General features: G+C 38.0%; 3 protein-coding genes and 1 long non-coding RNA gene across 5 annotated transcripts in view; 2 read left to right on the forward strand and 2 right to left on the reverse strand.

Annotated features, from left to right (window-relative positions):
* Positions 1-7,004: 7,004 nt before the first annotated feature.
* On the reverse strand, positions 7,005-203,375 carry PRKCG (protein kinase C gamma). 2 transcript variants are annotated; one of them, XM_072425260.1, is made up of 18 exons: positions 202,951-203,375; positions 183,520-183,551; positions 126,097-126,179; positions 74,111-74,222; positions 69,616-69,747; positions 56,407-56,563; positions 55,194-55,328; positions 54,581-54,671; positions 47,663-47,692; positions 38,868-38,999; positions 35,906-36,079; positions 35,588-35,679; positions 34,629-34,691; positions 33,407-33,545; positions 16,969-17,049; positions 16,029-16,136; positions 14,892-15,032; positions 7,005-13,304 (listed from the first exon to the last, which is right to left on the reverse strand). In XM_072425260.1, the coding sequence occupies exons 1-18, from the start codon at positions 203,118-203,120 to the stop codon at positions 13,125-13,127; spliced, it is 2,052 nt and encodes a 683-aa protein (XP_072281361.1). In that variant the 5' UTR covers positions 203,121-203,375; the 3' UTR covers positions 7,005-13,124. The 2 variants fall into 2 exon arrangements, with proteins under 2 accessions (XP_072281361.1, XP_072281362.1); XM_072425261.1 differs by lacking the exons at positions 126,097-126,179; positions 183,520-183,551; positions 202,951-203,375 and adding an exon at positions 122,785-122,803.
* A 17,486-nt stretch (positions 203,376-220,861) lies between these two features.
* On the forward strand, positions 220,862-260,263 carry LOC140340492 (beta-2-glycoprotein 1-like). The gene is made up of 8 exons (XM_072425745.1): positions 220,862-221,014; positions 232,512-232,643; positions 243,729-243,917; positions 245,723-245,825; positions 248,168-248,244; positions 251,887-252,066; positions 253,756-253,953; positions 259,616-260,263. The coding sequence occupies exons 1-8, from the start codon at positions 220,924-220,926 to the stop codon at positions 259,687-259,689; spliced, it is 1,044 nt and encodes a 347-aa protein (XP_072281846.1). The 5' UTR covers positions 220,862-220,923; the 3' UTR covers positions 259,690-260,263.
* A 15,167-nt stretch (positions 260,264-275,430) lies between these two features.
* MYADM (myeloid associated differentiation marker) overlaps positions 275,431-288,358 on the reverse strand; it is a 20,288-nt gene continuing 7,360 nt past the window's right edge. The window contains exon 2 of the mRNA XM_072425488.1: positions 275,431-277,762. Within this exon, the coding sequence (XP_072281589.1) occupies positions 276,828-277,748 (921 nt within the window). The 5' untranslated portion in view covers positions 277,749-277,762 and the 3' untranslated portion in view covers positions 275,431-276,827. The remainder of the gene's footprint in view (positions 277,763-288,358) is intronic.
* Positions 283,430-284,890, forward strand: LOC140340771 (uncharacterized). Its single transcript, XR_011922730.1, has 2 exons — positions 283,430-283,639; positions 283,670-284,890. It is a non-coding gene; the product is annotated as an uncharacterized lncRNA (long non-coding RNA).

The raw sequence follows: 288,358 nt of genomic DNA on the forward strand, positions 1-288,358 counted from the left end.
TGGGTTTGCTGTATTTTTAGTTTGGTTTCTGTGACTATGTATGGGTACTAACTGTACTACTGTAGTCATTTCCCTGGGAGGGTGCAAATTATTGGATGTCCCCTATTATAAAGACAGGTTACATACATCCCCAACACCCCTCATTACCGCAACTTAATTTTTGGGGGACATGAATGTGAGAGAAAGGGATATACCCTAAACTTGGGATTAGGGTACATTGAAAAAGGGTACTTTATCACAGCAACATTGATTAAAGGGCTTAAAAATTCTGCTTTGGTTCAAAACTCACCTTCCATAGGGATGAATAGACATATAAAATGTGTGCAAATCAAGTCAAACCTGAAGGATAAAGTTTCAATATAACCTTATCATTTTTTACATAGGTCATTAAGCATTAAATGACTAATATTAATGTAAATAAAACCAGACAGCAGATATATAAATTAAATGCAGTCTTTTACCACATATCATATAAATAATTAAGTATGAGTGCTGAAAGATTGTCTAAAGTGCACCAACTACCAGCTTGCATATAAAATTTTTATCAGCAATATGTCCAAAAAAAATAGAAAAAAAAAGTATTATAAAAACTATTTTTTAGTCCTCAACATTTTTTTTAAAAAACAAGAAAATACGTACTTGAGCAATGTCTTATATAAATGGGTTTTATATCTGTTGAACTTTCCTTACAGGTTGTTGTTAAGCAGTAAGATTTGTGAATATGAGGTCTTTCCCGCTTCATCATGCTGCAAGGAATTGCCACCTGGGGCCAATTTAATTGCTAAAGGATATCAATTAGTTCAGATCTAAATCTGTCTTGTTACATATCCATACTAAGGCTACAGTCACACCCACCGAACACGTGTTACAGCATGTAATGTGCATTTTTGATATGGCGTGTCAATGTAAAGGTGTGTGGGCTCTGTAATCACCTATATAATACAATATAGTACATACGCCCTCCCTTACATATACATGCTGGAGATGAAATAATATTTAGGCAAGAATGCCCATATACAGACCTAATTATTGTGGACATCTTGCAACATATATATCAATACATGGGCTTCAGTACAAACATATACACAGCCTAGTAATGTACAAATACAGAAAAAATAAAAACAACAGCGATGACATTACAGTTAGGGTTTTGACCTCTCATTCCTGACATCTCTGTAAAACACTCCTCTCCCAAAGGGAGGTACTTATTTATTATATTATATAAATATTCATATACACTATACTATGTTTGTTCCTATGCATTACATTGTGTTTGCAAGATTTAAATGGGTAATTTAATGTCACCTTTATGAGTGAATACTACCCCACTATTGCACTGGTTTGAGTTATTTTACTACAATACTGACCTATAGCACTTTAATGAACATTCACTGCACTGCAAGGCAAACACAAAAGTCTATAAGTGAGCTTCAGTGTGTTCATCTGAATTTTCTTGTTTTGCATTTACGTCAGTTTAAGGCTAATTACAAATAAATAATGACCCCCAAAGAATGAGCACAAAACATGTGAGTAATGTTGGTTGTCATATACACAATGTAATATTCATGCATAGATTTAAATACGTCCTAATAGGGCTATGCATTCATCTCTTTTTTCTTTGGCAGGCTAAAGAATTAAAGAATTAAACAAATATAGACGAAAGGAGCCTTATGAAAGGGAAAATTATTTGTTTGCCCAGATAAGAATCAATTAGGATCATTTTGGTGTCCTGGCTAGATACCCAATTACATATATAGTTACATAGTAGGTTAGGTCCATCAAGTTCGACCATTAGGGAAAAAAACATATCTCAGATATAAAACCCTATAAGACATAGTTGGTCCAGAGGGAGGCAAAGAAAACCCTTCCTGATTCCCAATGTGTTCCTCCATACTACAAACAAAATATATTGCAAAAAAATAATATCTTGATATCTATTATTATTATTACGATTCTTTTAACAGTGTTACTATTGCACCCATACCCATCTCGCAGTACGTACCTATAGACAAAATGTGCCGAAAAAACATCCCTTAACGCCATTACACCACCAGCAGAAATCGGAATCATTGATACAATGGAGCAATAATCTATGCTTTCATGTTGACACCTAATTCTGACCCCCAACATCCAAATAATGGTAAATTGAGACTCGGCAGACTCGGCAATGTTTTTCCAGTCTTCTCTTTGACATGAGTGGAATTGCATGTGATCTCCTGCAAATATTGGCCAACTATTTAAATGTCCAATGTGTTATGCATTCAGAGATTATTTAAGTTACTGATGCCTTTCTTCAAGCTCGAACCTCATCTGCTATTCTTTTCTGACTTCTAGCACCAACAAGGCATTTTCACACAAAAAACTACTGCTCACTGGATATTTTTGGACCATTATCTGTAAACCCTAGAGATAGGTTTAAACGAAAAGCCTAACAGATCAACAGTTTCTGAAATATTCAGACTAGCCTACCTGGCACCAACAAATATGCCATTAAAATCCCTTTTTTTCCCCATTCTTATCACAGTTTGAACTATAGCTGTGCATCTTCCCAATGTCTACATGCCTAAATGTATTGAAATGTTGCCACGTAATTGGATATCTGTGTTAACAAGCAGTTGATCGGTAGGTGTAGTATTTATTACCTATATTTTTTGCCATAATGTGACAGTAGAGCTGATTTGTTTTATTAGAAAATGTATGATCTAAGGTTTCTTAGCACTGAAGCCCTGTAGGTGGCCCAGGTTCATTTACCACCAGGACACCATTTATTTGAAATTTTATCACCATGGGTTAGGGTTACCCCCATGCACTCCAACCCACTCCCAATAACAAGTCGGTTGATTTTAATTGACAATTGGCCCTGTATCTCTTACAGAGACTGAAACCATGACAAATGTAAATGTAATTTGTAGATATGTTCATCTATAGTTGTCGTGAAATCAGTCTTTTGTCTATACCAACATTGTGATGGTAACTACAGTATGCAGTATGTAATGAAGGTAATGTCATTTCCTAATTGATTGTTCCTATTTTATAATGACGAGCCGTTTAAAAGCTGCAAGATTCCTTTGGAGGCTTGGCAGCTGGAGGGTTAATGCATGCAAAATTCTACTGCCTCAGCTTGCTGTGACTCTGCCTTCATCTGATCCAACCCCCATTACAATCACAGCTGCTGACTGCAGCATAAGATGCTCACTGCATACCAATATGATCCTGGGCTTAGCTGGCTGGCACAGCACTGGGTGGGGGGCATGGAGCAGGTGCTCCTATTCATGTCATATGTTTGTATGTATAAACCACGCACACAAGCGCAGAGATGTACACAAATATCATTTATGCTTGTTTATGTGTTTTTGCCAGAAGCGCATTGCGTGAATCAGAAGCAGAAAAAAGCCATTATTCAGCATAGGGGAAAACCCATGAAAACACTTATTGATGCTTCCAGATTGCCATAGCTAAGGGGCGACACAACATCTAACAATTTCCTGAGAAACGTTTTAGAGTAATACCTCTCAAGTTGGGTGTACTGCAGAAGGGAAAGTTTGCAAGAAAATACATTCAAGTGGATAACCCATGGGAACCCATCATCAATAAGCATTCATTGCTTGAAAGATTCTGCAATGATGAACAGTTAAATGTAAATGGTGGGACTGCACTTTTCATAGCATACTGATTAAAGGATCACTGTAATAAAAAATGTTTTTTGGTAAATGTGGAGGGTGGAACTTTATTATTTATTATTATTCAAAGCACTGTCTTCCCAAAAAATCCCCAAGCCTGTAGGGCAGTGTTTTTTTCTGGGTTAGTTATCTTCAGTTAATCAGGTCTAGGTTATGTGTCTTCTATCGTAAAAGAAACTATAAAGTATCTACTGCCAAAGCTCTGTACTCTGAATAAAGACCAGTGTATGGACTTAACATGATTCAATGCCAGGACAAAGTAACTTCTGTGCACATGTACAGGCGTTACACCATCCCCACCATGCCATTCAAGAAGCCAACGACTTCAAACCCTAATGAAAGATGAAAGCAATGATGAGAGACAGGGGCAGAGACAGTGTGGTGCTAGAGGGATTATTTAATTTGGTATGCCTGCCATGATGTGCAACTATACTGTACATAATTGTACATTATGGCAAACATCTACCTAAGGTTAACCTCTGCTTTAAGAAATACTTTTAGATACTCTCATATATGGTTACCAAGTAATCAGGCTGCAACAATGTAAACTAACACATCAAATAATAAAATCAATCCATGAGACCCTACCAATAAAACATTTATTCAGGCAGGACCTTATTTGCAGAAGAGATATTGCCTAAAACCCTAACCTGCCTGATCTATGACTGATCTATGAGTGATTCAACTGGTAATTAAAAGGTATTGGTGGGCACACTTTGCATACATTTTGTCATTATCAAAAAGACAATTGGGATTTATATTCTTATATAGAAGTTTGACCAATATTTCAGCTATGACATGTCCTGTTTTATGATAAAACTGATTAACACAAGAGAATACAAAATGAACTTAATAAATTTCCATACTGGAAGAGGTGTTCACCACAATAACAGAGGAAGAACATTTGGAGGTGCTCATCTCAGGTAGATTTAAAATGAAAGTGCCCCAGCAGTGAAAAAAGGTAATAAAATTCTGAAGGTCCAGGTTGTCTTTTGGGATCCATAGATAGACCTCATTTAGAAAACTGGGCACAGGTCTGTAGACCTCACCTATTAAAAAAAATATTGTTAAGCCAGTATGTCAGACAGACAGGCAACACAAATAGTAAAAGGTCCATGGAATTAAACATATCAGTCTAGACTACAAAATCTTAAAAACAAAAGTTTTGAGGAGGGAATTGAAACATGATTGAAACCTTTAAATACATTAAGGATGTGGATAGGGTTCAGGGGGGCAAAATTCTCAATATGAACCTAAGATCAAGAACATAGGGACATGACCTCAAACCAGCAGGAGGAAAGTTTAAAACTTACCTTAAAAAGTTAATACCCATTACAGTAAATACATTTTAACATGCGTGGGACAAACAGGTCTACAATCAGCCAAAAATGTGGAAAATTGTTTGAAATGTGTTTTAAGAGCACCAGCATGGTAGCACGTGTTCTGGAAAGAAACCTCTAAACATCAAGGCCTATTCTTGCTTTTATATGCAATTGATTTTACTTGATTGTACTTTTACTTTGGGGCATATTGCATCCCACTAGCACCAAAAATACAGGATTTATTTTAAATCAAATACCAAAATTAGACTTATTTGTCTCCCACTACCACCAATGATTGGGGCTTTTTTTTCTCCCATTCATGCCAACAATGATACTTCTTTTACTCTCACTGACACCAATGATTTGGGTTTTATATTTTTCTCAACTCACGTCAATATTGGGACTTATTTTTCTCCCATTTCCTCTTCTTGAATAAGACATTCTCACCGGTGTTTAAAATATGAAACACTAACAGGCAGGTTCCCTAACAGTGGTACCTTTTCCCAAGTGGTGGCTGGTGGCTTTGGAGTGATAAGGTTTTGTGTGTATGGGCATCGTTTTCCTTGAAATGCATTTTATAAGCAACTATGCACTATTTATGTTAATGCCGTATTGTGGATGACAGTTCTGAGGCTGCCTCTAAACTGCTTTGCATTTCTTTGGACACGGAAGGTTTTACTAAAATCCATTTGCATTGCAAGGCAAAGCAAGTCAAAGGCAGCCTTTGAATTGAAATAATGAGTTTGAATGCAAAAGGAAGCATTTGTTAAAGGCATGGTGATTGTTAATTCACTTAATGACATCACTTTTGATGCAGAGTACAGAGATATAAGAATTTAAATATACCGTATAATAAATTATAATATGAACTGCAGATTTTAATAAAAATGCAAAAATGACATACTGACTTAGTTTTTCTCTGAATACTGTATACTGCAATGTATACTTAAAAGCTCATCGCCTAGAAAACAGAAAAAACTGAAATTAAATTTTTTTGCCAGGTTAAACAGCTGAAATATATAAATATTTTTTACTAATCTTAAGATTTGTACAGATCTTGTGGGCAGCACGGCCAGCCTGGTGAGCTGGGATTTCCATACTGCATTTAGGCAGCACTTAATGGTCACCTCCCCACCCTCTATTTAACTAGATTGTGAAGCATTAGATTAATGCTCCAGGCTCCGGATCGTGCATGTGCGGGGAGTCATGTGTCACTCAAAGAAAAAGAAACTTCACTCAGAATGACGTCATGATGCCAGAACCCTCCTACTCTCCAATCACAAGTCTGAGCTCTGGACACAACCCGCCCACCTCCCACTGGTCCACCTTCCACTGGTCCTCCCACTGGTCCACTGCTCTGGCTGGTACACCGTTCTTGCCGGTCAGGAGAAGGACCCCGCTGGGGGGCGCACCGACAGAGCATCAACATTATTTATTATAAACAATAAGGATACTATCGCATTTGTAATGGAATCAAATATAATGTATTTGTTACTGATAATACATTTTCAGTTGTGCAAGGGTCCAAAAATATCAATATCATCTTTTTTTGTGTGGGTTTTATCTTTAAAATATGTATGATGTTTGGGGCTTTTCAGGCTAAAAATGTACATATGTATGTATGCACGAAAAATTAATTAAATGCTCCAGTACTGAAAGGATTAGAGTAAGTTTACAAGCAGACCTTCTGTTTGTTATATTTGTAGAGAGAGAAATAGGAGGGAGAGATGAAAATAACAAAAACTCACCCACCAGCTGGAAAAAACAGGTCCTGCGGTGTTCCAATTCTGCATCATGTGATCTGCAGCCGCAGTACCCTGGGACGCTGACCTCAGCAGAGCATCCATTGAATGAACACTCTGCTGATTTCGGCACTCATCAAATGCAATATATAAGTACAGAACTTCCCAAGTGGAGGTCTGCTGTCAATAAGGATGCATGCCACTGTAGTTTCTGCCAAAGAAGAGCATTTTTAAGAATAATAATAATGTGCCAAAAGAAAAACATTTTTACTTATTTATTTTCATAATATAATCTCTATATTTAAACCTTCTATAAGTTCAGTCATTGTTCAACTAAAGACATTATATTTATGCTTATATTTTATTAATATTGCAAGCTCTGAGTTCAAAGACATTACTATACGGTAATATAACATGAGTAATAATAATGGCAAGCATGCACTCTGCTTGTGTTCCCATTGCATTTCAGAGGCATTTTAACTTTTACAGATGTGAAATACAGCTGTTTTGGAGTTGTAGAGGTTAAATGAGAGCTCTGTCCCAAAACAATCAATTTCGTTTTCAAAGAGAGTCACAAGGGCACCAATTTTGAAAATATTGAACTGGATATATGTGTAACAGTTTCTAATGACTGCCAACAAACATCCCAAACTGTAACATGAAAACACTGTAACATAACAGTGTACAATTAAAAATAACTGATAATATGAATACTGTATATTCCTTGGATATTGTTCTTTACAGGTTATTCCTATAAAGTCCTAGTTCATTGGTTGAAAAAAAAAATTGGCACATGCCGCACATGGGAGGAAACTGCCTAAAACTATATAATTATGTATGCATAGAAATGTTAAATAAAGCCTGGTACACATCAGTAAATCATCTGCCAATTTTGCACATGACTCAATTAGTAATTAATTTCTGGTAATTAATTTTGGAAGACCTGATTTATTCGATCATTTGTACAACTACCACATGTGTATTTTTTATTTAGATTTAATAGCACAAATGATTGCATCCTAACTGTTTCAGAAAAATTGGTTGGTTATGATTGATCAAAAATAGATTGGTTTCCATTCTAGTGATTGGAAATGGATTGAAAGTATAAAATTTACTCATGTGCTCCAGCCTTACAGTGCCATGGATTACAACAAAGAAGATGGGAACCTCAGTATCCATCTAGCACCACCAAAATTACTTTGGAAATTTGAAAAACATTGGGCCTGATTTACTAAATTGTTCCAAGACTGGATAAGATAGACCATCATAGGAGAACTTGAATATTCCAGATTTGGATCACGCAGTTTCTACCATGATAGTCTATCTTCTAAAGTCTTTGTGAGCTATCATAAATGAGCACCAATATGTAAAGGCACAAACATTTACAGTATATAACAATGACAACATGGCATGGACTAATCTTTCTTGGATCACAAGCTTCAGATATTGTAATTTTATTGGCAGTGTATTTAAGTGCAGAGATGACTTCCAGGATTCAGTACAGAGGGTCCTGGCATGGGATAGATAGAGGCTAGATATGGGAACTTAGTGGTAGAGCTTTAGAGAGTTTATGGATTGTTATGTTCAGAGGATAGATGGTAAAATTATAGAAAGTGATGATAAAATGGTCACTTTTTAAAAGGGTTGTTTGTTAAAAGCAGGGATGGGGTGGGGGCATTAATACATAACCTGCTTCCAATAAAAAATAAAGGAAGCTGGGCTCTGCTATGGGAAACACATTTTAATGCAAACAACAATTGTTAAAAATACCATACACCACATAAAGGCCTTTTCATGCAACTTAGAGGGTGCCATTAAAAATACAAACATTCTTTTAAATATCATGCTTGGGGCATGCCTGAAAGCTTTTATGGAACAATATGATTTTCACAGGCAGTTTCAGCCTGTTGCAAAGGCTATGAGGCAGTTTGTATTTTATATAAACCTTTCCAATGGCTAAGAGCACTGATAAAAAGTAAATATAGCAGTCTGCCGGATGTGTTTTTAAAAGTATAATTTTAAGCAGTTATAATTTTAAGCAGTTTTTTAATTCTTATTAAAAAATTCAAAAAATATACTTCCCTTGAAAATTAGTCCATCATCCTAGTTAGGATCTTAGATTAACAGTAAACTAGGTATTAGGATAAGACGAATTATGAATCTCAGGGTAAAATATAAATAAAGTGTGCGGTAAAAAATAGATAAAGCATGCAGAGATCGTTCATTATTTAAGTTTGAGGAGAAGAAGGGTTAAGCATTGGGTGCTGTTTACAACACTGAAACATTTAGTGAAACTGTACCAAAAATCCTGGGACTAAAACATATGCCAGAGCATTAATTGTTTGCAGCCAATCAAATTATATCCGTATGGGTATTATTATATGCCAGCCACTTGTGTGCACAGGCTACATTTGAATATGTATGACTTGCTATGAAATGTATGGTCCAGCATTCAAATATATGCTGGCTAAGTAGGGGCATCTACTACTACTTGGTAAACGCAAGGTCTGCACCATTTGCAGTGAATTATATGCTACATATGCATCAGTGTATCATCAGCAATTATCTATATAAGTAAAAAAATATTATGTAGGAACTTATTTTTTCTCAAATTAAGTCCCTGCTGTACCATTCAAAATATCCAAAAATAGACAGCTTTCCAATTGCATACAATTGTTGCAGACCAGGGTTCTACAAAGTGGTCAATATTGCAAGGATCTATTGGACTTTTCAATGGATTAATTAAAATAGTTAGAGTTAAATGTATGTTAGGTGTTTTCTAAATGATAAAAGGTTGATTAGGGAAAATGAATGATTTGTGGTTTGTGTAGAACTCACCACCAGTCCAATGTCCTGAAATTGAGGTGGCAAGCAGCAAAACAGTAAAATCTGAGGTTGGCTTGTCAGCCGCCAGGAAACCCAACCTTGAATTGTCCCTATCAGCTGTGTGTTATTACTGGACTTGTTTACCAGAGTGATTTGTGTGATGTGTCTGGGACCTTCCATCCGGCCCCTTCTGGGAAGCATAAACATACGGATTTACTTCTTGTATTGGATACGTCCTTCCACTTCAATCTATGCTGAGGAGCCAGTCAGTATACCCATAGAAAAAGAAGAATTGATTGCTGTACATTTACTAATAATTCAAAATTGTGACAACCATAGTGCAGATTCTTATATTCTTATACTAAAAAAATCCTATCACTGTGATTCACAAGAATTAATTTTGGATCTAAAGCTTCATTTACCAATGAAACAATGTCTATGTGCCTGTTATATCAAATTACTTTCATTAATATTGCTACAAAGCCTCCATAATAATTTTAGTTCTTTACATAAGAAAATGATGAAGTGAAAGAAAAAGTAATATATACATAATTTTGAGAGCCTGGCTCTGCTGATGAATAATGGTGAATTAAAATACATTTCAGCAGTGTCTAAGATGTATTATTAAACATTTCAAAGAAATATATGGAAATATTCTGAAACATTTATCCATTCTGGTTCATACCTAAAAGTATATATTACTGTTTCATTATATTTCTTATCTTATGTATGTATTATTTAATACTTTCTAAAGGAAGAAGGGGACATAAGAAAGTTTGCCTAGGGGAGAAAAAAGTATAAACCTGGCCTTGCTTTAAAGTACAGATCACTGTTAAATCCTGAAATGTTTAAGAAAAAAATCTTCTTGTCTTCCTTGGATTAACAACAAAGAGAAGTGTCCAAATCTTGGGGGACCCAGCATTGTAGCTTTTTGGTGCACATTAAGTGCTATTTTTTTTGTGAGTGTTTTATAATCAATAAAAAATTTTTTGTTGGAATACAATGTTGCCATAATGGACGATGATGTGATGCAATGCGGTCCTTGCTCTGTTTCATTCAACAGGCCTACAGGTGACAGGCAGAGTTCTTAATTAAGTCTCATAATCACACATGTGAATTTAGAGTCACAGTCATGGAAAGCTGATAAAGTGCTAATAATAATTATGGAAAAAAAAAGAGCACATGCTTTGTAGATTGAGCTTATTTATAGTTATTAAACCGTGACTTCCTTGAAACTTCCCCATCCAACCTCATTAGTTTTGGCAGAAGCAAAGGTAAAGCTCTCATATTTTATTTAAAATTTACACATATTTACTAAAAATCCACCAACAGGCCAGCTATATCACTCACTGATATAAACTTTTTTTTTTGATGCTAGTGTCTGGCATAGTGTAGATTGCCACAAACTTTAGTATAACTGACATAAATCTGTAGAGGAAAGGGCAAAAGGAACTGCAAAGGCCAGTGTAGTAAAGATAAACGTGACAGCAGGGAATAATCCAAGCCAGGCTGTATGTGTAAGCATATTTCATGGAAAACATAAGAAATGTAAATGTCACTACCCATCTGTAGTGTGCCATTAGGTGGATAACTAGGACTTAAAGAATAGGTGCCCTTATTACTCATAATTGAAAACTACTTAAAAAGTTTTGGGCTGAGTTAACCTTGAAAGTTTTGATAATTAATGTCCTGCTTAGGAACAGACACCGCAGGATACCTATTATCTATGTCTAATAAAAAACCCTTCAAAACCTTAACTTTAGAACCAATCACTGCCAATTACCAACAAAAATGCCCCAGGGCCCAGTAAGGGCAACCCCATTGGACAGAAAGAGGGCATTCCGTGGGAATTAATGTTGGGGGCTAGCCCCTAGTATCAAAGTAAAACTAGTAAAACAAAGAGCCACACAAAGTAGGGTTTTTTGGGTAGCCAAGGTAATAGCTGGCATCTCGTATTGTCCATAAGACTTATACACTTAAACATTGAAAATAGCCAACAGATTTACAAATAAAGCCCACCTTGGAAATCTTTGCTGTAAAATTGATAAGATCGACTGTACCATTCTTAATATACCCTGTGTCAATGAACCTATTCATTAGAGATTTCCAGAAGATCCTGCTTTTTATTCTGCTGCTGTTAAAAGTGCGACTCCTAAAAGTGAAAATTAGCTCAATGAATAACCAATGTATTTCTTCTCTCCTATTTTAGTTCATTAGCCTTGTTATTCATTCAAGTGGCATTAACTCATTTTTCTCTTCCGTTCTAAGGGAACAGCATGAACAAGAAGCTGGTTTGAAGACAAGATTGAACACTCATAAGCTATTTGTATTGGCTCACTACAACATTATCAACACCATTGCTTTCTTTTAAATGACTAGATTTATATTCCATAGTATCTGCTAGCTTATAGCGGAAGAACATGATATCACATACAGTTCTACAGATGTTCCAATGTACTCTTTTTAGATCCACCCCTGTATTATTGTTACAACCTTCTCCTATGACTCAAAACTTTCACAAATGTTGGTTGTTAATCAGTTGCTGTACACTATAGAAAACAGAAAATGTCTTCCACTTTGTTCTGGATTTATCCTAATAAGTATTGTTTAATACAAGTCAAACTACCCAAAAACACTACAACAAAATGTTCAGAAAACACTAAAGTTATATATCAAAATACACCCATGGAAGCCCTAACCAGTTATCCTGCCTTAGACATCCTGATCCACTGTTTGTAGACCAAGTCCAGAGAAATTGATCAAACTAGTAAGTGTGTATACACAGTATGCTCTTGTACAACCCATGCATAAAAGCGAATGATCAAGGCATATAATACAGATATGTTCAATTGTGGGATTTATGTCTCCAAAAGGAAGGGGATGCCTGTGTCTACTTGTACAGGATAACATCTAGATATATTGTACACATACAAGTATATTAAAGGGCCATGCATGCCAGTGCTAGATGCAGTTTGGGACGGGGGCGCAGGCAGTGTCTAGTCCATTCCAGGAGATGGAGAGTGGTTACAAAAAATACATTGGATTCTTAATGTCTTTTTGAGTTTTAATTCAAGTATGATGCACATTGACAAAGCAAAATCCTAGGCGATCATTATGTAGACTCAACATCCATGGTCAGGGTCCAATGTTACCAATAGGTGCATGTCTTCTCCAGGTCCCAGCATGTATATTCTCACTTCACTGCAGGTGACACAACAAAAGCTTGATTCTGTATCACAACATCTTGGGATGCTCATTAACCCAGAGGAAAAATACACACAATTTAAACTTCATCAGTGTTTCACATGGTCTGAACAGAGTGAAATGCCAGATCAGTGTGAGGTCCTATAAGGAATGGATTCACTATTGCATCCTTGCCCCTCACACAGCACGTTACAACACTGAGTGCTTTTCCAAAATGCAGGGAGGGAAGGAGGAAAAAAAAGATGGGCATATATTGCCAAGAAAGCCATATTCAAGGAGTATACCATGCTGGCCAAAGGATGGGGGCTTCGAGAGAAAGCTTTCTGCTCTTTGTGGTACACATGGAGAGGTCACACCAGGGATATGGGAACTGGGCTATGTGGATTGCTGTGAACATACTCCGGGTTTATAAAAGTGAACCCAGCAAATTCACTCTGATCGATGCCAGCTAAGACAAGTTGATCGGGAGGTGTCAGAACTGGAGCAGCTCGGGTGAAGAATTTGTCAAAGTTTTCTCCACTTTTCCCACACTGCAAAACAAAATGATAAAAGTCAATTGAAAATTGTGAAAATGCAGAGCTTGGATAACTTACACAGAACCTTCTAATACCTGATAGGTAATACCTGACTCCATGCTAAAAAATAAATATCCAATAGGATGACAACACTTACTGGCCAACTAATGGTACCCAAATTCCTAAGACAAAGATTTGCATCTTGGTATTTGCCTAAAATTGCAGCTAATTTGTCTGTCCCCAGCAGACTTGATGGAAATGGAATAAATATACCAGAGCTATTTTACCTGCCAAAAGATTTATTATTCTTCCCACTTAGTCCTGTGATTGACATTTCTGTGTCAGGCTGGTGAAATGTTCTTTGCTTTTATGCAATAAACAATAAGGACAGGTAACCACCTTATCCCCAGACCATGACTGGACTATAATGGTGCCGCAGCTGTTCACCCTCTGTGGCTTTGCTTCTTTTCTTCTTAGTATAATGAAAAGCAGAGTGCCTTACTTGCTTCTAGTGTTGCTTTGCCCCTCTTAATCTAAACTTTGCTATACAGGGGATTAAATGTTGGCTGATTTTAAATTAAATAAGATACTTATAATGCTTGAACAACATTTTTTGTTGATGATAAAATAAATGCATTCATTGTTGTTTTTGTATCTGTGTCTGAATTTTTAAACTTTTTTTGAAACTTAGTCACATTGCCATTTAGAGGCAAAGTTTGATTTTTCTGCAAAGATTTTACCTTTCACCAGTGATACTTACTTTGACAGTACTCTCCCCATTACTCCTCTGCATAGTCATGGAAGCAAGAGGAGGATGGAGAACAGAGTTGTATGGGGCGCAGACTTCAGTGCAAGGTAAGTGCTGTCCACTAATTCTAAAAACTGGCACAATTTTAAAATCTGGAACTGTGCATGCACAGTGAACATGCTTACATATGTAGTCATGTGACATCTACCATAACAGCTGTTCAATATCCAACCGGATATACAAAGGAGTACCCATCTGCAGATTAGTAGCAAAAGAGCTTAAATGTTCTGCAATAATCAACACTTGTTTGCGCACCAGCTGAAGCTATAAAAATATCAGCTGAGTGGCAAGGTACATGCTTTTGTCTAAATAACTTGATGTTCACTATTGTAAGGAATAGGAAGAGGGTCAAATGATGCCTTGCAGGTCGGCTGCCATGGTACATTGGGATGCTTTTCAGAAGAAATGTCACTGCAATATACCTACATTTGTTACACTGCACAGCTAGAAATAACCCTTAAGTATCCGTTAATAAAGTTATCAAGTTATTAGGTATCTTTTCGGGTCTTTTGCCAGTCTTAATCTTGTGTGAACCAAAATCATAGTATATAGAGGGAAGACAGACAAGACATACTAACATCAAACCATTTAAATCTAAATAAATCCCCTTTGGAAAAAACAGTAGGGAAGGAATCCATGTTTAACATTGAGTTAGACTAGGATAAAAGTGACATTGTGTAAAATGATCAAATAAAGTAAGAAGTAAAACCAGTTACCGCTTTTAGAACTTGCTTTAATAATTATTAAAAACTAGGGTAAGACTTCCAATTTTTACAATAAATATGAACACTCACAGGGCGTGGTTTGAATGGTGGTTGGATTTCAAGACATTCTAAACGCTCCCAGTCTATCCAGCGGAAAAAGGCATGGTCCCGTATATCACGTTCTCCATCACACCCAGAACCGAGCCGTTTCAGTGGATGCTTTGTTAGCAACTGGAGAAGAAATACCATTAGACAGACAATTAAAGTATTCATCCTGCAGGGAAATTAAAGAATTGCTACCCTTTCACAACAAATTACAGCCTAACACTTTTTAACAACTGTAGCAATAGTTTTTCATTTTTGAATAAGTAAGTAGATTTCAAGGATATACCAAAATTGTAAGCACCCCTGACATTCTTATAAGGTCTGGCCCAGCCTTGTAACTGTCACTTTTGATTTTCATATAAATATGAATACAAAGACTAGTGAAAAAAAAGCATTACTGATCACCATTACCATTAATAAATACCAATATTTACCAGAATAAAATTATTTACTTATCATGGTCCTTTAAATGAGGAACTGTTCCCTTTTTCAGAAGGAACACTACAGTAGTAATTTTTATGCGACTTTAAAAAACAATATCCATAGTCACCTGGAAAAGCCTTCCTTTGTAGATCCATACTTTATCCACTCACCTTCTGTTTACAAGGTTTACCTGATCTAAGTGCTATCATGTTTTACTGTTCATGTGTTTACAGCATGAGAAGATTAGTAAGGGATGTAACACTGTGTACCACATGGTAACATTCCAGTTTAGCACTTCGGCCCATTATATTCTCCAGCCAAGATTGAAGGCCTTGGGGATTACCTTCAGCATTCCCCCAGCACCACCCATTCCTAAGTCATGAGTGCGGTGGGCCTACATTTTTAGCAAAAGGCAAAAGTTGCAGAGAGAAGGTTTGGAAGACAGCAAACACCTAGATAGAGAGTTTTTATACTTGTACCTTTGTAGACCTCTTTCCTTCCCTTCTCACTCAGCAGCTAGCTAGTTAGGAAAATGAGTCCTGCTAAGCATGTTCAATGATATGTCAATTGCAGAGTTATTGGTAGTTAATAAAACAGCCACCACTGAACTTCTAAAGGGCCACATGCATACCCCTAACCTACTTGCACTGCCCCACTGCCTACATTCACGCCAGTTTAAAATATTATTAACTTTGTTACCCCTTTGCATATGGAGACAGCCTCTCTAGACATAGATTTAGGATAAGATACAGTCTGCTCCATAATGGATTGGAAAAGCTCATCTTCATCTTCACCATCAAATGGAGGCTGTTGTGACAAAGGAAGACTGATTCAGAAACACATTAAAAACATCCATAATACAAACTGAACACAGTTCTTAACCTTTATAGAAAACAGTGCAGGGTTTGTTATGAAGCCACAGAATATCTAAATGTACTGAAGACTGCAAAGTGTCCAGAAAAGCCAAATTAGACACAGCTCCATATTTTTCTTTATTTGTTAAAAAAAAAAAATTAGTAAATTAGTAAATCACCAAGGCCAGGAAGAAAGAAGAGGTAAGAAGACCACATCCAGAACAAAAAACACCAGTTTAGACTGCCTGCCGTAGATGGCTAATGACAAATGAAGGAGCTATAGTAGCTTTAGTATTTCTTTATTATACTTCTACTTATACTTGTACTTATACTAGTAATGTCCAAGGGTCTCATTCTCTGGGATAAAATTAATATTGCATTTGTTACCGCAATGTTATTACCAAATCATCTTTTTACAAATTTAAATGGACGTGGTCGACAGCAGATATAATGAGGCCCTTGAAGAATAATTCCACTCTAGGAGCTTTTCAAGTTTCATTGGAATTTAACATGCCTGCTCTACAGAGAATTACATCTTGTTCTGCTCTTTAAAAAAATGAAATGAATTAAGACATAATTACCCTGATTTACTGAGCTTTTACATCATTTAAGAAGTGCCGAATTGTGATTTAAGTGTATCTAAAGCCCAAAACATATATTACATTGACATTAGGGAATACAAACAAAGCCTCTTATCTAAATCTATCATATATCAATTTACATGCCCTATGCAAATCTAATAAGTATCTGGACACTATATATGAGATATACAAAACTGAAATTACCTGTCCTGCAAGCATTTCATACAGCAAGACTCCATAGGACCACCAGTCAACAGATTTTCCATAAGGTTGATATGCAATAATCTGAAAAGAATAAATACATATTAAAAACAATGAATGGGGTCACTAGTTACTAGTTTTAATATCCTTTTTTGACAACATTTAAAAATATATTTTAAAAAAATTTCCAGTTTAAGAACCATACATTAGGCAATTTGGGATAATTAAAATAGCTTGCAAACATTTAAAAGATTATGTCCAGTTAATGTTTACTTGTGGGAGGCTTAACACATTTTGTCACCAATGGGCCTGACGTCTACTGACAAAAGTGGGCCTGTTTGTTGAACAGGCTGAATATGGAAAAGTGGATCACTGCAGTGGCACAGTGGTGGAAAACATTGAGGTGTGTATCGGTACAGTAGCAGCAAGTAAGGAAGGGGTTAGTGGGGGCATGTGGAGAAGTGGTGAGTGTGTGTGGGGGGGTATATTGTGCAGAATCGGGTTAAGAAGGTGTGGGGTTTGCTATAAGATGCAGTAATAGCTGGTTTAAGGCAGGGGTCACCAAACTTTTTGGACTAGTAGGCCATTTCAGGAGGCAAAACAAGGCACACTAGGCTAGAAGAAACAAGGTGTCCAAGGAGAGTTTTTTTCCAACCGTGACTGCAAGCGAGCAGCCTCAGCCTTCCGCTCATCCGCGGTGTAGTCTCTATACGTGTGCGCGTGCTTGGCATTAATATGCCCCTTGAGATTCGACCCCTTGAAAGTGCTGTTGGTGTCATTGCCACTACACACAGGGCTTTGTTGCCGAAGAATAATTCGTCAGTCCATTCGGGGTTGAAGACACGACGTTCAAGGTCAACCTTCCAGAGACTGGTAGCTGTGCATTGCTTCTGCTCTTTAGGCATAGTAATTGGGGTTATTGTGCGGGAACTCGATCATACCGCGGGAACTCGCAATAACGCGACAATTCAATTAGGCCAGATCCAACAATAGGGGGCGGCGTTAGGCCAGACTGAAATACTGACTTGGCCGTATCCAGCCTAAAGGCCAGAGTTTGCATGCCTCTGGTTTAAGGGATGGTGGTGACAAGGCAGGTGCAGTCAAGGTGGTGACGGGGTTGCTAGTACTATAAAGAGATAGTTGCAGGCAAAAAAATGTGGTTATCTGTGTGATGGTGGATGGTGGCTCCTTTAGTAGTTGTAACTCTAGATGTTGTCCTCCCAGACAACAGTAAAGGTCTGGGAAGGGGTCAAATGTTTGGGTTGTGAACCATAATGGTGGACATTGCAATGTCTATGTAAGCCACAGCAGGACCATCCAGGTCCATTTCCCATCATGACAAAGATTCACCTGCTATATGAACCACTCTTGAGCTCCCCACTGGCTATGCTGATGCTACCATGCTTTTTTAATAGAAACACAATAAACTCCACTAGGTCCTTTATAAATATCTGCATGCTCTTTCAGTTATTGAGCTGGCGAATTTTCCCACATGTCTAGAACTTGATAAACACACATCTAAAATATGACTTAATACATTTATTACTGGCCTGGTATGTCCATCTACAGTCAGTAACTCAACTTTTAACTCAATACTGTGCCCTCTTTGCCCAGTTTCATTTTCTGGCTGCCTGCTAATTGTCAGAAGTGATACAATCGCTGCTAGAGGGGAGATTCTGCCTATAAAGGATTCTTACTATAATGGCAACTTAGTGTGATCAGATGGGAGCAGGGCAAGGGGGCACAGACATCTTCTCAGCATGGGCACTTGGGATGGGGGAATAGCCCCAGAAATGTCTATAAAAACTACAAGGAGACCCATAACCATCTTGCTTCCCTTCTTAAGACCTTAGCTCCCCTACCGCCTTAAATCCAACCAGTGCTGCTTAGTTTATTGTACCCAACAGAGCCCCAAAGCCTCTCTTTGTCAGTCTCTTTTGGTCCGACACTAATGCACTGACATTTTTTCCTTAAATGACTATTGACATAGCAACAATTTTTTTTCTAGTAACACCATTAATCCACTGACCCAGAGACATATTTTTTTGTACACTGATGCCAGAGTTTTTTCTTGTTGTGTTACCACTGTAAGGGCCATATTCATTTTTCCATTCCCTGCAGTATGCCACAAACGTTGGCACCATTTTGGTGCATTCTTTAACCATCACACACAGTTTTGGTAGGTATGATATGTCTGCTGGACATGAACCTCCCTTAAGAGTGGTTACAGAAGTAAAAGTTTCAATATAATGTCTGTCTAATCATTTGTTGTCTAATATAATGAATTGTAACTTCCATTTTACATTTTGATACTTACTGCATCTAATAGGCAAACCATAATTCTCACACAGTGTCTTATGCAGTGATGATCAAAACCGCTCTTCTGCTAACATGTATTAGACAAGATTTTTTACCAGTACCCTACCATGTGCCCTCCCCAAAAAAATACATAGCACCCAGGAAGAGTTTACATTGGCATTTAATCCAACAAGTCCTTTACATTTATTTTTTTTTCAACTACAGCTAAAACACCAGCAAAAAACACAAATCTCTCCAATAAGATTAAAATTATTGTTTAAATAAATGTTATTGTATATATGCATTATATTGACTCATCATACTCATCATCAACAGTCTACATTTTAGGAAATCATAAAAGTCAAAAGTAAATTGAAATATTCCCAGTCCAAAAAAAAGATAAATCGTTTTGCTTTGCACCACTTAAATACAGTAAGTGTTCATTTGTATTTATTTATAGACTCTTTAATGTAAGTTTTCACATATTCTACTTTATGTCCCATCCTGACAACTATTTCTTATCACATTAAAGCAAAAAGGAGGGAACAGCAGGGGATTTAGTATGGCTCAAGGGTTTTATATGTAATTGTTCAAGATATATACAATAGTAGAACATACATATATTATATATAGACAAAGACCATGTAAGTAGCCCTCACTTCATTCAGAGGGTAACAAGGACTATACAATACCAAATACAACTGCTTTAGTTTATTAGAATCTTTAAGTATACTGGCAAAACTGGATCCCCAGTGCTGACGCGTTTCACCGGTTTTGATGACATGTGTCTGTTACCTTTATTGGTATAATTGTAATTACTTTTTCTGCATGTTTCTTGCTTTCGTTAGTATTATCACTGTTTCCTATTAATCCCCTGAGGAAGCCAAAATGGGCTACTTACATGGTCTTTGTCTATAAATATTCTATGTATGTTCTACTATTGTATATATCTTAAACAATTACATATAGAACCCTTAATCATACTAAATCCCACGCTGTTCTCTCATTTTTGCTCTGACATATCAATTTAGGGGCTTGGCTCTTAGCAACATTTCTGAGTGGTATGAGAACACTCGCCCTCCATACCAATATTATCACATTATTTAAGTATTCAATTGAATCAGTGCATAACAAATTGTGCATAAAAAATCCTTTAAAATTAAATATATATATATATATATATTTTTTTTTTTTTTTTTTTTTTTTATGCAAACACACACACAACACACATTAAAAATGTAAGACATTTATGATAGGTTGGTTGACCTGCAGTGCAGATAGACTTTTCTCCCCTATTTGCAAGCAAAGATTTCAACCTTCTCCTCGGTTCAGAATTATTATACAGTCATAAAGCACAGATCATAATGTGATGCTGCAGAGGTTTTATTAGCAATCTATAATATGTAGAAGAGCCAAATGTATTATGCAATACCATCATTTATCATGAAGGCAGAAGTTATTTACTAGATCTATGAATAAAGAGTGTAATGTTCACTATATATTTGTTTTTAACCTCTTGCTACTATATCAGGCCTGGCAATTCATGCTGTGCTCCCAGGTTTTTAACACCCACCAAGTTAGGATCTGAGGGAGACAATTAACCAAACTGCATGTTTTTGGCATTAGGGGAGAAAAGAAGTGCCTGGGAGAACATACCAACAAGTTTAAAATAGCAAAGATAGCATCCTGCCGTCAAACCTAGGACGGCACAGTGCACCAACTGCACCAACTGTAGCACACCCAATGTCCACTATACGTAACTTGTAAATATATTCTTACATCAGTACTTATCTTGGTCCATATGAATACCTACTATGTATGTTTTCGAGAGAAGAGGCTTTCTTCTGGTAGCCCTTCCAAACAAGCCATACTTGTACATCTATTTGTACTTTTGTGAACATTTAGCATGCTGAGGCCTGTAGAGTGTGAGATGTAGCTCCTGTTTTTTTCTGTATCCCTCCAAGCACTGCATGGTCTAATCTTTCCCACTACTAATTATGGACTTTAGTTCATACATAGAAACAAAAGTACCCGCACTCTGTAGTCCGAGTGCCACATCCCTACTAAACAATAAAATAGAAGTACAACAAGGGTTAAAAGAGTATTCCTTGATAAAGATGGGATTTTAACGTGCCTATTGAGATAAAATAAACATATTTTATTCTAATTTCACATTTAAAATAGTCGATAAATTGTTATCTGCTAAAACAACACAAATGCACTCAATCACAGCAAAGTACAGCCATAGAATCAGGGACCCCAGAGAAAGGGGCGTATGAAACACCAAAACCTCTGTTCCAAGCAACTTGCTTTTGTTCTACTGCATATGGTATTTCAAGGTGATTGATACTCCTTTCCCATGAAGAAGCGGGACTTACCTGCGAAACGTGTCTAGTATCTTTTTTTTAACTGATTTCATCTTGGAAACACCTTAAAGTGCATTTGTTCTGTTTTATAACGATAATTTGTGGACTTTTTTAAATGTGAAATAAAATAATTTTTTTTTTTTATCACAATAGTTACGTCAAAAATCCTATCTTTATTAAGGCCTACTGTTTTTAAGCCCTTGTTGTACTTCTGTTGTGGTAACACACACCTGAATGCTCCAGACACATCAACTACCAAAACTACTACTTTTATAGAAGTAGTCACACGATGATGATGATGATGATCAATACATTTAATTAATTTGAATAGAAGCACCTGCTTGCTCATTCCTATGGAAATTCCTATGGAAATGGTTTATTTTTCACACATCGCTTCTTCATTTTGACTTAGTCTTTGTTAAACAAATATGACATGGTGTAATAAGTCATGTTTTTTTGTTCATCTGTGGTTGTATTCACTTAATTTTAAGACTTGCTAAAGACCAGATTTTCAATGTGGCCTAATATGCATGTGAAAGAGGGTGAATGTTATTTTTCTGCTTATCTACAGTTATGGGAAAGTTAGGTTTACATAGTACAATGATAGTACAATGATTTCCAGAATCTTACATTTTGAAACACAGAAACCGCAGAACAGATCTTATATAACCTTATAAATCTGCACATACAGCAGCTTTTACAAAAGGTCACACACGTCAGTGAAAATAAGAATAGAGCAGCAGTCCTGATAATAAAAAAAGAGATTGAGGAAAAATGGTATGTGGGATTCTTGCATGGAGTCAAAGTGGCTCTACTAAAATGAAACTAAATAAAAATTATTTTATATTCTCCAAAGTAAGTTTAGTCTAATCTGAAGGGTAGGGGTGTTGTAGTGGGGAGGGTGCAGCTGGGGAAGAAGCCTCCCCTGGATGTTTCTAAAGCTCTGTACAGATGTCAGACATCAGATTACTGTTGCTGGAAGCAATCTTTCATAATCTTTTACAGAGACAGGAGAACAAACTAGAGCTGTACAGAGTGGGCCTGATTTATTGAAGCACTCCAAGGCTGGAGTGGATACACTTTCATCAGCAAAGCTGGGTGATTCAAAAAACTTGGAATTAATCTGGTCCAGCATTCAAAACATTTGCAAATAGCAAATTACTTTGAAGAAATCCACTCCATGATTGCTGGATCACCCAGCTTCACTGATGAAAGTGTATCCTCTCCAGCCTTGGAGAGCTTTATTAAATTGGACGCACTGTGTGAGTCTATTCCATGGAGGTGGGAGTGTGGAGGACAAGAGAGCAGGACTCTTTTGTGCTCTTTAGGAAAGTACATCTACCATTTGCTCGGTCAATCATCAATTTACCAAGTGGATTGATGAACAATAATACATTTATTTTCATTGTACACATTGCAGGATTTCTGGCCAAGATGATCAAGACTGATTAGGCAACAATTATCTAGCTGTTTACATAGCTTAACATTAACCACCTCCCGTACTCTTTAAAACTGGACTGTACAAAAAGCAGCCCAAGCCTGCAGTCTACACTGGGAGGGCACTGAGCATTTTTACATATATATATATATAAGGTACAAAGGGGCTGTTTTTCAATTTGACAGCAGAGTTTTACTTATTACACTGGAAATGTAGTTCTTGCAGTTCAGTGGTTGAGCTGTCAGTGCAACATTCAAGATCTCATTTTATTTCTGAAATAAAACAAATTAAAACTGTACTTAAATATACATATTTATTTATGACGTGGGTTAGTATTTGCCAATACCATTGAAGTCCTGTAGGTTTAAAAATTCCCATGGAATTCTACTTAGCTTAGAGAATGCGATCCAATCATGTGCAATTAACAATGCATTTTTTTCCTTGCACGTGATTAAGTATTGATTATAAAGTGAATTTTCATGCAGCTTCATCTTATCCACCAATCTGTCTATCTGCCTCCTTCTTTACATATAGATGTCAGCGTTATTGGTCTTTCAAAGTAATCTGCAGTGCCACATATATCCAGCAATGACATTTTTACAGTCTTTATTATCTTCACTTCTTTGTGCTGTAGTACACATAATACAACTCAATAAAACATCAGCAAAGCTTGGTTAGCAGCTCCCCAGAAGCAATGCTCAGGGTTAACCTCCTTTATTGCTCGGTGTAATACAACTTATAAGACACAATTACAGAATATTATAAATCATTTATTACAAAAGAAAAAAAAGAAAACAGTACATTGTACTTAAGTTTCTAAGCTGAGTCTCAGTAATAAAATTTACTGATTTTTCTTCCTGTAGGATATTGCAGGAGTCTGCTTATCTTTAACAACCTAACCTAATTAACACCTAGGAGCTACTGGATAACAAGGGAGCCAAAGAGAAATCTAACACTCCCATCTGTTACAAACAACATAGGTGTAAAGCTATGCAATATAACTTTCTAATAATAATCTTATGCATGTTAGATATCCAGTGCTTCAATTTCATCTACATCTGTCAAGCAGCTTTACAACCTTACTGGAGAATAACCAGCGGAGTAGAACAAGTGCATGGACCCCAATGCCTTCTGTACATTATCTAATAACTCTATTGTAATATTAATTAATATTAACTCTATTGTAACAAAATACAAAGATGTGTCACGATACTGTAGGTCAAGAAGTGAAGATGATAGAGCATTGCTTCAAGGAACTCATTCATACATATTTACCTCTTAAAACCTGTAAAACTATTTTTAATCCTGGGCAGTTCTGAATGTCTTCATGTTTTAGCCAAGGTTAATTCAAAGCATATTAAAAGACACGGAGCTCAAACCCAATTTCCATTCAGTTCTTGAAATCCTTTGCTAAAATTTGGGTTATGTAATTTCCTAGTGCCCCCCATCCTAAAGGTGCGTACACACTTCCAATTTTTATCGTTCCAATTGAACGACGAACGATTGATTGGGCAAAAAATCGTTCGTAAAAAAGTAACCAACGACGCCGACGAACGAGGAAAGTCGCTGGAAACGAACGACCGGACCGACGGATCGGATTGGACGACGATCGTTGAACATCGTTCGTGTGTACGGTCGTTCGTTGATCGTCCATGTTCAGAGCATGCGTGATGAACGAACGTCCGTTCACTTTCCTGTCATGCACATAGTTCCTCTATCGCTCAAACGATCGTATCTATTGTGTGTACAATATCTACGAACGATCGTGTCGTTAACTCTATGTGCAGGATCGGTGCTATACGATCGTTCGTATATATCGTGCATGAACTTCGTCGTTCGTTTTCCAACGATAATAATTGGAAGTGTGTACGTAGCTTAAGTTACCAGGGGTACATAGAGGGAACCCTGCAGAGCTAGGAGGAGCATTGAGGAGACTGGACACCCAGTGTATAGCTAAGTAGCTCAGTTGAGCAGTAACCCCAGCAGGAAATGCTGCAACTATAACAGATAATGAGCAGAACTTCCAGATTAGATATATCTAAAACTAGTCATCTGGTGCATTAAGACATTCACCAATGGGAATCAGGAGAGCAGTGGGTAAAAGTTTAACCCCCCTGGCGGTCTAATCATGTCTGCATTTTTTTGTCAAAAGCAGTACATTGTTTTGCATGGAAATTTGAGGATGCCGCTGGATCGAGGAAAGCGAATAAGATTTTTTTTTTCCTACCCCGAGTGTGGCTTGGGGGTTACCGCTTCAGGTATGTGAACTTCACCCCGAGCCACACTCGGGAATACTTCCCAGGGGGTTAAGGAGCTGAACAGGAAGAAAAATAGAGGTCAAGAAACAGACTGGTCAGAGATCAGGAAGGGAGAGGGGTCCAAGAGGTGATAAAATGGAGGTGAAAAGGAAGAGGTCTTTTTTGGACAATGTGCAGGGAGAATTAATGTTGGTAAGAAGATGATACCATGGCAGTTAGAGGTCCTCGAAGGCAGTAAGAGTAAAAAGGGACTCATCCAAAGGTATGCAGTCTCCAACATTTTTTGGTAAAAGGGTGGAGGGTTGGTGATTTGGAAAAATTTTTAACTCGTAAGAGGGGCTGCATGGTAAAAACTGCGTTCCCGAGGCGGTGTGTTGCGGTTGATAGCAATGTTGGTTGACAGACCCCAAGTATAAGTTATGGAGGCTTCAAATATGAATGATCAATAATAAGTTGTCTATGTTCAAGTAAACAAGTTTATTATATTGTCATAACTATTTGGTTTGTTAATAAAGCGGCCAAGGCAGCCATTTAAACTCCAACTTGTTGTGGTGTAGAAGGAAACGATGAAGGTGGAAGATGGGCAGGGAGTTGGTGAGCAGGTTGAAGGGCCCTGATGGTAATGGAAGGGTCAGAGGTGAAGACCGGCAGCATCTGATTCCCCTCCAGTCATACACTTTGATTTTATTTTTTTTTGGGTATCCAACAATATCTCTAGATCTAACAGGGCATGCCTCTTTCTCTAAAGACAACCTCTACTTTTATATTTGTTCATAATATTCTCAGTTTGATTTCTCAGACTTTTGACAGGGTTACATTCACATATAGTTAGATTCAAGACATGTTTTTCTGAATCAAGAAAAAAAAATGACCCACAAGTGTAATTATACATATATTGCAAATGCATACAAAATGTTGCAGATGGGTTTCCATTCATCCAGGCGCAGATGCTAAAAAAAAAGAACATTGCAATTCCCTTGGTAAATAAATCAGTCAGGTCTGGTACCCAATTTCCTGGCCATATGCCCTTTGTGTATATTTGGGAGAATAATTAATTCATTTTAATGTTTGCAGAATTCAGGAAAAAACAAATGATAGCAATCTAGGCATTCTTTTTAAAAGAAGGGGATTGAGCAATCTGTTTTATCAGTGGTAATAAATATTTTACTTCTATTATAGTAATGAGGATGCTAAATTAGCCCAGTGCATGACGCCCTGCCATTGGTGTGTTCGGTACATAATTACATTATATCTTTGCTTGGACACAGTCACTTGCATTGCATCACGGGTTCCAAGGGTTTCATTCAAGTGTGACATGAGCTGATCACACAGGGCATGAAATGAGATAAGTGTTAAATTTCAAGAACTCATGCAGCTCCTTAACATTTGTGCTGGCACTCTGAGGCATAACGATTCCAAAAAGTCTTCTACTGAAGGCATCGGTTATGTAAAAATAGATAAGGTGACCAGACTGAGCCCTTACTATTTGTAAGAGGAGAGAAAAATAAATGTAAAAGGTAAAAAGCTACATTTACAGACTTTTATTGGCTGAGATACCACGGAAAAGGCTCTCATTTATCAAACTGGGAGAGATAGTGTCACAAAGTGACCTTTTATTTATCATCAATGCCAATACATGGGAGGGTGGGTGTGAGCTACTCACCCATGTCTGGAAAAGTCGGATATTTAAGTTTGGTCCTTGTGGGCGAACAGTAGCAGCACAGAAATAAAGTGTCAATATTTAATAAAGGTAAAAGAAAACAATTGTGTGACCCTTTTATTTTGCACAGCATGGAAGAAGGATTGGGTTAGTTTAAATCTTCAAAATAGATTGAAAATATTTTGAAATAAAATGCAAGAATACAAAGAAGCCACTTTAATTCACTTTAGAATGTCTTTTTGTGAATGATCACAAAAATTCAAGCATTGTTCCTACAACGGAAGGTACATAATTCTTACCTCTCTAGTAGTAGCAAGTCCATGTAGTATAGGACCAGGCTACCCTTCTTCACTCAATAGTTCCATCTACTTCCACCCTTCCATCCTGATTCTAAAATAGGTATTATAGGTTGACAATCGAAAATTCGGCCATTGATAATCCGGTTCTTTTAGTTTTCAAACATGAATTTCGGATCGCATTTTCAATACAGGGACTGTAGTACACTGTTTGGCCACTTATGTTTTGATAACGCTGTTCTCCAGAAACAGCTGTTGGGTCTTGCTTGATACACTAAATACACGTTGAGACGTCCCTGCTGCCTACTCCAAGGAACTGTGCCAGATGTCATGGGTGCTGCAAGAGAAAGGCTAGCCTGTGTGTGGAGGTAAGTATAACCTTCAAAAATCTAGAATTTTCGAAAATCCGGCACTCCTCATGTCCGGAGGTTGCCGGATTTTTGAATGTCAACCTGTAGTAACGTGAGTAAGGAAGAGATACTATAGGCCTGGCTTTCAAAAGTGCTTCAAGACCTGAAATGGATCTGGTCCAAGATTGAAAACATTTGCCAAAATATAGCAAATGATTTTAAGAAATCCATTGCAGGTTTGCTGTATCACCCATGATAAGTGCAAATCTTCTCCAGTTTTGGAAAGCTTTAAAAAACCCATATCTTGCTTTAAGATAATAAAGTTCATAATTTTCATCTTTAGAAAGATATACCCTGTTTCCCCGATGATAAGACACTGTCTTATTTTTTTTGGAAGGCCAAAATATGCTCTAGGGCTTATTTTCAGGGGGATGCCTTATTTACCCATGAAGAAGACTACAGTACACAGTTATTGTTCATGTATAAATATTCATAGCTTTTTCAAAAGACAGAAAGGGATGTCTGCTTTAAAAACTATTGCCAACTTTATGGATCAGGGCAATTGTAATTTAAAATCATGGTTATCTACAATAACTACAATGGCAACTTATTTACAAATTCCAATATGCTGTACTTAAAAGCAGAAAAGAAGCAAAAATAAATGCTGAATTCCCAGCTATTCTTTGATGCCATCTGCTGTCCTTAGCTGGTTATTTCACAAAGTGTTGATCTCCCTTGCCAGGTAATGTGTGTGCTAGTTATTCAGATAGAACATGACATGTACAAGATAGAAAAGCAGAGGAGAAACAAACTGATGTAGGTTAAAGCTTTTGTTTTACATATCCTTAGCTAATGAAACTCCCCTGTGGCCTCATACTGTCTAACAGAAGCCTGAGGAGCTGAGACTACAAAAGCACTCATTGCTGTTCCAAAATACAAAAGGCAGGGATGTGCTTTTATAAGACTGAGGCTGCAAAAGATGGTATATATAAAAAAAAAATCTTACTACGTGCAACTCTGCAAGTGCATTGCCACCTGTGTGTTACACATAATGAGTTAGCAATTATACTTTACAGTGGAAAAACTTTAAAACAAGGTTAAAATGAACTTGTTATCTCGGGTTCCCTTTGCAGTATATATAAACCTAATCACTGACACATTAAGCTTTACAGCAAAACTTTAGTGAAAAAGAACAAAAGTAAAAAGATGAAACATAATTCTGACAGTAGATGTCCTCAGCCTGGAATCCAGATAAATTTCACCAACTTCTTCTGAGCCCAGGTCACACTTGATCTATCCCGGTCTGTGACTGGATTGGGCCATCATTTTTATCAGTATGCTTTTTGTCATCAATTAAACTGATTGGTCCTGTATTTCTTGTACAAGGACTGCAATAAGCTTATACCTAGTCAAATTGGTTGGCTTTTAAATAACTGTTCATCACACTTCTGAAAAAATCCTCAGTTCCAAGATATTTTGTACATCCTTACAATAATTGTGCCGTTGAAACCCCCACCAACATTTTAATGGGATTGAAGTCAAGGCTTTTCCTCATTTTGAAAAATTTCTTGTTAGCTTTGTTACATGCTTCAGTTCATAACTGCCCTGCAAGATCCTTTCTGGGTTTAACTTTGATATCATGCAAAATTCAGAGTTGATTTATCACTACAAGTTCCCAATTTCATTACGCAAGTGACCCTAGAACATTTCCACCACTATGACTTACAGTTGGTATGAGGTTCTTCACTGGAACTGCTTGGTTTTTCCAAACATGTTTAATGTTACCAAAAAACTTAATTCTTGATTTGGCCGTCCACAACACATTATTGTAAGAATGCCCTTTGCCTATATGTTAAGTGGCAAACTGTAGCGTCCTCTGTTTTCATTTTTTAACAGTAAATTATTTTTCCTTGCAAACTCCTTTCCACACAATTAAAAGTGATGTAAATTTTTTTGATTGATCATTCATCAGTTAAAAGAGGTACCCAAGGATCCTGTAGTGTCTTTCTAGTGTACTTGGAGACTCATTTTAACATCCATCAATCAGTTCTGATATAAGCATATGATACTTGTAAATAATGTTTCTTATAGTGATAAACTCACTTCAAACTATTTGGCAATCTTTTTAAATATCTTGCCAAACTCTATATTGGGCATCCATAACTTTTTTCCATGGACCTTTATGATTTCACCATGATGATACAACACAGCTCATTGGCAAAGCAAACACCAGACCCTAAACCAGTTCCACTTGCATGCTACCTAAGAAGGTCCATGGCATTGGCATACAAAACACTTCCGCCCCTAATTTAATGAATTTGAAAATGTAGGGGTGTATTTGGGTATTTTATTGGTTTGATGATAACATTTGAACTGCTAAAGTATTCAATAACTGAGATTCATACAAAGAAGGATAGGCATAAATGGAATGAGGGAATAAAATGAGACTTTCTTTTATTTTACTTTTTAATGTTTGCATAAAAGTGTGTAACCCAAAGTGAACGCTACAATCATTGCTAGTTAGATACGCATGTAAAAGCCTTTCTGTTACTGGTTTTATTATTATTACTAAGATTAAAAAAATATTTGTGGCAGTGGACAGGACATATCTCCAAATTGGGGTACGTCAAGTAACCAAAGGAAAGCAAAATATTAGAGCTGCACAGAAGAAGCCTTTTTTACTTTATCTAATGAGTAACTATTTTACATTAAGGGTTTAAAAAACACATCAAAGGGTTAAATGTGGGGGAGTGATAATCAGGCTGAGGTTAAGGATTAAAATTCAGTTTTTTGTTCTTGTTTGTGCAGATTCAAGGGGGCTGTCGTCCAAAAACACACACTGCTACAGCCCCTATGATCAGTTACTTGTAACAGCGGCACTGCAGCCTCTACTGATTGGCTACCTCAAACAACACACATGCTCTAATTTCATATATGCATCCCTACCTCTAACCAACAGGGTACATTACATTTTTCTGCTGTCTTCATTCACCTTGAAGACACTAATAAGGCGAAACGCGTTGGGTACGAGTCTCCTCTGACGTATTCCAATTATCCCATATATGAAATGTAATTACCCACTAACTATTTTGTTTAGGTGCCCTGTGTCCAGGAACATTCAGGTAAGTGAACTCTGTCTAGCACTGTGCATAAAAGCATAATTTCCTGTACCTTTACAACCAATACATGCTATTCTGTGCCAAACGCTTTTTTTTTCTTTTTTTCTTTTCCACTAACCAAGGGTTAGCATAATATGATTGCAGAAATTATTCCTAGGGCTATGTATTTGATGACTTGTTTGTGAACCAAAAAACAAACAGAACCCAATTCTCCAAGGATGACATTGTGGTTAGTGTACAAAGGAAGGCCAAAAGGAATTCAAACACAGCATGCTTTCAGTTAAATGGCTTGCATTAATTATGTTAACACTACTTGATAGTCTCCCATTCCAAATTCAAACTTTGCCTTCCTGGCTCTTCAAAAATTCTTTGCAAAACCCAATGAGTAAACCAATTCATGATTCTTTATAAACTGGCATATCCCACATTTCCAAGAAAAGTAAAAACGGATTCAGTGATGTCCTTGGATTTGGTCATTTGACACCTTTTTATTAGTAGGGAATCTGGCACATCTGATTTCCATCTGAATTGTAATTGCTTATCCTTCTAAATATATTAGGCCCAAATCACCAATATAGGTCTTTTCATAAATCTGGCTTGTTGAAGCATCAAGATTCACCAATAAATTATTCATTTTGGAGAATTGACATCAACTACCAACTGATCCACTTATTTTTAAGTAATGAGAATAAAAAGGATAACTTCACATTTTAAAATTCATAAAATACATTGTATATTAGCATTCAATGATCCGGAATCTTAAAATCTTGGCTTAAAAACTGAAACCGACTTACATACAAAATGTTAAAGAACTGTGCCATCTAGTGGTTTTCAGGTTTCTTTTAGTGTTTCTCAAGTTTATATTAAGTATATTAATATTCAACAACCCCAGTGCTATGTAATTCTTACAAATGTGCACATTTAGAGCTGATTCAGACCTGCTGTGTTCTTTGTGGTGCATTTTAATTTCAATGAGCTTCTATCATACCATAACAAACCTAAAATCAGCCCGCACTATTTTTGATGCAGTGCACCACAACAAAGAGTATTACACATTACTGTGTTCTGTATAGAAATACATTGGTAGTACATTGGTTTAATACATTGAATGCCATTCAAAATGTCACAATATGTTGCTTTCTATCACAGTAACTGCAACATATAGTTCAGAAAGGCTTCCTTTTCTTTTTGGCCATTACCTTTAATTGTATGTCAGTGCAGTCAAATTATTCATTTTTCATTATGTTATATATGAATTAGGAGTTAAGAACAGCTGTAATGATAGCATTTACTTCCATTGTCCAAACCATTTAACAGTTACCATACAACTGAGGGGCAAAAGTATAGTGATAGAGATAGAGGGCCTAATTTTTTAGAGCTCTCCAATACTGAAGAGAATGCACTTTCATCAGTGAATCTGGGTGATCCAGCAAACCTGAAATGGATCTGGTCCAGGATACTTTTAGGAATTCCATTCGAGGTTTGCTGGATCACCCAGGTACACTTCTCCATCCTGCAAGAACTTCAATAAATTTGGCCTAGAGATACATGGAGAGATACAGAGAGAGAGAGAGTGAGAGAGAGAATGTTCTAGTGGTAAAGGTCTCTATGTATGGGGTTTAGGCTGGGTCTGCACGGACTGTTTCCCTAGCGCTTAGATATAAGGGAGGGTTTCTATGAATAGGTTTAGGGATTAGCGAGTGAGTTTTTAAAACTCGATCTCACGGCGAATTCAGCCATTCTCGTTTACAATCCGAAATTGTAAGCGAGAGTGTAAATTCGCCGATCAAACTCGAACCTAAAAAAAATAAAAATAAAAAAAAGATTGCGGGCTGTGCTGATTAATTATTGCAGCGCTGGCTGCATTACTTGATTAGCTCAGTGTGATCCCCAGCACTAGAGGTTAAATGGGGACAAAGCTTTCCTCAGCCAATCAGGGAGCACTAGAGATTTTGAATGGGGAGACTTATGAATGGGGGAGACTTCAATGAATGAAGCCGCGGCTGAGAACAGTGTGCGATCCCCGGCACTAGAGGTTAATTAACTTCCAGTGTCCCAGGGATCACAAACAAGAGGATTCCCAGGGAATCCTGTGAATCCCCTGTGAATCTTCCTTTTATAGGTTCCTCGGTCTTCTGATGGTCTAACGAAATATCGCAAAACCATCAGAAGTTCGAGGAAATTTTCGTGAGAATGACAGAGGCATTCTCACTCATCCCTAGTTAGGTTTCGCTTTTGTTTCTTTTCCCCAGTGTTTAACATGAAGCTCGTGTTTGAAATTTAAGGCATTTTAAAGCTTGCCTTTAAACCGCTGGAAAACGTCTATGCCACGTTTTGACGCGTTTTACCCCAATAATGTTTAAGCATTTAAAAACGCTGGAAAACAATGGATGTGTTTACCCGCACTAACCCGTGTTTACCCGTGCTTTAATTTTTTAAACGTTGCAAGGAGTGTTATACTTAGATAACGCTGAAAAACATGCCTCAAGGAAACGACCTGATGTAGATTTGCCCATTGGAATACATGGAAATTTCAAACATGGGATTTTAAAGCCTCAGGTTAAACGCTGGGGAAAGTCAGGTTAACAAGTTAAACTGGGGAATGTCCATGTAGACTAAGCCTTATGTAGATAAAATTGGAGAAGAGAAGCATTACCTCTGGAGCGATATAGTCTGGAGTTCCACAGAAGGTGCGAGTAGTAGCTCCACTGAAAATGTTCTCTTTACACATCCCAAAATCAGTGATTTTAATGTGTCCCTCAGCATCCAGCATAACATTGTCCAGTTTCAGATCTCTATGTACAGAAAGTCAGTGTCAGCGTGAAGAATACAGAGATATGCAGCATGTCATATACGATTGTGAAAATTTATAATACCCATTTATGTTGCCTACAAGAAAAAGTAGCTGTGCACAAAATCATTACTATACAGTGAATCACTTTGAAAATCATAAACATACATATATTAACCTTCAAAAATAAAACTTGAAAAATCGCATTTACCAGACAACAACTTAGTTTTCTAGTTTACATTTTAATGTATCCCATCAAGCCAATAAACCTCTTGAAAATAACATGTGAGTGTTCCACATTAGGGATAAGTAAATCCATTCAATTGAATCAGAACTTGCAGTGAATCAGGTTGGTCTGATAAAACAAACTGGTAAACCTAGGCGCGGTGCTCATAAAGAAGTAATAGTTGAAAAGCCTATATGACATGGTGAAAAGGAGGGTTCCAGGAGTGAAAGGGTTATAGGACTGGTGAGGGGTCAGGCAAGGGGATGGAGCTGACATGATTTCAAGCTAATGCGGTGGGAGTAAGTGGTCAGTTGGAGACACATAGGTTCAGGGTAGAGGTTCAACCACCCTCCCTCCCTTTGCTGCAATTTTCTTGTGATTGTATGGTGATTTTGGTTGGAATAACCTTGGGCGTGCATTGGTGATTGGGGCAGTTATTGGTTGGGCCCGGGGTTTGGGCATGAGGGGTTGTAATGTCATGGCAGCATGGTTGGTGGGTAAAGTCCATAAAGGGGTTGCAGTTGCTGGTAAAGAAAAAAGGTGGAAAACCACCCATAATATGGTGTTCTTAAAATGGTTGGTGGTTAGATTAATTACGAAAAGTGTAAATTAATTAGGCTAAGGAGCTGGATGGATCTTGCTTCATGACTTGGGCCCAGGAGGGTGTTCACTGTTGTTGTTTAAGTAATATGTTTGTAATAATAAAATGGATGCCGTGGCCATTGTACCAAAAGGTAATGTGTATTTCTGGTTATTGGGGGGAAATTAGTCAGGGTGGGTGGTATTGACAGGTATTCAAAGTCTTCAATGTTCCTAGGAACTTCCATAATACCATGAACACATGAATGGGTAATAACATACCTGTAGATGATTCCCTTGTTGTGTAGGAAAAAGAGGCCAATGGCAATCTCTGCAGCATAAAACCTACATAAAAACATATATGAATAGTAATTAAAATGAAAGTCAAGCAAACATACAGTGTGGTAAGAATATAATATAAAAAAAGTTATATGATAAAAATAAATGGACCCTTGTACTATATTAATAATTTGATATCATCTGCTGTTATATATATAAAATGTTGTTAAAAGATCACATCACAATACCAATTTTCTCCTGCAGTTGACTCTGCAATAAAAATGTATTACTTTACATCCCCACCATTAGAAAACACAGGACTTGCAAGATTTTTTGAGTAGCGGCAACCAATGACAATGCAGCTTTGAAAAGAGTTTGTCTATGTCAGATTTCCAAGGAATACCACACACCAAAATGTTTAAAAAATAAGTTTTTGTTGAACTAGCAGAGAAACACTATGGGCTCTATTGTGGACATTTACAGTATACATGCAGTATATGACTAAGTTGGACATTCCAGTCCAAAACCATGAACATTATTAAAGATTAGCTCCCCCCCCCCCACCTCATTGCCTCCACTTTTCTGGTGAGGACATCTACAAGATTTTTGAGTTTATCTGTGAAAATATGTGCCAATTTAACCAAAAATGCATGAGATTAGGTGTTGAACAAAAAGACCTGGCACACACGTAACATTTCATCTCATTTGAGTTCATCCACACAAAACTATAATTTTATAGAACTGACTGGGACCCTCCCTAAAGTGCTGCCACAAGGTTGTATTCAGATATATTTGGCCATAAAGTGGTAGGCGTGATGGTCAGGGGTCCAAAAACTTTTTGTTATTAATGTGTTTCTTTTAACAACATCTCCATGATAGTTCATCTACCTACCTTTAATCTTTTCAGACTCAAACCATTTTTACATAAATCTGCAAGATAGAGAAGTTGTTAGGGTGCTTACATAGCATGGGGCTCTTTGAACTTGCCAACCTGTTGGATGTGATACATTAGGTCTCCGCCATTCACATATTCCATAACAAAATAAAGGCGATCCTAGAGAGAGAACCACAGTAATTTAGTCCATAGGTAATATGGGTTTGGTGGACACAAAAGAATGCACAGTTATTTTCTTCTTGATTTTAATTTTTGTAAAATGTAAAAGGGTCTAATAGATCTTTATTATTTATTTTATATTACCTTCTTTGTATGTTGGTGTAAATATTATATTAAGATCATCTTTTAAACCAAGTGATTGAGTATCTTTACAGATAGAGCTTACCACAGTCTGAAATGTAGAATGAAGCTGTGTCAGGAAATGAGGCCTATCAGGCAAAGCCAAGACACGTTTCTCCACCATGGTACACTCCACATCATCGTCCTGTATAATGACATCCTTTTTCAGAATTTTGATGGCGTAGAGTTCATCAGATCCACGTCTCTCAGCCAACATGACCTAAAAAGATGAATAACACAAGAAGAACATAAAGAAAAACAAAAAGTACAGTGGGAACCATTTATCAGTGAAGACTGGACACATACCTGACTGGTGGAGATTGTAATAAGTCATTGCTAAAAAATAATATGCAATTAAACTGTAAAATTATGTCTTTTCCCACCTTTCTCTTTGCTTTGAGCTTTTAAAGGATCATTGTTACAAAGAGAAATATAGACAAACTGTTAATATTTTTAATAATAATAATAAGAAGAAGAAGAAGAAGAAATAAATGGACAAGCTATCACTAAGAGAACTATATGGACAATCCTTTCCTAAGAGAAATATATGGACAAGACGTTCCTAAAAGAAATATATGGACAAGACGTTCCTAAGAGAAATATATGGACAAGACGTTTCTAGGAGAAATATATGGACAAGACGTTCCTAGGGGAAATATATGGGCAATGGATTCCTAGGAGAAATATATGGACGAGACATTCCTAAGAGAAATATATAGACAAGACGTTCCTAAGAGAAATATATGGACAAGACATTCCTAAGAGAAATATATGGACAAGACGTTCCTAGGAGAAATATATGGACAAGCCTTTCCTAAGAGAAACATATGGACAAGATGTTTCTAAGAGAAATGGAGAAAACATATGGACAAGCCATTGCTCATCTCCTTCTGGTCTATTACCTGACAATAAGTGGTCTTAGTTCTTTCTGGTTTCAGGTCAGTGACGTTTTGACGTATTGAAGACTTTGGTTCAATGTATGAGTAGCCACCACCAACTAGCATTTTATGAAGGACAGTTTACCAATGACTGTCCATATATTTTCCCTGGCGTAGGATTCCTTTTTTTATTCGTATTCTTATGTACTGCTAACGACCAGGGTCTCACGTAGATGTGAATTTATTCTGGTCCAGTCCATCAAATAGAACAAGTTAAAGGGTCAATGTCAATGGGCTTTGGTTCATTTTAGATCTGCTTGCTCTCATTCATCCAATTCAATTCAACCTAAAAAGCATCTCAGATGTTTTCTAAAAGCATTCTAAATCTGCCTATTAAAGCCCAACAACACAGGTCAGTTACATTTGTTTTTAAGCATCAACATTTTAGTTCTTGACACAATATTCAGAATAACGTAACATTTTGCCTGAAATACCAATTTTGAAAATGATTAGACTATGATTAGACATTTTGTTGACTCTCAAGCCAAGAAAGTTCCACAAAAGCAAGGCTAGGCTCACTTTTTATCTTTCTATTCTTACCCATTCATAATCCAAGATCTCACAAAACGTTTTGTTCATATTAAAAAGCTGTGAAACCAGAGAAAATAGAAAGGCAGCAAAAACTCTATTTTTAATAAACCACCAAAATCTTTTACTTCTATAGCAGGACAAAAGAAAGTTTACAGTAATTGGCTTCTGTGTTACTGGGAGCTTTGTTTCCAATGCTGCATGACATGCCTGGGGATTTACTGCGAATGCCTGAGAGGAGAAGCTTTGGCAAAGGCAAAGCAATGGATTTTAAAGAAAGAAATCTGCAGAACACGTTGATTTTAAGGGAAGTTAAAATATTATATATCAAACTGGTAACTTCTTTTAGCTTCTGATAATACTTCTAACATCTATAGAGTTAAAGATTGCCAAAAACAACTTTCGTTTAAAACCTTTTTTCTTTTTTCAAGCTTGTATTGTCTTTTGAGTAAGCTATACGAGCTAACTACCTGACATGATGACACTTAACATCCCCCTCTAGTACCCATAATTATAAAGAATCTTGAGAAAGCCTGTAATTTTATGCAATAACTTAACATGTTTCCTTTTCATTTCCTCTCTTGCCTTCTCTGTTAAACTATGTAATATTTCAGTTCTTTGCTCTCTGCATTTCACACCATACTATTTGCATAATAAATGAGTTGCTTCTTTCCTGGTCATATTTTTAACAGTAAGAAGCTGCTAGAGAGGAGATCTATTTCTTTCTTATAAAGTCAAAGGTGCAGTCATTATTCATGACCCAATTTTAGTGAAACGTGAAATTTATACTATGGTTTCAATCCATGTTACAGAATTATTTACATTGTATTACCGCTTTAGTTTACAATAATAACATAGATTAAATATATATGATGCAGTCTTTCACTAGCAGTATTGTTTTATAGGGCCACCCAGTAATATCTTTATTACTTGGTCATCTTCCCAGTAGATTCTGCATTACATAGTTATATAGCTAGTTAGGTTATAAAAATACATAATTGACAGATATAGTTGATCCAGAGAAAGGCAAAAAAATAAAACACTTTTTTAAATTTAATCAAACAGGAGAAAAAAAAATATTTCCTGATCCCATGAGGCAATCAGATGTTCCCTGGATCAACAGTCTCTGTTATCTTTACTTTAAAACTTTAATACCCAGTTATATTATGTGCTTCTAGAAAATAATTCAGCTTCCAGGTCCAGTGTATCTTGTGCAGCTGGTCTAGGGGGCAGGTAGTACAAATGTGGTCCTGATAGAGCAATATTAGGGCCCATATCATTGTATATTATAAGGCCCTAATAAAAGTTCATACCCAATTAGGGAAGCAAAGAAGCAGACAATATTTACATTCACATGGTTGTACTATACCTATTTCAGTACACAAACATAGTTACATTTTTATTTCTAGGGAGGATGGTAAATTTGAGAAAAGAATTAAACATATTATCTAGAATTACAAACAGTTGCAAAGCGGCCAATAACTGGCTTGATTTGTTTAAACAAGAAAGCTCACAGCCAGCTGCAATTGGACCTCCACTCACCTTTCCAAAACTTCCTTTGCCAAGTACCATAAGGAAATTGAAATCAGAGATGTGGAAGCGACTTGTGCCAAAAAAGCTCACACGTTTAGAGTCTGTGGGACTTGGACTTGGAGCTGGGCCTCTTCTAACTTTCTGCATGGAAAGCAAAGAGATAACAATGAATCCTCTTTGAAAGATTTTAAAATGTGCTGAGCTTAAAGGGAAATAATGAGTGTGTATTTTTCCTGGACTGGCATTGGCAAAATTACTATATCAAGGGTAAAAAAGTTTGTAGACCCATTATTAAATATCTTCTTTTAGGTATTTTAATCCCACGACTATGGGAGTATAGTTTACCAAGGGTCCAAGGCAGGATAATATGGGAGTACTGTTTTATTCAAATCTATTAATAATATAAGTATACTATACATTTTAATTTGTAAATGGAATGGTGCATGGATGAGGTCTCAAACCAAGCAGTCTTGGATCATAACCACAATATGACCTGTAGTGGCCAGGTGAGCTTCAAAAGCGGAAGTTCCTGCATGACACTACAACAATTCTTGCCATGTTTCCTATTGGCTAGTATTTCCCTAACTTATTTTAATTTAGCTCATGGAATATTAGGTAATCAAGTTAAGGAAGAGCCAAGCTGTTCCTTGTTCTTGACATCAATAGAATAGTAGATTCTCTTTAAGCTCATTTCACCAGCAGCAACTAGACAAAGAGTAGACATTTTAAACATGACAACATTTATGACAGACAATGACGCTTGCATGTTATTAAGTTTGTGTGACAATATTGCTAATTTTAAGGTAGGGTAACATCATAACACTGTAGAACTGTACAAATAATTGTCTACTATATCTCTTTTTCAAACTATTACACAGTTTTGTTGTAATAATAATATATACAAATTTCCTTTTTCATATAATTAACCAAAGAGATATATTTACACATGAAATGTGATGCCATAAACCTTTTACAATCACTTTACTAGAGAAAGTCCAACTTACTTTTTTTGTGAAGACATCTGTTCCATGGACAACCCACCATTAAAATCAGACCATGCTTCCAGTATCATACCTATCATTTTCTATGAAGCTGTTGCTGACCTGAAGTCAAACACTTCCCCTTTTTCATCACCATTCAACAGTTTATGTTATTTAATAAAGTAATAAAAGTGATATGGGATCTTAGTAGACCACAAACAGCCCCCTCTTCTTCTTTTGGTAGCACCTCTAGAGTCATTAGCTCTAGGTATATCTATAGGCAGAAATTTATTTAGTAAACTGATTAAAAATGTAGAGTCATTATTTAATCCCAGTACACTGAATGTGATTTAGGATATTCTCTTGACCAAAGACCTCATAATGGATCAGACCATTGTTTGGGTACAAAAAAACAACTCCACACACAAAATGCTGCAACCAGACCATATGATTTAGCGCCATGGTTCCTAGGTTAATATTTTTTTTTTCTCAAGATATTTATGTGATGACTGCATGCTTTTGGTAGTCTTTCTCCAATTTTTTTACAAGGTAGGAGTTACGATCCAAAATATTTACATATGAAATACTCTAACAAAAAACATTAATTTATACAAGTATGATCTTCTTATGCATTTTCATAATTTTTTATTCTTAGGCAATTTTTGATGACCGCACTTTAGTGCTTTAAGCTAATCTTTTTTAGTTTTGTGTTGGAGTATTCCTAAAAATGATCTCTGGTGTAAAAACTGAGCTTTAAAGAGCTAACCTAAATCACTACAAATTTCAGCAGGGCTGGGTGAATCAGGGGTGCATTGTGTGCATTATTTTACAAATCTTGTATCCTATATTCTATTGGGCTGATTTATTAAAGTTCTCCAAGACTAGAGAAGATACACTATTTTGGGAGAACCAACAAACCTGGAATGGATCTGGTTCAGGATTGAAAGCATTTGCCATCTAATAATAAATGATTTTTATGAAATTTGCTGGATCACCAGTTCCCCTCCTGATAGTCTATCTATTTCTAATCAGTCCTGGAGAGCTTTAGAACCTGGCTAGAGTTCACCTTTAAATTGACCACATATGTATCACTTAAAGTAGAACTAAACCGAAAATAAAATAATCATACATACCTTTAATTTCGCAGGTCCTGCTGGAGAAGTCCTCAATCAGGTCTTGAGCCATCCAGGAACTGTTCTTCATCCTAATACAGAGGAAGTGCTGGGCGCTACTTTTTGGTCTGTCTTCTACTTTCTTCTGGATACGTCACCTGATCTGGCATTGCGCGGGTGCAGGATCAAGTGACGTAGCCTGCTGTAAAGAGGAAAAAAGGAGTGCGGATCTCACTGCGTATGTGTGAGAACTGCATTTCTTCCCCCTCAATGTAGGAAAATGTCCTTTTACGCGCAGAAGGAGCAGTCAGGAGCCTACTCGGATGCTGGATGTAGATATTCCGGGAGGCTCTACGCTCCCATTCTGTCTTGAAAAAAGAAAGGATGTTGCATAAAAAAAGGAAAAAAAATGTTTTTTTAAAAGGGTTGTCTACCTTTTAATGTAAAGTAACCTATTTAGGTCCACTTTAAAATATAAGGACAAAAGGTGCAAATCTCTATAATCCGGCTCCTATGTCAATGAACCATCTACAGAATTAGATCGGTGAAGCAATGCCAGATTGGAAACAAATCCGTTAACCAGCCAGTTATGTGATATTAGTTATAGAACGGCTTTATGTAACAGGCTTGGAGCTTGACCTTTCCATACAAAACAATGCCAGTGTCTGTGGGATTGCAAATTGAACTAGAGATACATGTGCTGATTAGCCTGCATTGAGCAGCAATTATAGCATTGCATAACAAACTATTGTATATTTATTTTATCTCTTCTGCACTGTATCTGAAATCTGTTTCTAGGCTGCAGGCTGGCTGCTAGTTGCGTAGCAACAGAGGCCGACTTACAGGGGGAGAGAAAGCAACTGATAACTCATTTCGTCCATGGAGATTAAGTTGTCCGCCTTGTCACAACTGCTGTGCTTTTGGGAAGAATTTCAAAGGCCTGACTTGTGGGAGCCGGGGACACAGAAATAGTACAGAAGGAGGAAGAAAGTTAGCAAGTCAAAAAGTCACACTGGGGATTATGTGGTGAAGCTACACGATAAAAGATCCAAAACCTATGTGGATTAAAATGCCAAATTCAGCTTTCTGATAAATCCCAATGTGCACAAGTAATACCATTACTAGTACATTTATGGACCCATGAGTAGTATGGGTTATCAACTGTCAAGGAATTTATGGACTGTCCGTAACCAATATGGATGACCGGGCTCTATGTAAGTTCACTTTTTTGTAAAAATCAAATGTTCACATTTTCAAGTGCATCAACCTAAACTAATTTAGAAAACTCAAGCCAGTTGCTTACATATTCTGCATAAAGCATGAAGCACCAGAAACACTAGTGCACTGCAGCAAGCCCTCGTAGTCTAAAGGGGGTTGCACCTTAGGCAGTATATATAGGAAAACCATAGGATGCCTTTTCCAACCCCTGATTTGAAACATTCCAATTTTCCGGATCAATCAGGATTCCACCAGAGCAAGGCTTCTCAATCTAGGATCTTCCAGAATTTGCTAGGGGTTCCTTGAGCAATGAGCTATTTGTTCTCCTCAGGTCAGTTAATATTAAATCCAATGATCTTTTTGGCTATGTGTGGCATTCTTCCCCTTTGCCAGCAATGAGAGGCATTCCTCCCACTGATCACCATGCTAATGTACTGTGGAAAAGACTATTATTGTCTGGGGTTTCCTAAAACCTGATATTTATTTCAAGGGTTCCCTCATGTTAAAAGGGTTGAGAAAGGCCTAGTCTTTGCCCTGTTGACTGAACTTCCCCTAGTTCCAGGGCCAAAAGCCAGCTGCAAGACACCAAATAGTTTTTAGCTCTCAGTTCCCACCACCATTGTATAAAGGGTGTTTTATCTCAATGACCACCAATGTAGAAACATTTTTCCCCACTGATCACCTAAAAATTAGATTTAGCTAGTGGGCCGCAGCCACCTGACAGGTGGGCCAGAGCCGCGGACCATGTCCCCCGTACAGATCGCAGACTCGGGGTGGTGGCTGAGTTGTGTCTATGGACACAACCCGCCCACTCTCCCATCACAGGCTTGGACCAGCTATGGGAGAGTGGATGGGTTTTGGCATCATGACGTCACCCTTGGGGAAGTTTCTTCCCATTTGAGTGACACACAGCTCCCCACTCATGCGCGGTCTGGAGTCTGTGTATTTAGTAGTCCGCGAGCTGGAAAAGGTTGGAGTACACTGCTCTAGAGGATGCTACATAAAGCTTCTAGGTGTATTTATTTAAAATATAGAATAATGTAGAGTAAAGAATAATATGAAGATTACAAATACTAAGGCATCTACAAAAGGACAGTATACTAGGAATGGGGAATTATACCTTGTATATTACAAGAAAAGTTTTCAGTATTTTTTAATGTAAGTCTATAAAAGTAACTGATATATGATAGAAACCAATTTAATTTCAGTTAAAACATTGCGTTAAATCAAATCAAATGCTGAAATATGTACCAGTAGCAATTAGAGTCCTGTGTTTTTATCCTGTTCAGTTACTTATTTTCCTTACATTTTCCAGCATATGCTACTATGATGGTTCAGTAGTTTTAAAGCAATTTTTTTCATCCACACATTCAATGAAAGTCTCATTTGCAGCACAAGCCAATTTTCCATTCTTCAATGGAAAATCTTGGTTAAAGTAAATTCAACCTTTTTGATAATACTAGTACTCTTGCTGCTTAAAGCTATAGTCTGTATATGGTTGTTTGTTTGCTTAGATTCAAATCACCAACTTGCATACATGCTACACACACCATCCAGCAAATTCTTTTGGCCTATTGGTATTCTTCTTCCCACTCAGAGCAGATAAATGTTATAAGTTATAGGAATCAACAGGTCAAATACAAAAATGTAGCAAGTTAATGGAATGTGTCACAATAACCCCCTCCAATGACCTCAGGTGCTTTTTGTTGGCTACCTAGAAAAACCCCAGACAGTCAGTTTCTCAATTATTGCAAATAATGTTTATTCAGGCTAAAATAAAGCCATGTATACCTGCTGAAAGAGCAGATATAAAACCGTAAGCCGCCTTGAATGCCTAACATAAAAAATGGGGACTGATGGAAATAAATTTGAAGAATGTGAAGAAAATGTGAGGAATTTGCTTTTGCAGTAATGATATTAGTGAAAGAACATGCTTGCCATCTGGTGGCAACAATACAGAATCACACATTCATGTTACAATATTTTCAAGGTAGTTTTGTAATAATACAAAATAGAGGTCTGAGGGGTTCCCTCAAAAAATGGGACTTTTCAGGCCAATAAGTGCAACTTTTACAACTTAATATCGAAATCCATAACTTTAATAAATACCATTAAAAACATTAACATAAAAACCTAAAAATGTGCAACAAACACGACAAGAGCATTACTGTCTGGGTTACCCAATCAAAGGGGTACACCCTGTTGAATGGTTGCATTTCACAGATTAAATCCACTTCTTCAGTAAAAAAGACAGAGATATCTGAGGCTTGTAGCACATCCGGAAAACCCATAGGGTGAGAGCAGGGTAGGACCACAGCTTTTAGAATGTATACCAATTGGTATTGTTTTCAATTATTCAAAGTTCTCAATAGTATGATCCATATTGCCTATCTTCCTAACTGGTCTCCTTACTTAACATGTTTCCACTCAATATCACTAAGTATTCACAGCAAAAGCTTTAAAACTCATGGGTACTTCCACTTTGAGCTTCAATGTTTCCCTTCCATTATACCAGCCTGCATCTGCCTGCTGTCAAAACCTTTCTGCAAATGGCATCCTTACGTGGGAGGATTTAATCCGTGAAACGCGTCACATCAACATGGTGTACCCCTTTGATTGGGTAATCCACACAGGAATTTTCTTGCAGTGTTTGTTGCACATTTTTAGGTTTTTTATGTTAATGTTTTTATTGGTAATAATAAAGTTATGGTTTTTTATATTTAATTGTACAATTAGTAATTATTGGCCTGAAAAGTCCCATTTGTTGAGGGAACCTCTTAGATCTCTATTTTGTATTATATTAGGGATATGGCGTTGTAAAAATGAACAGGGTGGCCAAATCTAATTAGTAGTGTTAGTTTTCTAATAAAAATACATAGTCAAAAATTTAAAGAAAGCGTTATTTGTTAAGCTTGCATTAAAACAAAAAAATTATTGTTCCTAAATGTGCCTTATTTGTAGGGGCTATCCCCCATTTTGTAACCAAAAACTTCTGTTTGTTCTTCCTCAGTTGTCCCTCTTTTTGGACTGATGGGAAGACCACTAAAAAAAAGCTGGCCATGAGGTTCATTTACCACTTCTACATGCCAGGGAACCGCTGCCCCTTGGGAGACGCTACATGTGGAGTCTTTTTTCATAAAGGCCAGTGTCAACTATTTTTCATCTGCTGATTGGTTTCCACTGTGTCAATATTTATTTAACAAAAATTAAGCCAAAATAGAGAAGTTATGTGTGGATGATTCTGTAGTTTGTGAAACCACCTTTAGAGGCAAAAAAAATTATAATAGTATCACTTTCTCAGTCACTTATGTCATTATGGAGGGATTTTGACCCAACATTACTTCAGTTCATTGAGGTTTGTGGGCATTTGTTCATGCACAGCTCTCTTAAAGTCCCACCACAGCATTTCAGTCAGGTTGAGGTCTGGACTTTGACTGGGCCATTGCATCGCGGATCCTGTTTTCAGCCAGTCTGTTGTAGAATTGCTTGTGTGCTTGGGATCATTGACTACTAAACCTTGACCAATATTGGGTCATGCAACAGGACATACAGATGACATTTGACTCAAAAATGAGGAATTCAGGATCGACTCAATGACTACAAGATGACTTGATGCCTTGAAAAACAGACCCAAATTATCACCTCTCCACCACCAAGATTCACTGTGTTTGGTTTTCACCAAATGTGGCTGTGTATCATGGCCAGACCGTTCCAATTTGGTCCAGTCAGTTCAGTAAATTTTGTTCCAGAAGTCTTGCGGTTTGTACAAATGTACCTTGTGATGTTCAATTTTTAAAGAAAAGGCATTATTATGGCAACCCTATCAAACAAGCCAAATGTGTTCCATCTTTTGTTATTTGTACAATCATGAACATTAACATATAACATGCTGAGGCTTGTAGAGTCTAGGAAAAAGTGCTTGGGTGTTTTGTAAGTTCTCTGAGCATTGCACAGTCTGACTTTGCGATCAGTTTGCTGGCACGTCAACTCCTGGGAACATGTCTTGAATGTTTTCCACTTGTAAATAATCTTTCCCATTGTAGAATGATGGACTTCAAATATTTTGGAAATGGCCTATTCCTAACCTTTCCCAGATTGATAGGCACCAACAATTGCTCCTCTAAGATCATTGATGAGGTCTTTCTTTCTTGGAATTGTGTTAACACACACCTGAATGCAAGCAAACTGCCAAAACGTCTTCTTTAATAAAGCTGGGCACACTGGCTGTTGATAAATTGATCAAGTGCATTTGATTTAACACCTAATTTAAGACTAGATATTTTTTAAGAATGAAAAGAGGCTGTACTTTCTTTTTGTCATTGATATGTTGGAAACTCACTGAACTGCAGCCATACTCCTGTATTCAGTTAAGCAAGTAAAGCACCACAATTTTTTATAACACAAGTTTCAAGCCATTTTTTACCATGTTTAACACTATTGGTTCAAACAGTTGACTAAAATGTAACCCAAGTTACCTTCTCAATATCAATATTGATCTATGGCAGGGGTACCCAACCCCTAATGGGCCGTGGCCATCTGACAGGTGGGCCATGGCTCTGGTTGGACCCCCCCCAGCGGGGTCAGGAGATGGACCTCGCTTAGGTGGTGCACCAGCCAGATCCGTGGATGCATTGCAGGCTCAGGGCCGAGGGGGAGTAGTATCTCTGGACACAACCTACCCACAGGCCCACAGGCTCAGACCTGCGATGGGAGAGTGGGTGGGTTCTGGCATTATGACTTCCCTCTAGGGGGAAAGTGACACACGGCTCCCTGCGCATATGCGGTCTGGAGTTCGTGAGATTAGTGGTCCGTGATAACCAAAAGGTTGAGACCGCTGATCTATGCTGTCCCCCAGCTGTAGTGTTGTAGCACAATCAATAAAAGACTTAACTATGCCAGTTTAAGGATAGAACGAGAACAATGACCAGGCTCAAAAACTAAAGCATGTACACATTTGTCTGTTATTCATAGGAACTTACAGCTTCAGATCCCAGCATGAGCCTCTGTGTCTATGGTGCTAATGGTCTGATACCAGCCAATTACACAACTGCCATGCCCAAGCTAAGTTTGCAGATGACCCAGAGCCCTTAACTGTGTTAGTCCAATTTTTTTGTACTATTTGGAAACAACAGATTCAACCATTAAATAGCTAATTAGTAAAAACTAAAAAAAAAAAAACTAAAAAGACTGTTGCCATTGGGAACTGACAGGCTTTACCATTTATTCAATGGAAAATGTAATTCCATTCCAGTGTTGTATTAATTTTCCAATCTCCAGTTGTAACAAATAAGTCAATTCATAAGAATATATATATATAGATACATTTGTTCTGCTGTAAACATATTTCACATTTTATAAAACCAAGTCTAACATGTAAAACACAGAGTTTATAAAACTGACCCACAGACAATATCAATCTGCCATTGGTGAAACAAATAAACGAGACTGACATACAGGACACTCTTTGTGTCACAACAAATAACATACAAATTACCTCATAAAGTTCAAGTGGGAAATTGCATGCCTGAAATAAAGAGGAAAGTAAAATGTTTGGGAATGACAGAAATATTAAATGAAATTCAGGAAGCAAAACAGGCTGATATAAAAAGGAAAGGAAGAAGAAATGAGATCTGAATCATGAAGCTGGGACCTCAGGATGGATGAAACAATATGCATCAAATACCATAAATAGAGACTGAGAATAAAAATTATAGAACACTGTAAGCTTAAAATATTAAAATGCAGGTGACTCTACTTTGAGTTGCCTTGTTAACAGCTAATATATAGGAAGTATATACGATATAGAAAGGAAGCATATAATATTTTACATTATGATGCAAATATATGGGTCCGTAACTCTGAATTTGTATGTGTGAATGAACAATTAGATAGAAAGGGGAGAATAATAACAGAAGATATTGCTTTCCATAATGTGGTATACTCCTCAGGGTTACTCCATCCTCCATATTTTACCATCCACTAATACAGTGTAGGCTGTGGTATCTTACAGTTTCTTTGATTAATGCTGCAAAAGAAACTCTGGACAATAAATGAATATGTTTTAATGCAAATAAAACAATTGTATTATACTTATGTGTGATCAGCATTTCCTGGATTTTTTTTATGATTAGAAGTCCTATATTAAAGGTTTGTTTCTACAGAAAGACTTAATTTCCCCCAAATCTGTGTTCCTATACCTAATTAAAAACAGGTCAAATTTACTGAGTTGACATATTCATCTAAAGTTAGCCTATAAATTACCCATTTAGTATTTTAGCTAGACTGGCTGAAAAAATAATAAGGTATGGTCTTCTTGTGATATTGTATATTGCACTGTTGTAATACATGTACGTAGACAGTGTAGAATTTGTGATTATGTTGTAAAACTGTGTAATCTTGGGACATGCTTAGATCTTTACAGACCAGCAACCCAAGGATGATACCAAACCTGCTTGTCCAAGCAGCTCCATTCCCTTTAAATACTGATCCACTCAAAAAGCCACCTATGGTGGAGGGCAACCTCTGATGCACTCTCCTGTAAAAATAGTATGTTATGGTTACTGCTAAATGATGGTTTTTAATGTTCTACAAGTGAGAACCCATATTTTGCACTGGCAGTCATATCACTTAGAGACAATTTTGTAAATTCTATAGTAGGAGAAATAACTGAAAGACTACTTTCCACATGTAGCCTTGGTAGTTGCCATAAGTGGGTTTCAATAGTAAGCATTAAGGTGAAATGCCTGGCAGAGGAAATTCTATATTATTAGTAGTTTGGACATGGTAAGGAGCTCCACTAACTAGCATGCCCATTGGGTCTTTACATTACAGCTGTTGACCCTAGACGTGTCTACTCTGTTCAATAGCATTTGTGCACCTACATTTCTTATAACATAATTATTTCAAGTAAAGAAACCCTGATTAACTGTGATATTACCAAGCATGTTCATGCCTGTAAAAGGTCTATACTGACCTACCCATGCAGTGTAAACCAATTTTAACCTTTTTACATAACCCACATATCCTCTGTTTTTTTCAATCCTAGCATAAGGAAGTGCCAGAATACAACCTGATGAACATGAATGATACCCTCCAGTATTCCTTTTGTGCTTATCTTGTCTTCTAGGAGCAACCCAAAACTAACATGAGTTCTTTTACCTTTCATAGCCCCACATATAAAGCCACCTGGGACTTCCTATGTGAATGCACCCCTGTTTTATTTGTACCATCCCTACCCCTGCATATAGATCTAAATTGACTGAGGATCAGTTATCCAAATCCATTTTCATTGTGTCTCCTGTGCTTTTCCAAATAATGGTGCAATTACCACAAGCTGTTTTTATTATACCTTGTTCCTTTCCACCCCATACAGACCTATTGAAATCAAACATGAGACCTTTTTTTACCTTCGTATTCCACCACCTGCTCTTCTATGCCTTCCATACCCTACATATAGAGCCAATATAACTCAGCCTGATAACACTTTTCTAAATTTACTCCTAGCTCTTCCCAAAATTCCCAGCTCCCACTAAACCCACCCTTGGCTTTTTAACCCTCTCCTTTGTTTTACATTAACGGTTCAATACAGTTTCCTTTTACAGTTCTTTGCCTTTCAAGAAGAACACATTTACCATGTGGGCTATTAATATCAAAAGGAAGATCTGTCTGTGATATCTGCTGTAAACTGTTACACATCCTGTGCTTTCTAAGGGAAAATATCTTCTCAATTTTTTGTTGTGCTTATCCATCTGTCTCATTTTTGTATAATCTAATTAGATGAGTAAAGCATTCTTGTTACAGTCATTATCATTAAATGGAGGCTTTCACTTTTCCATGCTACTAATATATACATGTTAATTCGGTTGTGTAGCTTGTCAATGAATCAGACATAATATGTCACTTATTGAATTTAAAGTGTAACCCAATTCCTAACATGGGTTAGCATAGTTTGCAGCGTTGTTATGTAAATTACCTTAATGAATAAGGTAGATATGGGTAAAAAAAATGTATATATGTAAAACAGTAACAATATAATAAGGCTATGTTTACACTTGCAACAAGGTTGAATTTCATTCTCTACTTCCTCATTTCAAAGAACTCAGGATACTTTACATGTGGCTTCTCATGGTTGCAGCTCCAAAGACAATAAATGGGGGCGGCAGTGATCAGTACAGTACTCCTCACTGCTGCCATCTGTCATATGTGCATGCACTGGTTTTTTAAGAAGGTGCCAGCTGTAGGGAGTAGCTCTACACAGGATAGCTAGATCCCAAAGCACGTTTGAATGTGCCCTAATACCAGGGGTGTAGTGAGGCGGGCACAATGCGCCTGAGCCTGGAACCCCCTAGGGCACATTGCTGCCTTAGGAGCCCCTGTAGGGACCCTCCAGGTTCTCCAGCTCAGCAGGGTGCTGCTGCTGGAGCTGGGACGGCTAGGAGGAATCCTCCACCACGGCGGAGCCTTAGAGGAGGGAGGGGGGGAGGCATGGACAGCGGCCTACCCCTTCCCACCGAGTAAGGTCTGTGGTCTCTGTGCCTTTAGGGGCGTCTTGGGCATGCGCGGGCATGAGGAAGAGGAGCGCTCCTGCGGGGGGGCTCCCCAGCAAAACTTACTGCATGGCAGCAGTAGATCAGTGGGGTCGCGAGGCTTTAGTCGCAGAGGGACTAGGAGGGGCGTGACACATAAGGGCAGCTTTGCCACCGGTGGCTGAAAAAAAGGCGGGGCCGGAGGCGCGGCTGGAAGAAGATGGGCGGGCTGCCTCAGCCTAATCAGCAATCTGAGTGATGTGGCAAAAGGAGGAGTTTATGTGTGCTTTGAGGGGTCGTTGGGGGCACACTTGCGGCAGGAGACGAGGGATCATATATGGAAAGGTGAGTTTATAGACCTTTTTACCTTGCTGCCGTTGGACAGGTTTAACTTGGACAGGTCGCCAGGCAATGGGAAGAAAGAGGAGAAGTCATGGCGACACAGGTTGATACCGCACAAGTTTGCGAACTGGTTGCAGGCGTTTGCAATATTTGCCAGTTACTGGGAAAAAAGGACCCAGGGCAGTGTTCTGCCCTGTTCTGTTATTTGGATGCCATTGGTGAGGCGCAGAGGGTGTATGGGGGATGGCTTGGTTCAGATATGATGAGCAGTTTTACCAGCGCAAGGCCTTTTGTCCTTCTATCTGTTGGGATCTTAAGAACATTGGGCTTTGGATGAAACTGATGACCCCGGTTAGGATTGGGGCATGCAGCCCTTTTGGGGGGGGGGAGTGGTGGTCAGTCGCCCTTTAGGCCCTCGGTCTTCCTGAAGAAGGGTGTGTGTTGGGCCTTTAACGAGGGTGGCTGCAAGTTCAGCAGTGCCTGTCCTTTTTCAAACATGAGTACTCAAAATGTGGAGGGATGAATGGAGTGGCCCACTGGTTCAGATTCGGCACAGGAAAAGGTCCTGATGTCGCTGGAAAAAGGGATGACGCTGGTGAAGATAGGCCCCATGCGGCCGTTCCTAAGTATGTATCCGGACAGGGCTGTGGAGAAGCTCCTGGAGGAAGGTTTTTCAGTGGGCTTTTGGAATCCTTGTTACCTGCGGGGGCCACCGCCGTTGGCAACAAATTTGAAGTCGGCTAGAATACACCCAGGGGTGGTGAGGGAAGGAGCCTAAGAAGGAGCCGAAAAGGTTTCCGCTCATTCACCATTTGTTTTCCCGGCAGGGGCTTCGGTGACCCTCAACTTTTTTCAGTCTCTTACACATAGTTTGATAGTGCACTAAAGTGGGTTAGTGGTTTGGGAGGGGTGCCCTTTTGGCGAAAGCGGACATTCCGTTTATTGCCAGTTCATCCGGATAGTCAAACATTTTTAGGTTGTGCTTGGGAAGACGCCTTTTATGTATACTGCTGCTTGCCCATGGAGTGCTCTTTGTCCTGTGCTATATTCCAAATGTTTAGTACACTTTTGGAATGGGCAGTGAGGGAGGTGGCTAAAGTGGACTCTGTCATTCATTACTTGGATGACTTCCTGTTCATTGGACCGCCAGAGCAGGCCGGATGTAGAGTATTGGTGGTGATGTTTGACTTCTTGGCTTACAAGTTCGGGTTGCCATTAGCAAAAGACAAATCTGAGGGTCAGACGATGGAGTTGGTCTTTTTGGGCATCTCAATTGATACCATGGCGATGGAGTGCCCGTTGCCTGCTGATAAATTGGAGGTTCTGCGGAAGGAGGTGAGCAGTGCTTGTGACCGCAGGAAGATCCCCAAGGGAACTGCAGTCGCTCCTAGGTCAGTAAAATTTTGCTTGCTGGATTATGCCAATGGGGCGTATCTTTGCACAGAGGTTGGCTGCAGCTACTGCAGGGGTGAGTTGCCGGCTGAATAAAGAGCTGCGGGAGGATTTGGCCGTTTGGAAGTGGTTTTTGGGTGAGTACAATGGGCGGTAGGTGTGGATGGAGGTGCCAGTATCCAATTTACAATTGGAGTTGTTTACTGATATGGCAGGATCGGCAAGTTTGGGGTGATTTGACAAGGCAAATGGAGCACGGAGGTGTGGCAAAAGTTGTTGAAGGCGGCAAGGTTGGTGTCACATTTGGTGGCGTTGGAATTGTTTCCCATTGTGGTGGCTCTGGAATTGTGGGGTAAGGATCTGGCAAATAAGCGGATCCACTTTTGCTGTGATAATTTTGGTGTAGTGCAGGCAGGGAATGCTTACTCTGCTTCATCGCCACCAGTGATGTGTTTATTTGCTATTTGGTAATTTATGGTTATTCATTTGTTTTGGTTATTTATGAAAATGTTTAAAAAATTTTAATTATTTTAAGAAATTTTGTTTAAGAAAAGGCCTTTCGGTCCGTTTAACCATCATTTGAGTGGGGTGTCATTTGACGGTTTTTTTGTTAAGGGGAGGGCACTGTATGCGGGGTCTCTGCCTTGTCACAGTCAAGAGAGGCCTGGAGCGGGAGAAAGTAGTGAAAGGACAGTGGAAAGCCTCCATGCCTGTGAAGGGGTAGGGAGCAGGCAGTGCTAGGGTTAACTAATTTGCGGCATGGTTAGGAGGAGGGGTTGGAGCGAGGGGGGGGTGACGTAGTTGAGGGAGGGGGAAGAGGAGTGTAAAGTGGGGGGGGAAACTGAAGGGGAGGATCATTCTATGGAAGGACGGGAAGAGTGGAGAAAGTTTCCCGCCCACCCTCCCTAGTATTTGGGTGCTTGTGGGGATTTGGTTAGGTTGGGGTTTGTTTTTGAGGTGAGGTCCTCGAGGAAAGGTGGTTTCTGGTCTATTTCAGTAGGGGTGAAAGGAGTGTTAAACATAGGACTGCTTCATATTTTACATGGTGCAAGCAAGCAAATATATCTCCTTATTTAAATACACGTGTAAACCAATATTACCACATATCAGCTCAAATCGCAAATAAAGATTCTTCCTTCAGTGGTAATTCAAAGTGTTTTCTTTTCTTTTTTTTTACATCTACACTGGTAACAGTTGTATTCTTTTCTGTTCATCCTTATAATGCTTGCAGTGTGTTTGTTTATACAGAACAGTATCTTACTGCAATTCTTTACTTTGCAGTTAGGCACTGACAACATTAATCCCTTTCCATTTTCTTAGGAAAAGTAATAAAAAGTAATAAAACATAGTTTAGCAGTACTGAAACTCTATTACCAAATTGGGGTAAGAGCAGACTTTGAATCGAAGTGCAAAGTACCACTTTTTAGTAGAGCCCCATCCTATGTAAAAATTAACACCGCAGGAGTATATTCTTGTAATATTTGAGATCCTAAGCTCCCCCAGATCCATTCGAAATGATTACTACTATATATATTTCTTCTTTATGATTTTACATATTATAAGTCTGCTAAATAGCAATACCTTTAATTGTGATGCAATATCAACTTTAAATTAGCTTAAAGTTAACATTTGAGTGAAGGTCCACTTTATTGAGTCCTGGTAGTCATATAGTTAAAATAAAGTATAGAATACCAGTTTGATCCAATAATAGTTAGCTATCTAGACTATAAAAATTGAGTTTTAAGAGCAAATAGTAGCAATTAGTAGGATCTAAGCACCTAAATAATTGACCACTGATAATTCACTTGCTTAAACCAAGTATGCAAAAGTAAGTTTCCCTTCCAAATTTTAAAAGAAAAGCCCAACAGTAAATATGATGAGCCAAACAGAACCTGAGATAAGTGTTAGTATGAAGCTGCAGATTTTTGGATCAGGTTTAAAGGGAGAATGGCAATCAGTATCCAACAAATACCAGAATTCATTAAAACAACCCTACATTTTAAAAATGGCAAATTTCCTAAAGGTAAATGTAAAAACCAATATCTGTAGTTTTGTATAGTAGGGATGTTAGGCTCCTTAGAAATCACGATAAAAAACAGGTACTGGCGCCACCTAAGCTTCTGCCCTATGGAGTGCATGGGCAAGGCCTGTACCTCAAACTTTTGCCGAAGTCCAAAGTCATCTGGGTCATCAGCTATGGGCACATTGTAATACTCGCCTTCTTCTTGGTTCAATAGCTTGTACCTGAGAGAGACATGCGGCAGACAGACAACCAGGACCAAAGAAGAGGGTAACACGGTGAGAAGGTGGCAGAGCAAAAAAAAAAGGTGGGTAGTTTGAGTGGTCAGCAACCCGTAGATGAGGAATGATAAAATAATTATAACCACATAAGTAGCATTGTGTGTGATTTCATGGCATTATATTATATTCAAAAAAGAGAAAAAGAAAAGTCCAAATCAAATATGAAAAAATTAAAAAATCAGGGAATTTATACAGAAAATGAGGGGAAATAAAATTGGAGGAAACACAGAATGAACAAATATAAAACAGAGAAAGAAAGATAAGGAAAAAAAAGAAAGGAAAGTAAGGTAGGTATTGATAGAAAATTGCATCTGTGATTGATGTTCCATATATCTGCAATGCTTTGTTTTATTTACAGTTTGACTTTTCACTGATAACCTACGCTACAACTTCAGCCAGCACATTCACCAATAAGTTCCACAGAGACACAATATGCAATGAGATAAATAGATTACAGACAATTACCAGCCATCCACAGCATTCTTCATAATTTCTGAGACGCCGAAGGACATGGAGCCCATAAAGTCATTTCGAGATGTACGGTCCCAGTCCCAGATTTCCACAGAGAGACGTCTGTCTTCATCCCCTGACTTTAGAGAGCTTATGAAAACAAAGGGAGATTGGTGCAAAAAATGAATTGAGAAATCTGTATTTAGACATTAGCAGCATAGTCTCCTCAACCAAGAGCAGTCAAAAAGATTGTTATGGGATTTACTAAATAGAGTAAGGAAATTTTCATTGCCTTAGATTTTGTGACCTTCGGAGTGGGACAAAAGTTCATGGTCCAATATGAAAAAATTGGTAAGTAGGCTGTTGGGTATATGCCACTCAATACCATAAAGTAGGTGGGGGATTAGCAAGGCATGCTTAACAGAAAGACATATTTGCATATATACCATACATGTGCATAGAAGGTGGACATTAGGGATGAGCAAGAATACCTCTGGCATTCTCACGAAAATTTCCTCGAACTTTCGATAGTTCCTCAAAATTTTCGCATAACCATTGGAAGACCAAAGAAATTATAACAGGACGATTCACAGGGGATTCACAGGATTCCCTGGGAATCCTCCTGTTTGCCATCCCCAGGGCACTAGAGGTTAATTAACCTCTTGTGCCGGGGATCGCACACTGTTCTCAATTAATGCAGCCATGGCCGTGGCAATGGAGAAACTCCATTGAGAGTTCTTCTGCAGTTCTTCTGCAATTAATCTCTACTGCCCCGGGATCGCAGTGGATTCTCAGAGCTGCAATCAGTCTTGCAGCTCTGGGAACTCTGTTTTCGATCCCTAGCACTAGGGGTTAAATGGGGACAAGCACTAGAGGTTTTGAATGGGGATGTGTGCCGGGGATCGCACACTGAGCTGATCAATAAATGCAGCCAGCGCTGCATTTATTGATCAGCGCAGCCCGCGATCTTTTTTTTAAGAAAAACATTTTTTTTTTTCAATTCGAGCTCGATCGGCGAATTTACACCGGCCATTCTTGCTTACAATTTTGGTAAGCGAGAATGGACAAATTTGCCGCGAGATTTGTCGCTCGCTCATCCCTAGTGGACATGTTTCTTAAATTTCTATATTATAAATACAAAATACAAATACAAATATTGATGAGAATATTTGTATTGAGACTATTTCCATATATGTACCAAGGCTTACAGGGAGAAAATCCTACTTACAATAAAAAAGCTTCATTCCACACTGGGTTAAGAGTAGATTTGACAGTCCTGGTTTTCTGTTTGCTCAGGTTCTTTGGATCTGGAATGAGCTTCAGCTTCACATATGGGTCTGACAAGCCATTGGGATCCATAGGAATAAGATTCCGAGCTTCACATACTTGATATATCAAGGAAAGATAAAACAATTGCAAATGTAGTCATGATTTTCAAACATTTCTATTCATCTCTTTTCAAAATGTATCATTTACAATAGACAGTACAGAAATTATGTTTCCCTCAGGTCCATTTCTGATTTTCCCTGACCATTTGAAAAAGTACTCTTGTTTAATGAAGAAATAATCCAGGAGTCGCCTACGAGGACCAATGAGTGTCAGACACTTTCCTGATAATTTGTAGCCCAGGTTCTTAAACTTTAGAAAATGACATTTCTGTCCACCCTGAAATCGATCATACAGCACTCATTTTATATAGCAAAGCTGACATTATCCGAGATAGATTTTTTGCCCTCAGGTTCACAGTTACGTTGCTACAACAGTAAAAAAAATCTCAAATTTTTGATGGTTCCTGGTAGATTAGTATTTTTGGTTTTGTCATACACCATATAACCTACATAAATTAATCCTCAGTGCTTAAGTGAAATTTTAAATATCTGTTCAACGTGGGGCACACCTTTGTTAAAGTTTGCTATTCTATTTCTATACTCAGGAAAGTGTCATGTCTTTTAATTTTTTAGAGACATTTTTTTCATCATGCTAAGATTTTCATCAAAAAGTCACCACTCAAAAAAAATCTTTCAGTTAAATTGTTATTTATTGTATGCTTATTGTAAAAATAAATACAAAAAGCACAAAAACCCCATGCAGTCAAACCAACATGGGTGTAAGTTGAGTGGTGCTAAATTTTCCTATTATAATATAATGTGACCATTCTAGTTTACAGGACATACTGTACTGGAAGCCAAGAAAGCATGTTACTTGTGACCCCTGTTTAAAGAGAACATTACCTCTCTATACTAAACACAGTGGCTCAGAGGTTAGCACTCTGGCCTTTGCAGCTCTAAATTCCAGGTTCAAATCTCGGCCAGGACACTATCTGCATGGAGTTTGCAGGTTCTCCCCGTGTTTACGTGGGTTTCCCCTGGGTACTCTGGTTTCCTCCCACATTCCAAAAACATGCAGTTAGGTTAATTGGCTTCCCCCCAAAATTGACTTTAGACTGTGTTAAAGACACATCCCTGAGGGAGGGACAGTTAGTGACATTACTATGGACTCGGTACAGTGCTGTGTAATATGATGGTGCTATATAAATACTGTGCAAGAATAATAATAAAAACATGTAGACTGATGCATAAATTGTAGACAAATCAGGTGACTTGGCAGACCAGTAAAAGGTTTCTGTGATGTCTTTTGCTGCAAATACAAGTGGAACTTCGGCCTCCGATGTAAAAATATTAACACTTAAAAGTTCATCTGCAGTTTTCTCTTCGTACCCCCGAAAAGTTCCACAAATATTTGTTAAACATACTAGTGAAATCTACCTACTCTAGCTTCCTGTGATGATTTGGAGAGTCCCGCAGCAGGGTATGCGTAGGGACTGCATGACAGGTGTGCTCGTGCTGCCGGAAAAGAAAGGGGGGGGGGTGGAGGTCAGGATTGAATTACAGTAAATAGATAGGGGGATTGAGAGAGGGTAAGGTCAAAAGTTAAAGGGGTGGAGTGAAACAGATAAAAAGAGAGGGTAACGGAGGGACAGCACATTTTTTGGGAAAGAAGAAATTTGGTAGGCATTATGGAGTCAGTGGACAAATTAATGCAGCAGCTTAGGGCTGCGGCCGCCTCACAAGGTGAGGCTTGGCTGCGGGATAGAGTAGCAGAGGCTGTTGGGGGGGTTAGCAGGGAAGATCAGTTAGTTAGAGTAGAGGGGCTGCGGCCTCGGAGAGCTAGGGCTCCGGTGCGCCTGAGCCCAGAACCTTTTGGCAGAACTCAGCGCCACTCTGGGAGCCCCAGTAGGGACCCTCCTAGCAGGGCAGCAGGGCGCCGCTTGCTTAGGTCTGCCACTAGTCTAGGGAGGAATCCCCGTCGCCGGCGGAGTTCTGGAGTGGGGGCTGCGGCTGACAGGGAGCGTAGCCCCCATTCAGACATGGGTGAGGCCTTTAGAGGGGAGGCCTCTCCTGTTAATATCCCCCTGCGTCCTGCAGGGAAGAAAAGGAGGTCGATTGAGGGGGGTTGTGGCTGACAGGGGGCACAGCCCCCGCTTGCAGCAAGCAGGGGTCCAGGGGGGGACTTCAGCGGGCGCTGGGGTCCTTAGGGCTGGACCCCTCAAGAAGGCGGTGGATAAGAAGGGGCTACGGCTGACAGGGAGCGCAGCCCCCGTTCCTTTAGGGCGCAAGAGGCCTATGTCCAGGCCTTACCTGAAGCCGGGGCCTTGAGTGATGCAGGGTCCCGGTGGATGGAAAATGTGGCTGGTCCTTCCGGGGACGCAGCCTGGACGGTCCGGGAGGGGGGCAGCGCAGCTGGAGGCGGAGGGGGTCCAGTAGGTTTGGAAGGAGGGGGGGCAGGGGAACAGCAAGGAGTTGGGGATGCGGCAAAGGGCGAAGTTTACGTGTGCTTCGAGGGCCCTTTAGGAGCGCACTTGAAGGAGGACGTCCGGGAGAAGATCCTAAAGGGTGAGTACGTTGACATCTTTACTTTGCTCCCTTTAGAAAGGTTTAACTTGGACAGGAGTGTGGGGGGGGGGAAGAGCGCAGGAAGGAGAGTCACGTAGGCACAGGATGATACCGCGTGCGTTTTTTAACTGGATGCAGGTTTTTAGTATTTTGGCGAGTGTGTTGGGGGAGAAGCAGCCTGAGCTGTGCGCTTCGCTGTTTTGTTACTTGGACACAATTAAGGAAGCGCACAAGATGTTTGGAGGGGGTGCGTGGCTGCGTTATGACGTGCAGTTCCGTCAACGGAAGGCTGTCAGGCAGTCATTGCGCTGGGATCACAAGGACATTGGGCTTTGGATGAAGGTAATGTCCGGTCCTAGGTTTGGAGGAGGGGGGGCGCAGTTTTTTCCAGGGGGAGCCAGCAGCCAGCAAGCAGCTGGAGCGTTGGCCAATTGTAAGAAAGAAAGGGCTTTGTTGGCTCTTTAATGAAGGAGGTTGTAAGTTTGGGGGGAGCTGCAGATTTCGGCATGAGTGTTTCGGGTGCAGGGGTAACCACAGACTCTCGCGGTGCTTTAAAGAGGGGGCGGGTAGAGGGTGTGATGCTGGTGGAAAAGGGGCCGACGCCGGTGAAGGTAGAAAGGATGAGCCCCTTTTTAGGTAAGTACCCGGATAGGGAGGCGGCTAGGGTGCTGGAGGCGGGTTTTGTGGAAGGGTTTTGGATTCGGAGTGAGGTGGGGGGGGGTTTCTAAAGAGGCACGGAATTTGCAGTCTGCTTTGCGGCATGCGGAGGTAGTGGCGGACAAGCTAGCAAAAGAGGTGAGGCTGGGCAGGATGAGTGGACCATTTTTGGAGCCGCCGTTGGAAGGTTTGATTGTGTCACCGCTGGGTTTGGTGCCTAAAAAGGAACCAGGTAAGTTTCGCCTGATACATCATTTGTCTTTTTCGCCGGGGAAATCGGTAAATGATGGGATTTGACCGGAAGCTTGCACGGTGGTCTATACTTCCATTGATGCAGCAATTTCGTGGGTGAGGAGGTATGGGCAGGGTGCGCTGTTGGCTAAGGCAGACATAGAGGCTGCATTTCGTTTGTTGCCGGTACACCCGCAGTGCTTGCGTCTGCTGGGGTGTAAATGGGAGGGAGCTTATTTTGTTGATAGATGTTTATCGATGGGTTGTTCCATTTCCTGCGCGTTGTTTGAGAAATTTAGCACTTTTTTAGAATGGGTGGTGCGGTCGGTGGCGGAGGTGGATTCGATCATTCACTAGTTGGATGATTTCTTGATGATTGGTCCGGCAGGGAGTTCGGTGTGTCGGGTATTGCTAGCCACGTTAGAGCATATGGCAGACAAGTTTGGGGTTCCGTTAGCAAGGGACAAAACAGAGGGGCCGGGGACAGTGTTGACTTTTTTGGGGATTGAGTTGGACACGGTGGCCATGGAGAGTCGGTTGCCGCGGGAGAAGCTGGTTGATCTACAGGAGGAGGTGGTAAGGGCTAGTGGTCGGTGGAAGATGCGCCTGCAGGAGGTGCAATCCCTATTGGGAAAGCTCAATTTTGCGTGCAGGGTAATTCGGATGGGCAGGATTTTCTGCAGGTGCCTAGCGGCAGCTACGGCTGGGGTGAAAGCGCCGTCCCATTTTGTACGGTTGACCAGGGAGGTGAGGGCGGATTTGGGGGTTTGGAAAGAATTTTTGGAATCATTCAAGGGTAGGGCGTTGTGGTTACATAGGCCTGTGGAGGCAGTGGACTTGGAGTTGTTCACTGATGCTGCGAGTGCTTCGGGTTTTGGGGCCTACTTTGGGGGCTGATGGTGTGCAGGGGTTTGGCCAGATTCCTGGGTCGAGGGGGGTTTGGTGAAGGACCTTGTTGTACTGGAATTGTTTCCTATTGTTGTGGCGATTGAGTTGTGGGGGGCGGAGGTGGCCAACAAAAAATTTAGGTTCAATTGTGATAATTTGGGGGTGGTACAGGCAGTGAATAAGTTCTCGGTGTCCTCGGTGCCTGCGGTCCGTTTGATGAGGCATTTAGTGTTAAGATGTATGCAGAATAATATTTTTGTATTTGCGCCGCATATTCCGGGGGTGCGTAATGTTATTGCTGATGCCTTGTCTCGTTTGCAGTGGGACAGATTTCGAGTGTTGGCTCCAGAGGCAGAGCAGTACGGTTGCCCTTGTCCAGGTCATTTATGGGGGATTGCGCTGGGATTGTAAGAGGTTGGCTGCAGCGGTCGGTGAGTGAGGGCACTTGGCGGGCTCATTCGGCAGTTTGGCAGGAATAGGAAGGTTTGTTTGGGCGCCTGGGGGTTGGTGACAGGGAAGGTGATGCGGTGCATGTGTTGTTATATTGGTTGGTTAGGGAATTTTCGAAAGGTGTGTCAGTGTCAGCAATTAATCGGTTAATGGCAGGGATGGCTTTTTGGTTTAAATGGCAGGGGTGGCGGGATGTGACCAAGGAATTCATTATGTGGCAAGCTTTGAAGGGGTACAGGAGGGGTTGCAGGGTACAGGATAAGAGGAGGCCGGTTTCCTTTGGTCTGTTGCAAAGGCTGGTGGGTCAGCTGGGGTCAGTGTGTACGAACGGGTATGAGCAGGTGTTGTTTAAAGGGGCGTTTTCTTTGGCGTTTTTTGGAGCTATGAGGATCAGTGAATTGGTTAGCCCGACAAGAACTCGATCAGGTGGGATTTTGGTGAACGACGTGGTGTGTTCAAGGGAGGAGGTGAGTATGTGGATCAGACGTTCAAAGACAGACCAGAAGGGTAAGGGCTTGCTGGTGCAGGTGTTCAGGTTGGGGGGGGGGGTCTGGGGTTTGCCCGGTGGCTGCGGTGGAGGAATTGCTGAGGGTCAGGGGTTTTCAGGGAGGTCCTTTGTTGATACACGAAGATGGGACTTTCTTGTCACGGTTTCAATTTATTGCCGTTTTTGGGAGCTGTTTGCGGTTGCTGGGGTAGGATGGGGAAGCTTTTTCTTCTCATTCTTTCAGGATTGGGGCTGCTACGGAGGCTGCTAGATGGGGTTTAGGGGATGAGGTCATTAAGCGGATAGGGAGGTGGGAATCTAATAGGTTTAGGTTGTATGTTAGGCCTCATTTGTTGTGACAAGGGTGCCGGTGAGGGGGATTTTGGGAGGGGGTTTTGTGGAGGTTGAGGGGTGGGGCCTGGGAATGGTTGTTGTTTATTTCTTTGTTTTTTAGGTTCTCAACGCTGTTTGGTGTGGATTGTCGGGCATTCCTACGTCTGGTTGGGGGGCCAAGCGAGCAGACGTCAGGCCGGAAAGTCGGCAGTTAGGGTTTTCTCGGGCAGAAGCATTGGTTCGCTGGATTGGAGTGCGAGGTATGCTGTGGAGCCGGATAGTCCCAGAGATTCGAAGGTGTGCGGCGCTGGATAGGGCGCTGGACGTCGTGGTGATGCACGCCGGAGGGAATGACATGGGGAAGAGAGCAATGAAAGGTTTGGTGCGGGATGTGAAGTTGGATTTTTTAAGATTAAAGGTAGAGTTTCCGGGGACAGTTTTTGTTTGGTCAGACATGGTGGCGCGGTCGGTTTGGAGGGGGGCGAGGTCTGTTGTTGGTGTTAATAAAGCCAGGATTAAGGTTAATAAAGAAGTGGGTAGGTTCGTGGCTAGGAATGGGGGTGTGGTGGTTAGGCATAAGGAGCTGGAAGAGGATACTTGGCGGTTTTTACGGCAAGATGGAGTGCATTTGAACGATGTGGGGACGGATTTGTGGTGCCTTGGTCTGCAGGACGGGGTACAGAGAGCAATCCGGGTGTGGAAGGGCGCACGGGTGTGAGGAATCCCACCCGTACGCTGTGGCGGTTGAGGTTTGGTGGAAGGTAAGAGTTCTGGGTTTAATTATGGTTGGGGGGGGCACCCAAGGTGGTGGCGTAAACCCCTCCCCCCCTCTTGCAAGTGGATCGGTGGAGGCCCCTGAGGTGGTGCTGTGCTGCTAGGGGGCCAGGTTGGCTTGGTGTTTGGTGATTATGGAAATGTAGTGGCGTGGCGGACTTTACCTTCCGGACCTGCAATCTAGTCGTTTGGGTAAAAAATTGGTTTTGGTGAAGAAAGGGTTAAGTGAGAGTTATAGGTTGGTTAGGTAATATTAGAGGTTAATGTTAATGGTGTCATAAAATGTTATTTAAATGTTATTTACCGTATTTTTCCGCCGTATAAGACGCTCCAGAATATAAGACGCACCCAATTTTAAAGGAGGAAAATCTAGAAAAAAAAGATTCTGAAAGATTATTCCCCTTCTGATCACTCATGTGCCATTCATACCGTATTCCCCTTCTGATCACTCATGTGCCATTCAAATTCCCTTTCTGATCACTCTATGCCTTTCAAATTCCCTTTCTGATCACTCTGTGTCATTCAAAATTCCTTTCTGATCACTCTCATTCAAACTCCCCTTCTGATCACTCTGTGCTTTTTTTCCACTGTACGGCAGTTAGGAGAGGGAACAGCAGGTGGCGCTGTGCCGGCTTCTTTCGCTCTGCTTTACAGACAGGAGAAGACACGTGCTGCTGCCAGAGAGAAGAGGAGACAGACGCTGCTACAGCCAGAGACACAGGCAGGATCGGGTATCGGATGAGTATATTATTTTAGTTATTTTATCACACCTTTGTAGTATAGGACGCACTAACTTTTCCCCCCCAGTTTTGGGGAAGAAAAAGTGCGTCTTATACTGCAAAAAATACGGTAAATATTATTTATTTGTTTGTTGGTTATTTGATAAATATGTTAAAATATTTATTATGTTAATTTATGAATAATAATAGAGGGTATGTTATTAAATAAACGGCTGCTTGCCAGCCATTTAAAACGCATGTCAGGTGTGGAGTTTTTATTTTATGTATGGGATGTTAAGAGGGTGGGGCTGGCAAGGGAGATTGCTGAGAGGTATGTATGGTGAAAGAGGGATATCTTCAAGGCAAGGTACGAGCTACCCTAGTCAAGAACCAATGCTGCACTGCTCCTTAAAGTAGAATTCAGAGTTAGGACCCTCATGTAGGTTGTGCCTGCTTGCACTACTGTGGGACAAAACAAATGTCACTTTTCATTCACAAGATTGAAGTTTGTGAATCAGCATCTGGTAATACCAAGTCTGCTGTCAAAATTACCTCGGTTGAATCTCTCTCAATCTTATATGGAAAGCAGAGGAGATACAAAAAATGGAGGATTTAACCCAATCAGGGAAAGTTAATAAAGTTTTTTGTTTACAATTATGGGGTTTGTGTTTATATGGTCTGGTTTAGATGGTCATACAGGAGCCTTTAGTTTTAAGTTTGCATTATGAGAAAGGCTATTATGAAAAACCAACAATAGAAATCAAATCACTGTCCTATCTGGTGACTTGACCTTTTTACTAAGTTATGACTGAAGTAGCAATATATTTGTTCTGTATCTGGTTTAAGTGTTGGACAACTATGTTTTACCAATCATAAGTTTTCTTGCAGTTTATTATATTGCAAAGCCTTATAAAGCTTTCGTTTTTATAACTATGAGAGCACTTTAGAGAAATGCAGTTTCCCTCCTGTGTTCAGCAATGATTATTTGCAGTAAGCAAAGTCTTCTCTAAACAGTACATGAACATCAGGTTGAAAAAAAAAAACGAAGTGTCTGATCATTGAAAGAACACCAACACTTTTTAACCCCTCTTTATTATATTTATAGTAAAATAAGGGGTAATATAGGGAATCATTGTGCAACAGAGAAAAACACACTTCTCACATTTACTGTCCCTTACATTCCTATCTTTGACACTTTAACCCTAAAGCAAGTACATAGAAGAAACTCTTGTGTTTGATTGTTCAATATGGTTTTGATGTTGGGACAATTATTTGCCAAAAAGAAAGAACAAGCAGGGTAAAAATACTCAACGTTCACAAATGTCTTTGAAGGGCCACATGGACATGCACAAATGTACTAAATGCATTGTGTTTGTAATATACTTGGCAATCCCTCCCTTGCAGAAACATTTGTTTTAGGTTCTGCTCTGAATTTAAACAGGATTGATAGGAACTGACTCTAGAACTATCAGCCTAAAACCTGATGTTATAACCTGTTTTTTTGGGGCAGACTAGGTAGGGGTGGTTAGAAGCTAAATACAGGTTTTGGATCAGGGGTAACAGGATGTAAAGCATGAAGAATGAGGAGAATGTTAAATAATATTAAACAGTATTTATATAGCACCAACATATTATGGAGCAGTGTACATGAAATAGGGGTTGCAAATGATAGACAAAGAAAGTGACACAATAGGAGGGGAGATATGTAGTGTTGGTAAGTAGTGAGGGATGTTACGAGAAAGAAGAGGACGGGTCAGCAAGTTTGAAAAGATGGGTTTTAAGAGCACTTTTAAATGAGCAGAAAAGTAAGAGCAAGCTGAATATTTCCATTCCAGAGAGTCAGGGGAGCAATAGAATATTCTTGGAGTCGTGCATGTGTCGAAGTTATGAGAGAGGAAGTCATTAGTAGGTCATTAGAGGAGTGAAGAGAAATGTTGGAGTTATTTTAAACATTGCAAAAAAAAAGAATATACCAAAAAATCCCGCTGCAAAAATTGGTGTTCTTCACTGTATATACTTTTTTTTCTGGGTTCAATAAGGGATGTGGCCTATGTGATATATAACATATGTATAGGTGGAAATCTTCTTCTTCTTTGTATATTATTTAAACATTGGTTACGGCCAGTAGTCAATTTTAAAGTGAAACTAAAGGTCGATTTTGAAAATTTGTGACCAGGTAGGGATTTATTGCAGAAAATGACAGGCAATGTCATTTCTCAATTAAGCATTCTTACCTGCCTGATCACTCACTTCAACTGTCAAAATCACTGAGCTGCACATGCAGTTTAATGCCAGGATATCCAGCAAATCCCAGCTTCCCTTGAGGGGTTGCCGGCACTGAATGATCTCATATAATGAATGAAGATGTCAGAGCCGTACAATGGAATATGGACCGGTGAGTGTCACAGGATTTAGTGCTGCCTAAAGGGTTAAAGAACTGAAGTCATTTTGGGAATCAGAGTAAATGTCATAGAAAGTGAAAGGTTAAGTGGCATCATAAGTGTAAGGGTTTTAGGGATAGATGAAACATAGGGGGGAATGGTGGGAGGTGAATGTTCACAGTAAAAGTTTGTTGTTCTCAGCATCAAAGTCCTCAAATGTACTGTGGTGCTTGGAACTAATGCACCATTGCTCCGCATATGGATGAAAAAAAAATACTTTGTTGTGTTCATCAGTCAAAAGGGGTTTATAAATATTTTTAGTATCTCAGATTGGTTTGTGTTAACTCCTTTAATAGCCAGTAAGCCTGGTTATACCAAGACCAACACAAACCAACCAGTCATATATAGCTCAAATCACAAAACTAACATACCAAAGGAAGAATACTTATTTCCAAAAAGTCATTTTTGGAATTGTGATATTCAGTTGAAGCCAATGAGATCTGAAAAAAATTACAGTCACATGGCTAAAACAATTGTCATCCAGGTGGTAAAGCTTTGTGAATTGATATTCTGATCAGAGGCCACACAACAAAGATAAATGTTAACATATGAATTTATGTTTAGTTCCATTTATACATTGTGATTGTATTTTGAGAATATTCACAGATTTTATGTGCAGAACCACAAATTCTCTCTGTCATTTTATTATTTATCAGGATGATGAATGCAGATTGATCTACATTCATGCCGCAGCATGGATACATTGCTCAGCTCAGAGGACAGCTTGAATACTGTTTTTATGTGAACACACATCAGGAGAGAAAATTCCAAGTTTAGCATAAAGGTTATTTTTAACTCCAGCTTGTTGCTAAGGGGTATCACTTCTGTCAGGTATAAGATTGAAGTGTGACGGTTTGTATTATCCGCGAGGTGGCGACAGAGACAAATAACTGCACATTAGGCCTATTTGAAGCTGAACAGAGGGAGTCTAAAACAATTAAACAGTTAGCCATGCATCTCAAGCTGTAACATAGATGCCAAGTCTCATTTATTTTCAGGCAAGGCATCAGCATTTTAGAGATCTGAACATTCTTGTCTATGCAAATATGACTGTTTTTTTAAATACTGACAATCTGCACTGTAAACCAATGATACAGAGTCATAGAGTTTTATTCTTTATATAGGTTCAAGTTTTCCTTAGGAGGGAATGCAAATAATTAGATAAGCATGCTACATTTTTAATTACACCATTTTAAGTATGTGATAATACAGTTTTTCTGCTACATTTGCATCACTTGATCCGTGGATCAGATGGAATGGTTTTTAGGAAAAAAAAAACAAAGCTGTATGTAAAGGTAACCTTGGATGGTAGAGGGCAGTCAGGAATAAGGCAAATATACATGTATTTTGTTCTTTTCTGCATGTGTGCACACATCTCTATTTATGTGCATTTGCCCCATCAACTAAACACTAGGTGGTCCTACTTGAATTCGCAAAACTGTAGACCAGTGTCTGTCAACCAAGGTTTCATGGAACCCTATGGTTACTCCAGGAGTTGCTAGGGTTTCCTTGATCAAATTTATTTAAATATACAATGTTTTAAACTATAATCGCTACCAGCATCTGTTAGATATATATATATATATATATATATATACATTTTACATACATTTTTTTTTTTTACAGTGCCTATACAATGTACCTACCCCCTAAATATTTTCATGTCTTTTCTTGTTCTAGAATAGTGTTTCCCAACCAGGGTTCCAGAGGTTGCTAGGAGTTCCTTAAACAATGAGCAATGTGTGCCTGCTTAAGTAACCCCAATGATCTCCTGGCTATCTGTAGGGGTGAAGTTTTTCCCATTGGCTAATTGGCTAGCAATGTAAGAGGCATTCTTCCTACTGACACCAAGCTAATATACTAGCAGGTGTTCCGTAAGACCTAAACGTTATTTCTCCATATTAAAAAGGTTAAGAAACACTTCCCTAGCCCTAAATATTTTCAAACTTGTTTAATATATATATAAAAGGTTTATAATAAAGATAATATTAATAATAAAAACCCTTTGGACTATTGCAACATATCTGAACATAAAGGTCTTTTACCATATCAATTTTCTATTTCTAAATCATAAAACATCACATGGTAGGTCAACTAAAGATGTCTTGTGTTTTTCTCTATTTGTGCTACAAATCCACCATCTTCCTTCTTACTATTTAACATACTTGGCAGTATTACTCTGCAGACTTGGTACCTAGTGATCTCTTCTTGATTTTCAATTGAGTTTTATTTACAAACATACAAAGAGCAATACAACCTATGGCACGAAACACGAAAAGCTTATTGTGCGTCCTTAAAGAAAAGGTGATGCTAGGTTTAGGTTCCAGTGGAAACGCAGACTCATGTTTTTCTACAACTTTGGTGAGGAGCAAAAAAAATCTTAACAGATCCAATCCAAAATACACTAAAACCTTTGGAATTGCAAATATGGGTGCACTATAATGACTTTTAATCGATGGAATGTACTCAGGTCAGGTTTACAAAAAATTATAATCACAAACTGACATTTTAAACTGTCAAATTATTATGTTTTAACTAGAATCCAATATGTCATATATTTACCTAGGAAGGTATGACCTGTATTTCAGGACCAGAGGGGTGGCTGCAGGGAAGGTTAAAGGGCTTTTTTCACCAAGTGATGCCCAGAGATGATCAACTATGTGTGGTGACCTAAATTTTGTATATACTTGCTGACAAAATTGTTTTTTCATTTTATAACAGAACAAGGCAGATGAATGTCCAATAGACTCTCTATGCATATGATACATATCTGGTCTGTACACCGGTCCAAGCCTGTATGAACAAGTGCATTAGAATTTAAATTGGGAAAATACTGTAATTACATAAAGAAAAGTCAAGCTGCAGAATAAAGACTTAATGGGAAGCCCACAGTCCCTTGGAATACATATGTCACATATCCCAATACCCGGGACACTGCACCTTCTGCACATGTCCCATGTTGTGCATGCACAAAAGAGGCCCCTCCCCTGTAAAAAAAAAAGGGTCTGATCCCATGCATGCACAATGAGACTTGCATTTTTTTTCAGGAAGCGGATAACCAGATTTACTGCCTGTCCAGTGCAAGATCAGATGACCTAGTTAGAACCACGCAGAAGAAAAGAGTGGCGCCAGGTGTCGAGTCCAGTCTGTGCCGGAATGGAAAACAGTTTCCAACTAGGTTCTCTCATGATAATCCATATTCTTGAATGCCAATAACTGCTATAAATGACATTTGACATTATGCTAAAGAAATTGGGTGACCACATTATTAGTTCCCAACCACAATGACTATAGACATGGTACAAATCAGTGAACTCCACTTTATCTTTCAACTTATTTTTCTGATGATGTAGGGAGTAGAAGGCTGTTGTACTGAGCTTCACCAATTGGAAGACCATTGATCATTAATTGAATAATATGGTATACACTGCAGTATAAATATTTGACAAATCTAAACTCCATAAACTCCAAGAAAAAAAGAAAAGCCAAAAAAAAAAAAAGAAGCCCAAAACTTATCATAGATAGATTACAGGGAGGGCTAAACAAAAATGATTTGTCACATACCTGTTACTTGAAACTCTTCATCATTAATTGCTTCCACCCTTATTTTCATCCGACCTCGGCGCTCAGTATGGTCCACCCCACATAAACTCGGCACGCTCTGGACACAGCGTTTGTGTACATTCATCTCACAGCCTGAAATGAAGTAGTAATAACCACATTGCATAAAAAAGCAATTAGCAAAACGAAAAAAAAGTTTCACTGACTCACTTAAATTATATCCCAGCATGTAAGCTCAGACTGGTTCAAATTACAGATAAGAGAACTTAATGTGTTTTAAGACTTTTTATTGATTTTTTTTACTACCTTATATTTTACCAGCTACCTTATATTTTAAAACCAGCATAATATTTGAAGAAACAAAGGCACCAGCATCCCAATGTTTGCATTTTTGGTCAAATTACATGCATTACATGCTTCCCATTAATGAGCATGCAACAGTCAACTTTGGCTCAACTTTTCATTAAGATACAAAGTACCGTAATTCAGGTTTTGATTTCTTTACCCTGCCCAGGACCATATCACCATAGATCTAGTCAAAGCAGCAAAAATCCTTTGTAAAAAGATTCAGCCCTGATGCAAGGTGTATAAACCCAATAGTGGGGATAGAATAACTCCAACACAATAAAGAGACCTTGTTGCCCAAACCATACATGTCCACCTTCTAGTAACAAATTTTCAGCTTTTAAAGCAAGCAAGGCAGTTTTCAAAATCCCAAAAATGAATCCACTGTATTGGAAGGAACTATCTAGCCAATACAACACTATAATAAAACAGATTTGCAAGAACCAAAGGATAAATGCAGCAGGGGACATTATTCATAAAAGCAGCAACCAGTTACCAGCAACAGAATTCCTCAATGTGTTTCACACTGATGTACATATTCATATGGCAGAACCACTAAGCACATATGTATGTAAAGGGTCAAAGGGACTCTGCTGCTGGTAATGCTCTTGTGAATGAAGTCTCCCAGTGTTTGTATTTGTCCTCTAGTTCTGGCATCTTTGTTTCATTGTATGGATTTTGCAGTTGGTGAGCTATAGCGTGGCCATGGGGAATAAGAGTGCCAGCCAGTCCCCAGACGGTAGCAGTGAATAATACAGTAATTTAGTACTTCCAGGAGAGAAGAAAGCCACATCATGAAAAGAAAATAGGAACCATTCTTAAAGAGATTGACTCTTCCTGGTGTAGTCAAACTTTCTAGGCACATAGCAGGTGAATATGAATAATTTATTGAAATACCCTGTTTTTACAATGTTCGTATATCAATGTGGCTGTATTTTTGTGCACCATCATTGGGCAAATTGACAAGTGAAAATTGTATAAATGCATCTAAAATATTTAATTTTTTGTGGTATTTTTAAAGATAGTGACAGGTTATTGTTAATAATTTTGGAAGCCACTGAGATCCAAGTCTTTTCATTCCTTTATCTACATGTATATACCTCCAGAAACAACCTCTACTAATAAATCACTTTTTCTTTTTTCCTTCCTTTTCTCCTCCCTTTGTCTCCCCTTTTTCTATGTTATGTAGCACTTTTCAAATGTAACCACACCACTGAAACCTGTTAGCATACCGTTCTGAACTCAAGAAGAAATGAGAGCACCCTGGAGAATACTATATCACAATAAGTGGAGATGTCACCGTAATGTGTTACCTTTCCCTAAGGCCTCATATAACACTTTCTTAAAATGGATGTCTTTTCCTTTTTAGTTTCCTTCTATGTTTAAATGTTTCAGACTTGTGAAGTTAAATAAAACATTACATTTGCCAATGGTTACAAAATCATTGCCAAGGACTATTTTATATATTTAGTGCTATTATGCAACATTTTACTGGCCATAGCCATGCCAAAATTCTGATGTTCTTATGGTAGGCTAGTTTTGTAGGAAGCCAATTAACTAATTTACTACCATGTTACCTGAAATGAATGGAAGATGAGGTGGCTTTTATACCTGATCCCTTGTGAATTTTACTGGTCTGTTCTAGCAGTCAAAGCTTAGATCACGAACACTGAAGCCCGAGGCAAAGCTGGTATTTAAAGCCCTCTATCAGAAACATCAATCAGAAGCTTCGTACATCGGCTTCTGACCCCGGGATCATTGTAATGGCCATCACTCATACTCATAACTCATTATCATTTAAAAGTCATCACTCTCTTGGGGTACAGAAGCAGGTGATGCTGCTGTGTATATGGCTAAACTCAATTTCAAGCATAATCATGTGAATGGAAAAATACTGTTTTTGCTCTTTTTTGTTTTTTTGGTACAGATTTGGTATTCCTTGCAAATTAGTTTTTAAACGCTGAAAAAAAAAACAGGTCCCTTAGTGTCACAACCACAAAAATTTTGCACCTTTAAAGCTGTAGGCATTATGTGTAAATCAAACAGTGCTAACCCCTCAAAAATCTATTTTAGCTCCACACTGTAATAAGACTAAACTAGACAAACACTGAAGGGACTGAATACATTCACAAGGCATGGTATACTGCTGAGCAGGTATATGAACTGCTTTTACTGTATAATGAAAATCAGCAGGGGAATCAAGCTTAGCGTTTGAGTCGACTGATGACAATGACACCATAAAAGCTGAATCCGATAATAAGGCTCATCCCTCTGAGACAGCAAGACCAAATAAACTGAACACTAGAGCGGTGCAGGAAGGAGATGCAAAGACTGGCATAAGATGCAGATAAAAATGAAGCAGGGAGCATAATAAATCTGCAAAAATGTTCTGCTGTGCCATGCTGGAGGAAAATCATTGTCCATTATGGTCTCCTGAAAGTATGAAAGTTGCACAGTTTTGTCCACTTATAGCGCAGGCAGAATTAAAGGTGGAGACAATGTTTTTTTAGCATTTTTTTTAAAGCTTTCTATTTCTAATTGTTACGCAGACAAACTCATAGGGCCTAATTTATTAAAGCTCTCCAAGGCTGGAGAGGATACACTTTCATCAGTGAAGCTGGGTGAATCAGCAAACCTGGAATGGATTTCTTCAAAGTCAATGTTTTGGGTCCTGGACCAGATCCATTACAGGTTTCTAGATCACTCTGATCACACTGATAAAAGTGTATCCTCTCCAGCCCTGGGGAGCTTTAATAAATCAGGCCCATACACCTAACAATACAAAGGGTACTGAAAAATCCTGGATCCATCAAAGATTGAGAGGGCCAAGTAACATACATGCTCGTCTACAATCCCCCTGACTTCGCCAAGCAGTTTTGGTGACAATCCATGTTTAGGGGCTTTCCAAATACCTTTGGGAAATGGCAATAATATTCATGAAAAAAAAGCATTTTCTTAAAAATAAATTCTTTAATTTTTCTTTTTTGTAATGAGTATTTGTTTTTCATTGGTAATATCTGTAATGGTAATGTCTGTTGCAGGTATTAATTATTACATGCAATGTATTATATGGCAATGAAAATATCTGCATGATGTTGTTTTTTATGTGCCTGCACTACTTGCCTGTCCATTATATACCCTAAAAGCCATTGCTAGTAATACTTGCTCATTATAAATATCTACCTGCTGTTGCAAGTATCCATAAGCCAGGGGTATTGGGTATATCTGCAGCAATCACAAGCCCCAAATCCTAGTTGTGAGACAGCCCCATCCCTATCAATATTTCACAAATGAATGTGGTCCCCAAATAATTGATAGCAGGGAATTGTCAGACTCTGTCAGTAGTAAAATCCTATACTAAAAGGGGAACACACTATAAAAGGCCTGGAAAGCTGTGACATAATGTAGGGGCAGTGTAAAGATAGAACACATATTGGAGGCTTCTGGAAAGCTGGGGCACACTATGGCTGACAGTTGAATGTTATATCATCTAGGTAGCACACATGCAGAGGAACCGAAAAAGCTAAGACCTATGTGGAGGGCACTGGAAAGCTGCAACACTACTTGGTGCTGGAACATTGGCACACCATATTTGTCACAAATAACCATAAATACGATCTCCCCCACCATATGCCAAGAACCACTTGGTTGCCTTTGACAAGTCACATTGTCTTTTCCAGCCTGACCTTTTTTTTCCCCCTCAGGTGTCCCCAACACAAGTTGGGTTTTCATTGCAAGATATCCCCATACATCCTGGTCTTGAGACAACGTTATTGATATTGGTGACCATTGTGAAATCTAAATTATAATAAAATAATAACAATAATGCATTTATTGTAAATGTATTAATATTTATATGTATTAATTGTAATAAAACACCAAAAAAAGAGAAAAAAACATTTGCCAGGGTGACTAATACTTCAACCTATACTAAAACAAAATTAAAGGATTTGGCTTCAAAAGTTGTAAAGTATTTTTGAAAATGTTATTTGCAATAAATTTACATGAGCCATGTTTTCTCCTTATTTTTTTTTTTATTACTATAAAAAAGGCCCTGAATGGTGTGAATGTCTAAAGCCAGTTACAGCTTTGTAAAATCACTCAAAGATCTCATGTTTCACCAAACTGTGTTCCATCCTGCTGAGTTACTTACATGCACATTTCATTCCCTGGTGAACCAGCCCATAAAGAAGAGAACCGCAATGGTCGCAGAAGGTGGGACTGCTGTAGCTATGAACTTTGAACTTGTGCCGGCTACGTGGATCCTGCAAGAAAAACACAAATTAATGAAATGTTAGTAACTTGTTGACCTAGGTAGGGTATTTTGCATTCACCCAACAAAGCAAAGTCAAACAGGTGTTATGGCATAAAGAGAGGCCTTTAAAAATGCATTTTCAAGAATTAGTTTAAAATTCCAGTATGAGTTTTAGATGGATGTTATTAGGTTATATCTCACCCACCAACATTAATTATATATTTTTTAGATTCATGAAGCTGAATCTCGTCTCCCAAATTGTAATTTGTAAGCATTTGCTATGGTCTCACTATGGTCCTATTTCTTACTCTTGTTTCCGTTTTTTTGTTGGTAGTAGAGAATGTAGCTCAGTTCAGGAAAATAGGATGGAGATTCGTAGCTGTGAACCTCAGGGACAGTTCCTTAGGAGCACCTAGAGACCATTAGGTGCGTAAATCAACCATTGTTTATCAAAATATTAGTCTTGGTGGGTGTTACAAGAAAACATTAGTCATATTTGAATTACTATCACATTTTCCATGTAACCAAAGCCTAAGCTATTTTTTATTTATTTTGGACATATATTTTTAAAAGTTAAAAATGTATTTGTCCTGGTGACTATTATCTTCAGTATAGAAATGCATTTGAAATTCAAAATGCATGGGAAATACAAAATTTTACAAAGCTGACAGCTCCGCTCCCCTGATTGCTCTTGCAGGCCTACCAGAACTGTAGTATGTGTTCTTGGATAGAGATTCTCTATCCAAGAACACAGGAGCCCCACGGCTGTGCTAATAAATGATTGCAGCCGTGGGAATCATCCTGTGATAATTTCCATGGCTACATTAATTGTTGAGCACAGCCGCGGGACTCACACTGACAGGAGGAGTATCGCGGCTGTGCTCATCAATGAATGCAGCCGTGGGAATCATCCTGTAATTTCCTCAAACTTTCGATGGGTTTGCAAAATCGGATTGCCGAAAATTGGCTGACCCATCGGAAGTTCGAGGTAATTTTCGCGAGACTGGCAGAGGCTTTCTTGCTTATCTCTACTCAGGATGTCAAAGGTAGTATTTCCAATGCAAAACAACTGTGAAGATTTGTTCCTCCTCTATCGAGATAAAAAATGTCTATATAATGGCGACCACTGGTCTAAACTACACTGCATAAAAACACAGGCTTGTAGACACATTAAAGACACAAATATTGTTAAGTTTGGGAATTTAGTTTTCTGTTACTTACCTAGAGTAAATATATATATATATATATATATATGTTTTTTTTTTTATCCAAGATTAGAAATGATGTAGAAAAAATATATATTAACTTGACCTAATCACCTATTTTACCAGGCCATAGTTTGATTAATATTCTAATTACAATGATGTGTCCTCCACTACAGAATAGTGTAGCATTACATCACAGTGACCCAAATGTTCTCAGCTGCCCACACATCCAATTACCTTCTACAGTCAAAAGACATCATGGGGTGTTCTGATCAGCTTAGAGCAGCCATTATCAACCTCTTTACCCCAAATGAACCTCTGAAAAAAATTTTGGGGTCTTGTTGAACCCCTAAAAAATCAGTTTAATGAGGACGTGAGAAGAAAGCCCCCATTACGGTGATAATCAGGAAACAATGCCCTTTATTTTCTTTGGGAGGGTATTACAGATGTTATGTATATATGACATGACTTACAGCACCCAAGGCATTAATGGCTTGTTCTTGATTCTTCAGATCATTTTGGTAACATGCATATGCTTTTACATCAGATCTTTTGTGGAATTCTTTCTTTGAGTTTATAGTTTTTAAAGTCAGCAGCACTTGTGTTTATTTTTTTTTTATGTAGAATATGCCTTTTTTTGCTTATTACAATTTGTATATGAATCTTTATCCATATTTGATAGGTGCTTTTAAGTTGAACATTTTGATTACGCGGTTTGTTTTATTAAAGGGTTCAATTTGAAGTTTTACTTCACTGTGCCCAAGAGGGAGGTTGTATTAAGTTGGAATTTAATTTAAAAATATAATGTTTGATGATAGGAAGTGATCTTTATTGCAGAGGAGGCATGCTCTTTCTCTTCTGTAACAAAATTCTTACCCTAATTATTGCAAACTCTTTAGGCTATATACTGAGCAATGCAAAATTGTTTTTACTGCAGACTGCATCGTGGATGTCAAGATTCACATTTTCAATCTGTTAAGGCAGCGTTTCTCAACCAGGTGCCCTCCAGAGGTTGCTAGGGGTTTGTTAAGCAGTGAGCAACTTTCAGATACTCTTCCTTATGTAGTAGTCCCATACAGCCTTAATTACCTGGTACAAGTGTCATATCTTTCCCTGAAGAAGCCCAAGTGGGCGAAACGGATTGGAACATTTGAGACCCCGGTTTTTAAAACACTAAACTTATGGACATGTATGGGCTTGCATAAGTCTTGGAAAATACTTTGTCTAGTTGATCACACCAACTAATCCCACCAGAAGTCATGGAACTGGGGTCTGAACAACAATGTGTTTAGTATTTATCATGTGTGAAATGTTCACAGTATAATCTTGCCACAAAACCCCTTAAGCTGCGTACACACTTCCAATTTTTGTCGTTGGAAAGGATCTTTCACGATCCTTTCCAATGACAAGGGAGTGCACGATGCATGAACGGTGCTGTACATACAGCACCGTTCATGCTCTATGGAGAGGGGAGGGGGAGAGCGACGGAGCGGCACCCTGCTGCGCGCTCTCCCCTTCCCTTTCATTAGGATCGGCTGTCGTCCATCGTCCGTGGATCCGGCAGGTCAGTCGTCCGGACGATGGACGACACCGACTGTACACACGCCAGATTTTCGCCCGATAATTGGCCGATGCCGATTATCGGGCGATAAAAATCTGACATGTGTACGTAGCTTAACTCTTTATTCTCTTCAAACCTTTGATAACCATGGAGGTTGGCTCACACTGATGTAAGGTGAGAAGCCTATACCCTCTTTCTTTAAGGATTGGGATACCCTGTGTTAGGGTAACAGTTGACAGCAGGACAAAAAGCAATAATGTTATAGCTGTCATTGAGGCAAAAAGTCATCTTCCAGTGGGGACACCATTTAAGAGGGATTAAAACAGGAAATTTGTTTGTTTCTAATCCTAGAAAAAGTTTTAGTTTAGGTTTCAACTCCCAACCAACCTCTGACCCAAGCCATACTAATAACCTCACGCTACCTCTCCAATCTGGCGAAAATAATGACCCCTGTCAAGATCAATGTGCACTAAAATGTTATTGCTGAGATCCACTGATCCAATCATTTCTGAAGATGCATATGTTTTCCACTAGCTCAGCTAATCTGTGCTGGTTTATAATGTACAGTGAGGTCAAGTAATTTTCTATTTTTAAATTCGCTATTAGCCTGATAGAGTGTTAGAAGAGGATGCAAATTGCTGCGCTAGCATGAAATGTGAACACTTCAGTGAGCAGTCCCCTATGGGTTTTAATTATGGTTTCTAAACAATCAAGTGGACTTGTTATTATGAAAAAAATATTGTATTATACTGCTGTGCTTCAGAAGGATAAAAACAGATTATCTTCCTAAACGGTCTTATCACGGTCGTAGCTGTATTGTTAAAGTGTAAAAGCATTGGTGCAGTTACACTTATTTTTACTGCTTAATGACTTCCAATATAGTTATAGTTAGGTGTGTCCATATTTTTTTGCAGGACCGAAGTTTACAAATTAATTTATGTTCTTGAATTCAGACTGAATCACGCATGTGCCCAGACTACAATGTGCGCTGCACATTCATTATACATAATACATAATTTAATGCTCATTTAAAAAGGCCACGTTCATTGTTTTAATTTTTTTTTTTTTTAGGTACAGGCGTTGTACGGCTGATAAGCCGTACTTACAGCAGAAATACGTCACAACATGATGTATCAGTCAAACTCATCACCAGTTGAATTTGCTTTTGATATGTATCCCCCAGCCTTTTTGTATTTCTTCTTTGCATATCATGCTTTTTTTGATTGTTTGCCTGCTAAGAGGGTTTTTATTGGTTGGCATTCCCTGCCATTTGTACCTACCCTGGGGTAAAACAAGTGATGAGGGATTGGATTATTTATCTCGGTGTTGTTACAAATTAAGTAAGTACTATAATACCCATGAATTTGGAGTAGTTATATTTTTCCTGTACTCCAATGGACAATAAAAATTTGATAAATGTTGCAAGGTTCACCCAACTAGTGATATCTATAGCACTGAAAACCATTGTAATATAATTGTGAGCCATTTAAGGTCTCTTTATTTTTATTAATTTTTTAAGTGTGTTTCAACCATTATTTTTTTTTTAATTTATCTATGGGCATTGATACGGTATTCTAAGTTAAAAGTCCCCATAAACCTACCAGGGTGGTGTAAAAAGTTTATTGTCCCTATTTAATGTACAGTGGTGCGTAATATGTTGGCACTATATAAATCTTGGTTAATATTATTATTAATAATAATATTAATAATAATAATAGTTGTCTATTTAGTAAGGGATGTATTTTTGTTCTATTTTTAATCTAGTAAACTATATTAAAAAAAAGAAATAAAATCCAAATAACACTAAACCCAAATAACCTAAAGAAAGGGTGTGAAATGACAAAATCACCCCAATAACGGCTTTCAATTAGAAGTCAGTCCAGTTTCCTGGCTGACCCTCATCTAACCTTGCATTGTGTCATCCTTTCCTACAACAGCTTACAAAATACAAGATGTACTATAATATAATACATTATGATTGCTGTCTGTTTTATGATGAAGGGGCTTGCTTAATTAAAAGCCCCCTAAATCTGTTAATCATATTTTAAAGGCCACGTAGTGCCATTGTAGTAAAAAACAATTGGATTGGATTTTGGATTCTGCACATGTACAATATTTGCCAGGACTGAAAATCCCAAAACCACAATATGCACCCCAAACCCATGGTGATAACAGAACCATATTACTTATGATTGGGTATGAATGGTATCAAAATAGGCAATGCAAATTACTTATGGAGTGCCATATTTTTTTGACCAGGAGCAATAACAGCCCATTGAAAAGAGAAGCCAAAAGCAAATCTTAAACTCAAGTCTAAACTGCTTAATTATTATGTCATGATTATGTCTGGGGCACATTAATGAGATTTTGTTCAGTTTGGGGCCCAAGGTGATTATCTCGCTGATTTTACTCTTGAGCAAGCTCTTGAGTAAATTGTTAGTATTAAAATCCATTTTTATATCTGAAAGACGCCTGATTCTTTGTGTAAAATCTCACGGCTGCCAGAACACTGTATGAAACAGCTAATATCCAAGATTCATGAAGAAAATCTATTGATTTAATATTAGAAAGCTAAATGTTTTTACTTTATTTTAGGCTAAAAAAAAAATAACCTGATGGAAATATCTGAAAATTAGTTTTTGTTTTTCAGTCGATAAACATTGGAAAATACTGCAAACTACAATGTACACAGCTATGGAAATGGCTATGAAACATGGTCTAATTGTCATCTTCAATTCAATGTACGAGGACCCATGCCTCAGTACTCATCTCAAGAGCCCTCAACCTTATGGAAAGAATAAAGCTGGCTTCTGAGAGCAACTATAAAATATGCCATAATATCAAAATGACTAAATGGGTTGGCATCAGTGTGGAAGAGTGGCCATTTCTAGGTTACATTTGCATGCAGATTGTTCTGTATAATGCTTCCATGCTATACTGAGCTTTTATGATTAAACAACCTGCAATCCAATAAAGGAAAGAGGGGGCCACTACACATGAGATTTTTAGTAGCATATTCCTGCTATCTAAATTGCAGTGTACTCTAAATGGATAAAACACGTAGCTCACTATGATGGAGGCAAAACAAAATTTTGCAGACCTCCCTTTACCCCTAAAAAACCTTTTAAACCCACTTTCCCTTATTCAATAAATGCACCATAATTTTTGGTTTAATGGCCTGCAGGCCTTGTAATATACACTAAATATTTAATAGAACTTTTAAATAACAATATCAAACATAACACCAAAATATTGAACACAAACAATAAATAGCAAATAACCATAAATTACCAATGAATTAACTGTACTACCTACACACGTGCAATGGTTCACGTCCGATAATTGGCTCTGGGCTGATATTATACAAGAATCTTGCAAGTGTACAGTGCTTGTTGTCCATCGTCTGAATGATCGTCCTGACTAGTGTTGGTCGAATAGCTCACTATTCGATTCGGCAGCTATTCGGCCGAATATAGCAAAAAAATTCAGGTGGTCGAACATCGAACTCGAACACCATTAAAGTCAATGGGAGAAAAATTCGGGTTTGTTTCAGCACTGTGTAGAGCTTCTACAGCCTCCAAACAGATGTAAAAAGATACATTATAAAAAGATACATAACACTATTACATACCGCTTCACATGAAGATTAAAGTGCACCTGTCAAATCAATTTTAGGCTAAAGCTAGGTACACACTTCCAATAATTATTGTTAGAAAACGAACGATTACGACCGATCAACGATTATGCATGATTATACTTGAACAATCATATTGTGCACAATTCTGTACATGCTGTAACAATATGATCGTTCAAATATATTCCACCAACAGTGTCCACACACTAGATACAATCGTTTGAACGATGCAGGGAGGGACATGTATAGGAGAAAGTGTACCGCAGAAACATGCACAATCACTAAACGACACGATACTGTACACACGATAGTTAGTGAAAGATCGTCGGCCAATCAGATCCACCGTGGCGGTCGTTCATTTCCAACGACAATCCTCGTTCGGCGGTGTCCTTGGTCCCTTTTTTTTTGGCCAATCGGTTGTTAATCAGTCATTCTAACGATAATTATTGGACGTGTGTATGCAGCTTTAGTCTACACGGACTGCATTCCCATGGGCTAATCTACACCAGGACGTTTCCTTCAGGCACGTTTTTGAGCGTTATCTTAAACGTTGCTTGCAACATTTAAAAAATAAAGCGCTGGATAAATAAATGAAAGCTTTCATTGAAAACAATGGGGGCTTTTATAAACATTTTTAGCAGGTCTTTGGAATCTGGAAGCCCCCTTTAATAAGGAGACTCCCAGATCTCAACCGCCCCACCCTGGGGAATGAGTACAGGGGTACTTAAATCCCCTTACTCATTCCCTGAAAGGGTTAAAATATAAGTAAAAAATAGGACAAGGCTTTAATTTAAAAATATTTTATTAATTTGTGTGTTTGTGTAATTTAACTTTTTTTTCATCCCTAGTGCTCTGTGATTGGCTGAGAAATAGGAAATCCTGATGACAGCTCAAGCATCATCAGGGTTTCCCTTTCATCAGCCAATCACAGAGCAGTAGAGGTATGAATGGAGATAGTATCTCCATTCAACCTCTATTGCCCTCGTATTGCCTCCAGGATCAGGGGAGCAGAGCTGTCAGCATAGCAAAGCTCCGCTGATTGCTCTGCTCCCTGAGGAAAGGGAAACCCTGATGACAGCAAAGGCATCATCAGGATTTCCCTTTCCTCAGCAACTCAGGAAGCAGAGCAATCAGCGGAGCTTTACTATGCTGACAGCTCTGCTCCACTGATCCTGGAGGCAATACGAGGGCAATAGAGGTTGAATGGAGATACTATCTCCATTCATACCTCTACTGCTCTGTGATTGGCTGAGGAAAGGGAAACCCTGATGATGCTTGAGCTGTCATCAGGGTTTCCTATTTCTCAGTAAATCACAGAGCAGTGAAGGTATGAATGGAGATAGTATCTCCATTCAGCCTCTATTGCCCTCCTATTGCTTGCGGTTACAGCTAGTTGAAGGCACCTGCTTTCAATTAGCTGTGACCGCACAGTTCCCACGGTCCAGGAATCCCACAATGACATTATGATTCATAATGTCATTGTCGGATAACCTGTAAAAAATAAAAAAAACAAGTTTAAAATAAAAAACATAATTTAAAATTTTTTTTTTCTCCCGAATTTTTGCTGTCTAATGCAGCAAAATTCGGTTGGGGTCTACTCGAATTCGAACAGCCATATTCGGGTCGAATATAGGGACAACCCGAATTCGAACATCAACACTAGTCCTGACGGATCCACGAGCAATGGACAATGAACAATCGTAATAGAAGTTAAGGGGGAGAGAGAGCAGCGGGGTGCCACTCCGTCGTTCTCCCCCTCCTCTCTCCATAGAGCAGAACGATGCTGTATGTACAGGACTCAATCATGCATTCGTTGTTCCTTGAAAAGGATTGAGAAAGATTCCTTGCAATGACAATTATTGAATGTGTGCACATAGCCTAATCCCTCTTAATACTCAATCAAAATCTTTTCAGTTTGCCAGTTCCATTACCACTGGTAGTCTGCTCTAACCTAATCAGATTACTCCAGCTGCCAATTCTCCCAGTGTGGGAACTATAACCCTGTGACGATCTGAGCCTGTGATGAGAGAATGGGAAGGTTGTCTCCAGGGACACACCCTGCCCACTGCCCGGAGCTTGAGAATAGTAGAGGGGACATAGTCCGCGGCTCTAGCTGTTGCACCCCCGAGTGGGGTCCCTCTCTTTCCTGTCTACTCCCTGTATTCCCAGTCATGCAGGGCTTCCATTACACTCGTTCACCTGTTCCAGGCCTGTCTTTACCAGTAGCAAATAGTGGCATCTTGAAAAGGTCAATGAAGAGTGCAGTCGTGCAAGATTGTATCTACTACATGCTACTTGTGTAACCTGTGTAATCATGGGTCAGTTGGTTTTATTTGTTTAGTGCTCATTTTTTTATGCCTAGTTATTTACTCACTAGCTATTTTAGTAGTATAATTTAATTGCTATAAATCTCTTGCATAGCTCTAATCTAGGCAATTCTGGTTACTGACAGTAAATTGTTAAATCTTTTAGTAGCAAGAGATTAAAATTCTAAATGTAATCCCAGTTGTACCATTCCCGTGTCCCTAAGGGCTCACTTACACTTACTGTGCCCAGAGAGATTCCAAAATGAGATATGACCTTTATTTGTAATGAAGCACATGGCAAGCTGTAAACCAGATGCGTTTGGGAACATTGGTTGGAATGCCATTCAAAGTGAGTGGCACCACATTGCATCAACGTAACATAACTGCAGAGCAAAAGTGTGATTCCATCCCAAGAAAATGAACCCTATGAGTCAAACCTTACAATACTGTTTCATCAATTCTAGAAGGTGTCACACTTCCATTTTCAGGTCAGAGTTACTTCTGTGAACCATTGATTTGAATGAAGAAGAGACCATTAGATTGGTTCTGCATTAAAGTTTATATTTATGAAAGTTTTATGAAAGTTTTTCATGGTATGTGTAAAGAAAAGAAAAGAGAAGAGAAAAAGTATTTTTTTTTAAAGTTTTTTTGGAAAACAAGTATTGTATTCAATAATACTTCTCATAGATAGCAATAGTATTGTATTCAATGATACTTCTCATTAATAACAATACATAGCATATCAGTTCTAGTAAACCACAATGGGAATTGTGGTTAGGTAAGGTAGCGTTCAGGCCCTAGAGGGCGCTATACATACATCATCTAACATTTTTCGCACATACAGAGCCATAACTTGTTATAATTTGCAGAACAGAGTATCAATTCATAGTAACCGTTTTACCCAACACGTTTCGCCTGTTTTGGCTTCTTCAGGGGTAGCAGCACATCAGCGAATTTGTACAATTTCAGTTATAATATCTAAATATGTATACATATATATTGAGAATAATAATAAAATTGTGTAAAGGAGTTGGACCAAACATTCAAAGTACTATTTTTGATATAAGTAGTCAAAAAACGTCTACCATGTATTAAAAAAGACATTAGCTGTACTTTTGCAAGATATGTCAAATAAACATAAAACGTTTTGTAAATTATGTGAGTTGTGAAAACTACTTATATGATCTTTGTTCTGCAGCTTGGTTCTACTGGTGTTGTACATATCAGAAATGGTCCAAAACTTTTGGGGGCAATATAGCATTGTTTTTTGGGTGGGGGTACCACCAAATATGCACTGGAGAGCAGGTAGGCATAAGCACCACAAGATGTGGTGGAAAAATCGAAAATAAACTTATAATAGTTACGGAATATGAAGGACGCCAATATAATGGATAGAAGTTAAAGATATTCCACAAATGTGTGGTTTTTCAGATCACCGGTGAATGCCCGTGAATTCCTAGAGTTACCCTGGATACTACTAGGGGTTTCTTAAGCATTAAGCAGTTTGTGCCATTCAGGTCAATTTAAGTGACACCAGTGATCTTTTTAGACATCTGTATGGATGACATTCTTATTGGCTAGAGGCATTCTTTCCATTGACCATCATGTTAATATACTGTGAGCTATGAATATAGTAACTTTTAAAAGGGTACCTAGAAAATCTGAAACTTATTTCAAGTGTTTCATGTTAAAAAAGGCTGAGAAAGGCTGGTCTATAGGGATGAAAAATTTCCTCGAACTTCCGATGGGTCCGCCAAATTTCGGCGAACCGATTTCGCGAAACCATCAGAAGATCGAGGAAATCATTACGATCCCCGGCACTAGAGGTTATCTAAACTCCAGTAACCCAGGATCACAGTGAATTCTTAGGGCTGTATTCATTCTTGCAGCCCTGGGAATCCTCCTGTTTGCGATCTCAGACACTTGAGGTTAATTAACCTCTAGTGTCCAGGGATCGCACTGAAACTGCAGATGAACTCTCAACAGAGTTTCTCCATTGAGAGTTCATCTGCAGTTCATTTCCCACGGTCACCGGGTTGATAAGTACATTCGTTCATGCAGCCCTGGGAATCCTCCTGTTTGTGATCCCTGGGAACTAGAGGTTTTTTAATCTCTGGTGCCCCGGGATCGCAGTGGATTCTCAGGGCTGCATTCATTCATGCAGCCCTGGGAATCCTTTGTGCGATCCCAGGGACTAGAGGTTAAATGGGGACAAATATCCCCTTTCAAAACCTCTAGTGCTCTCTGATTGGCTTAGGAAAGCTTTTTTGCAGTGGCTGATCAATAAATGCAGCCAGCGCTGCATTCATGGATCAGCATAGCCCGCAATCTTTTTTTTTTTTTAATTCAATATACGGTAGTTTGGAGAATTTACACCTGTCGCTCTCGCTTACAATTTCGGTAAACCAGAATGGTCGAATTTGCCGTGAGATAGAGTTTTAAAAACTAACTTGCTCATCCCTACTGATCTATGCTATGCAGCACACAGTGAGCAGTACAACAGAGCGTGTGCATTACCTAACAAATCCATTGAGACATAAACCATTCCTATGTGTGTTTAAACTGTGTCTTTAGGCAATTTTCAGTGCACTCACTGTAAACTGATGCCTTCTGATGCCAAATTACTTTTTGTTTTGTTCTTTTTTTGTTTTTTCAAGTAGCTTTTGCCGAAAGTGAAAATTATCATGAGGCATATCTAAAGTTTGCACTGTAGGTACCTAGTAATAACACCTTGCATGTCACTGATTTGTCACACCATAATGGATCATGATTAAACGGTGATCAATTCAAAATCTGTTATGGTTTGACAATAAATATTTAACTACAGTGATTCTAAATATGTAATTATATTCGATTCCTTTTTCCTGGTACTTTCTTATTTTTCGTTTAACATGTAGTTGCTATTTATAACAACTATGTGTGTCTGTATACATATATATATATAAATATATATATATATATATATATATATATATATGTATTTACAGGATTCATTCAAGCCTGGATACTGAGAGAAGGCCATATTGGGTTTTGGGTTGTTTTGTTTTGGAAACGGAATTGGGCTCATCCTTCTGGGCTGTCCAGGTTTCTTAGACAGTTAGGCCTAGTCTATACTGTCACTTAATATTACCGCCTATAAATATCCCTACAGCTTTTGTATGAGTTTTTGAGTTTTTGAGTTTTATAGAAACATTTACAGATGTAAGGTTTAATTTAAGATATGAGACACATAAGAAGTTGAAAAGTAATACAAAACCCAAAAAAGGCCTCGAAATGTCTAAAAACACCCATAATGAGCATTTTCAAGTGTTACAAGGCATTTAGTGGGTTTATTTTTTTTACATATTTTTTACAGCCCAACAAGATAACTCTCTGGTGTGAACTAGCTTATTAGAATGAGACTTTCAAACATTAATGTCTAAACACTGGAAACTGTCTTCACAGCCTTATTGGCCGTTGAGGGGACTGTACTAGTGTAGGTATACCTGTCACAGAGCCTGGAGCGTGATTTCATTTGGAGCTGTCGCTATTCCCCCTAATATTACTACATATATATATATATATATATATATACACACGCATACATTCCAGTCTTGTCCTTCATAGGGAAATCCAGTGTGGTCACATTTGGCAGTTAACAGGCAGACAGGCAACCAACATCTGTCTTCCCCTCTGGGTCATTGATGAAGCCAAAAGTTAGCCTGGAACATAGCAATTATTTGTATATAGAGATGCAGAGTAATAGCTTTTCTGTCAGTAAAGCATATTACTAAAAGATCACAGATGGCTCTGACACCCCCTCCTCCTCCTTTAGAAGCCTGAGGACATGTAAATGTGCCACCACTATGCTTAAGAGAACAGTTGTGCTAACATTATTTATACATGTGATCAAGGTTAGCCACAGCTTCTGCATTTAAACATTTTACAAACATCCGAAAGTATGCATGGCATTCAAAAGAGGGCACATTTTATCCTGAACCACACATTTAAAGGACATTGATAGGACTTTAATAGGAAACTACTGGAAAACAGGTCAAATAAAAAAATGTCTTTGGGTGTCCTAGGTTGAAATCAAGTCAAACCCTAAATTACATTTAACTAGTTGAGCAGAAACAAGGCATTTTATTAAGCACATTGTGTATTGATATATAAACTATGCACTGGTAAAGTCCATTTGCAAAAATTGACTTAGCTTGATTGGCAGTTTGATCTTGTAAAGAAACCCTTGTTGGTTTATCATTGCACAAATCCAGCATGTATGAAAGCTTCTTGATTCAGACTAGCAGGCTTTCCCTTGCTGATGTCACGTATGTGCCCTGAAAGGGAGTTTTTACAAGTATGCATAGCCCCGTGCACCTGATTCATTAACACTCATTCATGCAAAGGCCTGGAGCACAGTCGAAGAATAATGCCATTGGCCAGTAATCAGATTGCAGGCTAATGAATTGGCCAAAACCTTAAAAGCCCAGAAACTAAACATATTTTTTATAGAGAAGGTATGTTTTCCCAGTGACCAATCATGTGCATATATGTACTATTGGATTGTGGATAAACATAAAATGATAAAAATGGTACAGTTTATGGTATAAAGCCATCACAATTTAGCACTGTATCAATCTGTGTTTTTTAGAAGATTTATATAATGACTGTACAATTTACTTGGATCTACCAACAATTATATTGTTTGAGGGCTTTATTGATACAGATCAATTGTATAGTTTAGGAGAAAGTTAATATTGTTAATTGTAATTTTTTTTATAGGACTCAAAGTGGTTTTATTTTTTTTTCAGGAAACACCCATATGCACACCGTCAGTACATAGGAAAATAGAGACTTGGATGGGATTGAAACCTGGGATCTTAGAGAGACAAGACAGGAGCACTAACCACTGGTAGACTGTGACATGTATGGTACATTTTAGCGAAAAATCTTCAGTTCTCATATCAGTCTCTTTTGAAAAAGATCTTTCATGGCTAACATAAGGTTTGCTTTATTGCCAGCTCTAATATCTGCGCAACATGGTTGGCTCGATATGGATGGAGCAAAAATCATATCTAAAGGAATTCACCACCCCTTAAAGAAAAAGAAACCTTAGTTTCAACTTCTGCCACTTCAAGAAAGCATCTATACAAAGGGCTGGAGTGTATTATCAGGGCTTACAGCTTTGCCAAAAGGCACGGTGATGCCACCTATGCACCTGAAAGCATTGAAGTCTGGGGCTAATGTTTTTTTTGTTCTCATCTTTGGTAGTACTTGTTTGATCCAGAATTTGACATAAAAAACCTTCCTTATGCCCTTGAAGGTCCACTCCAAGTCCTGGATATAAACACAGAAAGTTTTCCAGATGAAGATATGGTTGTGTATTGGTAAGGGAATTTATAGGAGAAAGTAATATAGAAGAAATTGGTCATATAAAATGCCGACAGTTAACTGTGGGTGATTTTTTTAGATGTACAAGTGAAAAGGGTCAGCTGGGTGTACTGTATGGATTTCAGAATTGTCATTCTTTTATATTTATTTATTTATAGATTTATACATCTATAAATACAGCCTGCAGCCACTTCTGCTTATGATATGTAAAGGCTCTGAATCCAACACTGTAAGTGTACCAGCAACTGCCGTGTCTGGTAAAAAAACGATAAATCATCTACAGTTTTCTATAACCTGATAGAATAAGATAACATTTTTGAGTGTCTAGTTAGCCAAAAATTCTGCAACATATAGGGATAAACACTGCTGTTGGACAGATTCACCTAAAATTATTCCATTCACTGTCATTCAATGTTAAGTGTCATTTAAAATTTGTAGTTTTCAGGGCTGCCCTGTTTTCATTGAAGTACATACTTCAATCATGCAGTAGACATTTTTTTACAATATTATACAATCTACAATGTTGAATTCTCTTGCTTTTGGGATCTCTAAATCAGGGAAAGTGACTACTTAGTAAATATAGTTAAGGCCATTGGTCTAGTTTGCAAGCCTAATAATGACAAGATCATGTCTTGCCTGGACATAGGGTTCAGATATGAGCTGAATTAAAGTAATGTTCACAGGTATGTAAAGAACAAAGCACAAATTTGATATATGTGACATTTGTACAACTGCTGTGTTACATAATACAATATCAATGGCTCTGAATAGTGAGCTCATACAAAATGTGATACAGCATTACATGACATATTAAAAAAATAATTTTAAGTGGATACCAAAGCAGCAATGCAATGTTCTCAATACACTTCACCGCCTTCAATGATCTGCCAGAGAATGCAATGATCTGATGTGTTACCAATGATAAAGTTTCTATGAAAAGAACATTGGACATGGCATCAGGCGAGAACAATTTTAGAATATGCCTTATCTGGATTGTTTTGCAAAATGCATCAGTTAGGAAGGTGTCTTTGGCTTCTCCCAAGCTGTTCTCATATTAGAATCTGTAATATTACAAAAAAAAACTGTACAAAGATAATCTCAGGGTTTCATAGAGTGTGGGCCCAGCATGCAATGAACTCTATCTAGTTCAGTTCAGGAAACGGGTTGCATTCCCAACAGATTGTTAAAATTATGAATAGCAGTGTCATGTAGGTCTTCTAGGGATACCACACGTAGAAATAATGTACCTTTGTGACCTATTTTAAAGTCAACCATTGAGAGATACAAAGACACTAGCTGTTAAGAATGAGAGTCTCAATCCCTATCCAACTGGGCAACTGCTAAACCAGACATTTTTACCTCCAGCTTTCACTATTGCTTTGGGTATATTCTAGTTATTTGCAGGTTCAGCCACCTAGTAAGTGTCTACCAAACCTGTAATCAAGGCCTTATGTCAGATTTAATGAGCAATGCCAGTGGGAAGACCTGTAACTCTATAATCTTAGGAATAGCTGCCTGCTGAAATACCTGTTAAAGTGCAAGGATAATATGAGCAGAGTTGTATACTATGTTCATGGATGGTCAGACTTGTGAATCTGAAGCACAAGGATGAAAGCTGGCTGGACTTGCATGGGTGTCCCGAGGCACCGTGCAGCCTAGAGAGTAGGTAAATGGCAATTCCGGTCTCATGAGATCTGTAGTGATGGGGTCCCAGCAAGCCTGAAGAACTTCAAGTAACTCTTTCCTGAACAGGAACTACTAACAGAAGACTGCCTCTACTCAACGTCCTGTGGGTTCCTTTCCAGCAAGGATGGAGAAAAAGATTGAACCTGCCTGGGTGATACAAATATCAGTGCCATACTGTCTGGGCCTACATCCAGTGTTGACAGCTCCATTAAAAGCATATACCACAACATCTTCTGTGTCCTTCTCATTACTTGCAATATACACTCCTTCCTTCTCCTTGCGATTTTTCGTGTTTTTACCCAGATTTCTGTCAAAAGTCCAGTAATGAGGCTTCCCAGTAAAGGAGCAGGTGCTGATTCGGGTTTTTTTAACATGGCAAATGTTTAAACCTATTTTGCACACCACATAAATATTAATAATCTTTTTTATAAGTATTTTATATACTGTTTTTTTCCTAGCACCAAAAGCAATCTTTTGGAGCATGATATAATCAAAAAATGCCTAATGGCTGTGTCCAAGATTATAGTACTGTGAAATAGGGAAAATTGTGTTTTTAATCTAGAAAACTATATAAACAACAAGGAGTGGGGAGACATATTTTTATTATATAGTATGCCAGACTCACTCAATTTAAAGAGCATATTTGGCAATTGTTATCATGGAGCAACCAACATCCCACCAATAGTACAACAAAGAGAGCAACTGAAAGACAATTCTTGTATTATTGTAAAGTAACATTATAGTAGATATGAAAACTTTTAGGATTTGTATGAATAACTATTATAATTATTATTTTCAACAAAGAACTATTGCTCAGAGAAGTTTTATAGATAAAATCTTACTAATCCAGTTAGGTTTGAATCATTTCAGTCCCTACAGGAATATAATAACATGATCAGAACGTCTTAATTATAATAATCTGAAGCGTTTCTACATCTCCATGACAAGGTGACTTCCTATGTTAAATGTTGCCCTATTTGAACATGTTTTTACCTTTACAATTAGGGATTGTAAAGCTCTATATACAAGAATAACTGAATCTAGTTAAATTTATACAACATGTAAAGGTAATTTGTTGCACATTTGGATGGCTTAGCCCTATAAATCACTCTGACACTATCACGCTGTCGGTATACACAGAGGGATATGTCCACCTCTTCTCCTTCCCACCTCTCAGTCTTGTCCTAGCAATGTCAAGAACAGAATAGGACAGTCTATATCAGCAAAATATTAGTCTTCAGTGCACTGCTCCATTTCTCCCAGGCCAGTGCTAAACATTCCTTGTCCCTTTTTGTATGCACATGGCCTGTCTAGGTAAATTCATCTAGTGTTGGCCAAGAGGTGGCTCCTTTTGATGCATCTGCCACCTGATGGGAACTTTGTTTTACTAAATCTTGACTTTCTCACTTAAATTTGAAGTATCAAAAAGCTCATCTGTATCTCTTTATTTGTTGATTATAATAGATTAGGAAACTGGAGCAAAGCAGTTTCATGAGTGGTTAGGTAGCTAATTTCATTGCTAGGGGCAGCCAGGTCCAAATTCCAAATATGAGCCTATTGGTTTGCAGCTATAGCATTGCCATTGACAATTCATAAATTTCTTACTGCTCCTTATTTACTGTGTGACAAAGTTGGCCCATGTTTTCTATAATGTTTCTGGGAAACATGATATAGTGTATGTGTTAGGTTCATGTTCGGGTTTGTTTAATGTTATGGCATTTCTGCTTTAAGAAGTAGTAGAAGGAGATTTAGCAGGACGTGTGTATTATTAAACAGATAGTGACCTGTTATTCTGTCTGCAAGTCTAAGATAACAGAGTAACAGGTTCCATATTGCTCAGGTTTATTTTCTCATCTTTATTTTTTACACATGCAGAGTATACAGTCAATCAAGTATGTGCTACAGGCAGTGTTAAAAAATGCTATTAGAAGGGGAAAGTTTTTGTCTTAGATGATCAAAATCTATGCTACTGAAAATCTCTTTGCTTTTGATCCTGGGCCAGTGTTGTAATAAAGTTATTATCTTCCAGAAATATAATTACATAGGTTAGAGAGCAATTTTTAATCAGGGAAATGAGTTGAAAGACCTGGGTGCAACAAAGGATTCTTTTTTTTGCCTAAGTTTAAAAAAAGGCAACAGAAGTCTTTTTTTTTTTTTTTTTTTGCTTTTTTCTGGACCAAACAAAGTATTCTTTTTTTCCTAAGTTTTAAAAAAGGCAACAAAATTTTTTTTTTTTTTTTGCTTGTTTTTTTTTGGACCAAAGCTGTAAGGATTCTGAGCCTCGGTTTTTTTAACGTTGACTATTTATATATAAAAATAGGAAGCCAAGGTACTTAAAGTCACATTTTGCCCAATACATTCACACTAATGTGTTCACTTTCAAACAGTTCTCAAAACCACCAAGACATCACTGTTTTGGCTTCTGTGGTTCCTCATTTCTCCCACCATCAATATTCTAATATTTTTAAATAAATCATTCCCTTGTCATTGCACTTTTTTTGGAACCAGTGAGATCACTGCACTAGCTAGTGGGGGTGCTGAACACTTTGTAAATTGGTTCCACAACAAAGCAAAATCACAGCACCCTCGGAGCTGTCCTCGATTTGGTGCTGATTGTTTCTGAAATCCTTCTCCTTCCCAGCTTGGAGGAAGCACAGGCCGTCACCATCTTTTGTCTTTTTTCATTTTCTGGCTACATCATCCGATCCCGCACTCTCAGACATGGCCTGCTAAAAATGGGGAAAAGAAGAGTGCCAATCTCAGTGTGTATGTGTGAGACCGGCACTCTGCCCCCCCCCCCCCCCAATATAAGGAAAAAGTTCCCTATGTGAATGCCTGGGATCGGGCATGCATGGATGGAGCAGCCAGAAGCGACCTGGGATATGTGACATATGTATCCCAGGAGGCTCTGCGAAAAAGGGCTATCCCTTTTGTTTTGTTTTTTAAATCAATAATATATATATATATTTATATAAACATTTTGGTGATAGGATCACTTTAGGTGCATTGTAAGCTAACAATGAACAGTAAAATCAGAGTAAGCAATTTCAATAATGGAGAGGAGCATGTACAACTGTACAGAACTGAAGGGAAGGATGGAGTTAAGTTTAAAATATCCTCACTGTATGAATTGTTTTGCCACTGATAAAATCTTATCCACTGTGAAACAATCTTTTATTAATGGCTTGGTTTAATCTAGAACTTTTATTGTTCCTCTTGAATTGTCTCCAACATTGTGGCAAATCGGGATCTTCCCTAACATAAAGACTGCACTGTTAAAAAGTCCTGTTGTGTTTTTTCGCTTTTATAATGTCCCTCTTCAGACAAAACATTGGAATGGTTCCAGTGATAATGAAAGCTACACAACAGGGACACAAAGCTCGCCTTTTTTCTGCTGCTAAAGCCACAAAAGACACCAAGTCACCTTTGGTGTTTAATGAGAAACATGTATTGTGATGTTCTTTCAGCATGGTTGGTGGATGCTTTGAAATTTTATTACAAATCACTATCCTAGTGAAAACGCTCATCCAGTTCAATCTTAACTTAAAAAGTGTCTGCTGTACATCACAATTTGCTGTACAGTAGGTCAGGTTTTGCAAGCAGAATAGGTTTAAATGAACAGGCTGATCCTCCAAAAATCAAAGCTAACTAAGCAGCAGAAATAGCACAACTTGAATTACAAAAAATTAAACAATTATTTTTCTATCGTACTATTCTGTCCATGAATGGTTAGTTAGAACTTTCATAAAAACAATAATCTTAGGGTTAGTTTTAAAGGGACTTTGGTTTGTATCAAGCTGCCTACTTCCGCATAGAAGTTACTAAAGTTTTAAGGACGTTATTAGCAATTTAATAATCTGAACCCAAGCTGCATGTGTTCATCAAGGCAAGTCTAACACTGGTCATATATATTGCATCTCATTGTACAAACTTATTTTGACAACTTTATAGAAAATAAAATCAAACATTCTAGATAGGTAGACCCATAGCTCTGCAATCAGCAAAGCTTATGCTCACTGCTGATTGAATTGTTCTAAAAATAACCTTTAAAGATAGTTTTTTCAAACTGATTTTGTCCTGGTCAAAAAAATGTTTGCCATGACTCCCATGACTTCTAGGGAGCCAGGAAATTTTATAATTTTTTTTTTATTTTATAATAGTTTTTAATGACATGATCATAAATCAAATTTCCCTGCTGTATTTTAGGAATAGGGGTGGAGAGGCTAAAAGGGCAATTTATTTTAGATTTATATAGTGTCAACATCTTTCGTGGCCATATCACTAACTGTCCCTCAGAGGGGCTCACAAACCATTGACCCTACTATTAGTCACAGTCCAATTTCTGGAATATATGTCAGTTTAGAGGAGAACCTAAACAGACACAAACAGGGAGAACATACGAAACCCATACAGGTTGTGTCCTGGACAAGAATCCAACCTAGAGCCACATCTCTCTTATAGCCGGCTCTACACCATGACCCAACCTCAAAAACTAGAATATTCTGTTCTTTACTCTACCTAGCAGTAATGCATGTACAAACTAAGACTAGAGGCACTTCAAAATTGTAAACTTGTTAAGGTTTAAGAAACAATAAGAATCAAGGCAAGTGGCATTATCACATTGAGCCAGATTGCCAGATTAAAAGCTTTCTGACATACTTAAATGGCTTGCAGTTTACTTCTTCTCAACATGGATGGATTTGGAGCTTTATGGGATGCCAAGGGAAGGTGTCAGCCGTAGGTGAGCAGTCTTAGCCTCCAGATATTTGTTAAATTCTACAGGCTGGTAAAAAGTTCCAATCTATTGCAGATTTTTACAAAATCCCCCACTCCACCTTTTTGGCTGGAACCATTTTTTATATACATGCCTACTTTACCAGGACAAGTACCAGTCTGTCCTGGCTTTTATACTTACTACCAAGTTTAGCTTTCAGTTTTGTCAGGGAGAAAAAAAACTTTCTTTGCAGACTTTGTCTCCTGTATCGTGTTATTTTAGGTTATCAGAGCTGCTTAGGATGTTTGTAAGGCTCTGTCTTGCAAAAGTGAAAGATCATCAGAAGCCTATAAAGAGCATCAGTCCCCCATGATGGGTTCCAAGTTATGAACAGAAGGAGGAAGGATTTCTCTATTTCAGTGTTTCCCAATCAGGGTTTAGTGGAACCTAAGGGTTCCTCCAAAGCAGCAGTTGCCAACCTTTCGGACCTCACGGACCAATAAATTCAAAATTTAAATTCCATTATTATGATTTTTAAAGATAGATTTGTAAAATATTTGATCTTCCTAATGGTGCCTGAAAAGGACTGTGGAGGGTCTGATTCATTGATCAACTAACGGTTAAGTGAAGTATTACTATTTTTACTATTACCATTAGTTGCATTATCTTTGGTATTACTAAAGAAATGCAAAGTATTTGTTTCTTTTTCTCACTGATTATGGGTTAATTTCATTTAAATCTAAGACCAAACAAGAAATGATAGTTAATAAAGTCAAACTATTTGATGCCAATAAATATAACAGTTAAAGAAAATACACAGTTAGGGTCACACTTACCTAAAAGAGCACCTGAGAAATAAACAAATAAAATAAAACAAACGGATGAGAATCGGTATTGGTGGAGCGGGGTGACTGTTGTGTTGTGCCTCCCTTGTTTTTCTATTTCTAGTACACTTTGTGAATTTAGTGCAATATTAAGGTTTTAAATTGTCATTCAGAATATAAGAATTTATTAGAATATTATTTTTGTTCTATTAATAATAAAACATAAAAATTGCAAATAATGTGCATATTTTTCTGTGGACCACCAACATTTTCTCATGGACCACCAGTGGTCTTTGGACTACTGGTTGGCGACCACTGTTCCAGTGGATGCTAGGAGTTCCTTGAGCAAATGAGCCGTTTGTGACTCTCTGTCAGTTTAACATATACCAATGATCTTTTTGGCTCTCTGTAAGACCCTTTTGCCTGCAATGTAGGAGTCAATCTACCTACTGATTACCATACTAATGTACTGTGAATTGAGGATATAATAATTATAGTGGGGGTTCCCTGAAGACCTGGAAGTTATTTTAAGGGTTCCTTCATGTTTTAAAGGTCAAGAAACACTGCTCAACACTTAGATTTGAAGCTGGTGAGTGGCTTTCCCAACCCTCTTTTTCTTCTTAGAATATATCATCTTTTGATTTTAGTTTCCTTTGAGTGAGAATAATATTAGAATCTAGGATTATGATAAACTTTTCACATTAAAATGTACATATAACAATGTGAAAGTCTTAAGCTTGCCTAAACCCTTCTATAGGCTTCTTTAAAGATAAAGTGCATGCACCCATTATGATCTGATTCAGTATCCAAATTGTTAGAGTTAGAAAGTACATTCAAGGCTTCAAGATAAGCTGATCAAGGTTTGTTAAATGCTCTGTAAATACTAAGTTCGATGCTGTTCAGACGAGCACTAAACACAAGTATTGTTTATTCGGAACGTAATCGCTTTTATGAGGATTTCTGGAAACTGGCACTCAGAAAAAATTTGCAGAATCTATTAGCGGCATTCTCTTCTAGAATTGCTAATCCCCTGGATGTCATATGTCACTGACTCAGAACAAGTACGCACATCATCAATTTTTATTCTGACTGCATTCTAATGTCCGCGGCAGCAGGTGATTTAGGGAAAATGAGCGAGCACTGATTGCAACACAGTTTCAATATATCCTGCATGGCAACTGTAACTCATTCACAGATTTCATTTGATGCTTGTTCAATCTCTACCCCCTGGCATTCCTCCAGAAGGGAATACTGTACATGCTATGATGTGGTACCAATACATTTCTCATAACTGCTTACTGGGAGTGTGTTTTTGGTATGCAGAGTAAGAGCTATGATACTAGCTGTTATTAATAGGTGTTATCACAGTTTGCTGCAAAAATGTTACCACGGTGACCAAGCAATCAAAGGCTCCAATCTGGGAACACGCATTTAGGTTGCCATAAAAATGGATTCTCTGTGAGAGTCCAGAAGTGCTCAGGAAGCTAAGGAATATTCAGGGCATCTTCCACCTCTTCCTCCATATGCGAAGTTGTCCATCATGCTTACAAGGGGTCTATACCTATCTGCATTTAGGTATTATTAATGGTCTGTTAATAGAAAGATTGGTATACATTACATATACAGCAAACATGTGTGGCACTCACACCCGAGAGGTTTTAAAGGTTTAAACCTGTGTCTTCCTTCTTTAGGTCAACACACAAGCAAAATCTAATGTTTACTCTAGGGGGTTTTATTAGATTTGTTCAAAAAACATGAGAGAGGGACAGGGTGCAAACACCAAGGCAAGAAAATACTAGTACAAAGCAACATGTAATTCTATGAGCAAATTCTGCTATCACTTGACCCGGGGAGCTCGGACCTTCTAGCCCATCCCTTATAAACACCATTGTCATAACTACCTTCTACTACCAAACCTCCCCCTGCATACCAGCCACTCCCCCCAATTAAATACCCCAACACAAAATCTTGGATTTAAATTGGCTGGCAAGCAGCCGTTTATTTAAAACACCATTAAATAAAGTTTAACTTTCCAAATAATTAACAAACAAATATCCAAATAAATAAATGCCAAATAAATTACATTTTACACTTTGATAAGCATACATTAACATAAATTAACACAACACTCCATTATTAATATAATTATTATTAAACGGGATTATATAATGTTAACATATTACATTGAATATAGCTTAATGAACCAACAACTTAATTCCCCTTTTAATAATACATAACCATTACAACAGTATCCATAATGTTATCAAACTCCCAATTATACACCCAAACAACCAAGCTGCAGGTCTCAGAAGGCAAAATCCCACCCAACAAGAATTGAACCCTTCCAACATCTCCACCTTGGCCCCTAGCTGCCCAGCACTGCCTTCAGGAGCCATAATCATCCGTTCACTATAAAGGGGAGACCCCACCAAAGGGGATCCCCCCTGCCAAAATCCACCCCTTTTCAATACACTGAATCCCTGCCTTCCAAGACCCCAACCTCTAAAACGAACCCACCTCTCAACTCTACCTAAACATAAGAGGGAGGGTGGGTGGGAAACTTTTTCTTTCCAAAAGAGGGCCTCTCACTATCGTCCAGCCCCTTTTAACATCTCCCATTCCTAATCTCCTCCTATCCCACGTTGTACACTAGCCCAGCCCCCTCTGGCAACACTACCCTTTTTCTTAACCCCTTAAAAGCTCAGGGCTAGGCCCAGCCCCCGGTCATGTAGTCACTGCGCCTAATTCTTACGGCTACGTGCCTCTCTTTCCTAGGATGAAACTTGTAGGCCTCTATAGAAGATACCCCAGAGTATTGACCCTTGGACAAGCTTCTGATCTAAGTAAGAACCCTTTCCATGACAGCCTGATACCATCACACAAACTCCAGGGTCTCCCTCTTCCAGGCAGCAATAAAGTGGCCCAAAATGCATGAAGTATATGATTTTTCTTCCAGTCTAGGATCCTAGTCCCAGTCCAGCAGGACCATGGGCCCCAGGCCCTGGCCCTACAAATCTATTCATTTACATATGGTGGAACCCTACCCCTAGGTTTTGGCTCTCTGTACAATTGGTGACAGAGTAACCACCTATTGCTGGTGATTTATCTTCCTCTAAACTATGGCCAGGCCTTTAACGACATCTGATAACAGAAGAGAACAGCCAATCACCAACCCAGAAAAATCAGACCCCACAGACCAGATCAGGTAATCTAAAAGGCCCAAGAACATTGGACAATTTTAAATTAAAATTCCCCCTTTAAAGAGCAATATAACTAGATGGTGCTTTAGGTGTCTGTAAATAAAACCTCAATGAATATCAAGAACTCTAGCTAATCACAAACCATAAAGAAGAAAAGTACAGGGGACTCTTTATTGTTTACAAAGGGTCCATGGGGGATATGAACATTCCTGTCAAATCCCAGGTTATTTGAATCCCTCTTAAGAACCAGTGTTGATGGTCTTTTGTTTCCATGAGAACTACTTCTCTCCTCATATAAGGCTATAGCAAGTCAAATGCTCCTGAAAAAAGGTCAGCTGCAGGTCAAATACAACTGCAATGAGTTCTGAATGATCCCAGAGGTGAGTCAAACTGATGTCAAATGCACTCCGAATTTGATCTTAGACCCTTAAAGAGAACCTGCCTGTAAGGCTCTGGTCAGTACCAGTATTCTCCAGACATCAGTCCCCCAATCTAATGCCGCAGTCTTCATCTATAGCAACCTCCGCAGTGTCCGCCTCGGGACATTGGTTGCGTCTCCCAGCACTCGGTTTCCCCCAAGACATGGTGCGCAAGGGGTAGTGTCTGGAGATAGGCCAGCAGCTGACCAGGAGCCCACAATTACACAATAAAGAAATTATCAGGGAGTCCAGAAACAAGCTGAGTCAAAACACAAGAAATCAGTCCACCAAATGAGGTACAATAGAACAGGCACAAGCAGAGTCGGGGTCACAGGCAAAGGTCGGTCCAGGCAGAGTTCAAACGGAAAGGAACAGGCAATGGTCAGCAACAGAGAACACTCAAAATAACTCCAGCACAGGTAAGCCCAGCAAACGCTATAACAGGCACAGATGACTGGAAACAGGAAGACTATAAAGCCCCAGTAGCCAATGATAGCATGGGATTATACAGAAACCTGCTAATCAGCTGCACCCAGCTCCATTTCCATTCAGCTGTGCAGCCTCAATGCAGAGGATGCTGAGGGAAAAAACCCAGCTATAGGGAAACAGGGATGCTGCAACCCTCAGAGTACTGAAACAGAAACCCCTGTGCTATAGCGAGAGCAGCGCCCTCCTGCGGTGGGGCACTGCCTGAGATCGTAGGCCCTAAGAGCGCCTCCTAACACTGCCACTTTGCCCATTAGGACAAAATAATATATTTTTTCTATAGCTTTTTATTAGTCATTCAAGCATTGTGCAGTGCATAGTGGGAGAAGGGGGGAAAAGTCAAATGTACCCCAAAGATGAAAATATAATAATTTCCAGGGGCTTTAGCTGGCAAACAGGGCAGTGGGCAGAACATACTACTTAATTCTAAATGTGAGAAATGTGCGCTTTACTTTCAGCTTTAGAAATGGTTAAAGAAAGCCTTGGTTTAGTTTTAAAAACCACCTGGCTTTGTGCCACTAATCAGTACTAAATCTTTTTAAAAGTGTCAATTCAGTGGTGCAATTATAACGACATTTGTAAAAAACAGAAGGACATTTTTTTGCTGTATATAAAGTACTTACATGTGTGAAATTCGGCTTCTAAGTACTGCTTCAATTTTTAATTTTCTCTTTTTTATTTATTTTTGAACACACACATCACAAATGAAATTTCAAAAAGATGCAGCTTTAATTAGAAATCAAACTAGCCGAAAATAATTTGGAGCCTTTTTCTGCCTTTTTCATCTGTACGATCATTGAACTGGAACACACATAGTTTGGAGTGATTTTCTGAAACTACTGAAGTAAACAAAGTGATGTTCAGTATTTCAACCTTATAATTACATTGAGAACTTGGTACTCTGCTGTACGGAAAAAAAGTCAAACGCCCAGCCCAACTCCCTCTGCCTATCACTGACGCCCCCACTCTACGTCTATTGACATTCTGCCCCTTTTAGAACTTGTGTGGGAATATATACTTGAAGCAGCACTCAGAAAATCCACTATGACCAAGATTTTGATGTTAGCTTCAGCTTTTACCATATCAACTTATTTTTACCATTGCAGTAGGTCTCTCTATATAGTTTATTTATTTATTTGTTTTAGTGGGATATTACTAGGGGAGAAATACTTATCCTACTGGCACTCTTACACAACTTTACAAAACCAGTTGCCAACACTGTCCTTTTTTAAGCCTTGCTGCCCAGATGGTCTTAGCACTAATATTTCCCTGTGCAAATCTATCAGTCTTGCATTGTGTAGGTGATGCTGAGGCCAAATTCCAAATTAGGACGATCAGGGATTGGAGACAGTTCCTCCTGTTAAATGATAAATATGGTAAGTTTTTATCCTATATCATCTTATCTGAGAATAAACTGGCTAATCAACCCTTGCAGTGGGAAGGGGGCCTACTACAAGGGTAAAATACGTTTTGTCCAAAATTAGGCTTTCGGTATACATCAATACTTTGCACTAACAGAGCAGCACTGCCAGTTTTTGGAACAAAAACCTAATGTCCCTCTCACTTTCTTGCTCCCTACTTCCTTAGTACTAACCCTCAGTTTCCCGCTGGCCTGCAATGTAAGGCATTATTCCCACCATACTAATGTACTAGCTGTGGTTCCCTGTAGACTTTTCAAAAGTTTTTTTAAGTATTCGCTCATGTTAAAAAGATTGAGAAATACAGATATAGAACGTTTTGCTACCACCAAGCAGCAAAACTTTTGGCATACCCCCACATTTAACCAGTATATAAGAAGTACCATTACTAACACAATTTTCTGAGATCCAATTCATAGTCCCTAATTCTGGGAAAACCTCCACAATGACCAACAGAAAAAAGACAGAGTCATGTATATGGGTGCTAGTATTTACGCCAAAGACTGTAAGGTCTCTAAGTTCGAAATATTTTTTATTTGTTTCCAAAAAATGACCTAAAAGGAATCAGACTGCAGACATCAAAAGTGGGCAGCGGGTATTGATTTTAACATCTTGTTCATCAGCAACAGTATATTGGGATTTTAAATGAATATTCCATCAATTATTTCATATGCTGTTGACAATAGCACTACGCGAAAACTAATTTTGAGTCTCTTTGCAATAAGCTTTGCAAGGGAGAAAATAAGAGAAGTTCATTGTTAGAGTTTACACTCTTAACCTAAACTCTGTAAACTTAGTTCAGGTTCCCAAGGCTCTAAAATCAAACACTCATCTCAACAAGTCCTCAGGCAGTCTTTTCTCACATCCAGACATCACCAGAATCAGTTGTATTAAACCTATATTCATTCAGTATGTAATCTTCCTTCTAAAACGTAACAAAGTCATTGAAAATTCCTGTTAAAAGACAAGGAATCCCAAAGCTAAATAATAAAAGCTCTGGCCCAGATGCTCACTCACTCAGTATTCTTCTTTCCTTTTCAGTGGCCAGTTTTATGTAATTACACATTCTCCTATTGCTTAAGTTTAAAATGTAAATACTGCCAAGAAATACATTTTATGCACCCCCAAGGAAAGAGAACGTATAGAAGTATCATATTTTTAATTATATTTGGTACCTCCATACTTCTTGGGTGAAAGATTAAGGTCCATTACAATGTCTTGTTTCTACCTGAAGTTTCTTAGTTCCTTATTATCCTATATTGTATGGAGACAAACAATAGCTTAAAGCAAAACACCAGCTGCACCTGTTTCAGTCTAGTTAGCTTTTGCCAGTAGGGATTAGTGAAAAACACTTCTCTATTTTTCTTAGTTTACTTGGGTCAAGATGGGCATCAACATTTCAACAATGCTTGGTACGTGTGAATTGATTTTAAAGTGACAATGTCACCTTAATTGCAAGCAGGGCGAAGGTATCTGACAAAGGCTCCCTGCCCCCCATATACTATATTTATCTGGTCCATCTCATAGGCAGGGATATTATCCAGCACCTCCAGGTATGGAGGAGCGTGGGAGCCACTCTGTATTGTTGCATTACATCAGGGAATAAATTCATACACAGCCAGCTGGGGTAAATAAAAAATGTACCACTGACAGCTTAGAGCCAGGCAGGTGCATCAATATGCTAGGCCGCATGCTTAGCTAAAAGGGCATAGAGAGAACAGTGATCTTCTTTAGTAATTTGCTGTGTATTTCTTTTGCACTTTGTTAAAGTGGTCCTGTGCTGAGAGTATACCTAGAAATTGGAAGGCCACTTGGAAAACTTTTACTATGCCTTCTACCCCCTCAAACACTCATTCCCCTATTAGATAGGTGGTTTGTAGAAGTCTATCATTGCTAGTACAACATATGTCAAGAAAAATGCTTTCCTTAACATTGTTCCTTTCATTTTTAAATCTGGGAGACCTAGACCCAATTTAGGCACTAGAACAGTCTTACGAGGGGTGCTGAGAAGTTTCTGGCTTTGCCCCCTTCCAGATGAATAGAAAAATGAGTATGGGGACATATGACAGCCTAATATCCTAGTATGTAACTGTGCAACTATCAGGTCTTTGTGATTCCTAAAACTGTTTTCTCTTTTAGTGAGAAGCTGTGATGGCAGAGGCAGAAGCAAGTTTCATGTCATTGGAGTTACGGGCCGTCATGAAGTTTTTGTTTCTCCAAGGTAAGTCAGCAAAGGACATTCACACTGAAATGTCACAAACACTGGGGGAGAATTATCCTTCCTACAGCACTGTCAAATACTGGATATCTTGTTTCAAGACTGGGCATTTCACTGTAGAAGATGAGCCCTGCAGTGGGCGCCTCCCAACCTCAACTGACCCAGCAACCTGCGATGCTGTCCATGAGCTGATTGTTAAGGACCGGCAAATGTCCTTAAAAAACATAGCCCAGATAGTTGACATCTCATGGGAGCATGTTGGATTTGTTATCAACACTATCCTAGACATGCGCAAGCTTTCAGCGAAGTGGGTGCTGAAATGTACAGTGATCAGAAGAAGGAACGAGTTGAAGCTTCCAAAGTTGTTTTGGCCCATTTTGAAGATACACAGAACTTTTTGGCTAGGTGGGTGACTGAGGATGAAACCTGGTTCCATATTTATGATCCTGAAACCAAGGAACAGTCAAAGGAATGGCGCCACAGCGGGTCCCCACTGCCGAAGAAGTTCCGAACCCAGAAATCGGCCAAAAAAGTCATGGCGTCCGTTTTCTGTATTCTGTTATTATTATTATTGATATTATTATTATTAAACAGGATTTATATAGCGCCAACATATTACGCTGTTCTGTTGGTGCACTACCTACCTCAGGGCTCTAGTATCACCAGACAGTATTATGCTAACCTCCTGGACCAGCTGAACGAGGCAATTAGGACGAAACGGCGTGGAAAGTTGACCAAATGGATCCTTTTTTTGCAGGTCAATGCACCTGCGCACACGTCTAATGTTGTGGCTGCATAATTTAACACCTTGGGTTTCCAATTGGTCCATCATCCCCCCTATTCTCCTGACCTGGCCCCTTCAGACTATTATCTGTTCCCGAATTTGAAGAAACACCTGAAGAACATGTTTTGAGGACATTTCTGACGTCAAAGATGCTGCTAAGTGCTGGTTTGCGGACCAACCAAAGGACTTTTATTTGAACGACCTAGAAAAGCTGCAACTATGCTGTACCAAGTGCATCAGTCTCAGGGAAGACTATATTGAATAAATGTGTTATTTCATAACTCTGGCTCTCTTCCTTCTGGGCAAAGCCAGGAACTTCTCAGCACCCCCTCGTAAATCTCATATCACTTTGTGTGTGTATACCAAAAAAGTTGAAAAGTAAAATGGCTTTGTTTTGTTAGCAGTTGTATTGGTGTAGATAACCCAATTAGGAAGAGGTGTCAGGTTTCAGAGTGTGGGAATCAGACGCAAAAGTAGAAGGTATCATGTTCATTTGTTTAAAAAAAAAAAATTTTCAATTTATTTGGAAAAACAAAATACAGATCAGATATACATCTATAAAAGCAAAGCGACAAGGAACAAAAGTAAAGATTTATTGCTCTACCCATGTATCCATTATCCTGTATAAGCCAGGTATTCTCTTTTTGGTGAGCAACTAACCAGCCAGAAAGAGGTTCTGTTTGGCAACTTAAGGCTATGGGCACATTCTACAAAATGACTGAAAGATGACTGAACAAGAGCTGTACATACAGTGTCATTCTGCTCTAAGGAGAGGTGAGGGGGGAGAATGAGTGAGCAGCACCCTGATGTACTCTCTTTTCTTCACTTTCATTGTGGTTCTTCCTCTTCTGTCATTCATGGATCCACCAAACGACGTCAAATGGCCTCTGTACACATGTCAGATTCTCGCCCGAGATTATCCCTGTGGCCGAGAGCTGCTACCATTTAACTTTCTAGCTTGACTCTCTCTGAGCGAACACACAGCTTGGTCCAGCTGATCTTAATCCACTAAACTCTCTGGGAAAAATAAAACCAAAAATGCTTCATGGAATTTGGAATCCTTTCAAGCTAGTGACATGACTATGAACTTTGTAAAGTGCTGGGTAATATGTTGGTGCTATATAAACACTGTATTATAATAATAATAACAACCCTACCCATAAGGATTCTTAAGAAAGCCAGTCCCAGGTAAAGACATGGGTTTCTTTACCTCAATGACATGCGGGCTTCAGCATGTCATTGTAAGGTTACATACTTCCCATTATACATTTTCTAGGCCCCATTATATTAATATTTTTTATTATTATTATTATGACACAGTACTTATATAGCATCGACATTTTATTATTATTATTATTATTATTATTATTATTATTAATAAACAGGATTTATATAGCGCCAACATATTACGCAGCGCTGTACATTAACTTAATGCTTGAGTTACTGCCATATACTTTTTCCTCGCCAGTATTGTGGCTTGTGAAATGTCCGAGAAAAGGGTAATATTGGAATATGGGTCTGGCAGTTTAGATTCTTGTCTCGATTTGGCCATTATTTGTTCTTTGATGTGGAAAAAATGAATCCTAGCCAAGACATCTCTGGACACCTTCTCCGGAAGGTGTGCAGGTTTGGGTAATCTGTGAGCTCTATCAATCAATAGCTCAAAGGGCGCCGCACCTGGTATCAATACTGAGATGAGTTGAGATAGGTAACCACTCAAATCTGCTGGGAGTATAGATTCTGGGATTCCTCTAAATTTAATATTGTTTCTTCTTGAATGGTCTTCCATATTAGCAAGTTTTTGTTGAACTTGTTGCAAAGTGTCTTGCGAATCAGTAAGCGAATCAACCAATTCGTTATGTGCTTCTGCATAATCACCCATTTTATGCTCAATGTGATCCACTCTATCTCCTATCTTGTGCACATCATTTTTGAGTTGGTGTATTAGTGATAGGAAATCCTGATGGAGGGAGCTACGTAATGAGATTAACATTTCCTTAAGGGTAGTATCTGATACTGGACAATCAGAAGTAGGGAAAGTCCCTATAGGATCTGCAGATTCTGACTCTTCTGAAATAGGAAAAATAGCTGGGCTTACCCTGTGTGTGTTGTCCTCTGGATTTGTCAGCTTCAATTTAGATTTGACTGGACTTGCTTGTGTAGATGAGGATCGAGATGCTGTCTCTGAGTCTCCCTCTTTTCCTCTAAATACAGCTCCTTCCATGTGTTCACTGAAGCCGTTCATATTCTTGCTGTGTCTGGAAGCCCGCCTACCAGCGCCATCTTGGCCAGGCTGATCCGACGCTGCAAAGAATTCCGTCAATTTCCGCGGTGTGGAGCCGGTTTTCCGCTTGCCCATCGCTAAAAAAGGGTCCCCAGTATGCTCAGGAATAATGATGAGAAGAAAAAAAGCCTGCTAATAGCCGCTGTAATTCCCGGTGCACGAGCACGCTTCAGAGCCTCAGGCAAAAGCTACCATCCGCTTCCGGCCACACCCCCACATCTAGCTTTTTTTTATAAAGTAATCTATAGTAGTTGCTGAAACTACTTCCTGAGGGAGCTGATTCTACATTTTCACAGACCTTACAGTGAAGAATCCCTTCTTTATCCAGAGCTTAAACTTCTTTTCCTCCGGGCTCAAAGAGTGCCCCCTTTTTCTTTGTAATGATCTCAAAGTGAAAAAAAATTGGGAAGAGAGTTTTCAATTTAGACCATTTATGTATTTATACAGGGTGATTATATTCACCCTAAACTTCTGTTCTCAAGGGAGAATAGATTCAGTTCAGCTAATCTCTCCTTATAGCTGAGCCCCTCCATTTCTTTAATTAGTTTACTTACCCTTCTCTGCACACTCTCCAATTCCACAATGTCCATTTTGTGAACTGGTGCCCAAAAATGGACTGCATATTCCAGATGTGGTCTGACCAATGCTTTGTACAGGGACAGGATTATGTCTCCATCTCTGCAGTCTATTTTTCTTTTGATACAAGAAAGTATTTTGCTAGCTTTAGATATTGCAGTTTGGCATTGCATGCCAAGTTCGTGATCTACCAGAACCCCCAGATCCTTTTCCATTTCTAACCCCCCCTAACTCTACCCCCTAGACAGTATGAAGCATGCATGTTGTTAGCCCCCAAGTGCATAACTCTACATTTATCTATATTAAATGTCATTTGCTACTTGGCTGCCCAATCAAACAGTACATCCAGGTCTGCTTGTAGATTATAGACATCCTGTATGGATTTACTTCCATTACATAGTTTAGTGTCATCTGCAAATACAGAAATGGTACTTTTAATCTCAAACTCTATACCATTTATAAGATGTTAAACAGTAAAAGTCCCAACATTGAACCCTGGCGTACATCACTAATAATCTTAGACCATGCAGAGTATGCATTATTCACTACTCTCTGGATGCGGTCCTTAAGACAGTTCTCTATCCATTTACAGATTGACTTTTCCAACCCCTAACTTGCATATTAACCTTCTGTGGGGTATGGTGTCAAATGCTTTAACAAAGTCCAAGTTCACTATATCAACTGCTATTTTACTGTCTACCTGTTTAATTACTTCCTTATAAAAAAAAAAGGAAATTTGTTTGACAACTTCAATCTTTCTTGAAGCAATGCTGATTAAACTCCTCTATGTGGTTCTTTATCAAACTCTCTAGGACCTTTCCAATAACTTTGCTTCCTTTTTGAAGTTACTAAAAATTAGACACGTGGAAGTAATCCATCAGGTCATGGTGCTTTGTCAACCCTAATTTTGCCCAACTGTTTCTCAATCATATCAATTTTGAGCCATTGTGAGTAATTTAAGGCAGTGACATTGCTATTTTGAAGTTGGACTTGAGCTCTGCCATTTTACTTTGTGTACACAGAGCTAAAAAAAAGTGTTTAGCAAATACACCTTTTATTTATCCCCACTTACCAACGCAGAGACATCCTTCAAAGGGCCTACATGCTCAGATCTGATCTTTTTGCTATTATTTTATATTTTAAAAACATAGGGGGTTTGCCTTACTTTCCTTTGCATTCTGTCTTTCATTTTGAAGTTTTGCATATCTTATCTCCTTTTTACATCTTTTGTTATATTCCTAATAGTTTTTAAAAGATAGTGATCCTTCATATTTATATTTTTGGAATACTATTTTCTTATTCTTTATGGCTTTTTTAAGCTGCGAACCACATAGGTTTTAATTTTAACCTCTAAACGTATTACCAATTGGAATATATTTTTCAGTGTGCTTGTGTAAAACATATGTCATTAACACAGTCTAAGATCAATTTTGGGAGGCTAGTCAACCTAACTGCATGTTTTTGGAATGTAGGAGGAAGCCAGAGTACCCAGAGGAAACCCATGCAAACACAGAACCTGCAAACTCCATGCAGACAGTGTCCTGGCGGAGAATCAAACCTAGGACCTAGCGCTACTGCAGGCCAGAGTGCTAATCTCTGAGCCACCATGGTGCTTGAGGAGCACCACGTTACACAGAAGTAACAAGTATGTCAAAATCTATTTTTCTAATGAAAAGAGAATACTTTTTCGAGTTAAGCAATACAACGTCTAAAGTACATTGGCGATTTCTTCCCCGGAGAACACCTTTCATCTATGGGAGGTCATCTATGTATATATCATTTATAATATGTACCCTTTTGGTAACACATACAACTCCTCTGCAGTGTATGGTTCCCATCACAAACAAGAGAGTTAATAATGCTCCTTCATCTCCCATTCCCGGAATATCTAATGTAACATTTACACTGTGACAACCACTTGTTCTTCTCCCCCTACTTCATCTCAGATAATTTCTATGTCTTCACATCTCCATAGTAATTATTCAGCAGTTAGCGTTATTTTCTTGGCCTTTGAAAGTTCTTTATAGAAATAAAATAATCCAGCAAGCAGATATTTACACTCCTACGGTATTATACTTGATATGATTATTTCTTGAATTTGCTTTGTCTTCATACAGTATTATCTGGAACCATACATTTCCAATTTACATATTTTCAGGTAAATGCTCCACTATTCAGGTATCAAATATTAAGTAGGGTTGGTGTACAGTTTTAAAAAAACTCTGGGAAAACTACATGTTAACCAGCTGTATGTTTTACTTGACAAAATTTGTCATTTCATATTGGTAGCTTTGTGATTTACACTCATTTCTGACACTGAACAGCCAGACAGGTGACATGAATAATTCATGATTACAGAAACCCTGTCACCAAACCTTTAATTTCAACAACAATCTCCCTATGAAAATATTGTATTTCAAGCATGGTATTTACCTGAAAAGGCCTTCCATGTGTAGACATCCAAAGGAAACTGCTGCAGGACGCCATCATGGATGTGATGTAAGAGGCCCCAGCAGGCACATAGCTGTCATTCAAGTATAGAATTCTCTTCACTCCTCCCCATGGGAGCTAAATAAATGTTATGTGTGGTGGCAAAGAGAGGGCTGTGACATGCGAAGAAGGGGTTACTCTAATAGGTAATAGGCTCCTAAAGAAGTAGTTACATTTTGATTTTTTAAAGCGTTCTAAAACAGGGGAAGATAGACTATCATAGGAGATCCTGGGTGTTCCAACAAACCTAGAATAGATCTGGTCCAGGATAGAAAACATTTGATGAATCATTTTTAGGAAATCTGCTCTAGGTTTTCCATGATAGCCTATCTTCCCCTGTCTTAGAGAGCTTTAATTAATTACACCTATAGTAAGTCAAAATATCATTTATGGAAAGTAAATGTTGCAAGTAAACACTTAATATACTTAATTTTATGTGCTTTAGCCTGTATTGTTTAGGTTGGGGACATAATGTCGTCCTCCTGTTCAGAAAATAGGTATCCTATGCCACCTCTCCGTTCCAAACTCCTCAATGGGCAATGGCCAGATTATAGATCCTTTTCCTAAAACCGTAACAAAATATATGTTTCCGCCCTTTTTTTTTTAATGAGTGTGTCAGATATTCACTATAGTATCTTAAGTGGACAAAAAATAGAGAGAAGAGAATTTGTTAAAATTTACATGAACATTTTGTCATCTACCAGTCTGTTAAATATCATTTGGAAAATTCTGGTTTAGTTTTTCAAAAATTACCCGTTCATCCAGTCAAAAATAGCCAACTCTACAGCGCCTCTCCCTATATTATGGAAATAAGATAAATTGGAAAGGTTCTTTAAATCCTGTAGATCACTACAGTAAGTGTTGTCATGTTGAGACCCAGCTCGCAAATCCCTCAATTTAATTGACTCAATAAAGGACCTTCATTCTCTCAACTTTTTTTGCACATCAAGAAAGATGGGCTACAGGTAAACATACTGGAACTCAAATTCACATTTTTGCAGCATTATATCAGCTCAGAAGCTTATCTATAGGATTATTTTTCCCTTGTCAACCTTCTGATATCGAGCTGGTTGCACGCTGAAATTATATTTGGCCTCTTACTGATCTGCAGTGGTGAGATAACCCCTCTGATCCCATCGTTATGATTACTACTGTTGTAGACTTGTTTGGCTAATCACAAGATGGCAAATTTCCTGCAACAACGTCAAAGAAAAAGAGATATAAATGCTACAAGCTTTGAGATGAATCAAAACACTGCTAGATCTAAGGAAGAGAGACCTTACTACTGGAAATAGAAATGCTATTTAAAGGGAATTTTAACTTTTTTTTAATAGCAATCATGTTGTTTGTTAATATTAGCTCAATGAAAAACTTACTTTATGAGCACATTGTAATTCGAGCTAAACATTTTTTTTTTTTGGGTAGAGATTGGCAAGGTTAAAACCCCTATCAGTTTGTTTTTACTGTGTCCTTTTGGGAGATTCTCCTCAATTCCTGCACCAGAGATAAAACAAGAAATAAGAAAAAAAGAAAAAAGAAAAGATAAAAAAAAAATCTGCAAGGATTCTCTAAGGATTTTTTCTCTTGAAAAGTTGTCACCACCATAGGTATCCCATATTATGTGTTTGATACTCTTGTCTACTTAATGGATGGTTGGGGAGCATGGAAAAACACCAAATTAAAGTTCTATGGTGCTAAACACTGTAGTTTGGAAACTGTGATCACCGTTTTGGCTATACAAAAACTTTGAATTCATTTTTTCAAGGCTTATGGAAACCAATGTCGTAAATGAGCTATTCAGCCTTTAAAACACTGGGGCATAATGAGTAGAGAACTCTGCTACAGTATCCCCTCTGCGACCAAGCTATTTAATAAATAGGGCCGCCATCTTGAACCAAACAGTGGTAAAGCCTGACTGGCAATCACATCAAAGATACTTTGCTTTTTCTGTGACAGCTACTAATGTTATTTGCAAAAAGCATGCAAGCAAGGAGACATAAAAAGCATGGGGGCTGCTGAATTTTAGCAAAAAAAAAAAATCAAAATGTACATATTATTACCAGCACTATTTAATGTTCAAAACCCAAAATGTCTGTTGGGTTGTATAAAGATTGGGCCAAGTGTGATTGAATAAAAGGTGCGGAGTAGACAAGAGCAGACTGGGTACAGGTCAGTATAGGATAAAGTAGTGTTGTGCTTGTTTAATAAGCCAACATTCTGTACTAACAACACAGTATCATAGATGCAACCTGTAAAATACAAATAATTTAAAAATAGTTTAGAAACTTCTTTATAAATTGTGTTTTTTCCTTTACCTGACAAAGACTAGTTCACTTTTGTTCTCGCACTTATTACTTGTGGATCTTGCCAGTATTTCTGAATTTTCAATCCTTATTTCCTAGGGCTGACAATGCTACAACAAGGATGTTACAATGTTTACAAAATTGTCACCCTCTGCCAGCAGTATTTTTCCCCCCGGACTTAGCAACAACCAATAAATTACTGAGATGTCCTCTTCTAGGGAAAATATCACCCACTGAAAGAACTTTTTATGGGTCCCAGAGACACACAGAATTACAAAAATGAATTATTGAACATACCCACCATATAAAGATCAATCTTCCTCTCAAAAACTGTCATTGGTATGCGTAAACTAATATATAGAATAGCATGCAGTAACCCCCAGTTTTAAAGCAGACTGGGACCCAACATCATATGGTCCTTGGAGTCTGGCTTATTGTTAATAATTCTTTGCAAGAAAAAAAAACTGACTTCCATTAGAACCATTTATAAGAATAATATACAAAACAAAAAAACTTTAGACAAATTATTGTTCGGGTGGGTGTAGAACAAAGTATGAAGACCACAGGTGTTGATAGAACCAAGGACAGGCCAAACGTCAGAACAGAAAGACAGCAAGAACTGTCAGAAACAAGAAGTCAGTAACTAGAAAAGCAGCAATGCAGGATATCAGAGTCACAAGAGAACCAAATATGGCAAAAGTTAACGTACTGGAGCTCACAAATGGCTAATACATAAAAAAATACCCATGCTCCAATTATTTCAGAAGATCACAAGCCAGGAAGTATCAAAATATTTCAATTTTTCCCAGCATTCTTCAATGTTTGCATACATCATTTATTAGGATCATTACAAGATACATTAAAAGAAATTAATCCAGCTCATTACCTTTGGGCTTTGACTTCAATATAGCATTTGTTTTGTACTTGTACTTTTATTAATTGAAATTACTGTAAAATTTAAAAATCTACGATTGAAATACAGGAAGCCATTTGTGTTTTGATGCAACAGATATCCCTGGGGCAAAGAAGAATGTCCCTTTTCCAGGCTTCAGAATGTAGAACAACTTAAGAGAGAAGCTCTGGGGTTCTCTGGAAAGGGATATGAATAATTATTAACAGTAATTGTTAAGTACCTCTCCAGAGATTCACTTCTTTCTCACAGGTTATCTGCTTCAAAGGAAAGCTTCTCAAAAGAAAAAGAGGTAAAATAAAAGTAAAACTTGTGTGGAGAAAGGAAGACGGGACATCAAACAGTAAGATACAAATAGAAATATAATGAAAACATTGAAATATATAACAAAGGACTGTCTGCTCTTTTTTTTTTTAAAGGTACACTCTTTTCAATATTGAACATTAGGCTTTGAAATGTACATAGGTAGCATAGTTAATCAGTTCAATGCCTTACTTTTTCTTTAATCCAGGCATTTACCATTCTATTAAACTGCCATGTTGGTAGTCTGAGAACCCCTACTTGTAAGCAGTTTTCAGGTATACCCAATGCACTCCTTCCATGTAAATGTTATAATGGTAAAGGTAAAAGATAGTGCAGTGTACTTTTCTCTAAGGAATTCTCTAAGAATTCAGATTAACAGGACCATTCAGGGCCACATGGAAGGGCAGCCTACTTTGGCTATACAGATAGTGGTTCATTTTCTTTGACATGTGGGTGAGCAGAGGCACCTGTAAGTGGCTATACAATAATGATTAGAAATTTTGATGAAGGAACATGGCCATGGCCAATTTTTATTTGGGTTAGCATGAATATTCTTTGTTTGCCAAGCCTGGTTCTAGACAAAAAAATTTAGGTTTACCCACCTCAGTTAGCCCATTATTATACACAGCATTCAGCACTTTCATTGGTTAGTGCTCATCTGGGTTGTACCCCTGGAATCAATCAACCAATAGGGTTGCTCCCAATTGTAAATCTAAACAGAGGGCTCAATGTTTACATTGCCTGTTGGTTAAATATTTAGCTAAGAGTGCACCCAATGGCTGGTGGTTGTTCGGGAAGGTCCAATCTCAAGCAGCCGCACTATATACCGTAACAACATAACAATTCATACCTTTTACAGGTTTACAAGAAACAAACTACCGTAATTGTTTTGCTATTGACCTGAATCCAAAAAGCAACACTAATCACAAAAAAAGCTTGTATAGCACTCTTTGAAGGCAGATAGTGATGTGCCATTAAATATCTCAACTAAAAGTATGTTTATTCATTTTACAACTATGGCAGGTTCACAATAAATGTACTTTTTAAGATGGTGATTAAAATTATGCTGTGATTAACATTTAATCAAGACACATAAACCAAATGAGTAATTAGTTGCCAAAGATATAAAAATAATGATGAATATAGCATGTCACCGAAGAGAAATAGATCATTATTTGTGATTTCTATAACTATAAACTATCTAATAGTTAATCACATTTAATTGGAATTGTTCTTGTAGCGTTGAAGACGTTCCATGGCCTTCAAACCGCTTTATCATTTTTACCATGTATTCCTGATTTCTATACAGTATGTTATCTAACCGTAGAAATTCCTAACATTTTAATAAACCAGAACTTGCTTTCTTGAATGCCATTTCTACCTCTACCTACATGTTTATCTGATTTTAAGTGGCTAATCTAAAGAAAAAAATGATATACCTGCAATATATAAAAAAACAGGGGTAGTCCCTACAAACCCCAGCTCTGCAACAATCATGGATCTCTCTGTGCTTCACTGGGTTGATAACTTGGTGGCATTGTGTAGGATATGACCTGATTTAAGATATATGAGGCAAATAAACCAATGAAGAGGGTTGACAGGCTCCATGACTAGAATGACTGTGATCATAGCAGTCTCATACCAAGGCTGGACACAATGGGCCTGATTTATCTAAGCTCTCCAAGGCTGGAGAGGATACACTTTCATCAGTGATGTTGGGATGATCTAGCAAACCTTGTAGGTTTAACTCCACCTTCATTTTGATAAACAAAATTCTTATATTCATATATATTATATGTATGAGATTCTTAAATTATTATAATATTATTATATATTTTTATATATTATTCCCATAATATTATAACGGATTGGACATTCCTTTCTGTGTTATGTCCCCAGTGTAAACTACCAGCACTAATCTCCTATCACTGAATGCCTAATAATTGCGTCAGTAGTAGAGGAAGTTTGGCAGGGTCTAGAGACCGCTTTATTTATAACTATCTATTTAGGAGCATAACCAGCTTTGCTTTGAGATACTAAAGCTGCGTACACACCTGCAATTTTCGTGAAAGATCCTTTCCAACGAGAAAAGACTGCACGATGCATGAACGATGCTGTACATACAGCACCGTTCATGCTCTATGGAGAGGGGAGGGGGAGAGCGACGGAGCGGCACCCTGCTGCGCGCTCTCCCCTTCCCTTTCATTAGGATCGGTCGTCGTCCATCGTCCCGCCAGGACAGTCGCCGGACGATGGACGACACCGACTGTACACACGGCAGATTTTCGCCCGATAATTGGCCGATACCGATTATCGGGCGAGAAAAATTTGCCGTGTGTACGCAGCTTAAGAACTACGAGAAGCTAGAACAATGAGGTAACAGCACTGAAAACAGCCTGATACATTAAGACACCCAGCTGCATAATCCCATCAATTGATTTTAACTGCCAAGGAGGTTCAAAAGGCTACACAAGCTGAGATATATACGCTTTACTTTCATAGCATATAGTAACATAATAGTTTACTTTATTTAGGTATGCTCTGGAGGCCTCTTAGCAATATGTGACTGAGAATGTTAAATCAGGTTTAGAGTTGTAATTTCCAAGGTATTTATACTTATTGCAAACACAAGTCTTCGGCTTTTTTTTCCATCCTTTTGCTTCCAGCTTGAGGGAACCTCGGGTCTGGCTTCTCAAGCCTATTTCACACCATTCAAAACTATGCTGTCATTAACTAGGCAAATATATTCTCCCATGTGTTCATGTCAATTACATTGACGATATGAAAGCTTTTATATCCCACCATCTTTTTCATATTACCAAAAAAATATTGAAAAACATAATTGGAAGTTTGCTTGCTCTGCACAACTTAATGTTGCCTACTGTTCAGTCTATCGTTTAATTAACAACAGTTTAATATAAATCAGTTGTAAATCAATTGAGTAATTAGTTGCCAAACATAAAAAAATAATGATGAATGTAGAATGCATATCACTAAAGAGAAACAGATTATTATTTGTGATTGCTACACAAACTATTTAGTAGTTTATCACATTTAATTGGAATTGTTTTTATAATGTTGAAGATGTTTCATGGCCTTACAAGATACTTCATCAGATCTACTTTATTATCATGATTTCTATACAGAAAGGTCTTTAACAGTAGGTCAGGGTGAAACTGAAATTAAAGACTGCAGGTTTTAGTTTAATCTAATTCTGCTATAATAGGTTTCTAGTTTGACTAAGGTCTAGAAGTACTGTGCAAGCTATCACTGTTGGGTAAGTATCCCAAATACTAAAATGATACAAGTTTGGACAACGTACTTCCTCTTCCATTCTCAGTAAATTTTCTGGTTGTTACAAATAGGATCGACTAGTGGTAAAGGTCCAAGCCAAAGATTTCCTTTTGCTCCAAATATTTGAAATGGTAGCAGTTCCATTGAATTTCCAGTGGTGATACTGTAGGACTAGGACTAAAACCTATGCCTGTCATAAATTTAGATCTTGGTACCACCACAGTGTGGTAGAACATTCTAACATGATAAAGAACCTTCTTTAAAGTTTACACTACTATTATGGTGTACTAAGCAGAGGTCTGGAATTCTAAATGTAAAAGGGTTGGTTTAAATGAAGGCAAGGGACAGCTCAGACAGAATATGTGACTTTGATAGAATAACATTCATAATAACTCTGGAAAACTAAAATGTGATATTGCAGTTTATTTGTCCTTAGATGTGATGGCTGTATTATTTTTCTTTTTAAAATGTTTCCTTTATTTTCAATTGGTTATTCCAGCAGTAACATAATTCCAGTCCTAGTATGGCAAGCTCACTGACTTTATTGTATAAAATTGCCATCTCCATACACATAAAGGGTTGTGGTTCTGTAGTCTTTACATATAGTTGGGAACAATGTCATTGATAAACTGTTCCCTGTCTCTGAGGAGTGTTATCTCAGAAGAGTTCTGGCAAGATCAACATGCATTTTTTTTACATTTTTGTTATATCAAACAAATATGACAAAAGAATTTCAATTGTATCTTTACTAGACCAAATCATGTATGGAAGAATACAAGGGAAGCCCTAAATAGGATCAATTTAGGACTAAATCAAGAAGAAATTGTTCATTGTACCTTTGAAGAGTAAAACACAAATATAACAAATATAAGACATACAGCAAAGATACTATACCTAACAGCAATCAACAGCCAGGCAAACTATTAGTCCTCACCACCCAACTTGACAGTTATGCTTGTCAAAAGAAAAAAGGCTTGCTGTATATTGGTTACCCTTCCACCTGAGATGTCTTTATAATGGACAACTCAAACATCTCTTGTCCATGGTATATATAAAAAACAAAAAAGCCAGCAGTCTCCCTTAAATAAAAAGACCATCAATAATAATTTTATTGCACCCTAACAACATGTCTGTGCTTGCTCATTTTAGCTGAGCTGTCCACTATAAACCTGTTTTTATTGAATAAGCTATAAAGATTGACCTTTTATTTAGGAGGCAGTGTTGACATTCTTTGTATTTTTACAAGAGTTCTACCAACATGATTTACCTGTCTGGATGAACAGAGCAAATAATATACCAAAAAAATAAAAATTTAGTTTTAGACAGATTATTAAATCTTTTTAGTGTTTTATACCACACCACTTGGCTTCTCTAATAATAATAAGGCCAAGGACAGATTGAAATTAGGGCAGGGAACCTGTGCATAATACAAAACCTAACAGCCTTTGTGAACATTAATAATGAATCTTAGAAGGGGGACAGTGGACCTCAGGGAGTAATCACAGCAAATATGAGAGCACAACTGTATAGTATTCAATTTATTGCAAGATATCATTCAAGATCCAGCAAACGAATAGGAAAACCAAACAAAACAGAAGCTCTCCCTTACCTGATATTAAAGATATAAACCCTATCAATAAAATGTGATAGGCTTCAATATGTAATTTTTATTTTTTAATATGTTTTTGTTTATTGTAAATCTTCAGCTTTCACTAAAAGAATGCCCAATTATACTGCCATACATCTCCTTGTTTAGGCACTTTAAGGTATTGTGTAACAATGAACCCTAAACTGCATTGCTCAGCATCATTACCCTGTCATATACACCCCTGCATAGGCTACAAATGCCCATACTGAGACACTAGAAAAAAAATTGGTGTCAAGAAGGAACTGCAGAAAACTATATTCATTGAATATTAGGATATAAATGGGCCCCCCTCCTCAAAATAAACTATTCACAAAGCAATGACCCCTTAAAAAGCGATACGTTTGCAGGAACACAAACTTAGCATAAAAATATTTGACAAATTTTAAAAAACAGAATCATTTTTCAATTTACACAATATTTTAGAAGTACAATAACACACAACTCTTCTCCTTAGTTTAAAGGTTTTGGTGCCGACCCTAATATTCAAGAAATAAATATTAAAGAAGACAGGAAAAGCTGGGGTTTATTGGCGAAAATAAACATTACAGCACTTTACATTCAACATAGGTAAGCCATTCCCAGTTAAAATATCATGGGAAATTGTGCTTGATGTCTATACAAGAAAGTCTAAGTTAATTCCATATGTAAATTAAACATCTCAAAACCAATGCATTTTGCCGATAGGCTTTCTCAGGTGATGCACTGAGAACATTACAGAATATTGTTGGAAATCCAGTGGTATGGGTGCTCTATATATGAAGATAAAAAAGAATGATCAGCTTTTGTCTGAGGACAGAAATATTAATTACCCCCCCTAAGAATCATATATTGCCAAATGGTAAGGGGTCAATAACAGGAAAACACTGTTCTTCCGCATGACCCTAAGCCCTATACTGAGACACATTGGCTTTAAATTGGTGTACTGAGCAATTCTGTACAACCATCACAAAAGCAAATTTATGTAGAAAGAAGGCAGCTTAAAGGGAATGGATGACATCAGAACATGAAGGGTAAAACATATTATGGAAAAAGTGAGTTGTAAAACTTGAAAGGCCAACAGAAGTTTTGCTATTGGGATCCAAGCCAAGAAAATAAAAGAAGCCATGGGGTGACCAAACCCACTAGGCTCTACTTACTCCTGAGATTTTATTTTTAGGTGGAAAAACCCTTAAGCAACAAACTACATCCACTTAACCTAAATAGTTTTGATGTTCACCTCCTAATCATTTACTTGCCACTTCAAAACCCTTTGGCCCCCTTTAACTCCTTTTTTAACAATTTCCATGAAACATACTCCACACCACAACTTGGACTAAATGGCTTTATCACCTGCTTCACCTAAAAGTCCCCACACTTGACATGAGACCCCCTTCTCAGCCACAATACCATCAGCCCCAAGAACTTTTGAGGACCTCAACCACGTTTCCGAACCACCTATGTTCCAAAGCAGAGTATGGATGGGTATCACTTTCCCCCACTTTCACAAAATAACCTGCTCAGCCCACCCCCTTTTAAATCCTATCATCCTTTTTCCTTATTCAACTGACCCAATCACCTCCTCACCTTTACCTGACTCCACCTTGTCTCATCTGTATTCTTTTACCCCTACGCTCACCCCTTTCCGTCATGCTGCTTTTCTGCTTGGCTCATTCCACTCGCCCTTCTCCTGGGTCTCACTTTTCCTAAGCCCTTTCTGCACAGGAATCCAAGTGTCCTTTATGTCACGTGCAACAAAATTAACTTTTCTTGTGTTAACTAATAAAATATATCTGGGGAAAAAGTGTCTCCTTCAATCATTACTGACGCTAACAGGTAAGCAAGGGGTTAGTAGGTTAGTAAAAAAAAAAAACAATAAACAAAACTCATTTTAAATTATTGATTCAAAGTGCTGAAATATGTCACAGTGGGGATTTACAAGGTAATTAGGTCTATTTATATAAGAACTATGTAGAACATGATTTGACAGTATTCAAGAATATGACCTGGTGGAACACTGACACATCTACTCTGGGATCAATTTTGCTAGCACACACTGGATGTTTAACATCACAATGTTTTGTTTAACATCTCATAACCTGGCATTGATCCCTCGGTAAGAAACATTAAACTTATTATTATTTTAACTGCCATGTCTGGCTTTATACATACCAAGTACACTAAAACACTTGTAGTAGTAAACTGTAGACTATAAAAAAAATACTATTATTCCTTAAATGACCCAGTATGGACAAAATAATCAAATCATCTAACTTACCTTCCTCCCCAGTAGCAAATACAGTAATAATCTTTACTTGCACCTGCACAGCATCTGGCTAAGAGCCTTTCCAAATGGATTTATTAGAGCTTACAACTGGCGAGTATGCTGGGACAATCACATGGTACCAGCATTGTCCTATTGAATGTAAAATTTACTAAAATCATAAATCTTACTAACTTCCAAAAATCCATGATAGAGCTATCCTTGTCCCTAGTTTTGGAAGATCACACAAAATGACCAATGATTGTAAACATATTACATAGTATATTTGAAATAATGGCTTATTTAAATTCTCAGAGGAGCAATTGTGCTACCTTGAGTCCTACTGTCAGAACAAACTGCCCCAGAATTGTACAACTCCCCCCCCAAAAAAAAAATACCTAAAAGATTGATATATACTAGGCATTTTGAACTGGACATGCACAGATTGGTCATTCAAGAAGAATCAATTAGAAAACGGACATGTCAGCCAATGTACTAGAAAGACAAGGGGTATACATGTAAGGTCACTGGGGGTCTGAGGGCTTCTGCAGAAAAGGAAGACAGTTGGAGGTGGCAGAAGAAAGGACTTTCTGTAAGTTCTGCCTAGAAGCACATGCTTACAAATTGTATCCTGTAAGAAGATGAGCCTTACCAAGCCACAAAACAGAAACAGCATTGCTTAGACTTTCAACATATTGGAAGTGATAATAGCGGATAGGTTACAATATTGCATATGTCCGGGGTTTTTATAAATACTGGGCTCCTTTACTTGTGCTATTTTAAATTGCAGTCTCAATCCAATTAGTTTTTAAACACCTTTAAAATTTTTCTATTAAAAATATTATAAAATTAACAGCCCTAATTTCTTGCAATACTAATTACACGCCCCCCCCAATATCCAGAAGTACCAGACCTGTGCCTGGCAAATTATACTGCACTTCTATTTATAGACACCAAGGTCAGTTCTGGGGGAGCAAATTAACAATGGAAGAAACCCATGCCAATACAGGGACAACATTCAAACTTTAATAGAGTCCTGGCTGGGATACAGACCTAGCACCCAGCTCTGCACAGACCAGAGTGCTAGCCACTGAGCCACATTCCACTCATTCATTGATATTTCTAAAAATTGTTTTTTGTTGTCTATCCAAAAATTACATTTAACTGGATTTGCATGGTGGCCCAGAGGTAAGTGCTCTGGCCTTTGCAGTGCTAGGTCCCAGGTTCGACCAGGACACTATCTGCATGGAGTGTGCAGGTGTTGGCATTGGTTTCCTCCAGGTACTCCGGTTCTCCCACATCCCAAAAAAAAGCAGTTAGGTTATTTAGCTACCCTCCAAAATTATTCTTAGACTGTATTAAAGACATATGACTGAGGTAAGGTTATTAGGCGTGAGCTGCTTTGAGGGACAGCTAGTGATATGACTATGGACTTTGTACAGCGCTGCATAATATGATGGCACTATATAAATACTGTGTAATAACAATATTAATTTGTTCTGGTACGGTTGAAGACCTTTCACAGCTTGTTTAAGCCACTTCAAGGTATGTCCAAGTAAATATTTTTAATGAACACCAAGAAAACACCCCAGTGTTTCTATACACTCAGGTGGGACAATAAATCTCAACTACCTTAGAATGTTTAAACGCAGATGCCAATTTTCAAACCTATGATGGGAGGTGTAAAAGTTGTGAAACCACTCTGATCTACATGCGTAAGACCTAACATAAAGACCCAACACCCAAACACATCTGCCTTGTGTCCATTTAACAGCGCCAGTTGGTATTCTTCAAAATATGTTTAGCTTGAATTCACTACTGCAGCAATATTACACAGCACACATTTGCATCTAAGCTATGAATATGTGATGATCTTGAAAACACTACAACACCTTGGCTAATAACTCCCTGTTACAAGTTCTTCATTGTGTGTTTAAAAAAAACTAGTGAAAGTCTATAGCTAGCCAAGCATCAGTCACCCATTAGAAATGCAATATCACAAGCAATTGGTCTGGGTGCCAAAGCCTTTAGTATACAAAAATTGCACTACATCAAGAAGAACGAACAAATGCACCATAAGTTTACAATAATTATGTATAAAAACAATATGATTTTAATATTATTTGAATACAAAAGACTTTAAAACAATGATTAGCTTATGATACAGATTGACATAATAAGGGGCTCTATTAACACTATATAGGTAAGTATTAGATTTTTCAGACTTGCATATAGCTCTTGAAACAAAGAACTGATATAATTTCTGAAACATATTGTATTTGCATCATCATTTACACAGACAGTCCACAATAATGTATGTTTCAGAAATTATATGTTTGTTATCTTTGCAAACTATGATGTCTAATTTAAACATTATTACAGCCCTAGGGTGTCTACATACCCCCTGAGGAAGCCTAATTGGGCTAAACGCATCGGGATAAGACCCCGTTCTTTGTTTCAAGAGCTATACGCAAATCTGCAAAATCTAATACTTACCTATATAGTGTTAACAGAGCCCCTTTTAAAGTCTTTTCTATTCAAAGAATAATAAATCATATTGTTTTTATACATAATTACTGTAAACCTATGGTGCCTTTGTAGAAGCCTATCTTTCTTCTTCGTTCTTCTTGTGCTTAAAAAATAGACATCTAAAAAGGTATATGCAGTCACCCAAGCATGGACATTTTGGCAGCCAAATACCTGTTGATTCCAAGTTGTTTAAAGGCATCCGGCCTTTGCAGCACTAGGTCCCAGGTTCGATCCCCAGCCAGGACATTATCTGCATGGAGTTTGCAGGTTCTCCCCGTGTCTGCGTGGGTTTCCTCCGGGTACTCCGGTTTCCTCCCACATCCCAAAAACATGCAGTTAGGTTAATTGGCTTCTCCCTAACAATTGACCTTAGACTACATTAATGACATATGACTATGGTAGGGACATTAGATTGTGAGCTCCTTTGAGGGACAGTTAGTGACACAACTATGGACTATGTACAGCGCTGCGTAATATGATGGCGCTATATAAATACTGTATAATAATAATAATAATAATAATCCATAGTTACCCCTTAAAGTAAAAGCCAAGCAATCAGTGAATCTCATCCAAACACCCAGAACTAATATGTTGGGTTTAGGTAAACATAGGAGGGCTAAATCACTTCTTGACTTTTAATGTTTTATATACCCTGTGGGTTTTCATAGTTACCGCTTTCTCCTTTGGCATTCTGGAGTCAGGGTTTTATATATGGATAGATTTCATCTTCTGTTTATTTTTAAAAGAACATTTTCTTTCTTTCTAAATGCCAATTCATAGTGGTATGATAAGTGGATTTTATCCAAATAGGGTATAAACTGTTATTAAATGTCTATACAACTGTGGCAGAGGACTAGAAGCACTTTTGGGAGCATAAACATAAGTTGACTTTTCTAAAGATGCCTTAAGATTGTTTCATTTGGTCAACATAGCAGTTAAAAATTTGAAAGAATCCTGGTAATAGTCCAATCTTGGATCTACTCTGCTGATGCATGGCATGGTCTTCTTACTCCAACTTTGAAGGGACTATGATTACATGAGGTTGATCAATGACATGGCAATACATGGTGTATTCATGAGTGGTGAATATGAATTACCGTATGTCTATAGGACATATTTGTAGTTGAAATTTCATGTATATAATTGTAGATCTCAATGAATTCCTGAAGAAGTGAACCTTTATCAACAAAACTCATCAAACAATAATTGTGACTGACCAATTGGATGGTTTTAAATGTTTTTAATAAGCATATAAGTGGTAATAAAAATGTTATTGTTCTTTTTTTACCCATTAATGAAAAATAAAAGTCCCCTTGTAATTTGCATACTGGTAAACACTTTTATATCTGTAAAGCACAAATTCTTTGTTTCGGATTCTAAAGCTTCTGACCCATAAAATACTAAAATACTTTAGGGGATATTCAACAATAACGAAAAATCTCAGAAGCCTTTGAAACTCCTTTTCATAATGTCAGAAGTAAAAGCAATTATAGGTAAGGTTGGGTTAATCAGGTAATAGGTTAATAGGTATCCTGGTATAAACTATGTTCCTGTGTCTTTTAACCAAGATTCGTTAAACTATGTTCATTTATCTAAACCTACACCCACTAAGCAACAATCATTGATTGCCATGCACCATTTGGTCATGCCTCATCTTAGATACATTGATGAGTTATTCCAAGCCAACAACTGGAAGAGTGCTGACCCTCCCTTAATGATTTAAATGCTTCAAAGCAAATATAAAGCTGTATTCAGGAACTTATGTTAGTTTAATATAAACATAAACAATTCATTTTTTAAATTGTTGTTTAAAAAAATTCCTCAAGTTTGGCTTTAAATTTTAAAGGTTTCAGTGAAACACTTACTGCCACAATTATAGTAACAAATTAAATTGATGGTCTCGTAAACTCCGACATGATTGAGGAACCACAGCATGGGATTAATGCATTTTAAAGCTTAAAATTAGTTTTCCCATTTCAGAAAAAGCTGGACACTATATAAAGCAATACACGCTGCCCCTTATTGTGTATTTTCAAATATGTAACACTACTATAGTAATATTCATACATTATTTTTACTATTGAGATTTTTAACTTATACTTACAAAATTCCAAATATTTTTTTTAACTCAGAGGTGTATAGAATATAAATGCTGAAATTGATTGGTTTAAATAGGAAAATTGCTACATAGTATTAGAAAATTTTAGGCTGGGGACACACTATAACATAGGTTCTCATAATTACTAGGTTGCTTTTTTTGGTGGGGGGGATTTAGCACACAACTTGTTTAAAGCGGAACTATACTAAAGATAAAATGAAACTACTTATCTTTACTCCCCCAGAGCCCCCGATCCCTCCACACATGCATCGATTGGGTCCTGAACCAAGCTGTAATCCTCCTTCGTCCAGACACAGAGAAAGTTCGGGGCTCCACCATATTCTTTTTTTTTTTTTTTTTTTTTGCTTCTTCTGGCTATGTCACCTGATCTTTCACTGCTCATGCATGATATTGGCACTTTTTTGTTTCAGTACCTCAAAAAGCCCCTATTCTGCATGCCCATAGAAGGAGCAGCCCAAAGCCTCCTGAGAAAAATGACTTATGTATCCTAGGAGGCTCCCATTCAATCTTTACCTTTGCGGGGGTAAAGACAAAAGGTAAGGGGCTTCCCCCTTTTTTGAAAAAAATGCTATAGTTTTAAACTATTATTGGCCATTTATTGCAGTTTATTACTTCACAATAATATTTCCTTGGTTTCTAATTGAGGAAAAAGGAGTCAAATAGACAGGAAGGAAAAAACAGCAATAGACCCTGAATAGATATTAGAACATTTCACAGTTTACTAAAAGGTTGTTGTTGCACACACTTACTTCTTTATCAAAACATAAAATGTAAAACTTAAAAAATGGAGTCTAACCTTATTGAACAAGGTAGATAATTTTAAGAGTGGGGTCAGCTCTAGAGAACGTTGGTAACTGTGATCTATTTTAAAGACACAGCATAGTACCTTTATATCAAAAAAAGTTTGGACTTTGTGAATGACAGCTCCAAAATCCAAACCAACATTCTACAATTTTCTGCAATAAGAAGAAAATAAATGACTAAACCCATTCACTGATTTACACATAAGCAATGCTTTATTTATCTTGTTGGATAGTTTTCTGGAATGGCGAAGGTTAATGAACTAATTTCTATTGGTCTTCTCCTCTGTTAATGGATTCCCATGTGCCAGATGGGTTTCAATGCCTTATTGACCTCTTTGGCACTTAACATGTTAATGCATATTCAGTAATCCAAAAATAAACCTGGTTTTGCTTTTAAGTGACTTCCTAATATCAGATGATTATCATTTCACCATAGCTTTTATCAGTCATGCTCACATCAGATTATAATTGCATGTTTAATATACTGGCATATCTTCAGAAGTGTTTAGGCGTGCATTTACAGTAAAGGAGCATGCATCAGTGAATTTATACAGTACTTACATCTGCTTGTGGTCCTTTACCAGCACCAGGACATTCAAAGGTGACAAATTCATGGCATCTTTTATGAACTACAAAACTGCAAACTGAAAGAAAATATAAATTAGAGACCAAAATATACTAATTAGGAACTGTTATTAGGTCTTTGTTAAGAAATTTTTATAGAGATATTTTCAAGAACCTAATGAAACAATGAGGTTCAATCCACTAAAAAAATTATAAACCCTTTAAAAGCCAAAATCAAACTTAGTAGTGAGGTAGTGTATACATACAAACAAGTGTACTAACAGGTTAAAAACAAATAAAAAAGGCTGAGGGTAGGGGGCATGGACTTGCATCACCCCATCCTCTGACTGCCCACACATAAATACATTAGGGATATCTATTTGTCAAAGTCCACCATTTTGCACAGAATGTGGTCCCTTAACTCAGCACGATTGAGGTGGTGGTTTCATAGAGAAATTGAAAAAAAAGGGTAAATGGAAGGTATGCAAGGGTAGAAAAATAAAAAGAAAAAAGGGGAAGGAGGAAGGGAGTGAGAGGGGAAGGGGAAAGAAAGACTATGGGCAGGGAAATGACTGGTAGAAAAGAAATTAGCAACAGAGTGAGAGGGAAAGGGAAAAGAAAGACTAAGGGCAGTAGGATAACTGGTAGAAAAGAAGATCACATACAAAACTCCCAGTGTCCCAGATGGCATCCCAGGTGATGGCCTATGTGGGGTTAGACGATTGAACACTTGCCACTGCCTTTCCTGAAGTCCATATATAAACATATTTACCAATAAAACATAACCCAAGCCACTCAACATCAGAAAGCAGGATTTTAGAGGCTGTTCCTTACTCTAGCTACATGTAATTCTATCTGTATCATAGAGAAACCTTAAAGACACATTGTTGAGCAGGTGAACATGCAAGGACTTTTAGAAATGTTTTTCAAGTCAATCCTCAAAATAGATGAGGAAAACACAGAAGAACCTATAAACAGCTGGATAGAATGTGCAAACCTGTAATAGGGGACATGGGACCCCCTCAGTCTAAAATCTACATGGCCATTACCATAGAGGGGTTATCAAATACATTGTGATAGCCAAGACAGATCAGAGGAATGAAATGAAGTAGAGGTCTCATGTAGGTCATTAAGAGGGAGCAGTATAGCCGCACATGAGGCCATTTTGAGTCTTAAATTTGTTTGTTGTTTTTAAGGGAGAGGAGTTGTGCCAACAAGGGAGCTAGGTACATGGAGAGACAGACAATCATTGAAAGGTAGAGTCAATGGCTAAAAATTAAAAGAGGCCTGTCAGATCTAAATGAGAGTGTAAAAAGTATGTTGTCTCTCTTTTACATATAATCAAAAGGAATTGGAAGCCCTTGCAATGCTTGGAGCTAGTTTTTCTGATTTTATCCAAAGAATTTTGTGTGACTCCAGCAATGTCCACTGGGCCCTTTCTCTGTAGCTGATCGCATGATGACTTTCTTTTTTTTAGAACATTTTTTATAAGGAAACAGTCATTAGTATAATATTGTAATGGATGCATAAAATGTCACAAGACTAATTAGTATTCACAGAACAGGGACCCTGTGTACAAGGTACCCCAGCTAGTACAAGCCAGAGGGTAGCAGGTGTATACTGTGGTAACATTTTTATGCACAAGGGACACAACTTTGTAAAAGAAAACTTGTCTAATAGCAAGTCTAACTGTCCATTTTCAATTCAATTTCAGATTAGAGGAACGTCACAATTAAATCAAAATCTCAATATATGGCACTACAATCTATGTTGACGCTGCATAAAAACGTAAAAGTATTTAGCACACTAATAGAGACAGTTGGAATGTCATATGTTCTAGAAATTGATTTATTTTTAATAATTGTGTGAAATCAAAGGCACTCACAGAAAAGAGGTATTCAGATTCTAAGGAGGTCTGCAAACTTTTATTTACAAAAAAAAACCCCAAAACAATAGGCAACATTTATGGATTTCCCTCACAGAGGATCAAAAACAAATATTACACAATATATATTATAATAATAATTATATAATTATTATACTAATAATATATTATAATATAAACAAAAATATTAGCCTCCTGGCTCTCTAACACTCTCTATAGAGTTGCTGGTCTACCAGACCTAAACTGTGGAGACCTTCTCCCAGCTCAGAGGCTTCACACTGCTCTTTTGCATGAGCCAAACCTTGCCTCAGGTTGCCTGTCTCAAAGATATGCTCCATTTTAATAATGGCCAGGTGCGTCCAAACCATTACCAAATTCTGGCCAGGGAGCAGGATGAAATGCCTGTCCTATTCCTTCCAAGACCATCCGGGCCTGGATCCCGAAGAAAAAGCTGCAAATATATAGTACAACACTTCTTTTCAGTCCCTTTTTCAGACCCTTTAATCCCCTTCCAAGGTTAAACTAAGGTGCATGATGCCAAATATCTTCCAAATTTGGCATCACATATTTGATTCTACCACAATAGATATTACGATTGTAAAGATTTCCATTAAATTTAAGTTATTGTCACTATCCTAACCAATAACTTTATATAAAGGTGAGCAAGTTTATATGACCATGCTGCGCTTGTACTGAGTCTGGCTTGTGATCATGCTATCAGACATTTCATTATTTATGACAGTTAAAGTTTTACCCCAAAAGCTTAAAATACTCTATTTATTTAATTATTCATTTTACGATGTCTTGTGAAGAAGTTTTGACACATTATTTTGTGGTGTTTGCACTCTAAATTTCACTTGCAAATTTCAATGCCAATTAAAAAAAAGACAAGCAAACCAAAACAGCAGTCACAGGAAAGGAAGTGCTACAAATAACATTGAGATATACATTTGGAAACATTCAAGTTATGTATCAATACAGACAATGAAATGATTTGGTGAATTCCAGCCTGTGAAAGGATAATGTATTTTCTAAATAGGTTTTCGGATTTACATATAACAGTAAATATCTTTAAAGCAGACCTATCACATTTTTATCATTATATAGAGGGTGGCTAACCCTTGCGTTCTACATTAAACAGTTTTTTTCTTTTTCCACTATGTCACGACTCATGTGTCATGAAACAGCATTTTTCACTCAAAAAAATAACAAAGAGAATAATCAGTCAGACTAGCCTTGCAAGTGGCGAGGTACAGTGGTTAAACAAGGGCCATTTTTTGGCATATGTGCCATTTATATTTTCATAAACCCAGCTCTAGTCCCCCTCCTGCAGTTTTTCCCCGCCCTCATTAATTGGCACATCAAGAAAACAACCCATCTCTGCGGGGGATGATGCTAAGTGTACGTTGCCAATGTCTCACTGTTTGTACCAGCTCGAGCAATGCAACGGGATGCTTATATCCGCTGCCAAGTACTTTGATCCGCAAACACTTAAATGCCAGTGCTTTGATACACATGTTTCATGAGGAAGGGACATTGTGAGTCACATACAAGGATTTGAAAAGTAAGAGAACAACAAAATTACCAATAGGGGTGACACTTGGTTTAGAAAAAGGATCATGGCACCTAGGAAAACTCAAAAAAATTGTAAACTAGAGATGAGCAAGCAAGTTTTTAAAACTCAATCTTGGGGAAAATTTAGCCGTTCTTGCTTACCGAAATGTTAAGCGAGAACGTCCGGTGTAAATTTGCCGTTCAAAGTCGAATTTAAAATTAAAAAAAAAATCTCTCTGATTTTTAGAACAGTGCCACGGCTGCATTCATTGAGAAGATTCCAGGCACTAGAGGTTTATTGACCTCTAGTACCGCAGATCACACACAGCCACATTCATTGAAAAGATCCCCGGCACTAGAGGGTAATTAACCTCTAGTGCTCCACGGATCGCAAGCAGGAAGATTCACAGGGCTGCATGAATGAATACAGCCCCGTGAATCCTTCTGTTATCATTTCCTCGATCTTCCGATGGTCTTGCGAAATCGGTTCGCCAAAATTTAGTGGAACCATCAGAACTTCGAGGAATTTGTGAGCTTGTACTGTAAATACTGTATTAGGTTATACAGTGCCATCAATGCAATGCTTTCCAAAAAAATGTAGGTGGGCAATTGGAAACTGTAATCCTACATGATGAGGTGGGATATTTACTGATACCTAGATATTTTAAAATTCTAGATAATCTGTCAAATGCACTTTCTATTTCTCTTAGTGGAGATAAATACTATGGCCCTGATTTATGAAAGCTCTCCAAGGCTGGAGAAAATACACTTTCATCAGTAAATCTGGGTGATCCAACAAACCTGGGATGGATCTGGTCCAGGATTCAAAACATTTGCTAGCAAATAGCAAATGATTTTTAAAAATTCATTCCATGTTTTCTGGACAACCCAGCTTCACTTCCGAAAGTGTATTCTCTCCAGCCTTGGAGAGCTTTCATAAATCAGGGCCATTTGGACCAGTTAACCTTTGACTTTTAAGATCAGAGTTTTTAAACAATGTTTAAAAATGGAATTTCATGTACAATTATAGAGCTGTTAGTAGAGTTTGCTCCACCCACATTTACTTGGGTTCGTTCTGCTTTAATTCTGCTCATGAGAATTTAAAATTGGCTTTCTACAACATACAAAAATTGGAAACTTCACCATTATATTAAACACATAGCTAGAAAATTAAAAGTTAAAATTAAATAAACGACAATTATTTCTTTACCTTCCAGTGTATTCTTATTCAAACTATCCATTCCTAATGTTTTACATATTTCTGTGAAACAGAACACAAGGCTGCCAAAATAAATTTTGCATTGTGGTCACCTCCCTGCCCCCAGCCTATGATTAGACAATAAAAGAGCTGTAACAGAATAAAAAGGTCATCAAAGTGCTCTCTTCTTCCATCAGCATGTGCATTGTTTGTATATTTGCAGAAAACACACCTACAGAGCTCATAGCATCTTTCATCTTTTTCCAAGACTTAGGCTGCCTAAACACGTGCAATAATAGTCATTGGAAACAAATGATCCAGGAAAGATCGTTGGATAATTGTTAATAAAAAAAAATGCACAACGACCGGTTAACAACGCCGACGAACGAGGAATCTCGTTTGGAAACAAAAGACCGTCTCGGCGGATCTGATTGGGTGACAATCGTTCGTAATCTATTGTGTACATGGTCGTTCAGTGATCATGGATTGTTCTGTGATACACTTTCTGCTGTACATGTCACTTCCTTCATCGTTTGAACGATCGTTTACAAACAATCATTTAAATGATCGTATCTAGTGTGTACAATATTGGTGGATTATTTTGAACTTTTGTATCATTACAGCGTGTACAGAATTGTGCACAATACGATCGTTCAAAATAATCAGGACTAATTCATTTATTTTCAAAAGATAATTATTGTACATGTGTACCTAGCCTAAAGTGCACTACTAGAGGATAAGCTTGCGCCCCAAAAATTTTTTTCACCCTCTTTATCCTGGTCACTATTGGTATTTGTTAGAGAATATGATATGTCTGTGTTGGATTTTCCAAAAACCAAGCATCTTGCGTTATGTAGCCCAACACCCTACATGCTGCTGTGTGCTGGTAAGGTGCTTTTAAGGTGCCCTTCAGAATAAATGGCACCGCAGCCCACCCAAGCATATTAGAGATACATTTGAGTTAATGCAATGAACTCATGAGAACAGGATCAAAGGGAGACTTTGTAGTACTTGACAGTGGTTTTAGCCATTTTAATAAAAACACAAATTATTTTTGTCAGCAGCCACGTTGGTTCCACCAATGGATAAAAATTATCTGTAAGCAAATAGTAAATGAGCACATTGTTCTAGGGTCATCACTACCAGAAAGAAATATTGGAACTGACCTCCCCTCTTAAGCACCTATTATTGTGTAGACACTCTAGAAACAACTCTACAAACCAGAATACCCATCAGTATTACTCCCCATGGGTCTCTAGGAGAAGATAATGCGATGACACAGAGTGGTGCCTTATGGTAACAGAAATCCTAAATATTATCTATATGATTTTACTGCACAATAGGATTTCAAGCTGAAGGCTGAAGCAAGTTAGCTAGATCCCACCACATTTCATAGCTGAAGGACATCCAGCATCATCTAGAAGTTTTTATTCCAGCTTTAACAAGCCTGGCCCATCCCTTCAATTTATTAGACTTTTTTCTAGTTTTTTCAACCATAAAGGCTTTGCACTATATGTGGGCATTGCAGCCCACTCATCCAGACTGACATTCACTCATCAAGGCATTTTGACATACATTTTTTAGGGTTAAAGTCTTGGGCAGGGTGCTGTAAAGTTTTATACAGAACTCTGCCAGCCTTTCCCAGCAACTATGATCTACATGCATTGCATAAAGCAGTGATTTTCAACCACTGTTCCGTGGCACACCAGTGTGCCGTGAGAGATCTTCAGGTGTACCGTGGGAAATTATCCAATTATCATTGTTGAGTGCCTGTGCTGTAGTGACTGGCAGAGTAATGTAATACTCTTCCATGTCAGTGGGTGGCAGTAGGTAGCTCAAGCGCCTTGTTTATTTTTAGAGGCGAGAATTAGCTACAAAGTGTAATTTTGTAACACTTTTGATTTGTGGTGTGCCGCAGGATTTTTTTAATGTAAAAAATGTGCCGTGGCTCAAAAAAGGTTGAAAAACACTGGCATAAAGCAACACAGAAAACTGGTAATGTCATCATTGGATCTTACAAATGGCATGGAAATGCAAAAGTGAAGACTTAAGAATGTCATTAGCATGTAAATTAGTATGTAAAGGAGACACCAGGGAAGACAAATATAAGCATAATAAATGTCAGCTTTGAATAAAAAAGGTCATGACTTTAAAAAAAAAAAAACTTTAAAACTAATTGTCTTTGTCATAGAAATATAAAATATTTTGCATAAATGTTAATTTTCCCCCATGATACAGACTTCCCAAACACTCCTTTATTTAATGTATTATTAATGGAAACAGAAAAGAGAAAAGGATAGAAAGTGCAAAGTAGCATATACCCTTTCCTACATAAGTACGATTGGTGGCCTGGCCCCTAAAAATTCACAAGATAATACAGAAGGAAAAAGACAAAGAACAGGGTTTTTTGTAGCCAAAAAAATAATAATGTTATTATTATATCGAATATAACATTACATATAGTGTTACAACAATTCAAATATGCAAGTACATTTCATACATGAAACAATACCTTCTCCTATTCACGGTAATGGGAGTTGGAGGTAGAAGTCTAGCAGGAAGATTTTTTGGCTGACATAATTAGTTAATATTCATGAGGTTTCATCCTACACATCCATTCACCACCAACTCCCAATTGTTGTTGTACCACTATATGTAATGATATATTTAGGATAATAATAACTCTTTTTTTAAACTAGGTTTCTCTATCAAGGATCATGGAAATCTTCAAAAGTATTTGCCTCTTGCCTTTTGAACAGCTTTTCGTCCTAGTTCTTCCCTATCTGGCTCTCCTACATAACATATGTTCTGATCCCTGATTCTTCCACCATGTAGCCCCTGTACAAAGCATTGGTCAGACCACATCTGGAATATACAGTCCAGTTTTGGGCACTGGTTCACAAAAAGGACATTATGGAATTGGAGAGAGTGCAGAGAAGGGCAACTAAATTAATAAAAGGAATGGAGGACCTCAGCTATGAGGAGAGATTAGCTGAACTGAATCTATTCTCCCTTGAGAAGAGACGTTTAAGGGAGGGATATGATCACCCTGTATAAATATATAAAATGGTCTATATAGAGAACTCTCTTCCCCATTATTCACTTTGAGATCATTACAAAGAACAAGAGGACACTCTTTGCGTCTGGAAGAAAAGAAGTTTAAGCTCCGGATAAGGAAGGGATTCTTTACTGTAAGGTCTGTGAAAATGTGGATTAGGTTCCCTCAGGAAGTAGTTTCAGAAACTATTATAGATTGCTTTAGGAAAAAGCTGGATGATTTTCCAGAAGCACATAATATAACTGAGTAATAAGGCTTAAAAGTAAATATAAAAGAGACTGTTTATCCAGGAAACATCCGATTGCCTGATGGAATCAGGAAGGAATTTTTTTCCCCTGTTGGGAGCAAATTGAACCAGGGGTTTTTGCCTTCCTCTGGACCAGCTATGTCCTATAGGGTTTTATATCTGGGATATGTTTTTTTCCCTAGTGGTTGAACTTGATAGACTTTTAACTTTTTTTCAATGTAACTATGTAGAGCAGCGCAGAAAAGCATGATATGATAACCTTAGATACTGGCAAGTTTTGCTGTAAAGCAATCCCAGCATTTATAATTCACCTTCACCTTACAGCTCAACGTGTGACTACTATAACATGATTATTTGTGTTGGGCTGCATATGGAGTAAGATAAGTGGGCACAGAAAGGATCCCCTCACTGCTTGGGGCACCCTAAGAGACTCGTCTTTGTCACCTATGCCTAGAACTTGCCTTGGCCCCTAGAAGTCAATATTAATTTATTCTTTCCACCAGAGGCCAATGTTGGTTTATTTTCGCCGACTCCCTGTTCACATAAATTGTATCTACTAAAAATCAGCGTAACCAGCATATCCTTTCCCACCAAACACCAACATAAGGTGGGAATTTCTTGCTGCCTACGTGTAAAGAAGACTTTAATCGGACTATAAAAGAAAATTCTATGGAACACTACAGTTTTCAGTACATATCTTCTTTGACTTGTTTTTTTTTCTTTTTGTCCCAAACAGATGTTCAGCAACAAACCAAGGTTTCACAAGATGTTATTTATTTTTCCCATTATAAAATACCTACAAATCAATGATCTTGAAGCTAAAGATCAGAAAATTACTTTTATCCGAAACGTTTATCCAAAACCTGAAATTTTATTTTTTTATTTCAAGGGTTTCCCAAGGATAAAATGTTGAGAAAGGCTTTAATAGAAATAAAAAAGCTCTGATATTCCTGAAATCCACCTAAAATCATACAATGGGCTCGATTTAATAAAGCTCCTCAAGACTTGAAGACAGGCTTTTCTGTCTATTAAAGTTCATGGGAGAACCTTTAGTGATCCAGCAAACCTGGAATGGATTTCTTTCTTCTTCATTATTATTACTTATTACTTGGCAAATGTTTTTAGTCCTGAACTGGATCCATTCTAAGTTTGATGCATCACCCAGGTTTTCCCATGATAGTCTGCCTTTTCCAGTCTCGGGGAGCTTTATTAAGTTAGGCCCAGTGTCTCACACCCACTGGTAACTTAGAGAGAAAAAACCACACCCAAAGACAAAACCCTATAACCTTATATTTATTATCCACTACATCTTTTATTTGTTTTAAAGTGCTTTGAGACCTTAGCTAAAAAACACACGAAAAATACTTTTATTATAAATTTTGTCCAGACAATCATTTGATAAAGGTATCTGTGCTCAAAGGTATCCTCAACCTCCAAAAGACATACAGCTTGGTAAAGAATGGTTTTCTACAGAACTGTAGTTTTATGATTGGACGATGAAGAAGAAGCAGAGGCAGTATACTGAGCCATCTCACTATTCATTTTCCTATCTCCACAAATGTTGATGCAATAAAACTCTCAATGGCCTCCTTGGCTCTCCCAGTACTTATCTGACTGCTTTACAAGGAAAATCTCAAGCTGATCAAAACATACTATTGTACTTGTCTCACATAAAATATATACAATTATTATTTTAATTGGAAAATAACATGGAAATGCTGTTTTGTATTTGCCCAGAATTCAGCTATATGTTATCTTCATTTATATTCCAAAAAACTGATTTCTCAATCTAAGTTGCACATCACAGAGTTGTATTGCTGGGGACTCAACAGTAAATTTACATAGTAATTATTGACAATTACAGACAGCATTTTTTCATATGCAAATTATGTTTATTTTACCTCCCTATTTGTTATTTTCCTTCATGTGCATGGTATAAGGATCAATCGCATCACAACAGAATACATATTGTTGAATTTATTATCCTCTAAATATTTCTATATATCACAATCATATCACAATATTATTATTATTAGTTTAATTATAAGCACCAGTGTAGAACTGTGAAAATGGTAAATGTTGCAATATATTTGGCTTATAGTAGATTCCCCAGTATGAATAAATTGAACTAAAATTGTATTAACACTTTATTAACACTTCCTGAATTTTAATGAACAAATATAAGGCAGTTTACTGGTCAATTTATAAACCAACATAACCGTGATTCACAGTCAGCCAGGGAATCACCAAAACTTCCTATTCTACCATAAATTTTATTATGACATTTTATTTGTTTACTTACACACTGGCAAACACAGAAATCAGGCATAAAAGGGCACGGGTGTGCTCAAGGGGTCTGGTAACACTTATCTTAACATTTATGGGTAGCACGGAGGCTCAGAGGTAGCACTCTTGCCTTTGCAGCACTAGTTCCCAGGTTCGAATCTCGGCCAGGACACTATCTGCATGGAGTTTGCAGGTTCTCCCCGTGTCTGTGTGGGTTTCCTCCCACATCCTAAAGACATGCAGTAAGGTTAATTGGCTTCCCCTCAAAATTGACCTTAGACTACATTAATGACATATGACCATGGTAAGGACATTAGATTGTGAGCTCCTTTGAGGGACAGTTAGTGACAGGACTTTAAACTTTGTACAGCGCTGTGTAATATGATGGTGCTATATAAATACTGTGTAATATTAATCTGCCCAACTAGGTCAGTTTATTTTGTTATGTTTATTGCTATAGGTAAGTGATGGAATATAATTATATTATATTGTCTTCGGTGCTTACACATTGTTCTATTTCTTTTTTCTTGTTGAAGTCTCGATAGATAGATAGATAGAATTTTATGTATATTTGTATACATACCATTCATAGATAAATGCATAGTGTAGGTATTATATAGATTTACATACAGATGACATTCAAAAATCAGACTTTCAATAATCCGGATCCTTCAGTTTTTCAGCATGGATTTCAGAGCGCATTTTCAAAGTTTCACTGTTTTCTGGAGGTGCTGTTTATGTTTTGATGGTGCTGTACTCCAGAATCAGCTGTTAGGTCTTGCTTTTCTTCCATAAAATGAAGCTGTTCCTGCTGCTGAGGATACTGTTACTTTCAGTCATGAAAATGATCATCGACAGCCTATCTGCTATTTAGCTTCTTTTCGAGGGTACAATAATGATTACAATTTTTAGTTGGTGAACATTAAAATTTAATTTGCTTTTCCTAGTGTAATTTCACTTAATGTTATTTCATTTTAATATATACAGCATATATAACCTTCAAAAATCCGGAAATTTTCAAAACTCCAGCACACCTCAGGTCCAGAGATTGCCAGATTTTTGAACCTGTACTGTATTTCAAAACCCAACAACAAAACATTTGAGAAACTACATCACCCTGCCTATAGTAATTTAACCCCTGGACATCCATTGCAATACATTTTTTTAAATAAATATTCGGTCTATCCCTCCATTCACTCTTACTAATCTTTGGGAAGGGAAACAAACTAGGGGTTTTGCTTGGAAAGAACATATTTAGATTCCTTGTCTCTATGGAAACCGGTGGCAGATTCCAAAAGTGGCATTAGAGGACTGTCACCTTTGTACAAACTGGATATCAGCAGAGAGAAAACTGCTATATAAAGAGATTGTGAAGGTGGCAAACAGAGAATTAAGAACAGAAACAGGAGGGAGAGGTGAGAAATACTCAGAGTCACAGACATCATGCAAAAATCACCAGTACATAGCTTTTACTTGTTTTGTACAGAATGCACCTATTTATAGATACCTGGCTAAGTCTTTCAACATAACGAAACAAAGAAATTGTAAACAGTTTCCTGTTAAGGAAATACAAATTACGAGTTCTGAATTCTTATCAGTAACACAGCCTTTACCATAGTGTATGTTAAGGATAAGGGCAGTTTTTTCTAAGCATCTCATGTGGTCACAGTGACGTCACATAAGACGGCCTGGCCCAGATATATAAAAGTTGTTCTCCCAGCTTGGAATACTTGTCCCCCTATATGTGTCATAGAAAGACATTATTGGAAATAAATGTGTCATGGTGCAGCATTTTAAGGGAATCTGTTCTATGTTGTGGACATTTAATAATTAAACTCCAAAATAAGCTCCCACTGACCTCTGTAACTGCAGGCACTGTGGAGCAACTCATCCCTATGTATTTCAAAGAATTACAATATTTGGCAACAGACATGGCATGGTGCAGCATTTTAAAAGTGATCTGTGACAATGTTACAGATTTATTGAATTGAGCTTTAAAACAAGCCCTTATTTACTCTTGTACCTGAAAGCATTGTGAGGCAATTCATCCTTAAAATTGACCTTCTGGTGCATTAAATTACAGTACATCAAGAAAAACCATCAATACAAGACCCTAAAGCATCTTCCCTATCACCTTACAAACCTTAACATCAGACATTTTTTTCTGCTTAAAAAATTGAAAAATTAGCAACAATAAACCGAGTGAGATAATTACACTCAGTGAGGGTGTCAAATTTTATTTGTTTATATTGGAAAGTTTTTAAACACACAAAAAGCACAATTTTTAATAGATGACGAAAATAGACGAAAATTTCTAATAGATGTACCACACCAATATTGCTTCTAGAAACAGAATTATGTTTTGAATAAGTAGCTGAGAGGGTTAACTAAAGATTACAACTGAATTAAACCACATACACATAACTGCAAAAATCCAGTGCATGTGCAGCAGACCCCATATGTACAGCAGGAGATAAGTTTCTAATTGCTGAGTAAACATTACAAGAAGACTGATCATAATGTAAAAAATTACTGTGAAATTGTGATTTATTTTATGTACACCAATTGCATTATTTTGAAACAAAAGACAGACTAGATAATTATGTGGGCAATAAAATATTGAATACAGGTTCTTACTATATGTTATGCAAGACAATATTTCCTCTGATGGGGATGCAGATGTTCTAAACTTTTTACTAGTTTTAGTGTGGTAGAAAGTTAACAATTAAAATGTAACCAAAGCCGTTCCTAATTATTTAAATACACTGCCCAATACCTTTCGCCAGTAACCCTTTCAAGTGGTATACTCTCCCCCTTCTCCAGCAAGATCTATACTCTGCAACCTCCTTCAAAAGTACCCCGGCCAGGGTCATCTTCGGGGGGGGGGTTACCAAAAAGGTATCGTTTTACTTTGACACTCACATCTTGTACGCTTCCACAGCAGCATTTGCCAAACCTGTCTACAATTCCCACCAATAGTGCATATTTTGCAGGTACAATCCTCACATAGCTGGAGTAATAGGTTTCTCAACATTGGTATTGACTGCATTATGGGCATACACCAAAAAATGGTAAGTGGGACTTTAGGAAACACCACCCCAAAATATGACAAATTGTTAATTCTGATTAAGGGGGTTGTACAGTGAACTCCATGCAAAAATTTTGTTGCTTCCAAGAATATCAAATATCAATATCAGAACCTAAGGTAGAGGACAGTTCTCCCAATAAAGACATTTTAGCTAAAAAGAACATGGTGTGTGTAGTCAGCCATGGGTTCTTGTACTGTAGGTCTTGATTATTCCAACTTTCAGCCCACCTAAGAGTTTCTAGTGTTTCTAGTGTGTATGCCCTATCAATAATCAAGAAAATATTGAAAATCCATCAGGAGGAGTTGAAATCCCTCATGATGTTCAATTTGTGTACAGACCCAGGAGATCCATTGATCTCACCAACAGAGTCACTCATGCCACTACTGGGTATGTCCAATTACTGGTAATTGGAGTAATTAGCATTTTCCAAAAACTAAAATATGAGTTTTGGGTGGACTGATACAAGCTGTTGATTTACCATGCGGGTTCCCCACACATTGGGTCTTTTTCATTAAGAATGGGTAATCTGGGCTCATTGGTTTGTTTAGATTTATCTACAGCATTCACATATTTGATAGTAAAGATGAATGGAAAATACAATAACTCTGTCCCATCAATATGTTTTAAGTAATACACCTGAAATTCAGGGCAAATCTTTATAAAATTCCCTATATACAGTATAATAGGAAGTGTGCTTTGATGAACCTCAACAGTGAAAGTAACATAAAAGTATACAGAAATCGAAATTCAGAAAAAAAAGAAAAAATATAAATGCTGACAAACTCTTTTTGAAAAGGGGAAATGTCAATGGTTAATGGGTTTAATAAGGAATAGTATATCATGCACAAGGCTGCAAAAACATTACCCATACTGTATAAGTGATGCTAGCACTGAAGTTCTTTATGCTAAGGGCAGGTATAGTGTGCAATATTCATAATGATTTTCTGTACTTTGAACCACTTTATGTATTCTGCTCAGAGTTTGTTATGGTAAACGTCAGCTGGGTGCTTGTCATCCTGAGAGGCCAAGCATATCAAGTGCTAGAATAACCCTTCTGGCATTTTGCCCCGTGGCCATGAAGATTGTTTTTTTCTGTGCATAAGTGCATTGTATTGGAGTTCCTGAAAGACAGCTCCGGCCAAAGTTTGGAACAAACAATAAATACAAATATATACAAGTGGCAGCAAGAAAAATGAAGGCCAGAAATTTTTTTTTTTTGTCTGTAGATTTGGCTCAACATTACTAATTTTACAGTTTTACTAATGAATAGTAATAGAAAGCATGGAATACTAAAAACTGCTAATTAGGTAATTATTACAGAACTTTAAATTAGCAAGGCAGTAAATGAACACGATTTAATGCATTAGGACTTTGTACAGCTACTCCATAGCATAGCCCGTTCCTTGACCTTTTTTAACATAGAGGAACCTTTGAAATAATTTTCCGGTCTTAAGGAAGCTCTTCAATAATTTCTATATCCAACTCACTGGACATTATTATAGTGACCATTGGTAAGAATGCCTTTTACATTGCTGGCCATTGGTAAAACTGTCACTCCTTTTTATTAAAGTTCATTATTAAATTTATTAGATATTGGACATATTTCAATGAGTTATGCCTAAGAATTATAGGCCTACAATGTAAAATAAATTTCCGTGCAAATCAATGTACCACTTTTGGCATAAAAATACTGCCATAATTTGACCGCCAGGGAGGTTAAACTGACCTTGGAGGTACAAAAGGAACTCTGGTGGAACTGTAAGGTTTCACAGAACCCTGGTTGAGAAACACTGTCATTGCATGAACCAAACAAAACATCTGCTTGTCCCAGCCACTATCTAAACTTATGTCAGTTGCGGATTAGCAAGGTGCCCACTAATTTGTTCCCCGGAACAAGCATGCAGCACATATACTTTTTGTTTACCTTTTCATCAGCAGTCAGCCTTTTCACCCAGCAGAAAACTCTCATAGACGAGCGAGAGAGAACACAGAACATCAGCTCAAATACAGTATACAAAGGCCTGTGCATTGCTGAGACTAATTATGTCTGATCAACAGGTGAGATGTGGATCAAGGTGTGTCCAAAAAAGCAAACATATTGTTTGTATTATGTTATGCTGATTTCACTATGGATTTCTGTGGGTGTAAAAATGACTACTAAAAGTTTAGTTAAAAATAATTTTTAAAACATTTTTAAATACAATTCAGAAAAAACACATCCAAGAACTGCAAGTTTAAAAAGAATGTGTTTTATACCACCACATGGGTCACAGATTTTCTCTGTGGTATCTTAGGGGTAATTTGATAATTTAGTATCATTAGGCCACAAGTATTAAAAAGTGAACAATGGAAATAATACTGCCATATATATATAGTGATACTATTTACTTCAGACTTTATACAATGTCCATATAACAAGTACATACACAGAATAAGACCTCCACGAGAAGAAATAATTGAAAAATGTGAAAATATAATGTCTTACAATGACAGTTGTTAGATGGACGATTCCACAGCTATGTGCACCACCCATGCCACAATAGGGTATGCTGTCATTACTCCTAATACATATTCCATATTTTGCATTCTCTCTGTAGATTGCAGAGAGTAGAATCTTATTACAAAGACTGAAATTCATAGCTGTTGCTTTTTTTTGCAATTGTGTAGCATGCAGATGTTGAATTGTAAGTTATATGCTATGGAGCAACAGACTATCACAATATGATATAGTAGGATATACACAGACCTTTTGGACACCTGTTTAAACATATATCCCTATTTCTATTTGCAAGATTTTAACGTGGCAATGATATTGTTACAGCTGTTAAATAGTTTTATTTTAATTTATGCAATTTTTGGTATGAGGGCATTCTGCTTAAAATACAAATTGGTGCAGGATACGTACTGAAAAACAAATGTCAATAAAAGTCTCATATGTATGAACTGTGCAGAAAGGTTAGAAAGTTATTTTTAAGGCTAAATTAGGCTAAATGTATCAAAATTTGAAAAAAAAACTATGCATGTAAAAGAGACTATTTCTCGTGATTATATGCCTAATCCACCTAGTACCTAAATGTACACAGCTTTGCCACACAACATAGCCTGGTCTCCCCTCCACACTTCTCTGTCAATATGTTCTGTGCACTGCAGCACAACTGCTCCTTGTGCGGCTTTTCCCTCCCACTGTCTACTGTTCAGGGTCTGTAGGTGGCTTCTCTAAGGAAAAAAAATCAGGTAATGTGCTGTTTGCATTTAAAGGTTTAATAATGGATAAATGTCTGCATAATTGTCTATTTTTTATGTATCTGGATTATACTTTTAAAGAGTATCTCTAGACAAATTTTTCAAGGTTCCTTAAACAATGACCTTGAATGTGATGTCGGTTTACATGACACCAATTAACTTTGGCTATCTGTAAGGGTGATCCAATGGCCAACAAGGTTTTGTTCCTATTGACCCCAACACTAATGTACGGTGAGTTGTGGATGTAGTAATTATAGAAGGGGTTCCCTGAAGACCTAAAAGATATTTAAAAGGGATTTCCTTATATTAAAAAGGTTGAGAAACACTTGTCTAAGGGTTTTATTGAAAGGCAACCAAAAAGCAGAGGTGCAGGGTGTCCAAACAGGTAGTCCACAACAGGAGGGCAAGCGAACCATACAATAAGGAGTCCTTACGGCTTTCTTTTTCTATCCCAGGCTTAGAAACTGACATAGTCCTCATGCTAACCAGCCACACTTCTAAGTAAATGTAATATTCTTCCCATCGGGGAGTGAACAACCCATGTTGTGACAATACTACATTATTTAGCACTTGTTGGCCCCTGCCCTAATACTGATTTTTCCAATAGGCTTTCCCCTTTTGCAAAAAAATCTTACCTGGCCTAAAAGTGCTAAAGACCCAAGCCCCAGCTAAGCTAGGCCATGGGCTCTGAGTCTTTTAGCTCCATTGATCGTTAACCGTTAGTGCATCCTGACACCCAACACTTTACTTTTCTTTTTTCTCTTAGTGGATATATATTCTCACAATATATATCCACTAAGAAATCCACCTCATTGAATGCCACTCCTAATGATTGTGAACAGGAATAACATATTTCTTTGATGAGTGGCCCTCTTAACCTTCTTAACTATGAGCAGTAATCTTACCCAGCAACAGTACAGGGTGACCTATCACGATTTTAGAGCAGTGTTTCTTAATCATTTTAACATATAAAAACTGTTTGAAATAACTTTCAGGTCTTCAGGGAACCTCAGCTATAATTTCTATATCCACAACTCACTGTACATTAGTGTGAGGATCAGTGGGACGAATGCCTCTTACATTGCAGGCCATGTGGAAGAATGCCATCCTTAGAGAAAGACAAAAATTTAATTGGTGTTACCTGGGGTTTATGGAACCCCTGGCAAACGCTGATTGAAAATCACCGTTCTAAAGGCTTCTGGAGTTGGAGCATTTTCCTCCCTACATTAAAGGGGCACTTCATTAAAATAAAAAAATAAAAAAATAGGATAGAGGGAAACATTGGCACATACAATAATTGCCAAGTTCAGTCTGGTGATTTAAAAATCACAGGTGATGCAATCTGTATGGTCCAATAAAGTAAGTGTAAGACAGGTGAGGGCACAGCACAGGATATAATTGGCAATGGTCATGAACAAGCTCATACCCCCATACAACCGGAAAATGCATTTCAATTTTCAATTGGAAAATGAAATATACTATTTGCCTGGCATTCCCAGTTAAACCATTAAAAATGTATCAACTTTAAAAAAAGAAAGATCAAAAGAAAACATCAAGTGAAATTACAAACTTTTGATCTACTTATTTGTACTGGGACAGTGAACAAAAGTATTGAATGTATAGTGTAAACCAAGGGCCCAGTAGTAGAGAGGAAAACAGAAAAAATATTGTAAAAAAATAAAAAAAAAAGCTTGTATAGTATAGTATTTTCCAAAAATTTTAGGAAAAGCACATACAGTGGTAGGATAAACAAGGTTTGGTCAAATCCCACGTTGTAAATATTGCTCAAAAGATAAACAGAAACCTCTATCTTGCTTGTTGAGAAAATTCCTGTCTCCACACCACCTTGTATGAGATTCAGTTGCTATTAAGACGACTTTAGAAACTGTTGCCTTATAAAATATATAAAATATATAGCGAGGACTATGCTGGGGACAGTGATGGTCTTGTATGTAGACGAATCTACAAAAGGTATTGACTAGACATTGGATCATAAATCTACGTCACATCTCATTGTGTGATTTTGTATGAATAAAGGATCATTACTCTCACTAGTTGGCAACTTTGATATATTTTTTTCTGGGTTTTTTTAACCTCACCAAGGGAGTTCAGCAAGAACAGTCCTCTAAGTCTACTTATTGTAGGTTATTTTTAAATAAAACATTAAAAACCTCTTTCATTCAAAACAAGCATATGATGACAGAATTTATTACTGGTAGTTACTTTTATGGGAACCTGCAAGTGAAAGGGATTAGTGGATTTAAGGAGACACTGTAAAAATTGAGCCTGACCCAAACCTCTTGCTTTTTAAGACTTTAAATAAATGACCAATAAGGAAGCAAGAGAAGCAAAGCAAATATAAACTTTTGATATTAAATCATGTAAATTTCCTGTAAATTGCCTGTAAATTTCTCCGATATCAGAACATTCTGTGCATTAATTTTTTAATAAAGATCACCTCTACCTATACGTACTGTAAAATCACTATAGGCTTTGATTTGTTGGCCCACGTTTTGATAGATTTAGAATTATATACAATACAATACTCAATACAATTATAGTCCAAACTTCTGAAACTTCTTCTGAAGAACTCAAACTTCTAAAAAAGCAAAATCTTTGTGGTAACAGACCAAGACGATCAAAAGTAAAACTATTCATATATGCCCTATGAAGCATTTTGTGGTCCCTTCAGAATTTTATACACCATGCAACAGAGAGAAAAAAAAACTAACATAGTTAAAGTGAGTTAGAAAAATAACCCCATCGTCTAGAACTACAAAGAGAAAGACGTAATGTATTTCTTAGCACTTCCAGAATCCGATGCTAGTCTCCATGACAACAGAATCCCCAAATATACTCAGCTTTTCTGCATTACTGGAAGGAGCCAAGTATGGGGGAGGAGAAGAATTAAAATCCATGACCACTTTGCTGTATGAAATTTACATGTTCAGTTTGCTGTGAATATTTATTATCACTTGCAGTGCTGAAGGTCTTCTCTGAATTCCGAGAGGTACGTTTTGGCACTTTTATATTAGGTTTTGTCATGTCCAATGAATTGCTATCAAGCAACCTAAATTGTGAAGGTTTACTATTACATATCTGGATATTTTACTGAAAAAATATAAAAAAAAGTGTACTTCTTCCCATTGCTCAATGCCACACTATACACCGGGATACCCAAAATAAACCAGGAGAAAAACATTTACAGGATAAGCTTCCAATAGCTTATAATGGTGTTACTTAAAGCATTACTCTGGCTTCTTTGCCTCCCCCCAAAAAAAAAAATCTAGATTTTACATTTACATTTTTCTGCAGTCCTTCAAAAGGTCCAATAAGGTCATGGACACTTCCTCCTCTTCTCCACTAGTTTATATTCCTGGAAATAATAAAGTCCAGGAGTACTGTGAGCAGATACTGATGCCCCCCAGGAGGTGTACCTGTGACAGCCAGGACCTCCAGGACGTAAGCTGAATGACAATGGGCATCATTTAACACAGAGGGGATTGCCTCGAACCCAGAAGAGGACATCCTGCAGGAGATAGAACCCAAACTGGGATAAGGAGTAGGGATGAGCATGCGGGTTTTTGAAACTCGATCTCGTGGCAAATTTGGCTGTTCTTGCTTACTGAAATTGTATGTGAGAATGGCCAGTGTAAATTCGCTGACCGAGCTCGATGGAACTCTCCATTGAGAGTTCTTCTGAAGTTCCACTGCGATCCCCAGGCACTAGAGGTTTATTCGTGAAATCGGTTCACCGAAATTTTGCGGAACCATCGGAAGTTTGAGGAAATTTTCAGGAGAATGCCAGAGCCAATGAGCAAACATTTTGGGCAAACATTGTTGGGTTTATGGATTTCTATGAAGAAAAAAATGTGTGTATACAACATACATACAGAGAAATGTTTTACATTACCTGAAAATAATAGGATCATTTTGAAACTAATATGAAACCGAATATAAAAAAACAAAAATTTTATAAATGGCGTTTTCCCCAATGATAATCTGCCAGGTCATGACCTCATCACTGGAACCAGATCAAGATGATTTTCATGAAAAAGAAAATACATGTTTTATTCGTATTCCTCCAAAAAACCTGTTCTATTGGAAATAGAAATTAAAAAAAAAAATATCAGGAAAAAAACAATTTTTTCTGCAAGTCTTCTGAGGTCATATAGACAATTTGGTAGAACGTGTGCCAATGGGTTTTACACCTATGCATTGTCCTAATGAAATCAATGCAAATGTATTAAAACACAATGATACAATGTGCGTTTATATGCGTTGGAACATGTTTCCAATATGGGTTGTTGTGCAGTTTGTATTGAATATCAGCACACATCCTCATGCATATTAACACGTTGATGAGAGTTAAAATGCATCAGCTACTGATAATGTTAATCCCTTCTGTCCCTGTTGTCAAATACCAATAATAAACTTGGTCTTGACCCAAATTGGCTATATTCTTGCAGTACATGTGACTTTTAGTCACTTAGGAAACTGTTTGAGAATTAAGTGGAACCCCACACATTTTATATACAATAAAAAAGTAATACCATATATAAATTTATGTATCCCCCAAATTTTAAAGGATTTGTGCAGTCTTAATGTTGCACACAAAGTTGCATGAAACTATCCTTTCCTTCTGAAAAGCATCTTCATTTGTATTCTTGTTGGTGCATGTTCCCAATGGCAGCACTCAGCTCTCTATGTCTTTTTTTGACAGCAGTTTCCCTACACATTTCCACCTTACTCATTAACTATGATGTATTACACCTTTGCTGCAGAAATTCTGCAAAAAAGCAGTTTAGTATTTCTGCTCATCCCTATTCAGCATTCTGTAGTACAGCATTTGTATGCAAGGAGTTTATTTTAAACTGTAAACTATTCGTTCAAATCTTTACCTAGAATAAACATATCTAGAGAACAAATAAAATGAATATGTCTCAACACATGGCTTACTTTCAGATTGTAAATTCATAGACAAAACAACTATCTTGTTTCCTTAGGCTAGCAAAGTGAAAATCCATTAAAACAAAAATATCAAAAGTAAAAAAAATATTTGAAAAAAACCTTTTACTGTTTTACCAAACAGGCAACATCATGTGACCCACATCCTCCGAGCCATGTTCAAATATTTATTATAACATGATAATTGTTCAATTTAAGTACTAGGACTACATATAAATGCTGCCAAAGTCAAAGAAATACCCATGACATTTCTGAACCGCCATTTACTGTCTCCAAAACATGAAACCATCATCAATCACATTTTCTTGTATTATAAATCCAAGTAAGTAATGAGTGCCATTTTATGTTGTCAACTGTCACCACTACAATGACAGATTTCCTGGCTGCCACTATGTAGGTATAGGCCCGGCAAAAAACCTTCATAAGGATTGTTGTCTGTGTTCTGCTGGGGAGATATTTCTTCATGTCTTATTCTGGAGTTCTGGAGACATTAAAGGAAATGAGAAGAAAACTCAACAGCCCATCAATTCCCTTGACCTCTTGGAATAAATGTCTGGCTGGATGGCTGAGTTCATGATCACAACAACCGTCTTGCTCCCTTCTAAACATAAAATCTGATTGCCTCTTGAATTATCCACTCCAATGACTGTCTTGATGTGTATGGCAGTTAGCCTTATCAGCTGGATACTTGACCGTCATCTCAGATTCTTGCATCTTCTGCTGGCTTAGGGAATTCCCTGGTTTCCCACCAATCTTTGCCCAGCCCCCCTCCACACTCCACTCCATCCCTTGCATACTCAAGTCTTTGGAGGCAACCAATTGCTTGGGTGAAGCAACAAGTCTCCCAAGACTGTGCAGGGGCTTACCTAAAGACTGCAAGGGCAAATTACGAGATTGGTACCTGTATATAAAGGTAAAGAGTTGGAGTCTGTCAATTTATTTAATTTTTCAAGAACAATAACTGTGAGGAAATCATCCTGTTAACACAGAAAGGGGATTTCTATATTTTGTAGAGACCTCTTTTCACTTCATGTTGTGCCTGCAATGTAAATGGGGTATCTAATGGCTAAAACATAAAAGACAAATACAGGAATAATTAAGGGTTACCTATTTTCCATAGGAAAAAAAATGGACTTTAGGTATATTTTGATTTTTTTTTAAAGTATTGTCTTACTGGTGAAATTTAGGGACAAATTGACATTCTTTCAAACCCATGTAACAATTGAACCATTGCTTGCTTTCTTTCAACTACAAATCAAATACAAAAAAAAAAAGTCTGAAAAAAAAAAATTATGACTCAGATGAACACGGTCTTGGTGTGATCTTAATTTAGGTATGTTCATCATATTTGTTCAGTTTGGTGCACCTGTCAAAATTTAAGCTGTTTTAATTGTGTTTGGGTTCAAAGTGACCTTCAATCTCTATTAACTTGTTATCATGATTTATGAGTTATTGTGTCCACCTGGAAGATGATGGATGATGTCTGCAACCTGATGGCACATTTGATTGTCCCTGGGCATATTAATGGTTTACCATGGGAATCTAGTAGTGGGGAACCAATAAAACTGAGAGAGAATACATTCTTGCATGATAAAATAATTTCTGCAGTGGCTGTTTAAATAATACAACTCAAGGAAACATTGAACAAAAAATACAATAAAATCACATGCAAAATGGAAAAGAGGAGGTCAGAAAAATGTAAGGTTCAAAACAATGTTGGAGTTGGAGGCAAAAGGGGTTATGTAAAGTGTCTATTCCTAAAACACTTATATTACATATTATATTTTACATAACAATATGTGCTTCAACATATATTTGTTGAATTACATATAATATTTTTTACCATGATGTCTGTAGCTAGCTATAGCATTGAAATAATTTTGCTTATTTAGGAATTATTGCAGTTCCCTATGCTTATACCATCAGGTTACAAAGCTAGAAGAGGTCTTATTTCCACCACCCAACTCTTACCCTCTAGTCAGTATGTCCGATGACTATCATACACACTACCATGAGTATACATAGGAGTCAAGATAAGAAGGAGCAAGTGACAGATCTTAATAGGACTTGAAGTATTGTCAAAGTAGTTATTCAATTCAAAGATAACAATGGTGAAATTGTTTATAGGGCACATGCAAGACTTTAAGTCGAACTAAAGTTCCACATTGCAAAGTTACATGCTATATATCAGCCAAGGCTTTTGCGCAGAAAGGGACAGGCAATGTCCCTTCTAAAAAAAGTATTCTCACCCATCTGATCACAGCCACACCTGTCACATTTCAAGTTGGTTGCCAGCATTCCCGGTTATGACGATTAAGATGGCCGAAGATTGCAATGCAGAAAAAGGAAAAAAAAATTATAGAAATAAAATGCCTACAAGGGAATGGGAACAGGTGAATATTGATGGGGTTTATTTTAGTTTTAAAAAAGGTTGCCACACTGGGACACCACTGCTTCAACCAGTTCAGTCCAGTGAGGCCTGCAATGAGCGAGGAAGGAGCATAGGGGAAGGCCATCATGACGGGCAGTCAGGGGGCAGATAGCGTAGGGTTAAAAGTTTTGGACAAGAGCGAGCGGGAGGAAAGGGAATAAGGAAGGAGGGGGAGGAGGTTTAAGGAGGGGCAAGATTAGTTAAAATGGACAGGAGGAGGAGGGACCCCCTTTCAGAGCGAGACAGTGTTCAGGAAAAGTTTTTCCCACCCTCCCTCCCTTTAGGGCTTATGTGGTTGGCAGTTTGGGTTTTGATTGCTGGTTTGGCTAGTAGGGTTGGCGGTTGAGGTCCTCGGGGGGAGTGTGCTGGTGGCAATATTTTGGTTAGGGTTCCATCTTTGGTATGGAATCCCTGGTTTGGGTTAATGGTCTGGTAAAGTGTTGTGGGGAGGGTCTGAACAGGAAAAGATATATTCATTGGGCGTATGGGCGACTGGGAGCAACTGTCTTTAAGGTGCAGACCCCAAAAAAGGTGTAAGGTGGTGGCTTTCGAGGACCTGCAACCAGTAAGAAAGTTGGGAAAGCAAAATGGTTAGGATATTTGTTATTGTTTATCTGGTACTTATTCTTTAATTATGGTGTTATTAAGTAATATTGGTTATTCTATGTATGTGTATATTTATACTGTTTTATTGTTTATATTGGTATTTATATTTTATTTGATAATAAGTTAATTTTGCTCATAATTTTGTTAATAAAAGGCCTACGGGCCATTTAAGCAATGCTTGGAGTGGTAATCCATTGGTGGGGGGATTTGGATGTGGGGGTAGGGCAGGAATGTATGAAATCTTTAGACTGCAAAGTTCATGTGTTAGGAAGCACAAGCAAAATACAGAAAGATTCAGGCCCCCACAAAATGTAGCCCTACTCTACTGAGTTGGCAGCCAAGAGATGGCTATATTCTTCTTCTCTGACCTAATGCCACTCTTCTCACTTTATATCTATAACCCTATTTTCAGGAACACTAACATACATAAAAAGGCTACAGTTCTCTAGAATACCACTCCAATGAGCAATAGGTTTTGTTCAGGTACTTTCCCTGTTTATTTTCAGGGTCTATTATCCATCCACCTGTCTAGGAAAATAGATTGCCTTTCGTACTCTGATTCCCCTGAGCCTGAACCTTTCACAATTTGTCATCTAAGTAGGCACGGAGCTCAGCTGTTCTCTTTTATGTGGAAGAAAAACATCTCAAAGCAAAGTGAGAACTATTTTCGTAATGACCCAATGGAATCATTCTCAAAGAATCTGATCATACAATTCCCATGAATCATCTTTATTTACAAAATGTGGAAATGTAAAATTTTAAAAAACTACACATCTTTTTTACTCCAGTATTTTTGTAGGTCTATGGTCTATAATTTTTTTTTTAACTCTATGTTATATGGCACTTCAGGGGGAAGTACATACAATTATTTTGACCCAGAGACATCATTATTAAGTCTCTGTAATGTAGGAAGATTATGAATGGTGGGAGGGGCCATCAGGGGGCTATACATAGTTGCCCAAAAACAGGAAGCTGTAGTAACATCCACATAAAAATGACCAATCTTCTTGAATAAAATAAGCTATGTCCAGGTAATTAAACGTGTAAATCATGGGAAAATGAGGTTTGAGAGGAAGAGGTTAGATGCAGAAGTAAGTATAGGGATGTGCAAAGTGTGTCATTACATGAGGGCCCAAGACCCTCCCCAGCAAAAAGGGGGTCACCAGTCTGTTCTGATAATATAGCTGGGAGCATTACCTATATGCAGTAGTTATCTGGTCTAGATATTCCAGAGAATTACCACAGTTTTAAGTGTTTTTGCCTTATTAGCATTTTATTCAAAGTTTTTCTCAGCACAAGTATCAAGAGTAAATCAGGTTTGTAATTAGGAACATAATATTCTATAGATAAAGACCATATGTATGGTTTATATTTATATTAGTTAGTAACTATTGACCCTTTGGGCCCACAATTTTCAGATCACAAGGGATATTTATTGGGACAATCCAGCACTGTTCTGAAGTCATCAACTATATACAAGAGTCAAAAACTTTCCCTTGACAGAATTTAAAGCAGAACTAAACTGAAAATAAAAAAATCACAGGTACATTTAATTCCCCAGATCCCTCCATCCCTCGGTTGGGTCCTGCGCTGTCCTGGAATCCTTCTTTGTCCCGAGGAAGCCATTTTTGTCTGTCTTCTTCCTTGTTTTGGCTACGGCACCGTATCACGCACTGCGCAGGTGTGAGATGGGGTGACGTAGAATGCTGTAAAAGGGAAAAAAGTGCCATTCTCACTGCGGAAGCGTGAGATTGGCATTTCTTTCCCCTTCTGTGCGTGCCCGAGATCGGGGAGCCAAGGGCCTCCTGGGATTTGTGACATGGAAAACGTGATTTTCTAGGCATATTTATTACATTGTATTTGTTATAATATTAAAAAATTAGAAAAGGCATCTTTACCTAAAACAAATTATTCATCCAGACAATCTGACTTTGCACCAACAATGGTTCCTACATTCAGTAAAAATAGGTCTATCATGTAGCCTGTAGTGTCCACATTTTAAACCGCAGGGCAAGTTTGCAGTGAAATCAAACTCAATTGTAACTAACTTTCTTCTAGACAAAACAAAACAGTATTTCTTTGTGTAGCAATGCAATAGCACCTGCCATTATTTTCATTCCACTCCTCATTAATATCGAACCCTTCTCTCTAAAGACTGACCTGGATTCTTTTTTTTTTTAATTCAGCTGAAACTCTCCCACAGTAGATATATATTTACTGCTACACATTCTAATTGGATAGTACAATGACAGATGCATTACACCCAACAACCAAGATTACACATTAGTGAAAATGCAGGCAAGATAAGTACACACTTGGACTTCGGATGCCAACATTCTGTAATACTGTCACTTTGAGGTTTGTTTAATATTCAGCAGCTCTTTTTTAGTAACAAAAAAAAGGATCTTAAAACCATGCATGATAATAAGACATATGACTCCTTTAGCACTCCTAACAGATGTACTCTTATTTGCTTAAAATTATTTATTGTTTTGCAGGTCTTCTTAAAGGAATGAGGACCCATTCACCCCTAGCCTTGGCAAACATGCAGTATGACATGTATTGCATGTTAAAGCAGCCAGTTCATTAGAAATTAATGTCCAATGCACCAAAGGAAGTGCATGTACTATTTCTGGCAGCAATCCACAATGCAATGTTAGTGCATTGTTGTGCACAGAGTCGGAATTCATGTTTATTGGAAAACTCGGGCAAATGTATGTCAATGCTCAGTATTAATGGGCCACGAATATTTCAACTGTAAAAATGTGATGCTGTATTTGTAGAATTAACAATGTGAAATACATATTTAAAATGGCAAAAATCTCTTTAGTAGATATGGGGAAGGGAATGTTGCTAAGTAAGAGCATTTGAACATTTTGGAAGAACAATTTAGAAGGTTATAATTCTCATTACGTTCATAATTTTACATCTATAGGCATTCTGAATAATTACTATATGTACAGTTTCATGATTAGGAGCCAGTTAACCTACTGGGGCTATGCGAATGCTTCTGTTCACACCAGCTGCACAGTAAAATGCATATTGTGTGTTGTGTAGTACATATTTGTGAATCGGCCACAAGAGCTTCTAGTCTTGCACAGCTGTCTACTATAGAATTAAAGTTTTAACCAAACATCAGCGTTGCTGATGTTTCCATTTTCCTCCAATGCCAAGTACACCATGTTGCCATGCTTAAGTTATGAGATTTTTGAGAATTTTTGTAATGCAATGGCTGAAGACTTACTAGCTTGACCAGGATCAATTGTAAGATCACCCACAAATATTAGAATGTGTCCAAAGCTGTGGCTGATTATCCAGTGCAACAATCTTTGTTGCAACTTTAGTTAGAACCCAGAACAACTACAAGAAATTGCTCCTGTGCATAGAAAAGGTGCATGCATATTGTGTCCAATGTCTTATTAGTATTATGATAACAGACATGAGAAAATATTGTCCTATGGGAAACTGGCAAACAATTCCGGTTCAACACATTGGATTTTTTAAAGATTAAGTCCTGTTGCAAGGACAGTTGTACCAAAAACACACACAATAATTTGATGAATGGCTGTCGAACTTAAATCCCAGGTTTTTGAAAAGAACTATATGTTCTCAGTTAAAATGGTGTCTTTTTCATTTTCTATTGGAATGCACTTATTCAAGAATAGGAATGAGGAGTTCATCTTCTCAAAAGCTGGTGGGATTGCTATCTAAACCGGTACTTTAGGTTTTGTCTTTACGGATCCCATGCACTCCCTTGTTGTGGACCTTATTATTCAGTGCTAACAATTGTCTTACTGCTATCTGCACTTTTTGATTATGATGCTTTCATTATTTTTCAAGGATTCTAAAGCTATTCATCTTTCATGAGACTTTCCTTACTCAAGGGTAAGCTAGGCGCATTGTTGAATTCAGGATTAACAAGAGATCGGAAGGTGGAAATGAAATTTCATTTGTATTATACTTGGTTAGCATTGGCTTTCCATTTTAGATCGGTTATAATGCAGACAGATAAGTTATTACAAAAGAGCTGTAGCTGAGAATATTTTAAAATTGACATTCCTGAAAGGCTGAGTTTTTAAATGTCTTATTTAAATAATATACTTTTAGTATTTGTAGATGAAGGTTTGCAGGTCGGAGTAATTCAAACATGTTAAACTGCAGAAAAAGTAAATACCTAGATCATTTTTGGGAACTGTATCTTCACTGTGATTAAGGATATGGGTGGAAGAATTATACCTGATCATTTTTGTGCTGCTGTAATGAGTAAAAAAAAAGAAATACGTAACTCTGGATTGCTTGCATTTTACTAGTAAGGATGAATGAATGTGCCTGAATTTGCTTCTTGGGGTCTACTTTAATTTGTCCAATATTCATTAAACCTAAACTCTTAGGCTTTGATAGACAAATCTTGCTGGTACAATCTTGACATTTTAAGGGATGATATCAAATTACCATAAAAAAAAGGCTTGAGAAGTTCAGCATTGTACAAGGAATATACACCAATGCAAAATAACATAAATATCCTAACTAGACCTTTATCCAGACATGCAGCCTTGCTGGTCAAAAAAGAGGATAGCATGAGCAAGTGTCCCCCTTTCTTGTACCACATGCCTATCAACATTAAGGGAATAGCTTTAGTATGGAAGAGGAACATTTGTTTTGGCTAGTTTATATCCAATACATTCAGAATTCAATACATTTTTTTATTTTTAATATTCATAGGAATGCCCTACTGAGGTCCTGATAACAGGGGACATCTGGAAATTTCTGAAACACATAGACAACTTTTTTTAATGCAGTAAATAAAAATAAATATATACTCTGAACATACGATACAGCAATGGAGTGATACTCTTATTCTTTACACTTCCATGTTCCTGTTAATTTAAAAAGCTGCATGTGGAATTACACCTATAATTATAATGCATCTAACCACAATTGTAATTGTAACCAATAATTGTATTTTAGTAATTAGGCACTTCAGACCACACCAGTTTGTTTCATATTTTACAGAGAAGGATGAAATTTGGTGACTATAAGAACTGTATTTGTATATACAAGCCAAAACACATTTTTACAATTTCCTCTGATATACAGTATTGATAGAAAGCTTATATTTAAATTATACAGTACAGTACATTCTAATTATGTAATTATATGTTGCATTATGGTTTTTGCCATCATTTATTTTCTAATTACACCGGCATGTTGCCTGCTTTTACCATGTATTTCCCTTTGTCATTATCTGATGTTTATTTAGAAGGCTGAAAGATACCTTGCTAAATACTCCATAATTAAGAAGGAACTACAAAAAAAATAATCATAATATGAAATAACCATATAAGAAACATAAAGACTAAAATTTTATAGAATAACTCTCCAAGAACCTGGGACTCTTATAATCATGCAAAATCTATTCTTGTGAGTAAAATCTCCCCAATGAGGGAATAGAGGTCAATGTACATTAAATAATATGGGGTAAAAGGCCGTGTGCTCCAAATGTACCAATATGGACAGTTCAGTTCTGTTTTCTTGTGCCAGTAGTGGAGTTTAGACAAATAATATTCATGTGTGTGTACTGGGGCATTCCAATTGGCTTTGGTGTGGAGTGTTGAGTTTTTCCCAGTTTCTCATTTTTTGGTGGGTGGGTGTTGGTGTGCAGTACCTCACCATGGATTGGCCATTAACATGAAAGTCCTTTTATCCAAAAAAATAAAACAAAAACCATACAGTATACATAAAAGTAGACTACAAATCCTAAATGGTGTAAAATGTAGAATCGAGACATCCTAAATCTCTTTTTCATTTTTGGAGAAGAACAAGGCTCTGGGATTCAAGTAGTTATTTTATGCAGGAGGTGTTTCAGTGTTCATGGAGTTGTGTGTATGCCCAGTGGGGATAAGATAGAACTTCTGTTAGATTTTTATTGCTAACTGGTTCTCTGTTACAGAAAAATAAACTTTTTTTGGTGACTACACTTTTCCTAGAGAAGAAGTAAATGGAAATTTGTGACAGGGAAACAGCAACAAATAGTAGAACTGTCAACTCTATCTGCAGAGGCAGAAAAGAAACCTGTCATTAAAAAATAGAAAGTAAAGTGAGTCTGTCCACCTGAATGTAAAATTCCACCCCTGTCCATCCCTAATGGTTTCATATATTCCTCCAAAGAGTGTGATGGTGAGACCTAAGCTCTAGAGATGGACTGTCATTCTGTACAGATGCCGCCAAATATCAGAGGTTTTTGCTAGCCTTGTCAGACTTTTATTTTTTTTTATATTGCAGAGTTCAACAAGGAAAATGGAAGGTAAATATCATGGTGGATGATGATAGAGCTGCTAAATTTGGCAGGCAGATCTAGCTGCTTCAGTTCCCGAAAATATAAGAATCAATTGCATGGCTTAAATGGCATCGCCTACTTTGTCATCAGTCTTCTCTTTAGCATACTACATTTTCAAAACTATTTTAAATATCAAATTGGGGGTAGAAGAGATTTAGGGATGAGCATTATTAAAGTTAAAGAAAACACTTATAATCGAGACGTGTCTTCTTGTTAGTGTTTCTTACTTTTAAATGTAAAATATTTTATATAACTAGTGCAGAGTATATTGCATATTATATCTACACTACACCCCCAACTGATCTATGGCCATTTAAAAACTAAGCTCAAGATAAACAATTCCATTCACAAATGAAATATGAAATAAAAGCTATTTTAGCCTGACAATGGATATGAAACACTGTTGACCTATTCTTGATATAATATCCAGTATTTAGTAGCATTTACAGTGCAATTCTCTTTAATAAATACCCAATCAGATGCATTTTTTAATAGTGGCCTGAAGTTAAAGTTGTGAATTAGAAATCTAATAACAGCAAAAAAGAGAGCAAAACTGATCGGAATAAGTCGTTTCACAATCATTAACATTTTACATAAGAAAACTGGAAATTAATTTTTCTATACCAAATTTGAAGAATATAATTCAGTACAAGAATATTTTCAGGGGAAAGCAATGAAAAATAAGCCTAAGCCTAAACCATGAATAAAAAGGAACGGAATAAATGACTGATGAATGAAGTCTGAACGATTAGAAGGTTACAATAATAGCTATGATCCATAACTACAAAACCCGTGCAAGCATCCATTTAACGAATTTTAATTACAGGCATTGTCATCATACCCAGGAGCTCCCTGCTGAACAAAGTCATGATACTGACATGTTATATGATGTATTTGCATACTACAGATGCACATATATTTATAGCCCTTCTTCACCTTATCAGACCAGGTAAAAAAAAAACAATTTATCACAGCCAATTTGCAGGAAATAGCATAGGGGCTATTTGACAGGGGTAGAAGAAGAATCAGGTAGTGAAAGGGTTGAAAAGGCTGAATAAGAGAGTCAATAGGGGTTGAACAAGAGAGTCAAGAAGGTGAGGATTTCCTAGGGAAGGGGCTTGGGGTGTGAAGTTAGGATGGGAAAATATATATTAGGAAGGAGTGGTTAAGATGCTCCAACAGTATCAGGCTAGAAGAAGTTTCCGGTACTCCAGTAAAATCCCTAAGTAGAGGAAATGGTTGTAATATGGTCAGCGGGTAATGATTACAGTCACCAAGGTGGTGCTGGTCGGCTGGGGGGGATTTTAGCTATGGCTGTCTTTGAGAAAGGAGAAAGCTGGTGATCCATGTCCTACATGACTTCAGAAGAAAACAATGTTGTTTAACAAGCTGGAGCTGGTGGATGAGTTATGTAAATGTTAATGATTATTGTGTATTGTATTATGTTTGTGTTAGTAGGTTTTGGGATGTTATTTTAAAAGTTATTTTGTAAGTTTCATTACAAGTAAAATATGAAGAGTTAATAAACCACTGGCGTGCAACCATTTAACTTCTTACGGTGGTCTGTGAGTTATTTTGGTTGATGGAATTAGGAAGCAAAGAGACTGGGGGCAGCCATAGTTGTGAGGTTCAGTTGGATATTGTGAAGGAGCAGCTCCTGAACTACCCTGGTCATGCAACTTGACCTCATATCGAAGTCATCAAATTTATTACAGGACCAGCTGGTCCTGCATTTTACATGATAATGTAAGGTCCATCCATATTTTGGACCTTGATTTTAATTACTCTCTATTAGATTCCTCTACATAAATTAAGCAGTATATGCTGCTGATGGACTTTCAAACCCAACAGGTTGTAGAAGACTAAATAGTAAACATCCCATTTCAAACTGTATATCTAAGACCACAATGTTAACATGTCGCCACCACCTAAAATCACAGCAGAAAAAAAAATAATGAAACTACTAGGCCAGATCAGTTGGGGATTAGTGTATGGTTAAAAATAATGAAATTGTAGAAAGAACAATAAAAGGAAGAAGGCAGAAAGGTTTTTTTGGCAAAATGATATTCAAAAGTGGATTAAAACAACATAAAAGTGTTTATAATATTTTCTATTGTATGTATAATGTGTAAATTACACATTTATGTTGTTTTGATCCACTTTTGAATATAATTTTGCCAAAAAAAAACCCTATTTATACCTTCTTTTTTTTTGCTAGGCCAGATAAGGCTTATAAAACTATGTTACAGGAGCACTAATAGTAATGAAGACTGACATGATATTATTGGTGATAGAAGGTGCATCATCACATTATGTTTTTGATAATATACCCTGTACAATAAGTATTTGACAGTCTGATCAACCATGCAGTTGCTGCCTACCAACACTGTCCTTGATACTGGCCTTAAACAATATTGTATTTCTTCTGAAACCATTGCCAGATTTAGCCAGTCAAAGCATTAATAGGAAACCTTTAGCAGCCTCATCACCATCACCAATTGGATTTAATGTATATGCTGCTCCAACAATAGAGCAGGTAAAACCTCAGAAGGTACAACATTCTCTGAGTTATATTGCTGTGTAATAGATCTGATTATATATTCCATAAAGCTGTTTAAAATAACTCAACTTAGGCAATAAAGCCATGAGGCAATGCTAAATATAGCCTTGACAAACCTTCATTATGGCAACCACTGACTACAGGGCCTCAACTCCATTAAGCTATTGTGTAGACATCTCAAATATATCACACAAAACTAATAATACATGTCTACATAGCAACATGAGGCCATGCAGCGTGCCAACGCATTTTAATGAAGTAGAGGCGAAGACAGAAAAGTAACCAGGCAGGTGTTACGGAAGGTCCACTTTCTCAGAAGCCAAAACCGAACAACACTCCAATATAACACACTTAGAGATAACCTCACCTTACAGAGAATGTAATACGTTGTTGCATGGTAAAAAAAAATTCCAAAATGTGCTGTCTATATATTTTTTTTTTTTTTTTTTTTTTTAGATGACACCAAAAAACACATAGCAAATACTTTTCATTGAGTTGCATAGGATTCACTATAAATAAATTAAAGTAAGTTGCCAGGGAGAGGTGGTTCAATCAGGGTGTGCTTTCAACATCTTCTTTCTGCCCGCATTATTGGCATCAGACCATACCAGTGGGTATTATATTTACCTTTCACACTCCTGCCTATACCCTAAAGCCAAAGTCTGCCAACATTTTGGTCCTGCTAATACATATTCAATGTTCCCTGCATCCATCAATCAAGTATGTATTAGACCATAAGGGAACACATAAGAAAGTTAATTGTTTGGGTTTACATATACATGCAAAGAAAGCAATCCTTTCTTTTTTTAGTCCATATAAGCAATGTGAGAATAGATTTAGTCAAATAAAGGCAATATTAGTAAATGCCTATATTAGCTTCTTGGAACACAGAGTAACAAAATGCCCCAAAAGAAGTATGCATGTATCTACCATTTAGAGTTCATCTATCAATTCCAGCTTGGGACTGCCATATTGGACAAAGGAAAATAAAATAAGAAGAATATAGCACTAAAAAGTTTGCCATATGAAGTCCAAAAACAGAACATTTATTTCCATATGTAGTATAATCAAAAACATTTTGGCCCCTTTCCTCTGGGCTTTGATGAGCCAAATGGGAGCATAATTGGTATACAACAGTTTCATACAATTAGACATGACTTTGTGGCAAGAAAATGTCATAATGAAGCATGGCTTGCTATTTGCAGCAGACTCATTAAGAATTGTTTGTGTTTTCCAAGCACCTTTATGGATGACCTTGGATAACAACTTCACAAAGATTACTTATCAATTTCACCCAATGCACAGATTTCCAACCACATGGCCAATACTGATCAGCCTTAGCTCTGGCAGATGCAAACTGTGTGCTTCCCAGGCTACAGAACTATGTCTGTGAGCACGACAAGCACTAATAAAAAAAATTAAACTATCTGCCTAATTGCATTCCGTGACCGGTGCATCCCTGGGGTTTATCCAAGGTTCTAGGAAGTGTTTGATAAAAAAACATGGGTGGCACAAACCCTAAAAAGAACCTTTCCTAGGTTCCTAAGAGACCTTCCTTCACAATATATTTAAATAACATATTATGTTGGATGTACGTTAAAGCTGAAAGACTCCTGCTTTATTATGCACAGTCATTTTTTATGTTCTGTATAGGTTCTCAGGATTTTTATTATGTTTGTATAGACGCTACATTATGCCACCTCTTTAGCATCTTGGAAATGATTCTTGGCATCTGTTCCTTTATACCATCTACATCACTGTACATCTTCATATATATGCTCATTATTTCTGTGCCACTTCCCTTAAAAGGTTAACTGTAATTTTTTTTTTTTCAAAAAAAGAAACATTTGACCTATTCCTTGCTCCTGCATTAACAAGCAAAACTGTCTTCCACTGCCTAAGCTCTAGATTGTGGACAGGTATCCCATACAGTGTATGGCTGATTGACTTGTACTGAAGGGGATGATGACAGCAGAGTGCCATGGCAGAAACACTTATGAAGAGGCTGCTGAGAACTGGTTTTGTAATAAGGAGAATGCAGCAAAAATACAGCAAGAATAAGGATGCATGCATTACCACAACATGTGGCACATGCATTGGCAAGCTTGGTTGCCAGCCATTGTTACAGGCACCCCAAACTCATCCTAGTAATGTACTACAGTTTGTTTCTACAGTGTGCTTGAAAAAAATGCTGAATGCACTGTTAGTGTGTGGGGTGTTGCATTTGGCAGCCGAGTGAATAGAATGATCTGCCAACCAAAGCTAATTGCAATGCAAAAACACTTGCAGTGGGTAAAGGGGGCCTACTGAAAGCATGAAAACAATGCTGAATTTAGTTTTCAAAATCTTTAAAAGAGAATTAGGATGGGGGTGCAAGCTGTGAACTATTCTCCAAGGTCATCATTTGTGTGTGTGGTGAGGGGGCATTGGAGATTTACCAAGGTGCGTGTGAGAATGGTGTCTACAGGTTTGGTAGACCAGACATGTAACAGCAGAATCTTGCTATGCAGAGGTAAACTGTGAAAAAATACAGTTTTGGTAAAATTGTCATGACATTTGCCCTGCTTGTCCCACTAGACAGCAAGCAAAGAAAGCACAGATTCAGTCTTTTTATAAAAAGGTGCAACCCAGAAATGAGCGAACCTGTAATCACAACTGTAATGGGCATGACCTTGCCTGGCTCATTTGCTGTGCGATTCAGGAATTGTGCTATAAAGGTTTCCCAATGTTCACAGTGTAAGAGCATACTTTATTGTTATATTCTTTACAGATAAAAAACAAAAATTGAAACCAATTCAATAAAGGTTAATATAATTAGTAAGGTTATGTACCTACCTACTGAAATTTTCTAAGCTGAACACCATCTCATATGTATGCACTCAAATAAACCATTAAAAAGAGTATATTAACCCTTTACTCCTACCAATGCTTATCTAATGCCCAAGTCCATCCAGCCATTCATTATGAGCAGCTGCTTGTCTTATTTTTAAGAGCTGCCATTCTCAATCTTTTGAGGAACCCTCAAAAACAATTTTTGGCTGTCGAGGAATCCCTGCCGTAATCAATCAATGGGAAAAATACGCAGTTTGCATTGGTTGCCAGTAGGGAAAAAATACTCCTATGAATTAGTGACCAGAATGCTACATTTATAGGCATCTAAATAGGTCTTTGGTTTCATGCAGCTGGCTCTACCATGTGGCGTTGGCCCTGTAAATATGCAGACATCATTTGATGTAGGGTCAATCAGTCAAGAAACCCCTGGCTAATCCCGGAGGGACCCTAGGGTTCCACGGAACCCTAGTTGAGAACAGCTGCCTTAAAAGTTCCATGCCTACCTTACTTTCTGGGGTGTGAGAGCAGACTATTGTGCCAGGTTCCAAATATCTAGTTTTATATTTTCTCAACTCCTCAGGGAAACTGAGTAATAAATGCAGATGTGAAACATCATAGTATTTGCAGGCCAATCAAGCAAGCTTGCACATACAGCCTATAACTTTTTCCCTTTGTTGCACTGCCTATTTGGTGCTTGATTGGGATCCTCTAAGGTCTTTTTAGTGCTTTTTAAAAATTTCAGAATGAAAGATGCAGGCCCCCGGTTCTGTGCATATGATTTTTCCCAGAGAAAACATTCCCGAGATCCCTTTAGATGTGCATTTTCCTAAGATTAGTTCATTATGGTTTGCCAAGGATCAGCAGGGGAGGATACATGTATTTATATAACACTAGAAAACACATCAGCAGTTTCCCTTTTGAATAAGGAAAATCTGCTAAATTCTCAATTTTTATAGCAAAAGTTTGCTCATCTTTTATGTTAATAGATTGAGTAATGCCAATTGTGTACAGTTGTATAATAATATGTATAATAATATGTATAATAATATTTATAATAATAATAATGTCAATAAGTTAATAAAGGGCAAGTAACTCTAATTTAGTCTGGTCTGGTAAAATTATTCAAATGCACCCCACCCCACCAGTTCTCACCATCTCTCATTTCCTATACAGCTAGGTTCCATTCCCTGGAAAAGGCCGGGTTTTAACATTATAAGAGTTTCAGAACTCGTTTTATTTTCCATAAAACAATTAACCACCACAAACAACTTAAATCCTTCTGTGGATTTTTTAAAATATGCTCACATATAAAAGCAACAGGTAAAGAACTTAAGGAATCCTGACCCAAACACATTCATATCTTTCGAAGTCATATATACTTGTACATAAATAATTGTCTAAAATGAGAACCTTGTGTCAAGCAAGTAATATTTGGCAGCTCAAAAAGGCCCCAGAATACTACATTCAGATAACAATAACAAGGTAACAATCAATAGAAGTGTATTAATAATAAAACACCTGTGTATCAAATGCTTAATTATGTGACACAATCAGAACTATCTGTAAAATAACCTGACCCAGAATCCCCACCAGAACTAGAGGAAAACGACATCAGTATTTTGTGCACTTAAAAAAGAAAACTTCAACCTTATTAAAAAAAATCAAGATCCTATAACGGCATCTCGGCTAGTGTCCACGTCATAGAAGAAAAAGTACAAAGGCTTCCTTTCATGATAATCACATTTGGTATTAAACTGCATATAAAGAGTTGGTATTACTGAACTAGGTCTAAATTTGGAAAACTCAAAAATTACTTGTAATGGTTATTACAGACAATAGAAAGAGATCGTTTGAACTGCAATCACCAACAAAGTTTGAGGAACTCTGAAAGAAGATGGGACCTGGATGAGAAATAATTGTTAGGATGGGGTGTTAGCATGTATTACATTGAGATGCAACAGGCAACAAGCATTTATATATTGTACTGTCATCACCAGATCTGTGTGTTGTTGTGTTGTTTCTAATATAAAGAAGGTATCTTCAGCTTTTGAACACTGCAGATCGTTACATTTCAATTAGAAGGATTAAATTAAAAATGGAGGCCTCTTAATAATAAAATGTATTCTGAAGTGCATTTCTAATACTTTTACCATGTGCCCACATTGCATTCCATGGTTGTCAACCTCCTGGAGTCCCGGGCCATAGCTACGTGACATTATAAGTCAGAAAACTAGGCACATAGAATCAATTGAAAAGCATTTTTGTGTTCTCCACCCTGAAAAACACATTCTCCCTGAATAGCTCTGCTATAAATGATCTTCTGGAAGAATCACCCAAAAACCCAACCTAAAAGTAAACCAATTTTTATCCTGATTGGAATTTTCAATAACTAGAGATTTCAGAAAAATAAAGGCTTCTGTTTTCAAACAAAAACATCTATGAAAGCAAAATTTTTACAATTCAGAACAAAAATATTGGCTAGAACTGTCTATAACAAAAGATCTTCCAAGTTGGTCCAATTTCAGTAACAGAGAACACATTTTTGAATGCGGTTTTGATTAACAAATTTAACAATGACAACACTAATCTCAGACTAAAGCCAAATCTATAATTTGTGTAAACAATCTATTTTTAGGCAAGCAGTAAACAAATACAAATAAACTGAATTTTTGCATTGGAAATGTTTCCAGTCTTGCTTTTAGATCATGTAGGATGAGTCCTTAAGTAAAGAGTATAAGTTCAAGGTAGCCGGTCTATGACTACCACAGGCTACCTTTGCAGTGGTTTTTTTGTAGAGTTTCACTTTACATAATTATTTTATTTCAGCCACTTTTATAAGTCTAGTTACAATTCAGCAGATTAACATTTCAGCCAATCTGTATGCTCAGCACGGTGAACTGCAATTTCAATATGCCTATTATTGAATTAGCACATTGGGCTTTTCATGCAATGCAGAACGAGGGTACTCATATTTGAAGTTACTGTATTTTATCAAGGTGAAGAGTTCATATTTTCTTGCTATTACTATTGACAGTCATACATTAGTCAGTTGTTAGATGATATATATTATACTGATCGAATGGTACAACAGTTTGACCCTATATAAAATGAAAGAAAGTTTCATACAATTATACATACCACTAAACACGTAATCTATGCAAATACAGAGAGAATAAACAATTGCTATGCCGTAGCACACTGGTTGAAAATCTGATGACACCACCATTTCTGGACTACTGTTGTGAATAAAAAAAAAATAAAGATTTTTTTAATGTCAATAGCCTGCCCACAGTTGTAATGCCCATTCCACACATGCTCTGGCACACATTGCAACGTGTAAAAATTACAGCTACAGTTTTATTGACTACAAAGTTCAGTAGAATGCAAATTACTGGAAAGTGGATTGTGTTGTATGAAGAACAGGTGGCAGCTACTGTTTGATTCTATTGATATGGCATTCTACATGAATTAGAGTAAAATACAGAAAACATAGGGCCATTATTGTGAAATGCAATTATTATTATTAACAGTACTTTTTATAGCCCCAACATAGTATGCAGTACATTAAATAGGGATTGCAAATGACAGACAGTGACGCAGCAGGAGAAGAAGACCCTGCCCAGAAGAGCTTACAATCTAAGAGGTGGGAGCAGTAACACACACAATACAAAGTATGAGTTCTCCTTAACAAGGCCCAATTCCCAGCAGCATATACTCAACTTTTTCATTCCCCTGCTTTTCTGTTCATTTGCCGGCTAAAGCCTACTGTACATAGGACAAGTAATGAGAGTTATTTTCACCCTTATTGTGTTTTAAGAGGAATTTAACTTTTAGCATAGAAGTGCCAAGAGAGTACAGATGGTGTGGTCCAGGCACCTCCGGAAGTTCATTGTCACTTAGGTGTTGGCCCATACATGGCCTTTGTACAATTGTTGGAAGGATTTTATGTGTCATCAAAGCTTGGCCATGGAGCAACAGAAGATGGTGGCCTGGTCCGATAATTCACTCAGCTTTGCTGTTAACATCTTGGGCCTTGGTGCTTTATACCATAGGAAACCTTCAAAGGTCTTGTGGAGTCCATGTCTCAATTGGTCAGAGCCTTTTTAGGAGCACAAGAAGGATCTAAACAATAGTAGGCAGGTGGTTTTAATTTTTGACTGATCAGTATACGATGAAAGTGAATAGGAAACATTTAGCAATTGCAAAATGGTGTCATGTACAGGCATCCTTGGGAATGAAGCCAGCCCCCGGGGATATGTTCTTAACTCAGACAACTTGACAATTGCTATATTTAAACATCCTGTAAATTGGTTTGTGAATTGAATGTACAGTCTATGCTAATTAAGTAGGGAAATCTACATTCTGTTCATCCAACTTATTTGAGTGAAAACTGTGAGGAGATATAGTCTGACCGAATCAGTCCATCTGGTTTACTGACTCTGACCATTTGTTGCTGTAGCCTTAACCTGTTGATGTTTGCATGGCCAGACTACATAGATATAGAGGTCCGCAAATTCACTGTTTGTTTTCTTTATTTAAAGGAAAAAGTTTGTGTGTTTGCATTAGGGAAGGGGGAGAGAGGACTTTATTTAAAGGGTCTGTCCACTCAGTAGTGACAATTCTTTATTCTAATAATTGTTGGAGGCTAAACCACGTATCACTTGAAAACATCCTTGTGGACTCCAATAGTGAGATCCTTTAAGTCTTTACACCTATTGTTGCACAATGCAACAAGAACTGGTAAAATGTGCTGAATGAATAAATGTAAGATCAGATCAATATTCCACAAATGTAGGCTGGAGATAAGGTTCAAATTTACATAAAACAGTTTAATGGATTGCAAATTTGTTTGCAATTTAGCCTGGTTGACACTTTTTAAAACCATATTGCACTGCATGGCCTATGAATATTGGTCAGCAGGCCTAAAAGTGCTAATTATGGGGGAACTAAAAAAGCCAGACCCCTCATTATAAAAATGACCATATTGCAAATGTATTTAGGAAACTTCCAACAAGAGTTTAGTGGGATGTAGGTCTGTATGGGAAGAGTTAAGATAGACCTGTACAGAACAGAGATATTTAATGCTGTAGAGTGCAGTGGTTGGCTAAAATGTCTTGCCTCGCCTATGTTCACAGACTTTGATGCTTGCTAGCTGTTGGGCCCTCAATTGATGATTTTGTATTTTCTAGTTTGTGTTGGACTTTTTTCTTTAAATTAGGATACCTAAAGAGCATCATTTGTAATTTGTCCCCATATCACTATGAACACAATTTAGAACAGCAGCCAGGAGAAAAACCCCGCTTAGGGGGGCGCACCAGCCAGAGCCACGGACCGTGTCACCCTTACGAATTGCAGGCTCAGGGAAGTGGGTGAGTTGTGTCTCTGGATCTCGGGTCTGTGATGGGAGAGTGGGTGGGTTCTGGCATCATGATGTCACTAAAGGGGAAATTTCTTCTCCTTCGAGTGACACCAGACTCCCCGCGCATGAGCCGGTAAATTTAGTGGTCTGTCAATCCAAAAAGGTTGTCGACCACTAATTTAGACAATTACCCAAAAATTCCAAACACACTCTAAGATACATAGGCCTATAAATTGGATAGAAGGGGACAAGCAAATCCTTCAGGAAAATTGTCTGCATATTGTCTGCAGCAGACAATATGGCCAACCATTCAACCACATCAAGTACAAGAACGCTGAAAAATTCCATTGAGGCCTTGTAAAAAAATAATGTTTTTCTTTAACAGCACCTAAACTAAAATTCAAAGGACATGGACACAGGATTTCACTCATTCTCTTTGACACAACAAAAAAAGAGCTCAACTGTGCTGTATGTTTAATTTTTTCTTTCTATTGAATTGGAACAGCTCCCCTTCAGAGTCTGGCAATCACCTTCCTAGTAGCCCCGCAGGGGGCCACAATTGCTCATTAAAACTACCCTAATATTGACTTTTTGGATGGATTTTTGGAATTTTTGGATAGATTATATGAACCTTTGGCAAATTGAATGTCAGCAGATTTGCTCACCCCTGTTCAGGGTTAAATGAGATTACATCAATTGATAATTATCAATTGATGAGATAACTCATCTCATGAGAGGGATGAAGAACTAAAAACATTGCACAACAATGATTTTGCTACTGGGAATAACACTTGTGATTTACATGATATCGAATGTGCTGATTCCAAATCTGAACTCAGAATTTGCCTATCACGTACAGTTTTTAAGTTAAAGGTGTGCTATATCTGTTCAAATGGTCGGTAATTGGGTAATGTATTTTAACATGGAAACATTATAACAGTTGCAGCTACCACTATGCCTGCTGCGGCCTCAGCTGAATCACGTCCCCTGGTGGCATGCATGTTGCAGCAGCGGCTCTGCATGTCTGGGCAAGTCAGTGAGCTGACGTCAGCAATAGGTAAATAAGGTGAGATGGACCAAGGGCTTGTCTCTAGTGCGAAACTATTGTTTTGGATAGTACAGCAAGGCCATAGTGAGTCTGTTTTGAGCTAAAGATGAGTTGGCACAGCTGTGTTAATACACCGGACAATTTTTGCTACATTTGTGGCAAATATGCCCTGTGTGATCAACACAATAACCTAACCAAGAGGGTGGGATTTCTTTACAAGTATTACTTTGGATGAGAAATTGGAGATCAGGATAAAAGCTGGGCACCTCATATCTGCTGTCAGGTCTGTTACGTTGGCCTAACACAATGGTTGAATGGGAAAAGGAATAAAATGCCTTTTGCTGTGCCTATGGTTTAGCGTCAGCCAAAAGATCAACTTCTGTATGAGTAACATTGCTGGGTTTTCTAAGAAGACTAAGTCAAAAACCATCTATCCTGATTGTGAAACTGCTCTGAAGCCAGTGCCTCATGATGCAGAGAATCCAGTGCCAGTCCTTCCTACATATGTTGTTACTGACAGTGACATGTCGGATGAGGAACAGGAGGAGGATGTCGATGTTAATTGTCGAACCCTAATTCGAAGTGGGTAAGCCAATTTTATAAGCCAATCAGATTTAGATGATCTAGTAAGGGACCTATCTTTGTCAAAATAGAAGTCTGAACTGTTAGCCTCTAGATTAAAGGACTGGAATTTGATACATAATGGAACTACACCTTCACATTTTCATGATCGTCATACAAAGTTAGCAGGTTATTGCAAGCTGGAAAACGACATTTGCTTCTGTACCGACTTGAGTCTGATGATGGAGTTAGGTTGTGAATACAAGCCAGAACAGTGGAGAATGTTCATAGACTCAAGCAAAGCAAGTTTGAAAGCTGTATTGCTGCATAAAGGTAACGAAAAACCTTCTGTTCCTCTTTCGAGGGTTCTAAGGGAATGAAATAGACATACCAATCTATGGAGGTCATTTTCAAATTGATTAACTGTTCCGAACACAAGTGGAAAGTTTGTGGTGACCGGAAGGTGGTGGCACTTCTTGGCCTGCAATTGGGATGTACAAAATATACAGTATGTGCTTTCTGTGCCTGTGGAACAGTCATGATGACAGTAACCATTACAAAGTGAAAGAATGGCCACCCAGACCTGAAAACACTGTTGGCCAGTACAACGTGAAGCATAAATCACTCATTGATCCACAGAAAGTTTACCTTCATATTAAACTTGGATTAATGAAAAACATTGTCGCTGCATTGGATCGTGATGGTATGGGTTTTCAGTATCTGAAGGACAAGTTTGGAAAAGTTAACAGATGCCAAACTGAAAGCAGGCATTTTTGTTGGTCCCTAAATCTGCAATTTGATGTGTGATGCCACATTCAGAGACAAACTCAACTTGCTGCTTGGGATTCATTTGTGCTAGTTGCACAAAACTTTCTGGGCAACCAGCGAGCTGAAAACCATGCTGAACCCCTGAACAACATATTAACAGCATACCATCAACTTGGCTGACGAATGTCACCTAAAATAAATTTCTTACATTCCCATCTGGACTTTAGGTGATGTGAGTGATGAACAAGGGGATAGGTTCCACCAGGACATTTCTATTATGTCTGTTAAGATATCAAGCCCAGTGCAACCCCAACATGATGGGTGAATACTGCTGGTTTCTGCAACGGGAGACAGGGACAAACGCAAAAGCAAGTGCCTGAAACACCTCCGAAGTGTACATTTGTGTTGAACAAGGACAAGGTGAATTATGTATAATTGTATATGTTGTTGCAACATAAAACTACGTTTTTGTAATGTCATGGAACTATGGGGCAAAAGTTAGGTATGTATAGAGAATGTAGCTAATTGCATTTATACACGTAAATAACTTAAGATCCTGATGTCCTAGGCAGAAGGATTTGGATTCAGCACACTTGATTTAGGTGAGGACACATGGATTGGACCACGTAGCAGACAATATTTATTTTTTTGTGATGCAGTGTAATTGTCATTAGCCCACATCACACACCTGCCTGACTACATAAATGGCCCCTATTCAAATACAGTTGATTCTCTCAATAACTAATACCAGAAAATAACAGGTGTTACCTGGAGTTCTAATCTAGCAATAAACAATATATAAGAAACAGAAAAGTGGATTTATGTCCCTCCAAAACTCAATTCATAGGTATTTAAGAGTTAAAATAAAAGCAAAACTAGATGTGTTATTACTTTACCATAGTTTACATGTTACAAATGTCAATTCTTGCAGCCAAAAACATTGCCTTAGTGGCAATTATGTGGCAACTAAATCTCATTTGACGAGACGGCTGATTGCAGTCTTTTCACAGTGAGTGATCTTGCATAAATTATACATTGTTAAAATGATAATCTATCGTTCCCAAAGGACCTGCAGAGCACTTCACCATAATGCTTTGATGGCACCACCAACAGAGTCGAGTTACTTGGAGGAGGCAGAGTTTGCTTGGCGCTCACCAGCAGGGGGCAACCTCATTAAGACTGTTGCACTTCTCAGCTCAGCAAGCTGTAAGCCTCTTGCATTGCAAAGATAGATGGACACCTATAGTGTGCGGACAAGTGACTGCTTTTTTTCCCAAATGACGAAAAGTTATATTTAAAAAAACACCAACAACAGCGTTATATATGTCAAAGTTGTCAGTGGAAAGCAAAGACTACATATTAAACTAGTCACATTTATTTATTAGAAGGCAGTGAAAGAAGCAGCTAAGAAGCAGCTAAAAATATGCCTAATAACATTTTCTTTAAAAGGTTCCTCTGCTATGAATTTTAAATATTTAGGTTTTATTATGTGTTATTTAATAAAGCAATTGTAAAACCAATTCAGATGAAATTTAGGCTCTACATATTCCTATACGATAGCCTCCAAGATGGCCTGTAGACATAAAGCAAAGTGACCTAGCTGCCTAACTGCCTAGAGATGTTCTAACACTGTCTACATCTATAATGCACCATTGGAGCCCCCCCAAAAATCCAATACTAGTGCCTACATCCTTGACAAGGTAACAGATTCACAAAAAGCTCAACTTCGCTGGAAGAGGCTTGGAGGCCCCCATGGGTGTCTTTGTTCTTGTTTTTTGCTAACCTTTTCCAAATATCTTTAAGCCGGTTACATGATTACTCTTTTTCTTTTAATGTTCTCCCACGGTGTATAGTCCTTAGCTGTCTCTCTCTGTACGGTGTAAGTGAGTGCAGGTTGCTCCATTGATGCCCAATCATTGGGTGGCTTCATAATCATCTGTAACCTTTCAGCCTGGAAGACTGAGGACATCCAGTTACAAAAGTTTTTTTGTTGGGGAAGCATGGGCTGATAAAAGGTAACCCATGATTACCTCTCGCTTATGTTACATACTCATAATCATTTTCTTTACAAATCTTTTCTCTTTTACCCAGTACATTTTAGTGTGTGAAGAATATCAATTATTACTCCCCTTCTCCCACATGGCATTGCTGGTGTTGGGAGATACTTTACGCATATAGAAGCCCCATGTTACAACTTAAGATTACTGTAGGCCAACTTCTGGCTCCCAAATACCAGGGCACCAATGGATTGCACAGAAGGCAACTTGGTGAAACTAAGGCATAGAACTTATGCTTCCTGGGCAAAGCAAAAATAATGATTCCACACATTTCTATAATTTTTTTGTAACGCACTGAGAGACAGGACCACTAGGGCGCTGAGGTGGTGTGAGCCCTGAGAAGGGCCAAGGCGCAGAGTCTTAAGCAGTAACCAGGTCTTCTCCAGAGCCTCTGATGGTGAGGATGTTGTGCCGCTGGTTACTACCAGGTTGCAGTCCTTGGGCACACAAAGGTGGGCAAAACACCGTGCCAAATCACAAAGCAGAGGGAAAGTCGAGGAAGACCGGGGTCGAGGCAGGCAGCAAGCAAGAGAGGTCAGGTTACACGCCAGGGGTCAATTGCCTGGGATCCAGGAGACAGTGACACAGGGGCCACTGCAGGCACAGGGAACACAGGAGACACTGGTAACAACAGGAGGCACAGGTGACTGTGTGGGATATCCACAGACAGGCAGGAACACTAGAACAACACAGGGAAGTTGGCTGGAAACCAACAGATTGGACAACGAGGGGTTAACACAGGAGCTGGACAGAGGAAACACTGTATTAAGCAACAGGTGTACAGGAATTAGCCCAACAGAACTAGGGGCTCCGCACAATGGAGACACGTTGCACATTGCAGTGTGTGAGCTATCTAAATAGCCAGAGCTGGTCAAGAAGCTATTTTCTGATTGGCCAGTGGATTGAACGGAATTGGTAAAGCTGAGAAACAGAGGCACGCCCAGCGTCAGAACTGCCCGCATGCGCTGGAGTGAGGAAGAGGTAAGTGTGACATTGTTAGCCTTTATGTACCTATTTATTCAGTTCTGCTAATACAAAAAACCTACATTGTTAGAATTAGCAGGTTATTTTTTTTCTATATATAGAACATGGATGATGACATGGAGGATGAAGCTAGACACTAGGGATGAGCAAGCAAAATGTGATCAAATTTTTTGGGACCGCTCAGCTCCCCTGATCTTACAGCCCTGTTGTATGTGTTCTGGAATAAAGATTCTCTATCCAAGAACACAAGAGTCCCACAGCTGCATTCATTGATTTCACAGCCGCAGGACTCACAATAACAGGAGGAGTGGCTGCAGCCGTGAGAATCCTTCTATGCGCGATGCCCGGGCACTAGAAGGTAAATGAGGGCAAGCCCCCATATAACCTCTAGTGCTCAGGGAAGCAATGCAGCCGTGGGAATCCTCCTGTGCGCGATCCCCGGGTACTAGAAGTAAAATGAGGGTAAGCCCTCATTTACCTTCTAGTGCCCGGAGATCACGCATTGCAGCGGCAGTACTTGTCCTGTAATCATTTCCTTCATCTTCCGATGGGTCCACGAAATCGTTTCGCCAAAATTTTGCGGGCCCATCGGCGGTTTAAGGAAATTTTCACGAGAATGTGAAAGGCATTTTCGCTCGTCCCATTCTAGACATCCCAAGTGATTACCAATAAAAAATACTGGTCACCTGGTCAGGCCACTTGGTTGAGTGCAAAATTGATAGTAGATCTGCTTGCGTATATGCCGGCCTAGGTGTATATAGGAGGAGTACGTAAGGGAGTTCTTTAAATCATTGCCATTTTTTTTTACGGAATTCAAACAACAATTTTCTAAGCTCAGCTATGCTGCAAAATTTCAAGGGCGATGAGCATGAAAAACCAACAAGTCTATGTATACAGTTAGTCCCCGGGTTATGTACAAGAAAGGGACTGTAGGTTTGTTCTTAAGTTGAATTTTGTATGTCAAAACAGGTACATTATTTTAATAAATGCAATTAGGATAGATGTTTGCCTCAACATATTATTAGGCAGCATGGTGTCAGTTACTGTATAAAGTCCTCACTGTGACTTAATCACAAACAAAGCAAAAAAAAAAAGCTCAGCTCTTAAGATCACCCACAACCTCAGCTGTGTTTAACAAAAGATTTCTTCTGCAAGTCATGTGAACGTCCCCTCTCCCCCCATCAAGCCTCTGTCCTGCACAGGAGAAAGCAGGGAAGCCCTGTTCGTATCTAGGAGTCGTCCATATTTTGAATGTCCTTAACTCGGGGACTACCTGTATTGGACTTTTGATTATTAAAAAAAAACTGTAAACTGTAAAAGTGTGTATATACGTAGTGTAAAAGTAATAAGAATAAAATGAATTTATTAGCCCCCCCATGCGAGGGGATATTTATATAAACAAATATATATATATATATATATATATATATATATATATATATTTATAACACATACACACACAGACACAAGCTCCCCTAATGTAATCTATGAAAAATAAAAAAGAAAAGCTACAAAAGCACAAACCACCATCAATAGAGCTTAAGGTTAGCAATGATTTATTGCTGCATTTTCTCTCCAGATACCTTAAACAGCAAAAGTAAAGTACTGCTGGGTCAATACTTAAACTTTAAGTGCTGACTCCATCTTGATGTGATTTACTGTTACCTTCTAAACATGGCTCATCTTTTTTTATTCATGAACAGACTAAAAATTATGCCACCATAATAAAGTATAACATGGAACTGTACTGGCTTTCTTTTTCTTTTTCTTTTTTAGCTTTCACGATGATTAATAATTTGCTTATAAGTAAATAAAAAAATATCCTATTGATTTTTTTTAAAAAAAGCTTTAACATCCAAAAAAGTAAACATCTGGGCATTTTAATGAAAATAAATGTGAAATATTCTAATATTTTCATTCTTCTGCTGTATCAATATTTAAAACCCAATACTCCAATTCTGTTTGACTGGCAGTTTATCCGAAGCTTAAACTTCTTTTCCTCCAGACACAAAGAGTGCCCTCTTGTTCTTTGTAATGATCTCAAAGTTAAAAATGGGGAAGAGAAATCTCTATATGGACCGTTTATGTTTTTATACAGGGTGATCATATCCCCCCCTTATTTTCTCAAGGGAGAATAGATTCAGTTCAGCTAATCTCTCCTCATAGCTGAGCTCCTCCATTCCTTTTATTGATTTAGTTGCCCTTCTCTGCACTCTCTCCAATTCCACAATGTTCTTTTTGTGAACTGGTGCCCAAAACTGGACTGCATATTCCAGTTGTGATCTGACCAATGCTTTGTACAGGGGCAGGATTATGTCTCCATCTCTGCAGTCTACTCTTCTTTTAATACAAGAAAGTACCTTACTAGCTTTAGATATTGCATCTTGGCATTACAAGCTGTTTAATAAGTCTATGATCTACCAGAACCCCTAGATCCTTTTCCATTTCTGACTCCCCCAAATTTATTGCCCCTAGACAGTATGAAGCATGCATGTTGATAGCTCCCAAGTGCATAATTTTACATTTATCTATATTAAATGTCATTTGCCACTTTTCTGCCCAATCAAACAGTACATCCAGGTCTGCTTGTAGATTATAGACATCCTGTATGGACTTAATTCCATTACATAGTTTGTTATCATCTGCAAACACAGAAATGATACTTTTAATCCTAAATTTTATATCATTTTTAAAGATGTTAAACAGTAAAGGTCCCAAGACTGAACCCTGGGGTACACCACTAATAACCTTAGACCATTAAGAGTACGAATCCTTAATTACAATTCTTTGAATGCGATCTTTAAGTCAGTTCTCTATCTGTTTACAGATTGACTTTTCTAAACCTATTGACCCTAACTTGCATATTAACCATCTGTGGGGTACAGTGTCAAATGCTTTAGCAAAGTCCAGGTACACTATATCAACTGCCATTCCATTGTCTACCTGTTTACTTACTTCCTCATAAAAAGAGTGTAGTTTGACAACTTCTGTCTTTCTTGAAGCCATGCTGACTATCACCTATAATATTATTTTCTAGCAGAAACCCCTCTATGTGGCTCTTTCAAACTCTCCAAGACCTTTCCAACTATGGATGCTAAACTAACAAGTTTGTAGGTACCTGGTAATGACTTTGTTAACTTTTGAAGATTGGAACCACATTGGCTTTACGCCAATCCATCGCTACCTTGCCAGTGACTAAAGAGTCTCTAAAAATTTGAAATAATGGCTTTGAAATAACTGAGCTCAGCTCTTTGAGGTCACATGGATGTAATCCATCAGGTCCTAGTGCTTTGTCAACCTTAATTTTTCCCAGCTTTTTCTCAATCATATCAATTCTGAGCCATTGTGACTCATTAAAGGCAGTGACATAGTACTTGAGCTTTGCCATTTTCCTTCGTGTACACAGAGCTAAAAAAAGTGTTTAGTAAATCTGCCTTGTCTTTATCCCCAGTTACCAACCTAGCAACATCCTTTAAGGGGCCTACAAGCTCAGATCTGAACTTTTTGCTAATAATATATTTGAAACATTTTTGGGGGTTTGCCTTACTTTCTTTTGCAATCTGTCCTTCATTTTGAAGTTTTGCACACTTTATCTCCTTTTTACATCTTTTGTTATATTCTTTATAGGTTTCAAGTGATGAAGCTGATCCTTCATTTTTATATTTTTGGAATACTCTTTTCTTTTTCATTATGGTCTTTTTAACCTCAGCTGTAAGCCACATAGGTTTTAATTTTAGCCTCTTAAATGTATTACCCATTGGAATATATTTTTCATTTTGCTTTTGTAGAACAGACTTGAAACATTCCCATTACTGTTTTGTGTTCTTTAAGGACAATATTGTCTCCCAGTCCGAGTCACAGAGAGCTATTACTTTCAGTTTGTACTATCAGCATAAACACTGTTGACATAAAGCAGACTTGTGCTGGCAGCCAGGTAAAGGTGCCATTTCTGAGACTCACCACTGACACTTCGAGAATTTTCTAACTAAATGGTGAAGTTGATATCTTTGCTTAGTCTGAAATAGCTGCAACAGGGAGCACATGTGTAGTATGTCATCCATATGAAAATGTCCATATTTTGCTGCTTTTATTTCTAACCAATAGAAGTATCCAGCTACTAATATGCCTGCCAGCTACAGTGCTTTACAGACCTTTAATAATTCTGAATTAGCAGCCAGATGTCCTTCCAGGAGCCTGGCTTGCACACACATTTCAACATGATTGTATAATATATGTCTGTTTTACTTTTAGTCTCTTTTTTTTGTTTTGTTTTATTTTTTTGCACTTTTTCCAGTATACAGGAGTAGTCTTTCAATCTTTCAATCTGCTTTTTACATATGAGCATTTTATGATTTCCCCATTCTTCTTTGAAATCTGACAAAGCTGGAACAGTTTTGTAAATACATTGTGTGTGATCAAACTTGTTCATCACAGCTGCGTATTCTTTGCTTGAGGTCTGGACTTTGACCATTTTATGACACACACAGTTTGAGTTTGAGGTCATTTTGTGCATGCAGTCTGCAAGAAACTTGGACCTAAAGAGAAGATTTGTTTTCCACTAAGATGTTTTTTATTTTACACTCTTAAACCTGTGCTTTTACAAGCTCTCTCTGATCCTCTGCAGAGAAACATTCCCATAACATGATTCATGGTCTGAAAAGCAATTCAACGGACGATATGTAGAGTTTGGCTAGCACCAAATGTTTGGTTGGATGAAATTCTAATTACGTCATACCTTAGAACCTTCTTTCAGATACCTTCAGAGTACTTTAGGTTGGTTTTCATTACGCTCATAGAGCTGCAACTGGTAAAGAACCTGAGAAAGAGTTGTATTCACAATCTCTTTATTGAGTAGCCATGGGTTTTGTGCCCAACTTTTCATTTCTGAATACATTTTATAAGAGTAATGCAAGGTATATTTAATTACCTGCACATTTTCTTGTATTTATCTCCTGACTGGACTTTCAATCACCTTTTAACTGAGCTGCATGAATGTTATAATAACACAATACAGACTCATCACAAGTTGGACCTTCCAGAAATGCGTGTATTTATATAAAATCACTTGAAACTTTTTAACTACATGCAGATCATCTCCCCTTTGCTGTAACTACTATGTGATTTTGGAAAAAAATGGCTAGAACATGGCATGAACAAGTGATATTTTATGTGTGCCATATTATAGCCACATATACATGTGTTTTTCCATTGCAATCACTTTACAGAGAACTTTTTTTCCTTTGACACTAAAGAGTATATTTCTGTTAATCAGTATAAAAAATATACATGAAATCCACTGTGTTTCAATGTTCTAGAACAACCTTTCTCAATGTTTTAACATGGGAAAACCCTTGAAACACTCTTCCAGGTCTTCAGGGAACCCCTGGTATAATTACTATAAGCACAACTCTTAGTATATTAGTGTTGTGGTCAATGAGAAATTGCCTTTACAGAAAGCAAAAAGGATTATTAAGGCTCACTTATACTGACTTGAGAGGCAGAAACAGCTCTTTGCCAGAGGAATCCCTAGCAACCTGGAGGAACCCTAAAGTTCAATGGAACCACTGCTCCGGAACAATAACACAACAAAAAAATTTAGGGGTAAATACTCTGTATAGGATAATATATATATATATATATATATATATATATATATATATATATATATATATATATATAAAATCAGATCCTAGCTATTTTAGTTTAAAACATTGTATAAATTTTAAGAAATATTTGGGAAAGAGGACACCAGAGTTTTTAGGTTGCCATAGAAACTATGCAAGTCTTTATTTTTAGGTCTAAATGTTTAAATTTTCACTTGGTAAAGGTTACTAAAATTGCAGGCTTGAAACAAGGATTTCATCTAATTCTGTGAATTCTGCTGATCATTACACAGGATTAATTATGCACAGTGCTTTGGCTCAGCTCTTTAACAAATCAATACAAGTTTGAATTTTATTAGTTTAAGTAAAACTCAAATCAAAGTACTTTGTTCAAATTAGAAGGAAACCCCAGAAGCATAAAATTTGAAAGGGAGGATATAGCTAAATTCAGGAGTAATTTGGACTTGGAAATGTGGACCTTATATTTATCTTTGTGATTGGAAGCTGCAGCAGTATGTTCACTGAAAATACTTTTACAGTGAGAAGCAGTCTTCTTTTAATGAATAAAGTAAGTGTATTCAATGTTTAAGTATAACGATCATGACAGCAATATAAAAAGAGCCATTATTGAGCTTTTGAGTCACTAGAAAATATTAGGTCTTCTCTGCTTAATTATTTATATTCATCTAATAATATATAAGCAAGAGTATTCCCTAGCCACTTTTTCCAAAGAGGGGTCCAGTTATGTCTACCTAATAGTGGACACATTTAAGAGTATTTATGAGCGTTTACTATATATTGTTCAGAACTAAAACATTTAGGACATTATTTGAGAGGCATTATATCCACAATTTTCTGTTCAGTGAAGTTTTATTAAACCTGTGTTGAAGAATAAGAAGACACACCATGGTTTGCAGACGACTCAAACATATATGTGGGTTTTATGGCTTGCCACCTCCCACCCTGACTTTTAGCCCCTCCTGTCCTGATCGTATATTTAATTTATTGCATTTACCTGAACATACTGCCCACTGTACTACCCTGAACACTTCTACACATACTGCCTGAAGAAAAACTTTTGATAGAGTGGTGGATATAGCCAACAGTTGGTGCTGCACTGTATTCCGGTCCCCTGAAAAACTGATTTGATGGTTGAGGGAGTCCAGGGTCCTTGTGCAGTGCCCACCTTGCACCTTTCAATGCCAGCCCCTTCTGCCACACTCCCCTGTGGTACCTCTCCTGCACATACTGTTTATTAATATTATTATTATTTTTAATAAACAGGATTTATATAGCGCCAACATATTACGCAGCGCTGTACATTAAATAGGGATTGTAAATGAAAGACGAATACAGACAGTGATACAGGAGGAGAGGACCCTGCCCCAAAGAGCTTACAATCTAGTAGGTGGGGGAATTTACACACAATAGGATGGGAGATATGTAATGGTGGAAAGTAGAGATGGTTTCAAAAGGCAGAAGATGGGTAGGCAAGTTTGAAAAAATGGGTTTTGAGTGCTCTTTTAAATCAGCAGAAAGTAGAAGCAAGACGAATAGAACGAGGAAGACCATTCCAGAGAGTTGGGGCAGCTCTAGAGAAGTCTGGGAGCTGTGGGTGTGATGAGGTTATGAGTGAGAAAGTCATTAGTAGGTCATTGGAGGAGAAGGGGGAGTGGCTGGGGAGTACTTTTTTACCAGGTCAGAAATGTAAGTGGGACAATAACTGTGGAGGGATTTGAAGGTAAAGCACAGGAGCTTGAATTTTGATAGATGCAGCGGAAGAGGAGCGGTGGGAAGGATGGATGAGTCTGGCTGCAGCATTCATAATAAATTGTAGAGGAGAGAGTCGGGTTAGTGGAAAACCAGAGAGAAGGAGGTTACAGTAGTCCAGACGAGAGATGATAAGAGCATGTACAAGGAGTTTGGTGGTCTCTGGGGACAGGTAGGGGCGAATTTTGGAGATGTTGAGTAGATAAAAGTGACAGGACCTGGAAATGTTCTGAATATGGAGAGTAAATGAGAGGGCAAAGTCAAAAGTGACACCAAGGCAATGTGCCTGAGGGGAGGGATAAATAACAGTGTTGTTAACAGAAATATGTCAGGGGGAGATTAAGAATATTTACTGTTTGTGGTTATACCATCTACACCCCTCCTGTGCATACTGCCAACAGTCATACCCCACCTCAGTCTTGTCCAGAAAATTCTGCCCCATTAAACCCTATCAACCACTCCTATACGTACTGCCCTTTGTCATACCTCTTATATCTCATTCTCCTGAACATAGTGCCAGCTCTAATATCTCTAACACATTCTATCCTTTATATATTTTTCTCTTTTTTATAATACAAAGAATAATGTTCATAGTATCCTAACTTATAATTTATTGTTTATCATTTTCCTAATACAAAAAACTGGTGCTAATAATAATGTTGCCATTATTTTTTTTACATTTTATGAAAATGCCAGTTAATTCTTCAGTTTAATGGGTTTGTAACCAGGTTCGTTTATATTCCTCAGGCTTCTCTTTGCTAACCCTCCTGAACTCTGCAGTTCATTAGAACAAGACACACATAACTGTCGGGGGTGCAGGAGGCAAAGCTAAGTCGTGGTTGTTTATGGAATAGTCACAAATGATTATATTACTAAATATCAAACTGTAACAGGCTTTGATGCCCAATGCTGAGTTGTGCCATCTGATGCCACTGTCTATTATGATATGATAACTGCTTTCTGATGCTATGCAAATAGAAATTCTTCTTTCCTTTAATTTGTGATATAATATAATAAGTACATAAGCCCTTTTGGAAGTTATAGCCAGTTGCCATCAGATATCAATCATATTGGTTAATGATACAAATTACACACAAAAATATTTAAATTCAGGTGGGGCAAGACCATGAATCTGTCATATGAACAGCCAGATGTATATTTCTGTCCAGCAGCACACCAGTTGGGTTCTACTAATGCAGTCTGTCTGAACAGACTATGAATATGAAAAGAAGACTACACGGATGAACTGATCAGCATACAACTGCTTCTATATTCCCCAACTAGTAGGATAGGAAGTTTTGACCATAATGTATTTCTACATCCATGTTGGTCCTGTGTGTTTCCGGGAAGTGTACTTGGATCGCAAAACTTTTTGGAAAGAATTACAAACCCTTAGGTAGGTAGAACATTCGCATTAATACATCTTTAACTTTTTATATTAAAAATGAAATATGTTATGTTAAGTTACAACTTGAATACAACTCCCCCCCTCCCCTCCCACATCCACACCAATGGCATTCTGGCTCTGCAGTTAGAGGTAGCAATGCATGGGATTTTGAAGTCATAAAGCTATGGAGCTGTAGGAACAGGAGAGGTTGGGCACACTCATATATACCCCTCTCACTTGGTTTAGGTAAAATTGCAATAGCAATCAAAGAATAAAGGGTCAAAAACAAGTGAATATTCAAATATGTGTATAAAATCCTAAAGTAGCTGTAAGAGGGGTTGTTGACCATAAACAAATTGTTTTTTCTAATATTAGAAATGTGCCTATATTATGCAGGCATTCTTTAATACAAATATGTGTTAAACCAGTCAGGAGATAAAAAAAAGAAAAGATTGAAAACAAGGTGCATGGATGCAATTGCAGCCACAAGTTTGGAATAAATATATTCATCCAGCTTTAACTAATAGTGTAAAAGATATGTAATAATTCCTATAGTCTACCATCCAGTCAACCATTTCATGTTCCCTGTTGTAGTATTGGACTGTCCCCCCGACACTACCCTTCCTGAGCTCCAGTAACATTGGGACCCCAGCAGTCTATGTCAGGATGGAGAGAGGAGAGTGATGAACTCCAATTCTCCAGCTTTCCCCAAGTTTACAAAGCCCAGGAGGCTCCACTCAAACAATAATTCAGTTATTCCTGGGCTACGAATTTTAGGGAACAGTTGGCAATCGCCTCCTAGTGTGCTATGAATGGGGAAGACGCAGCTGACTTCATAATTGGCACCTACAAAAACCATTTACTGTCACACAGGTGAGATAGGAGAAGTGTTAGCCCACTTTTGACAGTAAAAAACATTAACAGTACTATAAAAATCCAATATCCACATACAAGCAACACAATATATGTACAATGTAGACGCCAATATGCACATAATGAAACTGCTATCTCAGTGTATCCTCTGGGTATCATAAGTACAGACAAAATATTGTCAAATCAATAGGCTCATTGGAATTTTTGGGGTTTACATGTGATATTAGGTGGTTCGCTTTTACACCAAAATGCACTACGACATCTAAAAATACATATTAAAAACAGATATACAGTTGTAAAACACAGACATGTAAACAGACCCCGATCAGGGCAATAAAAATAAATGTTGCTCAGTTACTAGAGCTTACTTTACTTGTTATTAAATTATGGCATATGTGCTTTCTGAATCCTAACCGTATACAACCAATGACATTTAATCCAAAAATAAAACAAAATGATCATACAGGAATAGCCAACACATTTTACATTACACTGAGGTTGGGCCAATTTGAAAAAGAAAATCGAAGTTGCATTTTATTCAAGACAACTGAGATTTAGCAAGCCAATTTTACCTACAGCAAAAAAAACTCTTTTAATAAATTAATAATACTTCTCCACTGCTCAGCTGCATAATACAGCAGAGGGCATCCTCTGGAGAGAATGTGAGGATGAGATAAAGCACAAACAAAGCAAAGCATAAAATAAATATATCTTACCCTGGCACTGGAATCCTTGTTTTCCAATCCCCCTGTGGAAAGAAAAGAACAAGCAGGATTCATTAGTTGAATATGGAATACTATAAACGTTATACAATATGCAGCTGTCAAAGTTAAGAGTCCCAGCTGTCCACTAGACGTGGCATATTTGTACTTACATCACTGAGTGTGAAATAAACCCAAGCATATTGGATAATGTATGAAATATAAAACATTCATAATGTAAATGTATGCAAATGCTGCATGAAAGATAGTTTTAGGAATACATAAACTGAAATAAATCCCAACCCTGGGCTTTGACCATTCAAAGTAAAGAAAATGTGTTTCCTGAAAGAGCCAGGAGCTGAATTCCAGAGGAATAGTTTATGGATTTTTTCTTTCCTGGTGGCAACGGCGTTATCCAAGATGACGATGCCAGGATTCATCAGGATCAGATTGTTAAAGATTGGTTCAGGGAGCATAAGACCTCATTTTAACACATGGACTGGCCACCACAGAAAGCACACTTTAACCCCATTGAGAATCCTTGAGATGTGCTGGAGAAGACTGCGCAGTGATCTAAAAAAACCAATACAAGATCTTTACAAAAAATGAATGCAACTCATTAATGATAGAAATAAAAGTGGCATTGTATAAGCTTATCAAAACTAATATCATGGCAAATGTGTGCCATATACAAACTTGAAAGGTGGTATAAAAATATTAAAATGTGTTAATTTGTTTTGGGCAGGCATTGTAGCTGTAGGTGATGGAACTCATAATTACATAGTAGGTCAGGTTGAAAAAAGACGTAAGTCTATCAGGATCAGCCACTAAGCTAATAAACATATCCCAGATATCAAACCCTATGGATATATAGTTGGTCCAGTGGAAGGAAAAAAAAACCCTGGTACAATGAGGCAAGCGGATGTTCCCTGGATCAATAGTCACTGATATTTTTACTTTACAGCCTTAATACCCAGTTATATTCTGTGCTTCTAGAAATCATACAGCTTTTTCCTAAAGCAATCTATAGTAGTTGCTGAAACTACTTCCTGAGGGAGCCGATTCCACATTCTCACAGACCTTACAGTGAAGAATCCCTTCCTTATCCAGAACTTATCTTTCATTTCCTCCAGACGCAAAGAGTGCCCTCTTGTTCTTTGTAATGATCTCAAAGTGAATAATGGGGAAGAGAGTTCTCCATATGGACCATTTATATATTTATACAGGGTGATCATATCCCCCCTTAAACATCTCTTCTCAAGTGAGAATAGATTCAGTTCAGCTAATCTCTCCTCATAGCTGAGCTCCTCCATTCCTTTTTATAATTTAGTTGCCCTTCTCTGCACTCTCTCCAATTCTATAATGTCGTTTTTGTGAACTGGTGCTCAAAACTGGACTGCATATTCCAGATGTGCCCTGACCAATGCATTGTACAGGGGAAGGATTATGTCTCCATCTCTGCAGTCTATTCCTCTTTTATTACAAGAAAATACTTTACTAGCTTTAGATATTGCAGTTATGATCTACCAGAACCCCCAGATTCTTTTCCATTTCTGACTTCCCAAATGTATTCCTCCTAGACAGTATGAAGCATGCATGTTGTTAGCCCCCAAGTGCATAACTTTACATTTATCTATATTAAATGTCATTTGCCACTTGGCTGCCCAATCAAACAGTACATCCAGGTCTGCTTGTAGATTACAGACATCCTGTATGGACTTACTTCCATCACATAGTTTGGTGTCATCTGCAAACACAGAAATGGTACTTTTAACTCCAGCTAGAAGATCTGATCAATTGACAAGGAATTACCAGTGAGAAATTCTCACTCATTATTTGAAAGCCAATCTGTAAACATGGAAAATTCCACCTACACAGTGTAGGTTTTTTTCTACAATGTTGTCAGGTGCCATATGAATACAGCAGATGTGCAGAGGCAAAAACATATCAGAACCCTAAGTTTCAAAGTCATCTAAGATGGCAAGATTTTATGTCTGTAATTGCTTTCTTACCACATCTTGGTACAGATGTTTGCAGGAATATACATTTTTATTATATTGTTATCTCATGTAATGACAAAATTATTGCCAAATAGTCCATAGTAGAAGTGAAAACAATGTGGTTGGTCCATTTGCAATATACGTAATTATAAGTAATAATAAGTGTGAAACAGTTTTAAGACATCCCCAAAGAAAATTATTTAAAGATTTTTGTATTTTAAATGTTCCCGTAAAGTATTATCAAAAGACCCTCACTTCACTATACAGGATTAGCCTACACTACACATGCTATCATTTCACATAAACTTCATTTTCCCTCTACCTTCTGCAAAGACAAGAACACCCTGACTCGTATCCACTATTAAAAGAGACTGTAATCTATTTTCAATCTATATATTATAGCCAAATCACATGGATTAGTTAAGGATAGTGTTGAGCGAATCCTAACTGTAAAGTTTGGGTCCGTACCGAACTTTACGATTTTGGGTACCTGAACTTTGAGCCAAAGATCGGCCGAACCCGGTGAGCCCGAACTTCCAGGTGTTCACTCATCCCTACCCACTAACCAATAATATTAGTGTTGAGCGAACCCGAACTGTAAAGTTCGGGTCCATAGCAAACTTTACGATTTTGGGTACCCGGACCCGAACTTTGAGTCGAAGTTTGGCCAAACCCGAACTTCCAGGTGTTCACTCATCCCTACCCACTAACCAATAATATTAGTGTTGAGCGAACCCGAACTGTAAAGTTCGGGTCCGTAGCAAACTCTACGATTTTGGGTACCCGGACCCGAACTTTGAGTCGAAGTTTGGCCAAACCCGAACTTCCAGGTGTCCCCTCATCCCTAGTTAAGGATTTACAAAAATAGAAAGCATCTCCATTTTCCATGCCACAATTGTCCTTGTCCATTTGACCCCTCCAATCTGGAATTATAGATGCAGGGTGCTGCAAAATATACTGTATGGATTGGTGGGGCTAAATTTCAGCAAAAAGGACACTAATTGAGGTTTATCGTAGCTAAGGGTAAAAATATTTGTTACAGCCATGCTATAATGTAGATTGTCACATCTATTTCTCTTCCCTACCTGCTTATTTTAGGGTACAGCTTTATATTACAGTCCAGTACAGGAACATGTATTAAGGAATAAATTAGGCAAGGTGTCTGGACCTAAGTAATTTATGATTAGTTCCTTTGATTTACTTATCTCCCCAACACCATCGCCAAATTTATGTGCAGTGTAAATATATACAGTACTTTTATATTTATGTGCAGATATACTCTTTACTGCCATCTTAGCATTTTTAGGCAAAATTATTTAACTTACAGTTGTCATCATTCTTTTAACTGTTCATAACTGACAGAAAGTAAACTCTACAGATAGTTGATTTGAGCTACTTTCACCCAACCCACATTCAAATATGCAATATATATGATTATGTATTTGTAAAGGTTTGTGTAATAGTTTGCGGGTACATTTTTGTGCACAAACATTATTTAGCAGGAAAAGGGTTAAAAAATTAGCGGCTCTTTATGGCAAACTTGATAAAAATGAGATTTTATGTAGTTTTAATCAAGTTTGTCATAAAGAGCTGCTAATTTTTCTACCCTTACCTTGTCTATTTACAATATAAAGGCTTGGCACAGTTACTTCAGTAACTTATGTTTATATTACTTAGGGTAGTGACCTTTTATCAATTGTAATATTTAGCAAGGTATTCAAGTAAAATTATAATTTCTTCACTGCTGTCCCAATTCTGTAAAGTGATAAAGAACATTAACCCTCTATGGAGAACAGAGGCACCAAAACACCTGGAACATTTAGGTTGAGAACTGTACTATCCATATTCTCTTTGGTTTCCTCTATCTAGATACAAATGGTTTCCATGTTGCCATTTTAAAGAGAACATGTGCAGAGTGATCTAACCTACATAAACTAATTAGCAGTTTTCTGCCATATCACTGTCAATAAAACTGCCATAGAATCTAGTAAGTGTATACACGGGAATGGCAATTAGCAGAGCTCAGCCATGAAATCAGGAAAAGCTGAGACCCACTAACAATATGAAACTATATTACAGAAAGTCATACATAACAGAGAAAATGTTAGGCATTGTCTTGTGTCCTTATTTTTAGATACTCAGGACTGGTGGGTCCCCTTTTTCTTTTATGATAAATGTATTCCATAACGCAATACTTCATGCTTGTATAACCAAAAAAGGTTCCTATTGCAAGATAATGGGTGAGCCAGTTCAGAAAGCGAGGAAGGAAAAATATACATAAACATGGAGGTAGCCACCTTCTAATTGATTGGTTTGGTTTGATTTTTTACTCAACTTTGCAGCTTTTTTATAAGGTTTTTTATTACACTACCACTATTAACATCTTCAAAATTGGATGTTAAAATATATTTCTGTTCAAAGCATATGTTACCTTTGTTAGGCCTCAAGGTGAATCTATTGTGACCTATTTCCTTATTAACCCACTATTCTTTAGGGATCTCCTCTACAGCAATTAATTATTCACATGAGCCTAATTCTTGTCCTTGCTCTATATGGAACAATATCATCCTGCTATATAAAAGATAAAGAGCTGCCATGGTATGACCTTGACTCTTATTTACTTATTTCCTAATGTGAATAGTAACAATATTAAAAAATGGCAATACAAATCAATTAGGAGTGTAGCAAAATATATGGAAACAATGTTACTTTTTTATCACCTGCACAAAAAATATTAGAAACCTTGTAATGCTTTACTTTAGTACTGATGATATAATTAGTTCTTGCTTACATGTCATCTAATCTAATCTAATGTAAAGTTTTTAAAAGAAATGCATTCAGAGATTCAAATAGGCCTGGAGAGCATTTAAGGCTCACAACCCACCCATTTTGTTCACCTAAAGAATTCAATTTGCAGTTTTTGATGACCTATTTTGATATACTGTTTGTAGAACATTTCTGGCTCCTTTACATTGAGAATTCCTCCCATTGCCACCAGATTCAAACCTATTGGATAATGCAAGGATGAAAAATTCCCAGCACAAATATAGGAAGCAGAGCTATTCAAATGGGGAAATTGTGAAACCCAATGGCAGTTAATTACATACAACATACCACCCAAAATAAAAAAGTACATTTAGTGGACCTCCAGACCTTTCCACACCTTCACTACGTCTTGGCTGAAAGTTCACATACTTGGCTTTGTTCCTAAAACTATTTCTTGTAGTGGTACTTAGCTAGAGTAACCATTAAGGTAAACACCAAGCAAACTTGATTAGTTTCAGAGAGTATAAGATCTTAAATATTTTAGTAAGCTTTTATTACAGTTGTCACCCCATGAATTTGATATCATCTCATTTCCTGTGGCAGCAGAGCAGACATAATAGCAGCCATTGTCACTAGTATAAGAAGACACAGAGAGTAATAATAACCTTGGTAGAAGTTCTGTCAGGTTAATATTACTTTTTTCATGGGAAGATACATATTACCCCCTCTCTTTTACAGAAGCATAGTGCTGTAACTTCATGAAATATTCACTGGTCTTGAATCAATCAGTGGAAGGTCGGTTGGGGCAGGTGGGTACCCCATCATCAGCCCATAGTCCCATCCATTACATAATTCCAGTCTGTACAAGGAACATCTCTACACTGTGGCTAAAGTGTTTTTTGCTTACTAAAAGGGTCTTTTCTTTCCATTGAGGGAGCACAACGCCCAGAAAGGTTTTAAAGACTGTCAGATATCAGACAACTAAGTTTCTGCAGCAGATGGTGACCAGGAAAATTGACCTAATACAGTGGAAGTTCCACTTGCAATATTTGCAATCAGACAATGCTATATTGCAGAAAGTACAGTCAATGTACCTTTTGCAATAGCACATACTTACCTGCTTGATCATTTTCTTAAAAATCACTGAGCTGCTAAGTAGGAAGCCAGGATACCCAACGCGTCATGGCTTCCCAGCAACTGGGACTAAGTGAACTCCCATGCACCTTTGTTGGAGCAAAGTAATCCCAACCTGGCCAATCAAGATGGATAAACATGGAAAAAGAGAAGAAAATGGTGGCACCAACAATGGGACAAGTTAGTGTATTAAAAGAATAGAGGTAGGTAAATTTATTTTATTGTTGAAGGGATATCGCCTGTCCCTTGGTCATACCAGCCTCAACTATTCTGGAAACGATTTTCCAGACAATATTGGAGTGTGTCTGTGGGAATTTGTGCCTATTACACAGAAGATGACAATACTTGTCAAGTAAAGGTCAGGTACAAATAATATCAGATGAAAGAATCTTCTTGCAATTCATCCCATAAATGTTGAGTAGGGTTGGGTTGAGGTCATAACTTTATGTAGGCCAATCTAGCTCTTTCAAACCAAACTCGATGTACCATGTTTTTGAACTTAGCTTTGTACACACACATGGTAGAACAAAAATGGCGAACTGTTGCCATAGAACTGAAAGCATATGTAACTGGGATGTATAGTGCATATATAAATACGACAACATGCATTTTGGAAACATGTGTCACAGCATATGTTGAATAAGGCAGCAAGCAAGCATCTGCTAGTAGCTATATCAGGGTTTACTGAGAGCAATATGTGGCTTGGAATCTTCACTACAACTGGAATGCATTATTAATATCTACAATAATTATTATGTTTTTTTCCAGCACAATCATTGGTTCTGGTTAAAAGAAACACTTCATTGACATTATAGTGAAATATTTTGTACTATTACTCTGACACATGAATTTGTTCAATATTTAGTTCTTCTCTTTTCTCGGCGCTATATCATGGGTAAATCCCCACTGATTTTGTTACTGGATTCATTTTTTCTTACAAAATAGGTTAATTATTTGCTCAGTCTCAATTAATGAACTTCTATTAACAATCATATGCTCTAAATTATATATAAGTGATATCTGCAGACCGTTAAATGCCTTTGCAAATAACATTGTCAATTCCTAATGGAAAAGGATACTTTTAAAAAGGAGGAGATGCGGAATTAGTTTAATACAGGCAATTACCACTTTTACTTCATTACATAAAATTGGAAGAACAATGCTAGGTAGTTTAAGGCCAGGCACCCTTTTTGTCTGTTGCCACCTCTTCCTCTACATCTGAATAAACGCTAAAACAGCTACCATAGAGTAGGGGAATTACCCATTCCATAAAGGGGCTGACATCTTTTTTTGATGCAGACCCCTTCTGTTATGACCTAGGTCAGTACATTTTTGGGCAAATTTCATGGAGATAAGAGTCTGTATGATTAATTATAAGTTGACAAATTTCACTTTACGTATCTGATCGTGTCCAAAGCAAATTTATAAACCTAAAAAATATTTTTGATGTGAAAGTTAAAATCTTTTTTGGATAAGTATTCTTAACTTTGTTAGAAAAGTAGCCTCAATATGATTTGGGTGTGAGTAACAAAAAAATCAGGCAACAACTCTAAAGCTAAAATGTGCGTTTGAAACTTAACTGGTAAATTTTCTCAACCTGCAACTAAATCTTGAAGTTTTCATTTTTGCCCATTTAGACCAAAGTAACAAGTCTTGCTAACTCCCCCATGCTGCAAGTCAAGGGGAGTTAGTGAGTGTGACAAAGAGGATCGTCAGAGCTATAGGGAACCTTCTGGTTATGGGGGAGCATTGGAATATCTCTTTTGCTTTCAGGGTACAGAGAAGATCACTAACCCTGCACTCACACATCAAATTCTAATAAAAATCCTAAGCAACCAAGACAGTAGAGGAGCATTGTGCAATATTTGTAGGTGGCGGGAGGTCTATTGAGACATTATTTATTGAGATTTTTTATTGTCTTTAATGACCAAATTAACACATGAATATTAAAGCAGAAATGTTGGGATTAAAAAAAATACCTCTACTGAATTTTGGAAAAAAGCAATTAAATTCTTACATTAAAAATTTGGTTTTAACTAAAAACGCATTAGCCCAACCTTACTGGAGTTTTATCCTTGTCCAACCTAGAACCCACCACATAGGTTTTTATTTACTGTCCCTGATGTACAGCCTCCATATAGCCTTAAGTCATTAAAAGTAACTGTTGCATACCTCCCAACTTTGGAGAATGTGTAATTGTTAGAGAAAATAGGGCATAGCTAAAGAGTGTTCAGTACTGGTCGTAGTTTAAAGGACTACAGGTCAAAAGAACCAGTCTATGTGCAATATGTATTGTAGATGTTTGTTGCAGTTGGTGAGGAACAGTGTCAGTGACAGAACTACTCAAGGAAGAACCCCTCAATGACAAACAACCAGTGTAGTGGCACAAAATAAAACAGGTAGGTGGAAAAGAAATGTGCCTATTAGCAGAGAAGGGCAGAGAAAGAGGTGAGGGTGGTATTTGTGTATAAAGTCAAACATGTAGGTGGAACAGGAGCTGTGAAGTGATCGCAGTAGTTTGATTTTGGAAGTGAATTTGAAATCAGGGTGGTGGGAAAGATAAAAAAGTCTTAGCTGTAACATTCATTATAGACTGTAGAGGTGAAAGTCTAGTTAGTGGAATACCTGAGAGGATGATATTGCAGTAGCTGAGGCGATAGATAAGAGTGTGAACTAAGAGTTTGGTGGTCTCTGGTTAGGGTGGGATGTAATTTGGAGGTAATTGTTTATAGTGTTTCCCATAGCTTGGTAAGAAATGACAGTTATAGGGATGTTAGATTGAGGTTTTTAAGGGGATGGTGGTAATAGGAAGAATGATTATTTCAATTTTACTTTTGCATTTTAGATACCTGTGGCCATCCACATTGAAAGGACTAACAAAGCTTGAAACTATAGAAAAAGGGAAACAAGTCTTTGGTGTGGCTCCTCGGCATGCAAAAGGTATTCTAGATTGAAGGAGAATTGACAGGGGATAATGTTTAAAAAGAAGAATTACAGGCTCAAGTACTAAGCACTGGGAAACATCAACAGGAAGGAGAGGGGAACAAGTTATTAAAGAAGATTATCCTACTGGTAAAATAAAATCATGGAAACATAACTGAATGCACCAAACCTTCTGCTAAAATAGAAAAAATGGACAGAAAAGCAGGGTTTTTTTAACCCTTCACCTAGACAGAGTGTTCCCTGAACATTAAACAAGCAATACAGTTCAAACCGTTTCGCCGATTGGCTCCCTCTGGGGATGAGCTTGGACCGTGTTTGAAAAACAGCTGCAGACTCCGGTTTTCACCTAGCCACACTGTATCTCACTGCTAACAGGACCTTTAGAAAATCCTGTTTGGAATGCTAGCCATACTTCACTGGATAATCTGACCTCATGCATAAATCATCACAGCAAGAACACTCTCGATATCGGTCCAAGCTTATCTCCTGAGAAAGCCAATCGGCGAAACGTGTCGGGTTTTGAACCGTACTGCTTGTTTAATGTTCAGGGAACACTCTGTCTAGGTGAAGGGTCAGAAAACCCCATGATGTTATTAGGGCAGACCCAATTGCTTTCAATGTATGTATTGCTTTCCATTCTTGATGGAAACTTACTATTGTCATTATTACAATTGATCTTGATTTGCCACAAAGAAAACCCCTGCTTTTCTGTCCTTATTTCTATTTGATTACGGTTACCCAAGGGGGCAGCCATTATTTCATTTCAAAAACCAGTCCCAGGAAAAAGAATTACCCCTTTATTCTGCTAAAATAAATAGAGCCCAATAAATTGGGATAATTAGGCATGGAACCCTATTACCAGGTCATTAACAGCATTTTAAATTGTCTGTGGATGGGTAGTGCAAATGACATAGAACCCAGACCTGGATCAAGAACAAAATAACTTGACATTAAAAAAGGACACTACAGAAGGCAAGTGTGCAAAAAAATAAAAAACTGAATATTTGCATATTATGGCGAGAACTCCGGTGCTCATCCTAACTAATGTTTTATTCTAAGAATACAAATAATCTAATTATGTATTTGATAAAAAAAAAAAAAAATCACACAATTGTTTAAGTTTCACAAAATGCAATATAATAACATAAAAGTCATAAAAAACTATGAAACTGAATTTAATTATAGGGAAGCCATATGTAACAGTATGTATATAAATTATTCTGCTCATTTGTACCAGATTTAGTCAATTTCACCATTCTACTGGTAATACCATAGTAATAAGGTCAACAAAGACGATAGGGCCTATATATTATTGTACACTACAACTGATATATATTTTATACCAGAATATGCTACTATAGGCAACAGGCTATATGAATTACTTCATGACACCCATCAGACTAAACTATCTTTTATAAGGGCTTAAGAAAGATTAGGGAAACATGTTACCAGCCCAGTTCCTCGACCTGCCCTTATGCTTGACATTTCAGGGTTCATTTGTCCAGGTATATAGCCAGACAAAAAAAAATCACAGATGAATATATTTTAAATATTTAACCCATAGGCTCTGGTTCTCTAATTTTAATTACAAATGTGACCTAGAAGGTAGAGCAGAAGGATCATACCTGGCTAATTATGAGTGAAACAGGGCAAAACTGCCAATTGCAGGGCACATTTATTTAGTCTTAAATACAATCATGATTCCCTTATTGTTATTTTCTTTTAAATCAGACAAATCTATCCAATCCTTCTAAGCGACACCTCTATGTTGTAAACCTGCTGCCTCTCCAAAATACACCAAACTCCCATGCTACATATCCTTCATATAGGATTTCTTATTACAGGTAGTTCCTGAGTTAGGGACATCCTACATAGATATGAACGGGGCTTCACTGCTTGCTCGTGTGCAGGATGGAGGCTTGATGGGGCAGAGGGGGGGCATTTCACTGCCCGTCCACTACACAGCCTTGCAGTGGAAGTGACTATGTGGTGGGCAGGTGGTGAACCACCCTCTCTGCCCCTATTCATTCTCAATAGAAAGCCTGCTTGTACTGTACATACATAGCGGAAAGTTGTCTCTCATCAGTACAGTACACCAGACATGAGTGGCACCTTCCTGCTGTGATAGTGTGTACTGTACACTGCTGTATAGAATAGCTCATCACCCTCTTCATCAACTCCATTAAGTTCTACCAACATTGTTTAAGGCTGTACTGTAAGGCAAAACAAAAGAATATGTTGCAACAAACATCTGTCCTAGTTGCATTTATTAAAAATAATGTACCTGATCCGACTTACATACAAATTCAACTTAAGAACAAACCTACAGTCCCTATCTCGTATGTAGCCCGGGAACTACCTGTACACTATTTCTTCTACAATAACCCTCTAAAGATACAATTTGTATGACTACTCTTTTTTACTGTTCACTAAAAGATGAATTACCATTCTACAAGGGATAAATCATTTAGTTTACCAAGTGTAGTGAAAACAAGCAAGGAAATACAGAAATATATGCAAGCATATGGTTGGATGGCTGAAATCAGCAGAGCTTCACGTAACTCTTCAAGCTTTATCTCGCCTTACAAAGTAATAATTTATAGTGTTTAACCTAAACTCCTTTACTAAATGAATACCAGTGTTTCCACAGTGGTCAGCGTCTAGTGCCATCTCTTCTGATCATTGGTTTAATTTAAGGTATCCATAAAAAGATTTTACTTTGAACATATGAACACCATTAACAGTCTTTGATATAAGACATTCTACAAAGCAAACTCGAGTCCTCCGAATTTCCATGGGAGAGGCACAGAATAGCAGCAGATTGGAAATGCAGAACAACTGTCATGGTTTCTTTTCCGCTCTCTGCTCTGCTGGCAAGCCTCCCCCCTAGAGAAATCCTTCCTCAACTTCTCTGCATGCTGTCAGGAATTTTATAAATACACATTATTAACTGGTTTGTACTCTTGTTTTATCCTATTTCCTTATTGATATGATCACAAGAACTGTTCTGTCATGTTGATATAATTGTGAACAAGAGACTTGTCAGTCTTTTAACAAAACTGTACATACTACCCACAATAGTATTTTCATTTTGGACTGGGTTTTAAGCAATGCTTTTAATACAGCTGGTGAATTTATAGATTATAGACAATATTATGCATGTCTTGTGGCTCTCCTAACACGTCTAGGTAGCAAACAGCTGTGAAGGTGTTCTCTAAATTCTGTGCTTTCTTTAATTTTTGTGAAATTCTAGCTGGGACATCTGGTTTGGATATGTATCTGTTTGTGTATTATTTTACAGTGTTCATCGGGTGGGAATAAAGTAGGTTGTGATTTATATCATGGAAAACACTGGGAAAAATTGCAAAAGCTTCATTGTGGAGTAAACTTTAAGGTGAGTGTGAACAGAACCATGGTAAAAGCCATGGAGGTCTTTTAGTTGGAGTGCCTAACAACATAGTGGTGGAATATTTACTCTGGCCTATAAACTCCACAATATAGTTTTTTTGTACTCTACAAAGAACAGACCTTAAAGAGACAATGTTAATTGCTGATTCAGGCCAGTGTAACAGTTCCACCTGATAGAGCAACCACCACCAGCAAAGTATACATTTCAATCCAAATTTCCTTGATGCTTGCCTGCTATAGCCCACATTGAGTAAATTTTAGTGTTGGATTGCATCAGGTCACACCAAAGTAAATGCCATACCATCCTTTGCCCCTCAGATGGCTGTGTTAAAATTTTCTGATTGCCCTCTCAGGTACAATTACAGTCACTTTGGAAAGTTACATGTTCCTCTAAATCAGGAATCCCCAACTCATAGGAGAAGAACATCAAGAGCTCTGAGGGAGCAGAGAGGCAATGAGGAAACTTGGGTTGGCAAATATACTGTGCCAAATACCTACCCAGAGTGCACACTGGAACAAATACAGCTTTAAAATAAAGGAGTAGGGTTTTACAAAGATAAGTTTAAAAACATATTTTAATAAAAGTATCCTTTGTCTCAAAAAGGTTTGTCTCAGGGCCGATATCGGACGTGAATCTGAAGTGTCAGTGGGGCCGTCCTGCCAGATCCATGGACGATGAACGACGAACGATCGTAATGCAAGTGAAGGGGGAAAGCGCGCAGCAGGATGCCGCTGTGTCTCTCTTAACCCCCCCCCAAATAGAAAATTTCCAGATGCTACAAATAATTATAACAATCAATGGCAAATTACTTTATAAGATTGAAATTCACCTAATAAGCTGGAATGCTCATGTATATAAGCAACTGCATATGGTGTCACAAGGACCTCCTGAAAATCACTAGCTTCTTAACATCTTCAACATGTATTTATTATTCATTAGAGTTTGTGCAGTAATTGGCCAAAAGGTTGATAACGTTACCACAATGCCAAATTTAAGCCTAAGCAGACATGTTTTTTCCTGACTACCTTGGCTTGCACAAACAGCACAAATTTTATATAAAACGTGCATACAGCATCTTTCCAAGATGGAGCTTTTTTAATTTTTCATAAACCTCTAATTCAGTGTTTCTCAACCATGGTTTTATAGAGCTTTCTCTAGAGGTTGCTAGGGATTTGTGCCTCTCCAGTCAGTTTAGGTGACACCAATGCTCTTTTTGGTTATCTGTAAGGGTGGCATCCTTCACAATAGCCAGCAATTTAGGCATTCCTCCTACTGACCACTACATATACTGTCAGCTATGAATATAAATAATTATAGTAGGGGTTCCCTGAAGGCCTGAAATTTTTTTGTAAGGTTTAAAAAAGTTGAAAAAGCACTAAGTGGCAATTGAAAAAGACTAAATTCCAGCCTGTGTGTGACTCTGCCACCTGCAATTTATTACTAAAAAGATTTAATCCAGGAAACCCTGTCCCTCATAATAGAACAGAAATGGCTATCTTCTGGTGTGAAAAATGACCCATCAATCACCACTTTTAGGTGGAGACAAGGGGTCAGTCTGGACCTGTACTAATTCTTATTGTTTCTTGCAGTAGAGAAAGGGACAGAAAGTCTGTGGAAGTAAACTCTTGCGAAAAAGGCAGCAGGAAGTACAAGTTTTGGCAGAAGAGATAATTAAAGTCTCTTTTCCCTAGTTTCCAAAGTCTTTTTAGTATTTGTTTACAATGTAAGTGCATGCAGAGTAGAGCCTGGCCTTATTCTTGTACTGCTTGAATGCCAAAACACGCAAAGGAGTTATCATTAATTGCTGAAGAGCATCTAGTGGACCCAGAAGAGTCAAACGAAGAGATGGCAGCTGTGGGGAATGTAATCATGACAATATCCCAGACCCATTATCACTGGAGGGCACAAGGGATATAGGTGTATGCCATTATCTGCCACTATTCTGTATATATGTGTACTTGCGTACCCGCCAACAAATTCTGCTTCAAGTCAGACCGGAATACTTTGTCACATTTTACAAGATCTAACTCCTGTTTCTAATGTATATCGGAAAATCCTATATTAGGGTCATTTACTATAATAATGCCCCAGGCTGTAAAGCCATTATTCACTACCCAATGCTAACGCTAAGCACTATGCTCAGCCTGTAAATGCTACACAATAAAGTGCCATCTTCCTGTATGACTAGATCTAATCACTGCTGTCTGGGATTAGTCACAATACATTATGTAGTCTTTGAACAGAAGTATAGAAAATGGATTTCCAGTATTTGTAATCTCTGATAAATTGCAGAAAGGCAAAGGGTGATATAAAAATATCAGCATGTGCATCAAAGACATTTACTACCAGCCCTAATGTGATTTTTATTAGGTCAGAAAAGGATAACATGTGACAAGAAAAGCCTAAAAGAAAAATGGTAATCAAGAATGGGGAAACAAATTTTAAAACAGGAGGAAAAGATATTTTAAAAGTGAACTCCAGGCAAACAACTACATAAACAGAATATATAATCGGGGAATGGTTTTATCCAGGAATGGATTTGTATTTCTATTGAAAAGCTCTGCCATCCAGCACAGTCCTCTCTAGCGGAGCAGGAGACCAGTATATCTGTAAGGTGTTTCTATGTTTTCCCTGTGTCTGCGTGGGTTTCCTCCGGGTGCACTGGTTTTCTTCAACATACCAAAACATGCAGTTAGGTTAATCAACTTTCCAAAAAACTTTTCCTTAAATTACATTAAAGACAAATGACTATGGTAGGGACATTAGATTGTGAGCCTCCTTGAGGGACAGTTAGTGATAGGACAATAGACTTTGTAAAACGCTGCCTAATATGTTGCTGCATATATATAATGGTTAAAATTATCATTAATAATATTATTATTGACAGCTGTTAAATTTTCTGTCTGTTCCAGTGAATCTCAACCAGGGATCCTCCAGAACTTGCTAGGGGTTCCTTCAGTTTAAATGATTGACCTCCCATATGCTGATGCTTGCAAAGTTCTTGAGCAATAGTCACTTTTCAGAGCCCTTTATATTTGTTTGTATGGTGGCATTCAAATAGAAAAACTGAAAATTCTTTGAGCTTACCACTAATCTAGGGGGCATTTATCCCACAGAAACCCAGATAATTGATGTTAGGAGTTTTCTGAGAGCTAGAAAATATGAGATAGTTCCTCTGGGGTAAAAAGTTTGAGGAAGGATGTTCTGCTCTTTGGATTATTCTGCAAGCCCTCACCAGTAGACCATACAATGGGACATATTATAGAAAAGACTGGCTGGTAGTCTCCTGCACTCTGGGTATACTGGTTATCAGGGTTGTGAAAGCCGTGTCCTGCATTCTAAGTGTACTGATTCTCAGTGGTGTGAAAGCTGTGTCCTGCTCTGGGTATACTGGTTATCAGGGATGTGAAAGCTGTGTCCTGCACTCTGGGTATACTGGTTATCAGTGATATGAAAGCCGTGTCCTGCGCTCTGGAGACACTTATATTCAGTAGTATAAAATATGTTTCATTCACTTTAAAGGATTTTAAAACCTGGGTCTATTCTGTTCCTGCAGTTTATTTCCATGGGGGTCTTTCCTCAGATGTCCATGTCATTGCCTGCATGATATGGACACTTTCCACTTGCTATCCTTTGGCAGGTGCTTGCTGGAATCCTAAAGCATAGTGCCATCCATGCAGTAGGACAGTAGATGAACCCACATGTTGAAGAGTGTCATGTCCAGCTATCTCCACAGAAGGCACCCCACTGCCAAGGGGCACAGTGGGGTGCCTCACAGTGGGGTTCTCCTAACCCCCCAGAAATCCCTACCTAGAACAGAGACATTTAGTTGAATACCACTCAAATGGTGAGCTGGTGGGGAATTTTTGTTCTGTTTTTTTCAATAATCCATTGTAATGGGAACAGGGTGGGGGTGAATAACAGTTTGGCCAGGTGTTGAGCTTCAGCTTGCATCAACAGTGGTAATATTTAGGTTTAAAATTAACCACCCTCTGTTTGTAGCTTATCTCTATTAACATCTATCACACATTCTTATCAACAACAATCAGCACATTTCTATTACCAGGAAAACTGTGAAATTATTTGATAGACCAAAAGAAAAAATAGAAAAAAAACAACAACACACAACATTACAGTACGTAGCATGTTCTTTTATGGAACATGCTTAACCCCCGAAAATAACATTCAAATGTACGAACCTCACTTAATATTAGCTCCTAGCTTGCAAATTCCAGTATACACATAGCCGTCGCTTAATTAATATTTCCAAGCCTTTCATTATATCGTAAAATGTCATGCCCCAAATACCTGCCTTGAAACTATGAAGCACACAGACTTGTATTGTTTATTCACAATAGAACACCGTAGAGTGATTTGCCTCAGCATTCACACATCTAATGTTCTGGTGGGGAGTTCCAGCCTTGGAAAATCAATAATGGAAAATGCCTAGATTTATAACCCTGCCTGGTTATGTCAAGCAGACGTTGCATGGGCAGAAAGTCTACTTTACTGGGTTTGTTGTGAATCAGAGCTGGAAATGTCAAACCTAATTCTAACAATTATTACAACCATTGAATTTTTTTCTTTACTAGATTTTTTTTAATGGAAATTGTTTTGTCAGCATTGCTCTACACCTGGAACACTGCCAGTGAGCAGCAAACTGCATTTGAAAACAAAAATGCTAAAAAATCATTTTATTAATAAAATTGGATTTACACATTCATTTGGTCTTACATATCTGTGATATTAAAAGTCACCTATGATCCCTGTAATTGACAAGAGTTAATTTAATTTAACAAATTTTGTGTAATGTCTCCATAATAGATGCCAATGAGCACTCTACCACCACTATCCTATCCCTCTATCTTTCCCAGGCCCCTGCAAATCACATAGTAAAGTCAAGAACCATATAAGCTTAGAATACTGTATACTTTAGAAATCTTTTGCCCTTTCAAAGATAAACATACACTTTAATCAACACCAGTACCAAATTCTGTCATCATGTTTTTTTTTTAACATATGCTTAATATAAAGATAATTAAACTTTAGGCAGACAGAGGGACAAAGTAGATATTTTACAATATGTGGTTTTATGGCAGTCTTTCATCTTATCCAAATAATTCATCTCTGAACCCTAAAATACTTTCAATTGGTTAAATGGAGTTACCTGTGTAGGCCAAGTATAGAACAACTTTGATGGGGAGATCTCGCACAGGTAAAAATGTGACTAATATGACAACACCAATGATGGACCCCAAAGATTTTTCTTCCTACTTCAAATGAAGTTTGTATGTAGAATATGGGCTATGAGGGTAAGTATTCCCATTTCTACATTACAAAAGGAAAATGTTATCACATTAAGTATCGGAAAATCTTTAAAAGCAATATCAAGTACTTCTTGTGTATATATTTTATTCTTATTTGCTTTAAGTGCTTAATCCTTTAGTTTAGTTTTACAAAGAAAACATTAGGAAAGGGTATGAACATTAGCAAAGCATCATGGTGTATAAGGAGATCCCATGGTATTCTAAACTGGAATGAAGCCACTTGACCCAACATTTAATTCATGTGACTCCAAACTGCAGGATCTGCTTGGTATGGTGGACAGGTAAGCTTATGCTGACTGTAATACCTGTGACCATGCATCCAAATTGTTTTTCTTATTCACTGTCTTATCCGCAAAGGATAAATGAATAAAATTGCCTTTTAAGTATCCAGTCATGCATGACCAGACCTAGTCTGCTTTATTAATATTTGGATATAAGAATAATATTTGGAACTGATCATCGTCCATAAAAAAGCTATTGACATTAGAGGTACATAAACAAATAGAAATACCAAAGACACTTGCAAATGGAAACCTGTTTGAGTTCCATATAAAAAAAAAAAAAAAAAAAAAAAAATTCTTTAACACAAAAGAAAACTATACAAGCAGGAGCGAAGTGATCACTACTGTGTAAATAACATTTCAGCTTTGCATATAGTTCTCATTCATAATGCATATGCTTCTTGTTTATTTTACTTTGCGGTGGCTATACTGTGCTGCCAAAGAATGCCAGCAGTGGGATTACTGTACTGCAGAGCTGTACAATTTATCTTTAACAATCGTAAAAAACAAAAACACTGTATTGAGCCTAGATACAAAGAGCATTGATGACGATTGGATTATTTTAAACCCTAGCATACAAATCTGATATCACCTTTTGTCAGTTCAGTGCAGAGAAAACAACAAAAAGTGATCTGTGATTGTTTGCTATGGGTTTCTGTATTATACAGTTTATGTTTTCTCTAAATGAAAAATCAAATCATTGGCATTTACACAGGAAAGGATCATTGATTTAAATAGGCAAGGGGATCATTTCATCATTAAAGCTGGTGCTGCTGATGCAAGAGACATAACATGTTGCTTTATGCAGAACTCAACTATCCCAATACTTTAAAGATGACTTGCCATCAACATGCCAGAGAAAACAATGAAAAAGCTACTTGAAATCCAGCTCAGAAGCTGCCTACTAGATTTGGGGTAATAAAACACCTGTGGGTGATGGTGAATGATATTTAGTGGACTAGAAATAGCTTGGAAAGCCATTGCAGCTTCTTGGACAAGAATTTAGCATCATAATATACTGCCTTGAACCAATCCAGAGTCTTTCAAATATAAAGAGGCAACTCTCCCTATATTGTCCTCCTTTGCCATATATTAACTGTACATCCTAATTCTTTTTGCTCCCCGTGTTCATTTCAGTGTTATCTGCACAATTGATTTAAACACAGCATGAAGGAATCTGAAATTCAGAAGAGTAACTGAATTACATTGCACTGATCCTTGCAGCACTAATGCTTCTAGGCAAATCACAAAGTGCGCTAACATTTAGCAACAAACAAGAATTTATATTTCTTAAGAAACTTTAGAAATCTACCAATTTGTGTGATCATTATTGCTTTTTTCTTTAAAAATCTGTGCTGCTACATTTCTTGCTGCTCATAACAACCAGAATATATGGTTCATATTTGGTCCTTGACTGCATCAAGAGTTGGAAGCTGCACTGTTGCCATGAGCGACAAGAGAAGACTTTTCGTGCACCTTCGCCTTAGCCAAAAAGCTAAAACATTTTACAAAGCATCACCATGCAATGTGGGCAGAAATAATCATATAACCAATGACCAGCGTAAAAGTTGGCAATGGGAGCTTACCAAATGAAATCTGTGCAGTGGCTGCAGAAGGTCGGCTGCTTGAAGAATCTGGCAGTGAACTTGTGACTCTTGACCTCATGGACTAGTTTTTGCCTTAGCGCTCCTTTGCGACAGAAGAGAGGTTTGACAAAAGGTTGCTCCACATCGGTGCCAGTGCACACCTGAGCCATCTTGTCCAGCTCTTTAGTGCTTATGACCCTGTATGAGATTTCCAGATTCAACAAATGCCAGATGAGAGCAGTGAGCCTATAATGTGAACACCTGGCAGAGAGAAAGCCAGAAGCAGCTCTTTAGATGCCTGTGAAAGTGAGAAATGACAGAGAGGGCTGCACTTAGCTGTGACTCCCTCTATGATGCTACTTGCAAGAACTGGAGGGCAGTCAGCATACACTAGAATAATATGTGTATGTGGAGACAGACACTGGAGACTGCTATCTTAAGAAGCCTGAGAAATAGAAAGAGGGCAGTTCTTAAACATATCCTTCAAAAGGAGGGACTTTTTCTATGTCTAATATAGCAGAACAGGAGGAGATTTCCCTTAAAGGAATACAGGATGCATAGGAATGGAAGGTTATGTAATAGTTAAATGCAAAGTGATACAGAAAATTTCAAATTATAATTTTGCTTTATTCTGTTTTACCCGAATTGTGTATGGCATCTGCTTTAAAATGATGGGAATCCTGGTCATCTCTCTGAATTTGGAATCTAATCCATGTATTATAATTAATACATTGTTACATGTAGTTAGCAAACCAAAAATAGCACACTTGGACACTTGCCCCGATTTGCAGAAAGAAAATCTGTGGCTGTGTAAAAAATGAAGGAAAAAAAGTGTTTCCTCTAATAAGAAAAATCCACCTTTTATTTTAGCACAGGTGACTGTATTTAGAGGGAATAGTCCTACAGCCTATTCTTACCTGTGCTTTGTATAAACACATGTGTTAATGCAGGTTATATGCTTTAGTTCCATTTATTGTCAATGGCACCACAAATTATTTAAGCAAAATTAAAGCTTTTTTCAAAAAAGAAAAACTAAGATCATACAGGTCCTTAAATGCAGAAGGGACAAGCAATGTCACTTCTACAATAACATAACCTTACCTGCCTGACTGCAATTTTTTAAAAATAGACTCACTTGCCCCTGTTCCATTGCGGGCACCGACATCTTCTTCCTCTACCTTGTTTTGATCTTCAGGCATCTTGATTGGTCAGGTCAGAATGATATAACACATATAAATTCAATCAGTCCTGGCAGTTGTAAGGGAAGACAGGATAAGCATGCAGCCCCTGTTCCTTCTTGCCATAAAACCCTGCCTGATCGCATATTTTGAAAGAGGAACTTTGGATCCACGTGGATGTTTTTCATTACACCACCGCTCATGGTAACACTGCCATCGCTTAGAAAACATGAATGTTCATTTTAGTTGCATTGACAACTCAGGCATTTGAAAACACACATCACACTAGGCACAGTAATGCAATGTATCAGGACGGACAAGTATGAATGGGCTCTAAAGTAACCAAAAAAAAATATACGAATTACCTGCACTAGCCCTTCCAGCAGTTGTATGTGAGCATATGCCTAGGCACCCGGATGTGGCAACACATAGGCCTGGTATTTGGCCAGACTAAAGCTGCATTGAAGCAGCAAATGGTGTACATGCATGTACATGTATGGTCCATACAAAGATATATAGAGTTATTTTAGGGCACCTTGTTAGCAAAGCCAGCAAAGACAATAATGGAAGGGGTCAATTTAGGGTTAAGCGTTAAGATTATGGCCCGGGGTTAGAATAGAAAAAACTAAAGTATGAGGTTACAATTTAGGAATTATTATGTCATTCTAAGGGTAACCTTAAAAATATTTGAAAACCCTATCACTAAAATCTCATATTTTGTTTATGAAATTCGAAAAGCTTTCAATAATTTTAAAATCTGAGGGTTCAATAAAAGAGTATCTGGGGCCTATGCCATGAAGGTCCTTCCTTATGTACTTCCTGTATGGGGTGAAAAAAAGTTTTTTACAGTATTCTATGAAAAAAATACATGCCAGTTGTTATTAATACAAGGTATTTAGCAAAAAAGGGGTTCATCCAGTTAGGGTTCAGATATACTTTATAGGTGAATTTGATGCTGAATTCCAAGTAAAGAAAAATTAATACCTTTGTAGTGGAGGACAAAAGTTTATAATGTTTTTGCTTAGGGTTCTCCTTTTTACTTTTACTTGCCTTATTCTATGCCTATTTACCAGCTAGTGTACACCTCTTCTTCCCAATGATCCAGGTTGTGGGCAGGTCCTCAGCAATTTTAGGGTTATTCAAGATCAGTGTTTTTCAGCCAGGGTTTGCTAGGGGTTCACTGAGCAAAGACCAGTATGTACCTCTCAAGTCAGTTAAACTGACACCATGTTTTTTTTTAACGTGAATTTTTTTTTTTTAATTTTAAAAATGTAAGGGTCATCCTGACAGTTAAAGCAAGGTCCCACGGGTTATAGGTCAACACTTTTTTACTGATTGTTTTTTTTTATTTTGCTAAGAAACACCCTATGCTGACAAGTACATGGTGTCAGGTTTTTGTACCAAAAGTACTGGTGCCTAAATGTTTGTTTTATCATAATGTTTTATCGTTACTTTTTGTTTTTTATTTTTTTTTTTAGGCATATGAGCAACACTATATACCAAAGTAAAAATAAACAAACATAAAATCTAAATTCCATGAGTTGAAAAGACAATGTACAAAACCACAGTAAACTAATACAGATATATATATATATTATATATATATTGTATAGAACAACAAACCGGTTAACCTAAGACAGTTCAAGTTGGGATAAGAAGGTATTTTTGATTGTCAATCAGTAACAATACATGAGACAGATTGTTTGCAAACATAGGTGTGAAAACAACATTTACTTTACTGTTGAAGTTAGTAAACAGGTAACCAACTAACAGGTTTTTGGGTCCTATATAAATATATAGGTATATGCTGTTACGTAAAAGGCCATACAGCCTTGAACCTCTCTTCCACTCCACTCATCATATAATTCTCCCTGGACATCAAATAAGCTTTTCGGTTCTGTACTTTCTTCTCATCCACCAAGGCATCATATCCCATCAGTACGGAAGTAGAAACACCCCTCCCTCTGACCGGTTCCCTTTGAACCACCCAGCTTCACTCTAATTACCTATCTATGGATAAAGGGACAAGTAACACCTATCCACCCAAGTACATCACCTATGCGTGAGTTCTTTTAGGGAGAATTCTTGGAATTGAAGCATATGGCTTAGCATGTGGTCTGTTTTTAATATACTTGATTTACTTATAACACATAAATCATCAGTTAGTTGGTTACCTGTTAGCAAGGGACTTTTATTAAAGTAAATGTTGTTTTCATACCTGTGTTTGCAAACAGCCTGTCTTATATATTGTTAATAATTGACAACCAAAAAAAACAAAAACAACACTCTCCTTACCCTAACTTAACCTGTCTTAGGTTAATTGGTTTGTTGCTCTGTACCTATATTTTAGAGGGTTAGTTGCATAGGAGTACACTACAAGGCTATTCCCCAATCCTCTCTACCCTTCTATATGTTATTGTACCTTTTAAAAATACAGTTAGATTTCAACGATATACATTGTTATTGGCACCCCAAGGCACCTCAACAGTGCATGGCCATGCCGCCACTGCACCCCTATATTTATGTGCAATGGAAGCAGCAGCACACCTGCATTTAGAAAAATACACCACATATTTATAGTGGGAACAAACCCTTAGTCCTCACAAATTGGAAAATATAGTCAATTTAGAAGCTCATGATGCTCAAATAAAAAGGAAAAGAAAGATTTTCCCTCTGCTAAGTATTACATAGAGGTTAACATAAAAAAAAAGCCTCAGGAAATGGTAAGAATAACTCCGCACTGGCGTGCCGCAAAGGTTTATGTTTATATGGTAACTAAATGGTCAAATTACAGTTCTATGGAAGCTGCATAAAACTCCAAATGTCTCAGTCTCCATAGTGACCAGGAGCCGCATACAGATACATCGTTCCGTCTCTGTCATTGGATTGGCCCTTCTGATTGGCTGCCAGCAATGTCACTTGAATGATGTGCACTCACAAACAACTCATATCTGCTGGAAGAAAAACAAGTTGTCAGTAGAAACAAGCTTGCACCACATGTACTATTCTCTATCTGACTATCTGCAGATTTTGCACTGCTGCATAATGTGAATCAATTTTTTTTCTGTTGGTGATTAATATTACTCGTCATCTCTAAAGAAAACCCAAACGATATGTGTCTTTATTAGGGATGAGTGAATTTGATTAAATTCAATTATCCGAACAGTTTGTTGAACTGATTGAAAATGTAATTAGATATTCAAACAAGTTTAATTATGGCCCATGCACATTTATGCGTTGCTAAAATGTGCTCCCACGGGATGGGCCATGTGGTGTTGTGGGCGTTCACTTGAATGGCTTCTTAAGCAGTTTAGTGCTGCAAAATCTGCACTATTTCTGGCAGCCCACCATAATGCGGTGCAAGGCAATGTGCTGCGATAGATGCATCCGGGTGTTTTTCTGTGTTATTAGCAATGCATTCTACCAATACAGCTTAACTTTTAAATTGTTACAACACATAGATGTGAATAGAACCTCAGACTTCTAGGACAACATCCTTGCGGGTTGCCTTACAGCTACAGGTGGTCATTTTGGTCAATGAGGTTTTCGGAGATCCCAGGCTGTATTACAGCAGCCACAGAATCTTTCATTTAGTGATGGGAGCTAAATGTTCCATGTCTCTGGCACTTACCCTTATAAGAGCAGCTGAACTATTGTGAGTTCTTTCATCAGGTGGGGCAAATAACAAAAACAGGCTCAGCCTTTAAATAATGTCCAGGGGTTTTATTGAAGAACTCTGCAGGAGAGAGAGGGACAGGTGTACATATTGTCTGAATAGACAGCTTACGTTCTATAGGGCATTGGAGTTATAAATCGAAAAGTTCAAGTCTCTCTACTCTAATTTTACGGGCTAGGAGATGACCAGGCTCCTCACCCTTGTAGACACTCCATGCTAAATTGGGTAACCCATCCTATGATGCCACCAGCCACCAGGCTTTTTAATGTACCTAAAAAACATCTCAGACAGTAGGAGGCTCTCTTGTTTTTCCTACTACCAACCTAAGACTCAAGTTCCCAGTTTAACTGGGTCATAAAGCCCAGGGCCAGTTGGCCCCATAAATTCCTCCATGACAAGTCCTATCCATGCCTCCCCATACTTATTCCCCTCAAAGTACACAGCTCACTGGGCACTAATCTCAATGGCTGGGCACAGGAGTAACATCTTTCACTTATAAGTGGTAGTAATCCTACCCATTGACAGGAGAGGGGACCAATCACTTAGCTAGGAGAGTAGCAATTATAAATAATAGAATAAAAGGGCTCCTCAAAAAAAGAACAATTGCAAATAATTTGTCAAATAGTTTGTCAAATAGTAAAATAGAATAGTTTGTCAAAGAAACTTTGTCAAAGCTGTGGTGTTAAGAGCACAGTCATTTAAAAGGAAAACCTATCTGAAGGAGAATGTTGTTGTTGGCAAATTTACCCCAAACGCTTTACTTGGTGTGGTAATGAGTTAGCCCTGAGTAAAGGGTAGTTAGTGTGCCTACCCTACAGGATGAGACCCTGGATGTCCTGGTGCAACCTTTTCTTCTTCTATGACCTACCTGCCTCTGACAACGCAGGTGGTCCACAATAAACATCCTTATCTCTGTCTCATCTAACCTCAGGTGGACTACAATTGCCATTGGAATACACTCCTCTCATGTCCTTTCGTTGCCACCCGGGTTATACTATCTGCATGTAAGCTATTGCTAATGTTCCCTGCCCAATGCTTATGGGTGTGCAATGACGTGCCTACAACTTTCTCTTCATCTCCAATTAGCTAACGAGTGTTGGGGCATAGGTTGTCTCCACAAGAGCTCTTCCAAAGAATTCTCCTATGCTCTCCTCTTAAAAAAACAATAGGGAGGATGTATTTTTAAGGAGGGGCACAGGTCTTACAAATGATGCTGGATGTGCGCTGCCATATGCAGGCAGGTATGACAACATTGTAGCGGAGGACTGAATCAACCTCCCCATAACTGCTTCAGCTTGCTGCACATCCATTGAGTTGATTGTCAGCACAGTGGCTCAGAGGTCAGCACTCTGGCCTTTGCAGCGCTCAGACACTATCTGCATGGAGTTTGCATTAAGCAATGCCTTTGCTCGCCATCATGGAGATAAAGATGAAACAGCTATACACTCCGTTAATATGGTATGAATGGAGCAAAATAAAAGACTATTGCTTTACTTGATATTCAAATTTATTTGCAAAAAACATAAAAAAAGAATCAGAATTGCAGAAAAACATTTTTGTTTATTTTTTTCAGGTAATAACCATTTACATTTGTGCACCTTATATTTACCTGCTTGCTCAGGGTTTGGTTTTACCATTTACATTGGCACTCTATGAGAGCTATTATCTGCACTGGGCAAAGCATCAACTCCTGAGCCAATACCGCTTTCTATGGTTTACCAGGGGCTTTTAATTAAATGAAGTGGGAATGGCACTTTCGGGCCAGCTGTAAAGATGCCAAGTGAACAAGTGGTACACCTTGAGAAATAAAGCCTAACTGAGCCCTCACAATCTATTACTGTAATGCAGACAAGCTAAATATACAGTAATGCAATAAATATTATATTAAGTTTTTTTGTTTTTAACTGGTGAGTGTTGCAACAAGAGTTAAAATACAGCTGCATAAATAGTTAGAACATCATCATTAGGAATCATGACCCCAGTTAGAGGGAGATCCCAAAAAGACCACAATAAAAGGCTTTCCTTTCTCTAAAATGAAAAAGAAAGTTGTGCATTATATTTCAGCATGTTTTCCTTTTTATGTACAAAAGCAGGTTAGTTCATCACACAACATATATCATAGAGCAATGTATATCCCGCACCTACCTCTACCTAAGTTGATGGCCATAATGATTCAGAGTAGTGGAGTCGACACTCTTTATCAATGAACAGAAATTAAGGCATTGGTCACATGTAGTGAGCTCCACTGGTAATCATAAGCTTATTGCTGCTCTCATTTTGGTTTCACTAATTGGTTTAGCTTATGAACAGAGGCAAATCCCACACAAATTCCATAGTATCGCTGTTGGATTTCTCTGCTCTTAGCTTCAGACATTGTTGTATCCTGAGGCCACCTTGAATAAAAAAGGCTAATATTAGAATTCACATATATACGTGAAAAATGTGCCATACTTTAACTAATCCTATTCTTTGACATTTCTATGAATATACAGTGAAAGATGCTCCAGATTGTTTTAAGATATGTGTGAAACACAGCCATAAACATCACATCACATTAACAACAGTCATCAATGTGAATAGACACTTTCTTGATTTGGACAGATGTTAAAAAAATTAAAATATACATATATGTATATATTTTTTAATGGGAGTAGGGTACAGACAAATTTGTGTCTTGTCATTTTTGCATTTAGTTTCCACCAAGGACCATACCTGCATTAGGTTGGTATGTTCTCCATGTACCAGTGTCCCATCAAACTAGGTCTTTATTTATTTCCTACAACCATAAAACAGACTAAAACATGAAAAACACAGAAATTCTGTATTACAGATTAGGGATGAGTAGGTGAATTTTACAAATTTTTTACAAAAATGGGGCCCATTTAAAAATGTATCTAGTAATGTGGTTTTTGACCAATTGGTAGTGCAAGGTGTTGCGGAAAAACAGTGAGCATATACAGCCACCCCCAGCAACCAAACAGCTGCTTGTTGATCGAGTAACATTGTAACAGACCTGTTGTATCTGTTGTTCTAGATCAGGCATGGGCAAACTACGGCCCGTATACGTCCCAATAAGGTTGTTTCTCCGGCCCTTTCGGTGGTCCACCGCTCTGGCCGGTGCCCCCCGGAGCAAGGTCAGGAGAAGGACCCTGCTGGGGGGGGGAGGCGCAGAGGCCAGAGCCGCAGAACACTTTCTACATTTTTACCCTGGGTCATTGAGGTGGGCGGGGTTCAGTGGCATCATGATGGCATAACCCCGACCACTCCCCCATCGGCCCAGCTCCTCTGTCAAATTTTATATCAGATTGTTGCCCCTGACTGAAGGTTTGCCCACCCCTTTTCTAAGTGTACTTGTAAAGTGTTAGGGCTCATTTACACAATGGGGGTTCACAGCTGCTTGGCTTGAGTTTCTATCTCCTGAAATGCATCTTACACAGGGAAAGCCTAAAAGGGCATAATACGCCATGTATGCCAATTATTGTCTATAGTTTTAGAGCGATCCACTTCCAACCAAATCCTACCCACCAAAACACACTATGCTGGCAGAAGATAATCAAGGCTGAGGTATTAAATATAAAATTAATAAATCCTCATCAGATAAAAAAATAACCGATAAACGGTGTCCTGTTGATTTAGGTGACATTTCAGAAAAAAAGTATACTGTTTATAAATGTGTCTTTTAGCATCTTCCAAAACATCCAGAAGAGTCATGGCGTCAGTGGCCCTGATTTATTAAAGCTCTCTAAAGCTGGAGAGATCACACTTTCATCAGTGAAGCTGGGTGATCAAGCAAACCTGGAATAGATCTTGTATAGGAATCAAAACATTTGCTAGCAAATTATTTTAAGAAATCCATTCCATGTTTTCAGGATCGCCCAGCTTTACTGATGAAAGCTTATTCTCTCCAGCTTTGGAGAGTTTTAACCTCCCTGGCAGTAATCCAGAGTGTGGCTCGGGGTTAATTTTCGGTACCAATAGCACTAACCCTGAGACATAACCGAGGTGGAATTGCCAGGAAGTTTAAAAAGCTTACCTGGTAAGTGGTGCCCACGGCGTCTTCCAGCAATACCCAGGATCTTCTTCCCCTGGCGATACAGCTGGGCATCTGTGTAATCTGGCGATGCCAGGTCGGCATCTACGTCCCCTGCGTGTGAACATTAGGGAAGTGAGGCCAGGTAAAGCAGATGCCAGCCGGGCATCTGCGTGCGAGCCTGAGTCTGGGCGGGGGACCGTGTGGCTGGGAGGCATGACCAGGCAAGAAAATTTAAAATACCGCTGTTACAATTAAAATTATTTATTATTTATACCACCAGGGAGGTTAATAAATCAGGCCCAATGTCTCTCAGTACTGGAAAGAAGCTATTGCTTCTGTACAAAGGATTTAACTATTACTACTACTACTTAAGGGAAATAAAAGGACATTTAGATTTGTGTTATTTTTTTTTCCATGTATAAAGCTTGATTTGCCTTCCCATAGATTTATATTAGAATGCCATCCACTTAAAATTAAATAAACCCATCAACACAGGCTCTATAAGTCACAACTTTTGACATGCTGTAGGCTAGGGCCATGGACATCAGAAATCTAGAAAAGGTGCATTATTTTATTCCTTTATATGTTGTTCTTTGTTGGCAGTTGCTAAAAAAAAAGATAACTGCATGGTTATGATTCTACATACAAGAGACCTGATAATTTATGAATAATCACCTTGGAAAGTGCAAATATAGAAATGTGTTTGAGGTCAGATTAGTGACTGTTGCTCAGGGGAATCTTTCAGAGTTGTAAGTCTATTATCATGTGTTGTATTAGCCTAGGGCCTTGTTCACACTGATTTGCACATGTAGGAGAAAACAGTTTATATACTCACATCATATACTAAATAATATGGGTTTCAGCAATAAATAGTGAGCATCCGATGATCAGTCCACTTACCAATGTTATTAATGACATCAGGCTGCTTTTATTTTCCTCTGCTTCTTTCTTATGCTGGGGTATATCCAACTTAATTAGGTAGGACATTCACAGGCCCATCAGTTATACCACAGACAAGCCTAGATTATGTTTACCTCTCAGACAAGCAGCTCCCTTGTTGCTTCTGAACACAATTGGTCTTTAATTGCCCCTGGCCTACAAATCACATTTAATGCCAAAGTGTAGGAGCAAAGTACCCAGAATAAACATAGGTGCACCAAAATGTGGTGCTCTGCTAAAAAAAAAAAAAAAATTGAAAAATCAGCACTATATTTTAGTGTATTTGGGTGTACCGTGGTCCATTCATTTAAAACTTATCACCTACACAATGCACAACAAAGTGCCTCAATGCATGAATATGCGTGTTTGTGGTGCACAGTAATGTAATGTAATCAGGCCTTAAATGTACATTAAAAAATACAACTCTGTGTCCATATTAACAGTGTCAAATCCACAAATATAAACAAACTTTTCATAATTTGAACCAAATTTAACTTGATTTATTGTACTATCAATGGGTCAATATGGTTACTTACTCACTGCAGTTTGCACTACAACAACCAATCACTGCTCTGCTGCAGTTATATTCTAGTCTATGGGTTTTTTGGTGTCTTTTAGGGCCAGTAGCTTTCAAGAGTTTAAATATGGGAAAACTAAGTGCTGGGTTGGTGGAACTTTCCATAAGCCATGGCATGATAGAACGAGAGATTAGAGCATTTAGCCCTGAAGGCCTTAGTGGTCCAACTAGGCTAAGCTTGGACCACATGCCTTAAGGATAGTATTCCGCAGGGGCTCTCAAGTACCCTGGAATAAATCTCACTGTGCATTGAGATGTCAGTATTGCCATTGTATGTGCTCAGTATTGCCAATTGTATTGAGCCTTAGTTGACTAGAAATTTAGCATTGCAACCTGGTTGAGAATCAGTGTTCAGTAATGTTATACCTTTATCTACGAAGTGTGTTTAGAATTCATCCAGCCATATTTTTCTGCTGAGTTAGTTACAACTACCTCATGTGAAAGACTTTTTTACATTTCACAGCTTGGTTCTTTGCGCTTAATTCAGTAATACCTTAAATATATTAACATATAAAGATATAAAGCACCTCAAAGTAAAGTATATGAAATTATCAAAAAAATTACCAAACACATGTCCACGATATCTAAAGAGCAAGATCTAAAGGGCAAGTGGCAACATTAGCAGGATTTTATCATACTAGTAGAATGTAACAGCATTGATTTGCGTCATCTATTCAGCAATAGCTGATTCCAACATCATAGGCAAACATTAAACTATTCAGGATGTATTTGGAAGTAACAAAGTTTAGCACATTGTTACATTTACATTTGTAGCCACTCCTAGACATTCACATATCCCATGAACACATATGTATGGTGCCCTGATAAAAAGATCAACATTGTTACTTATCTGTGTACAAAATAATATAAACTATGCAGAAGATCAATCCCTTGGTGAACACCACCTATCAGCAAGATAAATTGCTTATTTTGACCATACTGGATTTTTGATGATCTCAGAGCTGTGATTTGTATTATTCAAAATGTACCTAGTTAAAAAAACTTTGTCTAATGTAATGAAACCCTCTAATGCTGAATAAATGGTTATAATGGGAACTTTATGTTTTTAGTATTTTTTTAATGTTTTGATTTGAAATAAAGTTGTAATTATTTTTAAAGTGCTGATCAATTTATAACATTATATTTTCATAATATTACAATTCAATGCTGTGTTTGAGCTTGAATTCCCCCACCAAACTTATAGATACAAAGATGAATACTGCTTGTTCAGAATATTGAAACACTTTGTGTGCATGATCTACTCATAGACTCACATTTGGTTTTGGCAAGTTGGCAATTTCCAACAAAAAGATAAGGCTACCCAGATATTTGTTTTTATTAAAGCTAGGTCACTGACACCAGAACCCGATTTTACTAGAGAAAGATTTGATGGTTTTTCTGAGATTTGTAGCCTAGGCCAATGGTGTAAATGACCACTTGAGTTTATGGCACTCAACTTCCACACAGCCATTTGCATCTGGATCAAAAGGAGTTGGGTGCAGAACCTGCCTCTCCCTAAACACTCGGTTTTGGGACTTATTTAGCTCCGCATTAATTGCTTTGCCTATAACATTTTATTTGATTGTAGTTTTAATTGCATAGTTAACATTGTTTAAGAAGACTAAAAACCTTAAAGCATCTAAAACTCTCTCCGACTTCATTATTAGTGCCAAAGTACTGCAGATATTATCTATTATAGGAGTTTATATATTTACCAGGTCATTGCTTATCACTAATCACTGTTATTGACCAAACCAAGATTTTTGTTCAAATCCATCTTCCAGTCATTGGGACACAATACAAAGATGTGGCATTATGAAGGGTGCCATAAATAAAGGCCAGTCTAATCCTAGGTATCCTGATTACAGCCATCTGATCCTTTTGAGCTATGTTATATTTCCTTCAAAGATTGGATTTTCAATCTCCATTGCCTGAAGACAAAGACAGATGTTTTGGAAAGAAGAAAAGTACAGCATGTACGACAATGATTTTTTTTTATGCTTGGCACAGTGTAAAAACAATGTACGGTGTGCCGCTGATTTGTAGCCGTAAGTTACAAATGATGTTTTATTGGTTTAATTACTGAAAACTGGTTTGGTATCAGTTTCTTTGGATTGCTGCGCATTACGTAACTTAACCTTGTGTTGGTAAAAAGCTGAGCTGATCTGTTGCCAATTCTGCACTTGACTGACCAATCTAATCAAAATTCTGACTGAAACACTTCTGAGCAGTTTGCTAAAGGGGCAGGCCAGCCAGTGGACAATTAGAGACCCAAATGGTACCCATTATTTAAAGCCCCCCACATAGGGCCGCTAGTTGGTGGTTTGTTAGAGGTCCAGGACAGCCAATGAACATTTAGAGACCCAAATGGCACCCTTCCATTAGTTGGTGCCCTAAGTAAGTCGCCTATGTTTCTTATGCCTAGAAATGATCCTGCCCTCATAGACCAACAATAATGAAGAAGAAGGATAGAGCTCATCACCAGACCATAAAAGTACCTGCAACCCCTCGTATCAACCCCTTACAATTCCCAGTGCCGCAGAGCTTAAACTGGTAGACGTAGCAACAACAAAAGAGGTTGGTTCATTATACTGTTGTGCTCATGTGCTATAAGGAGAAAATTGACAATGAAATGAGCTCAGCGTCCTGCTGCTTCTACTTTACCTGTCCATTCGCAAAAAAAAAAGAAAGGATCCCAAGCTGAACTGGGGCATCTCCTTATTCTGCTTGACGGATTGCAATGTGACATGATTAATAACAACCCTAAATTACTGGACACTTGCTTAATTATCCTGACAATCAGCTATTTGTATGAATTCAATACCCACATAACTACAGTACCTTTAGTAACAGGTGGTTCCACTCATCTTTTTCTATTTTTCATATTATCTGATAACTTCTCTACGACCTTGTTTGCCCTTGGGGACACTATCATCTAATATCCCAAAAAAGAGAAAATCTATCCTGTTTCGTCCTCAAGATAGTCACCTAGTATCCCCATAATCAGACATTGGACATATTTAACTCCCACCTGCAACTTTAAGCCAACAACTCAGACTACCATCACCCTTATCTTCTTTTCCTTCATTACCCATAAACTATCACCAATCTTATGCAGGTCTCTTCTCAGTCCCCTAAAGAGGCAATACGGTAAAATGCGTCAGTTTCTGAGACCACTTGATTGATCCTTCAATTGTTTGTTGCTTATAGCTATGTTTAACTAAGAAGCTCTGACCTTGATGTGTGTATGATACCTAGTTGATCGATGTTTCATCATGTCCTAAGGGACTAGAGCAGAATTCTCGTTGTGTCAACAAACACTTATAAAGTCTTTATTGAAACCAATTTGCCATAAAAAGTCATTTTTTCTCCTTAACTTGTCCAATTGAATGCATTTTGCTGTATCCCCTGCAGCCAGAATCCCAATCTGAGTTTTCTGTATCCCCTGCAGCCAGAATGTTAGCCTATTTAACAGGTTCCCAGTAACTGTTTCCAGAATCTCTATTTTGTCCAAAATTCCAAGGCAGGTTTTACCATGATTGGTGGGCAAACAATTTTCCTGGTATTGATGATTCTATTAGAACAGGCTTTAACATGTAAGGGACTTACTGGATGCAGGGTCAGATATCCACCATTGCTGCTGTAGGCAACTTTTGGCACCCAAGTAACAACTTTTCGCTAGTATTGTCTCTTTGTTACAGATCACTTTTTGTATTATTTGTCCTAACCTGGTTAATAGTAAATGTGTAAAGAAAAAAAACAATATGAGATAACTGATGATAAAAAAATTCATACTCGATAACCATATAGGTAATACTTCTAGCCTCCATTTTTTACACAGAAGTCTAAAGTATTTAATGATAAATTGGGCCCCGGGTTGGTGTATTTGGGATTTTCTGTCCGGAATCACAAACAAGGTTTCTCTGATCAGATATCTGCAAACATTTAAGCACAGAAAAAAGTGATGTTGATGCATCATATGGAGAAAATGTATTGAAATCTCATACTGCTTAGGACACAGAAACAGGATCAATGAAAAAAACACGCCAATTGAATCACAAGCTAAGCCTTTAAAGGAGCAAACAATATACCTAAAGCTCTAGCACAAGCACTGTGGTACCAGCATTTCTGGTTGCTAAGCAACTCTACCATCTGCCACAATGCTTTTCTCTGCAGCTGCAGATATACAGCCTTGCAACACCCTTTAATTCCTGTTCATTATGAAATTCATAATAAAATTATTATGGCAAACCTTTTTTTAAGCTGTGGAGCTATAAATAGGGAGCACATAATTATTTTGATGTGCACAGCTGACAATGAATGGACAAATTAATTTCAATTGTTATTTCTTACCATAAAACTGCTAGGCTGATCGGCAAAAATCGGAGCAAAGGAGAACTTGTTGTCTTTACTTCTCAATCTATCAAAACAGAAAATGAATCAAAAGTAGCTTAAGATCACACTTACCATAATGCAACTAATTGTGACTAGGGACAAGCGGGGGAGTTTTTAAAACTCGACCTCGCAGTGAATTTGGCCACTCTCGCTCACTGAAATTGTAAGCCAGAACGGCCGCTGTAAATTCGCCAAACGAGACTGACACTTAAAGCTTTCCTCAGCCAATAAGAGAGCACTAGAAATGTTTTGATTGGTGAGACTTGTCCCAATTTAACCTCTAGTGACAGGGATCGCACACAGGATTTCCAGGTCTGCATGAATGAACTTTGCAGTCACAACTGATTGGAGGCCCGCGAGTGCCTCCAATCAGCTGTGACTGCAGGCGAACTCTCAATGGAGTCTCACCATTGAGTGTTCATCTGCAGTTCAGTTCCCATGGTCACCAGGCTGTACTTATCAGCCCGGTGACCGTAGGAACTGAACTGCAGATGAACTCTCAATAGAGAAAACTCCATTGGGAGTTCATCTGCAGTTCTACTGCGATTCCCGGGCACTGGAGGTTAATTAACTTCTAGTGCCGGGGATCGCAAACAGGAGGATTCCCAGGGCTTCAAGAATGAAAGAAGCCCTAAGAATCCACTGCGATCCCGGGGCACTAGAGGTAAATTAAAGATTTCCTCGATCTTCTGATGGTTTTGCGAAATCGGTTCGCTGAGATTTCGCTCGCCCATCAGAAGTTCGAGGAAATTTCCGTGACAATGCCAGAGGCATTCTCGTTTATCCCTAATTGTGACAACATTTTGGGTACTGAAGAATCTGGCAAATCCTTTGAAAGTGGCATGGTGGGGTAATGAAATTTGCAAATAAAATTATTTTTTTTAAACATGAAATTGTAATTGTTTGCTTTGAGGAACAATTTTTTTTATCAACTTCTAAAGTTTGGTATTGATCCAAGAAAACTTCAATTTTACACTCAAAGTAGACTCAAAGGGCCTGATTTATTAATGTTCTCCAAGGCTAGAGAGGATTCACTTTCATCAGTGAAGCTGGGTGATTCAGCAAACCAGGAATGGATATCTTCAAAGTCATTTGCTATTTGCTATAAAATGTTTTGAACTCTAGACCAGATCCATTCCAGATTTGCAGGATCACCCAGCTTTGCTGATGAAAGTGTATCCTCTCCAGCTCTGGAGAACTTTATTATATCAGGCCCAAAAATGAAGATTGATTATAGCAGGTCATAAATTGGAAATAAACCCATAGCTTTTACTGTTTTCCAAAATAGCTGTATATGCATATAAATAAAATGTATATAAATAAATGTATATGCTACATGTATTTGTATATTTTCAAGTATAAACCAAGGTTTTTGCCATGTTTGCCCTGCCTAAATTAATACTCAGGTGTTTCTTATGTATGTCCTGGAGCAGCATAATACTGGTTTATGTTTCCAGTGAAGGGATTTGACAGATCAGAGCCATCAGACAAGTGCGGGTATTAGAACGTTTGTTACAGCCAATATATGAGGACTCAGAGCCATCTACTGGTGCCCAACAACAATTCACAAAAGATCATTTAAGAGTATGTTACACATCCTAACTAATTTAAAAGTAAAAATTACTTTAACCTTAAGAAGGGAAAAAATATATGTATACCTGTAATATCAGGTAAAAAGGTACCTTAGTTTATATTTACTCATATTACTCAGATTAGTTTAAATTTAGGTATAATCAATATATAAGGGCAATCCTCTAGTGATCACTGTCACAAGTTCCCAACATGTTTATGGCAGCTTTCAAATGAACTTTTAAACCTTCAAATGCCTGATGTAAAAGCTGATCACAAATGTAGTACCCTGACAACTGCATGTCTAAACATAGGCTCCTTCCTCAGCTGTAAAGGATAGGAGGGTTTAACTCAATTTCAAAGTGTTATGCACAGTTATGTACTGGGAGATGTGCTGTAATATTGGGATACACTAAGGTTTGACTTTCAAATTAAAATATAAAATATAAAAATAAAAAAATCAGAATCAGACAAAGTGTGGTATTATGTATTTGTATGCACGTGTGTTTAATCACATCAGTCATTACATCATTACATCATCTCTATGTTATTAACAGCAATTCTTATGGTATATAATATTCAATATAACCTAATAATTGAGCATTTGGTCAATGGTGAAGCTGTTGTAACTGCCAAAGATGCAGAAGTTAAAATATACCTAACCTACATATGTGAATGAAGTGAGTTCTGTATGTAAAGTATGGGGTCTTGCAAAATATGTTTCAGGATTTAGTATATTTTTAAGTATACGTACACTCAAAGTTCAGAAGTTTTTTTTAGTGTCAATAAATTTTTATTAGGTATTACAAAAGGAGATGGAACATTTCAATGAAATTAGTAAAAAACAATATTCAACAATACAGTACAAGAAAAAAGGGGTGTAAAATGTATCACATTACAATTTTTTATGCATTGAATCTTTAGCGGCTATATATTTGCTGGATGTCCAAGTCCTTTGTTGACTATATCATGTCGAGAGGTAGGTTCATGAGGGCTGTTGATTGGGACCAGAGGGGACGGAGTGATATGCGTATACTGGTAACATTGGCGTTCTGAGAAATCAGTCCCTTTTAGGAGCGGCTGTCATACTCTTAACATGAGCTTAAATAGTGGAATTATTACGCTGCCTGAGTTGCAAGATCAATGGTGTCAACGTTTGAAAATCTTGAAGTTTTTTTTACACATTGAATAAAGTTAGCTTTGTAACTTTAGTAAGTTATGTAGGGATATTCCAAAACCAGAGCAGGAGGTGAGGGGGGAAAAATGAGTTTAGAATTTTTAGTGATGGGTGATGGGGTGAACTGCTCCAGACCTTTCTCGAAAATTTGATTTTTTTGGTATCATAAAAATCCTGGTATTGATTTCTTTATGTATTTTGTATAAGTATCCTCTGTACACTGGACTGTTCTTTTTTATCTTTTTTCCTAAAAAAAAACTCTGTGGGGGAAGTCAAAGATCACAGAAAAGATAAGTGTCCACAGTCAACATGGCCTTTGGCATAGTTTATGTTCTCTATCATTCTAGTTACTGGTTAATCAGTAACATTTCTAATTTATATAGAAGGAACAGACTTGTAGGATATGATCTAGTGAAGATTGGGATCTGGATGTTCACAGTTCCAAAAATGGCTTGGAAAATTTACTCCATAGTGGCAGCGTTCCTGATCTTTAATATGCCTACTGCCTTCAGTGATCAAGGTACAGTATGGTCTAGAGGTGTAACTAAAGGTGTGTGGTAGGTATGGGCACAGACAGGATAAAGGGAACAATACATATTATACATGGAAGTTATGTTTGTTGATGTGGCTGACATGTAACTCTCACAGGTATTATTAATTTTTAATATTTTTTAATTATAGTTATTATTTTTTTTAAAATGTTTAGTTATTATTTTTCACTTGGATATCATATTCTATAAAGCACAGTAAATTAAAAAGAAGTGTTTTTTATTTAAGAATTGTCCTACCAATCAATGCACAATTGATAAAAATCCTAAACTGCTTTAGGTAACAAAACTCTCCTGTCTCCTTTTTTTTTGGTGTGTGCTTAACCAGTTTTCGTTTTTGTAATATTTTTTTTTATAAATTATCACGAATCTATTAGTCATGTTATAGCATTTGCAAGTTGCAGATGCAGTAATAACCCATGCTAAATATTTACTGTCCAGTGCTTGACAGGCCAGCTTTCCATAGACTAATCACATTCTAGGTGCTCAGTTGGCATTATATGGTACAGACATCCAGATTTTTTAAAACAAGCCTTCACTGACCTCACTTTAGTAGGCATTATAGAGCAATTCATACTCACAGAAACACTAAATTCATATCCTTCAAGGCCTTTTAATATCAGACAGAAAATGTGCTCTAGAAGTAGGGGCAGCTGAGCTCCATTGTTTCTGCTGTTACATTTGAGGAGGAATTGCTCCACAATGCTCACTGCTATCAAGGTCACTGATTGTGTGTTTTAGAGCTCATCTACTGCATGGTAAAATATATATAAATGTCTGAATTTCTATAGCCACACACATTTTATTAACCAACAACATATATGGACTAGAGTAGATAGCCTTATGTGTGAGCACTTAGTACCGCAAAAAGCCTCGTACTTGAACAGAAACATGGAAAATGGTAAAGACAAGTGGGTTCATCCTGTCTTCCCCTTCCTCTTCTCCTGGCATTTGCAGTGGGTGTACTTCTATGATGCAGAGAACAGTCACTCACATGACATGAGCGTTTCATTGCAAAATTGTTAGCTCTGAATGGCGTGATGACATGCCCCAGAGGTTGTGCAATGATGCCATGGGCTCTCTAGAAAAGTGGGTCGAACAAAGCTAATGATATTAAACCTGAAAGTGACTGGCAGTGCAAGAAAGAGAAAGTAAGAGAAAAAACATGCATTTGCATTCGAGTGTCACTAAACTGAAATATAAAAATTCTCACTGAGCTAACATTACTCTATGAATGGCTACAGTGCTTGGCTCAAAAACCAGATAAAATAATAAGTAACCGAAACTGGTAATAGAGCTTTATATATCTAATTTTAAAGAATTAGTGTTGCCTCAAAGAGCCATTCTTCTTTTCGTCTTTGTATATATATGTTCTAATTACATAGAGGTACTTTACAACAGGAATCACCATCAATATGTACCATTTAATTTTCTTTTATAACCAAGGCCTTTATATGTTTAGAAAGAGTTTATTCAAAATGTGTTATTATGAATCTGCAATGGAGACAGCCTGAAGCTTCAGACTGAAAATGTTTGTAATATGTAGGAAAGATAAATGGTTTCTGTTCTATTTATATTGTGCACAGTGGAATGATGATGTATTGGTTCTAATGTTGCTTGGATATGCCTGGGTTCGGCTGGAAAATAAATCCTAATTGGAATATCCTAATTTTTACCAAAAATCCATTGGTCCTTCAAATATACACATAACACAACTACTGCCCATTATAGCTACTATTTAATTAATATAAAATCAAACTGCAACGGTTTTAGTTTTTTTTTTAACCAAATATAATTTCTGAAAAGCAACACTAGTTCATATGCAGATTTCTGAGATCTCCATCCCCCCATCCCACCCAGGGTCAGACTGGGGACCTAGGACTATTAAAAATGAGAAGGCCCTTCATAAAGTGTTGCCTGCAGTGGAAAAATACTGGCAAAGCTTACTGGGCACAGGTAAACCTATGTAGATAATTATATGTTTGTATAGAAAAGTAGGGCCAATCTAGAAAAAATGTTTTTGGTTTAGTTTTTATATAAGAAAATAGATAACCTTGTCAATGGTCCACTATTACAATTTACGTTATATGTTTAAGGTGTGTAGCATTTACCCCAGTAGAGGCCATCTCTTTGTTCCTGGGTCCTTCCTGGTGGAGTGACTGCAAAAACGCATGCAGGCCCATAGTACTGTTGTATTGTAAAATCCAAACGCAGTCTCAAAACATAGAATACCATCTTCAAGTCAAAGCAACTTTGTTCCTAGCTTAGTAGTCCCGAATTTAAAGCTGCTATTAGATCCTGTCTATGGGGATGGAACTGTAGCCCTCAAGTTAACGACACCACACTTTCTCTTAGCATTCCAAGACTCCAAGTATTGTTTAAACACTTCAAAGCTACTCGCCCAAAAGGTACTGTTCAGGTGGTCCCCTACTCTGATCCCCGATCAGTTGTCCTTTTTTCTGATGACTTTTACAGCGCTGGGAGAGAATGTAACACACACAAATCAATGTGTAGTTAGATCACTCTCAAAACGTTATTGTTTGCACACAGTTTATATAACAGTTCAAAGGCATGATTAGTGCATGATCACATGACTACAGACAACTAGCAGACGTGACAAATGTCCTTGTGGTTCTCTTAGAACAAGATAGTTTTGTCAAGGGAACAGATAAATGGATGAAGGGAGGAAAGGGAGAGTTTCAAGGCAAAAATGGGGGAGCGGACGTTAGTTTACTGATAAGAAGAGTACAACTAGTTTCAACATAATTCAATCATCTACAAAACATAACAAAAGCACAAAAATAATTAACTTCAAGACTCAGCAAAATTCCTCAGCTCCTTACATTTCCCTCTTTTTATCCTTCAAAAAAGCATAACTACTTGGCCTCATACCTTTGTTCCTTTACATACAAATAGACAGCTTCAGGTTCTTGGGCATACATAACTTGAGGAAGCTGAGTGATTCTCTGTAGTACTATCATACTACAGTGGGGTAAGTCAGAGGGGTTACAAGTCATATGGTAACATACATCTCCCTGGGTAATATTTATAGTGTTTAAATATAATTTTTTAATTTTCTGGGAATCATAGGTTTTACAGTTGTTGCAAAAGTTATAAAGGTTATGAAGTAAATGCATATCACTTTCAGTAACATCAGTGTCATTGTAGATAATGCTAAAGACTCTAAGTAGTTTTATGACTGGACTGGAGACAGCAATCAAACAGGAAGTTAACATATCGTGAGTACGATGCATATCAGACAGACAAAACTAGAGCTATTATATATTTCTTTGGCAAGACGTTCCCATATGTTACCATGGGAATCAGCCCAATCACTATACTCAAGTCCTCACCGATGCATAGACAGGGTAGAGTCCTTCTTTAGGCTATGGCTTGATTGGAGACAAATGAAGGGCTAATCTTGAGGATGATAGTGGCAAGTAGTTGTGACCCAAACAAGGCAGAATATGACCACCAGGGCTCCAAAACTGCAGACAAGCATCCGAGCTGGTACTTGCGAATCAAGAAGAATCATCCTGGCACTGGATCGGCGGTGCCTTTTCAGTCTTGAAGCGTGTATCCAGGTGGGTACTCCACTGGTCAGCACGGCTGTTCTAGTGATGGCTTGCACGGTGACTGGAGGTCCAAAGGGCGGATCCAAGGATTTGTGCTTGTGCAGAGCTTTAACCAACACTACGTCTCCACGCTTGAATGGGTACGTCGGTTGAGCTGTAGGGAGAGGAAAAGAGAGAGATTTCTCCGTAGTTGCTATTCAATTTTTCAGTTACTTAGCTACATATTGATCCTGAATTTGTTGTAAGTCCCCCGGTAGTAAGATAAGGGGTTCTTTGGCCCAAGGGGCGGGGAATGGGCGTCCCATTAAAATTTCAAAGGGTGATAGCCTATTAACTGGATTGGGTGTCATTCTTATTTCTGCTAGCACGGCTGGTAGGTATTGGTCCCACTTAGGGAATGTCCCTCCAGTTGCTTTCCTAAGTTTGTCTTTTAATGTCCTATTCATCCTTTCTACTACTCCAGCAGTCTGGGGGTGATATGGGATGTGGAACTTCCATTCTATGTTCATCATTTTTTAAATCTCCTGCGTAACTTTAGAAGTGAATGGAGTGCCACTGTCTGAGCTTATTCTCACCGGGCATCCAAATCTGGGGATGATCTCCTTGCATAGTATCTTAGCTACTGTCCTTGCCTTTTCTTTCCTGACTACAAAAGCTTCTACCCATCTGCTGAATCTATCTGTAATCACTAACATTATCTGAAATCCACTGGAAGCCTTTGGCATGTGTGTGAAGTCAATTTGTAACTCTTGAAATAGACCCTGTGGAGGTAACAAATGTTCATGTTGTCCTGCTTTCGTTCCTTGCACGTTATTTCTAGCACATGGTAAACAACGGGAAAGTATGGCCTGTGTATGTTCCTTTAAATTTTGGGCACAAAATTGTTTGTTTATTTCTTGTGCTTTGGTTTTAACGCTTTTGTGTCCTAAACCATGGATTTGAAAAACAATGAGGGGTACTGCTATTTGGGGCAGCCCTACTATCCCTCCTTTTGACCAGAATCCAAAGGAATCTAAGGTCAGTCCTTCCTTTTCCTGGAATTCAATGTCCTGTCGGGTGGGGTGAAGGACTGGAATTGTGTTAGAAGTGTGTTGGTTTCAGTGGAAGGTGGGATGGCAAGCAGAAGTGTATCAGGGGGGCTAGTGGTGGGTGTGGTAGACTGCAGTGGTTTTGGCATGAAAATCTGCTAGTCTGTTGGCATTGAAGAAATTGGAAGAAATGTGTGCTTGACATTTGATAATGGCTACTTGATTGGGGAGGTGAATGGCTTGCAAAAGTTTTGAAAATAATGCTGAATGGGTTTTCCATCAGCTGTGGTAAAACCTCTTCGAGTCAGTGACCATGTTTACAGGTTTTCCTTCTATAATTTCACAGGCTCTGGTGAGCGCTATCAATTCTGCGGCTTTGGAAGAGTTAACAGAGGTGGGTGTTGGGTGTTGTGGATAAGTCGGAACCTGGTGTTGATGTGGTATGTAATTCAGTGATACATGAGTGTGACTCCGGCACTTCATCCTCTGGCCCTTTAAGATTTAAGAGGGCATTGAGCACAGCTACAGGACCGCTGGTAGCAGGAGCATATTTTACACTTAAGCCTGCAGTGGATGTTAGGATAACTTCATAACCAGACAACCTTTGTGCAGTGTAGTACAGCATGGGATGTGTAAAGTATCGTCTCGTGAACCAAAGTTAGAAGTGAGATATTTTCTACAGCCACTGCGCATGATGCCAGCATGTCTGCGTGAAAGAATAATGAATTTGTTAGGATACATGGAGATAGAAAATCAATGGCTACAGCATTAGCGTGCAAACAGAAAGCAGGAGAAACAGTAAGTGATTATGCTCGAAGGTTTAGGAAAGTGTGGAAGGATGAGGCAGGTCTAGGATTAGGAGGAGATTTGAATGTTGTTTTTACAAAGTCACTGATTAATGGATTAATCCCTGAACATGCTAAAACTGCCAAAATGATTATCGATAACTGGAGCATATTACCCCCACAGGATATAATGGGACAATTGTTAACTAAAGACCCGGCAGGATGTTTTGAAATAACTAAACCGTCAAAGCCCCATGTGCAGGGACTTCTTTATTCAGGGAAACCCAGAGGGTACAGAGGAAGTGGTGGAAGCAGAAGAGGCAGACAGTACAGGAACGACAATAGAGGATATGGAAATGTTAGAATGAATCAAGCATGTTTTGCCTGTAGACAGGAAGGTCATTGGGCCAGAGACTGCCCTACACACCAACAGGAGTCAGTACAACAGCAACCACATAGCACGCCAATGCAGCCACATTCAGCTCACAATTACAACCAACCTACCCCAAAGTACCCTATACAATGGGGAGGCAAATCACATCAAGCATAGGGATGCACGCAGGAAGACTCCACCACCACTATGTTACAGATCTCTGACCAGGCTGATGAAAACCCAATAATCACATTAAAGTAGGACATTTCCTAATAGACTTCTTAGTAGACGCAGGAGCGACTTGTTCTGTCCTCCGATCATGGTCGGTATCATCTACACCTTGTGGGCCCTCTGGGAATAAATGGAGTCATTACCCCTACACGATGCACACCTCATATCTCCATATGTACAGTACATGGAGAATACATTACACATCAATTCAAGGTATTACCTAGTTGTCCAGTTAATTTGTTAGGAAGAGACCTGATGGGATCCCTGGGAATGTAACTGGTTGTTGACCCAAAGGGAAGGATTAATGTCAATACAACCTTGCAACTGACCTTATTGGATTTTCCAGTTTCTGACAGCACATGGTCCACCGGACCTTATGACATGGGATTCCTGGACTGCACCCCATATACAGCACTCACAAAACCACATACACCAATAAACCAAAAGCAGTATCCTTTAACTAAAGACAAAGAAGATTCCTTAGCACCCATGATTCAATCTTTCTGCCAGCAAGGCATACTTAAGAAAAACTTCTCTCCTTACAGGCACCAAATATCCCATAACAAAAGTGGCATATGAGGTCAAAGATTGGCTGTCATGACTGTCTGAAAATGTACTACCTATACAGCAACAGACAACCAACCAAGTCCCAAGGACCAAGTTCCAAAACTATTTAGAATTATACCAGAAAATGCTAAATTTATCTCCTAAATACTTACTAACAGTATACACACTAATTAGGACAGTGCATATTTCAGCATGATGGATTATTACAGCCCCCAGGAGCAAGGAATGAAAAATATTTTTAGAAATAGGACCAGAGGTGTAAGTTTGGTATGAGCTCATGTTAACCAATTTAAAAAAAGGCAATCAACTTAGGTAAAAAAATAGGCATTTTGGACACCCTATCTATACACCTAAATTACAATGGCTATTACACTTATACTAATAATGGCTCTAAAAAATCTCCTAAAAAAAAACTTCTTCTTTAAAAAAACATGGAACAATTATTGGGGAAGTACAAAATTGTTTAGAATAATACAAAAATTGGATCTCACTGGGACCAATACATAATACAAGCTCATTAGAGACCTCCCTCCTATACTCTTCCATGTAAGGACCATGGGACATGCATTCCCCCAAGTCTAAACCAGTGTTTCCCAAACAGGGTCCCTGGAACTCTACAGTTCCTTCAGAAGTTGTTGGGGGTTCCTTGAGCAATGGATATTGTGTTCAAGTCAGTTTAACTGACACCAATGATGTTTTTCCTATCTATAATGGTGACATTTCTTATACTGGTCTGCAATGTAGGAGGCATTCTTCCCACTGACTGACAAGCTAATGTACCTATGAGTTGTGGATATAGTTTATATGAGTAGTGGATTATAGCAGGAGTTATCTGAAGACTTAAAAGTTTTTTCAAGGGGATTCCCTATGTTATAAAAGTTGAGAAAAACTATTTTCTCATATTCTTCTCACTCTCCTTGTGGTAACAATATTTCTACATCCTAATTCTCAAAGACTAGAAAGTAGACACAATGATACTTCTCTTTAATAATGAAAATTAAATATATCAGATATATCTACTTTATTTTAGTTTCTCCTAACTTTACCTTGCAAAGCAATGTTTTCGGTATAGATAAGACTTTATTACCACCTGAAGTTTTCTGTGCTTTTCTGTTCTTCATCCTCTGTAATGTCAGGAACATGTTATTATTAATTATATTATTATTATTATTATTATTATTAGGCAGTCTTTATATAGCACCCAGATTTAATTCAGTGCTTTACAAAGAACATAGACACATCACTAGCTGGTCCTCAAAGGGGCTCACAATCTAATGTCCCTACCATATTCAGGTGTATTTTGTTACAGTCTAAGGTCAATTTTGGGGGGAAGCTGAATAAGCTAACTGCATGTTTTGGGAATGGAGGAGGAAAGCCACACAAACACAGGAATAATCTGCAAACACAATGCACCATAGCATCCTAGTCGAGATTCGAACCTAGCACTGCAGAGTGCAAGAGCGCTAACCTCCGAGCCACCATGCTGCCCAAAAACCTTTAATCGAAAATGCATAGAAAATTAATTATTCCCACAAACAACAAGTACAAGCATTTACAATACTAATGCCAGAAACACTGGCCCTGATTTATTAAAACTCTCCAAGGCTGGAGAGGATACACTTTAATCAGTGAAGCTGAGTGAGCCAGCAAACCTGGAATGGATTTCCTAAAAGTCATTTGCTGTTTGTTAGCAAATGTTTTCAATCCCGGACCAGATCCATTCCAGGATTGCTAGATCACCCAGCTTCACTGATGAAAGTGTATCCTCTCCAGCCTTGGAGAGCTTTAATAAATCAGAGTCCCTGTGTCTAAGCAGGATTTTTTTTTTAGGATTAGTTTTGCTTCCTTGTCTATGTCTGAGCAAAGGTGCACTTTAGGCTGCAATATATGCAAATTCCTGTGCTGGTTGAAACATAACCGAAATTGCAAAACAGGAATGATCAATATCAAATAAACTGCAACTTCTTCTTTTTATATCTGTAACAGCATTGTGTTTCATTCACTGAGTGGGTGTATGTAAGGCCAATGATAAGGCGTAGCTGTAAGTAAATATCAGGAGGCAGAATGGACACTCTAGCGCTTTAAGGGTAAAGCAGATATATTGCATCAGACGTTGACCTAAGCAAAGGATGGCTGAAACAAACATATTTTACTGGTACACAGTGACCGGTGTAGCTGCTTGATTTTTTTTTTCTTCTAGTTCTAGATGTCATGTAGTTCTTTATTGGAAATTACAATTGTTACCTTACTTTTGGATATTGCAATCCGATGAATCAAACCCTTTCTTTTTACTTTCCTTTTTCTTGTCTTTTAGAGTTTCTTTTTTTTCTTCCTCTCTAAATGCTTGGCACAGTGACTGACTGCTGAATCCACATATACTGTATGTAGTCTTTAATAAACACCTCTGTTTAGATGGCAGAATTTTCCTCTGATGCTCTTGAAATGACATATTTCAAAGATAACAAAAAAGAACACGATTATCTGTCTACAAAATCAAACTCCAGAGAATTTCTCAGACATAAAAACAATCTAATTACACTAAACATTATTAAACTGGAAACCCTGTGTATTTTGCTGATAACGGCTCTAGAAACAGACCTGTCACAAGTAATATACAGACCTTTAGAAGTTCTTTGACATTAGCCCTGCTATTTATAATTGTCCATAACATTACATAGCTATGGATATTTTATAGCAATACTAAATTAATGGAAACGTGTAATATAATTTTATAAAAAAGCAGTGAATGGGCAAGTATGCCAGGAAGAGCGGTAGAAATGGAAACCAAAAAATATATAAATATGTAGACCAGGGAACCATAAACTAAATAAAGGTTAGGTCTAATGTATATAAACAGGTCCATACAGGAATTTGTATCTTGGTTCACGAAAAATATATTTTAATATTTAAAAGTCAACAATATTTTATTAGCATATAAACCACATATAAAAATCACATAAAAGATAAGAAGCCCAAGATGGTAAGCGGGTCCAAACGATGGAAAAAAAAACTTTTTTTGTAATTTATCTAAATCAGTGAGATCTAAAATCACACCAAGGGTGTACATCAAAAAATTACCAATATGGAAAGAGTAATCTGTCTTACCCTATATGGAACCACAGCTATTAACCTATCATAAAGAAAGATCACACAAAGCAGTGGTTGATGTAGCTAACAGTGGGTCCCTGTGCAGAACTGGCTTGGAGACGTTGTGGGTTGTCTGAGAAGGGTACAGAGCCATCATGTAGTGACACACTTTGCAGCTCCCTATGTCTGCCCCTGAAGTAGGTAAAATGTGCTTTTCCAGAAAAAAAGGAAGCAATAAACCCGTTTATTATTGGAGGATCCCTATTGTAAGAGTACATTTTTCTTAAAGTGTCAACTACTACCCTAGTGGGGTCATGGATAGGAATAAAAGTCTGACAAAGGTCTAAAACTCTCCCATGTCCAACGTTAGGTTTTAAAGCGGTATTTCAAGATAAATCTTAATATGACTAATCTCACGTTACGCCCAATGGATTAAGTAATGCCTTTTATTTGGACGTATGAGATGCTGCAATGCTACCAACATGGTATTGCAATGTGGTCACCTATGAATATTTAACAGAAGGTCCAGAAATGTAATGTAAGGGTAAATTTATATTTTTCCAACTTTGGGATATTTCTTTGTTGCAACACGCACAGTTCAAAATTGGTACAGACATTTTATTGTAGCATAAAACTGCTTTATTGGTTATCAGATTAGCGACGAGAATAATGCATTGAAATGTTAACTATGCTGCTGCTAGTATAATGAGGCTACATGTACCGTCACAGTAGGAATGAGAGTTTTCCAGGTTACTTCCGGTCTCTTTGGTTACCTGTGGGTTTGCTAATGACTATTCTTGCGTCCTTAACTATGAACATGAATGCAATTCCTGTTTAGTAGAATGTACGACATAATAAGCAGAAGCTTCTTTTCAAGTTTCCATTGACATCTAGTGAAAATAATTAGTATTACATGAATAATAAAAGAAAGAAATAATGACTGTAAAGCATTCTAGTTCAGCATTTGCATTCAGCTCTCAGCTTTTCTCGGAAACCCAATGTATTTTAGCATCTGCCTCTGCTAGACTGGGAATAGTTTTCTGAGATTGCTGTGGATTACTGAAGATCTCTATTATTTGAATTTATGAATATCTGTGATAACAATAGGTCTCATTGCTTATTGTTTTATGTGAGGCATATGTCTATCTATAGCTAGTTTACCTTTCTATCTGCTTTTAGTCAATCTCAGGATTCTAGGATACTCAATTATTACCTTTTGAGTAATGGTAGCCATGACTATACATTGCATGTAAGCTTTGCTTTTTATGCTGCTACATTGAAATGCATATAATATTTACACTGCCTGGCCAAACCAAAAAAAACAAATTTACCACCTAGATTTAACCAAGCATATAGGCTTAGATTGCTTTCATTTGTCATGCAATGTTATGGATTTAATATTATGTTATATTATATATATAATGTTATGTTAATATATATATATATATATATATATATATATATATATATATATTATATATAATAATGTTATATATATAATATATAATATAATATATAATGTTATGTTAACCCTAAACCCAGAACCTAACCCCATTGAGGACCTTTGGAAAGTGCTAGAGAGGACTCAGTGGTCCAATTCTGCCACATCATACAAGATCAAGATGAAAGTATAAAGCAATTTTGGACAGAAAAAAAAATGCATTGCATGACATTGCATAGGCTTAGTGAAATCATACCACGGATCAAAGCTAAAAATGGCACAATAAAATATTGGAGTGTGTAAATAGTACAGTAAATTTTATATTTGTACAAAGCAATATAAGACACTATTAAAGTCTTTATAATATTATTATGTTTTTTAGATGTCTGCCCTACAAGAAAGGACAATCCTATTGGTCAGACATGCCAGAAAGCTTGTACACAAGATCAAGATTGCACAAAGAATAAACTGAAATGTTTGTGTGATGGAAACTGCGGAATGAGTTGTATCAGATGTAAGTACAAAAAAAGCAATCTCTGTACAGATTACAGATTACATGTTTGAATTTTAATAATAAAAACCAAGCCAAAACCAAAGAAATTTAATTTAAAGTAAGCTGTCGATGATATTTTCATCATTCATTTTTTAGGGGAATATTATCTGTACACCTTTCATGGATGCAAAGCTCTCAGAGTTACTTATGAGCAGATTTCTTAATTTGCCTACCACAAATGTAGCACTCTGCCCAAACTCGTTATCTGGCTATATAGATAAAGCAAACTTCTACTCACAAGATCAATTGATCATCAGAATTCCATTGATCAAACCAATCTATAAATTGGAATATTTTTTTTTTTTTTTTAAACCAGAAACAATACTCAATTTGGTTTAAGCGATCAAATTTTCCACCAGGTTCAATCCAGACAATTTTGATCTCATCTCTTTGTAGTTGATCAAAACCACAAGTTTCATCATTGAGAATTTCAGCTTAATCAAATGACTTTATTCAATATAAAAGGCACTGCCAAGGGGGCGTGGCCGGCCGATGGCGGAGTAGGCAGCAGAAACACACTGCTCCGTGCTCCACGAGGGAAAGAAGCCGCTTAAGCAGCACACTGGTGCCTGTACTGCACACCTGATGGGCCCTAAAACAAAGGGGGGGCAGAGGAGCCGACTCGGTGGGGAAACCCCGGGATCCAGCAGCATCCCGGGCTTGTTTTCTGCAAACCTCAGGGCCGCGAGTACACAGGCCGCAAAGCCGCGGCCTCAATTACCAGAAGGAGCCGGATCGCGGACGGATGCGGTCCGGAACAGCCCCACATCTCCTGGACATTCACCAGACCAGGTCAGAGAGCAAGGCCTGGACATGGGGACACGCTCACCAGGTAGGATGACTGGATCCCCAGACCACACTTCATTGCCTCCCAGTTTAGTATCCCCTATGGGGGAATCTTCTAAGGCCTTATTTTCTCCAGGACCAGAGGAGGATGAATGGGATTGGAAAGCCCACTTGAGGGCGCTCCCAACACACTCAGATCTTGATCACAGTATAGGGAGACTTGAAGCAAGCTGCAAAGCAGAATTTCTCCATATTCAACAGACTTTACAACAAGTCTCTAGTACTACTAGTGCCCTTCAGGGCACATGTGCGGAGCTTTCTTCTCAAATGGTGGCTCATGAGGCTATTTTGGAGCGCCAGGCGGCTCAAATTAGAATGTTGTACCTAATGCAAGATGACATGGAGAATCGCAATAGGCGCGATAATATACGTATCCGTGGTTTACCGGAAACGGTACCTAATTCTGAGTTATACAATGCTGCATACTCCATTTTTGCTCAGCTATTGGCGATTCCCCCGGATGTGGACATTGAAATTGATAGAGTTCACAGAACCTTAGGCCCTAAGGGAAGAGATACACAACGTCCACGAGATGTGATATGTCGGGTTCACTTTTATAGAACCAAAGAGGATATTATGAGAAAAGCCAGGGCTACCAATAATATTGAATATGCTGGGGCTCAAATACAACTGATGCCGGATCTATCCAAACATACCCTTGACCTCCGAAGAGCTATCAGACCTTTGCTGGATGTGCTCCGTGATCGAAATATTCCATACCGCTGGGGGTACCCATTCCACCTTATTGCTAGATTGGGTGGCAGGAATTATTTCCTCAGAGGCCCAGAGGATCTACCACAGTTTTTACGGAACCTTCAGCTTCCTGAAGTACAAATACCAGCGTGGCCCGAAGTACCACTGTCCTTGCCTTTTGGGTTTTTTAATCGTCCAGATCAACGCCCAACAGCACCCTCTACCTCTTCTTCGCCTGGCAGGCAGCAAGGTCCTGGATCAGGAACTGACTCTTCTAACCTCATGTCAACTTCACATCTCTGATGACCTCCATGCTTCAACTACTGTTTGGATGCAAGCCCTGCAGCCCGTTTGAGAGGGTCTCAGCTATACAGTGATGAACTCTCCTTTCAAGTGCCTTGAACACCCAAATGGTGGACCCCCTAATTGGACATGTTTTTTTCCTGCTTTGTACTTGAGTTGGCCTTTATTATTTTTCTTTTGTTTGTTTTTTGTCTTTTTAAATTGTTATCCTCACGAAGGCCTACAGGCGGGTCCGCCCACTGGTAATGTATGGAGTCTTTTCATAATCCTTATCTGAGACGGGTTACTAGTTTTTTGCTGTTATTATGATTTTTGGTTTAGAAAAGAGGGCTTGCTATATTTGTTATACCTCTATGGTCTCATTACTCTTTAAGATCTGCTAGATTTGTTCTAGTTCTGCTTGGAGCCCTACGGGTTTAGTATAATTTTGGCTTCTCTTCCGAGTGGATGCGGATCTGAAAGTTCTAGGTTGTTCTCCTATTGACCCGCCACATTCCCCCACATAGGAGAACCGCCGGTTTAGGCGGCATTTACGGTGTTACCGTTTAATTTAGATTGCCCCCTAGTCACCTGGGATTCGGCCCGCCCCAGCTGACTGCTACTTCCCCCCCCTCCCTCAGTTATACCTATTTATACTTCCCATTCCGACTGGCCTACTTAAATAGTTTTACACGCTCACAGGTATTAACTAGTGAGTGGTACACTGTTTATATTGTCATCTGCTAGATTTTCCAGTTCTAGACCTACGAAGTACTTTTAGTTGCCAACATGTCCACTACCCGCTCCTCTACCTCGCAAGGCTTGACAATCCGTACCCTTAATGCCAAGGGCCTTAATGGCCCCAATAAACGCTCTCAACTTTTATATAACCAGCATAAAGCCAGGGTCCACATTTTAATGCTTCAAGAAACACATTTTCAGTCTCAAAAAATCCCAGCACTACGTAACCGCTATTATACTACATGGCTCCATAGTGCCAACCCTGAAGGTAAAACGAAGGGCGTGTCTATAGCTTTCCATAAATCCATTCCGACTAAGATCTTAGACACCTGCATTGATCCGTTAGGACGCTTTGTGTTGGCAAAAATCTCCTTATGCGATAAGACCTATACGGTTGCCTCATTCTACTCTCCTAATCAACAGCCGACCTCAGCAGCGATTCAGTTTTTAACCAAGCTTAGTACATTTGCAGAAGGTGCTGTGATATTGGGTGGAGACTTTAACCTCCCTCTTGACCCGAAGGTTGACACATCTACAGGTCATTCCTCTATCTCCTACTCCAAATTGAATGGGTTAAAGGCCAAATTAAATGAGCTTCAGTTGATTGATGTCTGGCGGCTCCTGCACCCTGGCGACAAGGACTACACCTTTTATTCCAACCCCCATCTTACTTACTCTCGTATTGACTATATTTTTATTAGCCATAGATTACTGGACTGGAAACCAGAAGCGTGTATCGAAAGCTGCCCTTGGTCAGACCACGCCTCAGTTTCCACCACCCTCCAGATTCCTGTTGGAGGGCTCAGAGGGTGGACTTGGAAATGTAATGATTCTCTTTTTAGGGACTCAGTCTGCGCAGGAGCAGTGTTGGATACCATAAGAAATTTTTTAAAAGACCATGAGTCTGACGAGACACCTTTACCTTTTCAATGGGAGGCTCTTAAAGCAGTGCTCCGGGGGGTTTGAATTCAGCAAGGTTCTAGACTTAAGAAAATTAGATCACAAGAGATTATGCGTACACTTGATAATATTAAGGAGTTAGAAAGATTGCATAAAAGCAATATGTCCTCAGATGTGTTTATCGAATTAACTTCCGCAAGAAGACATTTACTTGAACTCTACGATCTAGCGCACCAAAAGTTTAGAGATAAACATCGCAGATCCTTTTATCAATTTGGCGAGAAATGTGGTCGTCTTTTGGCGAGGGGGCTTCACCCCCGGCCGGCGGTTACCTACATCCCACACGTACGGAGCCATACAGGTGCCCCTACCTCCTTCCCGCAGGAAATATTGTCGGTGTTTCAAAAATATTATGCTGAGTTATATAATATTCGAGCCTCACCGCACTCCACTATTTCCCTCCAAGATTATATAGCTTCCACTGCACTACCGGAACTAGACCCGGCAATCTCAGCTAGCTTGGAATCTGAATTTACGGAAACAGAAGTGTCTGCGGTAATTAAGAATACTCCTGCGGGAAAGAGCCCAGGTCCAGACGGATTCACGCCCAAATTTTACAAATTATATATCGAGGCTTTGGCCCCGTTCATGACTAGGGTGTTTTCATCTATATCTAGTGAAAATACTTTCCCTACTCAAAGTCTAGAGGCGCATATCACTGTCATTCCCAAGCCAGGTAAGGACCATTCAATGTGTTCAAACTATAGACCAATTTCTTTAATTAATGTGGACGCCAAACTTTTCTCTAAATTAATTGCTAATCGATTATCTTTATATCTACCGGATCTGATCCATATGGATCAGGTCGGTTTTATCCATGGACGGGAGGCCAGAGACAATACACTCAAAACATTACTAATTACCCATGCCGCCAAACTATTTAAAATCCCGGTATGTCTTTTGTCGGTGGACGCAGAGAAAGCCTTTGACAGAGTAAATTGGGAATTTATGTACCAGGCATTACGCCAGATAGGACTAGGCCCCTTGATGATGGCTAGAATAGCCGCGTTATACTCTGCCCCTACAGCCGGGGGGGGGGGTTAATGGGGGCCTGTCGGAGCCGTTTTCTATTGTTAACGGCACTAGACAGGGCTGCCCATTGTCCCCCCTCTTATATGCTATAGTAATGGAACATCTGGCGGTGGCTCTGAGAGCAAATGAGAATATACAAGGGATAAAGATTGGACAACACCATTTTAAGATATCCTTATTTGCTGATGATCTCCTAATGTATATATCTTCCCCACAAACTTCTATGCCGGCGATCTTGGAGGAGTTTGAAAAATTTGGGATGTTGAGTAATTTTAAAGTGAATTTCGACAAATCTGAGATACTAAATGTATCACTCTCTCCTCTCCAGGTCCAATACATTAAGACTCATACGCAGTTTAGGTTTTGTACCGAGAAACTCAAATACCTAGGGGTCTTTATAACGGCTGATCCAGATAAATTGTTCAGCTATAATTATGATCCAGTGCTGGATAAAATAAAAGTGGAGTTGGGGAGGTATAATCTCTTACCCCTATCTTGGTTCGCTAGGATCAATACTCTTAAAATGGATGTTTTACCTAAACTACTCCATGTCTTCCAGACTATTCCGATCCATCTATCGCAGGCCTTTTTAGGTAAAATACAGCAGTTGTGCAGAAAGTTCTTGTGGACCTCGAAACGCCCCAGAATAGCTCTTAGATATCTTACTAGACCTAAAACGTTGGGTGGGGCAGGAGTCCCGGATATCAGATGCTATTACAGAGCGGCCTTGTTGACCCGGGTGGTAGACTGGTTCCATAATAGGGACCGGAAGAGCTGGGTAGGGTTGGAGTATATTCTATCCCCTGTTGACCTCCGTTCCCTGTTGTGGATAGACAGATCTAGGCTTCATACACTCCGCTCTCTCCCAAAGGTTACTCTTGATCTTTTAAGGGAGTGGGACGTTTTAGTTAGGGGGGGCCATGTGTCCTCTAAAACAGGACCGATGACCCCCCTGTTTGATAGTCCCTCATTTGATCCCGCAATGCATGTAGACAAATTTTTATCCTGGACGGCTGAGGAACATAGACAGATTTGTAGTGTATTGCAGAATGGGAGGGTTCCGTCCCTCTCCTCCTTAGACGCCGAGGTGCAGCAGATGCCGAACGCTTGGTTTTTATATCTCCAATTATCCTCTTTTGTGGCTCAGTTTTTAACCTCTTATCCAACGCAGAGGAACCTCACAGCATTTGAATTATTACTACGTTCTGAAAATAGGCCGACTCATGTTATCTCTCAAGTGTACGGGATATTAATTGGGTTGCCTGCTACCAGGGCTCCCACCTTTACGAGCTATTGGGAGAAAGAATTGGGAGTAATTATTTCACCTCTGGAGTGGGAAAAGGCGTTTGTGTTAACCCATAAAATGGCTCTCCCGTGCAAGGCCCAAGAAACTAATTATAAAATTATGTCCAGGTGGTATGTATGTCCCACAGACGTTCATCGGATTTCTCCCTCAATTTCTGACAAGTGCTGGAGATGTGACTCTCACCGGGGTACATTGTTACATATTTGGTGGGATTGCTCTGGCACTCGCAGGTTATGGGATCAAATTTCAGACATTTATAATAATGTGACAGGCTCTAATTTAAAGCTCACCCCTCAAATGGCCTTGTTGTCCATTCTCCCTGGGTCCTTTAAGGAGTGCAAGAGGGATGTGCTCCGTCACTTTCCCACAGCGGCCAGAACAATTATACCTCGCAAATGGAAACAATCTCAGGCACCCGCCACGAGAGATTGGCTGGTGGAAATGGAAAAGATTCAATATATGGAAAGATTGATAGCTGAGGATGAGGATAAGTTGGAGCAATATAAGCTGACTTGGTTGGCTTGGGACTGGTTTAAGGAATCTCCTCAATTTACATCAATGTGGTAATAAGCCTTACGGAGTGTTGGAGTGCTGTAAATTTTGTTGGGAGTAGGATACACTGCACTTAGGACTTGTTTCTATGGAAGGCCAGTCGGATACCCCCCCCCCACCACCACCACCCTTTGCCCTGCCCCAAATCTGTCCCTGGGCTAAATGTTTTGCCATAATTTTTAGTTGGCATCAATGCTGACATTCCCGGGTGCCACTGGGAGTTCCTGAAGGGTATTAGAGGAATTGATGTCCTGATATTTGATAGGGTTTCTAATTCAGGCAATACAAGAAGCTAAGTTATGGGAGTTCCCCCTCCATTTTATTCTCTACTGTCCTTTTTTGTTTTGCTCAATTTTGTGGAGGATCCCATTTTACTTTTATGTTTGCTATGTTTAAGATAATTGTTATATGGTTTGTATTAGTATCTTACAATTGCGAGCCGTTAGGCTCTAGATCTCTGTATGTGTTATTTTTTGTACAAGCTATGTTTTATTTGTTTTACTATTCAATAAAAAAGGATTGTAACAAAAAGGCACTGCCAAAAGGTCACCAGGGACTAACAACGGCAAAAAATGTTCAGACAGTCCAAACATATCTAAAAATATGTATGAAAGGAAAGGCCAAATATAGTTTTGTACAAAGCAGTCTACTCATTAAATGGTCAGTTTCGAAATTTTCAAAGGGAATAAGTCAAAATTCGGATGTTAAAATATTAACCAATTATTATTGGACTACCTATTAATATTTATCTTAACATTTTTTTTATGGAAAAATCCAATGGATATTATTTTCAGCTCACTATTACACATTATTTAAAAAAAAAACTCACTGACCCCTTGACTTCATTCTACAGTATTTCAACATTACAAAATTATATTCTATATTACTTCCATTTACATCGTGCCTCATACCAGGCAGTGGCCGGGTCACTAAAACTAGTTCATTACTGAGAACTGTTCACCCTACTGTCAAATGTCCATACATCATAATTATACTAATACAGCCAAGCTGCAGAATATGAAATATCACATCATCTAGAAACACATGAATAAAATATCAAGTGAGTGAAAAAAAGCATTTAATGTGCCATGGGAAAAGCGCTATAAAATTACAGTGCAGTGGTATGTTTATCACAAAGAAACATTGGTTTGACGCCATGGCACACATGTTACAGAGAAGGGCACTGTGGTAATCCAGATGCTCATCTGTTAGATGACTTTTATCACCAAAGGGAAGGTGCCCAGATGGTGCTGCCTCCTCTCATATCATCATTCACATCTGACTTGTTGAAGGTGCACATGTCCTCAAATGATTTAATGCTGCTCAAAAATTAACAGTACTGTTTGCTTTCTACCTCCCCTGGTATAGCTGATATTGCTGGCTTTATTTAATCAGACAAGGCAGAGCACAGCAACTGCCATTTCAATGAGTAGGTGTTAGGAGCAACACTGTCCCAAATGTACTGTATGTTGTGGTTAGGATTCGACTTAACCCAATCTATCTTTAAAAGGTGTACAATTTAGCCAGTGAGGATATATATCCAGCACCCTTCTTCATCAACCACTGGGTATAGTTTTATTCTTTTTATAATGTATATACTCGAAAATAAACCGGGATGTATTTTATTTTTACTTGAAATTGCCATATCAAAAATAATCTGTTTATAATCCGGACACTAGATGGAGCTGTGTCCTTGTGTAGAGTTTATAACAAACTTGTAGTCGGGGACAGAGTTTGCAACCGTTTACATGAGGGCATAGCACCATCTACTGATGGTGTATCAAAATGATACCACAGCAAATGCTTGCCATAATCAAAGCTACAGGCGATCCAACTTAATATTAAATGTTATATATATATATATATATATATATATATATATATATATATATATTTCAAAAGTGCTGAGAAGAGTAGCACCACCAGCTGCCATAGTTGAGTAGTACAGTGCTTTGCTGTCCAAGCACATCAGACTTTTTTTAGGCAATAATTAACACTTTTAATTGCAAAAACTGTGCAAACTTACAAACCTACCACCAACATGTAACAGAATTTATAGAAATGGTTGTATTATTTTGTCTGTTTGATCATTCTTGCAAACAAACAAAAGTCGTCAAAATAATTTAGAGTTGCCAAATGTGACCAAGAACAAAAGTATTTGTGAAATGTCAAACTACAACTACTATAGTGAACACATGGGTTGTAACCTGACATTTTTTTACTCAGATTCAACAGTCTGTAGCAACCATTCATTTTTCAATGTATTGCATTTAAGAGATTTATCCTGATTGGTTTGCTTTATTTCTGTAGTTAGCAAGTTACCGTACAAATCCCAATTACCTGAAGTTATTGCATGTTAAAGCAGACTTACCAATTTTTAACAATATACAATGTGTGGCTATTCCTTTTATATGTAAAAATGTTTTGTTATAATATTTTTTTTACATTTTTTGGGGAAGGCCCCTAACCTTTCACCTTTACAGCCACCAAAGGGAAAACCGGCAGCCTCCTGGCATACTTGCGTCATATATCCCAGAAAGCTGTGCACTGCTCCTTCTGCATATGCCTGAGATCGGGCATGCATCATCAGGGGCAGCCAAAAGTGCTTAATCTCAAGCATGGGCAGTGGAATCAGCACTTTTTTTCACCTTTTTAGGGCGACACATCACCAGATCTCCCTTCTAGTCAGTGTGAGTTTGGGTGACGTAAGAAGGACCCGGAAAGAAGAAAGAAGGTGGCAGCTATGGACACCATACCTGTGATCGGGCATGCATAATCAGGGGCAGCCAAAAGTGCTTGATCTCACGCATGGGCCTTGAGATCAGCAATTTTTTTCACATTTTCAGGGAGACACATCAACCGATCTCGCTTCTAGTCAGTGTGAGTTTGGGTGACGTAAGAAGGACCCGGAAGAGGAAGAAAGAAGATGAACACCACGCTATGAACACCACGAAGAGTGCCGTAAATAAGAGGAAAGCCAAGCCAGCGTGGGCGAATTGAGGACTTGACCACTCACCCTCCCTATGTGTTGGCATTTTCTGAGGTTTAAGGTAGTTTGTACTTGGCACCTAAGGGTCCTTAAAGGCAGTTGTTTAGAAGTATTGTTTTGGTATTAAAGGGCCCTATCAGAGGTATGGAGTTCCTAAATTATAGGTAAAACATAGTTTTGGTTGGTGAATCTAGAAGGTCTAGATGGGTAATGGGGTTGCGTGTTTTGGAGAAACTTTTTTCCCGAGGCACGTGTGTTGTGGCTAAGCGTATTAATAATTAGGGTGGTGGCAGACCCAATAAGGTATATATATATGTTATGAGGTCTAAAAAGGGGCTTTTGAGGATCTGTAACCTGTGGGGAGTTGGTAGTAACTATCTAGCTTTGTTATGGAAATTGTTACTGAAGTGGTACCAAGATTGTATGTCAGTATGTTATAAAGCGTTTTGAGTAAAAATATTTGCATTAAGAAGTTTTTTGTACAAGTATAACTTTAAATTATTGTTAATAATAAAGAGGCCATTATGGCTAATTAAACTCCAATATGGTGTGTTGTTATTGTATAGTGGAAGGTAAGAGGGGTATGGTAGCGGTGCTATTGTCCTGGGGTTCTAAAGTAAGTAGAGTTCCCTCCAGCCAAGTTCAGCTTTTCCTATTATACCTATGAATCCTGTTTTAACTATATTTAAGAAGAAATTTCTTCTGAAAGACAATATTAGAATATTTATTGTGCTCTGCCACAGTTAGTTGGCCTGGAGCTAGTAAAGCGAAGGGCCGCATGACAGGGTAAGAAGGGAAGGCAGGAAAAGAAGAGAGAGAGAGAGAGAGAGAGAGCGTGAAAAAGAAAGTGCAGGAAATTTGAAAAATAATAAAAAAAAAAAAAGAAGGGTGGGAAAGAATAACTTTTTTGATTGGGGGGTTATTGGTGCAGGGAGGAGTGCTGGGCAAGACTTAAAAAGGTACACAAGGGGAGGGGACAAACAATCATTCTAGAAACAAGCAACTCCCACCCTCCCTCCCTGTTTTTTGGAAGTAAGGTTTGGGAATTTGTCAAAGCAGTGGGGCGTTTTTTTACTAGGTCCATGAATGGGTTAAGGTTCGAGAAGAAAGGGAATAAGGGGGTAGGGCCTATCAGGGGATGGGCTCTGTTTCGTTAGTGGTGGTCCTGCAGGATACTTGGTTGTTGTGGGGGCTAGGTGTTAAAAGGGCTAATCTGCTAATTGTCCCCGAGACATTGTGATAGCGGCAGGGGGCCTGGTTAGTGAGCGGATGTATTTGTTAAAAGGATTAGGATGGGAGGAATTGTTTTATGAACCTAGAAAGAAAAACAATGGCTGGTGGAATAAAAGGCTGTCATGAAAAGTTTGTTGTCTGATATTGTACATATGTTGATGTATATATAAAAGTATGTTATTATATACAATGGTTAATACCATGAGCTGCTATGGACAATTTAATCCAACAAATGGTGTTGTCTATTTTAATGGGAAAGTTGGGTTAGATTGGGAAAGGTGCAGTTCATGGCTTCCTCTGCTGTGCCCTAGTCATGCAATTCCAACTAGGTTGGCTAGGGAAGTAATACAAAAAGTATAATTCTCTAAGAAACAATTAAGGCATTATCATTGTCATTGTGTTTATGTTACAGCCCGCAACAGCTGCCCTTGGCCTGTGACCATCGAGAATGCCAAAACAACTCTAAATCAGAAAACAAAAAACTTTGGTGATGAAATGACAGTACGCTGTCATCCAGGATACCAAATGGCCAATGGACAAGAGATGGCACACAGCCGTTGTCAGGGTGATAAGAAGTGGAGTGTGACAGCACCCTGTGAGGGTAACAGCAACATGACACGATTCAATTTTATTTTAGTATTGTAATTCATGAAAATGTAGCTCATGTGAAGTATCTGCAATGTTTCCCTTTGCATTTTTAAACATGTTGTCAGGGGGACCTGGGCACAGCTGTTTTCCTGCTTCTGCCACAAAGAGTTCTTCTCTATTGCCATGTTACTATTTAACAATTGGAACTATGGATGCTATGATAAATATTAAATATTTTCTTACACACAGTCTTTTTTATAAACAGATAATACAGATATTAGTATCTTGTGCAATGTTGTTTTGTTTGTAAGGGCCAAATTAGTACAATCATAGATAACATATGGTTGAAGGAGTTACAGATAAGGGTCATGGGTCAAAACAATAACAGTACCATTTGGAAGTATAAATACTATAAAAACCATACAGTATTGATAGCCAATGACTAAATATTAAAAAAAGCTCTGGGAACATTTAGTTTGGCAGAGCCACGCAACTGCAGGTGGGGTTCCACCTTAGCTGCATACCTAGCACTGTTCTTCTGCAGAAACCACTGGGAAACCAGGGTCATTTAGGCAGCAGATGATTGTGAGACAATCCCAGAAGAAACCCCATTCCTCTTAAGGAAACAACTGTAAAATTGAAGCCTATTGAATTAGGGTGAGCTCTACATTCCTAAAGCTAGGTACACTTGCAATAATTGTCGTTATAAAACGAACGACTAACGATTATGCACGATTATTTTGAATGATTGTATTGTGCATACTTCTGTACATGTTGTAACAATACGATCATTTGAATATAATCCACTAATAATGTACACACACTAAATACGATCGTTTGAGCGATGCAGGCAGTGACATGTAAAGGAGAAAGTGAACCGCAAAAACATTCATGATCACTGAACGACCGCACACACAATAGATAGCGAACGATCGTCGCCAAATCAGATCCGCCGGGATGGTTCGTTGTTGTCGTTGGTCAGTCGTTGTGCACTTGTTAGCAATTATCAGAAGATAGCCGTTAGTCATTCGTTTCCAACAATAATTATTGCAAGTGTGTACACAGCTTAACTTCTGGAAAGCCATAATTGTTTCCCAACCCCAGGACAGCTTCACATTTCTAATCTTTGGAATAGAATCTATTGTATTTGATGCTGTTACCTCCCCTGAAAAAGTCTTGTTTTAGCGAAATGCGCCAGGGCTAACATCCACTGGAACATTCCATCCAATTCATAACACAATGTTCTGTAAGCTTGTCCTCAAATCTATATACCAAAGACAGTAACAGTGACAGTGCTAGAGGTTTTGTAACTAAATAAATCTTCAGGAATTATTATAATGCCATAGAGCCCTCTTTGTTCATTCTTTTTTTCTCTTTATCTATCTCTATACATTTTTCAAATCAAAAATAACAATTACGTAACTCATACCAAATTTCAGGAACAATAGTCCCAGATTTCATTATCAGATTCAATCCCTCATGGAAAAAGAACTAAACCTGCAGACCTCACTGCAAGTTTTTGACAGTCTTAAAGCTTTTATTATCTGGTTAAATGATAAAAATGCTGATGCCTAATTCGCCAAATTTGATTTACCCTAAATGCTTAATTTGACACTAAGCGAGCTAATAATTGTGTTGCTCTGTAGTAAATTCTATGAATTGTATTCCTAGCTTTAGTGTCATCTAAGCAATATAAACTTTTTATTGAAGATTCTATGTTGCATAATACATTTATATTAGTACCATATTATTTTTTGTATTATATGTTGCAAAACAGACATCTAATGAAAAAATGTAATGACTTTCTTTTATTTGTAGAAATATCTCCTTGTGGCAACCCTCCTGGTATAAAGGATGGATCATATGTGAAGTATGGAAATTCTGTGAAGGGGGTTAGTGTCCGCTATCTATGCAATCCAGGGTATGTTTGATTTTCTGTTAGGTTTCATTACTTCAATAAGAATAAATAAATGTGGTTTTGTTGGGAAAAAAACGCTCGACAGTGGCTGTTATAAATGGCCAGCGTTTTGTCTAAGTTTTGTCATTATTACCCATCAGTCTGTGAACCTCTACAGACTTTTTGTTATGTTCATTTTGTGTTTTTGCTGGGTTATTTCCACTCTCTTTCATAATACAAAGGTCATACTATCAGCTTAAAATTCCAGAACAGAACAATGGCTGAAAATTACCTCTATTGGGTTCCTGCACCAAATCCAGCCATGTCAGCCATAGTGTATATAGAATGTAGTTTGGAATACAAATCTCACAGTGTTTGATGAAGTCTTATTTTTGTAGCCCCAATTGTTCTTTTGATTTAATTGTAGACACTATGTAAATAGTGTGTGTCAGGGGATAGTACTGTTCTTTACAGTCAATGGGAAAACTGCTTCTTACTTTATAAATTCAGCTCTTGGATTGTGTTATTAGCAGCAATACAACCCCCAACAACAACCAGACAATTTGTAAGTTTACCAGTATTTACCTTTCCCATCCAAGCCCATTCTTAGGCTCGAAGTAACAGGTTTGTAAAAAATGGGTTTGGTGAAAGTTAAGAATGCTTCCTGGGCTTGTATACACTGCACTCAGCCAAATCTTGCACACAAATTCTAGGTTGCAGCCTCTCCTCTAACAAATTCTCAGTAAAATCAAGGGAAAACAGTAGGTATTTGTGTTAAATTGCTGGTGAAGTGGACTACAGTTTAGCCAAAGTGAACAAGTTTACGCAAAATCCTATCTAGAATGATGCCAAAAATGCTTTATTATCCATATTCATTAAGGCTAAAGGCTCAACAGTAACAGTAGAAAAAATTGAGAGAATGTGCAACCTTAGCTGTTTACACATCTTATAGAGAAAGGAGTGGACTTAAAGTACCTAAAGTACATTATGTATGCTTGGAATGAGATCCAAACAAAAACAAAATCTACATTACACCTTGCTAATTTTTTTGTAGGCACCAGTTATGTCACCTAGTGGCAGATTTGTCCAGAAAAAACCAGTGACCACTTTTACCAGTATATACTGGGGAGCAAGACCCCAGAATTAAACCAAAAAGTTTCATTAGAAATAAAGCTGACATGTAGTATAATATTACACAATGGGAAAACTCAAAACAACCCCAGTATCTAAAAAATAAAGGAAATATATATACGCAGGGTTAAAAAGCTAAATACAGAATACATATATCAATGTAACCAAGGTGGGCAAAAATCAGGATGGGTTAAAGGCAGAGTGATTAAGGTCAAGGGTCAGGAGTAGTGTTGATGTTCGAATTCGGGTTGTCCCTATATTCGACCCGAATATGGCTGTTCGAATTCGGGTATACCCGAACCGAATTTTGCTGTAAAGCACAGGGGTATGTAATAGTGTTATGTATCATTTTATAATGTATCTTTTTATGTATCTTTTTACAATGTATCTTTTTATATCTGTTTGGAGGCTGTAGAAGCTCCACACAGTGCTGAAACAAACCCGAATCTTTCTCCCATTGACTTTAATAGGATTCGAATTCAATGTTCGACCACCCGAATTTTTGTGCTATATTCGGCCGAACAGCTGCCGAATCGAATAGTGAGCTATTCGACCAACACTAGTCAGGAGCCAGGAGCAAAGCAGCAAGCAGGCAAAATTGACAAGAAGCTCAGACAATGGGCCTGATTTATTAAAGCTCTCCAAGACTGGGGAGGATATACTTTTTAACCTGGGTGATACAAAAAAATCTGAAATGGATCTGGTCCAGTATTGAAAACATTTGCAATTTGTTTGACTAAGGAATCTATTCCAGGTTTGCTGGATCTCTCAGGTTCACCATTGAGAGTGTATCTTCTCCAGCCTTGAAGAGATTTCATAAACCAGGCCCAATTTTGTAAGAAAAGGATAGTCTTTAAATAATGCATATTGAAGTGAGCATAGCCAAGATCTTGAGCTGCAAAGGGCTACCTGCTGGTGGTCGGTAGAAGGCTCCGTCAGTTCTGGTACAGTGCTGCCAGCAGAGGAAATAGACCATTGCAGCCTGCCTAACAGTGGCTCTCATTTTGGGATCCTGAGAAAACTGGGAACCTCAAATCACACAAGCTGATGTTCATGCACTGTACATGAATAATTAGTCTGTGGAATTCCGAGCTTTGAAAGCTGGGCTGTCAGATACCTATTAAATATAGTTCTTGTTTTTCCCACTATAGCATTTTTATTCTGCTTTAATTAGCAGTTTCCTTGCCGTTTGTTTGTTTCCCAACAGATAAATAATCACTTTTCTCCCTTTACAGTTTCATACTTGAAGGTCAGGAAGTGACAGAGTGCCTTGAAAACAACACGTGGACAAATCCAGCTCCTATATGCAAAAGTATGTTCTGCATGTTTCATTGTCACCAAATGATGAAAACATATAATTACATGTAAAAGTCATTAGCATTTTATTCTGCAGCCTGATATACTCCAACAACCACACAAAACGCTGAATGGCAAACAATGTCGCCTTGCTGAAGCTTTAAATGCATTTTGTTTTAAGTTTAGTTTTCCTTGCTGAGTACCTTTTTTTGAGTGACTTTTTTTTACAGTTGGGATGATTAAAGGCCATTTTAGACCCGCAGTGAACCCCAGCGTTTTGGTGCAGGCTCAACCACAGATTCCAACCTCTCCCATTTAAGTGAATAGAAATGGTCAGGAACCATTTTTTGCAAATGGTTGCTGTGGAACATCGTGCTTCCACGAAGCAATAAATTGCTGCTGGCTGTTTGGTTTATTTTGGAAGAACCATACTACGGGTAAGGTTTCACCACAGCTATGAAAGGGCCTTAACCACCTTGCCGTTAAGCCCGACCTTCGTTCGGGCACAAAAAAATTGCAAAGATGGTTAACCCCGAGATTTTTCCCATCCATACTTACCTGGTCCCCCTGTGCTCATCCAGCGTCGTTTTCATATTCCAGCGTCGTCCTCCGTCCAGCGTCGTCCGTCGATCTCTACAATTTAAAAAAAAAATTTCATGAAAAACAGTGGATCACTTTTGGTACAGAAATCTAGACCTCAGTGTAACGCTCAGGAGGTTAAAGCTTTTTTTTGTTTGTGTTGTTTCCATTAGTTATAAATGACAATGAGCATTTACATTTTAGTAGGAATGCAGGAGTTTTAATCAAAGCATCTTTATCGAGAACTATCTTTGTTATTCCATCAGATTAAATTTTTCATTCTCCAGTCATGTTTCAGTGAAGATTTAAAGTTATGCAGACCATCTTGAAATACACGTAGATGGTGGACTACAGCCATAAGTCTCAGTAGGAGCCTCCAATTAAAACACATTTCGCTTCATTCTAGCAGCTTTCATGGTTCTGTCTGAGCTCATCATGGCACATATGGTTTAATTCCAAAGCAAAAAAGCCAACATATTAGTAAAAAGTTACTTCATTTAATATATATACATTTATATATACTGTTGTTTCAGTTTAATATAATTACATCTACAGATAAAAAAAGATACTTATCGATCTACAAAAGATTAGGTACATTTGGTCTCATATATCAAAATATCATTACTAAAACACCCCAAGTGCAAAAAAAAATTGGATTCTGACAACTGAATGTGCTTAACAGTAATAAATACGGATATTCAAAATTGATTTTTGAAAACTAGTTTTTTCGCAACATAACTATTTTTTTTTTGAGCAATAAAAAGGTTTATGAAAATTTAGTCAATTTCTGTATAAAAGTTTTACTTTTTCTGACACTGTTCTTTAGATTTACTGCGTTTTCAAAACAATGAATGTCCAGCTATTTATTGCACTCACATCCCTAGAAACACTGATCATAAAAACGTTTTTTTTAATTTAACAGTTGATGAAATAGGCTTCTCTAACAGTCTGATGTAAATAAAACATACTGCAGTATTTAAAAACATTAAAAATTGTAATAGTTTATCCTTCTTATTAACTACCATGCAAATGTTCTCATTTTTGTAAAATATGCTTTTTGAGCAAAAATGTTACGAACATAATTTTCAGTTACACCAATCTTTATTGCTAAGAATACTACTTTTCTATAATATTCATTTTATTTAGAGATATACAAGATCTAGGGTGTATTTGGTGGTTACATGTTATTCCTCTAAGTTAAATCCCCCTAAAACAATGGTATTATATTTTGTCCTATCCCATCACTGTCACTTTATGCAAACAGTGAGGAAAAAGAAAGACACGTGAAATGAATTAATATTCTGAATGTTATATTACCAATATTAGGTTCATACACTATAAGAATACACTAAGATTTATAGTCTCTTCCCCAAAGGCCACCAGTTAAATTTAAATTTATTCCAGAAAACGGCAGTTAGAACATGGAATATCAATGAATTATTTTGGGACATAACATGAATCATGAATATTACTGTTGGCATCAGATTTGGTTTGGGAAACCAACAGTTTTTCATTGTATTTTTTATTAATCGTTTTGTCAAGTCAAGAACAAAATTGTATAAAAAATATACAATACATAGACAGTAGCGTATAGGGTGTATTTACTATTATATGCTTTTGTGGTTTTCTCGATTTTCTCTAGATAATCAGAGTTTTAAAGTAGCATTTTGGGTAATACGATGATACATACCTGAAATATCATATAATTGTTGGTGGTTTTTAGTCGTTGCTAAAATGTTTCAATACAGAACTGCTGTAAGGAACATCACCAGGAAAGTAAACAAACCCTTAATAATAATTTGGACTTTCAATCAATGTCAAGTATTGAGCTACCTTTCCTGTTAGTATGATTAGCTTGTGCCTGTTTTGAGGGAGATTTAATGACAGATTTTTGCATTAGAGCAATCTGTGAATTAGGCAACTTTTTCCAGCTATACTTTCTTCCACTCTTCTTCTTTTCTAGAATAGTGTCTATAGAGTTTTCTGGCTTCCTGTAAAAAGGATCTGGTGTTTGGGCATCAGAAGATTGACACATTTCTAATAGGTGGAGAAAAATAAGGTAGGAAGGAATAAAAGACTGCTTTCTAGGTACGTGGAGGTCTACTCTGTTGCAACAAATTTAGGACATTGCCAGTAGATATAAGCATCCCTCTGCTGTTCTGTTTCTACAAATGTTATAGATGGAGGAATTATTATTAAAACTATTAAATTACTGTATTAATAATATTTATATAGCACCAACATATCACGCAGTGCTGTACATTAAATAGGGGTAGCAAATGACAGACAGATACAGACAGTGACACTGGAGGAGAGGACCCTGCCCCGAAGAGCTGATATTTAGATACACCAGCCATGATGCTAAATGTAAGAAGAATGTAAGGAACATATGCTGTTCAAAAAATATTATTTTTTCTAGCAGCTATCAAAAAGAAATTGTGATTCTTTAGTGAGCCAGACCATCCCGATTCCTTTTCAGATATGCTTGTCCATCCCTCTTCTCTACAAGAAATTGGAGACTGTAAGCATATCTAAAGAGATGTCAGGGATGTCGTCTGTGATTTAGGTACTAATGTGTCTGAAAACATCGGGAAATACTTTTAATTTGTCATCAGGCATTACATTTCAAATGGATATTTAGAATTTCATAGGAACAGAAGAGGTAATAAGATATATTAGCAAACAATTTGCTTGAATGTATTAAAGGAGATAGGAATACACGTGTACTTATTTTTCAGCTGTCTCATATAGGGGTCCAGTGGATGAAAACATTTTCTTCTGCTTTTACTTCTTCTTTACTTGAAGGACATTAGAATTTCATTTGGTATCTGATAAAGATTTTATGCACAACTTATATTTGCAAATTTAATTTAAAAGCTGTTCTTGTTACTTACAATGTCCTCATCTGTCTGCCTGACTTGCTCCCTTCTCCCTCCCAGAAAATATGATTTCATTGCTGAAATGCACATTTTTTTATATAAAAATGCGACAATTTATTCTAAAAATCAATACCGTGAAGAGGTATGCTTGCATCATTTTTCTTCCAGCATGATCAACCTAAAACTGAACTTTTTTTCAGAAATGTATTGCCCTCCGCCGCCAGAAATCAATGAAGGTATTCTTGTGGCGGTGAAAAAAATGGAGTATGAAGTCTCAGAAGTGATCTATTATATGTGCAAGAAAAACTTCTTGATGGATGGATTACACAGTTCAACCTGTTTGGCCAATGGGCAGTGGTCTGAAGCTCCAGCCTGCAGAGGTAAGGCATATGTTGAAAAACTCATCCAGAAATTCCTAGTCGGGCAGTCAAGCCCTAAAAAAAAAGGTCTACGGTACATTTTCACATTGGCCCTACTTGCCTATTCATTTCTCAGTCTGGCCCATTTACATCATCTACTACACAGTTGTTTTAGGCATGAAGCCAGTTACAACATAATATATTTTTATCGAAATTTTAATTTTAAAATAAAAAAGTTATTGATTTGATTGTTTGCATTCTTGAAATTAGCTCTACAGCTCAAATTATTTTGCCACCTGAAACTTAGACCACTGCTTCATTCTCAGTCTTTTAAAAAACCAATTTAAAAATCCATGCAGATATTGTGAAGAATAATTGAACCTCAATAATTGAAGAATTTGCAGAGGTGCTAACCTGTTTTATTGGCTGTACATGTATTGAGGTGCAGAGTTTCAGCCGGGTCTTCTCCAGAACTTCTAGTGGTGAGGATGCTGAGCTGCAGGTTGATACCAGCTTGCTGCCGCTCACATACATTTCCAAAATGGGTTATCCATGGGTTAGCCATGGAGGAAAAAGGACAGATCAAGTTGTCAGGAGAGAATCAGGCAAATCAGCACGATACCAAGGCAGAGCAAGCAAAGGTATGTTTCAGGAAGAACAGATCACAGATGAAATGGCTAGCAAACTAAGATTCTATTGCAGAGAGGTCAACAAACTCCAGCCTTTAGGCCATATACGGCCTAGCAAGTAGTCCGTTCTGGCCTAACACCCCCCTGGTCGATGCCTCCCTTCCTTATTTACTGTGGCCAGCGTTAACACTTCCACCGCTGGGGTAAGGGGACATTCCCTCTTCTCGGTATGCATTGCGGAGGAGAGGGATTTCCCTTAAGGGGCATTTCTGGTGGTGGCAGAGTAATCAGCATGGGACTCGAAAGAGAGTTTGGCCTAGTGTGCCTTCTTGACCTCCTGAAATGGCCTAGTAGCCAAAAAAGTTTGCTGACCCCTGATCTAGCAAGAACGGTGGAGAGGTAAAGCCCTAAATACACACATACCTACCGACACCTGTTTGAGCTAGGGAAAATCTCCTTCTAGAGGTGAATAACAGTATTGCGGGTTGAAAGTTAACCATTTCACTGCAATATCCTTCTGGTGGTGGAATTACAGGCTATAATAAACTATTACATTTGGTTTCTTCTTTTTTTTAGTTTTTTTTTTTTTTTTAAACAGTTATATTCCTAGAAATAAAGCGTTCATCAGTTACTTTGTCCAGCAGTGTAAATCCACATTAGTAACAACAACCCAATAAACATGTCACATTACCAATTGCCACTTGACAAATTCACTGTGCTGCATTAGCATATGGAATCCTCAGTGATGTCATTGACTATATTTAGTAATTGGGCTAGCCCACGCTGCTATTGACCATTTTAACTTGTTTACATAGTTCAAAAGCCATGTAATGCATAATGGGTTACAAGTTCATCCCAGTTGAATCCACCAAAGTTTGCCAGGTCTTACAGTTCTGAGATTTAATTTTAAAAAGCTTCAATCCCTACCAAAACTCATACCTACCTATGCGTAGTTATATAGTATTGTCATCATTTTTCAAGATTTTGTGCAATTATTAATCATGAACTATGTACTGAAAATATTGCAAAAAGTTAAATAAACAGTGACCTGGTAACTGTGTTGGTTGATCTATTTGCACAGCTAGGTGTAAAGTGCCAGTACAGCGAAGCCGGGTCATCTACAAGGACAGAAAGGTCTGGGTCACAGAGATTGAAGAAGGTCTAGTGCATCATGGTGAGACTGTTACATTTTTCTGCCGGAACTCAACCCAAGCTTGCAGCTTTACGGCTTCTTCTAAGTGTTTTGATAGTACTCTTCCCCTACCAGACTGCTATGAGGGTAAGCCATTTAGAATTGTTTCATTGATTGCATGCAGGAATATTTCATTGAAACAATGCAAACAGCAGTAAAGAAATGTAGCAAAATGTTGTTCAAGATTGTACTTCAGTTTGTTGGATTTCACTTTTTATCAGTATAGACCAGTGAAAGGTGGTTTCTTGTATAGTATAACCCAGTATATCATTAGGAATAGAATCTTGGCCAGTTACATGGATTTTAGCAGATTTCAAGTTCTTAACTGCCAATGTTCATTAGATTAGATTCAACAATTGCCAAAGACAGACTTCTAAACAGAGGGGGCTGCCTGCTATAATCAAATGATTATATCCAATATGAAAAAATATAGTAGCTGCATCTCTGCATCTTTTGTAGACTTGAAATTACATTAGTTTATATAGCCACAACATAGAAAGGTTCATGTTAGCAAAGCTTAGAACAGTGCTGGGAATGCCTAAGATGTAACTGACTCCTTAGAAAAGTAGGAAGTTGAATATCTGTGGAATTTCTCTTATACAGTTGTGTTCAGTAGTTGTATAATCACTGTTCCTGTGAACTGCTGCACATCAGTGTTGCATGGAATGACCTGTTAACAGGTATTCCAGTCCACGATGATTGAACTTCATTCCACAATTCTCCTGCATTTCTTGGTTTTTGCCTCAGCATTTTTAATGTCACCCTACAAGTTTTTTTAATAGATTAAGGTCTTGGGATTGGGCTGGCCACTTCATAATGTCAATGCTGTTGATCTGCTTGTTTACTGGTGTATCTTTTAGTATTTTGATGTATTCCAACTGATCCATGATGCCTGGTATGCAATAAACAGGCCCAACACCAAAGTATAAGAAACATCCCCATATCATGTATACTGATCCCCATAGTGTATACTGTGGCTTGAATTCAGTGTTTGGTGGTCATCTGACAAACTGTCGGCGACCCCCAGTCAGTAAGCCAGTCAATGTGTTCTGTAAACTCTTCAGCATATGTCTTTTAACATTCAGGCTTTGTGGGGGATCCTTGCTGATAGTTTGTATTCACATAGGCGACTTCTAATGGTAGCAGTAATCACAGGTACCTTTGGACCTTCTTTTATCTTCCTGGAGCCATTTTGGTTTTTCCTCTATCCATTCCAATGGCAGTTTTCTGTTTTCTTCCACATCTTTCATGTTTTGTTTGCCATTTTAAAGCATTTGAGGTCGTTTCAGCTGAGCAGCCTATCATTTTTGTGCACTTCTTTATAAATTTTTCTATCTCCAATCAACTTTTTATTCAAAGTATGCTGTACTTCTGAACAATGTCTGGAATGACCAATTTTAGATCTTCAGATCTTCAGATCTTCATCTTTTCATGTTTAGATTTGGAAAAAATTGTGCAGTGTTCCCAATGGATCTATGTTTAGGGAAATAAAAGCTATTATAAGGGTTTTTTATTCACTTTTTAAAACATATTATTATTCTGTTGTTCCAAACACAACTGTGGGTCCACAAACCTTTAGCCAAATAGCATATAAACTAGTATTTTTATGTCTGAATGTGTTGGAAGCAATGATAAGTCAATAGGCTCTATTTATAAAACAGGGAATCTGAAATTCCCTTATCTTCCAGGCCTATGTGTTTCAGTGGCAGTAATTGATTTCCACCAGGGAATGTTTGACGGAATGTCAGATTCCCTGCTTTATAAATACAGCCCAATATGTTCTGCTTTTTGCAGTGATTGATAGTAGGTGTTTCCCTCACCCTGTGATGACTATTTATGTTTATAAATCTCCAGGATTCAGTTTATGTGTATCCTCTCATATATGGGTGCACTTATGTGTAACCATGTATGTGTAAAGTTTTTTTGCTGATTAAATGTTTGTTATGTAACTAAATTCTCCTGTAGAGTTTAGCCCTAATACTTTACCATTAATTTTAATGTTCAAATATCAAAAGCTAGAAGAAAAACATTCCAGGTTAGAAAGAGGTTCTCTTTGCTGGAGTTTCCATAGCAACTCCCATTTTTGCAGTTCTTTGCTGCTCATTGCTAAACACTGCTGAAGTTGTACTGATTCTTCCTTGCTGCCATTTGACATGTGTTGCATTATATCGGTTTAATAAATTAGTCTATAAATGAGCACTGAGGGCTAGTGGTCAGTCCAAGATGCAGTAGCAGGTCAGATCCACACATTTCACTCATGAACTAAATCAAATCTGATCTGAAGGGATGGTTTGTCATTTTGAACGATCAGTATTATTAAAGAGTTTTTTTAGGCTATGTCTTGTGGTTCTATTTTTGTTACTTTTTGAGGCGCTATTTGCATAAGTGGCAGAAGGATGCAGGTGTTGTATCCCTTGACAAATTTAATGCTTACCGAAATTCAATGCCCCCAATCTGACACCATACTCTTCACTTGCTCAACCCAGAAGACTGGTAGGGCCATCCCCGTACGCTAAGGATTTGGTTAAACAAAGGAAGACTATGACAATCTAAATTGCAGCGCATGGGAAGGTTGGGGGTCACAAAACCAAATGACATATATAAGAGTCAGTCATATCTGAAAGAGTTTGTGGTCATAGGTCAGGCAAAGTTCGGTTTATATGACAGGCAAAAAAAATAAAGGTCAGCAACTAGTTATCAAGAATACAGCCACAGCTTTTCCGAGACTTAAACACTATCACAGGCAATAAAAAATATGAGTCTGGAAATTGGCCTTTGGTCAAACATGGGTCCGGGGATAGGTCTTGAAGGTATTGCCAACAGTCACATGGAGACAGATTCCTCAGCAATGATGCACCATACTATTTCCGACAGGCAGTACAGTGTTGCCTAAGAATGTACTAGATGCATACCTGCCTATCTGCACACTAGGGTGAGTCATGCTGGTAAAATTATCTTTTTCAGCTTCGGATGATTATCCACTGGGCAAACACAGCAACCCATTCAGGTTCCTCATAAGATAGCAACATGGGAGCAAAAGAAAACAGTTGAGAAAAAAATTGTTGCCCACCCCCCTCCAGTTAAATGGATCTTGGACTCTCTACATCAGGCTTTTTAGGCTATAATTGATATGGACTTTATCATTATAATACCTCAATGGGCAGGTACCTAGCTCTCCTCTGGACCACATTCCTTTCAGATGATGAAATACTGAAGAGAATTTTGAAACAAGGATATTATGACAGTACAGATTTTTAGTGATCATAATAGTACTGATTTTTGTTTTGTAATACCAAATAAATGTGAATGTCAATTTTTAAAAACCTTGGATCAGTAAAAATCCACAAAGGATAAACAGCAATCGGTCTGAATATTGTTTTTATGTGTAGAGAAGACTGAAGGGAAATGTTTTGGATTGTAGGACATGTAGGAGAGTCTTCCAAGGTGGGAACATTTCAGAACATGCCAGCAAGAGATAGGAATTTGTGATTCTTCTTCCTGAGACGCTGCCCCCCGGTGCAGTAAAAATATGACATTTTGAAGGAAAAGTAAAAAAAATCAAATATTCTGCCCATTTTCACTGACAGCTAGAGACAAAGCTGCCAAGAAATCATTCAGAAGATTGTTTTATTGTATAAGTTTGACCATAGTGGTTTCCTGTCTTTCTGTTGACTTTTTACTGTTGAAGGCAGTTTTCCACTCATCACCAAGTCTCATTCTAAAGATTTGTCTCATTCTAAAGAGTCTCATTCTGAGATTGTAGACTGCTTTGAGGTCTAAATAGGTAAAAACCACCACATTCTAGTCAAATATACTGTCAATGAATAAAGCGGGTACTCTTTAAAAGGCAATTTTGTTCAGCCCTCTGTAGTCTATACATGACCAGGAACTACCATCTTTCTTTCTACCAACAAGAACCAACAAGTGGGTGGGAAAATAAAGCTTTTCTAAATTCTCAGTAATGCACTGCATCCTAGTGATGTCTTCAAGACTCAACAGTTTGAAGAGTTGTTCATAGTGAGGCAAATTAGGGGGATGGCCCCACAGACCAAAAGAACAGAGTCAGTAATCAGAGGAGAAAAGACTATGGAATGTTAACTAGGGGTGCAGCCCCATGTCAATTTTTCCAATGTTGATTGTCAGATGCCAGTCACCTAATCTGGTGCAAACTCTTCACCTATAGACCAGCCCCTGACTTTTCGGGTGTTTCCAATGTAAAATCAGACTCACCTCCTATTTCTTTAACAACTGTATTCCTAAATATTTACAAACATTATTTTATAATTTTGCTTTGGCAAAGATTTGCTACAGTTATAAAACAGTGGTAGGTAGTAAAGTGGTGTAAATATACCTGAGTTCCAAATGTCTAAATAAGGTAAAGGAAAGATCGTGTTGAGGCATTTTTCCCCCATTCTCAACCAGATTTATTGCCCAATGGCATGGATATATTACACAATATTCTTAGCTGAACATGACTCTTAGTGTTTGTTCTAGGGATGAGCGGGCAAAACTTTTAATTTCGATCTTGCAGCGAATCGGGCTTTCTCGCTTACAGAACATGTCAGCAAGATTTGCCTAGTGATTCGCCAGGAGGTCGTGTTCCCGCCAAACTCAAATAAACTCCCAATGGAGGAACTCCATTAGGAGTTTGCCTGCAGTCACAGCTGAATGGAAGCACTTGCGTGCCTCCAATCAGCTGTGACCACAAGTTCCCACACTCCCCGGGCTGTACTTATCAGCCTGGTGACTGTGGGAACTGAACTCAGATGAACTCTCAATGGGGAAATTACATTGAGAGTTCATCTGGAGTCACAGCTGATTGGAGGCACTTGCGTGCCTCCAACCAGCTATGACTGCAAGTTCCCACACTCCCTGGGCTGTACTTATCAGCCCGGTGACCATGGGAACTGGACTGAAACTCCGTTGAGAGTTGGCCTGCAGTCACAGCTTATTGGAAGCACTCATGTGCCTCCAATCAGCTGTGATCAGAAGTTCCCACGCTCCCCGGGCTGTACTTATCAACCTAGGGGGCATGGGAACCTGCACCCTGGACTTCAATGGAATTAGTGAAATCGGTTTGCCGAAATTTCGTAGACCCATCGGAAGGAAATTTTCACAAGAATGTCAGAGGCTTTCCCACTCATCTCTAGTTTGTTCTGCTGTAGAATCTCACAACATTGCTCCCTGGAGGAGCCTCTGTCAGTCACACCAATAGTGCGATTCCCCAAGGTGTCCAGAAGGATGTTAATGCAAAAGATGGGGGATTGTCTTAAATAGTGTTTCCGGTTTCATCTAATAGTAGTAGCTGGAAGGATCCCCAGGTAAATACTGTGTATTTAAATACATTTTATAGAGAAAAAGAGCAACATTGTCAAGAAAAATGTAAAGAAGCCTGTGATAAAATACATTTTTTGGTTTTCTGACACTTTAAAAATATAGTTGCATGCTGTAAAAACAGAAAAATATGTTTAGTGGCAGCTTGTACATTTTATCTCATTCATTCCACTTAACTTAAAAGACAAGTGTTCTTTTAATTAAGATATTCTTCAGCTACGAGGCACCCCTGAGCCATAGGAGGCTAATTTAGCCCTGAAGGTGTCTATGTACTTGATAAAGCCACAAGGAGCCTTGTAACTACAGAATGATTATTAACTTTAGGTCAGCTGAGAGATGCACTTTCTCAAGAGTAAAAATACTTTCAATAGATCTTTATTTATTTTTTTAAAATGCATTTTTCATTTTTTTTTAGAACCAACCTGGGTACAGCACAATATTTTCCCCTGGAAACTTGTGTCAGAAATTGCTTTATGCCAGGACATGTAACTGCTTGAAGAATTGAAGAAGAGATTCCATTATGTGCTTTGAATTTCTTCATTGGAGGAAGAAAACCTTGTCACCGTATCTCAGCAATTATGAAGGTCACCCATGACTGCTGAACTTTTTTTTTTTTTCACAAGGGATCCATTAATTGCCAGCTTTCTAAGTCATTTTTGGTAAAATTTCAATAAAAAGCCACTGAACCTAAAACACAAGTTGTATTAGCCGAACGAGTATTTCAAGTGAAACTCAAACCAGAAGTTTAATTAAAGTTTTAGTTAAAATGGTGAAGAGTTTAGAAATTCATTCTTTTTTGGCTATCTGTGTACCCACTGTAAAGACATTCATAAGGATAAACAAATGTGTGTTTATACCATGCCCACTTTTTTCAAATGAAAAAATATATATATATATACATATATTTTTACTGGAGTAGTACTTTAAAGGTTGACTTGTGGGGGCTGTGTCTTTTCAGTCTGAATGACTACTCTATGGTATTGTTTTTTTTTTATCTCGGAGATGATCATTGTGTGTAAAGTATGATATTTATTTGTAGTAAATAAAACTATAACAAATTAAACTTTGTTTAAATATGAGGTGTTGTGTAACGGATGGACATGATATCTTCATTATATATTTAGGCATATATCAAAGCAAAGGCAAGTGTGAGAGCAACCAGTGTTTTACCATCCAATGGGCGTAAGTAACCGGTTTATCCATCCCCAAATTACCAGTATTCCCTTTGTGGAGCAAGAGTGGGAGCCCAATTGCTTTAGTATTGAGCTGCTGTTTTAGGGAAGGAACCCCATTTCCTTGCCTTTACTTAATTTTAACCCAAAATAATGTATGGGCTAGTTTTTGCGCTTTAAATTCTGGTATTCTTGCTTTACCAAAATTAATGTACTAGGTAAAAAACAAATGTAAAGAAATGGTAACTTTTGCATTTAGGGTTTTTTAAAAATTGCTGCAAATTAGTTGTGCACATCACTGAAACTGATCTTAGTGCTGGTAGTATCATTATTCCAGAATTAATAGCTGACATTGGTAACTGATTGGTCAGCCGTTTTCTTGCTTATCATCCTAACCAAGAACATGAATTTCCAAATATGAAATTCAAACTGACCCACCCAAAAGGGTGGTCAGCAAATAAAATTATATATATATATATATATATATTTATTTACCCCCTTAAGCACAAAAAACAAGAACACCCACACCATCTTCCCATCCTCATATCATAGTCAAAGTGACCACCACTCTACTGCTTTCTGCCTATCTTCACCAGTGATCAATGTGTTTTTGCAGTCAAAATGTGTGGAGTTGCACTCCTAGCATATCCAGTGTTGGAAAATGGCCCCATTTCGAACTGAATGGAGGCATTACCTAGACCCAAATAGTGCTAAAGCAGACTGTAAACCACAGAGGAGGCCGCCATCATCGGGAAGAGGTTATTAAGCAATCTTTTTTTTGACAGCTGGGAGGTGATCTGGCAGCTCGTTCTGCATTAATCACTGCCTGATCAAGTCTAACCATTAGGATTGTAGTAAGAAGAGACTAACGGAAAAAAAACCCTCCAACCAAAACAGTGTCTATCCATCTTAGAATAGCAAGTATTTCAATGTTTTTGCTATTACTGGGTACATATTGTGTGTTGCATGGGACTGCGGTTTTTCTTGCTTTCTTCCCCTGGCAGAAAATGTCTCCGTGAAATTGAGCAAGTCTTACACCAATGACCTTGTAGGTTTTTCCACAAATGTACAGAAGTGAAAGCCTTGACAGGCATCCCAGAATTATGTCTTCCTTCAGAAATACAAAATGTCAACAAAGATCAATCTCATTATAAAGGAAGCAAGACCTCTGGAGAAAAGTCACCGGCATTAGAGTAGATGTTCCTGGGTAACCTGACTGCTTACCATTACAGTAAAGCTTTGCCTGAACAGGCAAGTGATGTAAGTACTGCTGTAAATCACAAAACCCATCTTTAGTTTGCTCAACAATAAATTTAAATGTTTATGTGATGTGTGTACGAGTCAAAGCAGCAATGCTGAAAAGGTAGCAGCAGAGTTTTAACAGGTTTCCATGCACTTTAGCATTCACATTTCATATAAAACCATATAAGTACTACATTGCTTAGTAGAAAAAAGTATATTAGGTATTCTTCACCAGAATTTAGCCCATACATTATCTAAATCTTTTTGTTTGATCTCAAGCCATGATTCCCCAGCACCAGAATAGGGTAAAAGTCACCTAAAACACATCCAGGGCATACCCCCAAATGTTGGGACATAGGCAAGAGGGACAATAGCATGTAGGCAAATGACACACTCATGCCTGTCACACTTACCTGTTCCTCACTAAAGCACAGGAATGTCTCTCCTGCGCATGCAGGCAGTTCTGATGCTGGGCGTGCCTCTAAACCCAAGCTTTATCAGTTTCGCTCTATCTGCTGGCCATTCAGGAAATAGCCTCTTAACCATCCCTGGCCATTTAGTTAGCTTACACACTGCACTCATGTCTCCACTGATGCCGAGCCCCTAGTTCCGTTGAGCTAGTTCCTATACATCTGTTGGCTAATTCACTGTTTTCTCTGTCCAGCTCCTGTGTTAACCCCTCGTTGTCCAGTCTGTTGGTTCCCAGAAAACTTCCCTGTGCTGCTCCAGTGTTCCTGTCTGTCTGTGGATATCCCTGAGTCACCTGTGCCTCCTGTTGCTTCCAGTCTCCCCTGTGTTCCCTGTGTCCACAGTGGCCCCTGTGTCACCAGTGTCGGTCTCCTAGATCCCTGGCAATTGACCCCAGGCGTGTGACCCGACCTCTCTTGCTTGCTGCCTGCCTCGACCTCAGCCTTCCTTGACTATCCTTCTGCTTTGTGATTTGGTACCATGTTTCATATTGCCCAGCTTGGCGTGCCCAAGAACTGCAACCTGGCAGTAACCAGCGACGCAACATCCTCCCCATCAGAGGCTCTGGAGAAGACTTGGGTACTGTTTAGACTCTGCGCTTTGGCTCATCTCAGGGCTCACACCACCTCTGTGCAAGCCATAGCACCCCCTAGTGGCCATGTCTCCCTGAGCATGACAATGCCACACAACTATTTTGAAAAAAGCCTACATGTGCATTCTTTTTACAACTATTTTCCTTTATATTAGTTCTCAAAAATAATAAATACAACTATTTAGAGGTTGTAAAAAACATTTTGTGAAACCCCATTGAAAATCTTTGGAATGTGCTGGAGATGACTTATGCAGTGTTCTGACTCCCCTATCAATTAATAATACAAGATCTTGTTAAAATATTTTAAAAAATTCAAATCTGGATGGAAATAAATGTTATGTCATTGCATAAGCTTGTCGATACTATGGTAAACCTGTTAACGTGTGCCGTAATCAGAACAGGTGGTCCAACATAAGTTTAGTTTTTGACAGTGCATATATATCCGCCCCAAAAACAGAAGGACAACTGAAGTAAGACTGGAGGAGGAAAGATTTGGTACTAAAACAGGAACAGTCCCTCCTAACCAGGGGTATTTAGGAGGAATGACCCTGGGTGCACTAGTTTGGTGAATATTGTTGTTGTTATTTAATAGATATATGTTTAAAAGCTACTCAGAAATGTTGAGGTTATGGCTTCAAATGACATAGTCAATACAGAAGTTGCTGTAATTCATTCACCATTGTAGAATGTAGCAGATGATCTATACACAGGTGGAATAACACTATAGGAATAACTTTCACAATTTACAACTTCTAGCCCCTGGCAGGGCATCTGTGTACAGGATCGTACTTTTTGAGATGAAAAAAAAACTTGTGGTGGAGCTCGAGAACTGCTTTAAGCTAAAAAGTCGGACTCATAGTAAGCACAAAATTAGACAAAAGTAACTTTCTAAAGTATCTAAAATTAAAGGGATTTTGGAAGGTGCAAGCAAGGGAGATTTAACGTTGAGTTTTCTTTTATGATTTAACTGCATAAAACAGCTGAAAATGTATTGTCCCGATCAGAATGGAGATCACAGCTGAGTCAAGGAAAGTCATCTCTTCATCTACAGATATGGCAGAGTTATCTTGCTTCTGGCTTAGCTTTTACACAGTGAACTAGGTTGTAAAAAATGCATGTTCATCAAGTATATCAGTATATCACAATCTCCAAAAGCTACTGGGCAACTGTGAGTAATGTTTCATTACTAACAGTTTCTTTTCTGACCCTACAGGGCAATCCATTACATTCTCTGGATCAAAATATCACTGTGCTAAGCTTTAGAAATGACAGCTGTTGTTATCATGGGAGTGTACATGTCCACAGGTTAAAATGATTCTATTGCCAACTAAAAGTGTTTGCAAAAAAATTTCCCTGCAAAAAAAGGATCATTAATGTCCGGTTGGTGGTGACATTTCACTGGTGCTATGCTGGCTAATAAATCATCAGTAACCAAAACACTAGAAATTGTAGGAAGCTGAAGATTCATAGCTCTGCAAGATAGTGGTCACCTCCTGTAGATATTGTAATTATTGTTAAATTGCACGAATAGTGAACATATTTTTTTTTTTTTGTATAGGGTAGTGATGGGCTAAAACCTTCAATTTAGTTCTTTTTGCTGTTCATTTACAATTGGCAAATTATCCTTCACTTTCCACCCCAGAGACTCAACAACAAACTGGAGGAAATGTCCCAAAATTAGATGATTTCTCCAGCTGATCCCGGAACATAAATCTCTATTGAAAGACTTCCTCTTACCTCTTGTTCTGGGTCAAGCCCTGAAATCTTAGATTGGCCATTACTTTCTTGGTCAAAATTGTCACCAGTACAAGTCGTAGAGAGGGTCCCATGGGGACAGCAATAGAAACTTGACCAAGGTCGAACCTTCTTGCCATTCCAACTGGGATTCCTCCGAAAGTTCCAAATTTGTCACCAGTACAAGTCGTAGAGAGGGTCCCATGGGGACAGCAACAGAAACTTGACTAAGGTCGAACCCAGCCATTCCAACCGGAATTCCTCCGAAAGTTCCAAATTTGTCACCAGTACAAGTCGTAGAGAGGGTCCCATGGGGACAGCAACAGAAAATTGACGAAGGTCGAACCCAGCCATTCCAACCAGGATTCCTCCGGAAGTTCCCAGGGTTTCCTTAAGATGTGGCTGGTTGACCTCTCATATTATGGTACCTCCAAAGTTTTGGGGCCAACATCCTCTGGCAGAGCCAGAGCCATATGAACAAATATCTTTTTAGCTGTCTGTTAAGGTGGCATTCCGATTACTAATGTATGGAGGACATTCCCACCACTGGCAACCAATGCAACTAGCATTTTTTTCCCATTGATTGATTATACCAGGGGATTCCCTGTCACCTAAAAATGATAGAGGTTTAATTGAGGGAAAACATTTTGAAAAAGATTTGTCTAACCCTTAACTATAACAACATTATAAAGAAAAGTAACATAGGGAGCTAAACTTTTTCATTCTTTTGCAAGGGTCTTTAAAAAAAGTTATTTTATTTTCATTTTATTTGGTTGTCTATTCTGCGTTTTTTTCTGCAATTCCTCTGTGGGGTGGCCAGGGGCCTTGTTACCATTCAGATTGTCAAAAATACAGTTGGGTTGATGCTTATCTTTGGTACTTTCAAAGACCAGTGACCCACAATATGTTTTTTTTGTTAATGTTAAAGTGAGAAAGGGAATGGATGCCCCCCTCTGACATACCTCGTCATGTATTGTGTAAAGTGCTAAAAATAATGGGGTATTCTGAATAAATATAATCTGTTCAACCTAGGCTTCACAGCAGAACTTCAGGAAAGTAGATATGTTTATTAGCCATGATGAATACAATAAAACAATATAAACCACTTATGCATGTCAATGGCACCACATCATTTATAAGCCAGAGTTATGGAAAGCTGCCCATTAAAAACTCCATTAAAACTATAAAATGGAAGCACAAGGAGAGGTGGGAAATAGAAAGTTTGTTGGAATCATTACTGCATTTCCTGTCACTGAAGTCCTTTCAATCCAAATAATGAATCACATAAACAGAGAGACCTCCGTTCCATCTGTTAATATTCACTAGATTCCTGTAAACAAAGTGTTCTTCATTAGAATCTGTTACTACATTCTGGCAATCAATATTTGAATAGCTGTACTGTGCTTTGACCTATGTATTTCACAAGAAGAGCAAATGATCAGACACTTTACAAATCTGCCAGTTGCATACCAAGCAAAGTGTGTATGAAAAATGTCTACAGACCTCTTCTCGTTCCCTGGAAAATTTACCTTCGGCTCTATTACAATGGATGTGTTTACAAGTTTTTTGTTACATTTTTCTATACAGGCGGAAGTTATCCATTTTTTTACCAATGTATTGCATTGCAGTGTTTTGCAATTTAAACCACGGTGTAATATTTAGTGTCCTTTGGAGAAACCCCCTTCAGTCCAAGCAACTCACCTAAAAACTCTCCTTCAGCCCTGCTCCAGGGATCTGCAATGTGTGGCCCCGCTTTGCACACAAAAGTCTTGACGGTCTTCTGGACATGTAAAGCATAGCTCCATTTACTCCCATGGTTGGTCTGTATTCATGGTGGCCACCTAGAGAAGTATGACTTTAGCTGTAGCAGTAAACTAAGCAAGTTGGACAAATGTGGGGGTAGGGAGACACTTGTGGGGCAAAATGCAAAAAGCATTTTTCTGTAAAGTATAAGAAAAATCCATCTCTAAAGCTACCCACTGATTTTTATGAAGTTAAAGTGAAACCAAACTTAAAAAAAAAAAAAAAAAAGGACTTACCTTAACTTTTACAGAGATTTCTGGATTGGGTCCCACACCATCCTGTTTTCCGGTATAAAAGAAGCGCTGGGGTCAGCCATCTTTTTTCTTCACCTTCCAGCTTCTACCTTCGTCATCCCATCTCACACTGTAGAGGCACCAAATTGGGTGACATAGCCACTGTAAAGGAGGAAAAAAAAAGAATGCCGATCTCATTGTGCATTTTTTTCTTCCATGTAGGAAAAAGCCTCTTCTGTGTGCATGCCCAATTTCCAGAAAATGCAGAAGGGGCAGTCAAAAGCCTCCTGGGATGGGTGGCAAAGGTATCCCAGGAGGCTCTCTGCTCCCAGAGAAGGAGCTTCAAAAGATAATTTTTACCCTATATTAAAGAGTTGTCTAACTTCGGTGGTCTTTTGGTGCCCTTTGGTGATAGTTACGCTTTAATTGCAAAGCTCTTGAACATGGTACTGACAGATATTTGGGTGGTACATATTTCATCTCTGTTGGAGTTTAGCTTTAAATTGGTTGCCTTCCTTACTTTTGTACCCTATTCTAACGCACACAACATGTTTTCCATTTTTTTTTCACCTTGGAAGATATACTCATACATCATTCCAGGTCTATTGCCAACACGGCTTGTGGGTGAAAAGGATCTCTACACCCCTATTGACCTCACAGCTTTTGCATCCTCTTTTAAATTCTTGGAGGACCCTGCTACTAGACAACTAATAGAAAGTGTCCACAACACCTGCAATACCCAAGGTAGGACCCCACCTGGTATACGCACAATTATCTCTGAAATATTCTGGTAAATCAAACTTCTAAAGAAATGTCTGATTTTGTTTAACATGAAATAAGTAATGACGGGAGATTTCTCTATGCCATATAAAACAAAGCGGCACCAAAACATAACAACACTTCCTCCATGTAAAAGCAGGTAGCTTTCACAATTTTTTTTATCTGTGGGCATAGAGCTGTTACAATTTGTTAAAACGTTCCACCCTCAAATATTGATGGATGTTGAGATCAGACATGGATGAACCTTGGTCTTGAGCTAATATCTCTATGTAGGTTGTCAATGGCATTTGGTCCACCATTCCGGGGTTCATTTTCCTATTGAGGCCTTGTCTAAGGAGGCCGACAACAGTCCATAGGGTCCAACATTTCTAAAATTTGCAGTGGTTGTCACAGGAACATCAAGCTGCTTGGAAATGGTCTTACACCCCCTTTTTCTAATAACATGTCTGTCTATCATTTTCTTTCTGATGTCCTCAGATGACTTTCTCCTTTGTCCATTTTTAGAGTGGGACACACAATGATATGAAACAACGGAGTGACTTATTGTCTCCATTTAAATAAAATGAATGACTATTTGTGTGATATTAAATAAACAACTGGTCTGAAAATTCCCTCTGATCCAATTTTAAATGTGTCCAGGTCATTATAGAATATCTTTGCTGAAAATTCAATAAATCATTCCTTTTCACACTTGTTATTCAATGACGGATAGAAGGTGATGGACGGTATGCAGTTAGACATAAGGCGATGGCTTTATTATATCACTTTCCAGGTGGCATAAACACTATTTTAATGAGCTGTAAGGGCACTTTCATCCAAGGTTGTACTTGATATTATTATATTTAATATTAATATTATAATGATAAGCTGTATTTATATAGTGCCAACATAGTACGCAGCGCTGTACATAAAATAGGAGTGAATACAAATTGTTTTATATGCTTGTAAGACAAAGGTACCAATTTTCTATATATGAAGATAGAATATCATAGAATAATCATAGAATACCAGGATCATGTGAGTACAGAAAGTGAGTCTGCAGGGTCTGTATCCAGGTTAAAATAGAATAGGGACTATAATATGGGGAAATAATATGGAAACAAAAATTGTGCATAAAATATCATTGTTGATATGAATGTGCATTAATTATATTAAAAAATATAAAATACTCTGTATAATACAAATTCCTTGCACATTCACTCATAAATGCTTTTACTGAATTTTGAATTCTTATTGTACATTCACTAGTTAATGACACAAAAAATGACAACATATTTGTATACAGCAAGGTAAATGCATCTAATTTCATTATATATATATTTATATACACATATGTTTTTCAGTAGAAAGAATGGAGTGTCATGTTTTTTTTAACATCAATTAACAAATCAGTAATTATTTTTGGTTTCAGTAATATTTATCCACATTTCCGTTTTGTCCTGGAGACAAAACAAAAAGTGAGTGGAATTCTTTCCCAAGTGAAAAGCTGTCATCAAATCATGTGTCTCCTCTGAAAGATTTTCCCTGACCTTCTGATCTGGCAAAGCTTAAAGCTGCGTACACACTTCCAATTTTTATCGTTGGAAATGAACGACGAACGAACGATGAACGACCGATTGGCCAAAAATCGTTCGTAAAAAAAAGTAACCAACGACGCCGACGAACGAGGATAGTCGTTGGAAATGAACGACCGGACCGGCGGATCGGATTGGACGACGATCATTGACCATCTATCGTGTGTACGGTCGTTCAGTGATCGTCCATGGTCTGAGCATGCGCGGTGAACGAACGTTCGCTCACTTCCTGTGGTGCACGTCACTTCCTATATCATTCAAATGATCGCATCTATCGTGTGTACAATATCTTTGAACGATCGTGTTGTTATCTGTATGTACAGGATCGGTGCCATACGATCGTTCGCAGATATCGTGCAGGATCGTTCGTTTACCAACGATAAAAATTGGAAGTGTGTACGCAGCTTAAGATTTCCCATCCAACTTCTGACCTTCAAACATCTGTTATTATATTCAAAAACTAAAACTAAAGTTTTGGCTTGAGCAACTTATAAATGTAGATAACCCTAACCCTGTACTTTACAAAATTAAGTAATTACTTTCACTGCCAACCACAATGCTGAATGGTGCTCCAATGAAAAGGAATAATTCATAGTACTCATAGGTTCCTCTCTCCGAACCCATTTTACTACTTTGTCCTGAAATGATGTGAAAGTTGATGGTTGATGAAAAAGCTCTGTAGGGTCAATAAAGCATCAACACTCCTGGAAGTGTTTCTTTCAACTTTATCAGAGCAGCAAGTGGTAATTTGGATTTAGAAAAGCTGATGGGGTCACTTTAACATTGGCAGTTTGAGTTTTTTTTTTTTTTTTATCATGCCTAAACAATATGTCTGTATGCGCCCCAAGTATTGTCATTTGTACTGTTACACAGAAGATGTTGTCACTAAATAAATATTCTTTTATAAAAGTTCCATAAAACAATACCACCAAATGTGCACAAGGTGGCAGAATAACCAAAGTGATCCTTGTAATGCTCTACCTGCAAGTGTCTGATAAAATTGAGTTTTTAGAGGAAAACTGCCAGGACTTGTCACTATACCCATGAGAGCATGTTTCCATATGTAAATTCTTTATATAAATCCCATATGTAACACTGGATCATTTTGTGGAACCAGCACCAAGCAATTTAAGTGAATTGGCTTATTGGTATTCTTATTAAAAGATCATCGCATGGGTACTGTGTAAAAAAGTTGTTCATCCATCACCATATAATGATAAAGTTTGGAATTTTAAAAGTAAATCCGTTATGACATTAGGTGCTGGGGATTCATGTTACAGTCATTAAAAATTAACAAGACTTTTATAGATGGAAAGCTGTTCCTCTGCGATCAGAATCCAATCGGTCGTATTCCTTCATCGTCCTCATGTGGACTGGACAGTGGGCAATCATCTTCCTCTGGGTTCTACTTCCCATGTCACTCAATCTCACACTGCGCAGGCTTGAGATTGTGTGACGCACTTTCGGAAAATTTTATAAAAAAGTGCTGATCCCACTGATCATGCGTGAGATTGGCACTTTTCTTTTTTACAGTAGAAGAAAGCCTCTTCTGCCCATGACCGAGGTTGGGCATGGGCAGAAGGAGCAGTCCCCAGCCTCCTGTGATAGGTGACGTATGTATCCCAGGAGGCTTTGGGCTTCCCATTTAGTCTTTACTGCTGTAGATTATCCACCCTTAATAGAAAATAAAACACGTGGTCATAGGTCTGCTTTAACAATAAAGCTGCTTCCACAACAACAAATAATGAAAATGTCAAGAAATAACTGATTTCGATAAAACACTTTAGGCCGCGTACCCACCTCCAATTATAGTCATTGGAAATGATCTTTCACGATCCTTTCCAACGACTAGCACTGCACAATGCATGAACAAGTGCTGTACATACGGCATAGTTCTCCTGTATGGGGAGGGGAGGGGGAAAACGATGGAGTGGCACCCCGCTGTGCGCTGTCCCTCTTCCCTTGCATTACAATTGTTCATCGTTCATTGTCCGTGAATCCACCGGGACGGTCGTTTGGACGATGAACGATGTGCGCTGTACACACTTCAGATTCTCATCCGATATCGGCCCTGCAGCCATTATCGGGCGAGAACCATTGGAAGTGTGTATGCTTTAGAGAGCATTTTTAACAATAGGGAACAATTTATAACAAACATTTAAAATGTTTGCCAACAAATGCTCATGAAATGCATTTACCAGATTAACATAGATTGGGCATGTTGGCTGTAATTTAAACTGGTTATTGGGCACTATGCCAAGGCCTAAAATTGAGGCTAACAAATGTCTCCAATAATGCTCTATACCAGTGTTTCTCAACCAGGTTCTGTCTCTTGGATTCCTTCATGGGATGTTGGGGGTTCCTTGAGCAATTAGTAGTTTGTGCCCCTCAGGTCAGTTTAAGTGATACCAATGATCTGTAAGGGTGACAATCCTCCCATTGGCCAGCAATGTAAGAGGCATTCTTTATATTGACCACCATGCTAATGTACTGTGATCTGTGTGTATAGTAATTATAGTTGGGGTTCCAGGCATTCTCCTGTCACTTTAATACCAGTGGGCCTTGTGCTGATTTCTGTTTTTTTTTTTGACAACCTTCACCCATAGTGCCCTGGTAAAGAGCTGAACTCATAAGTTATCCACCTTTTTCTCATTAAGGTTCATTGAAGCAGTTACAAAAAATGATGGACATTCTAAAAGCAGAACCAAACTGATCTCTCCTTGCTCCGTCACTAACTAACATCTTCATCTGGTCTTCCTCTGGGTTTTGGTTTTCAACTGTCTTAATTGTTCAGACTGTAATGACAAAACTTCCACATATGTGCATTGGAGTTTATTCATTCCTGGCATCCACATATGCAGGAGTTGTGTAGGTATTTGTGCATGCACAGATCAGTGGGCATTTACAGAACTTTGCAATTAAGTCTGTTTTATTGCAAAAGATATATACCACAGGTCTTCTACAATGAAACCTGCCTGCTCGCAATATTTTGTTTTAAAAGTTTAGTTCCACTGTAAGTTCTGGGATAGTTTTAAAGTGTGCTTGTCTTTATGGAAGGTCAACTATACATCTTCATTTGCTGGTGCCTACACATTTTCAGCTTCTTGTAAGACTGTCTTGTAATCCCTGGGTTCTCTATAAGGTGTATATATATAAATATTTTATATTTGTGGTCCCATAATCGCTTTAATAAATTAAAATATAGTGCATTCATTGCATCAAATAGTATATCTAGCTAACTATTCAATCATACTGCTCAGATAAATGGTAGTACAGCAGGTTATATGAAGGTACCCAGGTGATACATTAGGTCAGTGTTTCACAACCAGGTTTCCTCCAGATGTTGCTAGGGGTTCCTTCAGCAGTTTGTGCCCTTTACGTCAGTTATTGCAACAAAGCATTAGTTGGCGATCTATAAAAGTACCAATCTTTCTCCAGGCCAACAATATAGGAAGCATTCATCCCATTCACCACCAAGCTAAAGTACTACTAGACATACCATGAATATATGCAGGGGTTTCTTGGGACTTAAAAGTTATTACAAGAGATAATGGCAGCTTCTGCTTATTATGATCAGCTGCTACATATAAACTCAGCATTAATAAAGAAAGGTAATAATTGGCCTATTATTCTTCCTATTAAAATCAGAATTAATTACTTTTTAATAAATCTGTTAAATTGTAAAATACTGATTCAGTGACATTGTTACAAGTATGTTACAGATTTTCTTTTCTTTCTCTTATAATGCTGCAAGCGGTGTCATTGTTCACCTGATACAGTAATGAGTGAATATTTACAGCAATATTGAAGGTTTTGTCACATGTGAAGCATACAATGTACACACTATGACTAATACATTGATAGTTAAAAAATACTGAAAATAATGAGTCTTTGGCTAAATAATGGGATCTGATACTAAAGAACAAACCCTGAAGGAACACACTACCTGTCCGAAAAAGAAAAAAGCTACACACACTATTTATGGGACCCCATTCATCTTTGATTACGGCGCACATTCACTGTGGTATCATTATGCAAAGTCATGACATTTACTTTTCATATGGACAATGGAAGAAACAGACCACTGTGTAAAGTCTTCTCCGGCACATCCCAAAGATTCTCAATGCTCTTAGAGTGTGGGTTATGTCCCATGTTACCTGAACCACCATTCTTTCACAATTTCAACCAGATGAATCCTGAATTGTCATCTTGGAATATGTATGTGCCATCAGGGACCAGATCCATTTCAGGTTTGCTGGATCACCCAGCTTCACTGAAGAAAATATCTTCTCCAGCCTTGGGGAGCTTTATTAAATTCGGCTCAATGGGAGACAGAGAAGCAGCACAATGAATGGATCAGTTGTGCTTCTATGAGCTAAAAAGCAGCAAAATGATTTAGGAAGACAGGGAGGGATAATCAGTATGTTGTTTCTGCTTTCAGTGTACAGTCAAAGGATGCAGGAGGGTCAAGACCTGTAAGTGTTAACTGCAGCAGAGAAAAAGCAAGTCTCCTAACTTGTCATATAGGATAGTGTTGCGTGAAAAAGGTGAACTGGATGGCCAATAATGCAAATCTGTTTGCAGTTAAGACAGATATATTTAATCTTTTACCCGGGTGGTTAATGAAAAGTGCCAGGTGGTGCGACCCGCTAAATGGGGTTGGAGAGAACATTGTATATATGATTATTATTAAACTGTATTTATAAGGTGCCAACATATTAGGCAGCACTGTACAATAAATATATATACATATATTTTTTTTTTACAGAAAAAAAATGCATAAAAAAATGTGCAATATGTTGTGCCCTGCTCAGTAAAAATGTATGGATATGCATAAATAAAGCCCATAAAAATTCCATTTCCTTGCATGTGTACCTTACAAAACCAAACCTTGACATTATTTAACTAATTCATCCCCAGAAATTATGACAGACCATATGTGTACAACAAAGTATTTATTATCATTTCTTAAAAAAAAGAAAAGCACAGATTGACACAAAAATATAAAAAAAGACCACAATTATAATATATAGAACTTTACAATACTGTTCAAAAGAAGGCACTTTGGTACACTGAGCATGCTAATATATTGTGTGCAAGAAAAGCCTCTGTTTATATCATGTACGGTACACAGAGTACAATGTATTCTGTATGAGGACACCAAAACCAACAGTCAGCCCTATTAAGGCAAAAGCAATGTGCTATGAACCCATTGCTACTAAGAATACAACAATCACTTATTTGTCTTTGGCAGAGTAAAAGTTAACATTGACCACTAAAAACTGCTCTTTGCATTGCTTTACTGAATAAATACAGAGAATATTTGCATATATATGTTAAGCATGACTTAAAATGAACTCTACATACATTATTTTCTTTAATACTGTCTACAACAATTTGTAATAAAAAGCAAGGCCAAGAAAGACACATTGGTATTCTTGGTTTCTTATAGTATGTGTTGATGGGCTTTTACATGCTTCAAATGGGTTTGGAAGGCCAGCCCCATTTGAAGCAAGTCAAATGGAAGTCATCAGCAGGTCAAATACACCCGTCAATAAGATCTGAATAGAAGGATCTCAAACTGATGCTATCCACACAAGCCCAGTCCATTGGTATAAACTCTTAAGCCATTTCTTCGCATACTATTTGCACAAGAAAGCAAAACACAAAGTCACCAGCACTCCAATATACAGATTTTGTTTTGCTTTATTATGTCACAACATGGGGGAACATGACGGAAAAGCCAACGTTGTGGGGCTACATGGGCTCCCTTTCTTAAGGCAACATTCTGCCTTAACCCCAACTATTGACTAGATCCCTTCTCAATCTACTTCAAACCAATAAAGGAATTGCGGAAAGCCCAATCTTATGAAATGGTAGTCCTAAGGCTGCCATATGTTTTGCTATATTTTCAAGAAATTGAACGTCTAATTCGACAAAACCATTGAATCTATTGTCTAATCTATTGAAAAGTAGGACACTGATGTTTGCCTCTTCTTTCCTTAAAAAAATGCCTCTCCACTTCAACCCCCATGCTAATGAACAACCTTGGCCAATGGTATCACTCCCTACTGTTAACATCGTCACAGCTCTGCTGGTTGTTACTGTAAACAGTTTGGGGTGATCTCATTGACTGCCAATTGTTAGGCAGCGCTCCCTGCTGGTTTAAATTAAGTGGACAATGCTTGGGCTGGTCAACGGATGCTTGGAGGTTATGTTTGGTAAGCAATCACTATTTTAGAAATATTAATCATTAACCCCGGCATCCATGAAATTGACCAGTGTATGGCTAGTAGTTCTGCATTCTCTTCCTGATTTTCCAAAAGGTTTAAAATACTATGGGATAGTAAAAATTATGTGTACAAAACTACCGGAAATATGTGAAATGTACATTCTAATAAATCTCTGAATATAAAATATGTAAATGCCTATGGAACTAAAAAGAAAAAAATGTGGTAACATTTTTAATTTAGACTTAATATACCGTGTTTCCCCGATGATAAGGCAGGGCCATCAAATAAGACAGCCCCCCCTTTTTAGGTAAAAATGAAAAAGGATATAGGGGAAATAGGGTTTAGCTCTCATATCTGCTAATTTTGTATTTCTGCCCTCTATCTTCTTTGCTGTTAAAAAAAAAAAAAAAAAAAAAATGCATTCTCAAAATTGGAGAGGTTAAAAGAGACTAAAGCTACGGTGTACAGGACTGGCAACTCATATCCTGAGCAGGCCAGAAATGTAGCAGGAGCTGTGCTTTACAGCAGAAAGAAGAACATCATTCTGAAAGTACAGTGCGGCAATAATTTAGTTCATCTAAGCACTGGTAAAATGTGGTAATACAAAATTTATGTGTCCAGGTATTTAAATAAATTGATCACAGGCACTTGAAGAGGATTCTAAATGCACACTCACAAGTACTCCTAATGGAATACATTATATCACCCTAAAACTGAATGCAAGGGGGGCAGGTCCTCCTAACACCTAGGTTCTTTACTCTCAGAGTGTATGTACATAATTTTTTTTGTTTTAAGACAAAATGTATGCTGCCATTACTGCCTCTAAGAGCCCACTTGTCATACTGAGCACAGGCCTGGAACAAATATGCAGGAAGGAAAGTCTGAATACTACATCAGCAAGTCAGAAGGCACTAAAGCAAGTGCATCAGTATGACAGCCAGGTAATGAGAATTGTCAAAAGGAGGCCAGGAATGAGAACACCGTTATTTCTCAAGACAGCTTACATTTGTTCTTTGGTAAAGCTTCACCTTAAGGCAAGCAAGGCATGAAGAATGAAGAACAATTCAGTAGTTTCAAAGCAACAAGCTGTATTTTGATAATGATAATCACAGAAAAAAATGTATTGCATTCATGAGACCTTTAAAATGTGTCCAGCAACACTGCCGACTCAAATTCAGGTCTTTATGCTTTTTTTGCCTAAATTACAATGAATGGTTGTTATTGATCAATATGTGATCTGTTACAACCTGGAGTCACAAAACTTTTTCCATTTTTCCTAACAGAGTGTGCTATAATCCTGTAATAGATGGGCTCTTTACATTTTAGGACTGGATCAACAAAATTATATTTGCTTTTGCAGGTAAATCGTGTCCCTCATATGTGTATGTAGCAGTGAAAAAAGCCACACTAACACAAGTAAGGTATTTCTTTAGTAATTCAAGTCCTGTGGATGTGTTCAAGGGGGAAAACTAGTAGACTGACCTTGTGCAGGGAGCAAGGTACGGCATATGGCAAACCATGCCAATTGTTTTGGACAATTCTAGTCATGTGCAGTAGGAGAAGCCTTAAATCCCACCTTGCCTAGAGTCAGTTTAGGTCATGTGCATCATCATTAAAATGTTTTATTGAATGTTCTTACTGATCTGGGTTATATATCTACAAATATGAACAGAGAAGAAATGTTGAAATGGCCATTTATGTAAATCATTTACATATATACTTTAAAGTGGGCAATTTCCATCATCAAATTGTACTGATATTTTTGGCAAAGGGGAAAATTCAAATAATTTTCATATTTAAACAGTGATGAAGATAAGTCTTGCGGAATAAACAAGATCTATGATGTAAACTATAAGATTGGTAGCTGACAAAACAGCAATGGCTACCAATTTATCCCATATACATAGATAGCCGGGAGAAGAATATTGGCGACAATTGCCTGGCCTTTGTGTTGTGCCCCCATACTTTGAATCAAACTGGAAAATGGGCCAAATGATCACAGCAGAGGCATACATCAAAACAGCTAAAAGAGCGTATGCATTGAGGAACTTCTCAAAAGTAAAAGGCAGCCAGCCTGTGCACTCCCCAACACATAGTATAATGACCACAACAGACAGGATAAAACAGATGCAGTATACAGATAGGCACCACTTCAGTGCGACGTGTTTTTCATACAGAGGTGGGTCCGAAATGAAGACGAAAATGACACAAGCGATGTAGCTTTCGATGACTTTTAGTATTCCTGGAACAGTAGCCATGTAGCCAGTAACTTCTCCAGGTCGAGCCCTGGTTAAAGACACCTCAACGATGTATGCCAAGGTGGTAAGGCAGGAGAACACAGTGGCCACAACTTGGTACGTGTGCATTTCACTGCCGTGGCTCCTGTCTTCAAGGAAGTATAGTGGATATATGACAGAAGCCGACAGGCACATTAGGACGGCAAACATGGCAAAGGTGATGGGAAAATTTTTCCATGACACCGGCATCCGGCTCTGAAGCCCAGCAACCTCAACAAGAAGGATAACGATAGTGACGGCAAAGCAGAAGCACCAGGAGAACATGCACATGTCACCAGCTCGGCTGTTCCATCCTCCCTTGTGGGCAACTAAACTGAATGTGACACATGCGAAGATGACCGCTAGAATCCGTACAATCCCAACAGAAGACTTCAGGACACTGGTGTTACCAGCCACAATTTTTCTTCGTTGAACCGACATGATTTTAGATGTATCTATTAAGAAAAAGAAATACATATAGCAGATTAGTGTATATGATGCAAAATTAAAAATACAAAACATTTCTTAACATTCCTTAGTAATGTTTGTAATGGTGTTCAACTGATTTTGATCAGGTAACACATTCCTTTCCAAAAAAAAGTTCATGCATTTATAATTTCAACATGTAGTGTAAAATGGTACAGCAGGTGTTTTTTACACCATTGCAAAGAGGAAAACAGGTTAGGTAAAGAACATCCTTATAGAATGCCCCAGAAATAAAAACTTGCTTTCCCCAGATGTCTGTACAGAACTAGAGGTCTAGTTATAGGCAACCCCTGCAATCAATTTTTTACACCTATATAACCTATAATATATGGGTAAACTATTGAACCTGAGGGGTTTGATGTTCTTTTTTTGTAACCTGATTAGCTATATACAAGGGGGTGCTGAGAAGTTCCTGGCTTTGCCCTCTTCCAGATGAAATAGAAAAATGAGTATGGGGGCATATGACAGCCTAATATCTTAGTATGTAACTGTGCAAATATCAGGTCTTTGCGACTCCTTTTAGTGAGAAGCTGTGATCGCAGAGGCACAAGCAAAGTTTCACGTCGTTGGAGTTACGGGTCGTCATGAAGTTTTTGTTTCTCCAGGGAGAGGAAGGACACTTCTCCCCCCATGTTTGTGACATCTCCTTTGCTGACTTTCCCTGGAGAAACAAAAACTTAATGACGGCCCGTAACTCCCAATGAAGTAAAACTTGCTTGTGCCATCACAGCTTCTCACTAAAAGGAAAAACAGTTTTAAGAATGGGAAAGTCCTGATATTTGCACGGTTACATACTAAGATATTAGGCTGTCATATGCCCCCATACTCATTTTTCTATTTTATATGAAAGGGGACAAAGCCAGGAACTTCTCAGCACTCCCTAGTAACTACAAACTCAATAATTAAGAAAAATTTTACTTTTTTCAAAATACAACATAACAAATTTTACAATACATATATCACATAAGTAAAACAGTGCTGCATAGTGAGGAGCAAAGTAATTGTAAAAGGAAATACAGTTATTGCATGATATTGTATATACAAAAGGTGGTTAACTTTCTTAATATGAAAGTGAGGATATATATATACATATATATATATATATATATATATATACACACACTAAAGATTTTTAAAAGACTGCAGGCATTCTACAAGAGATGGTCAGGGACTGGGGACATGCTGTGGGAGATGTTGGAGACTGGGGACATGCTGTGGGAGTTGTTGGAGACTGGGGACATGCTTCAGGAGACATTCATACACTGGAGACCCATGACACTGCTTTAGAATAATGCTAATACACCTTTTTTTACCAATCTTTCAGCATAGAGGGGCTCCACAGCCCCCTTAAAATTGACGTCTGCCACATCTGATGTTTGACTCATACATTAAAAAAATACATTAAAAAGAAATAGGTGGAGAGCACACAGGAAATAAGTGCAAAAGAAATATACCAAGCCATTTTAATACTGCAAGCCAATCTAAGGGAAACAAAGCACTGTCTGCAGGGGCCCTGGGGGCTGCACAAAAAGTGCCACAGGGCAGCAGGATAGGCACCAGGGGTATATACTAATGGTAAAGAAAACTCCAGGGGCTCTATTATTAAACAGGGGATCTGACATCACATCAGACATTCCTTGGTGGGAATCAAGTACAGCCATTAAAACACATGGACCTGGAAGATTCCCACCAGGCAATGTTTGAGGGAATGTCAGATTTCCTGTTTTTTAAATGGGAGCCCCAGTTGTCACATGGCATTCAATAATTCATCAGGAGTGGGGGTAGCCATGTGTGTTATTATGTACTGAAGGAGATGTACTCATTATCAAAGAATTTTAGGGATGATGAAATTGGCAATTCTAAATACAAATAAATATACAGTTTGTTTATTGTGTTGTTTCTTAATTTGTAATATGTGGACATTTGCTTTTTTTGCTATATATACATATTGGGTGGCCATGTGGTTCACCACTCCAGGGTGCATAGCAGCAGTTTGCAATGTGCCGGGGAATACCTCAAGGCTGAAAAGAGGTCTAAGTCAGTCTAATATTTCAAACCACATTGCCTCACTATGCCTTCACTGCTCAATTCTTCTACAGGTTGCTGCTGCGTGTTAGCATTTATGTCAATGAATAATAATCCTTATGCAGGACTGATTTAATGGCTAGGAAGTAAGTTGGGCAGGGATGGCCCCTGCAAGTGTGCCAATGCACCATATGTTTTGGACAATTGTCTGTCTACACCTAAGGACCATTTTGCCTTAAAGTGACTCCATTGGGATTGGCAGGAGAACCATAGCACACATGGTGGAAACACAGACATTCGAAACAATGGTTAAGGTCAAAGAGACCTCTAAATACATGAACAAAGTTGGCAAAATAAATGTACTTAACTTTTAACTACCCAAATGACTTTTTTTGCATTAGACAGCACATATGGCCCAATACAACTATTCTAAACTTTATAAAAATCTATTTAAAATAAATTGCAATTTCCTAATCCAGGTCTACAATATTTGTAATTAATGGCATAAACAAAGTACAATCTTGTTGCCAAGTTTCCCATTGCTAAGGAAATACAGTACATTAGTGACATGTAAACATCTTTAACAGCTCATGGAACTTTAGGGCTGCAGGAGACTCCCTGAACTGTAAGGAATGAGGCCAAGATCCCCGGGAATGACTTTATATGGAAGCAAAATTCCATTAGTGATCAGTTTTCAGAAGGTCACCAGCTAATGATTTCATGCAGCACAAAACTTCAAATTAAAATCCAGACCGAGGACCTCATAATGACAACTTTTAATCTTCCCTTGGGAATGTGCAGCTATCTACAACTAAACCTAAAATTTACTACATTGCATATTCTTTGTGCTATTTGTAGCCTGACTGCATTACAGTAATATATTAGGAGATTTCGGGGTGGGTGGTAATCTACTTCTTTACAGCTACTTTAGCTTTTCATTTAAAAATACGTCGGTACATCTAAAGGATATCGAGAATGATCTCTGCAGTCCTTCAAAGACAAAGCAATTGCATCAATAAATAAAAATACAACATTGGAGCTAGTAATATGTTACTTTAATATATGAATATTAAGTTGGCTAGTAATATTTATGATTTGACAAAAAAATTATAAAAAATAACAATACATTGATTTAAACGATTATAATAATGTAATGTAATAGCAACTTTAAAAAACAGAGAACATGTTGCAGTGTATGTCTGTATGCACAGATCAAGTCTTGTGATGTGGTGGCTGGATTATTTTATATTAGGCAGTGTTCTCCCCAGCTCCTTTTAGCTGGGCGCACTACCCACCACTTCAGTACCCACCTGGCTGTTTTGGGTGGTCACTGAGAAGTTGGGTTACCATAAACAGGCCACCAACCGCCTACAGGTTCTTCCCCCACCCAGCTTGAAAAAATTACTGGGGAAAATACTGTTAAGGTGTAATATATATACACATACACATATATATATATATATATATATATTTTTTTTTTTTTTTTTTTTTTTTTTTTTTTTTTTTTTTTTTTACCTGGTTATCTCGTCTACCAGGCCTACAGTGAAACAGCATAGGAAAGGTAAGGTTAACACCCCTACCCCTCTCCTCCATAGCAAAGATAAGACAGTTTCATTATTACTCAGAGAACAGAAAAAAAGCATAGGGAGTTACTCAGAGTAGATATTTAGTAGATCATTTTTATTTTCATTTGTATTTGCATTGATCAAACAGATATAATTCAAACATTTTAATGGTATATTTAACAGGCTATAAGGAACCAAACAATAAAATTGGTAAAGTTTACATACACCTTAGATGTAACCTAGAACATTTCTAGGTTTGACATACATTTTATTTGTTTTTTATTTGTTCCTTTTCCCACTGTTAAATATACAATTGAAAAAAATAATATACATAGTATATACAAAGGGGTCCCATTACAACCCCTTGCAAAAAATGAAAGGGCCTCTTTGTGGAGCTATTTGAAGTTATCTTTGGAACCTAAGAATGAACCAAAAAAAAATAAAATATTCCCGTAGAGAATATTTAGTGCTGCAATCCCAGATTCAAACAGCAGCTGGGTAATCTATTCCTATGTAATGGCCGGTGGCCCAGTTAGTCCAGGTGTACAAATCCCACAGCTAGTGATATAAAAGACAGCATGGGATTTAACTGTTTGGCAGTAAAATGAAATATCTGATCTAAACGTAGGAAGTTTTAACACCTTTTCCTGCCATATAAAATGTTGTTTTGCTAAATTAAGTCTATAAAATATTACAGTAGCATATAGACTTTAATCCACTGTATTATATATGAGGTTATATTGGACAAGGCTGTTAAAGAAGAACATTTCCGTTACTTCCCTCCTCCTAAAAATGTCACATAAGTGTATATATTCTCTGCATACCAAGGATGTGAATCATAGTTCCTGTACAGATGAGGTAACTAACAAGTTCATGTGCAGAAGCAATGATAAATGCAGCTAGGTTTAGGTGGGGCATTTCCTGGATCACAGTTTACAGACAAATAGAGGTGAGGGATTTATTATTGCAGAGCTAACATTATGATTTTTACTGTATTTATTGCTAGTTAGGTACCAATATTTTACGAAGTATATTCTGCCTCCTAGGTTATATTTGTGGCTATCGATTCTTATTTTCAGGGTCGCGTCATGCTTTTTAAGGGGTCATCTTCTTTTTAGCAGGACTAAACCTTTGTAATAAAAGATTGCAACCAGACAGGTACTTTATAGCAATAGGTATGGACAAGGTCCCTTCTGCAAATAAATACCCATACCTGGCCAATCGCAACTTGTCCACCGCACTGGCAACTGTACCTAGTATTTTTCTAGGTGTCAGATCTTTGGCTATCTTGATTGGGTTGGCCGGAATGACGGAGCCCTTGCATATTTGTGCAAGATTTCATTCAGTCCTGGCAGCCCCAGGGAATACTAAGAAACTCGGCATATTCCGGCATCCTACACGGAGCAGCATTAACTGGGTGGGGCTGCCCCCAACCCAGGACAGATCTTGGTAAGTAATATCTTGTCGATATGTTTACATGGTAAGGATACCAGCTGGAGGTTTTCTATATTTATTTTTAAACATAAAATGCAGGGAAAATGACTGAAGAAAAAGTCAGATAACAAGAATTGGTGCCTGCTATTGCTTTGTGCAAGGTTACATTCCTGTGTTTAGAATGTAAGACAAGATAAAAATGAAACACCTATAAAAAGGTATATAATAGATATAAGTATATATATATATATATATATATATATATATATATATATATATATATATATATATAATAAACTATTTTTCTGCATCATTTACCTTCAGTGCAAAGATTTTAAACTTTAATTTCGGCCACAGGCCTGATATGATAGCTAGCGCCACTCAAGCCACTTTTTCTGAGCCCAGGTCGTCCTTGACCCACCCGTTCCATGGTGGAACAATGAAATGAGAAGCCGCTCAGTGATAAGCTCATTTCTCCAGTGCTCTTTATGCTACTACCGTGTTTCCCCGATTTTAAGACATCCCCATTAAATAAGCCACCCCCGATTTTTGAAAAAATAATTAAAATAAGACACTCACCCATGAATAAGACATCCCCCAATATCCGATCCTGTGTGTGTCTCCTTGATGCTGGCTGCAGCACGTGTCTGCTCCTGGCTGCAGTGCAGAGTGAAACTGAAAGTAACAAGCCGGCATTCTGCACCAGGAAGCAAGCTGCTGATTCCTGCCCTAACGGAGATCCCTGCGCTAACGGAGATCCCTACACTTAATTACTGGTAAGTGAACAGAAGGGGACAATCAATGGCATAGAGTGATCAGAAGGTGACAATCATTGCATAGAGTGATCAGAAGGGGAATATGAACAGCACATGAGTGATCAGAAGGGGACAATAAATGGAACATGAGTGATCATGAGTGACTTTCAACAATAAATGTGTACTGTAGTCTTCTTCATGGAAAAAAAAAGACATCCCCTGAAAATAAAACCTAGGGCATATTTTGGCAATTCAAAAAATTTAAGACAGTGCCTTATAATCAGGGAAACAGGGTATCATCAAGTTCTTCATATCGAGACTTGAGCATTGCAACAAGATGCCTTTTTTTTGGATGGGTTTTTTCATGTCTTGTCTCAACACTACGGAGTCTTAAAGCAGACCTATCAACAGGATTTTTACTTTACATAGACAACCTTTTTATGTAAGGTACAGGAGGCTTCTGGCTGCTCTTTCTGCGCATGCCCAATCCCAGGCATGCGCAGAAGCAGCTTTTACTGCAATGGGATCCCACACATGTGCAGTGAGATTGTTACTGTTTTTTCCCCCCATTTACAGATGCTTCGTCACCCGATCTTGCTCCTGCGTGATGGGGTGACATAGACAGAAGGCCAAAAAAAAGTAACAGATGGTGGCGTCCAGTGCACCGGGATGAAGGCGGATTACAGGACAACGCAGGATCCGATCCAGGAAACCTCCAGCGGGATCAAGGATCTGCAGAAAGCAGTTTTTTTTTTTTTAAGTTTACTTCTGCTTTAATGATGGACAGGGGCTCTTACCAATATCTGGCCCCCTAAAAAGTAAGAGAAAAATTTGCATCTTACACAGAAGTCAGTGAAACTGGTTTGGAAGCTTTCCCCTCTATTCCTGGTCTGTATAATGTTAAATTCTGGATTTGCCATCACTTTCATTCTCAGCATTCAGTTAGTGTTCATAAAAACAGAACAGCAAGAAAAGGTTACTTCAGCACAAGTTTTGTTCTAAAGTGAAGGTAGAAAGACTTTCTGAAGAGGAAAAATGTTCTTCAGTTTTCCATTAGTTCTGAACTAATCTATTCCAGATCTTCCAAGAGCCAGGATCAACCTCTCAGACACACTGAAAGCGCCCCACTGGAACAAGCACAAGCTGCACGGGCAAAAACAACATATTTCCTGGCATTCCATCACACATTTTGTGACTAGACATGTTCTCTTCCCCTTTCTTGCTGCCAAGTGCTTGGAAGCTACTCCTGCGTAATTGATACAGACCTCAGTGCCCGTGCAACGTATTATACACCTTACATTAAAATTAACTCAAAGAATATTTTTGGATATATTTAGGCAAGTAAAAAAACATTTAGGGCTCGCTCATATTACAGCTGTGCCCTGCATTTTCCATAAATGTGTGTGCAGTGCCATTGCTTTCACTGGCAGCCTAATCATTTGAACAGGAACCCAAATAAACCACATTATGGACAATGCAGAGCATGCTGGGATGGTGCGTTGCTTTATATTTAGCAGCAATGCACTGGTAGGTAAGCTGCATTTGAGACGTCTTTTTTGTGTATAACAAATGAACGAAGGGACTTTTTAGGCACACGTTATAAAAGATAGTCAAAAAAATAACTTATTTTATACATTAAAAAACAAGTAAAAAAAAAAAAAAAAATCACACAAATAATTTATAAAAACATCTTCCATATGTATGGTGTTGCATAGTTAGATGGAATCATAATTTGACGCGTTTCGCGGATATCCCCCACTTCTTCAGGAAATGTATCGAGACCTAATAATACAACAATTACAATTCAATTTCACAAACTATTATTTTAGTACAATATCATTATATTAATATATACTACTAATTAGGAATATGAATACATAAACATCACCACTCCAGGTGGATGTCTCCTCCAATAAATTGCATGCAGGTCAAAAAGTCTCAGAACATGACCCGCATGCTATCTATTGAAGGAGACAGCCATCTAGAGTGGTGATGTTTATGTATTCATATTCCTAATTGGTAGGATATATAAATATAATACTAAAATAATATTTTGTGAAGTTGAATATAGAGCAATTGTTGTATTATTAGGTCTCAATACATTTTCCAAAGAAGCGGGGTAGGAATTATGATTCCATCTAACTATGCGAGACCATATTACACATGGAAGATGTTTTTATAAATTATATGTGTGATTTTTACTTGTTTTTTAATGTATCAAATAAAAGTTATTTTTTGATTATCTTTTATAACGTGCCTAAAAAGTCCCTTCATTCAATTGTGATACACAAAAAAATATATCATTCTGGGATGTGACACACATGTAAACATTATTCTGACCACTGGAGAGGATACCAAAATAAAGCATTAAAACATGTATTTCCACCTGGAAATGTAAATGTTAATGCAACACACTAGTGGGGATAAGTCCTAAAGGGAGGACATAATGAGGTATGACCAGGTGCTGACTGACATGCTACAGACTAGTGAGAAAGCCAATATCCACGTGCCATGCAATATATTTTTTATTCCATTGTGGTGCAAGCAGGCACAGCCTACATAGTTGTGGTAACTGCTTTGAATTCAGGGACAGTGCCACACCATCACATGAAGCTGCATTAGGTAAAGTTCACAGGTATTTGTTGATCATTGCAGAAAGACTAAATGCATAATTGTGTGCCAGAGCACATTTTCTTTTCTAAGTTCTGGTGCCACAGTTCTACAATAAAGCTGAATTTCAGACAAATTTAAAAAATATAAACTCAAGTATATTTAATACACAATTAAAATATTTTGAAATTCAAGCGGTGCAAGTACCCCAAATTTACTTGGAATTACCCAGAATTGTGCAGTCTACTATGCAGACGATCTCAGAGAAGAAAAGGTAGAAGCGTGAGGAGAGTGATAGAGGTGAGCTCAACAGTCTACCATGTTTGGGGGGTACGGTGGGGGGAGGAATGGGGTGGAAGGAGTGTTGTAAGCGAAACAAACTATAGCAAAGTAACATGAGGTCCCCTTGCCTGCTGAACCAGGCTGTGCTGTCTGGTAGAGCTGTGTAATCTCAGAAAGGGATGGACAGAACAAACAGATAAGCGGATAAAAGTGAATGCATCACAATCTGCTGAGTGCAGCATAAAAGATGACTAATATACAAAATTCATGCAGTATGTAGACAGATAGAAATGATTTGATTCTAGACATATCCTGATCCCAAGGTTATGAGCTAATTCTAGTTTCCCAGTACATTCTTCCATGTATGACTCATGGTAAAGGGGGAGCAGAGAAAGCACTGACGTAATGCAGCTTCCAGGCTGCACCAAATACTTCTATCCCAATGTATTCCTGAGTGTTGCAAGGCTTACCTTTATTTACTAACAGATTCATTACTGTGCACACAGCAGCATGTGGTAAAGCTTAAAATGTGGGCAAAGCAGAAATACCTTTACACACATACAGACTACATTTGCATTTGAATGGATACTTAAGGATCAGTGGGTTTTATTCTCAGAGGGCTCCCTTTAGGTGGGAAGTGTCAGCATGGGGTCCGGCATCTTCTGTACGCAGCTCTCCCTGCCATATAACACATACAGATGTGAGCAATGTTCTCCAATCTTGTTCACTGAAAAACTTTGAAATGCAAAATCAACACCACATGCTGCCTTATCTCTTTCACTGAAAACTGTGCTCTTCAACACAGCAGTCTGTCCAAAAATCAAAGTGTCTTTCAGCCTACTCCAAATCTAAAAAAAATTTAACCAGATCATTTAAGCTGTGGCTCTAATGCCAAAATGCTACTGTGCTACCCAGATGGAGTAAGAAGCTTCCGTAGCTCGCTGTATAATATCTTAAAGGGTTGTCATCTCTGTCCATGACAGCAGAGTGCACAAGCCTGTCTTTCTTCAAAGATAACTTGTCCAAAGAATAATTGAAGAAAGCCCAGTGAAGCAGAGTTGAAAATTGCTGGAGCTGGTAAAGAAAATCACGATTTCTGCCAGATCACCACTGCTGTCAGCTTTCTATGATTATTTTTTGGCTGTTTCATGCTTGGCATACAGCGCCTCCTCCTCTGACCCCACAACTAGTTACTAAGCTAAGAAAAGTCCCCAAATCCAGTCAATCAGGGCTTATTAATGTTAACCAGAATTTATACAGCGCTGACATATTACGCAGCGCTTTACAAAGTCCTTTGTCATACCACTAACTGTCCCAAACTAATTTAATTAACGTAGCCTAAGGACAAGTTTTGACGGAAAGCCAATTAACCTAACTGCATGTTTTTTGGGTATGTGGGAGAAAACCCACCCAGTACCCAGAGGAAACCCACATAGATACGGGGAGAACATACAAACTCCATGCAGATAAAGTCCTGGTGCTGCAAGGCCAGAGTGCTAACCACTGAGCCAATCGTGCTGGCTTACTACAAAAGATTTACCCTGAAAAAAAAAAAATTATATTACAGCAAGCTACAAATCATTATTATAACCATCACAAATGTTAATGCAGGCATACAATAGGTGTATTCTGGCCCTTGTTACTGTGAAATGTATAAGTCTTGATCAGGACCCACTTGCTAAAGTCACGCTTATGTGCTCAGTCATAACAGACCATTTTTAAGAATTTATTTGATAACTTTAGACAGACAAGACAAATATTTGCACAATAAAATAAAATTATTTTTCCAAATATCTCAAGACTTTTTACTGCTGAATACCAATTTATTAATCATCTGAATGTATTTGATTTTAGAAAATGTTTTTTCGATGAGTACAATAATAAAACATTAAAC

This window comes from Pyxicephalus adspersus, chromosome 11 (assembly GCF_032062135.1).
Source record: "Pyxicephalus adspersus chromosome 11, UCB_Pads_2.0, whole genome shotgun sequence".
In the NCBI taxonomy this organism is placed as follows: domain Eukaryota; kingdom Metazoa; phylum Chordata; class Amphibia; order Anura; family Pyxicephalidae; genus Pyxicephalus; species Pyxicephalus adspersus.

Coding starts and splice junctions, on each gene's coding strand:
- PRKCG (XM_072425260.1), bottom strand. CDS start 203,120: ATGGCTCAGGTGTGCACTGGCACCGATGTGGAGCAACCTTTTGTCAAA. Junction 126,180..183,519: donor ACAAGGATTCCAGTGCCAGG/GTAAGATATATT, acceptor ATTTTCTTTCAG/TTTGCAGTTTTGTAGTTCAT. Junction 36,080..38,867: donor GCAAAGGAAGTTTTGGAAAG/GTGAGTGGAGGT, acceptor TCATCTTTTTAG/GTCATGTTGGCTGAGAGACG.
- LOC140340492 (XM_072425745.1), top strand. CDS start 220,924: ATGTTCACAGTTCCAAAAATGGCTTGGAAAATTTACTCCATAGTGGCA. Junction 232,644..243,728: donor CGGAATGAGTTGTATCAGAT/GTAAGTACAAAA, acceptor TTTATGTTACAG/CCCGCAACAGCTGCCCTTGG. Junction 245,826..248,167: donor CGCTATCTATGCAATCCAGG/GTATGTTTGATT, acceptor CTCCCTTTACAG/TTTCATACTTGAAGGTCAGG.